This window comes from Xenopus laevis, chromosome 1S, assembly GCF_017654675.1.
Source record: "Xenopus laevis strain J_2021 chromosome 1S, Xenopus_laevis_v10.1, whole genome shotgun sequence".
Classification (NCBI taxonomy): domain Eukaryota; kingdom Metazoa; phylum Chordata; class Amphibia; order Anura; family Pipidae; genus Xenopus; species Xenopus laevis.
Genome location: NC_054372.1, coordinates 164,876,928 through 165,144,970, shown reverse-complemented (window position 1 = coordinate 165,144,970; position 268,043 = coordinate 164,876,928). Strand labels below are relative to the sequence as shown.

Below are 268,043 nucleotides of genomic sequence, written 5' to 3'. Positions count from 1 at the left end.
TGTGGACAGCGACTACTGCTCCGCGTCGCTGCCAATCGCTTCCTCCTCCACTCGCTGCTGTACTGGAGCCGAGCGCGTAACGCTGCTTTTTGCCAGCTTTTTTTTTAGAGTGGCGGCTCCCCGCTGGTTTAATCACTTTACCTTGGCATCATGATGAGAAACGTGCCTAGAAAAGGTGCAATGTGAATGGCATGTCAGAGGTATTTTAGTCAGTCAGTATAAAGGTACAAGGCAAAACAAATATGGGGCTCATTTATCAACACTGGGCAAATTTGCCCATGGGCAGTTACCTATAGCAACCTATCAGTGTTTAGCTTTTTAAAGCCAACTGTAAGTAAAACAATGTATGCAGCAATTTGATTGGTTGCCATGGGTTGCTGCCCATGGGCAAATTTGCCCAGTGTTGATAAATGAGCCTCACAGTGATGGGCAAATTTATTCTACAGGCATGGATCGCCACGAATATATCTGCATTTCGCCACCCGCGAATGATTTCGCAAAAAACGCAGGGAAAATTCGCAGTGGAAAATCCGCCACAACAAAATTGAGCATAAAAATTGCTGCGCGTCAAAATTATTCGGACGACCGTTGGCTTTAATGCATTTGGACAAAAGAGTCGCGCTTATAAAAATAGTTTCAAGTGTCAAAATTGTCGCTCGCATATAAAAATTGCTGCACATCAAAACTATTCGGAAGCCCCTTGACTTTAATGCATTTGGACAAAAGAGTCGAGCTTATAAAAATTGTCTCTTGTGTCAAAATTGTCGCGCGTATAAAAAATTGCTGCGCGTCAAAATTATTCTGCCGCCCATTGACTTTAATGCATTTGGACAAAAGAGTCGCTTGTGTCAAAATTGTCACACATCAAAAATATTTTGACACCTATTGACTTCAATGCGCTTCACTTCGCCAATTTTTTGCCAAGCGAAATTGTACAGATTCGCCTATCACTAGTCATTCTCACTCCCAGCTTTCTTTCCACTATACACTTGCTAAGTGGACTGAAAGTTATTTGTACAAATATAACTTTAAAACAAGTGCGTGTGTCACGTATGGAGCAAAGTTGCTTTGGAATGACAGTTTCATTATTTTGGGGGTAACTTTCTCTTTGGTGGATGACAGAAGAGATCTCTGCAATGGCACAGCAACAGGCGGCAATGAATGAGCGGCCAACTCCAAGGTGTAAGCAGTGGATTACAGTGGAGATTACAAAAGAAAATCACTTACAAAACAACTTTAAAAGCCAAAGGCATAACTAGATATTACTGGGCCCTACAGCAAATTATTTTTCAGGCTGTTAAAATGTCTAGAGGATGACCAGTTTTACCAATATTTATTGAAATAGTACATGAATTAGGGCCTCATGGGGCCCCTATACCTCCAGACTTCCCCTGCAGCTGCAGTGTCTGCTTCCTCTGTAGTTACACCCCTGTCAAAAGCCACTTATATCTTGATCTGAGAACATATACAATGCATTGAATTTGCAGCTTTCAACCTATGCATGCACTGCTCCAGGCATAGTGGACTCCCCTGATATTCAAATCTCATGCAGGGATAGACTAGTAGATTTGTCTACCATAGATTTTCCTACAGAACAGCAAGCTGGCACAGACTGAACCATAACAATTTAGAAGATGGGGTAAAGTATTCATTTCAATAAAAAACTATCCCAACATATATGTCTTAGGTCCACCCCATGTTGTCTTTGGTGAATGTACCCCAATTATTACTGGTCTTTTTGTACAGGTATGGGATCCATTTTTGGGAAACCCATAATGCAGAAATTATCCAGAATCACAGGATGGTCATCTTCCATAAAGTCAGTTTTAAGCAAATAATTCTAATTTTAAAAAAAATATATTTCCCTTTTCTCTGTAATAATAAAACAATTCCATGTACTTGATCCGAACTAAGCTGCATTAATCCATATTGGTGGCAAAACAAACCTACAGGGTTTATTTCATGTAAACACGTACTGTACATGTTTTTTTAGCAGACTTAAGGTATGTTGATCCAAATTACAGAAACATCCCTTATCAGGAAAACCCCCGGTACCAAGCATTCCAGATAGCAGATCCTATACCTCTCTATATGCAACTGAAGATGCTCTATTTACTTTTGTATTTATTTATGTTAATGGTTCTTTTCCTAATTCAACACACAGTGGAAGGAAACAAACAGCCTAGACCACTTTTGGCACTGTTAGTATAGTCAAGCTATGCTAAATGTCTCAGGTATGTCATGAGAGTTCTGTTCTAGCCTCAATCACAAGAGTAAATTAAATAATTGCTGAAGAGATGACTTACTTACTAATTACGATTACGATACACCTATCTATAGTAGACAAAAAGACAAGAGGTCTTTTGCACTCACCTTTAAAAATAAAAATAAAAATCCAAAAACAGGAATTGTTTGTCTATATATTGCAATATATTTAAGCTTGCCAACTATTTTAAAGGCATCCCTGGTCTGACCAGTCCTACACTCACTTTATTCTATTCTATTTTATTTGATTCATTATACATTTTATACAGGGTCTATGTTTTCTGCAAGCTTCGAACTCCCTAATGGTTGCACTTTTTGTAGAACGAAAAAAGTCAGAATGAGGGGGTCCATGACCCTCAGGGGCCCACACACACCCCCAGGTCTCCCACCCCAGCTGCGACCCCCCTCCACCTCCCTGGAACATTATATTGGTTTTTGATAAGCAGCATCATCTGTTATAAGGTAAATGTTCAAACAGTGCTTTGTCCTGCGGGCAACTTCCCCTTCCATTATAAAATAATATACTTTGTTTATTACCAATTCCTGGGGACTTTTCCATTTATCTTTGCAAGCGATTTTAGTTCTTGTTATTTTATGTACTAGCAAGTAAATATGGTCAGCTTGACCTAAGTAAAAGAGATATGTTAGCAATAGTTTCTGCTTGTCCTGACTATGAGGCCTACTGCCTAGTTTATGATCTGAACACTTTTTTCTTTTTGTACCACAATCAGGACCATGTTGGGAGGTCAGAGGGCAGGGCTCAGGGTTTCCGGCCAGGGAGCAGGTCTTGGTTCAGTGGCGTAACAACATGTTATTGGGCCCCACAGCAAATTATATTTAGGGCCCCCAACATATCCAGAGGTTGTTCTGTTTTACCAATTTATATTAAAATTTATTAGAGACTAATGGGCCCCTTATACCACCAGGGCCCCCCTGCAGTCACAGGGTTTGCTTCCTCTGTAGTTACGCCCCTGTCTGGATTGCTGGGGCCCACCGGGTTCTTTTCCTGGTGTCCCACAAGCCCAGTCAACCCTGACCAATGGGATCATTTGACTGTAGCTGGATGATGAATGGGAGCTACAGTATGGGATGGATAGCTGGAGCTACAACATGGGCACCTATGCAGGAGTTGATGCAATCCACACCCAATGGGATTTTTGAAACCCGCCCTGTAGATATTGGGTTGATTTTGAGCAAGATATCTATTGGAGAGGCAGTTGGAGATAAATCTCGGCAGATAAATCTCTGACTCTGCCAGTCTGAAGAGGCTGAATCTGTTTAAATCTGTCCGTATATATGGCTACCTTAAAGGGGTTGTTCACCTTTGAGTTATATTTTAGTATGATGTAGAGAGTGATATTCTGAGACAATTTGCAATTGGTTTTCATTTTTTATTATTTGTGGTTTTTGGGTTATTTAGCTTTTTATTCAGCAGCTCTCCAGTTTGTAGTTCCAGCAATTTGTTTGCAAGGGGCCACATTACCCTAGCAACCATGCAATGATTTGAATAAGAGACTGGAATATGAATAGGAGAGGGTCTAAGGAGAAAGATGAGTAATAAAAAGTAGCAATAAAAATAAATTAGTACCCTTATAGAGCATTTGTTTTAGATGGGGCCAGAGACCCCCAATTGCAAACTGTAAAGATTCAGAAAAAAATTTAAAAAATGATTTAGAATTAGCCAACGTTTAGTATATGACATACTAAAAGTTAATTTAAAGGTGAACCACTCCTTTAAGGGTGGGTATGGTGGGTATGGATGTTTAGTGGCCTTACAAGCTGTTGTAGAACTACATGTCTTGGAACCCTCCCATCCCTTAAGTTAATTCAATGTTGTAATAAAGTGCATTCTGGATAACAGGTTTACGAATAATAAATTCCATACCTGTATTACTGTTTTGCTAATGACAGTAACAAAAATGACATGCACACTGGGAGGTAGAGTGGAATAAATTTATAGTTCCAGTTCAAAAACATGGAATTGGTTATGCTTGAGCTAATCCACTTAACAAATTCTAGTGCAGTGGATAACAATATCACTACTATAACAAATGAGGCCAAATATTGCCCTCTGAACAAAACCTGGAAATGAATATAGATTTAATGACAGCATACAGCATATTGCCTTGTGCCTACAATGTGTGCAAACAGGAAACAGAGGAAAGGCTTTCGTCCCTTTATACCTAGCAACCAATCTGCCTTTGTTTGCTTTGAGGTCTATGGGCCATTTAACCTAAATCATGGAAAGAGCTTACTACGAAATATAAAGCTATAATAAAATGCAAACATTTGAAAAGGTAGGCCTGACGGGCAACATTAGCAATACTTGGGGAGGCACATTTAGCAAGGGTTGAATTTCGAATTTATGTGAGTTTTTTTTAAAACTCCCGTAAACTCGAAATTCGACCAATCCAAATTTATTAATTAAAATAGAATTTTCTCCGCTCGGACGAATAAGGATGTGAATAATCGAATCGAGTTCTTAAAGGGCTAGAGTATGATAAATCCTAAAATTCAAATTAAAACTCGAATTGAGTTTGGATAATTCACTATTCGAATTTGAGAGTTTTAACCAAAAAAAAATCGAATCCAAATTTTCACTTCGACCGTTAATAAATCTGCCCCCAAATGTATCTGCTACAAACTTCTATGGAGTATATATACTATACTGCTAGAAGTTGCAGGTCTTGAATGATATGCCCACTGCTGAACAATGGTAGTCATTGTCTGGGTGACTGGAGTGGTTCTCATTTACTCCAACTTTGAGAAAAGGCACTTTCCTATGTCACAGTGGTGGGAATTGCAGAGATATTATACCAGGGGGCCACTGTGTACATACTAATAAAATAAATTTAAGATAATTTAAAACGTTCAACTCTGAAGGGCTGGAATTTTCAGGGTCAGTTTGGTCAAATATTTCCATTTTTGCTGTACGTGCCCATCCTTAAGGGTGATTTTTTTCACGAGTATACTTGCATATAAACTGATACTGTTTATACTTGTATATAAACCTACACTATTGCAAATAGAGATTTATTAGATGCTTAAAATTCTAAATCTATACAATGGGATGCTCTATATCTGCCTTTAACCATAATAACAACAAAGAAAGAGCTTGTGTGCACGAACAGTACTGTATATAAACATATCTGTATAAACATATATGTCTCAGATAGTCTTTCTTCTGTAACAAAGGCCTAGAACATAGTGTTTTACTGTTTGTCTTCCTTGCTCTTAGCTGAGTAGTTCAACAATACTGCACAATGGCTGCTGACAGAGACATGTTTGAACTGCAGTCAATCTAAACCACATTTATTTGGTAAGGTTCAAGTACTAAACCTTATAACCTCATTTGTGTACAAGAAAGCTCTTCCATTAATGTTTCCACTACCCAAACAGATCTTTTTTACTTTAATTTTATTCAGCTTGGCGCTCGGGTAACTAAAGGAGTCTAATCATAATAGTTGCTTCGGGCAAACTCAGTAAGCAACAATATCAATTAAAAAGAAAATTTAACAATAATTTATAAACAAAACGGCAAGCTAACACAGGGCAATGAATAACGTCGCAAGTAGCCTGTTAAGAGTATTAATGGGTACACGTAAACTATGCTTAAGAACATTAATATGTATCAGAACGTCAATCCGGGTTATGTAAAAAAAGCTAAAAGCACAAAAAAAGGCAATTCCAGCAGCACAATTTAGACCCTGGCCCTGAAATGGGTTTATGTTTACAATTTTCCAACAGAGGAAAAAACATCTGTGTGTAGCAGAACTTTAGAAAAACTCTGTGATAGTATCTTTCATTTGATCTAGACACATGGATATAATGCACCCAGTATACTAAAATACCTATTCAGTATGTTGCACTATATTAAATGGTTATGCTCTGTTGCATCCTGATCTAGAAGCAGGATAGTTGTTATGGGTTACAAGAACTACAGTAAACTTTGCCCAATTTCCCATAATCGCTAAACCAGAGGACATCTAAGCAGCCTTTATAGTCTACCCAATTATGGACATATACATATAGATAAACCATACCTAGAAACATTTTTGAAATAAAAAGAGGGACAAAAAATTTGCCGCGAGCAGCGGAGTGATCATGCACTTTTTGACCATGCCCATTTTTGTGGCCACACCCCCTAATTACCATGTTTATTTTACAAAATTTGGCAGGTTATGAAAGTTTGAACATATTTCTGTGGTTTTTTTTCCAGTTATTACAGTTTTGCTTATGAAGGTGAATTGCCCTTTAAGCTGTGAGTGTAACTTTTTCCAAGAGACCTGTTATCTTATATTGTTACAATTACTTATTTGCTTATCTCGAAATTGTTACAAAAGTATCTTATCTGCAGCTGCAGCTGTTCTGGGCCCTCTGCCAAAAGCCAATTAAGTTAGAAACATTGTTTCTTTTTCTGCCTGTTCAGTGCAGAGAAAATCGTGAATTTCCAGTACAAACGAGGGACTGCGGGTTGAGCTGTCAAAAAAGGGACTGTCCCTCTAAAAATGGGACAGTTGGGAAGTATGGATAAACATTCATGGCTCGCCATTTTTAACAATTAGGATAGCTTTTTATATCTGTACAGACTTGTACAAGTGGACCATCATTTACTGTGTACTGCATTCTGGTGGTGTCTTTGCTGTGCAGAGGGGCACTAAAAAGCTGGTCATTAATATGTAAAAGTATTCTTTTTTCCTGGGTACAATTGCAATTCATACCTGATTTATATGAGCATACAGGTAAACTTATTTTTCATCAGTCTCATAGCTTGATCAACAGCATGTTCAGCACAGTTGCAGATGATTGTTTCACCAGCTGTCATAGGTGAATGGACAAACACTGAGCAGACGGCTGCCACAGATAAGACAGAAAAATGTGGAAATTAGTGTTTGCAGTTAAAAGCAGAATGATGCCATTTCAGATATCAACTGTGCTGTTTTTGCCGTGTGGCAGGTTAAAAACTTGTGTTTAGATGAGCTGTGTTTAGATGACATTTTACCAGGGGCAGCAAAAAGCCATCCCGGTAACTTTAGGGGTAATGTCAGATGCAGTGTTTTATTTAACATAGTAACATAGTAATTTAAATTGAAAAATGACACGCGTCCATCAGGTTCCACCTTTGAAATCTATAAATAACTGGCCTAACTGCTAGTTGATCTAGAGCAGGGGTCCCCAAACTTTTTTTTACCAGTGAGCCACATTCAATTGTAAAGACAGTTGGGGAGCAATAGAAGCAGGGTCGGACTGGGGGGCTTGGGGCACACTGGGGCTACTGGCCGCTCCGGCATGCCACGTCTGTGCATACGCGCGGTGCCAGATATGTGCATCAAACACATGAGTGTAGCGCTATGCCAGTGCGCATGCGCAAGGCGCCACGCTAGTGTGCACGTACTAAATTTTGATTTTACTGCGACCCCTGGCAGAGAGGGGTCACGCCACTGAGAAGATCTGGGGCCCACCGGGTTTTTTCCCGGTGTCCCGCCGGCCCAGTCCGGCACTGAATACAGGCATACAAAAAGTTCATGGGGTGACAAATAAAGGCTGTGATTGGCAATTTGGTAGCCCCTATGTGGACTGACAGCCTACAGGAGACTCTGTTTGGCAGTACACCTGGTTTTTATACAACTAAAACTTGCCTCCAAGCCTGGAACTCGATAATAATCACCTGCTTTGAGGCCACTGGGAGCAACATCCAAGGGAATGGGGAGCAATATGTTGCTCACAAGCCACTGGTTGGGGATCACTGATATAGAGGAAGGCAAAAAATCCCATTTGAAGCCTCTCCAATTTTGAGGTGGGAATAATTCATTCCTGACTCCAAGATCGGACTAGTCCCTGGATTTTGTCTAAATAATGCCATGCTTAAAGGTTAGTATAGGTATGGGATCACTTATATGGAAACCTGTTATCCAGAAAACTACCATAGACATTTTAGGCAAATGATTCTATTTTTTAAAAAGATCCCCCCATTCTCTGTTATAATAAAACAATACCTTGTACTTTTATCACAACTAAGATATGATGAAGCCATGTTGGTGGCAAAACAATCCTATTGGGTATATTAAATGTTAAAATTATTTTTAGGAAACTTAAAGGCACAGTAACACCAAAAAAAGGAAAGTGTTTTAAAGTAATACAATTGTGATACAATGTTGCCCTGCACTGGTAAAACTGGTGTGTTTGCTTCAGAAACATTACTATTGTTTATATAAATAAGATGCTGTGTAGCAATGGGGGCAGCCATTCAAAGGAGAAAAGGTTCAGATCACACAGCAGATAACAGATAAACTCTGTAGAACATAATGTTATCTGTAATCCATTGTTTATCCTGTGCCATATAGCCTTTTTAAAGCTTAAAAATTCATGTTTTGCTGATTTTTCGCTGTTTCGCAAATTTGTTACTAGGAATTCTGCTACATGAATAAAATGGAATCCTTTCACTTGAAAGGCTTTGATTTTACTGACAGATCTGACCTTTCCCAGATTACTCTATTAAGCAAATTAAAAAAGAAACCTAGAAGGGACAGATAGGATGATTTTGATCATCAAATATTGGCTTTGATGTGCAACTCTGGTCATTGTGTATAGCTCTGGTTTAAGTCAGTGTAACATTTTTAATTTTATAGAACCCTACTTATCTTTTAGTACAGTTTTAAATATAAATTATAATGATACATATATTGTGTAATGGCAGAATTGTGTTCTTACGGAGTTGATTTTGCTTACTATATGTTCTGAGCTGAATGTGACTCTTATCGCTAAGGCCGATGGGCTGGGGTGCAGTCTGTTCTTGGTTCTTAACAAGAATAAAATTGATCTGACTTTGAAACACCCAAACCTAGCTAATGCTTAACACTACCTGCCATTTGGATGATGCTTAGAAATCAGTTTATATAAATCAGAGCTATTAAGTAGCCACTAGGCTTTAATTTGAATCAAGTCAAGTGATTTCCATTTCTAGTCGAGAAATCATGAATTGCATCATTCTAACTGTGATTAACTTCACTTTGGAGTTAGTTTTTTCCATTTTTTTCCCATTTTTTGTACAATATTATTGGTGCATCTAAGGCCACCTTTAGGCTAGGGCTAGACGGGGCAGAAATCAGACTGCTAAAATCTGTAGGCCAATTTCAGCCCCTGACTGCTAGACAAATCCTCCTCTCTGTTCACATCCACAAGTGTCGGCTCCGCCCGGAACACACTCAGCGGATTTTGAGGCTTAAACACTAAATTTTGCAGCGGGACAGTGGATATGTCTAAATATGTCTAATAAATACAACAAATAGTTTTCTTGCTGACTCGAAAGGATTTACAGCCCCCTTGTCAGATCATTATTTCTACAAGGTCAGTCTCATTTCATGAGAGAGTTAAAAGAATAGCCTTGTAAAATCATAAATAATAAATTATAAATCAAATCAAATAGTATATTTGCACAATGCCATTATACCTACACAATATAATTGTCTATAGCAGCACCCTGGAGAAGATAAAGGTCACATAACAGAAAGGAGACAGTAGAGATGAGTATTTAACATTGTATGTGCATCGACTACTTTTCTACACTACATTTAGTATGGGTCCCCTTAGTCTGTTCCAGTGGAGGCCAGTTTAACTGGTACATTTAATGAATCAATGGGGGTCCGTAGTTTTTTATAATGTAAAGGGGGATTTATGAAAAACTCACCAATAACACAGGGAGGAGGGCTCAGAAAGACAAAGTTTTTATATTTAGTAGCAACCTGACTGTGCTGATAATAAGTTTGCTATAGATATAGCTCTGTATCTTACTAAACATGTGGTTCAGATCAAAAGTCTGAATAGCAATAGGAAATCTTCTTTTGGTTTTCCCTAACATACGCTACTCAGGCAAGTCTGAAATAATTAACCATCCTCTTGGAGTGCAGAGCCACTCACTACCCTAGTCGCTAAGTCACTTATTTACTAAACTCTGAATGCAGAAAATCTGAAAAAAGTCTTTTTTTTAGTATAAAATCAGAATTTAAAAAAAAAACATGAATTTTTCAGAATTTATTACACCCCCCCGAGGATGGAAAAAGTCTGAATCCGAAAATCCGGCATCTCAGACCTGCCAAGGTTGCATATAAGTCAATGGGAGAAGTCCCGAAGATTTTTTGATCTGCACTGGTTTTCATGCAATAATCCAACATTTATGGATTATAAAAAAAAAAAGGGAAAAAAAGATGAATTTTCAGGTGGAAATTCTGACAAATTCGTAAAATTCTGATTTTTTCCCGAAAACAAAATTTTCGGGAAAGTGTATTGATAAATACGGAGATAAAACCTGTACGCATCTGGTCTGAGTTTCTTTCAGATAATATTGAGATAAATTCGGACTTTGAACAGAAGTAACTTTTTTTTCTGTTTTTTTTTGCTCCCATAAGTGGGATTACAAGGAGGGAGACTGGTCCTGTGCTTGTTAGCGCATACACACAAACTAGGGAGGACAGGGGAATATTGGCCAGCATAGAAAATGCCCTGTGTGATGCAGCCTGATGGTATTTTTAGTATTACCATTTTGACCTCGTGTAAGACAAAACTCAGTAAAGGAAAACCTTTAGAAATAGTCAGGCAATTTATTCTTACATAATACAACATAACAGTTTTGTCTGGGTAAGCTGTTGGAGTAACACACAGAATGTCAGCCAAGGACTTACCTAGATTATATTGCAAACAAATAAAACATAATTATACATATTTGGCTGCAATAGACGAGAACCCGGGGGCAAACCACATTCCTGACACTACATCACATATCCCCCCCATAAAAAGTGTGGGTGAGATCATGTGAGGCAGCAACCAAATATGGTAACAGAGCACGGGGTGCAACAGGGCAATCACCTAAATGCCAAACAAAAACATCACCACTTGGAGTTTGTGTGCATCCGGCTTTAAGCCAACGTTCCTTCTCCTCAGGCTCTGCTTGGTCCTGAAGGGCTGCTAATACAGCGCTAGAGGGAACAGGAAGAGAAGGTTCTTTTACAACACATGCTTTAAACATTTTATAACACAATGCTGCTTGCTTTGCAGCTACATCAGCATAGGCATTATCTTGTGCTACAGGGTCAGAGGACCCAGTGTGGGCTTAGTACTTAATGACTGCAACCTGTTTTGTTAGTCGGATTTGGCACTACCGGATGGGCTGCAATAACAACTTCGTTAACTGCTCTGAGATCCTGAACAAACCGCCACTCATTCTTGCCGGGCTTTTTTTTTTTAATTGGCAAGATGGGCATATTTACAGGGCCAATCCTATGGTTTAACACTCCCTTATCAAGTAACCCTTGAATTACGGGGCAAATCCCCTATACCTTTGCCCTGGACAGTGGGTACTGTGAGATTTTGGGCGGGGGGGGCCTTTGGGTCTACTTGTATGGACACTGGTGGGATGGATGACATGAACCCAACATCTGTTGGTGAGAAAGCCCACAAATCACTTGAAACACATTGTAATTTAGGAGGTACAGAATCTTCCTCCTCAGAAATTTCCTTTAGTGACAGAAGATTAGTAGTATCTAGTGCATTGGTCATCTCAGACACTTATGGAGGCAGGACAGGCACAAATACTGCATCCAGATTACAGTATATGGTGCACACTGGTTTAGAAAGGATGTCCCTACCTATGAAACTGTCAGGGATGGAGGCACTTAAAAGAAAGGCAGCTTTTGTGGATACAGGACCAATGGACACTTGCGATGGGCTTGTTTCTGCCATAGGGAGAGGATTTCCTCCAACTCACACTGCCGTGACTACATTACCAGATAATGGCAGGTTTGAGTGAGTCTTTAAAACTGAGCGGGCAGCACCAGTATTCAGTAAACAAAGTTAGGGTCTTTTAATTACTAAACACTTCAATTAGGAGGTCTGGATGGTGATTAGAAGTGTTTGGAAATACTGGTACCGGGGCTGCGTCGCACCTTCAAGCAGGATTTATGAGGGATGCATAGGAATGTGAAGGGGCTGCATCTCCTGCAGGGAAAGGGCTTTCTTTGGGGATATGCACTTATATGCATAATGCCCTTGATTATTACAATTAACACAAACAACTGTCTTTTTGTCACGGTTATCTGACCTGTTCTGCTGTCTGTTAGTTATTGTTTCTGGAGTTTTGGGAATTATCCTGGAAGTTGTTAGACTGTTGCTGAACGAGTAACACCTGCTGGGGCTTAAGACAGGAGTTCTCAACTTGTGGCAACGGCAATTATCTTTTCTAACTTCTTATGCTTCCAGGCAAGACTATGTATGCTGAGGTTACTTTGAGGATCATTTAGTAGTCCTACCACAAAGGTAATAGCATACTGGACAGCAGACTCTTTGGCATCTTGGTTAAATTTGAAAACTATTTCCCAAGAAGCTTCTGAAAGAAAAAAAATTGGTGCTTACTGTACTTTTCAGAGCATGGAAACAGACTCCGACTTGGGCTGGGTCAACAGGGTTAGTATCTCAATACATTTTGTCTAACATTTGGTAATCCCCTGGACCACACGCTTTGAGTACAAATAATATATTGGTCTAATTAGGCTTATGAGCACCATTGACACACAAGAGTTCCTGTGCAAATTTGTGTGGATTAGTATGGGGCTGTGGAACATCTTGAAAAATCCTTCTAAGATCTGTGTGTTTTTAGTTAGACGCACTTCTGCAGCGTCCCCCGTCGCCCCCCTTTTTCTCTACTTTGTATTGTACGGGCGGGGTAGAGCTTAGCTGTGGGGCTGGGGACAGCCTGCTTGTCTGTATCTGAGCTATAACTTTTTCAGAGAACTTATCTCTGAGCTGTTTGTCTTTTTGGTGTCAATTTTTTTTTTTCACTGTTCTCTATTATCTAACTTAACCCTTCTGCTATCAACTTTTCTTGTTCCTCTCTTTGCTTTCTAGCTTCCTTTGATTTTGAGGCACTTTCCTGACTTTCTAGGGCACATACTTGACCATTTACCTCTTTTGCTGCCTCTCTCTTGCTCTTAGCTATTACGGGAAAACAACCCATCATAGAGTGGGGAGGCTGACGGCTCTATGTATGCCTTATGAGTTACAACCACTCAAGTCTGTGGGGCTAAAGCTTCTGATATATCACTGCTGTGCTGCGTATGTACTTAAATGCTTGTACTCTTGTCTGGTGATCCCATGTATCGTTGGGAGGAATGGCAAATGACTTACTCTCTGTAAGTGTACTCCACTTAGGCAAGTAAGCCACTACATCTTTGGCATATTCAACAGCAATCACACTACCTGGTGAATGCTCTACAGTCACTCTGCCTAGCGACTGTCTTGCGATCACTCTCCTTGGTGAACGCGCAGAGGTGATCAGCCTCTGTTCACAATCCTCCCCGCTAGGGCGAGATGCTCCTAACGGAGTCTTACACTCATTCTGGCCAAATGCCTTAGTGAGCCTATTTCATCTCAACTAAAAAAAAATGCCCTCTTCCCTCAAGTACGCAGACTATCTTGGGGTATACTGGGGTCTGACCAGGTAAGTTAGTACAATTCTTATAAGCAGCAAGAGTATAGAAAAGTTAGAACTTTTTCACTTTGCAATTAGTCCCCAATCACATGCACATTCATACAGGACACATGGTTAAGACAAACATAGATACCTCGAGTGATCACCTTGGGTCAGGCTGCTTGCACAGCAACACCCTGTCCGTTTGGAACCGGAGAAGAAAGGAGACAGAACAAGGTATGCTTACCCTGTGTGGCCACTCCTGTCCCGTTAGTTCTCCGGGTCCTCACTGTGGATGGGTGAAGTCAGCGTCTTGAGCCTGCCCGCATTATCTCCACCATTTTGTTAGGGAATAATCCAAAGACCGGAGATCACAGAGGTAAAAGGAATAATCCAAGTTTATTATTTATATAATAAACAAGCCCTAATACCACTCCCATTATTTACAAGTAGGGAAATTTATTAGCCAGGTAATGGCAAGATATCCATAAAGAAAAGTACATTTTAGTGCATAGCTATGTAATAGCAGACACACCTATAGGTAAACTCTATTAATTTGTATCACATCTATAAGGTCAGTAACAAGGAACTCTCTCTAAGCAGCATCAATAAATCAATATAAATAGTGATTACAATCTTGTCGCAATAATAGGATTACTGTTGCCAGATTTGCAAGTACACAAACTCACTACCTGGGAGCAAACACAATTAGAGAGGCTAATATTCCTATGGCAGCAGGAAAATCAGATGTGGGTTGGTGTCAGACAGATTATAAAGTGAGATTTAGTGCCAAATATGCCCCTATTTTTACAGGTTGGTGCTATAGTTTTCTATAGAGCAGCATCCTAATACCCATCATTTCCAGTAATGCCCATTGCTCAGATTATTGGTTCCGTTAATATTAATCATTATTCTGTCCCTTTTATGGTGCATTCTTTTCTCTTCTGTTATTTATATTTTTCTGTAGTTAGTGTCTTTAGTACAATAATTGCCTATGGGATTCTGTAAGCTCCAGTTCAGCAATAGTTGGAGGGACACGTTTCGTTCATAATATTTCCACTCCAGGTGGGGCCCCATCATTCCCTGCATTGCCCAGTGCCCTGTTTCTAATTCTGGTTCTGTTATTATTTTTATGGCAGCTGCTTTACATTTTACACCCCGACAGTGCCGCTATTAATTGTCCAAATACGGCACAATCTTAATAAGCGCAATTATCCAATTTATCCAAAGTGTAAGCTAAAGTGCACAATGCTATAATCACTGAGCCTATAATCACAGGCTGGGAGCAAAGCATGGCAGGGGAAAGCTCATTTGGTGAAGGCTCTATAATCTCCAGTTCAGTTTCACCAATGAGCAAACACTACTAATATAGGACTTGTACAATTTGTGGGTTATCTTATGCATAGACCAGACAGACAAAAGGTACTGAGTAGACTGAATTAATCTAAAGTACTGGGGCTTAATACTTGCCCAGCAGTAGGCCTTGTCTGTCTCATACATGTTCCAGTTATATTTGAATTATTAACCCTGGGACAGAAAAAACACTTCAAAGATTGGTATAAGAACTGGGGAGAAAATTATGTCATTATTCCTATATTGTAGTTTCTTGCATAATGCTACAAAAACATAACTCCTTTGTACTAACTATTTCCAATATAATACAGACACTGAGGGGATTATTTATCTAACATCTGACCAAATTCCCGCTGACTTTTTTATCAATACATTTTCACCAAAAAATCTGGTTCTGGGTAGGACTCGATTAAATTGTAAAAAAATTCAAATCGTAAATTTTTTTCAGATCTGATGCCTAAAAAATCTGACTTTTTTGGATTATTGTCCGAAAACCACAAAATCTTTGGATTGTTTTACAAAACCCTGCGCAGATCAGAATATCTTCCACTTGCCAAGGGGATATCTGCCATTGACTTCTACATGATCTCGGCAGGTTTGAGATGGAGTACTTTTTTTTGGACTTTTAACACCATCAGAGTTTATTAAATCACAAAAAATTTGAGGGTTTTTTTTCTCCGAAAAATTGACTTTAGTAAATAACCCCCTGAGATATTTTTTGCAAATACTTGCATTATAATGCCTTCCCTGTAGAGAAACAGGTAACGTTAGTCATATATTTACACTGACAGACCACACTGGAGATAGCAATGATGCCGTAGCCAGCCTATATATAGAGAGGTATGTGGAAAACCTTTGAATGTTTACAGTTGAGGGAATTCTACACAACAATTTGCATCAAACCTCCTTTAGGGTAAAATAAGATATATTACACATGCTGCTAAATAAGGTAAATACCCTGCAGCTGTTATTTTCAGACCATATTAACATAGTATACATATTTTCCCTAAATTTACCATGGAAACAGACCCAGAAACCAAGCTACTTATAATCTTTCCGTACACCTCTCATTTGGGTTCAGTGGGCTAAAATGTTATTTTTAATCATAACCCGTTTTAGGTACCATATATACTCGAGTATAAGCCGAGTTTTTCAGCACCCAAAATGTGCTGGAAAGCTCTACCTCGGCTTATACTCGAGTCACACAACACAAACAGGCCCAAATTGTGGTCCTCGGGCCAATTGCGGCCAGCAGTATCTCTGAGAAAATTACCGTAAAAATAATAGTAGGGTACAGGCCTTTGCTCGTCCAGAACCCTCCGCTTGGTACCTCTCTTGATAAGACCTGGCAGCATCCGATTAGCCGAGGGCTCCTCCCAAGGTGAAAGGCGTCTGTTAAAGGCGGAAGAAAGAGCCGAGAACAGGGTGCTTAGCATTGGTTCTGGATTTAGGGTGCAGACCGTGACAGTAACTTTATCACGATCTGATACTTTTAAAACTAGTGGGGTGGTGAAACGCTTTAGCCTGCTGCTCGGTTTACCTTCCTTTTGTACTTCTTCCCTAACTACTTTCTCTAGAGGCCGTGGTTTTGTAGACTCCACCATCTACAATTTTCTTATTCCTCCTATTCTCATTAATCAAGTAGTTGGGTGTTTTCATCCTTTTCAATTGATGGTCACTATTAAATATTTTTAGAATCTAGTCTATTATTTACTTATATTTATTAGCACTGCACTTTATATCACCAGTATATTATCACTCAATTTTAATTAATTGTTTAAATTGTCCTCAGTCATAATCTAATTATTAATAATCAATTTATTAAACCAATGAATTATATCTCACCAAAGGAGAGTGCTATTTATCTAGGTGTTTTTAAATTTTAAATTGGTGGGATTTTCAATCAATTTATGGGGATTAATTAATTAATTTGCACTGCACTTTATTTATTAATCAAGTGATTTAACCCACTCATGCCTCAATTTTTTATTATTAAAATTTACCAGTAGCTGCTGCATTTCTCACCCAAGGCTTATACTCAAGTCAATAAGTCTTCCCAGTTTTCGTAGGTAAAATTAGGTATCTCGGCTTATAGTCAGGTCGGCTTATACTTGAGTATATATGATATCCCTATTTACATTTACTTTAAATATTTAATAGGGCTGTTCCTCCTCATTATTTATTTTTTAACTCATTATTATTATTCTGTATCTACAGTATATAGTACAGGCCGTCTCACATAGACTCCATTTTATCTAAATAATCCAAATTTTTAAAAATGATTTCCTTTTTCTCTGTATTAATAAAACAGCCCCTTTTTATTTGTTCCAAACTAAGATATAATTAATCCTTATTGGAAGCAAAACCAGCCTATTAGGTTTATTTCACTGAAAACAAAGATTGTTCAGTATCATGGATTAGGGGAAGGCTACAAAAAGCTATCTCAGAGATTTAAACTGTCAGTTTCAACTGTAAGGAATGTAATCAGGAAATGGAAGGCCACAGGCACAGTTGCTGTAAAACCCAGGTCTCGCAGGCCAAGAAAAATACCGGAGCTGCATATGAGGAGGATTGTGAGAATGGTTACAGATCACCTCCAAAGACCTGCAAGAACATCTTGCTGCAGATTGTGTATCTGTACATCGTTCTACAATTCAGCGCCATTTGCATAAAGAACATCTGTATGGCAGGGTGATGAGAAAAAAAGCCCTTTCTGCACTAACGCCACAAACAGAGTCGCTTGTTGTATGCAAAAGCTCATTTAGACAAGCATCCGTCATTTACGAACAAAGTGCTTTAGACTGATGAGACAAAAATTTAGTTATTTGGTCATAACAAAAAGCGTTTTGCATGGCTGAAGAAGAACACCGCATTCCAAGAAAAACACCAGCTACCTACTGTCAAAATTGGTTTGATATTCCATCATGCTGTGGGGCTGTGTAGCTAAGTAATCTAGAATCCAGACATGCATTAAAGGCTATAGGAGGCTTCTAGAGGCTGTTACATTTGCAAAAGGAGGCTCAATTAAGCATTGATGTAATATCTCTGTTGGGGTGCCCAAATTTATGCACCTGTCTAATTTTGTTATGATGCATATTGCATATTTTCTGTTCATCCAATAAACTTTATGTCACTGCTGAAATACTGCTGTTTCCATGAGGCCTGTTATATATTAAAAGGAAGTTGCTACTTTGAAAGCTCAGCCAATGATAAACAATATATAATATTATTGTAATTTTCCAATCATTCACTTGCAAATTACACTTTAAGTTCATACATTCCTAATATGTATAAACTAGCTGAGCAAGATGGAGCATTGGCATCTCAATTCTAAACAGTTTATCAACCATTATAACTCAACTACAGTTTCTAGCCAAGGCTTCCATCGAGAGCCAATTTAGATTACAACCTGGGCACCGGAAAGATGTTAGTGTTTATTAGCTTTTAAAAACAGCTCCAGTAGCTTCAGCAGTCATTCTTGCCCAACAGTAAGTGAAGCGCAACCAAGCACGCTTACGCTTCTCTTCCCGCTGACTGCTCCACACACAGACTTGAGATACATTTTCCATTTGCTCTGTCCCCTTGAGTGCATTAGCATTTTAGGAAAATTTAAGAAAAACAATTACTGTACTATCAGTGACACATCCGACTATGTCACAAATCCATTTTCCATGTAGCGCTTAGGAGACAATGTAAGGGGAGGGGGCCACTGTGGGGATTGCCATTCTGTTACCTATGGTAACTACAAGTCAAATGTGGAGTTTATTGTCACAAAACATGGATTATAATTACCCATCTTCTCTGCTGCATGAACAGGAAGGTTTAAGAACACTTTAACTTGTAGAAGAATTTAGTTTCAACCGAGTGCTTCCCCAAATAAAGTGGTGCAGCCAGGAGGCTTTGCATAGTCCAGACCTTGATATCATCCAGCTAGTTCTGTGATTATGAGAAGTGTAAGATAATAATGTGCATGTAATGATCATCCCATTCTACACATGCACCACTGCTGGCCAGCCCAGACCTGCTCCAGAGAGCCGGCACTCTTGACCTCCCCTCGCAGATCGCATAAAGTAGATGTGAAGCCTGAGGTGGCTGCAGTGTCGGACTGGGCCGGCGGGACACCGGAAAAGAACCCGGTGGACCCCAGGCTCTTGTGGGCCCTGCCGGCCCAGATTCGCTTCCCAGTGGTGCGCAACCCCTCTTAATTGGGGGTCGCAGCAAAATCAAAATTTCATGCATGCGCACTAGCGTTGCACAGCGCGCATGTGCACTAATGTGGCTCTGCGCGCGTGTCCACTCATACACACTGACACACATACACATACCCGGCACCGGAGTGCCAGATCGGCAGGGGGTGCCGGAGGGGGGCCTGGGGCCAGTAGCCCCGGTGGGCCCCAAGCCCCCAGTCCGACCCTGGGTGGCTGCCTACACACTAATATTGCAACTAAAAAAAACATACATTTGTTGGTTCAGGAATAACATTTTATATGATACAGTGAATTATATGTACTATAAACCATGTGATTTATAAAAACAAAACAATAAAAAACATGACAGAATCCCTTTAACTTTCAAGTCCATAAAGCTGCACTAGTGCAGTGCCTGCTTTGATCTCCTTTAATATATCTTACATAATTCGCTGTTCATTGAAAGGAGTTTGTAGTGTATGTTCTTTTATGGTAAGGCCATATACAGTATGTTGTACAGTCTGAGAGTTTTGTAATTTATATGATATATGCTTCAAACTCTTTTGAAATCATATTGTAATAGTTTGCCAGGCACAAATCTTGTTTTGTTTGATGGACACTTTTGTCAATTCTGATTCCTACTGCAGATAAAAATTCGAACTGGTACCAAGCCCTTAAACTTTTCAAATACTAAGATTTGGATTCAGGATTGGGATGTGGTGGAACTTCTCTGTGCTAATTATAGATAAAGTTGGATTAAAACTGGGTACATATGGTCATATGCATATTTGATATAATATGTCCATTATGCACGAATCTTATGATTGCATATGCCCGCCATTGCATGGAAATAGGCAAAAGATTCCAGAGTAAATTCCAGCACACCAGTGTAAAATTTTAGTTTGGTGCCAAGCCCCAAACCTTCAGGTAAGGGAACAAGAGCATCGTAGAGAACACAAATTGGAATGGAACTTGCAAAAACTACTCCCAACATACTGGCCAATGTATAAAAGAAAATGAAATTTTATTATGTAAAAAAAGTCCACAAAAAGCCTTACGAGTTTCATGCCTCAAGTCATTTAATCACAGACTGAATACTCTTACAAGCAGTAACTTATTTGAAATACATTTTAATTTTTACACTTTGGCCTGTATGTTGGAGGTTGTGCGAGTGCCAGTCCATTGAATGGATTTAGCAACAAGTCTGATGTTAAAATAAGCAGATCACAAATAGAATTTTGGGTTGTCTGGACCTATACACTTGGCCAAATGACTGCCAATTTGAAATTTGAAATCATTTGCTCAACCCAAGAAATATTTAAATTTATTGATTTATTTTATTAAACTTGGTACAATTTTCAAATGAAATGCATTGAAGCAGGAAAATGTTTAGTGTTCTGAAGGATATCATGGTAACCCACCCTAGACATCCTCTGCCTTATATACTGTTAGACCTAAAGTAAGAGCAATTTCATGTAATACATTGTCATATACACCTTGTGAAAAGTTTTAATTAAATTTAAATAGCCATGTACAAAGAAACTTAGTCTCAAATCATCTGTTTAAAGTTTATGCAGTACAATGGTTTATAGCACAGCCATGCACAACAGCAGACCTAGTGGCTGTTTGCAGGGTCAGTAGAAAGGGGGGTCTTTCTGAAGGTTTTGGAGATGGGGATTCCTAATAGGATTATACTATTGCACCCAATGATTTCTTGCTATGCCACTGACAAAATGTATAATAGAATATATAGTTCAATAGACTGCATTCAGCAACTTATTGGTTTGGGAACATACCTGCATGTGTGCTTAGCATAAAGATGATTGAATATTGTATATGTAATAATTAAAATGAATCCGGTTACCATATTGATGATTTGACGATTATTAGTATAGTCTAAACACTGGACATTCACTTATCATTGAGTGACTTATTGGGTGTGATGTCCCTTTCTGTATGATAGTCAGACCTGATAGACTAATGAGTTCCACTTTCTCTTTGTGCTGCACAGACAACACATGAAAAGATCTGCTCATGCAGAAGTATCTGAAGATATCAGCCTTCCCGTGTATTTTCTTGTACTTGTTGTTTTTATGTACATAAGAGAATCATTATTTATCACCAATTATTTTATTTGTTTATTTGCAGAATTATTACAAAACTGTTTATTATGTAAATAATTATTATCTAGAAACTGTATAATGCTTGTGCCTCAATATACCTACCAGATGGTATGTTGGGTAATATCTCCCTGTATCTCCTGCCATCTGCTCACCCTTAGAAATCATCAGGGGCTGGAATTGGTCTTCTACTTTGGACTTTCACGTAGGTTTGACTATTTAAAAATAAATGTGAAAAACACAACTGGTAACTTGATAATGATTTGCAGACAACATGGCATTCAGCACTAAGGAGAGAGTTCTGTAAACATAAAAATGCACTTCTGTCATTCCTTTAATACGAATTGGGAGCGCCTAGGAAAAAAGTGCTTTTCTGCACCTAAAGCAGCCCTTCTGAATACATTACATTTACTAGGCAATCAATGTTAATGTTCAAAATGCAATGTTCACACATTGAAGAAACAGTTTAACCAAAGAATAAAAGTATATTTAAAGGGATACTGTCATGGGGAAAAAATTTTTTTCAAAATGAATCAGTTAATATTGCTGCTCCAGCAGAATTCTGCACTGAAACCCATTTCTCAAAAGAGCAAACATATTTTTTTATATTCAATTTTGAAATCTGACATGGGGCTAGACATTTTGTCAATTTCCCAGCTGCCCCAAGTCATGTTACTTGTGCTCTGATAAACTTCAATCACTCTTTACTGCTGTACTGCAAGTTGGAGTGAAATCAACCCTCCCTTTCCCCTTCCCAGCAGCCAAAGAAAAGAACAATGGGAAGGTAACCAGATAGCAGCTCCCTAACACAATAATATATAATAGCTGCCTGGTAGATCTAAGAACAACACTCAATAGTAAAAACCCATGTCCCACTGAGACACATTCAGTTACATTGAGAAGGAAAAACAGCAGCCTGCCAGAAAGCATTTCTCTCCTAAAGTGCAGGCACAAGTCACATGACATGGGGCAGCTGGGAAATTGACAAAATTTCTAGCCCCATGTCAGATTTCAAAATTGAATATAAAAAAATCTGTTTGCTCTTTTGAGAAATGTATTTCACTGCAGAATTCTGCTGGAGTAGCACTATTAACTGATTCGTTTTGAAAAAAAACATGTTTTCTGATGACAGGATCCCTTTAAAGTGTTGTCCTGTACCAGTAAAACTGGTCTGTTTGCTTCACAAACTTTCCTTCGCAAACTGCTTTTGTAGCAATGGAGGCAAATAAAATAGAGTTAAATGGCACAGGTTACAGAGGATAAGCTCTGCAGAACACCATTATATCGCAACTGTCCCACCTAAATAGCGATGGAAGAAAATAATCTCATTCCATCATTTTTATGTTCCTTGGAAAGACTGTGTTAAAAAAAAATTCAATGTACTTGGATTAAATGGTCCCAACATTTGTCTTCTGAATTGTGCTGGGTACAGGGTTATATCTACGATGACAAATTTTTATGGTATCTCTGTACAGGTTACATGCAAATTCGGACATGGTACCTTTGTAGTTGGTGATATAATTAAACTCATTGAACTTTATCAGATTCTGCCCTGTCTTAGGGTTGTGACACACAGGCAGATTCGGGGAGATTTAGTCGCCTGGCGACTAATCGCCTCTTTTTCTGGGTGACAATCCCCCCGAACTACCTTTGTGTGTGTCCGCTATAATGCAAAGTCGCCTGTGCTAAAGCACACGCGGCACTTTGTTTTTCCGAAGTCGCCGAAGTTTCCTGTTGCTGCAAATTTGGAAAAAAAAGTGACAGACGACTAAAATCTGCCCGTGTGTCACAACCCTTAAAGGCCATGCCTTCTCCTGACTTTGTCTAAGTGGCCTGACACACTGTACATTCACATTTGAATAGTTGTATTGGTCAAAGCCAGAAAAACATTTTACAACTTAAGTAAACTAATTATTAATGAATGTGTTCGATTTTTATACTATAGGAATGAACCAAAGTCAGTTTGCAAATCAGTGTCAGTAAGTGTGCAGTGCATTTTTCTATAACCCAACCATCAAATAATCCTACAAAATGGAGAAGATTGAAGACAATTAGTGATGACAAGCGCATTTTCTTGTCATGTATGGTTTCGCAGAGAATTTCTGAGTTTCACCGACAGCAAAAAGTTTCATGGAACAGCGACAAAAATTTGCCACACAGTCAGCTTACATGAAAAAACGTCACATGGTGGACAAAAAAGTCTCCCATAGACTCTAATATATTTTACTACAAAAAAGCCACTGCAACCAAATTGTCACATATAGACTTTAAAGTGTTTTGAAGTTTCGCAAATTTTCTTGTACTTTCACGAATTTCTCAGTGCAGAGAAACGGGACAGAGTCACTCATCACTAAAGATGAAGTCAGGATAATTAGTGATAGTGGTGTCATCATCAGGAAAGAGTTTCTTTCCAAAATCCATTTAGTCACAGCGGCTTAGATAAACAGAGTGTATTGAGATGTGTTTAATGGTTGTAACATCCGTAATCAAACATTCAAAACGAGTGGCAGGAGCTGTTTCATGCATCAAAAGGAAAACTCACATTTGCACTACTAAATTAACCGGCAATACAATAGTGAGATGTATGATCCCAATACAGGTGCCGAGAAAGGAGTAAAGGTGGCTACAGACATGAAGATTTTTAAAAGATCTTTAATTTATTGTAAGACCAAGCTTATTCTGAAACAATCGATTAAATATATTATGTATCCAACAACTAAAAAGATGATTTCAACTAATATCTTCTAGTTGAAGCACGGAAAATTGAAAAACCCGACTGATCAATTTTCTGACCAATGACGGACAAAAAAATTGTTAGATGCACAATCGTTCAGTGCCCATTAACCTCACGATAATTTGTGTTAAATTGGTCGTTAGGGTGAGACAAATCTTAACGTCAGTTAGATCTGGGCCAGTAAGTTACAACAGTAAATAAATGGCGAATACAGAAAAGGTGAAAAATAATATGCATGATGCCTGTAGCAAAGCAATGACATTTTGATAGAGACGTTAAGATGGAAATACCCAGAATGATACTCTGTTGGTTGGGCTATGCAACCACTTGGTCCATCCATGGACGGTATAACTGTGACCACAAATATATGTGTAACTATTAATGCTTGTGATTGTACTGATAACCTTCAATGTGCCCATCAATACTAGCGAAACCAAAGCCACAGCATCTTCTATCAAAAAGAAAGCATTTATTACAGGAGGATGAAAATCTATCATGCATACTCATCATGCATATTAAAAAAAACTGCCTGTGACTCCATATAAATAGGGAAGCATTTCAGTGCTAAAGCAAAGCACTACCAGATTTTTGACTTGGCTACTATCACAGCAATGGAGGTACCCAGTACCCTACATAGTCCCCCTTCCTGCTCTCCCCTGCATAGGTGATAACATCTTTGAGTGCCCCTAATCCTATACATGCCTATAAGTGCAGAGTAAGTGCAGCGGAGCTCATGCTCGCCCCTTCTGCAATTTCCGTCACTTTCAGTGCATGTGCAGCTGCTACAAATTGGAATACTGCTCAAACTGTGCATGGCCCAATACGGCACTCACTTCCTGGAGAAATCCGAACAGCTGGAAGATGGCACCCATGTGCTCCGCTGCGCTTACTCTGCACATATAGGCTAGTGAAGGATCTGGACACTTATAGATGTTATCACCTATGTGGGGGGGAAGCAGGGAGGGGGGACTATGTAGGGTACTAGGTAGAGGTTTTTATTAGTGGAGGAGGGTTGAATTCTCCTTTAAGGATCACAAGAAGTGGCAATACACCTGTTTTAATTATACAACATTCTCAGTTATCCTGTTATTTTGTGAGTATAGCTTGTTGTGGGGGAGCATTATTTTTAAATAAATACATCCAGGATCGGAACTAGGGTAGGCAGAAGAGACACGTACCTTAGGTGCATGGGTAGAGGGGTGCCAGGCACTTACCTCTCCTGCCTCTTTCCCCTAGTTTGGACCCTTGTGTGCCCCACATGCGGCAGCAATTCCTCTATCATTGACACGTGCGCTCTGCTGTGCATGCACGTGTTCTCGACAAGTGCGATCTTCGACGCATTTACAAACGTAATTGTTTGATCACAGAAGAAGGGAACAGGGTATTCTGACCCGGAGCAAACTATATCTGCAGTATGATATGCTTTTTCCCTTTCATGGATATTGAGTGAATACTTGAAGACCGCACCATTGTATCCCTTTTGCGCTTCCCTACAGAGATTTGTTCCTTAATGGCTAAAGTTTGAGCCAAAATGTTGCAAATCTTATTTATTTAATACTGAGTGCTGGCTGCCATATCTTGAAAAAGTCTGGACTGCTGGTAAAATATACTGCTAAAATATCTATATTAAGATTCCATTAGATCAGTGAGCTCACATCAGACAGCACTAACATGGACAGTAGTATTTCTAAATGGATGTCAGCTGTTCACTTCAAAGAAAAAACAGGATGGAAATCCCTCCCTACTCTAGAGCTTAAAATAATTGCCCACTCTTTATTCCCTTCATAGATCAGTATATTTGAAGGCCCACTCTTCTGTAATTCATAGATGACTATATTTTTAATGGCCCCTTTTTTTCAACACTTACTTTGGATTTCTCAATAGATATAAATGCAAAATGCTCCTAGCAATAATGTGTGCCAGTAATTACTCATGCTTCAATATAGAAGGCCACTGTATGTCTTAGATGACACAAATAAAATACTGTCTTTAAATATATCATGTGTTATCATTTTCTTTTGTTGATCTACTAGGCAACTGTGCTAAAAGGATTTTGTCAAGTTTTTTTTCAAAAATGTTTCAGTTAATAGTGCTGCTACAGCAGAATTCTGCTCTGAAATCAGTTTTTCAAAAGAGCAAACAAATATTTTTATGTTTAATTTTGAAATTTGGCATGGGGAGATGCCTACAGGGAAGCATGTTGCTTCCTCTCCTCTTCCACCTCCGTTCTTGCGTGTGCGCGACCCGCGCGTGTCCAGTTACAGTCGGTGCACTGAATTTGATGTCATCACACTTAGAGCAAAATTCAAATATTTAAAGAGGCCGTTGCTAATTACTAGTTGCGCAATGTTGGTACAGTCCTGATAATTCCTGGGGCGCTTCTTGTCTGTTCTACTATTCCTTGACCCTTGCCTCTCCTTGACTGCTGCCTTTATCACTGCCAGAATGACCTTAGCCTGTTATTGACCACACTTACGGATCCTGACTCAGTACTGTGCTGACTGATTGGTTTTTATCACGGACTGTTTCTCCTGACTATGCTTGTGGTTTCTGATCTTGTACTGCGCTGACTGTTTGGTTTTGACCCGGCCTGTTCTGCAACTACCCTTATTCTTTCCCCGTTCCTCCATTCACATGTTCCAGTTCCCTTGCCTACCTGAAACCCTCTCCTTGGTTCTCTCAATTTAAGTCCTGGCGGCATCCGAATAGCAAAGGACTCCTCCCAACATGAAAGGCAGATGTTATGCGCAGAATCGTAGGCCATGAGAATCGTGAGCATTGCCTCTGTGTTTTAGAATACCAGTCTTAACATTACTGTTGTGCTGTAAGTTGGAGTGAAATCACCCACCTCCCTTTTCCGCCCAGAAGCCTATCAACAGAAGAATGGGAAGGTAACCACTACAGCTCCCTGTAGATATGAGAACAACACTCAATAGTACAAATCCAAGTCCCACTATGACTCCCCAGTTACATTGAGTAGAAAAACTATTGCCTGTCTGAAAGCAGTTCAGAGTGCTGGCTCTTTCTAAAAAAAATGTTGGTTCAGCAATTAAATTTTTCATGGTACAGTGAACCCATCTCACATATATATATATATATGTGCTAACTGGAAATGCTCAACTAACAGAGCTCCAGTTTCAAGCACTAATTTTCTGTGCCCCTGAACTTGGGGGCTGCTGTAATAAAAATGTCAAAAACAGGAGAAAAGTGCAACTTCTTTAATGTTTATGTTAATATGATGACGATTAATGTATGATATTGTTGTGGGTCGAAGAATGTGTGTAGGTCTACTCCAATTTATATATGTAACCCTACTTATGATTAAAGGAGAAGGAAAGCTACGGAGGCATTTTATTGCCAATTGATTAGCTGCAATAGTGCAAGCTAGAATGCTTTATTTATTCTGTAGAATGTTTTACCATACCTGAGTAAAAAGCTCTAGAAACTCTCTGTTTTTTTAGAATAGGAGCTGCAGTATTAACATGGTGTGACATCACTTCCTGCCTGAGTCTCTCCCTGCTCTGGGCTCAGATTACAGTAGAGAAGGGAGGGGTGGGAGGAGAGGAGCAAACTGAGCATGCTCTTGCCCAGGGCAATGAGGTTTAAGCTGAAGGCAGGAAGTCTGATACAGAAGCCCATGTGTACACAATAGAAGGAAAGAAATGCAGTGTTTCTTTTGACAGGGGACTCAGAGCAGCACTACTTTGGGGGTTCACTGGTATATTTAGATGGACCTTTCTGATAAGGCTTACTTAGTTTTAACCTTTCCTTCTCCTTTAAATTGACATTCTGTACTTTTATATGTATCTTTTTGGCAAGAATAAAGACATTTATTTCAAAAGAAAATGGCAAAAACCTATTGGGTGCCAGGAAACCCATAATTAGTGTCAACTGATGTTGATACTAGGGATGCACCGAATCTAGGATTCGGTTCTGGATTTGGCAGGATTCGGCCTTTTTCAGCAGGATTCGGCTTCTGCCCAGCTGAACCGAATCCAAATCCTAATTTGCATATGCAAATTAGGGGTATGGAGGGAAATTGCATGACTTTTTGTCACAAAACAAGGAAGTAAAAATTGTTTTCCCATTCCCACCCCTAATTAGCATATGCAAATTAGGGTTCGGATTCGGTTCGTTATTCGAGAAGGATTCGGGGGTTCGGCCGTATGCAAAATAGTGGATTCAGTGCATCCCTAGTTGATACTAAGTTGTTCTCATCAATAAACTTGTGAGCTATAAGTTCAGAGAATTGAACCAGACCTACTAGCACAATCGTACTGGAACCAGAAGGATAAGATGCTCTATGAAGCAAATACACATATGTTAATGAATGAGAAATGATTTCAAAATTGCAGTCACTCTTTAATACATAATCAAAACAATGTAAAATGTGTTTGATGGCAGTAGAACAATGACTGCTACAATTAATGCCCACATTTAAATTTTGTGCATGTTCCACAGCTGTTGAAGGGATTTTTACACATATTGGCCTATCGAAGTAAAATGCCCTTTTGTATCTTGGTTTAAATTTCTTTTGTTATTTGTATGCCTTTCCAACTTGGGGGTAGATTTACTAAAGGGCGAATTGTCGCCAGCGACCTATTCTCACCCATTGCTACACTTCGCCAGCCGCAAATGCACACAGCCTACGCTAAAATGCAGAGTTTCGGTGTGGGCGCTGAACACTGGTGACTTTCCGCTAGCGTTACTTCGGCAATGTGAGCATTTGATAGTGAAGATGCACTAGCGTTCATTTCTGCCTAGCGAAACTTCGCTAGGGATCTTGCGCTCAGGGTGGGAAATTTAAAGTTGTATGGACGTCTTTATGTTAAAAGTTGGTGCAAATACTTACAAATTACACTTTTTAAAGCACATGTCCAGAGAACCTTAATAAAAACAATAGAGTTGTTATAATGCCCTACACATGTGCCACTGTAAAATTAATGTTCCATATGTTTGCAAATGTATGAGGAAAACCAGTTACCCAAAAAAAGTTTGTTAGGTCTTTTGCAGGCAATCAGGCTGAAAAAAGGAAAGTCACCAGGGTTTTTTGGATTCTGATGCAATTTTGGCTCGTAGAATATAATGTAAGTGACAGAAGATTGAGGAAGATCTAGCTACTTTAATGCACTTCGCCTGGTCTGAGGTGGTGAAGGCAATTCTGACGAAAGAGGTAACGTTCAGCAAAATCAGAGTAACGACCGTTCGCCAGCGCAAAAGTCGCCTGCCAATAGAGTGAAAATGACCACTAGCGACGACTCTTTCGCTAGAGAATTGGTGCCCGCACCTGTTAGTAAATCAGCGGCAACGCTAGCAAATTGTCGCTAGCATTAGCCACTTTGCCCTTTAGTAAATCTGTCCCTAAGAGGGTCTAGCAAAAAGCATGTACGGCCCTCCAGTGCATGGGGCCAACTGTCCAAACTGTATCATTTTAGTAGACAGCTGCCATCTTGCAGTTCCTAAACATCACCATATCCCTGCCAATATATTGCTGTTTTTGGAATGGGAAAAATTATGGGTCCTGCCTAAGGAAAACAAGTGCAAACACAGTTCAAACTACTTGCAAATGTCATTCAAAGGGAAAGCAAATTTATTGCACAACTAAACTCTTTAAAGGTTCAATAAAGACATACTGTATTTACTATTTTTCCTCAATATTTAACTAGGTTAAATATGAGGTCTTGAATGCAATTATATATATTATATATATATATATATAACATTATATATAATCGCTTGTAGACAGCCGCACTCTGATCCAGATTCTTCAATAGTGTGGTTGCTAGAACAAATTTTACACATAAATTTCACATATAGCCACACTCCAATATTAAGTGAATTACGTTACATTTATTGCATAAATCTGTGTGTCCAACATTTCAGCCCACCTAAGGGCCTTTATCCAGATTTATGCAATAAATGTGACATGATTCACTTAATATTGGAGTGGGGCTCTATGTGAAATATAATATAATATAAATATATTACTGTTGTGTATAATTATATAACTGTTGGAGTTTGTACTCCCTTCTATTACTAATGACTAATAATATTAGTATGCTAAATATTATTTCCCATATTGCTCCTTTTTGGCTCTCAAACATTTATTTCCCAAAATGTCCTAATATTGTCCAAAATACTTCATGCCACTGTCATAATCCACGTTGTTCCAACAGCAATGGGGCACAGTTAGCCAGAAGCACAGTTATTGAAAAGAGAAGCAAAGCAGTAACAAAAAAACAAATACATGTTTGCCTATTGTTTCATTAGATAGATTCAATACTAACTCCCTCTGACTTTCATTTTTCATTATTTTTCTATTTTAGTCATTCCTATCAAAAACAAGAATGCAAAAATGAAACAGAGGAGAATCAATTTTAAAAAGACAATAACATCAATAAATCAGAAACTGTCATGGAGTTTTTGATTCATTTATTGCTACCTCTTCCCCATATGACAAATAATAATGAAAGACGTTTGTTCAGCACAAGACAAGAGAGCAGCAACTATCTCTGAGAGATAAGTAAGGAAAAGCAGAGGGGATAGTTAATGAAAAGTCTGTCCTGTGTTCGTCATGGTCATCTCCAAAAAAAATGAATAATACAGTCAGGGCTCTGAATGATTTCCTAGAATCTGATAATTTGACAGCAGAATATGTGGCAATGAATAAACTTTTTTTTTTTTTACAATTTACAGATACATAGAATAATATACAGGTATGGGACCCGTTATCTGGAAACCCGTTATCAAGAAAACTCTGAATTATGCAAAGGCCTTTCATAGGCTCTATTTTATCCAAATAATACAATTTTTTTTAATGATTTCCTTTTTCTCTGTAATAATAAAACAGTAGCTTGTATTGATCCAAACAAAGATATAATTAATTATTATTGGAAGCAAATTGGGTGTATTTAATGTTTACATGATTTTCTAGTAGACTTAAGGTATGAAGATTCACATTACGAAAACATCTGTTATCCAGAAAACCCCAGGTCCTGAGCATTCTGGATAATTCTTGATTATATCAAGAAGTACTTCTTTAAAAGACCAGCAACACCACAATAGCATTTTTTATTTATTTGTTATTCTACATAAATCTAAAATATGTGTAAACTATATGATCTAAATTCTATATAAATCTACATAAATCTAAAGGATGTATCATTTGAATCCAGCAACTGCAAAGAACACATTTTTAATTCCAAAGATTTTAATGCTATAGTTCCATGGGGAGCAATTAATTGCATTGGTCCTTCTTTAACTTCTAGGTTCAGTTCTAAAACGATTAATTCTACATATCTGATCTGTTATTTAAATAGTTTTAAATAAGTGTCACTGTTAAATAAGTGCCCCATTGAGAAAGTTATGTTGAATGGCTACACATCAGCTGATGTTCATAAACTATACTTGCGTTTCTGAAGCAAACACACAGTTTGTACCAAAGTTACAGCCAAGTGAAATTGTGCTACTAAAGCTTGTTTGAGAGACTGTGTAATAGGAGATTGTAGATTCTCATCATCATTTGTCCATCACTGACCAACACAAGAAATCCTGAATCCTGTTTAAAAAAAATATTAAGATTTGTGTTTTCAATGAGCTCTATGGATTATTTTCCTGCTGTTAGAGGGAATGTAAAGGCAAAAAAAATAAAATCCCATTTTTACTTTCTTTAATAAAAAAAAGAAAACTATGTTCAATATACTTTATTAACTGAAAAAAGAAACCTATCCCCAATAATAAATCTGTACCATTTTTATAAGAAATCTAACAGTGTGCAGTAAAATTCCCCCTTCATATACTGACTGCTGAGGATAGGAAAATGCAGACGGCCCCTAACTGCTCCGCAGAGAAACATCATTCTTTTAAACAGCAGGGGGAGCCCCACCTTACTTCCCAGAACTTGAGAAGCTTTGTTTGTTTCCCCATAGAGCAGCCGGCGACTGTGTAGATATTTGTATCCACAGCAGTCAGAGCAAGCAAATAAAAGGGAAATTTCACTGCATACAGTCAGGTTTCTTGTAAAAACGGCAGATTTATTATTGGGGATAGGTTTCTTTTTCAGTTAATAAAGTATAAATGGGATTTTATTTTTGCCTTTACATCCTCTGTTTCTAACTCCAGTGGCAGGGACAAAGATCATGGGAGTCAAATTTAAACAGATAAACTGGGATTCTATTTGGAGGATTATTTTGCTGCAGCCACTGGTTCTGCAGATGTGAGGATCCGCTTCCGCGTTCCTTCCGGCGCAGGCGCGCTCATCGGGGAACCGATGCGCGCCGGCGCGCGGTGTTGGACGCCAGCGACGGACGCCGACGTGAAGGCGTTGGCGACGGTCGCCGACGCAAGGGCGTCAGCGTTGGATGCCAATGACGGACGCACTGACGTCAGCTGTGCGACGCCAGCGCGAGGACGCCAGTTTGGCGCCAAATAGCTCTATTTAAACCTATTTTCTTCTGTGACTCATTGCCTGGTTATTAGGTTATCTGACTGAACCCCTAGCATTTGAATTCTACTTGATCTTCTGTGTTTGACCCTAGCCTGTTTCCGGATTGTCTTATTGCCGCCTGCCCTGATCTTGCCTGACTACGTTTACGATCCTTCGCTGCCTGCCCCTGACTTCGGCCTGCCTGACTTCGCTTCTGCCTGAACCCTCTGTACTTCGCCTTGGTTAGTCTCATTGGCTACTCGCCACATCACTACTCCCTGTTCGCTCCAGGTGGGTTAGTGTTGTGCGAGGCGCTTGTGGGTTCGTATTCTGCAAGTTCCTGCTCCTTCCTCGTTGGATCAGACGGTAAGCCTGACAGCAGAGTTGGAGAACGTTTGTGTTAACCAATAAAAAACTATAAAATCCACATTACTTTACATGACAACACAGGACCCAGTACAGTCTGTATATTCTGATTATTAAAAAGTCTTGCTGTTTCGGCTTCTGGTGGATATTATTTGACTTGTGCTGTTTTAATAATTTATGACAAACCCTAAGCAGCAGCCCAGACCACACTGAGCATGTGCACAGTCTTCGTCTTGCAAAGGTTTTGGTGTGGCCAACTTTGAAAGCATAAATCATTTGTTTTATTAGGCTTCTGGTGCAGTAAGTTCATGTTTATGCTTGGTATACAAAATAAAGCATTTCTAGCATTTCTATTTTAGACTTTAGTTTGCCTTTAAATTATTTCCCTTGTTGTATGTTCTGCCTTTCTCTATCCCTTCCTTTTGTCTCCCTTGCTCCCCCCCTGCCTTTTCTCTACAATTGTCCTCTTTTCTCTCAGTCTCTCTCCCATCCCATTTATTCTATTTCTGCTTCACATTTTTCCTTTGGCACATCCCCTGGTGGTATCTTCCTGTAACTGCATGCCAAGCCTTCCTTTTCCTCCTTCAGCCTCATTCGTTCTCTTATTTTACCAAATGGTCATTAGATATACATTTCTTTACTTTATAAGAGATAAAGCTAATATCACACTACACAATTAGTGTAAACTGATTCATTTATATTATTTCACAGTTCACTTCTGTTTCCCCTTTCTTTAGGATCACTGGGTACAAAAAATTTGAGACAGTTGATTTCAGATTATATAAAAAGCAGATTGCTGTTATGGCTTTGGTGTAGTAATGGAAATATTACTTTTTTTCCTTTTATTGGTAGGGTTTTTCATTAGTGTCTCTGTCTGGTGAGGAAGGTGGTTCTAGAAGAGTTAAGTTCAGTTCCAGTGAGTCACGTTCTTCCCAACATAATAATAATGACTTGAACAGGACAGCTGCTAAGCCTGTTGGAACATATACACTTTAGCAATAAGCTTTTCTCACAATGAACCCAGCTGACTAATGGTCTGCTTGCCTATCTATGACGATATTGCTGGTAATATGTTAGGAAAACATTGCCTCTACACTTTCTTTGTAACACAATAGTTTTGCAAACATTCTGAAAGCAAGCCTGTAATACTTGCGGCAGTCCTGGCTCATATATCAACATACAAGGGCTCATTTATGAAAGGGAGACCCGAGGCAAAAAACTGTATTTTACCCCTTGTAACTTCCATGCCTGGTGCATGTTGTGCCCAAAATTCTAGGCTCATAATTTCTGGTGACTATGGGCATCCATAATTACACTCCTTACATAGTCAATAATTAGGTACAAAAATTAGTCTGTGGAATCTAACATCTTTTCTAAACAGATATTAAAAACAGGGCTCCCTTGTACTCCCAATTTTTGTGCTTTGTTCCTGATGTTCAAATAGAGATACCACTGGGGCAAGCCATAGAGTGCAATTATCACTACACCATGGATAGGCACACATTCTAGGTAGAGAGGTGTCATGATACAGGCCTGTATTAGTTAATAAACAGGCCAAGGTATTCCAGAAATCAGATATTTATTTTCACTAAGGACTGGAACAACCCATGTGTAAAGGAGGTCACAACCTGTGATGCCCTGCTCTAAACCTGGCTGATTACAGGCTGATAAGAGCCATGCCAAGTGGGGAAGTGAGAGCCAATGAAGGGAGTTCACAACAAGACCCCTCATAGGTGATGTGGACATCAATCTGTAACATAACCTCAAATATATTTATCCTCATAGAGTCCATACCTGTTATACCAGAGGTATCAAAAACTGGATATGTTCATTGTAAGTTATACATTCTGTATAATATGTCATTGTATTAATCTTTTTATTCTGCATACTATTTGTTATCATATTGATTTTTATGGTTTATTGTGAAAACCAAATAAAATATTTCAAATCAAAAACTGGATATGGATTTAATTTAAAATTCCCTGTCAGATGAGTCCAAACATGATTGCGTTGGGCACTCGGTCTATTAGATGGCCATATCTGGGCAGAAGAAGGCCACAAAGCAGTGATATTTGGTCTCTATGAAATCAGTAAAAAAAATCTAGGGCTACTGAATATAATATCATTTCTGTCCTATGTTCCTATAAGGAGTTATGGCCATCATATTCTTGGTGAGGTCCATTAAAAACTCACACTGTGTTCTGCTAATGGTGGTGCCCCTTCTACATTCTTGAGGGTGGGGGAGTAACCAGTAATCTGATACCTGGAAAACTCTAATAAATAGTCAACTCTTCTGACACAGAATTGGATTTATTTGGAGGACCAATTTCAATTGGAAGTTCGTCCTGTTTTTTTCACCTTGTCTCCAGGACCAGGAATTCTATATCTTTGGGTAAAAGTATAGGTTTATATGTTTTTCCCTTTTTATTTTACAACTGTTTGTGATCTTAAATTTTAATCTATGTCTTTTTTTAAACACCTTTTGTACATATGCACTATTATACCTTTCATAATATTACAAATAAAATGTTAATATGTTTAGTCCTTGATGCTCTAAAGCAAACTGTAGCTTGGAAATGTGTACCTTAGCCCTCTGCATGCTGATTGGAAATGTTAGTCTGTTTGTATGAAAATCAAGTGTTGTATAACAAATGAAGGTATCTCTCCTGAGATTGGTGGCAGCAAGTTCTGTGGGTGTTGGTTGGTCTTTGGGGTAATTTTGTTTTAGTCTAAACAATATGCAAGGTGTGTGAAAGACTGAGTTAGTGGCCCCTGAAGTCACGTTCAGCTGGAAGTGCCATAATCGTGACAAATGTCCTAGAGGTACTATAGTGCAACCTTTAGCAAACAATGACACATACCCCATGGCAAATTAGCCCTATTCTCTTTGGTTTATTTCAGTTCCCATTTTTTATTTCAGGTCAAGCTCTGATTATTCTCAAGTATCAAATGTTTGTAAGAAAATCATGGCAGGCTATACGCCGTTTCAACCATTCAATATCTCTAGTTCTCTGCAAAAATACCTACTGCAACCTCTAAAATGTTAAACATGTTGTTCTTCATTTACTTCTGTTTTCAAATGCTCCTGTAGAGCTCCTCAAGTTCAAGAACACAACAACACTTTAGCTTTAAGAATCTACTTTATTCAAAAGATCCCAGCTGTGGGCAGGCAGACTGTGCTACTTGTATGAGCCCCAGGAATAGAAATTGCCATAGTGCTAACTTTACCTTTAGTTTTAGTTTAATAGTAACACTCCTACACACTGGCCTCATGGTGAAACCCAGAAGTTAAAGGGATACTGTCATGGGGGGGAAAAAATGTATCAGTTAATTGTGCTGCTCCAGCAGAATTCTGCACTGAAATCCATTTATCAAAAGAGCAAACAGATTTTTTTATATTCGATTTTGAAATCTGACATGGGGCTAGACATATTGTCAGTTTACATGCTGCCCCAGTCATGTGACTGTAAAGTCACTCTTTACTGCTGTACTTTAAGTTGTAGTGATATCACGCCCTCCCCCCAGCAGCCCCATCAGAACAATGGGAAGGTAACAAGATAGCAGCACCCTAACACAAGATAACAGCTGCCTGGTAGATATAAAAACAGCACTCAATAGTAAAATCCAGGTCCCACTAGGACACATTCAGTTACATTAAGTAGGAGAAACAGCAGCCTGTCAGAAAGCAGTTCTATCCTAAAGTGCTGGATCTTTCTGAAAGCACATGACCAGGCAAAATGACCTGAGATGGCTGCCTACACGCCAATATTACAACTAATAAAAATACAATTGCTGGTTCAGGAGTTACATTTTATATTGTAGAGTTAATTATTTGCAGTGTAAATAGTGTAATTTAGAAATAAAAACGACACCATAAAGATCATGACAGAATTCCTTTAAAAGGGGAGCTACCATGTAGAGCATTATTTGATGGTTGACCACTTGTGGGTAGGGTAACAATGGTCTTGAATGGTCACATGGTGAAACCAAGAAGTTAAAAGGGGAGCCATAATGCAGAGCATTTATTTACTTACTCTTAATACATCCCTATTTTAGGTACAATTCATGTTAGTTGGATGTACTAAACCTTTTGTTTTGAGCCATATGACAGTAGCGGCATGTTTGTGTGCAGCAATACCCAATTAGTCATTTTCTATTAATGTATAATATGAATAATACAGCACCTATTATTTACATGACTGCCCTTGGCATACCATCAAATAAATAGCAAATAACTTGCTCATTTAAACAATATAAACATGCAATGGAAATAATATAAAGAGTTAGATTATGGTATGGCAATACCCCCTTTAAATAAACAGGAAGAAATTGTTACAGCTACTACCTGTCTTCAATTTAGCAATCTAAAACTGAAAATTGGTTATACGGTGAGTGCCAGCTTTAATCTCTTCACTTGTTTGATTTCTACCATAACAACAGGATATCAAATGTATCACAAGAAGCACAAAACGATTTATTATCTGACCCAACTAACTGGATCACAATATAAATATCACACGCACTGTTCCGTTTGTGATATTGATGCGGCTGCCATAGTTACTAGATGAGTCATATAAAACATAAAAAAAGGCCAGAAGGCACAAAGGCATATTTTTCCCTTAAATTAAGAACATTGTGCTCCAGACGCAATGCCCACAAAGCTGCAGTTCCAGTAGATGACATTGAGCTTTAATTATTTTATTCACCTTTTTTCATGGTTCTTAGCCTGATAGGGTAGTTCATAATTATAACTCAAGTCTCTGAACTGAATTGATCTATTCTTGGGTATTTAGTAGACAGTTACATAGTTACAAAGATTTGGGTTGAAAAAAGAACATCAAGGGGCAGATTTATCAAGGGTTAGAATTTCGAGATTATGGGAGTTTTTTTTAACTCTCATAACCTCGAAATTCGAATAAAAAATTACCAACCAAAATTTATTGAAAAAAAATCAAATTTTTTAACTTTGGGTGAATAGGCTGTATTCGATCGTTCGATTCAAATTCGGATCGTATATGATCAAATTTGAATCTAAGTATCATTACATGATAAATATCTAATCAAATTTTGACTATTCCCTAGTGGAAGTACACTAAGGGGCCAATTCATTAACTTCGAGTGAAGGAATAGAAGAAAAAAAACTTCGAATTTCGAAGTGTTTTTTTGGCTACTTCGACCATCGCCACCTAAAGGCTACCGAACCCAATGTTAGCCTATGGGGAAGGTCCCCATAGGCTTGCCTAACTTTTTTTGGTCGAAGGATAATCCTTCGATCGTTGTATTAAAATCCTTCGAATCTTTCGATTCGAAGGATTTAATCGTTCGTTCGATCGAACGATTATTCCTTCGATCGTTCAATCAAAGTATTTGCGCAAAATCCTTCGACTTCGATATTCGAAGTCAAAGGATTTTCATTCCCCAGTTGAATATCGAGGGTTAATTAACCCTCGATATTCGACCCTTGAAGTGTTTTTTTTCTTCTATTCCTTCACTCAAAGTTAATGAATTGCCCTCTTATACTAACTAATTGTAGATCCTAAGATCACAAAAGCCTTGAATAATTTTCTTGTTCAAAAAAATCATCCAAGTCGCCCTTTCAGGCATTAACAGAATCAACATCACAACATCATGTGGCAGTGCATTCCACAACCTCTCTGTCCTCTCTGTAAAGAACCACCTTTGCTTCTTCAAATGAAAGTACTTTTCCTCTAGTCTGAAGGGGTGGCCTCTGGTGTGTTAATCTTTTCTATTGGGAAAAGATCCCCAATATCTTTTTATAATATCCTGTCATGTATTTTTATAGAGTTGTCATTTCCCTTCACAGGTGCCTTTTCTGGAGTGTAGACCACCCAGTTATTATTTTACCAGTTGCAAGTTTCTACACTCTCTTTGGGTCATTAATCTTTTTAAGGCCCGGGGTCCAAAACATCTCTGCATAATGCTTTATTTTGATCCTAGCAGGTAGTAGCTAATTATTATGACTGCAACAAACATACCTTTTACCTCTCTCCAGACAAGTTCACCTTATCTAAAAATCATTTGGCATATTCCTCAACTCTTGGGCTTTTGCTTTGATTGGTGTTCAAGATCAATGAGCAGCTTTAAAGGGGAACTCCACAAAACATAACTTGAGCTTTTTGAAAAGTAAACATAATTTCAAGCAACTTTGCAATATACATCAATTAAAAAAAATATGCAGACTTTTCATGATTTTTTATGGTTTCTGACAGTTCCCTAAGCCTACCCCCCTGCTCTCTGCTGATCTTTCTGACTACTTTGCTGAGCTGGCTGACTACTGTTACTTTGTATCAACAGCCAGCTGTTCTTTAGACCTCCCAAACCCCACAATTGTAACATCAGTGTTTTAGTGCCTCCTTTCCTGCCCGGAAAGAGAAGAACTGTTAACCAGCTGGATTTCAATATAGAAAATGGCATTTATTCATACTTTTTGAAGAAAGAGGTAACTGTGATGGGTATATTAGGAGTTTCTGTGTTATGTGGGCCTCAAATTTTGGTTTGAAAGCCGGAGTTCCCCTTTAACTTTATTCTAGTGCTGTTTGTTTGAATGATGTTTATTGTGAAAATAATGACACTGGTTGTTTTTAGATTGTTCCCCAGAAATAAAGACTTTTTTCAATTACTTTACATCATTTGTTTTTTATTGTTTTTCCCAAATCTAAGTTTAAAGTTCTGTGTCTGGTGTTTCAGTCTGGAAGCTCAGTAATTCAGGTGCAGACTCTGAAATGTTACAATTTTGTAACAATATGGGGCAGATTTATCAAAGGTCGAAGTAAAAATTCGAATTTAAAATCTTTTTTTTACAATTCGACGTCGACCATTTGACATCTAAAACCTGCCAAATTAGCCTATGGGGGACCTCCTAGATCCTATTTGGAGTCAAATGGTGGACTTTGAAAAATCTAAGGTTTTTTTTGGAAAAACTTTGAATCGAATTTGATTGAATGCGATATTACTTTCATTCGTATGATTCGAAAACGGATATATTCGATTGAAAAATGGACCTATTTGGCCAAAAAAACCTTCAATTTTTTTTTTAATCAATTTCGGTTCATCTTTTTGAATTCTAAATTTTATGTTTTTCAAATTCCAAATTCTACCCTTGATAAATCTGCCCCTCAGTTGATACATTTCTCAGCAGCATCCCTAGAGTATTAGAAACTATTGTATCAATTCTAACAGGTGCCTGTAATAAAACCCAGAGATTCTGCTCAGCAGAGACAAAGATAAGAAATGTATCAACTAAATGTATCCATTTAGAACAGTTTACAGGGTCGGCAACCCCCCCGACCCTGTAGAAAGTCATTGGAAAAAGTTGTTATTTCTGGTGATCTATCTGAAAAGAATTAGTTGTTTGAAGGTGAACAACCCCTTGTTGTTACATGTATTACATGTGTGTTTATTACTGTATCTGTACTATATTTTATGTTGGCCAACAAAAATGCATTGAAGCATGAAAAATTTTAAACATAATATGTAAACATATTTTACACTGTTCCTTTAACTACTAGGTCTGGTATGCATCAAAGCTAAAGGCTGATTTGCTGCGATTGGTTTTCTGCGCTTACTGTACATCTTACTGTACTGAGAGTAGCTTTATCTTCTTTGCTGCACTAAATCACATATTGTACATCAAAAATATCTACTGTAGGTGCCACGACCTTGCCTGGTTATTCGATGGACCTACACAATGTCAACATTTTTACATTAGACGGTGACGGAGTTATTACCATGGATAAAACAGTTTATGCTTCTATTGAATCATATCAATTACTATAGAACATTCCAGGAAATGTATAGCAGTGAAATCACATTGCGCAAATTGAATTGGCCTTTCTGTGTTGCGTAGGTCTCCACCACAAGCCCATCACTCACGGAGGTGTATTTTTCATGTCAACATGTTATTAAAGGATGAACCTAACTGAACCCTGCTAATCTGCTGGATTTATCATAGGGTTAAATTTAATCAGATGAGGTAGAGGCAGAAATATAGAATTACTAAATAGTAATACCAACATAATGACTGCAGATCTGGTTTTTCATTAATTGGTCTCCCCTACAAGTTCACCCAGAGATGGGGTAACGCATAGCTTTTTAACAAGATAAAAGTAATGCTCAGTACCCAGTAATAGGGACCATCCAAGTCTATGGCCGTCAATTCCGCGGCGAAACAAGGCGAAAAAATAGGGAAGGTAATAAACACAGAAAGTCTGATATTTTTCCAGAATAGATGGAAATGCTAGGTACAGTAATGAGATCCATAATCCGGAAACCTGTTAACCAGAGAGTTACGAATTACGGCAAGGCCATCTCCCATAGAATCCATTTTAATTGAATAATTAAAATTTTTAAAGACAATTTCCTTTTTTCTCTGTAAAAATAAAACAGTAAGTTGTACATGATCCCAATTAAGATATACTTATTCGTTATTGGAGAAAAAAACAATCCTGTTAGGTTTATGTGATGTTTAAAGGTTTTTAAACAAAGGCATTGTTTGTTTTGCCTCCAATAGGGATTCATTATATTGCAGTTGGGATCAAGTACAAGGTACTGTTTTAATATTACAGAGAAATTGTATTAAAACTTTTGAATTTTTATTTTATTTAATTTTGCTTTTATTTTAATTATTTGTTTAAGACCTGGGCATTTTACAGATATGGGATCTTTCCATCATTTGGATCTTTATACATAAAGTCTATTAAAAAATAAGGTAAACATTAAATGAACCCAATAGGATTGTATTGCCTCTAATGACAATTAATTATATCTTAGTGTGGATCAAATCCAAGGTACTTTTTTGTTATTACAATGGTGCAGACTTTATTGGTGCATAAGGGGCATCAGGAACACACCACGGGGCACATTTACTATGGGTCGAATATCGAGGGTTAATTAACCCTCGATATTCGACCATCGAAGTAAAATCCTTCGACTTCGAATATCGAAGTCAAAGGATTTACCGCAATTACTTCGAAGGAAAAATCGTTTGATCGAACGATTAAATCCTTCAAATCGAACGATTCGAAGGATTTAATCCATCGATCGAACAATTTTCCTTCAATCAGAAATTGCATAGAAAGCTTATGGGGAAGGTCCCCATAGGCTAACATTGGTGCTCGGTAGGTTTTACGTGGCGAAGTAGGTAGTCAAAGTCAAAGACAGTACTTCGACTATCGAATGGTCGAACGATTTTTCGTTCGAATTGTTCGATTCAAAGTCGTAGTCGAAGGTCAAAGTAGCCAATTCGATGGTCGAAGTAGCCAAAAAAAAAAAACTTCAAAATTCAAAGTTTTTTTTCATTATAATCCTTCACTCGAGCTAAGTAAATGTGCCCCCACATTTCAGTGAGAAAAATGTCTTCTCCAAATTCTTCATCTGCATTCACTGATCAGCTAAAGAATTAGCATGGCAGCCTTGGGGAGTAGCACGTCCAAACAACAGGCTGATTTATACAATAATACATATAGTTTGATGCAATTCATATTTTATTGAGAACTCTTAAAAGCATTTGTGGAGTCAACAGTGTCATTGTACAGTAGGTCACAGATCAATACAATGAATTGCACAGTGCAGTGTAAGCCATTAAAAACCGCAGAGCAGCATCAGAATAAACCATCGGCTGAAGAAGAATAAGGAAAAAAAAGAAGCAGTGTAGGAAAAGAAAACCAGAGAAACACATAAATTCATTACTAAGTGACAAGACAGGATCAATTCATGGTAGTGTTGGAGAATTAAGGTTACTAATAAGGGCACAATTAATGTGCATGCACACATCCCGTCAACCCTTCTGAATTCAGCACATTGCAAGGGAATTAGCCCATTGCCCACTGCAGAGCTTGGCTGCATCACTCAAGATTAACTGGTCAATAGTTTAGCATTGGTGTCCTCTAATCAGAACAAGAAATCAGCAGCAGGGGAGTGACTAAATTGCAGGTTGGGATCAGGTCTGGGTTGGCAGAGGCCACCAGGTTTTTTCCCACTGGCCCAGTCCTGTAAAGCACCATATTTTACTCAGCATGCAGTGAGGTTTAAATGGCAGTAGCCCAGAGGACATTGGCTCATGGAGGAAAAGGGAAATCGTGGAACCTATTGCCTATATACTGTAATTTTCCAATATGCAACATATATAAATGTAGGAATGTAAAGGTTTTCCTATACCCCAGGGAATGTGTTAGCTGCTAGGTTGTGTCCTTTTTTCCCAGAGGGGAGGGGGAGTAGTTCCCAGAGGTTTAAAAAAGGGATACTCCCATGCTTTCGGCCTCTCTTTCTGATGCACCCACTCACTGGAAGATGTGGTGTGTGGCTGGGAGGGCCTGAGGTGGAGGTAGGCCTCAGTATAAAAGCAAGCAAGTATCAGGTCAGAAACTGTAATAGGTCACTATAGGAGTGACAGATCGGTTCAGGAAAGTTAGTGAGCAGCTAAGGCTCCAACGAGGAGTTTAGTGAAGAGTTAGCACCCTGCTGTGACAAGGCTGCCAGGTTAGGGACTCAAGTGGTTAGGCTCAGGGATAGAGAGTTTTATTATATTGTGCCTACTGGGAGTTGCTGGGAGTTGGACCCCTTGCCCTGGTTCTGGAACCAGTGTATAGTAACCAAAGGAAAGTTAAGGCAGACCCTGACCCATCCCATATATACTGTATATCCTGACCAAGCCCAACAGGCTTCTGCACCTATATTTTAGTTGGGGCAGGTGTATTAAAATAATTCCTCACCAACCAATTGTATGAACCACTTTACCTCAATTGCCAGTAAATTGGTTAATATTGCTTATATGTTAGTGCTCCATCCAACATCAAAATACTCATTCCTATTTTTTCACTCAAAAACAAAGCAACATGCTTTAGATGGTTCAAAATTACAATAAAACCAGGTGAGAAAATTAGGTAAGAGCCTTCCACTTCATTTTCAATCATTTTTATTGGTGTTTATATTAAAACACAATAAATCACATATACTGTAAACAATACATGCAGCACTTGAGTTTATTATATAGATTTGTTTATATAAGTGATGTAAGAGTTTAGAAAGATAATACATCATAACAAACCAATTAATCATAACCCAGTATATGTGTTCCTTTGCACTCCTGGCACCAGGAAAGGGGAATCTTGTAGATATAAGATGACGATCCGGAATAAAGACTTCAGTAGACCTTGTAGCACAGGTGTAACAGGGCCACTCGTGGCTAGTGGGCACCTATCACTAAGGTGTTCATATGTTAGGCCTTTGCTGCCAGAAAAATCCACTTCCACAATAAATGCGATGAACCTAAGGGCTCTAAACTATTACTCTCACTCCAAATGTGAAGTCACTTGCCACTGCTATCCACTAGCTAGCCCTAACAGTACCAACCTTTCCAAGGGTCTGGCCATTTCGATCTATAGCTGCTGCTAGAACTTCCAGGCCAAAAGAGGAAATGCCCCAGCAAGGCACACATCATGTGGCCAGACATAGAAATACATGTTACCAATTTTCTTAACAGAATATTGCCATCTAGTGGCCTGCTTCAAAAATGCACCATAATACACAGTTTACAAGTACATAGTATATAAGGAAGTGTATTCAATAAAAGTTAAGATACATATAGGGGAATGTAATAAAAGTCGCAAAGAGCAAAACAATTCGCACCAATAAGACTAAAAATCCACATCTCGCAATGTAATATTGTTCCTTAAACTGTTATTGCATTGCGAATTTTAATTGCGCATTGCGAATTTTAATTGCACACTCATAAGAAGTGCTTGAAGGTGTCGTAATCTTTTAGAGCAAACATAACGACTTTTTCAGTAAGAAGTTTTATTACATTGACTGCGCATTGGCGCAAACTATAAAATTCGCAAACAGTCTTTCACTGTCGGAAGTGGTCGCTAAACAGTTTCCGGGCTCGCAAAAGCTATATTAAATTCGCACAAAGCAAAATTTGTTCGCACAAAGGCATAACTTTTCGCATTGCGAATAGTTTTTCCGTCAAATATATTTTAGTCTTAATGAGTAATCAAACAAATAGAAGATTCATTCTATAACAGAAAAAGGTGATGTTAGATCATAGGAAACATTTATAACTGAACGCATCGTTCAGTCCCCATGGTTCTATTGAGTTCAAAGTATCGATCCACTTAGCTTCAAATTGTAAAAAAATTTTCTGTTTATGCAATATTCAATTCAGTAACATGTATTATTATTATTATTATTATTATTAACATACATTTTTAGAGCACCTAGAATTTGATTCAGCATCGACTGGCTACATCTGATTAATGTTTGCTGTATTTAAACACAGTATCACCTTCTATTACTACAGGAAATACTATTCAAAGGGGAGATCTACCCATAAAAAAGTTTTTTTAAGCAATTCTAAGCAACTTTCCAATATACAAACACATGATTTGTAAATGCAGTTGCAATAGGAGGAACTGGTTGTTTATGGTTCTGACTCTGGACACAATATATATGTGACTAAAAATTAACATTTATATCACACCAATTTCTCTGTGTGTACTGCAATGCTGGACTCAAAATCTGTTTGCACTTTGCACATGCACACAGCTTAGAGGGAACATTGGTGAAGCCCTACTACTGGTTATATCTTATTTGCAGGGTCCTCTGCCCTGACTAAAGATGATCATACATGCACCAACAAAACCTGATGACTCAGAGAAAAAATTGGCCAGAGAGTCAGACAGGTTTCCGAATCAACACTGAAATAGGAGTATTGGCTCCCTGGAAAAAATAACTGTAAAATTACTTTTCGAAGCACTTTTACAACTCATCTTTCCACCTAAGCCTGGTCCTACTCCCCTATTTACTATCTCTATTGATGGCATGCTCATTAATCCTGTCAACAAAGAACTCTGTCTGGGTGTAATCTTTGACTCCTCTCTCTTCTTCTCTGATCACATTAACACCATTGTCAAAACCTGACACTTTTTCTTACGCAATATTGCCAAAATCCATCCCTTCCTTTCACCTGCTACGGCCAAGACACTCATCCATTCTCTCATCCTGTCGGGAATCAAATCCTGGTCTTTGTGTTTGGATAATCCTGCATTATACTGGTGAGCCACTGGGGACTTAATATATTCTTGCAACACACTTACCTTATCTTGCCTCATTAACAACATGTGTTTTCAGTCAAGCAATCAAGGCCCTTTATAAGTCTGTGCCATCAAACTTCCTGTTGCTTGATCATCTGAGCTCCTGAGCCCATTCTACCTGTGTTATGCTGATTCTTGGTTTTCTTGGTTTCTGGACTTGCCTCTCTCCAGCCTCATTACAGGCCTGTATTTTTCAACTTCTGTGTGTTTGATTATTTTCTCATTTTGTTATTAAATATTTACTTTTTGCCTTACTATGGCTTCTACTAATTGTCCATCCATTCAGGGGTATTACTTTGCAAATAGGCTCCAGCCTGGTGGTCACTCACCTGTGGCCAGACATAACACATCCTATCCCGACTAGATTGCTGTAACCTTCTACTAACTGGCCTCCCTAACTCCCAACTCTCCCCTGTACAGTCTGTATTAAACACTGCTGCCAGAATTATCCTCCTCTCATCCAAACGGGTACAAGCCCCTCCCCCTCTATAAAACAAAGAATAATTTATAAACTCCTCCTCATAACCTCCAAAGCCCTTCATTCCTCTGCACCTAACTACATCTCATCTCTTGTTTCTCTATGTTCCTGGCTGAAACCTCAGCTCCTCTCAGAGCCACCACTTGGTTGCACCCCCCCCACTACTACTGCTGTTTCCCGTATCAAACCCTTCTCTCTTGCTGCTCCTTATATTTGGAATGTCATTCCTGAATCTCTGCGGAGAGAATCCTCCTTCAGTGTTTTTAAAACAAAACTCAAAGACTACCTCTCGGAGCACCTGGATAACTCCTGAACTGGCACTTATATAACAGTGTAACAAACTGTAACCCACAGCACCTTAATACCCCTCTGAATTGTGTCTGTATGTTACCCTCCCATTTAGACTGTAAGCCCTACGGGGTAGGGTCATCTAGCCTTTTGTTTCCTTGACACTAAGCACTTAATCTGTATCATAATTATATTTTATATTATGTGAATTGTATTTCTAATAATGCACTTATTGTTACTTTTTATTTCAATGACCCCTTGTTTGTCACTACGAACTTATTGTTTTGCTGTACAGTGCTTTGCCCTCAAGGAGCGCTATACAAATAAAAATATACATACATACATACATACATACATACATACATACATGTTAATTTTTTTTTGTAGTTTCAAAGCAATTTAATGTTTTATTAACTGTTAATATAATATTTTAATATAATTTTTTTTTTTAAAGAAACAGATGGCACCACCTGCTGGTCAGTTCCAGTAACTGCATGGTTGGAGAGATATATGTTTGCAGGAAAACAGTAGTTAGCCAAAGGGATATAAAGGAGTGATTTGCATGTTTCTGCCCGAAATGCCTCACGTGAGAGTTAATCTCTTGTTTGTGGTTTAAGGCAGTGCTATGTATATGGCACAAGACATGTATATACCTTCTGTTTTCAGAAGGCTTTATGTTGTATGTCTTGCAAGTGAAGGGCTTTTTGGCTCCTTTTAACCTATCTCATCCTAACCAAGCTAGGTTCTTTACTTCACAAGTCCTACCCATACTCATAAACCATGGTCCAATATCTTGCATGGATGAGATCTAACACAATTGAAACTGATTATCTGCAAGTTTGGATATATGGCTCTGATCTATTAGGCTGTATAAAAAAGCTATATTAAAGTCACGCAAAGAAAAATTTGTTCGCGCAAAGGCATAACTTTTTGCATTGGGAATAGTTTTTCCATTACTGACTTTTATTACATTCCCCCGTATATGTGCTATAAAACCGGCGGTTCTGGATAAATTGTTGGTCGAAAGGGATATAATGGAGTGATTTGCATGTCTCCTCTCATGATGCTTTATATGAGGTTCCTGTGGACATAAATATTACATGTTTTGTACAGACTATAAAGTACTTGCACTTTTATTGAGAAATCTTTTTGATGTTTGTACCACATATTATATGTCAAATAATATGATGACAAAAGCAAGCAGTTAACTGAGAAGGGGGCATAGGTTTTGTGTACCATGTACAACCCGATATACATGGCTGGCAAACACAGGTGCGATTATCTCACACGTCTCGTCTAGTGGGGATAAATGGCATTAGCAGAAATGCACACATTTACAAGCTGGAATAAACAGTTTTTTTACTGAACCAAATAGTAATATAACCACAAGTTACATATATCTTAAAGGGATACTGTCATAGGAAAAAATGTTTCTTTCAAAATGCATCAGTTAATAGTGCTGCTCCAGCGACTTCTGCACTGAAAGCCATTTTTCAAGAGCAAACTGATTTTTTTATATTTAATTTTGAAATCTGATATGAGGATAGACATATTGTCAGTTTCCCAGGTGCCCCCCAGTCACGTGACTTGTGCTTTTATAAACTTCAGTCACTCTTTACTGCTGCACTGCAAGTTGGAATGATATCCCCCCCCCAGCAGCCCATCAGCAGAACAATGGAAATGTAACCAGATAACAGTTCCCTGGTAGATATAAAACAGCACTTAATAGTAAAAATCCATGTCTCACTGCAACTCCTTCAGTTACACAGAGTAGGATAAACAATAGCGGCCAGAAAGCAGTTACATAGTGTAGTACTGGCTCTTTCTGAAAGCACATGACCAAGCAAAATTACCTGAGATGGCTGCCTACACACCAATATTACATCTAAACACTAACCCCAAGGAACAATGGATCTTACATTTATAGACTGTCCTGAGTTGCGGTACCAACGCTATGAACCAAACAAATGAGTTTCAAGTATTCAAAATGGTTAAAGTTCACAGAAAGGAAAGGAGGTCAATGGCTGGGAAACTTCATAAAGACTGAAAACAGGACTAGATCCAAAAATAAAACTGCAAGTCAAAATGGTTTTATGAAATACCGAGCAAAATACTAAAGCTAATACATCGCAGTTGGCAGCATATGCATTTCATTTTGCCTCTAGCTAAACTGTGTTCAGTATTGGACTTAGTATTGCATGCATGTAGCACTGTACACAAAGTAATTATATTTTAAGAAGTGAACTGAAGAAACGGCATTGTCCCACAAAATATATAATAATATAAACAGATGTGTGGCAGGGGTCTTGTATCTGTTAAAACAAAGTCTGTTGCTGGCAACAGTTTTAGAAATGAGCTTTGAAGAATATTATTTGCACTTGATCTTACCAGTTTCAGAAGCAGCAGCAAAGTATTTCTATGGAGCTGCAGCGATCAGTAGCAGACTGCGATGTACGCTGCAGATCAACGTTGAAGGCCTCCCCTTATTATTTATGCACATATGTTGGTATGAGAATATAAGACAGTTGATGATATCTCTCTATGACAGGTACAGTTATGGGATGAAAGTGAGAAAACCAGGATGGCCCCAATATTGATGTTTGTACCAGGTGACACCCCCTTGTTTGTGTGTGGGGAGGGGATGAGTTATTGAAATTCAATGGATCCTCCAGTAAGAGGATAAAAAAATCTGTTTAAATGGAAAGTTTTCTGCCTTGAGTCCTGGACTTTAAAATGAATATCAATATGTGTCCCATTTTTTCCCAGTGTGCTCTATTAGTAAATGAGCCCAATAGTCTATTTTTTATTTACCTTCAATTACTTTTGCATCCAGGTGTGATCAACAAATTTATTTATTTATTCCAAATCTGCATGTACTTTTCAAACTTTCATCTTTGTGACCAGGAGAACCCCTAGTTGAACTCAAAATACTAAGGGGTCCCCTTCTCTTCTTTCCCAGGTCAAAAGTGCCAACTGCATTCTGCATTATTGGGCAGATCTCTCTGCGCCGTATAAGCATTATAGGTCCAATTATTTATACAGTCCCTTAACTGCAAATAAGCCTTCCATTCTGAATGGACCGTACAAGGCAAGATACAAGCCATCTACTGCAGGAAGTCTCTGTCAGCTGGGAACTTGTGTTCAATTAAAGGGAAACTACTTAGTGGAATAGTATTAAATAATATTGATCAATGGGAATCTTGAAATAAAGAACTAAATGTGCTCTACAGATACTTTATGTAGCAACTACATTTTATGCCTTTTATTTACTGTTCATTTCATGTAAAGCATCAAATAATTTTATTAAAATTAAAAACATTACCAATGCTATTTGTACCTGACTACAGTTTATTAAGAGCATTAAGTGCACACTCACTGCCCATAAGGCTTGCACCCAGCCCCTGTCTAGCATGGCACCTGACAGACACAAGGAACTTTTCTATTTAACAACTGCCATAAGTAGTGATGGGCAAATATTTTCACCAGGCACGAATTTGCGGCGAATTTCCAAATTTTTTTGACGCCAGCTACGGTTCCGATGTCGGCAACAATTTAGATGCCCAATTATCGGATGCCCATTGACTTTAATGGGCGCCGGCGTCAACACCGACGTTTCGTTAATTTTCTGCCAGTTACGCGAATTTTGTGGCGAAACGGGACAAATTCACCCATCACTAGCCATAAGGGGACATACTGAAAGAGACACAAGCCAGTGGTGAGCCCAAACTCCAACCCTGGCCCAATCTGTTAATACATTATGGTGCAGACATCCTTGGCACTAGTTGCATGTTTGTATTTCAGAGAATATTCTGTTATAAAATCTAAGCACTGCCACTTTTTTGTGCTCTGTATTCTCATTGATATCTCGCCAAGTGCAAAAATAACGTCATACCACTGCCATCAAATCAATATAATAACTTGGTTTAAGAATTTGAATTTATTCATTGACCGGTTTAAATTGAAACATAGTTAAAGTTCTTCTGCAAAACAAATAGTGGATGACGTTGATATTATTCTTTTACCTCTCTATTTATTATACTGACTGATGGAATAGTTAATTATCACAACTCCAGTCGAAGTCCTGCCACCCCCAATGTCAAACTGCAAGGATATGAGGAGTTGAAAGTGATCTTCTCCTAATATGCAGTATTACAAAACATTCTGTATATGCTGCCAAGTTCCACAGCACGCAGTTTATTTCATTGGCTAAAAATAAACCCTCTCCTTGATCTCCATTGCAATTACACTGCAAAATAGTGTAGCGTATTACTCTTTGCCTTAGACAGACCATTCTAATAAGTGAGCTCCACCTGAATACAGATGTCACCAGTGCTTACCAGGAAAGTCTGATTTCAAGGTAAGGAATCATGTAGCTTTTATTTTTGCCAAAAAAAATTGTCAAATTCGTACTTTGCATTGATAAGTCAGTGCATGAATAATACTAATTTTATCTAACAAGTGGATAGCTTCCATACCTATTACTAGAATGTTTATATGTTGAAATAAGCCAACAAATCAATTTATCCAACAAATAAACATTTCCTGGTAAGGCTCTATCCAGAATGCTTGAGACCTGGGTTTTCCGCATAACAGATCTTTCTGTAATTTGGATCTCCATACCTTAAGTCTACTAGAAAATCATGTATACACTAAATAAACCCTGGCTGGTTTTGATTCTAGCAAGGATTAATTATAGCTTAGTTTGGCTCAAGTATGAGTCACTGTTACAGAGAAAAAGGAAATCATTTTTTAATATTTCGATTATTTACATAAAATAAAAACATCTTCATTTGATTGGTTGGGTTTGGAGAGGGCATTGGCCTATGATTTCAGGGATAAATACAATTGCACTGGGGTAAAAAGGGCAAAACATGTCCATATATACAATATACATTATTTCCTACTTACTTCAAAGGGGTTGTTTACTTTTAAATTAACTTTTAGTATGATATAGAGGGAGATATACTTAGACAATTTCCAATTATTTTTTAATTTGGATTATTTGTGGTTCTTGAGTTTTTTTATTTAGCAACTCTCTAGTTTATAATTTCAGAAATATGGTTGCTAGGGTCAAAATTACCCCAGCAATTAGGGATGCACCGAATCCACTATTTTGGATTCAGCCAAACCCCCAAATCCTTTGCTTAAGATTTAGCTGAATACGGAACCGAATTGAAATTTACAAATGCAAATGAGGGATGGGGACAATTTTTTACTTCCTTGATTTGTGACAAAAGTCACGCAATTTCCCTCTCTGCCCCTAATTTGCATATGCAAGTTTGGATTCGGATTCGGTTCACCTGGGCAGAAGGATTCTGCCAAATCCGAATCCTGCTGAAAAAGGCCGAATCCTGGATTCGTTGCATCCCTACCAGCAACCATGCATTCGTTTGAATAAGACACTGGGATATGAATAGGAGAGGGTCTTAACAGAAAGAGGAATAATAATAAAAAGAAGCAATAACAATAAATTTGTAAGCTTTTAGATCATTTGTTTTTAGATGGGGTCATTGTCCCCCCATTTGAAAGCTGGAAAGAGTTAGAAGAAGAAGGCAAATAATAATAAAACTATAAAATATTATGGCCAGTTGAAAAGTTGCTTAGAATTTGCCATTCTATAGCGTACTGAAAGTTAACTTAAAGGTGATCCACCCCTTTAAGTAGGTTTATCAGATGTCTAGATAACTATGGCATTAAGTGGGTGCCCTAAAAATGGTCAGTTAACTGCCTTTGTGCTGTCCCAGCAGTTAAAAGTTCATCATGTTAATGTATACGGAACGCATTTTAGGACATCCTGCGGCAAAATACCCATCCTTCCTGCGATGTCCTATGCCTTCTGAATGGCGCATCGAGTGCTTTTACTGTCTCTCATCATCCAAATCTGCACTCACACCTCCGTCCTGTACCCTCCCTTCTCAGCTGTCAGCCATGCTAACTCTCCCCTCAGCCCTCAGTCTTCCGCCCTCAGCCTTCAGTTTTCAGCTTTCAGCCCTCAGGCTTCAGATCTCTCTTTTCAGCCGACAGTCGGCAGGCTCTGTATTTCCTTGATTGTAAACCCTCCTAATATTCCTTCCTTATGTGTCAGTTCCTCCCATAATCCTCTTGTGTTCCTGCCTTTCATCAGAGAGGAGCTTCAGCTCAGAGGTTAGGAAAGGAATATTCTTTTTGACCTGCAGCACTTATTCATCCACTGCTACATTTGTCTATCCACCTCAAATACAACAAGTGTCTGGTGAGTTCAGCTATCTGGCAAAGATTGCACTCAGTGGTTGTTACAGCTCCATACAGGCCCAGCAGGGAGGCCTCACAGATAGGGATGGGGGAATTTGACCCGTTTCGTTTTGCCAAAAATTCGCCGCCGGTGAAATGCCGCTGACGTCCATTAAAGTCTATGGGCATCAAAAAAATGTTGCGTGGCTAAATTTTTTTGATGCGCGTCTTTTTATTTTGACGCATGACGCCATACAACTCTATGGGCGTCATTTTTTTGGCGAAACAAGGCGAAAAAATTTGCCCATCCCTACTCACGGGGATTCAGCCATTATCACAGCAATTGGAGTCAGAATAGCCTTAAAACATCAGCAAAGACATTACAAAGACACAGCTACTCTGAATAGAAAATTATATCGGAATCTGTATTGAAAATTAGCATTAAGCATAGAGCACGCATTTATCCAAGTCTGAAAGTGGAAACAATGACATGGAAATTATTTAATTATTTTTTTTTATTGTTACTATACTCACACATTAAGTTCTACTGTTTAAAGTATCTGCTAGTTTGTGCCATATTTTATCTATTAGTACCTGCACTTATATAATCTTCCTCCAGAGGGCTCCCAATCCTCACACTAAAAAAGCCAAAGTCATGTTTTTTCTGAACTTTAGACTAAAGTATTCTGCTGGGCAACATTCCTTGTGTGCAAATGTAATCCTGTATCTCTTCTCTAGATATACAGTATAAAACTTATATGAGATAAAGAGACCCCTGATTAAATAAATGTTGGGCATAATTTGCCAAATGCATTAGGGTATTGATAAGGCATAGATTGCAAAATAAACTACAGATGAACCCTTTAGAGGATATGTATTACTTCTGACAGCCTTGGAAAGGAGAGTATCTGTATTGCATGCATCTTACTTCATCCCCTATACTGTTGTAACACCCTCTTGGCGACCCCTCTGGTGCCAAGGTGGTACCATCTTACCAACTCTGGTCCTGAGTCCCCTTTGCAAGGTGAAGGGGTACTGGGAAATTCTTCTCTGGCAGTGCCTCCACCTAATGGGATCTGGGAATACATCTGTGGGTGGCCCCATTAGGAAAAACATTCAACACACACTTAGTACTGTATAACAAATAACTTTATATAAGAGAAAGTGCAGTTTAAAGGCAAAGTAAAACTCTCATAGTACACATATGCATTTCAAATAGCATGACCCACTACCCTGGGGATCCTGTGATAGTCCAGTCCTGGCAGTTCCCTACCAGGCAAAGTCCCGCACTACTCCATTGGCAGATACAGAGCCTCAGTCCCTTATACCCAATGAGCACAATTGATCAAAGGTAGCGCTAGTACCCAAATACCTCTCCTCACTGGACCAGGTACTTAATCCAACAATGCAGGCATCAACAAAGCCTGTGTCACAAATGTAAAACATGCTGTATCCTCTCTTTTTCTACCCTCCCCTGGGCCCCACTCACCCTGGGGATTCCCTCAGATGGGTAGGCTCATCCAGAGCTGAAGCAGGGATCCTCAGCGATGAAATCCATTCCGTGAAGCACATGCAGCTTGCTTTATCCTCCAAACAAAGCTCCCAGCACTGTCCTTAGCACTAGCACACTGTTACTAAATCCGTAGCCGAACTGTAACTCGCATCAGCCTTGCAAGCCTTGCAGTAGCGGCGCATGCGCAAACCTGCACTTGCGTGTGCATGCGCGAACCTGTGCATGCGCGAACCTGTGCTTGCGTGCGCATGCGCATGCGCAAAATTGAGTTTTCGCGCATTCGCAGAAGCGAAAAAGATGCGTTAACAACCAGACAGTCGGGTACCAGACTTGGGGTAGGCGACAGAGGAGGTACGTGCCTGGCGCCCCCCCAGCTTTGCGCCCTAGGCACGTGCCTACTCTGCCTACCCCTAGTTCCGGCCCTGGAACAAATGGCTGCCAACCTTAGCAAGCACAGAGGCACATGCTAACACAGTGTTTGTCTAAAGAGTAGACAAACACAGTGAATACTACAAAAAGAGCAGGGGGAAATTATTTATTTTGGCTGTTTGAAGGTGAATGACCTCTTAAAATGTGAACTAAGAGCTAAAAATAACTATAGCTAGAAATGCAGAATTTTATATACTTTACTTATGGTAACAGCAGCGAGGTTCCACAGTCTTATAACAACCACTGTGCCCACTTGCTAGGAAACAGCACTTGGAAGTCAGATGCCTAACAATTATAAATACTAAGAACTTTGGTAGGCAAAGGGTTAATAAGCAAAGTACTTTGTTCAACAGATTTAGATATTTAGATAGAGGCATTGGTATTTACAGTCAAAGTAGTGATTGTTTCTTCGTGTATCTCTGTTCAAATAATTCAAGTTTCAGCATGTTACATTCTTACAAGGCAACCATGTGAAGCATTTTCTACACTTATGCCTTGGTTTAGAATACGAACAATGTCACACAGGCATTTATTTAGGTAACCGGCAAACAATTCACTTTTTCAGACATTTTTCATATAAGTCAAACTATCTCAGACCAAGAAAGAAGCTGTTCTCAATAATATGGGTAAAGCCCTCCTCTTGTGGTTGTAACACAAGAGGAGGGCTTTAAGTGTTGGCTTAGGCAAGACTAATACTAGAAGACAAGCAAATAACATTTTAAATGGGTAGCTCACCTTTAAATGAACTTGTAATATGTTATAAAAGTCTAAGCAACTTTTCAACTGGTCTTCGTGAATTATTGTTTTTATCGTTTTATCATTATTATTATTTGTATTTTTCTGACTCTTTCCAGCTTTCAAATGGGGGTCACCGAACCCATCTAAAAAACAAATGCTCTCATTCAAATCAATGCATGCTTGCTAGGTAATTTGAAACTTAGTCTTTCTATATCAGCTTTTACCAGCCAGGCTCGCCAGATACTGGATAGGTGGAAAGTTGAAGGAGTTCCAGTAATCTATAATATTCCAGCGTTCCTTCCACTTTCAGGATATATGGAATATATAAGGGCAGTGTCGGACTGGACCACCTGGATACCAGGAAAACTCCCGGTGGGCCCAGGTGTCAGTGGGCCCTCTTGCTTCTAACAATTTAGCCTATTTCATGGTCATTCCCTATTTCTTTATGGGGAAAAAATGCTTAATAATGCAAGAATATTGTAAGCAGATTGTCACAAACGGAACCCTAAATCCAGAACCCAAGATAAGCTCCCTGGTCTCGGCTCTTACTTCTGCCTATAACCGCCGCCTTTCACCTTGGGAGGAGCCCTAAGGTAATTGGATGCAGCCAGGTCTTATCAAGGGAGGAGCAAAACTAAAAGGTTCTGGACGAGCAAAGGGGCACAATCGTCTCACCAAGGATACTGGATGGAGGTACGCCGCTAGGAAGGCAGGCCGGGCCAGCACAAGCAGAGGTAGAATAGTCAGACAGGCAATCAGGATTGGAGAGCGTAGAATAGTCAGTGGACAGGCAAAAGGTCAGATTGGAGAGTTCGGAGTAAACAGACAGGCAAGGGTCAGGATCGGAGAGGTCAGAGTAGTCAAACAGCCAGGCAAGGGTCGAAACACCAGAAGATAAATCAGGAATCACATAAAATACACCCAGGAACTTTAACAAATAGAACCTAACAACCGGCAATGTGCTGTAAACAAAATTCCCCTTTTCGCCATGACGTCATCACGCTGGCGCATAAACCCGGAAGCGCGCGGCCACGCACGCCATAGGGAAACCAGCAGCCCCTGCATACCACAGGACATGCCACTAGACCACCATGATGAGTCCTATTCCTTACATAGATATAAAAGACTAGGAGAATAAAGAGGTTGAGTGAGGAAAGGGGAATAATAGTTTGAAAAGTGGGCCAACAGTCTAGGGTTTTCTGGTGGGCCCCTGGCATCCCAGTCTGACACTGTATAAGGGGTTTGAGAGCACAATAGCACATAACCAGGGTTAAGCCAAAAGTGTTCACTATTTGTATTTACCCCACATACATTTTTTGGTCTGTTGTAGGTACTTTGGACAAACAGAGGCAAAAAATAATGTGGGGTGGCAAATTGAAAACTCAATAACAGGGTAGAGCAGAGCTGAATTGACGTTTACTAAAGAAAATCAAGACAGAGAATAAAAGAGACAAGGCTGTACAAATGAACTGCCCCCACCAATGTATGTGACTATATTCCTGCTACTACTACAGCATGAAATCAATGCTTTCTATATATGGCAAACAGAGAGGCAATTATGCTGAAAGAGACCAGAAGATGGCAGTCTAAGTAAAAAAATATTGCAGAATATGAATATTGCACATGGGAAATTAATGTTATTTAGCTTTACAAAGAAATCAATGATGGCATGCCATAGAAGAGATAAATTAACACAGTACAAATTGTATAAAAAGTAATGTATTTAGCAAAGTCAACTAAAAATATCTGTACCTTTAATTCTTGTACAGAACACCCATTAAAAAGGGTTCTGTCATTGGGAAGGGAGGTGAGAACCTTTTAATTTAATTATAACAATGCCACGATATACTTGATATAGATTCTAAAATAATGAATTAGGGAAATATAAGGATTACAAATGCAACGTAACAAGGCAGATGCCAGCTGTGCCAATTTTACATATATGCCTGAATATTACATTGCTAAATATACCAAAGGTCTCCCTACTTTACCTGCTATCCCACAGCCAAAGTCTGTTCCCAGAGACTGTATCCTCACTGCTACTATCTCACAGACATAGACCCCTTTCTTCCAGAGGCTATTATCCCCATTGCTACTATAAGGACCTTCTCTTACTATACCTGCTATGCCATAGTCCCTTCCCATTGGATATTAACCACATTTACAGTGTTTTATAACACTTCCTCTGATCTGCTCACCAACAACTACTCATTTTGCTGGACCCCTTTATGAGAGTAATACACCATTAGTCAAAATAGAAGCCTAATCGGCCACCCTTCTCCTATTCCCCGTTTTCCCTGAGTCATAAGCATGTCTGTAAATGTGTGTGCTTAGGTGTGTCAGCCTGCTACTTGGCATGAATTCGAATAGAAACGTTTTTGTGTGCTTGTGATTTTAGTGAAAATTGTCTGAACCATAAAATGCAGGATTACAAGTTGTCATCATTGGGGTATACATGTATTTATCAAAAGGTGAAGTTAGAGATCACCACAGTCCTCTAGAGTGAAATTCAGCCACTCCCCATTCATTTTTATGGGATTTTGAAAGGCGTATTTATCAAAGGATGAACTTTCACTTTCACCCATTGATAAATACTCTTAAAAATGCCATAGAAATGAATGGAGAGTGGCGGAATTTCACTCGAGGACCGTGGTAAACTCTCTAACTTCACTTTTTGCTAAATATACCTTATTCTGTCCAGAGTCACTATCAGCACTTCAGTTCCAGCACTCTTGCAGTTCTTTAGATTTGCTTCTGTTTTGTACATATACTGACAGTTTATGATAAGCCTATATACACATTTACTCTCTAAACTGAGCCAATTTATTTCAGTATCAGTTTATACACTGACTATACCTGCAGATATCTAAAAGGGAGAAAGGGAGGGATTTTGTTTGGCAGTTCTAGGCAAAATTCATTAGAAGTTCAGGGGCTGTTCAAGGGAATTTACTTAATTCACTTCACATTACTCAACTATGATATATTTACCTGAAGCAGAAGAATGAGAGAGACCGGTCCTGTAACTATCTGAATATACACCAGCTACAATTGTGAGAAAAAAGAAGGGAGCTCCTCAGTGGCGTAACTAGTTGTTACTGGGCCCCATAGCAAATTCAATTTAGGGCCCCAAAATATTTATAAGTTGGCCTATTTTACCAAGATATATTAAAATTGCTAATTAATTAGGGTCTCACTGGGCCCCCTACACTCCTGGTCCCCCCTGCAACCGCAGGGTCTGCTTCCTCTATAGTTACGCCCCTGGAGCTCCTCCAGTGCAACTAAGCAAAACACAGAGGACCTCATTTACAGATAAGGGGGAGAAGGTGATTAAGTAGATAAAACAAGGGCAAGCTGGCAAATTTTTCAAACATTACACCCTGCCCCAGTGTCAGTGCCTGTGGTTGCAGATCCTTGAGTGCCTGCAGTTTCCATATAAATACAGTGCTTATCAACACTATAATCAATAGGGATGGGCTGGGAGAGGTACTGTATCTAGGTGTCCCTCTTCCTATACAGTACAGGGTGCCAAAAAGCTCTATGCTTGCCCTATGGCAGGCATTAAGGACAGAGCCGCCAGAATTATGAAACTTAATGGCGGAATTGTAAAGCAAGTTCTTATTGAATGAGGGACCCCTTAGTGCTCCACCACTTGAGCCTAGGGTTTTCATAAATGAGCTTCCATGTGTCCACATTGCTACCTCTGGTGTCCATGGATAATAACAAAATATTTTATAGCATAGTTACCTAGCTGAGGGACACAAAACTCAGCATGAGGACCAAGCATCAGTATGACACAGTAATGGAAAGATCTGTTTGCTGTCAACATATTTTTGGAATTACGGAACTATAGCAAAAGGACTGCTGTAATGTTTCCAAATTTAAAGAATGTTATGAGCTGGTACGCGATTGAAAAAATACTAAAAACACAGCTTTACTGTATATTTTAGGTGAAGATCTACTAACTAATTACATATCAATTAGACATATTTCCTGACCTTGATATGAAAAAATAAATTTTGATTGTGCTCCTGACCTGCACATTCCATGGCTGATCTGCCCTGCCACACCCTTTACCTCACTTAAATACTTTTTCTTTAGGCAAATGGAATAATGACATAAAGTTAATACTTTCAGTTCACTTGATGCTGCTCAGTGACCTTTTAACTGTACTGTATATTGTATTGGGGATCCCTGACCATTATCAGTATTCCACAGGCCAGTATATTGCAGAGCACACAGGTGCAGAGCCTTATATTACATGATTATGTTATCGCTGATGTCTTTTGCCCAGGATGCAATGTGAAGGTGCCCTCTGTTCTTATGTCAGCATGTTGATAGGAAGGCTACATTCTGTTACTGTGTAAGGGTACTTATTGTATAAGTGTACTGTATATCTGGGCAGCACAATACAACATACCAAATTGTAAAAGGCTTTGGGAAAGAAAGAAATTAATTAAAGGGAATGTAGGGGCAAAACAAAAAAAACTATTTTTACTTTCTTTAATGAAAAAGAAACCTATCTTCAATATACTTTAATAAAAAAATGTGCTCCATTTTTATAAGAAACCTGACTGTATGCAGTGAAATTTCCCTTTTGTTTTACTTGCTCTGACTGCTGCGGATAGGAATCTTCAGACGTCCCTAACTGCTCTGCATAGAAACAATCATACTTATGAACAGCAGGGGGGAGCCCCCACCTTACATCCCAGCCATGCAGAACTCAAGCAGCTTTGTTTGTTTCCCTGTAGAGCAGTCGGTGACTATGTAGAGATTCGTATTGGATTTTATTTTTGCTTTTCTGCAGAGTTGGAGAAAGTTAGTATTAAACAATACAAAAAATATAAAATCCACATTAGATTACATGACAACAACGGACCCAGTGCAGTCAGCATATTCTGATTATTAATCAGTCTTGCTGTATCGGCTTCTGCAAATATTATTTGACTTTATTTATGCTGTTTTGATAATTTATGATGATCCCTGATCTTAGCCTCCCAACAGAAGCCCTGACCAAACTGAGCATGTGTGTAGTCTTGGTCTTGCAAAGATGGTTTAACATAGTAACAAGATGATGAACCCGTGCGGTCAGCTTTGAAAGCAAAAATCATTTGTTTAATTAGGCTTGTGGTGCAATAAGTTCATGTTTATATTTAGTATACAAAATACAGCATTTCTAGCATTATTCTGTTATAAACTTTAGTTTCCCTTTAATGCTGTTCCTCAGCCTCCCTGCATTGTCCTGGATTTTTTCCTTTATGTATTTATATCAGTTCCAATCATAAGCATATGTAATCTCCAAGAGAGAGCTGGTGCTTCTAACATGCCAGGCATACTGTATTTAGAAATGCATAATTGGGACATGATACATGAAACCTTGCTTCCCTCAGGCCCTCTCCTCCCACTACTCACCCATTCCATCCCTTTGCTTGTCAAAGTACAGAAGGTTATGGTAAAGTCAAGGAAACATTCCAAGGGACTGCACTCAGAAGGTAGGGCAGCTTTAACTGTGTGACTTGTAGAATGATGTCTTTATGGAGTGTATATATATATATATATATATATATATATATATATATATATATATATATATATATATATATATATATATATATATATATATATAGAATATTATTGGTGCTAACAACTTTGTATCGCATGTTGTGATCTGTGCACAAGCATATTAACAAGCCTGCTTATGATCTACAGTATTTCTGCCCTCAATGAATTACAGCTAGAGTCTCTCTGTTGATATTGAACCCTAATACACTCAAATCAAAACCAGTGTTCCGCTCTTCTACAAGAAAAAAAAAAAGAGTATCTATCTACCTATCTAATCAGCTACTGGGCTGTAGGAGGACATGCCTTTCATATTTAATATACTGAGAGAAGTCTATTGTACAATGTAGGTTCTTAGCATTTTGTAGTGACTTGAAAATTATGTCATGATGGGCTTATTATAATCATAATGTTGTAACGCTGCTGTTGGGACTCTTTTAGTGTTCATAATTTTTTTTTTATATCAGTTCCTGCCCCAGCTGTGCTTAAGTGTACCTATCACCCAGACATAAAAAGCTGTATAATAAAAGTTCATTATAAATTAACCCAAATTATTATTTTTTCAACATCCGTAACTCTTATAAATGTATATAAAAATCTCAGCTGTCAGTCATATATTGTTTGCCTTAGGCATAGAGGTGGGGTTGGCAATTAATTTCACCTTCTATTCAGTGCTACCTAGATGTCACTATACCCCTCTCATCCCAGCCTCCCTCATCACTGTCAAATTGTGTAGCCAATGCATGGGCAGGTGCATCGGGTCACCCATTCTGGTGCATAAACATGATTTTGGGATGATACAAGGCTTTTCTTTAGAACACTGTCCACAAAATTACTGCTGCCTCCTTGTGCGATTATGATTTCCAGGATTGAAGAAAACAAGATTTTAATAATGTATGTACTGTAAGTAAAGTTTATTTTGCTTGACAAACACAACAAAAAAGAATTTGGAATTATTTCTTAGAGTAACAGGTTACCTTTATGACCTTTGATTTACTAGGAATCTAGGCCAAATTTGTTTTGCTAAATGCTGAGACAGAAAATTGCCTCTGTGACTTTTCCCTTTATCTGCCTGTTAACTAGTTTAAATTTAATCACTGGGCCTTAAAATGACTCATGAAATACTTTAAATACCCCAACTGGAAAAGTGGAGATACCCCGTCCCCCAGACTGAATTGCTCAGCATCCCTTCCATGCTGCCTACCCCGGCTGCACTAGTTGGTAACACTGACTTGGAGGTATAGAGAAACATGAGTGTTAAACTTTTAGAGTATTTGGAATGAACAGTATTGGGGGAAGGAGGGGTGATTTCAAGCATTTTGAGGCCATGTTATTTGGTGCTGAAAGATAGTGTGGGGGAATAAGAAGGTTGTACAGTGATCTATTTGCCCTGTGCCCATTAGTACATTAAAGTGGCTCTGGATCTTCTCTTTATACAGCATTATGGAATTGCACTTGCACAATAACAACTTTACTGACCCTAATAAACACAAGGCAGTTGTAGTTCCTTTAGTGGGACAACACAAAAGCCACCAATTCAAACCCATTTCTCCCCCACAAAAAAAGATTTATTGCACACTACGCAGTTACTCAGGCTGAACAAAATATCAGGCAACCCATGGTTGGGTTGTCCAGAGAAATCTTTGTGGGTCCTGCCAATTTAGACCCTTAGGGGGACTATGTTTGTTGTATTACCATATTGCCTCCAATGAATATGTATATAAAACTGTCTACATGAACTGTAGAGGTGGCTATATGCTGGTCAATAATGTTTGGTTTTTGCCTGATTGACCCATGGGCCTAACAGATGTATATCCTATAAGTGGCCATAAATTGTATGGCCACCATACTGTCACTGGCAGCAGTGGCCTGGCATATCTGTATGGTCTTATTCAATGACTTTAAAGTAGGAATGTTGTGACATAATGGATCAGGGGTGGGTTGGGTCAAAGATATGGCTAAGTGTGAATTATACATGCATTTTAAGGAACAGGCAAGGCAGACATGTGCCTAGGGTACATTAGAGGGTGCCATAGTCAACGCAGATTAAAAAAGAAAATAAGTGACTGACAGTTGAGGAAGGGGAGGCTGGATAGCTAAGAAACAATTGAAATTAATGTGTGACAGCAGGGGAGTAATGGGGAAGCAATGACAGCAGAGGTGGTTTGAGAGTGCAAGTTGGGAGCTGGGGGGATATGTAAGTGTAAGCAGGCAAGAAGTGAGAGTGGACAGATTAACAGGCTGCTGCGGTGCCATGTCAAGTAGTATTGTCTTAGATGAGACGGCAATACTTACCCCAGTACTGGTACGAGCTCCCTTTATTTCGAATGGCAGCACTGACCAAAGATATAGATTCAGTGCTAGCATGTTGATCATAAATTAATAAATCACAAAAATGCCAAAGGAAAAAGACAAAACAAGCCTCATTTTCAATTCCCCAGATTTGCCTCTTAATGTACATTTACAGGGAGCTTGCATCTGAAGTCCTCAGTGCAGTCTGCATTTAGCACCTGAATCCAATGCCAAGTGCAAAGTGCAGCACTATGATTGGTAAGAACAGGGGTCTTTAGCATTTTGTGCCCCTTGGTCTTAACCAAGACGTGGGTGTCTGAATGATGCACAAGCTGGAAAGTCCAGATAAATGCCCATGTTCAGCTCATGAATATAGTATCAGTCTGCAACTATGGGTCGTAAGGGCAGTGTACAAAATGAAAGAAACTTGTGACTTTTTCAGTTTTGCCACCAACTTTGTAAATATGGGCTAGTGTTCTACACCACTTCTACACCCAAAAAAATTGAAAATTTGATGTAAAATGTATGTATTTATATTTTTATTTGAATAGCGCTACTTGTGGGCAAAGCACTGTACAGCAAAACAATAAATTAGTAGTAACAAACATGGGCTGCATTAATAAGTAACAATAAGTGCATTATTAGAAATACAATTCACATAAATATAAAATATAATTAAATTATAGATTAAGTGCTCAGTGCCAAGGAGAAAAAAGGATTGAGGACCCTACCCCGTGGGGCATACAGTCTAAAACCATCATATCTTACAGGTTTACTAGTTGTGCTGGTTTTACACATATGAAGAATATAACAATGGCAATGATTCACGTGTTTGTCAGAAAGCAAAATCTGTCCTGTGTGAATCACTGCAAATAGCCCTGCAGCAGAATGACAAAATGTCCTGTCAGCACTAAAACAGTTAAATGATAGGGGCCTGTGCTGTGATTGGCTGCTATAATACTCAGTCTCAACTGCTTTCCCAGCAGGGTTGCCAAGTTGGCGGGTTTCCAGCCAAATTGGGCTACTAATTTAAAGCACAGGGCGGGTTTTAAAAGTACAAACTAGCCAAGGTACAGATTTAGGCTACTTTTTGGCTGGTTTGTACTTTGGAAACCAGCCAACATTTTTTCTTGCCCTAATGTGCCAAGCCTGTGTCTCCCAATGCATGTTGGGTAATGTGGTTTTTATTTAACAATTTGCAAAGTTTAATGTAAGTCTACAGTACCCAGCATGCAATGGGACTGACTTGCGTAGAAGTCGGGAGTTACCAGATTTTGGGCTCTGTATCCAAGTCTCTCTTAAACATTCTCACATTTTTCAGTGACTTTCCTAAATTTTTAGACAATTTTGGGGCAAAAATCTACTGGCCACAAAAATCTCTAGAGGTTGACCAGTTTTACCAATATTTACAGAAATTTTATATGTATTAGGCCTTATGGGACCCCTATACGTCCTCTAGGGTTGCCACCTGGCCGGTAAAAAAGATGGTTGATGCCAATGTTATGAATGGGGAAAAAAGATAATTATATAGGAAGGTCGTTATTTTTTCCACAAAAGGTGGTAACGCTACTCCCCTCTGTAGTTATGCCCCTGGTGTCTCGCAAATCTCTCCCATTTTGCTTCATGGAAACATGAAAAAGGCATATTTTCATATATATTCTTTATTTTTTAGACTTTTTTTGCTGCACATATTGTGCTATTTTTGGGCTACTTTTGAAGTGCCTCTTGGCTGGTTTTGTAGCTGAACTTGGCTGGTTTTGAAAATTAGACCTGGCAACTCTGTTATGTGTTTGCTATATGAGGGTTATGATGAAATGCAGGTGGAATTCCTGTCAGGGCTGTAGCGCTGCCGCCATTAAGTGTCCCGACTCGAGGCTTATGTGTCAGTGCCGCTATGCATGCTGGGGTTTGGGGGGACACTGGGCCAGTGTTTGATTACAGGGCACTTAGCAAGAAACAATATGTGTGTGTGTAACTGCTCGGAACTCATTACCAACCCCAGTGACTGACAGCCCCCCCTGGTGTCAAGCCCCGGCGCTATTAAAGAGAGGTCGTGCCCTGAGGAGTGTCACAGACTAAGGGAGTCTCCGGGCATAAGAATGCGGTATAATCTGTTGGACCTGTTGCGCCTTCGCCGTTAGCAAACACTCCAGCAGCCTGTGAATAACAACACCACACCCCTGGCCGATAGGCAAGATATACACAGGGTATATATGTACAGACCCTGAGAGGCGGAAAGAGAAAGTTCAGCCTTCAGATTGCGGAGAGAGAGAAATCAGGTTGGGGCACCAGCGCTTGGCACTAGAGCCGGGGATAGCGGAGCGGATGGGCGAGCTCAGTAGGGAGAGAGTCCGGGGAAGGCAGCGCTTGGCAGCAGAAGGCAGAGGAGGGGCTTGATGCATTAGGAAGTGTCCTCATAAACACTGCCTCTGTTTTCTTCCAGCTCTGCTGTCAAAACCAGAGAAGAGAGAGGCGCAGTGAGTCGCTAAAGAGCCGACATGCCAAAGCGGAGCAAAGGGAAGAAGCACTCAGAGCCGGGCAAGGGCTCTAAACAGGTAAGTGACTCGGTGCAGCCAGGGCAGAACTTGAGGGCACGGGCAACGTAATGAGACGGGAGGGCAGAGGGCGGGCACTGCAGCGGGGCGAGGAGTGAGTCACGTGCCTGGGGAGTGAATCACGCCGGCTCCGGGTGGCGTGGGCGGGGACAGGCTGTCAGCGCTAACGCAACGCCTCTACTGTAGCGTACGGCGCAACCTGCCGACTCCACCACAGACTTGAACCCAGGCCAAGTGCGTCTGCCTCTCCAGGGCTTCAGCGGATATGGGCGCTGCTACTACTTTCATGTCTCTTATGTCTTAAAGGGGAACTTGCACCTACATGGAAATATAAAAAGCCACAGTAAAGCCATGTAACTGGACAATCACCTCCTGGCAGTGTAGGGATAGTTATACATGTAGCATAGAGCTGTGATGAAGTGGAAGCATGAAGCTCTCGCATTTTACCTTACACGCAATATGAAAGGTGATGTTATACATGATTATATAAATGGGGCTTTGTTGCACTGTGTGTGGAGGAGACTTGCAGGTTCTTAGGGCCCAGATGAGAAGGACCTTTTTTTGCCAAAGGTGTTCCCCTCAGTGTTCACCTGGTCTTGCACCCACCCGATTATATGACAGTACATGCTAACAACGGGGGGACAGTCCAGGGGACCCTTATAATGGTCAGACCTCTCCTCTTTGCCTCTCACTCTTGTCTCTGCACAGAGTGGAGGTGAAGTTTGGGACTTCTGTTGTGGCAATATATTAGCCCAGACCAGGGCTGCCATCAAAAATAACGGCCCCATACAACAAATTTCTCTGGGCCCCTGGCACCACCCACCCCACTGGTGGCCAGAGCCCTGTACAAGCTAGAAAAGATTATTGGTGGCCAGGGCCCCCCTCAAGTTAAAGAAAACATTGGTGGCTAGGGCCCCCTATAAGCTAAAAAAATCGTGCCGGGGTCCCGACAAGTTAAAAAAAACATTGTTGCCCGGGCTCCCTACAAGCTAAAAAATTGGTGCCAGGGTCCCCAACTAGTTAAAAAAACATTGGTGCCAGGGCCCCCTACAAGTTAAAAAAAAACATTTAGTAGCCAGGGCTACCTGCAAACTAAAAAAATCGTGCCGGGGTCCCTGACTAGTTTAAAAAAACTAATGGTGCCAGTTAAAAAAAGCATTGGTGTTCAGTGAAACTTACTCTTTAAAGATCCTCCTCCTTCATTCTTGTACGTTGCGGGCTTCTTTGTTCTTTTCTGTCCCGGCTTCCTCGTTCTTTTTTCCGGCTTCTTCATTCTTGTCTGTCAGGGCTTGTTAATTTTTGCTCGTCAGGGCTTCTTCGTTCTTTCCCACACAGCTTCTTTGTTCTTGTCCTCAGGGTTTCTTCGTTCTCTTCCATCAGGGCTTCTTCATTCTTTTCTGACACAGCTTCTTTGTTTTTTTCTGACGCGGCGTCTTTGTTTTTTTCCGACGCGGCTTCTTTGCTCTTTTCTGACGCGCCGGCTTCGCTCTTCTCTAGAGCAGCGTCTTCAGCAGCACAGCTGGGCTCCCCGAGAGCCAGAGATCCACTAGGCCCAGGACGATAGTCACCCCTGTGCCCCCCTGATGGCGGCCCTAGCCCAGACACCTTGCGTGTGATTAGCTAGATATCTAAGTAAATAAAAGCAGTATGGAAATAGTTGTCCACATAAATAATGGTATATATATATGGGGCGCTTATGTGCATTTTGACCACTATGAATTTTCCTAAAATCACAACAAATGCCCTTCCTTTTCTTCCCATAAGGATCACTTGAAATTGCCAGCACAGGTGTTGGTCAGACTATTCCTGCCTTAGAATGGAGAGTGATTTTAGGCTTTCTGATGCTGGTCTTTATTATAAAATTAAGCTGACTGCCCCATGTTCTATTGCCCTAAAATTCATGTGCAGCTTTTCAAGCTACAGAGAGGCTCACACAAAATGTGAGAAAGAAGTTATGGAAGTTGTGCAAGTGCTGCCAGGGTTTTTTTACTGAATGGCAGTTTCTCTTTAAATCAGGACAGTGTGTGTTAGAAGCAGTGCAGCCAGACTCACTCCTCCCAGGCTGGGGATCACCCTGCTTCACTGGGTGGGGGGGGGGGGGGGGTTGAGCAACAACACAGAGGAGCATGGGTGTGGTGCCAGTTCTGTTCATCTAAGTACACTGGTATTCTGCCCTCCCAGAGCCAAGGAGCGTTGGGGCGGAGGACTGGATTGTCCCTCCTCTCCTGGCCAGAGAGGTGTATGAAGATCACTACTAGGCTAGGAATTTATCAGTTGAGCTGAGTACATGGGGATATTGCCGACAACAAGCGGATAAAGAGCAAGGAGACTCCCAGACATGGCTTTTGCAAGTTGGTGGTATGCTACGGTAAATACCAACTTTTGTAACAAATATGTTTCGCAATGAATACATAGTTCTGTTTATGTATTGGCTCAGCTTTGTGCAGTAGGTGCTGCTCTATGTATTGTTTCAGAACACAGTGCTGAATTATGATCATATGTGGGACCCAGTTCTCCTGTGTTGTTGCTTATTACACCGGGGCAGTAGGTGAATGGGAGCTGCCACTACATTCTTTGCATTTTTGTGCTGGGCTTGGGGATTCAATGTATTAAACTTTCCCACTCTGCAATGACAGCTACAGGTCGAATGCTATTATCCTGCTAGGAAGTGTTACAGCTTTTCCTTTGTGTCGGAACTTTAGAGGGCTGTACACTGTAACTGATTGGAACAGGAAGCTTCGTACCCTAGGGTTCCAGAGTCGCAAACAGCAGTGCTGTCAGTAGCAGACGTGATATGCAATGCATTGGGACTTCTCTGGAAACCATTGTACTTTATCAGTGACTTTCCATGATACCACATGGCTCTTTCGCACTATTTGAAGGACAGACAATGCAGCCTGAGATTCTCATCCAACTGAAATGATTCACTTATGAACATTTTTATATGATTTAACAAGAGTGGAAAGAACTATAAAAGGTATTATTGGCCCAGCATCATTTAACGTCTATTAACTCTTTCTAGATTATACTAATGGATTATTGAGAATGCTGGAATTAGAGCAGCTGGAGGGTCTTGGGTTTTAAGAAAACAGGGGGGCTAGTTATGAACATAGGAGTTTAATAGCACCGGTGCTGCTTTACACAACAATAAATCAAATTGTAACTGCCATTTTTCTAATTTATAGTAGACTAAAGTAAATTAAAACATATTGCTTACTGGTTGCAGTTGGTAACTGCACTTGTGAAATTCAGCACCTATGTTAGTAAATGTTCCCTGTGGTGTATTAGTTGGACATAAAGTTCTGAATTCATACACTGAGTGCTAGGGGCACATTTACTTTGGGTCGAATATCGAGGGTTAATTAACCCTCGATATTCGACCGTTGAAGTAAAATCCTTCGACTTCGAATATCGAAGTCGAAGGATTTACTGCATTTCCCATGATCGTACGATTTTAATCCATCGATCAAACGATTTTCCTTCGATCAGAAAATTGTTAGGAAGCCTATGGGGACCTTCCCCATAGGCTAACATTGATGTTCGGTAGGTTTTAGGTGGCGAACTACTTGGTCAAAGTTTTTTTTAAAGAGACAGTACTTCGACTATCAAATGGTCGAAAGTCGAACGATTTTTAGTTCGATTCGAAGTTGTAGTCGAAGGTCGAAGTAGCCAATTCGATGGTCGAAGTAGCCAATTCGATGGTCGAAGAAGCCAAAAAATCATTCGAAATTCTAAGTATTTTTTCTTCTATTCCTTCACTCGAGCTAAGTAAATGTGCCCCCTAAAGTTGGCAGTAAGAAGGCTGCACATCCCATAAGCCATACGTCTCTTGCTTTCTCCATAGTCAAATCATTATGGTTAGTAAGGCATTAGGGTGCCAGGAATGTTGAAAATGTAATACATTTAAATTTGGATTTCTGCTTAGAATGGGACTCTTTAGATAGGAAATCTGAATGTGGAAGTTCAGTCACTTACTTCACATAGCAGTTAATGGCTAGTAAAAAAGCTATTTGCATTAGGCTGAAATATTTAACTTGTAAGGTCAAAGAAACACACTTTGTGATGCCTTGCACTTAGATATGAAGCAAAGGTTCTCCCTCTGAGTGTAACTGTGTTTACTGGGTGCAGTCTGTGTACAGGCAGGAGGTAAATTCCAGTGAGTCTTTGTTAAAACATGGGGATAGGGAACACAGTTTTCACAATATTTTTCTAGCACATGCTGCTTTTTATGCCAGAAGTTTACAGAGCTACTTAATTGTCGTCAGTCAGTACATAGTTTTATAAATGTGCTGAATTTTAAGTGGCAATGGCTGGTATTTATCTGGCAATGTATGGTGTGTTAGGTTATCCAGATCTCCAGCTTGTTAAATAGGTCCTTTAGGGTACATTTCAGAGCACTGGCTTGCTGACCATTCTCTTGAATAGAGCAAATCTGCTGGACTAGTTCAGTTGACTGGGCCACCTGACTTATACCTAATCAAATATCATCCAGATGTCAATCGGATATGTTTAATTTTTACATTGGATCGAGCTAACAGCCTCTATTCTGATTGCTGTAATCCAATCCTATGGATTAGCATGATATTGCCCACCTTTGGTGGAAATATCATATTTGACCAGAAGTATAAAGGAAATATGAGAGGTGTATTTCTTATAATAACGTACCTTTCTGATAGTATAAGTTTTTTTTTTATAGGATGGGTTTGTATGCAGCATTGTAGTTGGAACACTGAGCCATTTATTTGTAATGCAGATAATCAACATCTCTCAGCTTCAGAGATTTAGGGGTACCATGCACACCAAAGGGGCAATGGGGTATGGGTAGGTAGAAGCGCATGTTGGCAAAGCCTACAATATAATACAAGATCTATGCTAACATTACTTGTCTGATTCTATTGTTACTACATTTGCAAAATTCATAGAGACTATAGATGGGGGACCAATAAATTAATTTGGGGCACTGTTCACGGAATGTATTCACTCTGATGAATGAAGTATGAGTTAGTGGTCCATCAGTTATAGCAAAGTGATATTACAGCCTGGGATAATTTCACCAGTTTCTCAAAAGTTGTATGACAGGCTTCATATCATCTGAATGGTACGTTACATATAAACTTTGTACAGTTGGCAGTACCTTACCACATTACATGGATATATATATATATATATATATAACCAAGCCTTATCTGGTGCACTCATAACTCCAAAAAGCAATAGCCTGGGTGCTGGTAAAACCCATCAATGCATACTTTACCAACAAACCGCACTCCAAGGTATTTGTAGGTGAAAAAATCATGAATGAATACATTTTATTCATCAATGTTTCGGCTACATAACTCGGGCCATCCTGAAGAATACAATTTTCACTTGTTTTCACCTACTAAAGACCATGGAGTGCGGTTTGTTGATAAAGTATATATATATATATATATATATATATATATATATATATTTATACATATACACACACAATATATGGTTACGTGCAGAGTGTCTGAACAGTTATTTGTTTCCATATTAAATATATACAGATGAAGCCACTTGGATTTGCGTGTTAAATGCGTCATGACTCGATTGTAAAATCACCATTAAAAGTAATCACCAGCCATAAGGCTTGTCCATGTATATAATGTTGCCTGCATTATATATTTTTAGAAAATAGGTTAGGAAAACGCCCTGTTCCTGATTCATGAATAATTACTCACTTATTGCTGCTTATTGCTGCCGTTTTGTCATCACTATAATGCTCAATTAGATTACTCAGCTTAATTCAGACCCTTGGTTGAAGTAGTATGGGCCAGTAAAAAGCCGTACCTTTTGCAATCCTAGGCTGACTGCCAGAACAGCTGCACGTCCTAAATTCCTGATCAGGATCAGTGGGGATTAAAGCTTGGTATATCTATTGTTTTTACTTGCTTGGTATAGAGAGGTCTTTGTAGCATTAAGAGACATGGTTTTCAAAACCACCAGGGAAGAGAATAGAAATGGACAATCAGATACTGCTATCACTATCAATTCAATTTACAAATAACTTTACAGCCGTGAAACATTTTTAATGCCTGTATACATTGGGAAGAATTGCATTTTCTATCAAATTTAAGACACATTTGAATGCCTGCTTAGTCTACCTACCCCTTGTGATTACAGGTTACCAATTTGATGATGCTCACTTGCTCACTTTCTGGCTTTTCCAGTCTTCCCTTTCACATTCTGGCTATTCCAGTTTGAATGCTAGGGCAGCCTTATTTGGGAGAATTATGGTTAAGTCCAAATGGCTGATTGGACTCCCAGCTAGTAATAAAATAAGCAGATATGTTGATAAATCATTTCACACCTAATATGTTAGATTATAGTATTGTATGGCGTGAGATTATAGTACCCCTTTTAACAAATCCAGATCTTTAGAACAGATCCAGAAAAAAAATTAATTCTTTCCACTATTGTAAACATCTTACTCTATATATAGTCTTTCCTCACCTGACACTCTATAATATTGCTGTATACCGTCTACAGATGTTTTTGTTTTAGCTTATAGAACTTTAAAGGAGAATGAAAGATTAAATCACTGGGGGGGTTAGGTAGGCAGACATTGAACCCACATACTGATCGCAAGGGACACTGAACTGATAAAGAACAAATTGAAATAATGCCTGTGATACATTTGCATTCTGTGTTGTACAAACTAAAAATGGCTGCTGCTTCAGTCTTTGTAAACCAGAGATAGATCAGGGCCTGAAAGTGGCCTTCTGCCCTAGAAGGTGTTTTCATTGTGATCCTGAGAAAGAAGCTGCAGGTGACGAGGAGTAACCCTGAAGGACAAAAAGAGGCTATTTTGGAGTGTGTATGTGTATGGGTGTAAGTGTTATAATGTCTGACATGGACTGCAAACAGTCTTTTCTACCTTTGTTTCATGGTAGCCGGATGAGTTTATGCCTTATCAGTAATAAAAAAATAATTGTGATGATAAGAGGGAAACGATGTTGAATACTTCCTGTGACTGTGTATGATGGGACTTTATAGAACTCAGTAATCTGCAGTGACTATTGAGGGGTATAGCAGTATGAACCAGAAATGATCACTTACCATTTCTTGGTTTCCAAACCTACAACTTCCTTATCGTATAATAATGTGTACAGGATGTCTGACTTTGTCTGTCAATAGGCAAGGGATGTTAAAATAGCTCAGATTTACATTTTCTTTCATTAGGCACAAAGCAGATTTTTGGTAAAGAATAAATTTTTTCTTTCAGTTTCAGCCTGACATTAAATTTGATTTTAAGGCCATCTACATTAGGGTGAGCGGTGAGGCAATGGTTCTTGCTAATTGAATGACTGTTTCTCTTGTAACTATCTTGGGATGACAATAGCTGATTTTAGCAGTGAAAGTGATACAAGTAATAATGCAGAGCAAGTAAATCCACAATGCAGTTTAGATTTTTCCTTGTATGAAAGATGCGACACAGTAAATGCATAGCATTATTAACATCTTGTTTTAAGTAAAGATCATTACTGAAATAGATTATATTTATTAGAAATAGTCCCAATTGTGCCATTTAAACCTACCAATAATATTTATTTCAGGAAGTTGCCCTCTTTATTATAGCAATCTCAGTTTGATGTATTTTTTTTTTCCAGCAATGCAAGCCTGCAGACAAGAAGCCATCAGAAGGATCAGAGGTAAGGCTCATTCTGTTACTCACAGTTAAATACCATGCAGGTACAGTGCGAAGAAACTATTATAAACAAAGAAAAAAATCCATGGAATCAGTCAAGATATAAGCAATATCCATGCTGTATAAAGGTCTCACCAAGGCCCACAGACATGGCAGATAACATGCAATGAAAACTGAAGAAACTGATACTAGACAAGATTTATTATGGGGTTATGTAAAACAAGAAACAAGTTGGCTGTGGTCCCACCTTTTTAAAAGCAAACATCTTATTGGTTGCTATAAGTTACAAAACCTGCTCAAACTTAGTATTCTTTATTACATATGGAGGTAACACTGTTTGCCTTGTAGATACTGTATTAATAGTGATGAGGTTTTTAATCAACTTTGTATTCTGAACCGTTAACTGCTATTTAGTTACCATGAGCATAGCAACTAGGGAGGGGGTTGAATGGTGAAATAAGGAAACGAGAAACTAAAAAGAAAGATAAATTTCTCATAGATTTTACAGTTCACTATAGGCAAAGGCAGAAAAGAAAGCCAAATAATTAAATAAAAACACACACAGAATAATGAATTTTATCTAATAATATCTGTATGTCATATCATAGCGTAAGGGGCAGATTTATCAAGGATCGAATTTTGAGGGTTAATAAACCCTCGAATTTGACCCTCAAGGTAAAATCCTTTGAATTCGAACGATTCAAACCATTTTAATCGATCGATCGATTTTTATTCAATCATAAAAACTTAGAAAAGTGCTGGGGAAGGTCCCCATAGGCTAACATTGAACCTCTGTAGGTTTAAACTGGCGAAGTATGTAGTCAAAGTATTTTTTAAAGAGACAGTACTTTGACTATCAAATGGTCGAATAGTCAAACGATTTTTACTTCGAATCGAAGTTCGTAGTAGCCTAATCGATGGTTGAAGTACCCAAAAATTACTTCGAAATTCAAATTTTTTTTCATTCGAATCCTTCACTCGAGCTTAGTAAATGTGCCCCTTAGTGTAATTCTCAGCTTAACTTGGCACATACACCTTGTGTATTGAATATGACATTATATCATCCCAAGTATTAAAGTAAATCATTATTGGACTGAGGTTTACAGACACATCAGGCCTGCCATCTTAGGGCCCCCCTCCCCAGTTGTAAACCTATCCATATGGTAAGCTCAGCATCATCTTCCCCTGTACTCGATCGTGCCCCATACTGCTTGTCTTCTTTTTTTGCCTGTAATTGATGGTGGGGTTAGGGGTGCAGCACCAATAGTTCTTGGCTAGGGGGCAGGGCCAGGGCTCATTGGATCTATGTCCCACAGCCTAGTCTGAGCCTGGCCATAATAACGCATAATTTGAGAAAGTCCAGATTGGAAGACTGGAAATGTTCATGTCAGTTTTTGTGAGAGCCTTAAGTTTTTGTGCATTGGCCAATATCTCAGGTATGTAGCAGAGAAGGCACAAATAAGGGCTCATTTAAGTCCTGCTACTATAGTTGCCGTTGTTCAAAAACAGTCCCAGTTATTGGCTGAATCTACGCCATTCATTAAAGGTACTTTATAGCCATGTGCTGGAAATTATTAGATCCCACTCCATTCAGAGCATTTGTGTTCCACCCATGTAGAAGTGCAAGCATAACTGCGCATTTTTTACCACATCAGACACATTTGCATCAGATGCCTCTCCCTATCATGGTTGCAGTTATGTGCGAATGATGGGTCAAAAAAACGTTGTACTTGCAGCCATAATATAATTAACTGGAAAAGGCTTTTAATCACCAGGCTTGCCAATACATCAGCTGCTCTTTATAGGAATAATAATTAATAAAATCTTATGACAATTTGTAGTACCATAGGAAAACGATAGCAAGCTATTTACTTTGTTATAGATCAGCAAATATCCATCATGTTGCAATTATTTGCCATCTGAATTAGTATTATTTTTATTTTGCAATACTGAACTGTGCATATATGCACCAAATGCTTATATGTATAATATTAGCAATACTTTCCCAATGACAAATGGCATATGGAAATATTATACTTTGTCAAGTAACTTTACAAGCCTAACATTTTTCTGCAAACAGATGGATGGAAAATAAATAGTATATGGGAAGTGTCATCCACTCCCATGGAAGGCAGACAAGCTCAGACACGCTTTGGTACCAGTTTGTTGTTAATAATAATATAGTGCTGGAAATGTAGTTATCGAGTCTGGGCCTTTGCTGGTAGGCCAGAAGGTGCCCTCTAAATCTGCAGATTTGGATTGGCTGGCTGAGTAGATGGGCTTGTGCATTTTGCCAATTGAAAGGAAAAATACAGCATGCAGCTATTCAAACATGCACATATAATGTGGATCCCCTGTTGAGTGATATAAAATAATGCACACAAAGGGAGGCAAGGGCTATCATAGCAATTCTTAGCCCCATACTAAATTGGATTATTTCTCCTTGGGGGCCACAGCCTGCCTGGGCTACCTGAGCAAAAGGCACTGTGAAGTAGAATTGGAACCCAGTATAAAAGAAACCATTATCCGACCATGCCTGGCCATACTCTTCGCACCACTTCACTCCCACCCTGATTGCAGTATTGCATGAGGCCAAAGAGATTTCATAGCCCTTAGACCTGGCGCATCAGCGAAGGATCACTCAGCATGAATGCTTATTTAGATGGAATTTGGGGAGAAATCCTATTTGCTCTCCTAGATACGCCTGAAGGCCCAGCTTACATTTATGGTGAACAATGAACAAATTTGCTGCCCTAGATGTTCATGGAACAGTGGCTGAATAGCTGATAAACAATTGTTTTCTTATGCAGGTATGGGATCCTTTATCCTGAAACCCATTATCCAGAAAGCTTCAAATTATGGGATGGATGTCTCCCATAGACTCCATTTTATACAAATAATCCAAATTTTTAAAAATGATTTCCTTTTTCCCTGTAAAAATAAAAACCTTGTACTTGTTTCAAACTCAGATATAATTAATTGGAAGCAAAACCAGCCTATTGTGTTTATTTAATGTTTACATGATTTTCTACTAGACTTAAGGTATGAAGATCCAAACTGCAGAAAGATCCATTATCCGGAAAACTCCAGGTCCTGAGCATTCTGGATAACAGGTCCCATACCCGTATTTGTAACCTTGTTATGAACTCAAGCAGTGCCCTGACCAAAGGTGTACCTCCAAGGGGTCCTCAATCAAAAAGTCTGACAACCACTGATTTGGACTGACTTTGTGTAACATCATAATTATATGAGGTAGCCATGCTTACTTATTTACAGATCCCTTTGTTTATGATCAATTATTTATAAATCTTCAAAGTATTCACAGTAGCCATCAAACAGTTGAAGACCCGAATATTATCTTATAGCATACATGGGAGGGCCTTGAGTACCTACATCATTCATTGTGGACAGTCTCCAGGGCTCTCCTGTGGACTGTATTAAAGGAGACTTTCTTGCTGCATGCTGCAGCTATCCCTAGCCACAAGAGTAACTAATCAATACTGATATCTATGATGTGCCTTAGAAGAAAACCCCTACTTGCAGTGATTTTGTTTGTTAAAGTTCAAAAGCCATTTTTGATTGCACTTTATCATTCAGATGCAAATTTGTGCCCTCACTGATAAATCACACACAATTTGGGATGCGCCAAAACCGCTTTTTCTGGATTTGAGTGATTACTGAATCTTCCATTAAGGATACACACAATTTGGGATGCGCCAAAACCGCTTTTTCTGGATTTGAGTGATTACTGAATCTTCCATTAAGGATATGTGGAATCCGGAAGAGAAACAAATACTTATTTACATAGGCAAATGAGCATAATAAATGCTGGGTTAGATTTGTAAGTTTACATAATTATGGCTGAATTTGAATCCTGCCAAAACAGGCTAGTATTCTGCTGAATCCTGAACTAAATTTGGGATTTGGTTGATATTCTCTGGAATATTAGCAACTATTGTATCAATTCTAACAGCTGCCTCTAATGAAACCCAAGGATTCTGCTCAGCAGGGACAAAGATAACAAATAAACAAAATGTAACAATTTAGAAGAGTTTACAGGGTCGGCAACCTGCCTCCCAGGGCTGCTTTAGAAGGTGAAAAATGACACTTTAGACTCCAATATTAGAAAAACAGTGACAAATAGAAAATAGAAAGTAATTGGAAAAAGTCGTTATTTCTGGTGATCTATCTGAAAACAACTAGTTGTTTGAAGGTGGATAACCCCTTTAATGTGTTAGTTCCATAATGCCTAATAACTGTCCCTCTGGTCCAAACTTATTGGGTAGAATCAATATGGTAAGGGTTGGGGCAGACAGGGAGATTTAGTCGCCTGGCGACTAATCACCTCTTCTGCGGGGCAACAATCTCCCTGAACTGCCTTCCTTCTGCCTTCCGCCTGCTTGAATGAAAAATTGCCTGTGCTAATGCACTCGCGGCTCTTCGATTTCGGAAAGGAAACTTCGGGAGACTTCAGAAATCTAAGCTCTGCGAGTGCATTAGCGCAGGTGATTCTTCATTCAAGCAGGCTGAAGGCAGATGGAAGGCAGTTCGGGGAGATTGTTGCCCCGCAGAAGAGGCGATCAGCCACCAGGCGACTAAATCTCCCCGAATCTGCCCGTCTGCCCCAACCCTAAAATGATACTACTGTCTAAGCTATTTGTATTTGTTTCACAATGCACCTTTTGTACTACCTGTGGCATTGTTCTCCAGGCTGGACTCCATGATAACACCTTTCAAATAAACAACCACAAACAAAGCTGCCAGTACTCACTGCTCCAAAAGACAGAGTTGGCATGGCCATGTCACACTTATTTCTTTTTTTAAATAGCCTCCCAACTAACACACGTAGCGAGACACTACCAATAAAACTGGCACTATAAGCACCTTACTTTTAATAAGCTATATATATATATATATTATATATATAATAAGCTATATTGTTTTTATTGCCTCATTTTTTTGTAATATTTGCAAGAGAGCCAGGTGCCAGTACATTGCAGGGAATGACAAATGCAGTTAAAATGCTACTGCTGCATACCTCCCAACTCTCCCGTTTTTCGCAGAACAGTCCCGATTTTTATAGCTCAATCCGCAGTCCCTGGTTTGTTACTGAAATGTCCCAACTTTCTCTTTGATCTCCTGCACTGAACAGCCAGAAAAAGATACAAATTTTCTAACTTAATTGGCTTTTGGCAGAGAGCCCAGAATAGATACTTAAATACTTTTGTAACAGTTTAAGATAAGGAGGTCTCTTGGGAGAACTTATACTCACATCTTAAAGGGCAATTCATCTTCATTAGCAAAACTGTTATAACATACTAACCACAGAAATGCGTCCAAACTTTAATAATGTGCCAAATTTTGTAAAATGAACATGGCAAAATGGGTGTTAAGCACAGCAAATGTTTTTGTCCCTCTTTCTGTTTCCAAAATGTTGGGAGGTATGCTGCTGTATCAAGCACTGACCCTGTAGACTTTGTGCTTGTAGGCTTTTCTTATGCACTGTAGACTTTTCTAGTTTTCGGGCAAAAAAAAAGCATCCTTTTCAGAAGTTCTTAGTCATACTTTATAAAGAAAACATTAGCCATAGTGTAAGATTGTGAGACCAAATGCATATGTACAGAGGAACTCAGTTGCAAATTACTGTAATGTAGTAGGCTGCTAGCTGATTCTGTAATTGTGATAAGGAATTTACAGGCTCAATTGATGCTATGTGTAATTCATTTAATATGCAGTTATACCTAAAGATGATTGGATGCTTTGTAGTAGTCCAAACAGATCAGGCACCAAATAATTGGGCTCAGTGATAGAAAAGACTGTCTTTACTTGTGTGACAAACTTTTTCTTGTGACACTGGTCAGGGTTTGGCTTCCACCTTTACTGCAAGAATAATACTGGTAGTTATATCGATTCCCAGTTAATAACCTTGGCATCAAGGATCATTTTAATTGGCTGGCCAGTAAAACACTTACCAGATGGCAACCCTGCTTAGGGTATTATGATTCAGAAACCCTTATCTGTTGTATTTCTGGTTATCACATTTTCACTAGAAGACTGCAGTGTAGAACTGCCAGCTACTTATCAACCACTAGGTTTGCTTGAACCAAACTTTCTTTTTGACCTTTTCTTGTTAGGATAGTGATAGCCAATAATTTGCCTGGAGCACCATATGAAACCCCTATGTCCCCCCACCAGTAAGACTGTGCAGACAGATTTGATTTTATGTTTTATGATACACTATAAATTGATTTTATTTCATGTTTTTCTGTATTAAAATACAGTACAAACCAACCAACCATTTAACATTTATTAACACAACATCAGTACTTAAAGGACAAGAAAAGCTAGAATCACTGGGAGTTGCCAATGTTTTCGGCACCAGCTGGGGGCCCCAATAGTTTACCTCATAAGCAAGGCTGTTGCTGGTCTTTGTTAAAAAAAAAAGCAAAGATCCAAATTACGGAAATATCCAGTGATTCTTGCTCTCCTTGTCCTCTCATTTTGATATATGTACTCGAATTCACAACAAAATGAACCAAAATCTCATTGACTGCTACAGACAATTGCACTGTTGCATTTTACCTCCAATATTAGTAAATCATTCTGGTGTTCATGTATTAACATTTCTATTGGTGCCTTGTATGCAAACTGTAATATCATTGATAGAAGCAATAGCTTGCCAGTAGCCAGATTAGGTTCCAGCATTGGGTGTGGTAGATTAGAATTAAATGCTAAGTGCCTTGCGTCTGCACAGTTATTATATACACATATGAAAGCACAAGGTATAATCAAGGTGCACATAGAGGCGATGAGTAATTTATTATCATACTTTTAATGAATTGACCTTAAATGTATTTAAGTCCAAAGAATCTAAACTGATGCATTGATGCCTTTGCAAAAAGATTCCTAAATATTTAGCAAAGGTCTGTTCCATTCATTGTTTTAAGCAGGGCTACCTACTCTTGAGTTTTGCTGTCCATATATTTGCAAGTCATTTTGTCACAATGGGGTTGTCAGGCAGCCAGCCATGAGAATCACAGGGAATGATTTGAAGTTGTTTTTACATCCAACTTGTCTTGCAGCTCCATCTGGGTAACCAGTAGGACACAAGGAGCAGTCTCTATGCACAAACACAAAAACGTGCACACTTGGGTGCTGCAGTAGTGTGTGGGTTTAAGGGGCTAATTTATTATTTTGTGAGCTTCATCTGAAACAATTTCAGAAAATGGGAATGAATTCTTAAAAGGAGACATTTTATGTGAAAAACAAAAATGTACCAATGCATTATACCCTTTTAAATATAAGAAGTAGTGTTTGTGATTGATTTATTGAAAATTTCTGCAAAAACCCTACTAGTCCAGCCCATCTGTTCCACTTCCAACGACCTCCTTTCCCAGGCTGTGCAGGGTATTCGGCAGTGCTGAGCACAAGGCACTGTAGGATAGGAGCTAATCAGCAGCTAGGCAGATAGGAAACTAAAACCTGTCTTTGTTAGTGTGATTGCAGGTCTGTGACAGGCTATCCCTCCTAATGTGTTTCTGGCAGGGACCATTAGTATATGCCCACCCCTCATTTGAAACACAGACAGATACATAGCAGATCTATATGGAGCGCCAATAAAGAGGGTATTTTTGAAGATAATATACATTTTTACCTATCCTATTGGTCGCCTTTAACTTGCTGTACTTTTTGCCTTAATTGTGGTCTTTGAAATTGCCAAATCTAAACATATATTTCCTGCCTAGCCAGTATTTGACTAGTCGGACTAGAAAATCAGACTAGTAATGACTGAAGCAAGTTTATCACGTTTGTTATTAAAGCATTTAATAAAATGGAACCACTATACAATACATCCGATGGGTGTTAGAGCTTGGTGCTGCTACTGTGGTCCAATACCCCATAGAGCAGATTGTTAATGACTGCTCAGAGCTGTAGAACATATCTAGGGTCATACTTGACTGTGTATGACTGATTGTGCCCTGGTGCATGATGCATCTGGGTTCACAAATAAGCCCTATTGTAACAAACTGACACATAGATCAGGTTTAAAACATAAAATCTCCTAAAGCATAAGAACCATTTTAGAGAGAAATGGACTGTGTATCCCTATTTGCACCTTTGAGAAGAAAATTATCTTAAAAAAAACCTTATTTTGCAGTTAGTGGAATGTTGAAAAACATCATTCCATGACAGTAGCAAGTTCCACTGGTTGCCTTTTCCTCTGCCTGAGCAGAACATGAATGTGACACACCCAGACTTGCTTAACAGCCAAACTTGCTAAAACTGGCACGATAAGCTGCACCTTCAATGCGACTGTCAAAACCACAGTCATATGCACAGAGACACTCAGAAAGGCCTGGGCCTTTTGGTACAAACAGTAAAAAAATGCATGCATTTCTTAATGCAAATCATCTCTAATACCAACTAATATTCTGATAAATTAACTATTATGCAGAAGTAGGGGGGAATGAAAGCCTGAAAATCTCAATAGTTCTGCGGTCAACCTTGTGTATAGTCGGAGGAGCTGTGCTGCTGAAAAATTTCCTGGTATGTGACATAAGCAAAATTGACATCTTGCCCATGCATACATCGCTCCAGCTGACAACCCTGAAATGCTATGCGCATGTGCACATCGGACTTTTTGATCGAAATTTTGAAAATTCCCGGAAGTCCCCATAAATCAGGGGAGTATTGGGTGACCGGGGGACAGACTGCAAAATCTGATAACTCCCGAAAAAAATAGGGTTGGTTGACAGCTCTTTTTGATCCTATAGCTACTGGAACAGAATATACGTTCCCTGCATTTTACTCTATTTTTCCACAGCCCCACTAGTTTAATGCATTTCCAGGATTTCATTTAATTATGCATTTCACACATTTTACTCCATCATTTTGTCACTGTTGCTTTAAGAATGATCATCTCACTATAAGCCCTGCCCTATTTTCAGTTCATGACTTTTGTCTTTGTATATGTCCATGTTGTGCCCTAATAGAATTCTCACCTCCCCCCCTCAATAGTAGTGACCCTTCCTCACTGCACCTCCAGCTTTTCTGTCACAGGTATTGAATTGAAAAAGTTCTTACATGGAAATAGAAAGCTTAAACACTATCAATATTATTATTTGACTGTGTACGACTGAAGGCTTCAAGCGGCAGCATACATAAACACAATATATACCAATTTTAACATTACCAAGCTAAAGAGAACTGAACATATATTAGACTATTCTTTTAAAGGGGTTGTTCACCTTTAAATTAACTTTTAGTATGCAAAGTCAATAACATACTAAAAGTATGTTGGCTTTCATTATTTCTTTTTATAGTTTTTGAAATATTTGCATTTCTCTCCAGCTTTCACATGGGGTCACTGACTCCATCTAAAAGCAAATGGTCTGTAAGGCTACAATCATGTTCTTACTGCTACTTTTTATTACTAATGGTTCTATTCAGGCCCTCTCCTATTCATATTCTAGTCTTTCATTCAAATCAATGCATGGTTGCTAAGGTAATTTGGACCCTACCAGCAAATTGCTGAAATTTCTGGGGAAACTGGGGAGCTGTTGAATTAAAAGTTAAATAACACAAAAAGATAGAAAAGAGATAGCAAGACCCATAGATTTTTCATAATTGAAATTTGTTTGTTCAGCACCCATTTAAATGACTGACAGAAGAACCCTGAAACTTTCAGGGAGTTATTTCTCAAAATCAGAGTTTTTCTGATATTCTATTTTAAAAAAATCAGACCAAACTCAAATCCACGATTTGACCTTATTTATTACTAAGAAAAGCATGATTTAATCAGATCAGGGAAAAACTCAATAAAATCGATCGAAAACCAAAATCATATGTTTTTTTTCAGGCTTTTTCCCAAAAAGTCAGATTGTTTCAGATTTTTGCCCAAAAAGCCTGAAACAGTCAGCTTTTCAGGCAATTCAATTTTTTTCCCGAATCATACCTTTTTTTCGGACTTTTTTTCCGAAAAGTCAGAATATTTTATATTTATGCCTGAAACAGTCAGCTTTTCTGACTATTCCAGTGCAGACCAAAGAAACTTCCAAATAGAATAGGGACCTCTCCCACTGACTTATAAACAACTTCTACAGGTCTGAAATGGTGGATTTTCAGATTCAGACTTTTCCCAGCCTCGGGGTATAACAAATCTCAAAAAATTCCAGTTTTTTTCCCACTAAAAATTCAGATTTTATAGTAAAAAAAAAAAGTTTTTGAGTTTTTAGCATTTTGGACTTTAATAACCCACTCAGTGTCTGCCTGAACCTGAAGACCTGAAAAGCTGATTAGTGCTGGGTGAAAGTGCTATTAAGGGTAGGGACACACTGGGCGATTTGGGGAGGTTTAGTCGCCTGGCGACTAATCGCCGCGACTTTCCACGACCAATCTTCCCCGAATGCCTCCCCTCACTCTGCGCCTGGATAAAATGAAAAATCGCCTGCGCTAATCACACGCGGCGATTTGTTTTCCGAAGTCGTCCGAAGTTTCCTCGTGAGGCAACTTCGGGCGATTTCGGAAAACGAATCGCCGTGTGTGATTAGCGCCGGCGACTTTTCATTTTATCCAGGCGCAGAGTGAGGGGAGGCATTCGGGGAGAAAAGTCGCTGCGATTAGTCGCCAGGCGACTAAATCTCCCCAAATCGCCCAGTGTGTCCCTACCCTAAAAGGCATATTGTGACAGCTAGAAAATAACCAGTGTATCAAGTTCTGAACAAGAAACGAACCCTATTGTGCTTGTCATTTCTAGTCTGCAGATGGCGCTATTTCATCTAATTTAAACCAATTCAAGCATAATGGTAGCAGCAATTCTCGAGATCTGTCCTTTGATGTGACACTACTTTAGGGCAGTCCCTTCTCTTGATGCTGAGAGACAGGAATACAGTGATCCTTATGTACTGCTCTATTCACAGGTAGAGATTTATTAGTTTGCATTATGTGGATTTAGAACAATAGAATATTTCTTACAGAATGAGCTAACATATATACACAATGAACAGTTAAAGGAACAGAATACTCATAGCTGAATTAAGTATGTATTGTATTAAGATTTTTCTATTGAGGAAAACATCTATTGAGGAAAACGTCTGGAAAGTTTGGGAAGATATGTCAAATGTTATTGCTTGGTGATGCTGAGCAAGCAGTTTTCCTTACAATATAGCCACTGCAGAGTACTCTTTATTAGAATGAAGCATGGTTGTTTCCTCTGATTTACACAGGGAGAATATCTGCAAATGAACAGGGTTCCTTATGCCAAAAAACTATTCCAGCTGTCTCTTTAGGCTGCTATAATAAAATGGCCTCCCAAGCAGTGGCAATATAGGCATTCAATAACCCATCTTTAAAAGTGTAACATTTTACACCACCGTCTCACAGGTGCCTCCTTGTTTTGTAATTCTAGGAATGTGACTGTAATTTGGTAAACATAAGAGTGGCAACTGTCAGCAGTCCCTTTATTATAAGTACTCTCTTAGCAGAGAAAGTGGGTAAAAAGTTACTTTGCTATTTTATTTTAGTACGTGCTTTCAGATGGCCACATAAAAGCCCTACAATGACTCAGACACAATGTTGGGTTGTGTTTGAGACCAAGAATAGCATATAAATACATGACCATACTGAACTGCCCTCTGCCAACTGATTAATTATTATTTAAGTATTTGTAACCCCCTTATTTTGCTTTGCAATCCATCTGCTCTCCTAATCTGTCTATCAGGTTCCTCTGCTCTCCAGTTTTCTTATGAGCCCTTTATTATTCTCTTCACCAGTCCTTTTGCTTTCCCATCATTCCTTCTGTTTCAGTGTTCTTTCCAGCAGTCCTGCTCTCCCATCATCCCTTCTGTTCTAGTGTTCCATCCATCAGTCTTTCTGCTCTCACTGTATCCCATCATCTCCCTGTTATAGTGATCTGCCCACAATTCCTTCTGCTCTTGATGTATTCCATCATCCCTTTTGGTCTAGTGATCTGCCCACATTCCTTCTGCTCTTGATGTGTCCCATCATCCCTTCTGTTCTATTGTTTTGTCCAGCAGTCCTTCTGCTCTCACCGTGTCTCATCTGTCCACCATTCCTTTTCCTCTTGATGTGTTCCATCATCCCTTCTGGTCTAGTGATTTGTTCACCATTCCTTCTGCTCTTGATGTGTTCCATCATCCTTTCTGTTCTAGTGATCTGTCCACTATTCCTTCTGCTCTCGCTGTGTCCCATCATCCCTTCTGTTCTAGTGATCTGTCTAGTCCCTCTGCTCTATGTATTCCTGATGGTCCCTACTGCTGGCCATTCTCACCCTATTTACTGTTTGGCCATTTTGCTTTTTGCTGTCAATTTTTACCCCCATCCCCTGCTTCCCCTGGCATGTCAGGCAAATGACGCAAGTATGAGATTTCAGTTATGTTTTGAAATATCAGATGAGCCATTAAAGCGTCTATTTCACCTTTAAACTTTTTTGAAAAATTTATTTTAATAAGATAGCATGAGTAAAGAAGGAGAAAAGAAGAATAGAGGAAAGAGGTAGAGCGGTGGGCATTCCCATCATTCAAATAAACTTTACTTTTTAGCACATAACACTGATAAGCATCTGTTAGGTTATGTTAGAGAGCTGCAGTACCGTTCTGTGGATCAGCAAGCCATCTGTCCCATATTTTCTCGAATTTGTCTAGGCAACCTTGTGCCAGATATGTACATTTTTGGCTTGGAAGGATATCAGTGATTTTCATCCAAAATGCAAGGGTAGGAGGCTCCAAGGCTTTCCATGTAAGAAAAAATGTTTTTTTGCATAGTGTAAAAGCTGATGTAGACATAGTCTACAGTGATGCCCATAAATCGTTAGACAGAGACTTTTTTCTAATTTTGGTTCTGTACATTACCACAATGAATTTTAAATGAAACAACTCAGATGCAGTTGTACTGCAGACTTCAGCTTTAATTCAGTGGGTTGAACAAAAAGATAAAAATGGGAGGAACTAAAGCCTTTTTTTAACACATTTCAGGGACTTAAAGTGATACTGACACTAAAAAATTATTTTTTAGCATATGAATGTACATTAAATGTTACCTATAGGTCATGTTGATCATTTTTTGCTGAGAGGTTTGTTTTTGTATATAATTGTTAGTTGAAGTTCCTAAGCCTGACTCTCTGACACTCTGACACTCTGACTTTGCCAACCTGACTGTCCCATCTCAGCCCGTTAGTTACAGTTTCTAATGCTAACGGACTCCTGCTGCACAAATATGGCAGCCCCCTCATACAGGAACATGGGGGATCAGACAGGTAATGTAAAAGCATCATGCAAATACTTTATGGCAAAGTTAGAAGTAGCTTGCAAAGCCAATTTTATAATAGATGTAAAAAAAAGTTTAATGTCAGGTGTCAGTATCTCTTTAAAAGTACCATTGACCATTTAACAATGCGTAAAAGTGTTCTATTTTTTGTAAGGGCATTGTGTCATTTATTATATGCAATAAGTAGGTCTTGGGAGACCTGATTCCAGGGAGGGATATGTATTCATTAATGTAGCGAGTGACTGCCGTGCAGTATGTTGCTACCTTGGGGCATTCCAAAATCAGGTGGAGGAATCCTGCCTCTCCCATACCGCATTCCACACATTTGTCTCCTTCGAGTCTACCAATGACCCTAACCCTCAAGAGCAAAATATACATTTAATGGATCAACTTAATTTGGATAATTCTGTCCTTGAGTGATATTAGAAATGTGAATATGTTATCTGTTACATAGTTACATAGTTAAGTGGGGTTGTAAAAAGACCAAAGTCCATCAAGTTCAACCCCTCCAAATTAAACCCAGCACACATACCTACACACACTCACACCAACCCCTTCATACACTCACATAAATTGTATATGCTAATATCTATTTTAAGTGGGTTATTTGCTAATTCCAAAAATGTGTCACAATTTTCTTAAAATCTGTTCACATTTTTACTGTATTTAACAATAAATTTACTTGAAAAAATCTGGTGCGGGAAAAGACTCGCTAAAAACGGAACACTGTTTGAAACCCAGCGCAGATCAGGATATCTTCAAATTGTAAACAGGACATCTGCCAGTGACTTCTACATGACCTTGGCAGGTTTGAGATACTTTTAACAGCCTTCGGGCTTTAATAAATCTCGAAAAATTCAAGTTTTTTTTTACGAAAAAATGGTACTACCAGAAAAAATCAGCCCTTAATAAATAACCACCTAAGTGTAGATTTTAGTTGCACTAGAGTCTTGGATATTATGCTTGTCCAAGAAATCATCGAAGTCCCTTTAAAGGGGTTGTTCACCTTCAAACACTTTTTCCAGTTCAGTTGTTTCAGATAGTTCACCATAGATAAAGACTTTTTCCAATCACTTTGTATTTGTGACCATTTTATAATAGCTCGTAGATCATAGTATTATGATTTGCAATGACTTCAAGTTTCTTATCCATGTAATACCCCTTCAAAAAAACTTTCCTACCACTGACGTCAGGCTAAATGATCTATAGTTTTGTGGTTTCCTCCAATTGGCCTTCATCTAAGGAGGAAATTATAGACAACCATCTCTGTTTTGCTTTCTCAAACAAAGCAGGGTGGGAGGATTAGATTATGCTATATTAAGCTCACCATACACAATAAGATTTTTCTCCCCTTCACAACCAATTTTAGTGAGACCTGACAAATCCGTCAATTTATCGTGAGGCTAGTGGGCACTGAACAATCATGCATGTAACGATTTTTTGTCTGTCATCGGTTAGAAAATCGACCAATATCAACTTAACTATGCATGGATATTATTTCTGTCCCAAGAAATCATCCAAGCCTTCTTAAAGGCATTAACAGAATCAGCCATCACAACATCACTGGCAGTGCATTCCAGAACCTCACTGTCCTGACTGTGAAGAACCATCTACATTGCTTCAAATGAAAGTTCTTTTCTTCTAGTCTGAAGGGGTGGCCTCTTGTACGGTGATCCTTTTTATGGGTAAAAAGGTCCCCTGTTATTTGTCTATAATGTCCTCATGTCCCCTCGCAAGCGCCTTTTTTCCAGAGAAAAGAACCCCAACTTTGACAGTCTACCCTCATAATTTAAGTCTTCCGTCCCTCTAACCAGTTTAGTTGCCCATCTCTGTACTCTCTCCAGCTCATTTATATCCTTCTTAAGAACTGAAGCTCAAAACTGAACCCCCATGCCAACAGTGTGGGTGTGAGTTAGTAGTATTGAAATTGAGCGTAGAATGCATACCTTAGCTGAAAGTAGCAAAACGGTTGAACATCTGGGCAGTTATGTTTTGACTTTAGTTGCTCTAGGGATGCAAGGTAGCCCTTAACCAGTATATTGGCAAGATGCCTAATACCTAACTGTGGCCAGTAATGGAAATCCAAAGAAACTAATGTACTTAGCTCTGTTATAAGAAATAACACATGTGATGAAGATGTAGAGGAATTTCTAGCTATATTATTGTGTTTGTGTACTTTTCCCACTCTCTCTTCTCAGTGTATTGATAAACTCCATGCAGCATGCTTGTATAGTTAGAGCAATCAGCTAGTGGATTCTAGTGCTCATTGACTGTCCATACCTGTGTGTCAGGCTTTATGTGGGTCCATTGCTGCTGCCACTTTTTCTTTGTTTAGATCAAATAAGGGATGCACTGAATCCCTGATTTGGTTCAGGATTGGATGAATCTGAACCATTTTTAGCAGGATTACAATTTCCATTTGGTGTGAGGGATTGAATACAGTTCAGTATTTTGCCAAATCCATACACAAGGATTCAGGGATTTGGCTGAACACAGAAAAAAGGGGTTTGGCACACTATTAAATATGTGCACTATATAACTATATAGAAATCAATGTTGTCTGTCCAACATTACCTAGTAAATTGCTTGTTTTTGCTTACCAGTCATGTAACTACTATTAAACTTGGTAGATGGTTTCTAAATCACTTCTGAGCTCATATAAAAAATGTGCTATACTATTCAGCAAGTTGACATAGCTTGGTCATTGGCAAATTTGTATTTTGCATACAATGCCACATAAATGTTGGCTGTACAAATGAAGGTTATTCCGTCTTGTGAACACAATTTGTACATGGATAGAAAATGGGCTGAAAGAACTGCGTGTGTGCAGAGTCAAAGGGCTCTCTCTGTATTGAGCCACATTTATTTAATCTGTATGTTAGTGACTAGGGAGTGGTTAATAATAACAACATCTGTTGCACACAACTTAATGCTATGTAGAACAATTGAATTTGCAAAAGAAGAATTATTTTTAAAGGCAGGGCCAGATTTACAAAGTGGGGCCCCTAGGCCCACTGCCGTCATCCCTGTCCCCTCCAGTAGGACAGGAGTAATGGGGATTGTCGCACAGTAAATTTAAAAAATTATTATATTACCAGCGCATCCCCAGTGTTTTTGAACCAATGTGGGTGTGGTTGGGCAGCATGGCGCCCCCCTAAAATCCTGCCGCCCTAGGCCCGGGCCTAGGTGACCTTTCCACAAATCTGGGCCTGCTTAAAGGTTTTTTTGGAATAATTGGTGAATGTTGGGGGATTTAAGTTGCATAAAACTTACACAGATAAATGAAATGTGAAAAATTATTCTAAAATAGAATAATGCTAGAAATGCTGTATTTTGTATACTAAACATAAACATGAACAGACTGCACCAGAAGCCTAATAAAACAAATTATTTATGCTTTCAAAGTTGGCCAGAGGGGGTCATCATCTTGTAACTTTGTTAAACATCTTTGCAAGACCATGCACATGCTCAGTGTGGTCTGGGCGTCTGATGGGAGGCTTAATTTTTCACCTTTTTAAGCAGCTCTGGATGGGGGGTCGCCAACCCTGTATACTGTTCTAAATTTATACATTTAGTTGATACATTTCTTATCTTTGTCCCTGCTGAGTAGAATACCTGAGTTTCATTAAAGGCAGCTGTTAGAGTTGATACAATAATTGCTAATACTCCTTAGATGCTACTGAGAAATGTATCAACTAAATATTGCAAAATTGTAACAGTTTAAGCTGGCCATAGACGCAAAGATCCGATTGTACGAATCCTCGGTTTGTGCGATTATCGGACCGTGTGTGGAGAGTCCAGACATTTTTCGTCCCACGGAGATTGGTCTTTGGCTGATCGGCCAGGTTAAAAGATTTCTGTCAGCTGCCGATAATATCTCGATGGGACGACTTTCAGTGGGAGGCTGTCACCAGCTTTTGTCGGACATAAACTTTCGTACGATTACTGTCAGGGGCAGAACATTGGCTGATCTGTTCTTTTACTACTTTATTTAAACTAAAGGTTAGTGGCAGGTCGGAGATGGGGACGTCCGTTCGTTCGTCCGATATTGCAGGTAACAGGGACATTAAATCTTAAACTTAGATATAGGAAAAACGGTAAAATATAAAAAATGGAAAGTAATTGAAAAAAGCCTTTATTTCTGGGGAACAATCTGAAAACAATTGAACTGAAAAAAGTGTTTGGAGGGTGAACAATCAGAATATGCAGTTTACATTGTAAATCTCTTCACGGTCGCCAGCTGCTCTACAGTTAAACAAACAAAGCTGCTTGAGTTTTTGGAAGTAAGATGGGGGGCTCGCCCCTGCCATTTGAAACTATGATTGGTTTCCCTGAAGAGCAGTTAGGGACCGTCTGAAGTTTCCTATCCTCAGCAGTCAGAGCAAGTAAAGCGAAGGGGATATTTCACTGCATGCAGTCAGGTTTATTAAAAAAAACGGTACACATTTTTCAATTGAAGTATATTGGAGATAGATTAATTTTTCATCAAAGAAATTAAAAATCTGATTTTATTTTCTTGCCTTTACAACCACTTTAACTACGGTACTTCATTTAGTAACTGCAATCTCAGAAGGGCTAAGTGATGCTAAAGCCCCTTGCTTTGGTTTCTATCCTCCATACAATGTGCATCATATCCCATTTAACTATTCCTGTTCATTGTATTGCATAAACTCTATGATCATACAATCATTTTATACTTATTTTCTTACAGAAAAAACCTGCTGCCGGTGTCAGTGGTAATGCAGGGGCCCAAGCAAGTGGAAGCAGCAAGGTAAACACATTTCATTGCAGAAACTAAGGCCAAAGACAAGGATTTGGAGTGGTTGCTATAAAATGTCTATAAAATTCTGCTTAAAAATATTTATTTAAGGTTTTTCTCTTTTTAATAGTGATAAAAAGCCGGCACGCATTTTGTGCCGCACAGGGGCACTTAATCATAAACTAATGGGTCACTTGTGACACAAAGTATTTAAAACAATTTGGGACAATCATAGAGGTTATAATTATAATAAAGCTTCCAAGCACATCAAGTATAACATTGTACTGCTTCCATCCATATCTTACTATATACTATACATATGATTCCATTTCCAAATGCAGTATAGTTATGAAAAAAGCTGTTCACCAAAACATATATTTCTATACTTTCACATACTCATATAATTCAGGTATAACAAGATATGTTACAATAGGTTGATCCCATTAGGTTGTTTAGTATTCAATAGAAAACATTTTGGCTTCTTTTCTTAAAAGCTCAGCAATCATATCGTCCCCATATACAGTATAGACTGCTAATGAAACTCAGTAGTAACTCACTTTCTCTCGACATCGGGATGTTTATCAAGGATAAAGGTCTCAATGTGGAGGGAAATGTTGTGAAATAAAAAGATGTTGTTTTTAATCCAATGCAGAGTCATACATGGGAGATCAGCTGCTTTTCTCAGCATGCGTAGGAAACACACACAGGGGCAAATTTGCTAAAGGGCGTAGTGGCCGTCACTAGCAAAATTTCGCCAGAAAAACTATACGCAGGGACATCGCCAATTTACTAACAGGCGTAGAGGACAATTTGCTGGAGAAAGAGCTCATCACTTACGAAGATTTGTGCCCTTTCGCCAGTCAAATTGTTGCTCAGGTGAACGATCATTACTCCACAAATTCACCAAAGTTCAAATTTTCCATTACGTTAGCCCTTTCGCCAGAGTCTCCTTCGCCAGCTTAGACCTGGTGAACTGATAAAATGAAGCTACATCCTCCTCAATCTTATGTCAGTGACATCATATCCTGTATGTATCCTGAAGAGTTATAAAAATGAAAAAAAAAAAAAAAACGCTGCCGTATTTTCATATTTTAAAGCGGGATTGTCTTTAAAAGTAACTGTTAAACATTTTTTGTTTTCACATTTTTTTAACCATTTAAGGGGCATGTCACATTTGTTTTAGGATGGGCTCATGTCTAGAGCATTAGAGGATTTATTTTGTCTTTATTTTGCTTCTTTGGACATTTTTAATAAGTGGCCACTTCAAGCATTTGCACAAACATCACTAACAAAGATGTCTATACGACCTATATGTACCTTGCCCTATTTAAATTAACCTAAGAGTTAGGGGCCGATTCACTAACTTCGAGTGAAGGATTCGAAGGTAAAAAACTTTGAATTTCGAAGTTTTTTTTGGGCTACTTCGACCATCGAACGGGCTACTTCGACCTTCGACTACGTTTTCGAATCGAAGGATTCAAACTAAAAATCGTTCGACTATTCGACCATTCGAAAGTCAAAGTACTGTCTCTTTAAAAAAACTCCGACCCCCTAGTTCGCCATCTAAAAGCTACCGAAGTCAATGTTAGCCTATGGGGAAGGTCCCCATAGGCTTGGCTAACTTTTTTGGTCGAAGGATATTCCTTCGATCGTTGGATTAAAATCCTTCGAATCGTTCGATTCAAAGGATTTTATCCTTCGATCTAAGGAATTATACTTCGATCGTTCGATCGAACTATCTGCGACTAATTCCTAGTCGAATATCGAGGGTTAATTAACCCTCGATATTCGACCCTTAGTGAATTGGCCCCTTAGTGTATTAATGAAGTTTCGCTAGGCAGAAATGAATGTTAGCGAAATGAAATGCTCGCCCTGATGAATTTATGCTAGGGAAACTTCGCCAGCGTTTGGCTGTCAAGACGCATTGTTGCATTTTGATGAATTAGCGTAGTGGTAGCGAATTTGCACCTGTTGGGCAAAGTGTGGCGAAGCCTTCCGAGGCGAAAATTCACCCTTAAGTGAATTTGCCTCACAGTGTTGCCACATATTAAGCTACACAGAGCAAAGGTTGACCCCACAATGTGTTAAAAAAACACAGGCTGAGAAAAACAGATGATTTTTCCATGCAGTATGTGACTGTGCCCTAATGCTCACAATCACACTACAAAACATTTAAGAGCATTAGTAGTGGGTGCTGCTGACTGTTGGTACTTCCCATTCAAACAAATTCTGGGCTGATAAGTGGTGTTTTGATTGTAACCACAAAAGCGGTAAATAGTACACAAACAATACATTGTGTGGCAAAGCTGTTAAAAGACATGCCTATTTCCAGTTACAGAGTTGTTTCCCTTTAAGTAATTCACCTTGTCATGTGTTAAATTCTGTGAAATGCAACATAAATGTTTGCTCAGGGTTTATAAATGAGTCCTATACCTTACAAGAGAATATGAAAAATATTATAAAAACCCTGCTTCTTAATCCAAAATGTCTACGCTATGTTCATGGGCATGGGATCTATTATCTGGACACCCAATATTTAGAAAGATATGAAATAACAATTCTTATTTTTTAGACTGATTTACATTTTTCTGTAATAATAAAACACGAATGAGGATGTTGTAAATCCATGTTGGTGGCAAAATAATCCAACTGGTTCTTCAGAAACAGCCCTAATCTGGAAGACCCCAGATTCCAAGCATTCCAGATAATAGATATCATACCTGTACATACTTGTGGTTAAAGGGCAAGTCAACCCTAAAATAAAAATTTGCCTAATAAAAGAAAACATTATTCTGAGCAACGTTGCAATATACATTCATTGCAAATGTTCTATGGTTTTTAAAGGGGTGGTTTACCTTCAAGTTAACTTTTAGTGTGTTATAGAATGCCCAGTTCAAAACAACTTTTTTAATTATTTATTTTTTATAATTTTTTTTTGTATTTGTCTTCTTCTTCTGACTCTTTCCAGCTTTCAATCACCCATCAATAACAAATGCTCTTTAAGGCTACATATTTATTATTGCTACTTTCTATTACTCATCTTTCTATTCAGACGCTTTTCCCTATTCATATTCCAGACTTTAATTTAAATCAATGCAGGGTAATTCGCACCCTAGAAACCAGACTGCTGAAGCTGCCAAATATAAAGCCAAATAACTCAAAATCCACAAAAAATAAAAAATGAAAACCAACTGCAAATTGTCTCAGAATATCACTCTCTATATCATATTAAAAGATGAACAACCCCTTTAAGTTATTTGTATATGTATTGCTATTGAAAGCAGTGTTTTTCTGTCCCTTTCCATTCTCTGCCCTTATGTCTAAAACTGGCCATAGACGCAAAGATCTGATCGTACGAATCGAGGATTTGTACGATTTTCAGACCGTGTGTCCCGACATTTTTCGTCCTGCGGAGATCGGACGTTTGGTCGATCAGACAGTTTAAAAGATTTCTGTTGGCTGCGGGTAATATCTCTGCATGTATTGCTGATCATACGATTTTAAGAGGGAGACTGTCACTAGCTTTGGTCGGACATAACTTTCATACGATTACTGTCAGACTGATCTGTTCTTTTCTACTTTATTTGATCGGAATGGTTAGTGGCAGGTCGGGAGATGGGAAAGTCCGATCGCACGATGATCCGTACGATCGAATCTTTGCGTCTATGGCCAGCTTTAGACTGTTGATACAATGTAAGACAAAGCAGCTGATTAACAGAACTGTCTGTGCTGGGGAACCAACTGTTGCAACATTGTTTGTAAAGTAACAACTGGGAGTTACGCCAATGCTGCTTTCAATATTAATTTTTTTTACAAATAACTATACTGAAAATTTGAAATGAATGTATATTGGAAAGTTGCTTACAATTGCATTTTCTTTTATTAGGCAAATTTTTATTTTGAGGTTGACTTGCCCTTTAAGCAGTGTTTGCCATTTGACATCCAGTCCCCAAGCAGTGACTTATACAGTGCCAATGCTAAGTTCATACAGATATTTATGTGATTATTAAGCAATACTGTATGAATTTCCATGCTGACGTAAGTGAAACGACATACGTACATATGTCATACGTTTCAGCAGGTTGGATGAGATGTTCTTGCCCCTTTGCAATGTGCATATGAGTGATACCGCCTCAATTATGTAATCTGCTCTGCCTGTTGTACTGTCCCTGCTAATTTTGAGCTGGTTTGTTTTTGTCTCACTGATAATTGCATCCGTCCCTTTAAATAAATATCACGTGCATTTGCAATATTATACAGATGACAGTATATGACTAAAGCAAAGCTCTGCCGACCAATTACTCATAGAGAACATTTGAGTACACTTCTTAAATGCCTTGGAGGAGTTAAGGAAGCAAAGAGAAAGAGGTGGGGTCACTGGGTGTTTTGGGTGGGGAGTAGCAGTGTTACAGTCAGGAATGGCTTTGCCCTGTCATGTGTGCCTGAGATTTGGGAAGAGAGCTGTTACGTAGCACAGAGGCGTGAGCACAGACACACAGTCAAAAAGACATTTATATGTTGCGGTCAGCTGTTAGAGAATCAGAATTGGGAAAAGCTGTCAATCCACAGACACCAATTAAAAACGATAAGGTAAGGACTTCTGACCAAATGTTCTCCTCTGCTTCATTTTGTAGCAGAACTGGGCACATACAGATACTGCAGAGTTTATATGTAGCAAGCGAACTGAGTTTGGTTTTCTCTTACTGTGCAGATACACGCAGGGATGCCTACAGCAAAAACTGACTCAAAAGTATTTGCTCTGCCTCTGACAGTACAGTCAGATAGACTCTAGAGAATGTGGCGTCTGATTGATAAGGAATTCCCATGGACTCTGCTGTGTTTGTTGTCCTGTTCACAGGGTGTGGTGTGATAAATTTGGCTCTAGTCTGGATATCTGTTCATTTAACAATGCTGAATAGAGCGACACACATTGCAAAAAATAAATATAAATACATAAATATAAATTACATAGAGACACACGTGATGTTTGGAGGAGTAAAAGACTTTGGAGGTTCATAGAAGGGCTTTGTAAGTTACTTTAGACTGTAAACTCTGCTGGAGCAGGGGCTTATTTAAATAATGTATATTCTCTGTAAAGCTCTTTGCAAGGGCAGAGTCAGAATCAAAGATTCGGGGGGATTTAGTAGCCCTGGCGACTAATCTCCCAAAAAAGCCTTCCCGCCAGCAAGAATCTAAGTCACAGACGGGATCGTTTTCCAAAGTCGCCCGAAGTTTCCTCATGAGGCAAGTTCTGGCGACTTTGAAAAATGAAGCATTCCAAGTACCATCCCTTTGGTGATTTAGATTCTAGCGGGAGGGAAGGCAATTCGGGGAGATTAGTCGCCCGAAGAAGAGACAATTAGTCTCCCCGAATCTTCGAGTCTGTCTCTGCCCTAAATGTGCCAGTGCTATATAAATAAAGGCTATTAATAATGTTACTCTTGAATTGTCAGAGAGGTATGATAAGGTTTTTAACGGGAGGATCAGGTTCTCTCTTAACAGGCCACGCATATGTAGGCAAAATTACACAAAAGCATAGTGTGGTATTTGGTACATTATCATGCCTGAATGATCCCAGCATATACACTGTATCTATGTTCTATGAATATCTGTTGGTTTATCGAGAATTTTGAAAATTTTAACTGTTGATGCATATTGTTTGCCAGTACATGATGCATCAACAGATGAGAGGGTTCAGAGGAGCCATAGCCAGGGAAGGGGGTGGAAGCGACATCTTATGGACGAGAATTACATCACATCTGCTTATGTGCAGTTCACCATTTTTTTTACTGCACATGCTCTGATGGGGTGCACTAGTGCCTAGAGTAGCACTGGTACAAAATACTCCACAGGCAAAAGTAAGATAAGGTGGCCACATTGTGTATGACCCCTCATATAATGTCTGTCCAAGCCCCTGGGCAAATATGTCAGATGCCATACAGGACCAGAAAGTTTATGGTACTTCTAGGTGTGAGCAGGAAGTTTTTAGCAGGAGAATTTAAGGCGGATTACATGCGAATTTTGAACCTTACATTTACATTCTAAATGAACCCTATCACATTTAGTGGAGTGTGTATCAGCTATCTTTGCCCAAACATTGCAACATGTGTAGTGCAACTGGAAGTGACAGCAGTTTGCAATGACAGTGCCCCCTATATGACTCCTCTATGTCTGAATACTGCTAACTCTCTTGTGCCAAAAAAAGGGCTTGGAGGAAATGTTTTAGTCTCTTGTACTTACAAAAAATATTGGTTGCAACATGAATCCTTTAAATATGTACAGTATTTTGGGTGTGATTGTGATCCATCTTGAGTTAGCCTGAATCTGATGACAGTCACAATAAAAAAAATAAAGTGAAACTAAGAACATTGGTAAGCTACAAGGGCAGCAGGGCTATTCTGAACATTGGTGCCCAGCACAGAGTTTTCCTCAAGGCTAGGTACCTACAAACAGATGTTCAAACTCTATTACTTCCGCACTTGTTACACTGACTCATTTCATTAAAGGGGATAAATACCCAAAAAAAATCAGCAATTCAAATTGTCTGTAGAAATAAGTCAAATCAACTGGACTTCAGGATGACTGGTGAAACGTCTTCAAGAAAAACACAAGTCCAGTTGATTTTTATTTATTTCTACAGACATACCATGACCTGGATGAATGAAAATATTCATTTTCTGTTTTTAATGGTTTCCTGAGATATTAGCAGTTTTAGGCTGTGTTAGCAGAACTAACAAGCAGAATTGATCAGTTGTACATATATTGCCCAGTGGCAGAAGAAAGAAAACTGCTCTGCTTCGCATAGACTTGGGTATCAGTCGTCTCTTTGAACAACCAAATTTTCGATCAGGCACCTGAACATTGGAAAAAGCATACTGCGGAATTGTCAGATAGAGGTAGAATTCTATTGTTTCTATCTGTATATCTGACAATTCAGCTCCTAAAAGTGGTCACAGGAAAGATCACAATTGTAATTTGTGTGGCCACCTTTAATCTTAGTAACAATCATGGAGACTGCTGGTAGGTCTTTTTGCCAAGTATGCAGACAACTATTACTGGTGCTGCAATCATAACATTAACTCACTGCAATCTATATTAGAAAGGTGTAATTTACAACAGTTAGCAAAATTTGCGGTCCCACAAATTTCCCCCGAAATCAGTCGTACGAAAAAGTCAAGTTATCTGTGTTAAAAAGTTGCATTTCTCTATAGTATCACCTAGGGGCACATTTACTTTGCTCGAGTGAAGGAATAGAATAAAAAAAACTTTGAATTTTGAATTCAAAGTTTGAAATTTTGAATGTTTTTTTTGGCTACTTCGACCATCAACTACGTCTTCGACTTCTAACTAAAAATCGTTCGAATATTCGACCATTCGATAGTCAAAGTACTGTCTCTTTAAAAAAAACTTCGACCCCCTACTTCACCACCTAAAACCTACCGAGGTGCATTGTTAGCCTATGGGGAAGTTCCCCATAGGCTTTGTTACAATTTTTTGGTCGAAGAAAAATCGTTTGATCGATGGATCGATGGATATTCGAAGTTAATTAACCCTCGATATTCGACCATATGTTAATCTGCCCCTCAGTGTTACGCAGGCCTTCCTGCCTCCTGTTCCAAATATAGTGCATTTGCACCCATTGATGCAGGGGAACCCCAGAACTACCGCCACTACTGAACCAGATGATATCTCCAGAGTCCCCACTCCGGCCTGCATTAATTGCCACTGCACAGTTACGACTTAAAGAATATCATTTGAACACGGAATGCCAGACTTTTTGAGTAAATTTTCAGTGCAAATCTACCAAATCACCCATAACTGCCACATCTCCCCCGGTAACCGCAATGACACTAGAATCATGACGAAAATGCTGCATTGTGGGTAAAAAAAGCCATAGTGATATAATCAAAATAGCATTTTGTTCAATGCACTCGCTGTTGTAAATTACCCCTGTGGTCATGGAAGGTATAAAAGTGGAACTGTGCACATTTAAGCAAAAGAAGTTTAAAACATTTTAAAAAGGTTCAGTTAGTAATGTGTTTTGCTGCTTCGTGTGCCAAGAAAAAAAGGAGCATCTGCAGTTGAATTATCTTGAAAAGTGGTAGAATGCTTTCCTGACATTGCCAAGCAATTTCTTTCTTTGTGACTGCTCAACAGTAGTTTCATATGGTCTGTGTCATTCACTGACAGCTGCTAGAAGTCTGATTTATGACAGTGCGGAGTTTATGTGACACATTAGAGGGCGGTTAGACTTGGGAGAATGTAAAGCATGTTCTGTATCCCCCTGAGACTCTAGCAATGGCTCCACAGGTTGCATGCACCGTTTATCCTGCACAGAATAAAGCATTTCTGTCTTGTGGCAGACAAGTTTCAGTGCTTAACCTTTCAATCAAACCAAAACTTGTGCTACTGTCAGGCATGGGTGTGTCTCGTCTGAATCTCCTCCCACCCAGTGCCGAAGCAATGACTCAGGCACCTATTGTACCCAGTTGCTAGGCAACCTTGTAATATTTGGTACTGCCATAAAGTATGCAGGTCTACCCTTGCAATATTAACTCTCTATCATATTCTTCAGTTTTATTTAGAACCTCTAAAATTGGGATCTTCAGCTTGTGTCCTTCATCCAAACGACATTCCCATTTTTTGCTGTGGTAAGCACATGATCTGGGTGCAGTGCACTTGCTTTTATTTCATCCACCACACGGCAATCTTTACGTGATTTCACTCTCTCCTGGGGGGTCTGTTCCCACAGGAGGAGACTGTAATGCTGAATGCAGAACAAATTTGGGGTCTGTACACACAGGAGTGGGCACCAATGCATCACAGAAAAAATACTGGTATTCATCATTGTTTTTCTGCGTTCATATTTAGGGGGTTATTTATCAAAATCCGAAAAGTTCTTACTATTTTCTGAAAACAACTCTGCAACCTAATCTGCACAAACTCCCCCTCCCCTATTTATCAATACATTTTTCCAAAAATGTATTGTGTGGGAAAAACTCGATAAAATTATGAAATCCTACACATATTTTGAATTTGTCTCTGAAAACTGTGACTTTTTCAGATTAGATGCCCGAAACATCCAACTTTTTTCCCCTTTAAAAGTCTAACCATAAAAAAATCGGACTTTAATAAATAACCCCTATTGCCGGTTTCTGTGGTTAGAGTAGCATGATATCAGTGAACTGTTGCGCTGATGTGCAGTGGATCACACAAAAAGCACTGTACAGTAAGGGGCAGATTTATTAAGGGTCGAAGTGAAAATTCGAATTTTCCAATTTTTTTTTTTTGGGTCAAAACTCTCAAATTTGAATTGTGAATTATCCAAATGATTAAAATTTTTATTTTAATTGACATTTATTTTTTATTATTTATCATGCTCTGCCCCTTTAAGAACTCGAATTTGACTATTTGCCACCTTACACCCGCCGAATTACTGTATAATTAAATAGGAGAGGTTCAGGGATTTTTTTTTTTTCGAAGAAAAAAACTCGAATCAAGTTTTTTTAAATTCGAATTGAGTTTTTTAAATTTGAATCAAGTTTTTCTAATTCAAATTGAATTCGATTCGCGTTTTTGGATAGTTTCAATTCGTCTGAGTTGAAAAAAATTAGATTTTATTAATAAATTTACATTTTATTGTCAAATTTGAATTTATGGGAGTTTTAAGGGAGTTTTAAAAAACTCACATGAATTCAAAATTCGACCCTTGATAAATGTGCCTCCCCATGTGTGTTTAAACACAACTCGATACTGTACATTCCTCTACTGCAGTAGCAATTTCATAAGGGAAAGTAACATGATTTTTGCCACATTAAAAATGTTTCGTAGGTGTAGTAATAGAACTACTAGGGTCTCCATCTGCATGGTATTTTACTAGCCTTTGCTGGTTAAAATGAGAATTAATGCCAATGTTATTTATATAGATAACATATATGGGAAGGCTGATATTTTTTGCAGATAAGCTCGCAACCCTGGAGCCAGCAAATTGTGTGAATAGTTTTAGGCTTTCCAGTGGAAGTGATTATGTCTTATTGGATGGAAGTACATCATGCTGCACTCTATACTGAATGTTGGGCCATGCTGAATTCAAAAAAGCCCAAAAGTTACAGGATTTCTTCAAAACTTATCAATATGTTAAATGTACCAAGGAATTAATTAAAAGGAACAAAATGATCAAAGTGATAAACAGAAAGAGCACAAAGATCACAATAGTGTCATTTTGTATAAGCACAATATGCGTTATTCCTAGTTCAATTTGTGCCACCGTAGATTATTACAAATGAAAGTTTTGCCTTTGTTTCATGGCTCACCCCGTTTCATAGGATTCCAAAAAATAAAGATGCTTTCCAATGGACCCAAGCCTGCCCAGAACACTCATGTTGTGCCAAGTGCTCACACTAAAATCAGCTGCTTGTCTAGAATGAATTCTGAGAAATGTTTATGGTGGTAGTATCATGTAATGGGAATCATATATATATATATATATATATATATATATATATATATATATATATATATATATATATATATATATATATATATATATATATATATTTCTCAAAGAATTAACAGCTTTAGTGTGGGATGGTAATAGGGATCTTGTTCTGTAAGGCAAGTCTTTTACTCATGAAAACATAGAAAGATGTCATTTAAAAAGTGCAAGTGTCTGTTTTGCTGGTTTGGAGAAAGTTTAGTACACTGAACATGTACAAATACAAATGTTGCATGACTGTTAAATATGAATGTTGCACACCCAGTTATTTGCATTTGAATTTGCAGGCTATATTCTGGTAACTATGCAGCCTTGTGGTATGCTACCCCATTAATTACTAAGCAGCCTTAGGGATGTAAATAGCAGTTACTGTGCCCCACCACAACATGCAGCATGCGATAAGGACACCTCCCATGCCCTGGGTAAAAAGCTGTCATCATTCTGTTCTGTGCGTGATTCCCAAAACGAGGCTAAAAATTTATAATTGTGCAAAAAGTGGCACTTTTTTTTTTCAAGGCAAGTTTGGAGAAGGAAGCCTATGGCTTCACAAAAGCGCACAGCAATGTAAGGCATCATGACAGTATTAGTGACTGGGCATGCTACAAAAGTATGCTACGAAACAGTTGTATACAGTGAGAAGTATGATTAAAGAAATAATGTAGCGGATCTGTGGAAGAAACGTGGTAACAAGAAGATGCAGTTTAGCTCATCATGATAGGGTCAATGTATCAGACTTTTAGGGGGTTATTTATCAAAATCAAAAAAGTTTTCACTATTAAATGGGTTGTTCACCTTCAATGTACAAATCTTATGAAACCTCTAACAATGCTCTCAATGTCTTAGAAAAACCATTTTCCATAATAAAAAATAAAAATGCCATTGTAAAAGCTAATTTTTATACCTATTAACTCAGTCCTTCTCCTGTCTCTCTGATCAGTTTTCTGAAGTGATGGGAGTGGCCTATTTTAAACCTGACACACCAAGAACTTCCTATATCATTACATGATCATGCCCAGGCTTTGCCCTTACTTGTTTCCTATTGGATGTTGATACTGCCCTGCTCCTAGTAATTTATTGGTTGCTTGTAACCAGTCAAATAATTTGAATGGTCATTGGTTGATTACTCAATTGTAATGGCAGAGGATAACAGATGCAGCATATAAACAAACCTGCCTTGCAACATACAATCACACAGCCATGCAGACAAATACTGCAGAAAAGGAAGAAGCAACCTTGTTTTATGTTTATTCAAGTTTTAATTAACATTTATTATTTATCATACTCTGCCCCTTTAAGAACTCGAATTTGATTATTCGCCATCTTTCTTGTGCCGGAAAAATTTTTGTTCCGGAAAAGAAACTGCAACTTTTTTGAATTTGACACCCGAAACCTGCGACTTTTTTGAATTTGATGCTCGAAAACCACAAAATCTTCGGATTATTGAACGAAACCCAACATATCAACATGTCATCTGCCATTGACTTCTACATGAATGCGGCAGGTCTGAGTTTGAATACTTGTTTATTCGGACACCATCAGGTTTTAATAAATCCCGAAAAAAATCTAATTTTTTTCTAGGAAAGAATGGTGTTTTTCCCCATTTAAAAGTCTGACCAGAAAAAAACAGACTTTGATAAATACTATGGAAACAGGCCATGCACTGCAATTTATGGCAACACAGAATATGGGAGAGTAGCAGACTGACAGAAGACAGAGTAGCAGACTGATAGAAGAAAAGGCGGTTCCAAAAAGACACTTAGGGGCAGATTTACTAAAGGGCGAAGTGAGTAACGCTGACGACGATTCACCAGCGTTACTGCTTTCAGGCACTTCGCCAATTTACTAATGGGCGCAGGTGTAACTTCACTAGAGAAAGAGACAGACACTAGCGGTCAGTGTCGGACTGGGCTCTTGTGGGCCCCGCCAGCCCAGATCTGCTTCTCAGTGGCGCGCGACCCCTCAACGCACGAGCGTTGCGCCGCACGCATGCACACTAACGTGACGCTGCGTGCGTCCACACTGAGGCACATACAGACATAACCGGTCCTAAAAAATGCTGGCGTCTTTTCCTTTTTTCAGAGTGATAGGTTGCAAAAGTTCATAACATTTTTTTTGTGTAACCGGGTCCCCCCCTACATTTTCTAACATATGGCACATAAACTATACACTGGGCTCAATATAGGGCAATATAACAACTCTATTTTCTTAATGAAGGTTCCCTGGGCTTGTGTAGTGTAATGTATTTGCTGCAACATATACGTCCATTCAACTTTATCATTTCCCGTCGTATGCAAATTAGCCTGAGCGAAGATCTCTAATGAAGTTGCACTATGCATAACCAAACGCTAGCGCATTCCTGCTTTGGTTGCCGAAGTAACACTAGTGAAAATTTGCCAGCACTCAGTGCCCTGGACGAAACTTTGCATTTTAGTAAATTAGCGTTGCCTGAGTGAATTTTCGCCCAGCGAAGGGTTGCTATGGCTGGGAAGTCGTCGTGGGCAAATTTTTGCCGCTTAGTAAATTTAACCCTTGGCCTAAATAGCCTGGTATGATATGAAACTTTATGTGCAGAAAAAGGCACAACGTTTGCACAGGTGCAGTGAACCTCTGCAACCAATAATATGTTTGCTTTTAAATGGGTGACAAGTAACTGCTACAGCTGACTGCAGTGGTAGCACCTCTGATTACATAGCCCCCTTCCCTTATGGGCCACATCCAGCTACCAGCTGAAAAGTACAGGGTAAGATGACAAGCTGAAAAGCTGACTAGTAAATGCTACATGGCAGTTGCTATGGGTTTTTAGACTAGTAGCAAATTTAGCATTTTCTATCACATTAACGCCTTCAAATAGCACCTTTCCTCGGCAGTGCAATTAGCATAGGAGATCAGGCTATATCTGAGACAATTGAGAGACTGCATGGACAGGAATGCAATGCATCAGTCACTGCGTATATGGGACAGATTTTGGCTTGAAAACACACACACCACTATAGATAGGCATGGATACTAAGCTTGTCAGTGTTACTGTATAACTGGCAGCAGAACTGTCAAGTGGGACATTAGCTTTACTGTTGCTCTTTCATCACCTTCCCCCCAAGTAACAGTAATAAGAAAAACTAGTTTAGCCATGTGAAAATATGATATTGCAATATGACATATTATTTCAAAGTTGTTTAAAAGAGATTTTAAATGAGTAATTGCATTTACAGTGACATTTTAGAATGCAGATTTGCCAGATACATAGAACATACTTAATGTTTTTTCATTTTCATATTAGTTGTGAGTTCATGGCAGTGTTCTGTGACCTCTGCCATTCATTGGGACACCATGTTTCTTTACGGTTTCTGGTGCTGAGATTTGTTTTATTAACTCCTTGACTGCCAGAGGGCATTGCATCCTCATACAAATCGTGTTGCAAGATCACTGGAGTCACTAAACATTGCAGTTTCTGTGACTCGTTCTAATTACTGTTCACTTGCAATAGATAAAGGGTTTTTAAGCTCTTTCTGTTGTGAAGTCTTCTGCCACACAGAGGGTAAAAAAAGCCACCTTGTATTTTTTTCCCTTTAAACATATAGTAATTGGATCCATATTTCACTAAAACTATATATATGTTTATTTTTAGACTCCAGCTCCTTCAGGAAAAACTATGAACCCAGTGGATACACAGGTAAGCTATTTGAGCTCACTTGTTACAGTGTGTTCTTCATGATTATTATTGTGACTGCCTCTCATCCTTTTAAAAATGGCCAATGTACTTCTGTATGGTTTTGGCTTAAAGGAGAAATCAACCTGGGGGGAAAAAACCCCGTACCCCCCACCCCAGGCAGACCTACCTCCCTCCTTCCCCCAGGCTGACTACTCCCCCCCCCCCGGGGAAATGCCCCATACTCCATACTTTCCCCTCGGCGCAGATTCTTCCAGCAAACTTCCACGCATCCATCTTCCGCGTCCTCGGTAAGCTGACTGGGAGTTAAGTAATTTCCGTGCAATTCCGCGCATGCGTAATTGTCGCAAACCGGCAAACTGCTCCAACTGCGCATGCGCGGAAATACCAATCTCAGCTTACAGAGGACACGGAAGATGGATGCGTGGAACTTCGCTGGAAGAAGTATGTGGTAAGTATGAAGTATGTGGCATTTCCCCGGGGGAGGTGGTAGTTAGCCTGAGGGGAAGAGGGAGGGAGGTCTACCGGGGGTGGGGGATACAGGGTTTTTTCCCCACAGGTTGATTTCTCCCTTAAGGGTTTAAAGGGGTTGTTCACCTACCAAACACTTTTTTCAGTTGATTTGTTTTCAGATTGTTCACCTTAAACAAAGACGCCTTTCAATTGCTTTCCAACTTTTATTCTTTACAGTTTTCCCTCTCTACTAGTGTCTCAGTCTGGCAGCTCAGTGATCCAGGAGCATTTGAACTGTCACAATTTGCTACATTTCGTTGATACAATTAGTTGATACATTTCTCAGCAGCATCTGTGGAATATTAGCAATGAGTGTACCAAGCCTAACAGCTGCCTTTAAAGGGAAACTCCAGCTTCAAAACCAAAATTTGAAAAAGAGGCCCACATAACACAGGAATCCCTAATATACCAATCACAGTTACCTGTTTCTTCAAAAAGTATAAATAAATGCCATTTTCTATGCTGAAATCCAGCTGTTTAAAAGTTCTTCTCTTTCTGCATCATTTAAAATCCTGGCAGGGAAGGAGGGACTAAACACTGAGGTTATAAATTGTAACAACTTCTCCACAGCTTACAGACAGGAACTACATAACCCACAATGCATTGAACTATGATGTTCCTTTCCTTATTTAAATCGCGTGTGCAGGGAATTGTGGGGTTTGGAGGATGCAGGCTGAGGACAGATGGCTGTTGATACAAAGTAACAGTAGTCAGCCAGCTCAGCAAAGTAGTTAGAGAGATCAGCAGGAGAGCAGGGGGCTAGGCTTAGGGAACTGTTCCAAACTATTAAAAATCATGAAAAGTCTGCATATTTTTATGTTTTTATGTCTGCATAAATTAATTATGTTTACTTTTCAAAAAGCTTAAATTATGTTTTTGTGGAGTTCCCCTTTAATGAGACTCAGGGATTCTGCTCAGCAGGGACAGAGATAAATGTATCAACTAAATGTATCAATTTAGAACAATTTACAGGGCCAGAGCTGCTTTAGAAGGTGAAAATGATACTTTAGACTTCAATACTGAAAAAGAACAGTGACACATAGAAAATAGAAAGTAATTGGAAAAAAGTCTTTATTTCTAGTGAACTTTCTGAAACCAACTGAACTGAAAAAGTGTTTGAAGATGAACAACCCTTTTAAGGGGTACAATCTACTCATTTAAACTAGTAATCTCTCTAGTAATTGAATAATTAGAATAGAATTTATTCTGTTTGGCATGCTAGAGGCATTATATTTGATTGTATTATAATAAAGATTCATTCTAAGACATAAAATATGATTTTTTGGAGCCATAATAAGTTTTCCTATACAAAAGAGCCCAAAGTGTTTCATCTCTCACTTGTATCACTTGCAAAATGCTAAAATGTGCTCTCAGTATTTCCTCATTGTCTCACTTTTTGCGTACGTACAATTCACATGAGTACATTAGGGCTAAGGCTCATTATATACTGAATAAAAAGTAGGATTACCTATGGCTGGCTTTGAACGTGCATGATATGAGAAATTTACATAGTTTTTTAGTGTTGCGGTAAATTGTCCATTTTGTATAAAGTTATATGAGAGAAGAGCATATATAGAAGAGAAACAGGAATAACGCTGATTATTGAATTTCCACTGTTCAATAAAGAGAAACTGCTCTCCTTGGAGAAAATGATTCCTTCAATTGCTGTTCTAGGTTGTGAGAACATTTGTGATCTGGCACAAACTATCATCTCAAAGGTATATTAAACAGAGCAATTCATTTCCATTTTATCACGCAAACTCTCTAACCCTATGCCATGAGGGTGATTATGATTCACTCTGCCCATTTTCAGAACTTATTTCATGTTTACATTTGGAGTGATTGGGAATTGGGTTCTGAAAAATGCAGTACTGGAGGATTATTACCCTTATGACATGAGGTTAGTAACCATAGCTACATAATTCCCCTTAAGGCTAGTGAGAAACGTGTGCTACTGTGACTGCAGGCAACGATCAGCGTTTGTTCCAATTGCATTTGGACTGACTGTCTGCGTTTACATTGGATAGAAAGTTTCAGATCAGTTCTCAGCCTATTTCAGCGTTTCTCCGCATAGAGTCTTACAGTTTGGGAACAGAGCAAACTAAAGCTTATTTACATGTGTACATCTTTGTAGGCTAAACAAACACCCAAGACTGAAGCAGCTAAATCTACACAACCAACAAAGGTGATCATATGCTTTTACCTTTCTTGCTGCTGTACAACAATGAGGCAAATAACTGCATGGATTTCATTGTATGCCTATTTGCCATAATGCCTGCAATTCATTTGACGTAATACTGATTCTAATACTAGGGGGCCATTTTATTAAACCGCAACATTTTGTGGAAAAAAAACTAAACTTTTCTGGGATATATTATGCGACAAAACGGTGACAATTCTGAATACGATCCAAAGATCCTTCTTTGCTTTGTGGTTTTTGACGTTCTTGGGTGTTTTTGAGGTTGACTTTTGTGCCATTATATGGGAAAGTCATAGTTATTGTGCGAGAAGTCAAAAAAGTTGAAGTTTTCGTGACTTTTCTGCAAATTGTTCCCGATTCATGCTTTTGTAGTTTGGATCTTTTAATGACATTTGTGTATTTAGAGAAAATTAGTTTATTTGTGTTTTCATAAAACTCTAAAACCACTCAATTGTGATCATTGATAAATAAGCCTCCCCAAGTTGACTTAATTGATGGTTGTACTAGGCTGCTGAGATTGACCCTTACCTTTCCATATGGCAGCAGCGGGACCAGACTTCAGATTTTTTTTTTGTTGATATGGATTCTGGCACTTGAAGTCCCTCTGCTTTACAGAGAATCTGTGAACCACTTACAGTGGAAATACAGGGACCTAAGTCCTTTAATCCAAGGGTGCTGGCCATACACCTAAAGATCCACAGCTTTTTGGCCGTCGACCGGCCCCATACATGGACAATAAGTTTGCGACTTTTATCGCCCTGTATGAGGCTACCCTAAGAGTGGCAGGATGGTCCCTGGGATTTAGACTATCAGGAACAAATATTGTATATATTTATATTTAGCAGTTCCAGTACAATTTAACCAATTTTTATATAAGCCCAATGAAATTCTGTTGGAGAGAGATATTTTTCCATTTAATGCTGGCTTTTCAGCAATATCTAGAAGAGCAAATAGGCTCTGTATAAATCCACAGACTTATCTTCGGTAGAATACTTTGCGTTATCAGGGATTTTCTTTGGTAGGCATGTAACAATACTTCATCTGAATGCTCCTTAAATATTTATTGTCTTTTTCCATGAAAATAAGATATTGGTGTTTGTTTTTATATTTTATTGTTGGGTAGAACTGTACAAATGATATGCTTCTCTTATATCTCTTTCTATCACTAACCTCTATCTATAAATAGTGCAATGGCTAACAGCACACAGAAATTTGGCATGCAGAAAATAAACACATAACTTACAGAGTGTATAGCTCTTGGGAATGTGGGACCCTGCAAGTATGTTTAAACTCTGCCGAGGTAACAGCTGGTGGGACAGAGGTTGCCTGTATATGAGCCGTTGTGCATGGTGGGTGAATCCCGTATACCGGTACTGTCTTTATTTATGATGGTGAATTTGGGTACTCTTGTTCTGGTTTCAAACCTTACAAGTTCTTACAGTATGAACTCAAAAGCATTATATTATTTAGATATTCCAGGGAAAGCGATTAATGGGGCTCACACCACCCTTCTGTGTAGAACAAGGAATCTTGTGCTGTAAGTGTGAGATAGTTCAGGAGCACTCTTTTTAATTTTTAGAATGGCACAAAATAGAAACAAAAAATTGCAGGCCTGCAAAACAGCTTCATCACCAAGGATAATTAGTATCTTGGCTGTTGCATTCCTTATGTCAGTTATTGCTTGCGCTTGGATAGAGACCATGCAGCGTGGGAATTTAGTTGCTTAGTGTTAACTTGCATAGAAAGTGTGACCATCAGCATTGCAGTAGGTAGCAGAATGGGTGTGCAGTATAGCAAATCCCTCTCTGCACACCTCTCAGTCCTTATCTAGGAAGGGTAATCCTGATTAAGTGATGAGTGAAATTTTTCAGAAGCATGTAGACTAAATTTTGCACGTCAAAAAAAAAAATTGGTTTTTTTCATTATATCACCCATAGATGTTATAAAGCTGTTTACAAATCTGAGCTGTCAATCATATATTGCCTGCCCTATCTCTATACCTGAGGCATAGAGTTGAGGCAGACACTGCCCTCCTCATAATTCCCCTCCCTCCTCACTGTCTAAAATTGTTTAGCCAGTGCATGGACATAGGTATTAGGTCCCCCATTATGGTGCATTCATTTTTGCTGTGATTGTCTAATTCCAAAACTGAAGGAAAAATAGTTTATATAGTGTATATAAAGTTTATTTTGCTCGACTAACAGGATAGAAACTTTTACCTGTCTGCAAGATTTCATTATACATTACTATTACTAATAAAGCACATTCCTTTATCCAGTTGCATCCAAAACACTATCTGTGTGTTAAATGAATTCCCTTATGCCCCTTAGTGTAATCTTTTATATGTGACTGGACATGCCTCTTGAAGGGAGGATTGTAACACAACCGGAGATCCATGGGAGTGGTGACAGAAGCAATATGCTTGTCTCTGATCATTAATTTACACACAGAATATAAACTCTGAATATTTACGTACATATGCTTGTATCTATATATTACAAAGCTGTCTTGCCTTTGTATAATTGCAGCAGTTCTAAGCGTTTTTTGTAGTCTGGTGCATAAAGGACATTAAAAAACAAGAATTATCAACATTAACAAATCTTGTTTGCCTGAATAAGTGTAATGTGTATTATTTTTATATTTTTTTCACATAAAGCATTCCATCAATCCCTACCCTTTATATCATTCTTTTCCCACGTCCCATATCACCTCTGTTATTTAAGCTGCATTTCCTATCCTACCCTGCTGTTTTGACTTTATTGATTTTGACTTATAATATAGTAAAGTGCTTATTACTGTATACACTCATCAAGGCTTTTTCCTCTCTCCATGCTCAGACAATTCCTTTTTTAAAGTTTCCTTTTATTGTACTGAAGCACTTGTTTCTATACATTTTTTATCTTTTTCATACGTTTTTGCCATCACAGGGGTCCTTGGGCCCCCACATTGTCAGTTTCTTTCCTTATTTTGTTCTAAAGTGCATTTCCCAGCTCTCACTCATTTCTGTTCTTTAACATAATTCAATTTCAATATGCCACATGGTATAACCGATGGACCAATATCATAAAAACTTTATAATTTATATTTATTATTTATATTGTATTTTTTTATCTGTTAGGTTTACTATTCTGGCTATTTCTACGTTACAACTAATGCTAATTTAGTATTTGCCAAAGTGTTTTTTGACAGGCTCTGCTGCTGTCTGAAATCTGCCCCATCCTTGCTGCAGTAATAACATTTTGAGGCCCTTTTTTCAGAGCTCGAATTTCAAGTTCATATTAATATTTTTAAATTCAATATACTTACAATTCGACTGGGAGGTTAAGAAAAAATTTGAATGTCTAATATTTGATGAAATGGTTCCGACCTGAAAATTTGAATCGTATTGGATTCTTTGATTCGTACAAATCAAGTTTTTCTCCCGGAAAAAAATTGAATGTCAGGAAGGCATACATCTCCAAATGGCTCAACAAACCTCTGCCATTGACTTGTACAGTAACTCGCCACGTTTTAGGTGGCGAATATTTGAATTAGGACTGTTTCCATGGTTGAGTTGTGATAAATCTCACATTCAAACAGGGATATTAAAATTCGAATGTGTAAATTTCGATACTCGAAAATTCATATTTACTATTCAACCCTTGATAAATCTGCCCTTTTTTGTTCTTTTACAGGAACCTTTATAGCACATTGCAATTAATAATATATATGCTATTTTTTCCCATCTGGCAGACAAAAAAATTGGGGAGAACCGCTTTCTGGTAGAAAAAAGGGTTGGATGTGAGGGTTTTGTTTTATTGTAAAAGATCCAAGTAAACCAGTAGCTCTAGTTTTCATTAAATTAAAAAGGCTTTATTAAAACACAGGGAGAGCAACAGAGGGGACAGTAACAGAGGGTAGTGAACACAGACCAGGGGTAGGCAGAGGACCCTTTAACAGGTACCTGCCCTGTGCCCCCCCCCCCCATTGTTGTGCCCTATAGTTGCACCCTAGCCAAGTGTAGCTTCTGCCTACCCATAGTTACGACCCCGGCTCTTAGTACAAAACTGATCCAGGGACTAGTCCATCTGATATCTTGGGAGTCAGTCAGGAAGGATTTTTTCCCCCCTCTGAATCACTGAATCAGATTGATGATGGGGTTTTTCACCTTCCTCTTGATCAGCTAGCAGTTCTGCAGGTTTAATTTAGACATGAAATGTTGAGTTGAATGGACATGTCTTTTTTTCAACCTAAATGACATTGTTACCACAATATAAATGTACAACCGTCTTCGTAAAGCATTGTAGTATATATATGGGAGCTGTATAAATAAAGGGTGATAATAACAACAACACGGAATGTTCTGTGTACATAATAAGCTCTGCTCTACTAAATACATGAATAATAAAATAATTCTCAGTATAGGCTCATAGTGACAAAAGCAGAGTATGAATCATGTGAATATGCTATAAACCTTAGGGGAAACTCTCCACCTTCCTGAGTCAATCATTGGAGGAATATCCTTTGTCAGCAAATACAGTTGTGCAATTGTTGGGTTATGCCTACCAACATTACACACTCAGACATGTCAATACTCACAATGTCACAAGTCTGTTAAGAACTGCTTAAGCAGTTAATAGTGCTGTTCCAGCAGGATTTTGCACTGAAATCCATTATTCAAAAGAGCAAACATATGGGGCTAGACATATTGTCAGTTTCCCAGGTGTCCTTGGTCATCTGACTAGTGCTCTGATAAAGTTCAGTCACTCATTACTGCTGTACTGCAAGTTGGAGTGATATCACCCCCTTCCTTTTCCCCCCAGCAGCCTAACAACAGAACAATGGGAAGGTAACCAGATAACAGCTCCCTAGCACAAGAAAACAGCTGCCTGGAAGATCTAAGAACAGCACTCAATAGTAAAATTCAGGCCCCACTGCGACACATTCAGTTACATTGAGTAGGAGAAACAACAGCCTTCCAGAAAGCAGTTTCAGCTGGCTCTTTCTGAAAGCACATGACCAGGCAAAATGACTTGGTATGGCTGCCTACACAACAATATTACAAATAAAAAAGATACACTTGTTGGGGTAGGAATGAAATTTTATATTGTAGAGTGAATTATTTGCAGTGTAAACAGTGTAATTTAGATACCTCATAAAAATCATGACAGAATCCCTTTAAGGTTATACTTTCTTATGAATTTGGACCCACTCCACTGTGGAGGAAAATGCCATCAATCCTTTCCTGTGGGCCAATAGGCTTTCATCTAGGACTGCTGTGTACATTGTTCCATTGCTTTTCCCTTTTTTTAAAAAAAAAAAAAAAAAAAATTGCCTTTCTGGAACTAAGATACATCCCAATAGATTAATGTTACTGCCACCATGATATGCTATTATTGTTTATTTCTTTTACTTACCAATTTGGGGCCCATTATAGACTTTGAAAAGCCTCATCTCTCTTGTAGAGGAAATTATTTATATCACAGGGGCAATTGCTTATTTATATTATTATAATTGTGTTTTGGAATATATACTATAGGAACTGAGGGATTGTGCCTGGTCATAGGAGTTGTATACACTGTACTCTGATACTGTATAAAGTGATTCTTGGGTATGACTTTATGACTGCACTTCAAAGTACAGGTATGACTTTCAGTTGGAAAACCTCATTGTATAAAAGGTTAAGGGTTCAATATTGTGATGGAAGGTGGAAATGTCTTTATAAGCCATTCTTCTGCTTTATATATCGCCCCTAACATGTTGTAAATGTTTACTTTTCACCTATAACATGTTTTTCAAATGGGCTATTCTTCACAATTGCCATTAACCTTGTAGTAGCCTGTCTTGCTATTTACATAGGTAGGTTGGTTTGCTCTATATTTGGCAAGTCTGTATGGTCTTTGTGTCCCAGCCCTTTTTGTTTAGCAGTCTCTTTAGAGCTTCTGGATAGGACTGTAGGACTGTAGGAACAGCACCCATCAGAAGAAACTTATGTGAACTGTAAAATTTGTGTTAGAACCATACAACTCACTCAATATAATTTATCATTACAATTAGAAGTTAGTTTAGGTTTAGATTAGAAACAGTAATTAGTGAGAACATGTTTTAATGTTTTTACTGTTATGGATATCAGCAGACAAAAGTAGGGGCCAGTGGTTGTTAGCAATTGTTGAAAGTAGTATTGCTATTTCTCCATTCTTCAATAACTGGCATCCCCTCCAATAATAATGATTTTGCTTTAGCCAAAAGGAGCAACAGCAGGCCCAGCAGCAGCAACCAAACCAACAGCAGCACCTTCAGCAGCATTAGCCAAAACAACAGCAGCACCTTCAGCAGTGCCAGCAGCAGCAACCAAACCAACAGCAGCGCCTTCCACAGCCCCAGTAGCAGTGACCAAACCAACAGAAATAAAGCCAAGTGCAGGGAAATCACCTCCCAAACAAGACACAAAGCCTACCCCTGGAAAGCAGAAACCAGACAGCAAGGTGAGACCAAACATACAAGAAATCACATTTCTGAATATGAAGTTCTACTTCTTGCCTGCTTCCTAGATTTTAAAAGTTTGCATTTGCTTTCATATTCTTAAAAGGTAACCATGACCTTTTTGGGCAATGACACATGAGGAGATTAGTCACCTGGCAAACTAAAGCTTTTCCACTGGTTAGCATGCATATTGCCCCTTGGGAAATACACAGCGTGGCTACTTTCTGAAGAAGCCCAAAGTTTTCTTTGCACCACGTATGTTTCCCAGCTGCAATTTGCATGTTAGCCGCTGGGAGAACATTTGGAGAAGATTAGTCGTCCATGCTAGAGGACATTAATCGCAGGACTCCTGCGATTTTTTAAAAGGATCCTCCTTTCAAAATAATAATCAATGCACAACAAAAATTATTTGCAATATTCAAGGCACATGGAGAATATTGTGCTCCAGCATTTTTCAGACAGTTGCAAACACCTAAATCAGTGCCAGGAGTCTGATATTAGATTTAGTGGAAAGCACTTGTCACTAGCGAATTTCAGGCCAAATGCATCTTATTGTTTTTAGGGTGAAATTGGCTTGTCCCCTCTAATGTGGGCAGTTTTCATTAAAGTTTATGACAGGATTCAGGTGCTTCTCTGCTGCCTGAAAAGTGATGGCAGGGAGTGTGTGGCATGAGACAAATAATGAAGAAAATATTTTCTCTGGAACTCTCTGCCCCGAGCTGTCAGACTTTCTCCTTCTTTCAAGCATGCCTTAAAGACCCACCTGTTTAAAGAAGCTTATTCAATTTACCTTAATTAATCAATCATTGCTGTATCATAAATCACAAAAGTGTTTCTAAAATCCTAATGTCTCAATTGTACCCTAACCTTTAGTTTGTAAAATTTGTAGGGCCATCTAATCCTATTGTACTCTGTAACCCTTGTTTGTTATCCACCATTTATTCCCTGTTTGTTATAACTAAGGTAAAGCACTGTGTATCTTGTTGGCGCTATATAAATAAATGATGATGATGGAATAAGCGGTAAATGATTAATTGCAATGAAATGATTCCTTACAAAGAAAAGTTTTTTCTTGTAGAGTAAAGAGGAAAAGAAAAGTGATGATAAAGCTACAGCACCCGTGCAACCACCTAAGGTAAGAACTGAGATTGCTGTGGTTTCCAATAAGCAGAGGTTCCTAAATTGTACTACTGCAACCCCCCCCCCCAGCAGGGCCGAAAGCATTGATTTAGAATCAGCATGATTTGCAACATAGACTAGCTTTAGGTGTCTCATACTGCTTCTTTTCTTAAAGGAGAACTATCATGAAAATGAAAATTTAATATAAGCTTCAGCATACTGAAAAAGGAACTTGCTAAATACAATTAATTAAATATTCTGTACCGTTTCTGAAATAATCAAGTTTATATTCACTTTACCTCTCTCAGCATCTGTTCCCCTCATTCTGTCTTCATGCAGGAGTTGGGTGTCAGATGAATGATCCAAAATATCTTATAGGGGAACTCCTTTTGCCTAGAAGATGTATTAGAGCTCAATCTATTAAAATTACCAGACACCATGTCTTTCTACACGCAGATTTTGTTTGTACTGGAATCAGTTATTTGAGTGAGCTCTAATACATCTGCTAGGAAAGGAAACCCCCCCCATCAGATATATTGAATTGAACTGTCAATAAATATCTGACACCCAACCGCTGCATGAAGACAGAATGAAGAGGAACAGATGCTGAGAGAGGAATAGTGAAGATAAATTATTATTAAAATTAATATTAAATTATTTCAGAATTTGTAATTGATTGTATTAAGAAAATTTCTTACTTCAGTATGAGGAAGCTTATATTAAATTTTCATTTTCGCATTAGTTCCCCTTTAAGAGTTAGGGTGGTGGCACACGGGGAGATTAGTCTCCAAGTGACAAATCTTCTCTACTGAGGGCGACTAATCTCCCCAAATGCCTTCCCTTGCCTCACGGGGAAACTTCAGCTGCCTTCGGAAAACCGAAGCGATATGTATGCCATTCACATTCTTGCCGGTGGGAAGGCATTTTGGGGAGATTAGTTGCCCGCAGTAGCAAAGGTTTGTCGATTGGCGACTAATCTCCCCATGTGCCACCACCCTTAGTGGTGGGGCAGTTAGAGAATGGGTTTACCAGGTAGAGTAGATAAGGTGTGTTCAGGATGAAGTTCTGGTAGTAAATATGACATAGAGAAAGCTATATGTATACTGCATTCTAGACAGGTGTTTACATTGTAATTACAGTACTGTACAAAATGTTTGCATTGGTTGTTCAGTTGTAAAGGAAAGATTTTCTCTTTTTTACAATTATGTGTGCTTACCAAAGAGGCTGGAGCAATAAGGGAAACAAAATTTCACCCTTTAGGGCCTTGCTCATAGCACTCTGCACCATGTTCTGGATTAAATACAGGGCTCCAGAAGACATCTGACCTAGCATTCCAGGGGGCACTCAGTACTCTGATTTTACCATCCATTTTGTATGCAGTGCAGTGAAACCCATGAATTGCGTCCTACAGAGTGAGACAATACAGTTTATGTTCCATTCTAGAGAGTTGCCTTCCACAGCACATGTGCAACTTTTCTTATGTGTACTGAGGGGAATATTTAAAACCACAGCCATTTAAGAAGTGTAACGTTATTGATAACTAAAGCTGTAAACGGTTATTATGTACTTATGTGTACTGAGGGGAATATTTAAAACCACAGCCATTTAAGAAGTGTAACGTTATTGATAACTAAAGCTGTAAACGGTTATTGGAAGCAGGGCCGCCATCAGGGGGGGACAAGTATCCCAGGCCCGGGCATGAAAGGGGGCCCTGCAGTGCTGCAGTTTTGAAAGAGCCGGGCCCCCCTTGCGAGCGCAGAAGCCTGCATCCATTTTTGAAGTCCTGAACAGCCGAAATGCATAAGTGCCGAAAAAGATGAACAGCCAAAGGACCTGAAGCCACGAAAACAGCCAAAAAAAGAAGTGGCGAAAAGACTCAAAGTCACGAAAGGAGGCAAAGTTGAAGTCCTGAAGCCACGAGTTAAATTCTACCAACTTGTGTTTTTTTTTAATCCCCTGGCCCCCAATGTATTATTTTAATATTCTATAGGCCCCTGCCACCAATGTTTTTATAAAAAATATTTTTTGGGGCCCCAATTTTTTTTAACTTGTAAGGGGGGCCCTGTCTGTGTGGTCTTTTAACTGTGATGTGGATTGGGCGGGGTCCAGGGGGCCCTGAAATTTTTTTTGTATATATTGCTAATACTATATGTTTAACCTTGTTCTCCTTTTGCCCTTTATTTAGGTTACCCCAAGTTCTGCTGGTAAAGTATCTGCTGTTGCCACTGGATTTGTAGCAGCTGCTGGTGCGACCGCTGCAGTCACTGCTGTACAATCAACAAAGCAGAAAGATGAGGTAATTAGCTAAAATTTTAAAAAAAAACATTGTAAATAATATTGTTATAGATACATTATTAGAATGGACACCATTCTAAAGAAAACCCATCAAAACACAGAGCCGTGTCACAAATCATATAATATTATAGTCAGTTGGAATCACTGTGAGTATGGTACAAGGGTTGAATATATTAACTGTACCACTGCCCATATGATCAGAGACAAAGCCTAGCATTTTATCTCAGCTACCTTTCTTCAGAAATCTCCCTGCAACAAAATGAGATGTGAGACCTAGGCCTCCATTCTGTTCCGGGCTAATAGAAATCAAACTGTTTTATTGTAGAGTAAAGAGGAAAAGAAAGCCGTTATTGGGGATAAAGTATCTTCAGCTGCATCACCAGCCAAGGTAAGAGTGAATCTGATCCAATTTTAACTTTGTAACTCAGTGTTCAAAGAAATAAATATGAGTCTGTTGCTTAATATCATCTTAATGTAATTGGAGTGAAGATTTTAATCTTAAATGCCCTGGAGGGTTTGGATTACAGATTAAGGTGAAAAGTGGAGCAGGGAATGTGAGACTGATGAGTTGTCAGACAAAATATTTCTTTCCTTTCCTGGGGCTAATGGATTTCAAAAACCATAAAGATCAGGCTTTTAAACAAGAGCTAGCGCCATCTTATGATATGAAAAGCTTCCTGCACCCCATTGGTTTTTAGCTATACCGCAGCATACCTGTCCAAAAAGGAAGTAGGAAAAAAATATGGGAATCAGAAGGGATTATGTTTATTTTAGGGATATTGAATTAATTTGTCCATATTTACATAATGTAATATATTTAAGTTTATAATGCTCCCTTTTATAAATAATATGCCATAAATATAGTTTTACATTACCAAACTGCTTTAGGTTGAGAATGCTTTTATAAGCTTGGGGGGAAGCAATTTTAGAAGACAACTACAAGACAATTTGCTCGATAAAAATAAAATGCCTTTTCTTGTTTTTTTTAGACAGGCGCAGATACAGCTTTGGATGAACTGCTTGACACATTAGGAAGCCCAGCAGATATTCCAGAGTCTCCAAAGTTCACTGGACCCGAAATCCAGGTGAAAATGCTTTGCACACTAGTTACCTGCAGTGTTTCCCAATCTGAATCTTCATCAGCCACACTAACAGATTGCATTATATAGTTCTAATTCTAGTACCTATTGCTAATTTCTCTGCATGTGGCTTTATTTACTAAGTGCACATTTTAATTTAGTAGTTCAGCAGATTATTTTTGGCCTGTAAAAGATTCATGTCTAATTCATTAGGGAGCCTCGTTTGGCACTCTGGAGTTGAAACTGTGGTTAATTAATTGAAATTAATTAGGTGATAAACTCAAACAGGCATAGGTATTACTTAAAGTGATACTGACACTGTAAATGTTCTTTTTAAAATATTAATCTACATTAAAAGTTGCTTATAGGTCATGTCGATTGCTTTTTGCTCATAGTTCTGCTTTTGTAAGTAATTGTTACTTGAAGTTCCTAAACCTGACTATTTTGACAACCTGACTGTCCCTTCTCAACCTGTCAGAGTTTCTAATGCTAACGGACTCCTGCTGCACAAATATGGCAGCCCCCTCATAGAGTAACATGGGGTAAGAAAGGTAATGTAAAAGCATTATAAATAGCGTTCAAAGATAATGTTATAATATAAAAAAATGGTTATTTTCTGGTGTCAGTATCACAAAAAAGCACACACATACCTTAGAAAGTTCACATGTAATTGTGGTGTCTCTGATTTGCCTAAACAGGAGAGGGCTGCAAAATACTACTACTGCAGTTGCTAATAGCAACCAATGGGAGCTTTGCTTTTGTTTTATAACTAATTAAAACCAATTGCCAATTGGGTGCTAAATCCAACAGCACTGGTGCAATTAATGACCTATCTCAATCAATTGGTTATGGGTTATCTATGTTGTGCCAGGTTTATTATAATCAGGCAAAAGAGATTACTAAGTGAATATTTATCTTATTATTATATAATAAACATGATTCACGTTTAGCTAAAATGCTGATTTTGAGTTGTACAGGCTGCTTCTTTCAAAACAAAGCATCAGCTCCTTTTATTAGATGCTGCTGAAGAGCTATTGATATGGCTGATGGCAATAAAGGTTCAGCTCCCCCTGCCCCCCAAGTTCAGGCTGGTTGAGGGCAGTCCCTCTAACCTAGTGGATATTTGCTTAAAATAAAAGGCATATACTGTATGTAAGGTATGGGGATTCTAAACCTGGCCTATAAGATGGAGAAAACATTAAAGAGACAAACTGCAAGGATGTAACAGCTTTATCCTTATTGTGTAACATTGTTTGTTGTGTGGTAAAATATGATATTGTACTATGCCTTGTACCTGATTAATTATTTTGTAATTATACTCTCTTCTCTGTGCCACAGGACACAGTTGTTACATCTGAGTATGTAGAGGAACTGGGAAAAAGGGATCACACCATCCCACCTAATTATAGGAAACTGCTGGATGTAAGTTACCCTCTCTTGCTAAACAGCTGGTCTAGCTTTTGAAAAAGTAAACCCTAACAATGGTTTCCTCTGCTTCCTCAGGGAAAAGGTGAAAAGATGGCACCACCTACCCCACCCCTGGTAGCCGAAGCGGTAAATAATGAGTTACTTATTTTTAAATGAAAAATTTGACTTTTTTCACATCAATATATTGTAAAATATATCCTAACTTGCTGCATTTAGGTTCAGTGCCACCCCAAGCACCAGACCTAACTGCGCCCTCCATTTGTGATGTTATGCACATGACTGCATCAGACGGCACTTTTGCTATGTGTGATGCGCAGGCCCTCAGCTACCAATATCTAAAAATGGCCCTGCTAAGAAACAGTGCTATCATCATTTAGTGCTACTTTCATGAGTAGTTTAGCTCATAAATCATATCAGTTTATCTGTTTTTTGTGCCTTGCCAGAGCATGGATGATGATGACTTAGTTGCAGCCCTGTCTTCTGGTTTCAAGAGCAGCCAGACATGCCCCGAGGTAAAGAAACCACTAGAAGAGGTAAATTAAATGTTTCTGAAATGTGAATGCATCATATTTATTGAACCTGTTTGAAAAAATAATTGTTTTCCTTTCAGTCACATCCAGAAGAAAACATAGATTTGAATTATTCATAAGACAAGCAGTAGGACAGTGTGGTCCAGTGAGCCAGTTTTCTTACATACAGATTTGCTGGACTGGTTTTATTAAAATCTCACATAGTATTAAAGTCTTTAGAGACTATAGGCAGACTACAGGCCAAAATAGCCAAGGATGTCCCATGGCCCTCTAATCAGACACACCTGCTTTACTGTAATTGGTTTATATTTTTAGTAGCAGTGAAATAATAGCCTCTGGGAAGGGATTGTGGCTGTGGGATAGCAGGTATAGTTGGGAGAGATGGGCCTATAGTAGCAGTGGGGATAATGGTCTCTGGCAAGGGACTGTGGTTGTGGGATAGCAGGTATAATAAGGAGAGATGGTGCCTATAGTAACAGTGGAGATAATAGTCTCCGGGAAGGGAGTGTGGCTGTGGGATAGCAGGTATAGTAGGGAGAGATGGTGCCTATAGTAGCAGTGGGGATAATAGTCTCTGGCAAGGGACTGTTGCTGTGGGATAGCAGGTATAGTAAGGAGAGATGGTGCCTATAGAAGCAGTGGGGATAATAGTCTCTGGGAAGGGACTGTGGCTGTGGGATAGCAGGTATAGTAAGGAGAGATGGTGCCTAAAGTAGCAGTGGGGATAATAGTCTCTGGGAAGGGACTGTGGCTGTGGGATAGCAGGTATAGTAAGGAGAAATGGTGCCTATAGTAGCAGTGGGGATAATAGTCTCTGGGAAGGGACTGTTGCTGTGGGATAGCAGGTTTTGTATGGAGAGATGGTGCCTATAGTAGCAGTGGGGATAATAGTCTCTGGGAATGGACTGTGGCTGTGGGATAGCAGGGATAGTAGGGAGAGATGGTGCCTATAGTAGCAGTTATATAATAGCTTCTGGGGAGGGACTGTGGCTGTGGGTTAACTGGAGTTGTAAGGAGATATAGTGCCTATAGTAGTAGTAGAGAAGTTAACTGTGACTGTGATCTTGTAGTATAGAAAAAAATGGTTTATAGCAATGGGGATAACTGAGATAAGAAGAGACGGTGACTGTGTTATTCCTGAGCTGGAATCTGGAAAAATCATTCCAAATAATTTTTTTTAACAGAAACTGGAAGAGAAACCAAAATCAGCAGCAACAGTGGCAACACAGCCAGATTTACAGGTAATAATAAAGGTAGCCTATGCTTCTCTACTCTTGGCTTCCCATCCTCCCCATATAGTTTAAAATACAATCACATAAATGCACCTGAACTGTCATTCGCTCAAGATGTATGGCCATAATTGTATCAGTGGCACTATTCCTCCTACATACTATTCTGAAAGCAAACATTTAATATAAGCTTCACTCCATGGAAATGAGAAGCCTTCTGCATATAATCAATGCACAATTATGTACTGTATCTGATAATTATGTTACTTGTTACTCTCCTCCTTCAATCTGTCTCTCAACTGGCTGGTATTATACTATATTTATTTTGGGGTCTCCTCATACTACATAGTTTTGTAGTTCCATGCCAATTGATACACAGTATGCATAGGATTACAAACTGTTCAGAAGATGCCTAGCATTAACAGTTGTCATGTTTGTTTCTTCGTTCTTAAGGGAATGTGGGAGATAAGCTTTTTAGGAAACATTTCAAACATTGTATTAAAAAAAAATGCAAATTTGTCTTACGTTTGCAGTTTGGAGTAGAATGACATAGTTAGTTAGTTACTCAACTCACATTCACAAGAATGTGTGCTTTTCTAAAAAACACATATGATGCAGACAAGGTTTTAGTGTTGCAGTAGGTGAGGTGTCAGTCATGACATGTTTGTATGCTCTGTTCCTTCTACAGAAAAAAGATGTAAAAGCCACTGCAGCAGAAACTTCCAAAGCAAGCATCCAGGTAATATCATTCATGGTTTTGTGCAGTGGTGTAACTGCAGCCCTGCAGCCCCTAGGGCATAAATTGCACCCGGGCCTTGTCGCATCCCCAAAAATTGTACAGGCATAGGACGTATTATGTGGAATGCTTGGGGCCTGGGGGTTTCCTATATGAGGGATCTTCGTTTAATTTGGATCACTATACCTTAAAGTGGCTGTTCACCTTCCAAACACTTTCTTTCAGTTCAGTTGTTTTTAGATTGTTCACCAGAAATAAATACTTTTCCTGGTCATCCCTGGCAACATAATAATAAACTTTGGGTATGCTCTCTCCCTGTTGGATAAGCAGAAGAAAACAACACGCCTCCCATACCCATAAGTACCTCCTCCTCCAACTCCCATCGTCTTTGTTTTCTTGTGTGGGTAAGTAGAGCAGTTGCAGGTAGGGCACTCATGGATTCTTGTAATCTGATCACCGGGTGCAGTTCTACAGCTCCCTCCACCCAAAGCTCTGCCGATATATTACTGTGCAGAGGCCCCTGCAGCCGGGGCAAGCTTGTTTGTATGCATACCTTTTGGTGCTCTGGTGACAGATCACCAAAAAGGTATGACCTGCAGACGCATACCAGAAGTGATGTCACTGGCGGGTCTTTTAATTTCAAACAGTGTGGCTTCAGCGTTCTGTGTCTATGGAGTCCTTATAGTGCTACAACATGGATCAGGCTGCCTTACAATCTACTGGGTGAGTGCCCAACCAGTATACTTATTTTAGGGTTCTATGAAAAGAGCTGTTTATTATTACTGTCATTATGACTTAGTAACCCTGTCCCTGCTGCTTCTAAAAAATGGCACAGGAGGGAGGAGACCTGTAGGGCATGTGTCAATCCTGCTATAAAGCATAAGAGACTTTGCCAGACATGCAAGAGAGTCTGCTTCCACTTCTACTATATCCTTCAATCAGGAGTCTAATATGCAAGGGATCAAGAACGCTGTAGCTGTTACACTAAAGCAATCTATGGTTTCTAAAGAACCTGTTTGTTCTACCTCTGTTGTTTAAGATTCTTTATTTCAGAGGATTATGAATCCCATTCCTCTGAGGAGGAAACTGAAAGTTCAGAATTTTTGAGACTAATTGATTCCTTCCCTAATTCAGCTGTTAGGAATCAAGGACATAATTGACCAGGAGTGGCCGAAAGGCCCTAAAGATTTTCCTGTTGAGAATAAATATTTGTAGATAACCTTTTCCTTAGGAGTACCTGGAGATATGGGAAAATCCACCAACTGTTGATGCTCCAGTGGCCCGTCTGTCTAAAAAGACTGCACTTCTGACTGACAACATTTCAACTTTAAAGCATCCAATGGACAGACAGAATTTAAGAAAGCACTGTTAACAGCAAGAGCTGCTTGTAAGCTGCAGTTGTTGCAGTTGCAGCTTTTCTGTTTTTAAAGCAATGTCTGTTTGGGCAAAGAACATTGATTAGGCTATGGAAAATTCTCCTAAGGAGGCAGTCTGAAGCCATTTCTGATTTGAAGTAAGCAGCAGAATTGTTCTAAGGCAACAGTATATTTATCAGGATTGGCAGCCTGTAATATCTCATTTACCACTGAGGCTACAAGGGCACTGAGCTTCGCTCCAGGAATGCGGATACAGCTTCAAAAAATACTTTATGTAAACTTCCCTTTGAGAGTAAGAGTATTTTTGGTAAATCTTTGGACGATATTATTTCCAAATCTTTGCTCCAAACTAAGTGCTTTCAAGAGAGAAGACAAGATGGGTTCTTCCAGGAACAGAGAGGAGGCTAGATCCTACAGGCCTGGTAAGGAATACAAGTCTGCCTGGCATTCTGATCAGTTGTGATTTTTTCATGCCTCTAAGGCTAAGAATTCCAGGTCCTCTAAAATTCAAACAAAGCCATAATGAGATGAGGCTGGCCCTACTTTTTACAAAAGTCTCAAGACAATTTTTCATTTCTTCAGGGAGAACCAACAGTGCAGCCGACAATTCAGTCTTTCAGGACTACATATCTCAGCTACTTGCAAAGGAGGCAATTTTACCAGTTTCCCCTCAGCAATGGGGTCTAGGTGTTATTTCCCCTTGTTCCTAGTTACAAAGGCATCAGGAGATGCATGGCCTATTCTGGATTAAGATGTATGAACAAGTTTGTAAAACATCAGAAATTCAAGATGGAGTCACTTGCAACAATAAAGTCGGTATTCCACACAGGCGATTAGTTAGCTTCTCTCGACTTAAAGGATGCGTATCTTCACCTTCCTGTGGCAGAGGAATATCATCGTTTTTTAGTATATGCCTGGGAAGGTCTCATTTTCAAATTCATTGCCTGCCTTTCTACCTTGCCAAGAACCTTCACCAAGGTGTTAGTGGTGCTCATAACCAAACCGAGGAAAGAGGAATTTGAAGTCTATCTTCTAATTGTAGCAAGACATCCAGAGACGCTCAAGAACCAGGTACTGTTGATGAGGTCAACTCTTATAAATTTTGGTTAGGTTCTGAATGAAGAGAAGAGTCAACCAGTATCCACACAGATGATTATGTTCCTGGGGGCTCTCTTCAACACCAGGCTGGGATTGGTTCTTTACCCCAGCAGAGAATTCTCAAGTTACCTCCAAGGTCAAGTGTCTCCAGAATCTCAATTCTTTGCAAGCCAGGGAACTCATGAGTTTCTGGGTCTTCTAACTTCTACCATCAGTCTTGTGAAGTGGGCAAGGTGGAGAATGAGGCCTGTTCAGAGGTGGCTCCTGGCTCACTGGAATCGGTCAGAAGAAGAGTTGGAGTGCAGGACAAATCCACGGCAGTAGTCATAGACTGCAAATATTTAATTGGGGAAGTGAAAATCACTACATGTTTTGGGCTAGGCCCTTTAAATCAAGTGTGCAAGAACATACAAGGAAAGAACATTTAAGCATTCTATGACCTTTCACTGGAATCAGTATCTCAAAGATTGGTCACAGAAAATCTATCTCTAGTTCAAGTCTCATCTGGTGTGGTAGCAGGACCCAGTGAATTTTTGCAGTGGTTTTTCCCCTGGTGGAGCCTCAATGGAAAAGGTTTTTACTGATGCATCCGGCACAAGCTGGAGAGCCCATACAGAAGGAGTACAGAATCCCAGGGGGTGTGGAAGAAATATTTGTTACACCTGCCATCAAACTTTTGGAGTTGAGAACTATTCGGAAAGCATTGAATGCTTTCAGGCCAATCCTGATGGGCCTGTTAGTGAAGATCAGGTTGGGCAATGCCTCAGCGGTGTCATATATATGGAAGCAGGGAGGCACAGGCAGCATCATGCTCTTAAAAGAAACTATTTCAATCATGGCTTGGACGCAGTCCCATATAATGGACATCACAGCCATCCACATTCAACAAGTCTTGAACTATCAGGCAGATGTTCTGAGTTGGATAGTTATAGACAAGGGTGAATGGGAGCTGAACTCAAAGGTATTTCGGTGGATTGTGGCTCACTGGGGCCTCCCCGGATAGATCTGATGGCCTCGGATTTCAAGACTAAGATCAAGACTTTGTTCTCCCATTTTCCATTGAAAAGAGCAGTGGATGCCCTATCACAGAGTTGGGAAAATCTCTGGGCATACATATTTCCATGCTTCCACTAATTCCAGAGTCCTGAAGAAGATATTTTTTTTCTCAGATCAATGCCATAGTAATTCTCCCAGATCCAATACTGAGGCGTCTGACGATCCAATCACCTTTGAAATTGCCAGTGGTTCAAGATTTATTAATTCAGAGATTGTGCCTGCACCCAGATCCAGTTACCCTCAATATAGTGGCTCGGCGATTGAAAAGTTTGACTGAAGCAACAGGGTTGCTCAGATCGGGTGGTCAAAACACTTATGAAGGCCAGGAAAGTGGGTACTTCTTCCACTTATCATAGGATCTGGGACCGTTTGCTTCCTGGTCTGAGGCTCGGGTATCCCCTGAACCCTTCTACTTCCAAGATCTTGGCTTTTCTCAAGTCTGGTCTGTATTATGGATTGAGTCCCAGTTCTTTGAAGGTTCAAATTTCAGCCTTATCTGCGTTATTAGGCGAGAAATGGGCAGAGGAGTCTTTAACTGATCAGTTTTTTAAAGCAATTCTGGGAATCAGGCCTCCATTGGAAAAGAGTGTTACTCCATGGGATCTTCCTCTGAGCTGGGTCTTGATATTTCGATTTGCCCATTGCCTCTGAAGACTATTTTACTGGTAGCCTTGACATCGGCTAGATGAGTTGGAGATCTGCAAGCTTTGTCTGTGGATCAGCCCTATACAGTTTTCAACAAGGAGAAGGTGGTCTTGAAACTGGTCCTGTCTTTTTTTACCAAAGGTGGTGTTTAATTTTCATCTTGATAAACCTATTGTTCTTCCATCTATGCTTTCAATTAGAGAGGAAAGTCCTTAAGATGTTAAAAGGTGTCTCCAAGCTTCATTCAAAGAACAGAGGAAGTTAGGAAATTTAGGAGACTATTCATTATTCCAGCAGGTGCAAGAAAAAGGGAACCTGCATCTAAGAGAACCTTGAGAAGCTGGATTACTAAAGCTATTTCCAAGGCGTATACAGAGCAGGACAGACCATCACCTTCAGGCTTGAAGGCACATTCTACCAGGAGTGTTGCAGCTTTTGAGCAGCAGAAGCAGAAGTCTCCTCAGAGACAATCTGCAGGGCAGCTACCTGGGCATCTTCTCATAATTTTTTAAGCATTATAAATTAATTTTATTTTTCAGAGATTCTATTGGACAGTCTGTCCTTGCAGCTTTTGTTGATTAAAGAATTTTCCGTGTGTTATTTTCCCTCCTTTGTGTTTTATTGCTGTGTTATTACCCAAAGGTTATTATTATGCTGCCAGGGATGACCAGGAAAAAGGAAAAATTTTCACACTTACCGTAATTTTCTTTTCCTGATAATCCCTATGGCAGCATACCCACCCTAGCTTGTTTGTGCTTAGTACTAAGACGAGAGGAGTTGGAGGAGGAGGTACTTATGGGTATGGGAGGTGTGTTGTTTTCTTCTGCTTATCCAACAGGGAGAAAGCATACCCAAAGGTTATTGTTTTCAATTACCTTTTATTTTTTTATCGTTTTTCCAAAATAAGTTTAATTTTCGTGTCTCTGGTGTTTCAGTCTGGCAGCTCAGTGATCCAGGAGCATCTGAAATGTTACAAATGGCTACATTTAGGGTAGGACTCCATGAGCGATTTTGTCACGATCCGGCTCGCTGCGACAAAACTAAGGTAAGAGATAGAATTGTCTTATGGTGTCGCAGCCTTGTTCCGACGCGACACGACTGTCGAATGCAGACTCTGTCAGTCGCGTCGGATCAATGCTGCGACAATTCTATCTCTTACCTTATTTTTGTTGCATGCGTTTTGTCGCAGCGCGTCGGATCGCAACAAAATCACTTGTGGAGTCCTACCCTTAGTTTATACAATTAGTTGATACATTGATCAGTTGCTGTGGAATATTAGCAACTATTGTATAAATTCTAACAGCTGCCTTTAATGTGGGGATTCTGCTCAGCAGGGACAAAGATAAGAAATGTATCTACTGAATGTATTAAGTTAGAACAGTTAAAGAGACGGCAACCCCCCCCCCCCAGAGCTTGTGAAAAATTAAACTTTACACTTCAATATTAGAAAAACAATCACAAATAGAAAATAGAAAGTAATTGGAAAAAGTCTTTATTTCTACTGAACAACCTGAAAACAGCTAAACTGGAAAAAGTTTTGAAGGTGAACAACCCCTTTAAGTCTGCTAAAAGCATAAACATTAAATAAACCCAATAGGATTGGTTTGCTAACAACATGAATTCATACAGCTTAGTTACCCTCAAGTGCAAGGTGTTGTTTTATTATTACAGAAAAAGAAATCCATTTTAAAACTTAAGAATTATTTGATTAATATAAACTCTGTGGGATATAGACTTTCCCCAATTCAGAGCTTTCTGCATAAAGGGTTTCCCAAAAAAAGGTATAATATATTTGCACCACGGCTCAGTCTTCTGGAACATTGCTTCGATGCCTCTTCTGTGGGTTTAATCGGCCAGTGGGCCTATGTGCACTTAGACCCCCATCCCCACAATAGTACGCCACTGGATCTAAGGTGTTGCACCTAGATTTTTGGGATGCCTTGTTTTACATTGCTTTTGGATTTTTTTAAATGTGTCATTTACATACACAAGCAGCTGAAGTGCAAATTTCTAAATACCGTGGAGAATTGCTCTTGTTTAAATGCTATTCACAGCGGTGCGTATGCCTGGGGCATTGCAGTGGTTCATCCTGCTTTGCTGAATTGCACACAGTTGTGTGCAGGTACAAGATGAACAGACTCAAGGGAAATCTGTAATTAACAATCTGTAATTAACACCTGCCGAATGGGTGGGTCAGAATTGGTGTCATTTGTGCACAGACTGAGAATGAAAACCAGAGCTCTGAAACACTCTTTTGCAGACTGTCAGTATTGGGGTGAATATGTTACATTCTAAGTAAAGAATGTGTCATTTTTGAAGAAGCCCTTAAGCGTGCTTTTTGTAGGTATTTCTGTGATAGTGTTTTAAAATTGTATGCATTCTCCTTTCCCAGAAAAAAGAGGTAAAAGCCACAGCTGCAGAAGCTTCCAAACAAAGTACCCAGGTAATCTTATTCATGGATTTGTGAGATTATGTTCCTTGTTTTTTTTTTGAGGCTTACTGTATATTTGATATTTGACTTTAGTGCCACAGGTTACATTTCTATGCATGCCCCCAATTTTGCCTTTGTAATCCATTTTGTTACTGGGTGGATCGGGAAGTAAAACAAAACCTTGAGCAAATTATATCAGGGACAGAGAATGGATCCTGCATCATGCTTGTTATGCATATATCCAGTAGATGAGACCCTGTGTGCTGAGACATATTCTATTCAGAGACTTTATTCACCATGATTATCATTAGCATAGTGGGATTCTGCAGTAGCCTCAGTAAGTGCAGTCTCCACATTTTATAGTTATATTTATCCACATGAGTAGGTGAAGCAGTGGGACATTCAGAATTAAAGGGGCTTGTGTGTATTTATCCTTCGTACACTAAGCAAAAGGTGATTGGTCAATGTTTTAAGTGAGTTTCTCCTATTTATTCTCTAGGCCATACCATCAGATGCGATAGATGAATTGTTGGGAACACTAGAGGGACCCCCAGCAAATGTTCCAGAATCTCCTGTGTTTGAGGGTCCAGAAGTTACTGTAAGATTCCACTTGTTTCCTTTTCTGTTTCTATTTGTGTTACCGGTTTAATGAAGTAAGCATTGCTGTTAACCCTTTCATCATCTTTATTTCTCTCTTCATTTATTCACCCACCAAATAATGAGTGTTGCAGTTTAGTACTATTAAAGTGCTTGCTTTATTATATAACAATATATTCTACATCACCGGAAACATTTTACTGGGGACATTGCTATTTGCCACTGTAAAAGCAATTTTCATTCCAAGAATGAAATGTACAAGTAAAGGTTATGAAACCATCTGGCTGTGTGTTGTTTCAGTCTGTTTTTGATGAAAACATGATATAATGTGACAGGCATATGATATATAAGGCAGGTTACACATAGAGTCACATCTGTCCAACTTCCCCCTTCATCCAGTGTTAGTCATCAGCTGTAGGAAGTCATGAATAGAACAGAACTTCATTATGAATAGGAAACAATTTTGTGGTTACAGCTATGTCTAATTTTATATTGTGCTATAGAAGTTACTTAGTAAAGGGTAATTTGCCTTCTTAAAGAGGTGGTTCACCTTTACGTTAACTTAGCATGTTGAAGAATAGCTAATTCTAATCAATTGGTCTTCATTTTTTATTATTTTGTTTTAAATTCTTTGCCATCTTCTTCAGACTCTTTGCAGCTTTCAAATGGGGGTCACTAACCCCTTCTAAAAACAAATGTGAGGCTACGAATTTATTGCTTCCTTTTATTGCTCCTCTTTCTATTCGGGCTCTCTCCTATTCATATTCCAGTCTCTTGCATTAATTCATGGTTGCTAGAGTAATTTGGAACCTAGCAACCAGATTGCTGAAATTACAAACTGGGGAGCTGCTGAATATAATGTTTTAAAACCTTAAATAATAAAAAATGAAAACCAATTTCAAATTACCACCGAATATCACTCTGTACATCATACTAAAAGTTAATTTAAATGTGAACAACCCCTTTAAAGACGTTGACTTGTGCAGCTTTGAGGAAAAAAAACTGTAGGGGGAGTGGAGTTCTTAAGTTTATATTTTTTTCCTTTTCCCCAAAATTACCGTATGCTTTGAGCTTATAGAGGTTTTTTTTCATTGGTAATCACACGGAAATTCTTACTAAAATCAGGCTTTCAATGTTTTCTTATTCGGGTTCGTTCTGCGTTTTTATTAATTTTGTGCTTTTTGTATTTGGATCTTTTGATAAATAAGTAGGCATTTTTTTTTTTTTAAATATGAGTTCAATTGTGGTTGAAAAACCTCTAAAACAACACAATTTGATTTTTTTTATAAATAGGCCCCTCTGTATCGCAAGTCAGAACAGGTCTTGAGGAGATTTGACTCCTTATGAGACCTGCCTTTTTTTTTTTAATTTTTTTACCTACCGTATTTTGATGGTGTTAAAGACATACATAGCCCTAATATAAACACTGGAATGCACTATATTTCAACCATGGGTTTAAACCTCCATCTCTATGTGCCCTTTAATAAATAAAATAATACAGCAGGGCTTGAGGCTCACTCTGACTAAGTATTTTGTCAGTCATTTTATAATGCCAGTTCATGGGCTTTGCAGTTCGCTTGAGATTTTAGTCTGATTTCTAATCCATAGTAATAAATGGGCATGCAGTATACTGTCCAGCATGCTGTGTCTTTACTGAACCCCTGCAGTTGCTGTCACTACTGGGAACTTACCTTTAGTGAGTAATATTTTATCTGGCAACCAGCTGAAAAAATCCTACTGTTAAAACAGTCCCATAAATATGTTTTTGTTTCCTCCATAGGAGACCATTAAATCAACATACTTGGAAGAACTTGGAAAAAGAGATCATACAATCCCTCCAGAATACAGAAACTTATTAGATGTATGTATACCTTTTTTAAATATCCTTCTTTACACCTTTTGTAAATGATTTATGATTGCCTTAGCACAGCTTTGGCAATCCTATATCGGCCCCTTAATGTTGTGTTTATTCGTTCAACAAGCGAACGTTTTTGTACTGTGGCAAACCGCTCACTCCTACTGCATGTCACAGATTACTTTTTGTCTATCAAGCTGATTTTCAGCAATGATGATGAACTCCAGGCTGTCTAGCAGCATATATATAATGGAAGTGACCTCTGGTGGGTTGCCATGTGCATATAGATAGCAGGGAGAATTGACAAAGAAAATGTAACAAGTCATATGCCACACTTCCAGCAGCCACCCATTCTCCCTCTTTGCTTGTTGCTTAGGGACAGAGGAACAGTTAATGCGCTTCTGCACCTGCAAGTGCTACAGATTTAACAATCTGCCGTCTGTGAAACATTCATCTTTTTATCCATGAATTGTAGAATTTATGACCTCTGGCACTAGAAGTATTAATTCCATTCCAATACACTGGTTATAAAATGCACGCAAAGTGGCACTGTGTCATGCAAATTTTCCATTCCAAAAAGCTAATTGTGTTATTTAAAAAGTTAGGCATTTTTGTAATATTCTATATGTGTATTTTACCCATTAAAGACGAACTTAAAAAGTGTAGTTAGAAGTAGCATTCAACACTTTTTTTTGTTTCTCAAAAGATGTTTTTATAACGTTTTTTTACTCTTACATGAGAAAAATACAACAACCTCAAACATTAGTTGGCATTTATAGTATCAAAATCAAGAGTTTGGCAGTGCAAGGAAATGCAATCAAATTACACAGCATTTCAGGAGATTGATATTCAACACCTCCTTTTTACACTAGAATTTTTGGAGTAACAATTTTGTGCGACTGTGTATTCAGTTGGACTGAGATGGGAGGGCTATACTGGAAGAGCTCTCATCTGTATAAAATACTATACAAATCTGATAATTAGGTCAAAGCTGTAGTTTCCAGTCCAGCAGAATCTGATCATTCATAATTGCACTAAACTGGACGGTGACAAAGTGTTAAGGGCTCTTTGAGATAGTGTCAATAAATTGGGTTTGATGCTGGGCCATCATTAGTGGAAGAAAACCACTGGTCATGAAGCTGACCAAGGCCTTATCCCCTAACTCTACAGCATTACATCTCTGCTTTTAGTTCCTTCTTGAGAAAGGCATGTTATAGCCAGTGATCTGTAAAAGCAATTGATAATAGTAATCATAAACAATCTTTCATCAGGGGAAGGATCATGAGAAAGCTGTACAGCCTTCAGCACCAGTTGAACCAGAACCGGTAGGTAAAGATCATACTGACACATTGCTGTGTTTTTAGCTATGTATACGCTTACTTTTCTAGAATACAGTATATTTGAGGGACAATGTTACTTTATTCTTGTAATAATGGTTTGTCACAGACATGGTTTATATAGCCAAGGTCGTGAGCCAAAGTTTGCAGTTGCTCTGCATGTCTGTCCTCTCACTTAAGGTGTCCATACACAGGCATACTTTTATCGTTCTTCGATGAACGATCGTATCATCTGACTATTATTTACCATACGATATGCCATCCACAGAGAACAATTATATGAACAGATATAACCATATAATTTGCTTCGTGCACGGACGAACGTTGTTCAACAAGGAATGGTGCTAGCATTGTGTCACTGTCTGTAGTATATAGTCAGTTTCTCCTTCCCTGCTCCATGCAGACATATGGATTTATGTCTTGCTATGGCATAATAAACTTCTTTTACATATGGGGTGATATTCCTGCAATGTATTCCTTTAGATAGTTCATATAGTTACAAATTAAGCTTTCAGCAAAGAACGTTGGGTCCTTCCATATATGTTCGTTGCGCCACCTGAAACTGAACCTTTCTAAAACAGAACTCATCATATTTCCTCCAAGATCTTCCCCTGTCCCTCAGATATCACTCACCGTAAACAACACCACCTTTCATTCCACCACACAGGCACGCTGCCTAGGAGTCATCTTAGACTCTCATCTGTCTTTTTCACCACACATTCAAACACTTGCAAAATCTTGCCGTATTCAACTGCGCAACATTGCTCGAATACGACCCTATCTCAGTTCAGAATCAACTAAAACACTGATTCAGTCTCTCATCATCTCCCGCCTTGATTACTGCAACTTACTCCTCACAGGTATTCCAACAAGTCACCTTTCACAACTCCAATCTATTCTAAACTCGGCCGCTAGACTCATTCATCTAGCTCGCCGCTCAACATCAGCTGCTCCCATATGTATGTCCCTTCACTGGCTCCCAATCTCTTCTAGAATCAAATTCAAATTACTTACACTCACATTCAAGGCCCTTAATAATGAAACCCCTCCCTATATTTCATCTCTAATCTCCAAATACACTCCTTCACGAAACCTACGCTCTGCTTCTGATCTTCGCCTCACTTCTCCTCTGGTCACTTCTGCCCATTCTCATCTACAAGACTTCTCTCGGGCTTCTGCTTTTCTCTGGAACTCTCTGCCACAAGCTGTCAGACTTTCTCCTTCCTTCCAAACTTTCAAGCGCTCCTTAAAGACCCATCTGTTTAAAGAGGCCTATTCGATGTACCTTAACTAATCATTGCTGTATCAAAAATGACAAAGTGTTTATATAATCCTAATGTCTCAATTGTACCCTAACCTTTTAGTTTGTAAACCCTATTGTACTCTGTAATCCTTGTCTGTTATCCACCATTTATTCCCTGTTTGCTATATCTGCAGTAAAGCACTACGTATCTTGACAGCGCTATATAAATAAATGATGATATGTTCGTTGGGTTGTGCTACAATCCTGACATGCGCAAAGAGGGATTTTATCCCTGAACGACTAAAATTTTTAAACTCATCTGATCAATTTTGCGAACGATGGTGTTGAGTCGATCGTTCGTACACCATCAACCATCCGATAGGTTATCAATATTATCGGAACGTTCTGGAATCGGTCGTTTGGAAGGAACAAATCTGCCCGTGTATGGCCAACTTTGCACTACATCCTGTTTGAATGTGTAAACAGGTGCAATATATCTTGCAATGGGGCAAAAAAATTAATTAATAAGAACATTAAATTTTGTGTGAAATTATTTTTCTCCCCTCACAAGACACTTGATAACTTATTTTGTGTGTGTAATGTATTCTTCTCATAGACCATGACCGACGCAGACCTTGTAGACGAGTTTTCCAAAGACTTTGAGCTTTCATGTTCTCCTACTGTTCAGACCACGCCGGCAGTCAAACCCAAAGTATGTCCATACTGTGTGTTTCCAATTTTCAATTTCAGGCAGTAATAGCCTATTAAGTGCCGCTGCTTGAACACTAAGGCTAATGGAAGGCCACTTGTTAGATGTGTTATGAGGAGCATTGAAGATCTCCATGTTTGCTGTTGCTCATAAAGTCAATATGCCAGTGATCCAACTATCATCTGCAAGTTTCCATCACAGTAGGTGATGAGGGGTTGGTAAAAATCAAAACTTCAGATACTGTTAGAAATAGGGGTTTGACAGGAACAGTCAAGTTTTAAGAGTTTATTTTTCACCCTTTCCCTTTAATTTGGGTTTGTGTTTATAATCATTGTAATTTTATTTTAAACCATTGTTTGTTTATATAAATGCTTGTGTATATGTAATTAACCACACAGAATTCACCTTAATGCACAAAAGACTAATATGATTTTCTTTGTGTTGGAATTTTGAAGGGAACTCCTCAAGATAACAAAGCAAAACCTGAAGTTGTTGTGGCGTCCTCCACGTCTACAGTAAAAGCAGCGGCAGCACCCTCTGTATGTAGCCAATACTCCCTCTGATTGTTACATAGCAGCAAACAACTCTTATAAGGGGTAGATAACATGAAAGGGAACTTCTAGTGTTTTGTAGAGCTTGCTGACATTGCATGTTGCATAGTTTAAAAAAAAAAAAAAAAAAAAACAGGTGTGAAAAAAAAAGTTGTCAAATCAAGCTCTGTTTCTCCTTTAGTCTTAAATGCTGGTTGCCTTTGCCATATATCTACTGCTTTATACACCGCTTTTGAAATATGGGGGGGGGGATATGTACAGTTTAGCAATTAAAGCCAGTACTTAGGAGTAAGCCACCTGATAAACATGTGTGAAATAAATATTGCCCTAGACTCTGAAAAAACAATATTTTAATATTATAGGATCTGTTATCCAGAGCTTGTTGTCCAGTAAGCTCTGAATTATGGAAAGGCTATATCCTATAGACTCCATTGTAATCATATTGTTTAAAAATGACTTTGTGATAATAAAAACAGTACCTTGTACTTAGGGTTGCCACCCGGCCGGTATTTTATCGGCCTAGCCAGTAAAACACACGCCAAGGCCGGTGCCGGTATTACAAATTTATGTAACTGGCGGTAAATTTGTACCGGCCTGCCCCAATCTGCACAAAATCTACCTTTTCTTCGGTGCCTGGCCAATTGCATGCCGTCCCTTTTGACGTCTTGCCCCGCTCCCTTTGACGGCACGTCCAATTGCACACCACAACTCCGCCCCCTTTGCAGTCACTCCCCGCCCCCTTTGACATCGCGTTCCACCTCTTTTTACCGCCCCCAGCACTGGCCGGTGCAAATTTTATTGAAAGATGGCAACCCTACTTGATGCAGTGAAGCCTGGTTTAGGGTTGTTTATCACCCTGGCTTAGTTTTATCTGTTTTATTTAGGCTGGCATGGACAGTGCATTAGATGATTTATTGGGAACACTGGAAGGTCCTGATCTAACAGTCCCAGAATCGCCTGTGTACTCTGGACCAGAAGTGACCGTAAGAATCTTCTTTGATTTTATTTTCTAAACTGTCCAGCTGTCCTCTTTGGATTGATCGTTTTATTTTACAGACAAAATAAACAGATGATGCTCATGATATTTTATTCTATGCGTAAATGTCGTATCTGTTTGGGGAATTTTGTTCAGGTAGGTTTATTGAAGTAAAATCACCATACACAACATAGTGCATTGAACACATCAGCAGCACTAAGAATGCAAGATCAACTGGCACAGCTTGGATATCTCTGAAATCTACTTTGGGTGTACCCTTGCGTAAACAGAAATATTACACAATATAACTAGTTGGTATGATGCATTGTCTGCAACATTCTTAAGCCAAGACTGCCACATATGAGTGTATTTATAAATTCTGCCTTTACAAAACAAAATAGCTTTCTACTGTTAGCTGTGTCTTGGCTTTAAGTCAACTCTCAAATGTCAGGAGAGAGACACACTAATTGCTCCTCTGTTGTGAGGTTTGGGTTTATCCCCATGAGGCACAGCTAATGGACCGGAGTAAGGTTTTTTTTTTTTTATTCCCGGAGACTTTAAATTTATAAGTTATACCTGTATAACTTAGCATTTAATTATTCTTACTAATGCCTTCTGCACTCCTTTTTAATTTTACCTGAGCTTCACAATGTACCAACAAAATCTTCCTGTGTAAGTGGAAGATTAACTGTAAGCAGAATATTTGCATAATGCTCATTCTTGTATTTCTGATAACAGGAAACCAGCACAGCAGTATATCGAGAGGAACTTGGGAAGAGAGACGACAGCATCCCTCCAGCATACAGGCACTTGCTAGATGTAAGTAACAAAAACATTTGGCACTTTCTGTGTGCTTTTTTTTTTTTTATCCAAATTACTTAATGTTATGTTTTTTTTATAGGGCAAAGAAGATGGAAAAGTTGCACCCCCGCCACCACCAGAGGAAGAGGTAAACTCTGCATATTTTGTTTAATAATTCTTATTTATAAGGGGGTATAAGCTGCAATTAGGCTAGTTATTTGGCTGGTGGGCCTTAAGTGTACCATGGAGCTAAATCCATTCTTATTGGTACTCAAAAATCTGTCAAGTGTATGGCCTCTTTCTCTAAGAAGCTGGACAATTCTGGTCAAGCATAACATCAGTATCTTGGGGTACTTTTTTTTTTTTTTTTTTTTTTTGTGGCTTTCAGCCATTGTTAAAGAAAATCTAGCTGTTAATTCAGTTCCATTCCTTACATTTTAAAGGTTATTTCTATTTAATTGTTCTGTATTTTAGAGCACAGGGAGTTCTCGTGTTACATACACCCAACTTACATATAACTCATACTTACTTACTTATTTACAGAGGCTATTACAGTAACATACTGGGGTTTGCTTGGCCTTTATTTACATTTAGCTTTAAAAAAACACCTGCCCCAATCCCCTCTGGCATGTGTTGTCTACTGCAGAGCACAGAAAGGTAAAAATAAATACTATGTCAAGACTAGCATCTGTATTGTTATATTTAATAAGTAAATGTATGTTTTAACTTACTTAAAAAGTTAACTTTAGAACAAACCTACAGACCCTACAGTATCTTGTACGTAACCCGGGGGCTACCTGTAATATTGTTTTTTGACTATTTTCTCGATTTCAGCCCCTGACTGATGATCAGCTTCTTGATGAGTTTTCTATGGACTTTTCCTGTTCTAAATCTCCTGCAAAAGAACAAGCTCAGCCCGTCGAACCTAAAGTATGTTGTATATTTTTTAATAATTACGCAATTGTATGATTTCTAGAATAATGTAGAAGTAGGTAATTCCAGGAATAACACTTGAAATATCTTATTTAAAAGGTTTCCTCGAAAGAAAAAAAGGCAGAAGCTGAAGTTGTCGCTGCCTCCTCTGCTGCTGTTAAAGCTGCACCCGCTCCCTATGTAAGTGAAACAACTCTCCGTCATTAAACTGATTGCTGTGTGTATTAGTGAAATATTGCCCTTCCTTTATTATCCATTCCATTAGTTATTTTTATATATATATATATATATATATATATATATATATATATATATATATATATATATATATATATATATATATTAATATATATTTTTTTTTTTTTTAACTTCCGTCTTCATCTTGGGTGGAGGTTTAGATGTCATGGTGGTATATAACTGTTAATGTGTTCAAATCTGCTCCACTTATAATCCTCATCGAAGGAACTGAGAATACTCCCTTATACAGTGGTGAAGCTAGAGTGCACCAGGCCCCCCTGCAAAAGAATCTTCAGAGGGGCCCAGCGCACTCCGATCCCCAATCTCCTGCCCACTTCCCATCCTGCATCCGCCATGTCCAGTCCCGCCCACTCTCACCCATTTTGCATCCCCCTACCTCACCGCAGTTGAGTGCGGATGGGGAGGAGGGTTTTTTTATCAGCTATAGATAAAGTTCAGGGCTCCATATTCTCCAGGCCCCCCTGCAACTGCGGAGTCTTCTTCCTCTCTAGTTTCACCATTGCCCTTATGTAACAGCAGTCATTAGCAGATGTATATGAGCAGTAGTATGAGTAAAATGGTTTGTTCTAAAATTGTGTTTTTTTTAATACAATGTTTCAGAAAGCCCCCGCACAAGCACCTTCAGCTGATCCACTCGATGCCCTGGCTGGTACCTTAGGTGTTCGAAAGGAAGACCCAAGTGACAAGAAGCCTGCAGTGGATAAAGTAAAGGTAACCAAATCTCCATCCATTAGAGGCCTTAAACTTTGTCTCTTGGTTGTGTTTATATCAGGTCTTATGTCCAGTATGTATCTCGGCTTTACCTTTAAAATGCTGAATTCTACTTCGTTTGATAGGGAATTTTCTATTTGCCTCTTCTTCATATATATATATAAATTGGAAAACAAATGTTGGTGTTGGCCTTTTATCCATCCTCCTTGCTCAAGAAGGGGGGGTATGTTTTGATAAAGAACATGACACACTAGCTCTCTTATTATTGATGCTCAGGTCAGTATGAAAGATCTCCTGATAAGAACGAGGAATGCGGAGAAGAGAAGGAAGTAGCTTATTTGCCAAAGATTCATTAGGAGAAGTGATTAGCAAAGAAGTTCCACATTTATTAACTTAAATGGATTACATTTAAAGGGTAATTCAGACATATCTTTTACTCTCATGCGTGTGACAAAGGCTGGTCAAGGCTTGATGTTCTACTGAGTATGGAAAATGCAGAACTTAGACTGCTGTCTCTGTAGAATATATCTTTCCTAGAGTGGAATAATTGAATGTAGACCTAGATGAACATTTGCTTCTATCCTACCATACCCCTTTTTTTTTTTTTTTTTTTTTTTTTTTGCATATAACACGTATCTTCATGAATAGAGAAAAGAGAGGAGGGTGAGCACTGAGCTGTATTAGAGTGGCTCATGGGGATGATAGAGAGGGTAGTATCTTAGTTGTCATTATTGTAGGACAGTTATTTTCATCATAACTTAACAGTTGTATTTACATTTCAGTAACTTTGTTTTTCCCTAGCTGTTCAATGCAGCGGGGGTTATGCATTTGGCTGGGACATTGAAATAACATCAGTTTAGGGATTTCTGTATGAAAACTGCCGGCTAAATGTGTAACAGAGCAGCTGACACTTGGCAGCATTTTGCAGCTCAATATGCAGATCTTGATCTAAACCATATAGACTATTGTGTTTGTAATTAGTGCATGTGGTTGGGTAATTGGTTGGTAGAAGTTTACAGAGAATGGGTATTATAGTGTCAGTTCATGATTAATTAAAACTATTTCATCCCATGAGTATTTTACACAGCTCCTTTGTTGTTTAATTCATGCATTATTCATTGTATTGTATTGTACACTTCACGGTGTATCTGTAAGGTGTGTGTGTGTGTGTATAGTGTATTTTTATCTGGGTTTCAGGCGCTGTTGTGGAGGGCTCTCTCCAGCTTTTGTGTCATTGTATTTGCAAACATTTTTCAATATGTATAACACGTTTGAGCTTTATACTATAAGGAAATGATGCATACAAATGTACTTTTCCACCAAGGCCTTTAAATTCTGCCGGTCTCCACTAACAGGCAGTTCCACCCAAGTTGGCTTTAATTGGCTAGTGGCAAGGGCGTAACTATAGAGGAAGCAGAGCCAAGTAGAGTACGGAGCCCAGTAACACCCTATTTTATGAGCCATTTAAATATATCTTGGTAAAATAGGTCAACCAGCAAATGGTTTGGGGCCTTAAATTAAATTTTCTGTGGGGCCAAGTAAGGTCTAGTTATGCTACCTCATTGATAAAATGTGTTTTCATTTCTTTGTATGAATAGAGTATACAGATATGTACCATGTCCCTTATAGACTCCACTCAAACAATTTCAAAGCTGAGCTGGCGCTGAATGGCAGTACAATATATTCTAGGACTTTGGGACAAACCATAAATACTAGACTGTGCATTGGTCTGGCATTTTGCATACACCCAGCAGGATCCAGCTTTACCTGTGTAAGTGTTAATTGCCTGTTAGTACATATATTTCTTGTACTGAGGGCAGGGCAGTATATTTGCTTCATTCAGAGAATAACTGGAGTATTTCTGGAGCCATATATTGCTGGTGCGATTAACACTTGTTTTTGGGAGAAACCTATTGTTTGTGTTTGGTGCATCTACTTCTTTAAATATAATGTTTATTTGAGTTCTGCTTTATAGAGATTAGATTACATGGTAGTGTACCGATAGTGTATCATCACTCTCGTCCGTTCCTGCCAAAGTTCACTTTACAGTCTAAAGTTTCCAGTGAAACTTCACCATTGCTGCTTCTTGCAGGAGGGAACGCCAGGTAAAGAGAAAAAGGAAAAGCTTGGAGAAGATGAAAGAACAATACATCCTGACCGCCGGCTAAAGGAAGTGAAGGTAACCAATTCAATCATAAACCTTGTTACAAATGTCCCCTTGCTTCATCACACGGCTAAGCACCAGCATTGCATGGGCCATTATCATCATGACTTGAAAGGGGAACTCTCACTATACCCAACCAACAAGAAATTGTCCAGTTTCTCACTGTGAAACCACACTAAGAACACATGGAAGAACATGTTTTGGTTTGTTGGGTGGTGACCATTTTGTTTTTTCTCACAGAACAACATCCTTTGTTTTTTTTTTGTTTTTTAGGCACAACCATAAGCCTTTAAATCCTATAAATTCATAGGAAAAAGTGTTACTATGAAAGGATGTAAGAACATTAGTTCAATTAGATCACTTCAGACAAAGTTGTGGGATCTTTTACATGTAATGCTTGTGACCCGACAGTTTAACGTTAGGGCTGAACTCTACGAGCGCTTTTTGTAGGATCGGCAAAACGCATTGTACAATTCGGATGTTGTCTCGTGGGTTAAAATATAATGGGACTGATGCAAAAATCGCTACATGTGAAATTTTCCATCCGACACAACACAACTGTTGGATGTGAACTCTGCATGCTGCATCTTCATCCAACAAGATAAAAACGCATGGTGTCGGAAAGACTTTTTTTTTTTTCTCATTGAAATATATTGACTTTCGTATGTAAACGCAAGAACGAAAGGCAGAGACAGACGAGGAGATTTAGTCGCAACAAATCGCTTCTTCTACGTGCGACTTATCACCCCTGAACTGCCTCCTCGCCAGCTAGAACCTAAATCGCCGGCGGGATGGCTCTCGGAGCTCTTTGTTTTCCGAAGTCATCCAAAGTTGCCTCACAAGGAAACTTCAGACGGCTGCACTCAGAGTGCCACCCCGCCGTCGATTTCTATTCTAGCCGACGGGGAGGCAATTCGGGGAGATTAGTCGCCCGAAGAAAAGGCGATTTTGTCGCCAGGCGACTAATCTCCCCGAATCTTCTCATCTGTCTCTGCCCTAAAGGCTCCATCTGACTTATTTGAGCCGAATTTACATTCTAGCCTAGGGGCCTCAGATTTTGTAACATCCTGCAAAAGCTTGTGCTGTTGTGTTGTGTTGCATGGAATGATCAGATAAAATCTTGCCCACAAAATCTGATCAAAATCTCCCGTGGAGTTCTGCCCTTAGGGGATCTTTCCATAGTTTGGGGCATATGTCTACACAGATTGACACATTAAAATAGATCTGCAATGACTGTACACTGAGTTCAATGATAAAACGTATTTTATTATAGAGGAAACTATGAAAATTTAAGATAATGTAAAAATATATATTAAATAATCCTGTGTTGGCTGTTTTCTGAATATTTTGAAAATGTGCTTGTGTATAGGAAGCTTCATACCTGTACTACTATTGTGAACTATGAACCATGCACTTCTTCAATTATTTAGTATTTAGGAGCTTTGGGGAAATTGATATGGTGGAACGCTGACTATTTGGCTTGCGTACACCTATGGAGTCATCTAACAAACTGGAACTGGTTCTACTTGGGAGCTGGCACAGTCTGTAGTTTGCCCAACACACAAAGGCTTAATCCTGCTTCTGTCACAAAGTGGGGGATGCATGTGGGGGTGCAAGAACAGTCCATTATTAAAATAGTGATGAGAAAGATAAATACCATGTTTGTTTTCTTGCAAATACATTTTAAATCACATCTGAATGTCTTTGTTAACACTTCAATAAAAACAATTGAAAAAGAAATCACATAACGTTTGATAGATGTATGGTTTTAGTATTTATTGCTGCCGGTCTAAGGTCATTGCTGTTTATCATTACAGGATAAAGACGGAAAGCCCTTGCTGCCAAAACCCGAAGAAAGCCCTAAGGTTGGTGTTGGTGTATCAGTATACTGCGCAGTTAGAATGTTTCACATACAGTAGGTACTTTGCATTCTCACCGGATATATCCCAGTTCTGAGGCCCCAGTAGTAGCCTTTCCTCTTATAAACCCTGCTCTGGACTTTAGTGATTGTGCTGCTACACAGTGCAAATCTGCCATATGTCAGACTAGGGAACAAGGCTGTGTGATAGTTTATCCAAGCTGATGATCAGTTGATCGAAGGTCACATGCATGAGATACAAGTAGTGTGCAAATAACCCGTAAATCCGTGCTGTTTGGTGTATTATATGACGCTAGAAGAAAGCTTGAAAGCATCGTTTCCCAGAGATGCTCATGCTGTCGTCAGGCAAACCAACATGCTAATTTTAGGAGCACTTTAAAGTATTAACTTACTGAGTTTAAATATTAATGCAATGTTATAGAGGCCTGGGTGCTTAAAGGCAATTGCTAAGCCACAGACTACTAGGCTATTCAGAACATATTCATCCCTAGCACAAACTAAGGCTCTCAAGGCAGCTTGTCATTTAAATGGCTTATCCATATGCTTATCCACATGTATGTTTGCTTTTTATACACAAATCCCCTCTGGGTCAGCATGACAGTGCTCCCATTTCTCTTTGTTTCCAAACACTTTCTCACAGACACACCTAATTGGCATATGACTAATATGGGCTTATGTAATAAAAGATATAAAGTTCACTACAGTTGTTATCCCCTATATCATCTAGGGATGCACCGAATCTAGGATTCGGTTAGGGATTTTTCAGCAGGATTTGGATTCGACCAAATCCTTCTGCCAGGCTAAACTGAATCCTAATTTGCATGTGCAAATTAGGGACGGGGAGGTAAAACTTGTGACTTTTTGTCACAAAACAAGGAAATAAAAAATGGTTTCCCCTTCCCATCCCTAATTTGCATACGCAAATTACGATCCGGGCTCGGTATTCGTATGAATCTTTCGCAAAGGATTTGGGGGTTCGGCCGAATTCAAAATAGGGGATTTGGTGCATCCCTAATATCATCCAATCAGCTGGTGGCATTTCTTGGTCACCTGTTTAAAACAAACATCTTATTTGTTGCTATATGTTACTGCGCCTGGGCAAAGATTAATTGTGATGAGAACTTTTATTTCATTGTATATCATGTCCAACCTCCACTGAGGTCTATAGGAACATCTGGAATGGAATCAGGAGATACATTTTCCTCTTTAAAATTAATTACTGGCAACGTTTGCATGAATTCTCACAGCAACACTTTATTCACATGCATTTATGCCATTGCCAACCATAACGGTGTGGCCTATTTGTAATGATGCCAGTGCATTTTTCCAATTACAATTGCAGTTTTACAATAAAAAACTGGCAAATTAACCCCAAGCATTGGCATAGATAATGAGATGCTAAAGTGCCTGTTATAAGTCAGAATGGCAGTTGGCAAGCCTTAACCAGGCAACATGACTTTTGGCAAAAAAGGCTTTCTTGATCATTTGCCATAGATTTGCAGAGTTCAACTGGCCAAAAGAAACAAATGTTTCCAGTGCAACGGTAATAAGCCAAAATTTTGACTTTCGTTTTAGTAAATTGCCAATGTTGTTGCAAATTTTATTTTTTTTGTAAATGTTAGATTTGGCATTTCGTCTTACATTTCGTAAACGTGTTCCAGTGTCTACAATAAATGTATTTGACTGACAGACCAGTAATTGTAATAGTTCTCAAACTAAAAAGTATATAAACATTACAGGTATGAGAAACCCAGTTTATTTTACACCTCACTCTTCATGACTGAACCCCATAGACTTCTGCTTTAACTTGTACATAACAAATGTATGTATTTATTTCTCTAATTGAATATACTTTGTGTTTCAGTTTGTGTGTAGTAAGTTTATATTCAAGGCTGTACGTGCACAAGAGAATCCCTTTGTTGCTATATGACATTGCTAGGCAACACGTTTGTCTCTCATGTTTCACACAGGATAATGTTTTATGTAGATTCTCTGGTGCAGTTTCTCATTTCAGCCGCCTGTACCCACCTGAATCTCTAGCTTGTGTGCTCATTCCTGATTATTTACCAGTCTCCTGTATTTTGTCTCATTTCTCTCTGCTCCATGATGCAGCCAATGAATGAGGCCGAGCTGCTGGATGCCTTGACCGAAGGCTTTGTGACTTCTCCTGCCACCCCTGTTGCACCACTGCAATCCTCTCCGGTAAGTCCTCTATACACTAGTTATTGTATTAGGCCACTCTTTGCTTGTACATATGGTGCAGGACAAAAAAGTACATTTGTAAAAGTTTTCAACTATAAGAATATCCTCCAGTATGCTCCACTGAGCAAAAGCTGATGGGAGTTGATGCCACTGAGCAAAAGCTGATGGGAGTTGATGCCACAGAATGAAAGCTGATGGGAGTTGATGCCACTGAGCAAAAGCTGATGGAGGTTGATGCCAGAAATTGATTGCTTTTGTGATTGTTTTTTCTATTTTAACTTGCTATAATTCATGGTGCCACAGAAAATACTAAATTGTGCTTTTCAGAACTGAGCTAAGTTGTAGAAGAGATGTCACTGCTCTGAGAGGGTTTTATCATGTACAAGTAGTCAGGTCCTGTTTTTCAAAGGGCATCTAAACTAGGGTTGCACGAAATCCTTCTTTTTTGGGGGGATTTGGTGAATCCAAAATCCATTGGGCAAATTCTGTCTCTAATCTGAACTGTGGAAATATCAAAAAACATGGAGCAACAAGAGGGAGCAATTTAATTGATAAAATTTCACCTTTAAAGAATCCAGTGCATCACGTCATTGAACGTTGGATCATACGCTTAATAACTGTTTCTGGGTGACTGGAATTGAAGCACACACACAAATTGATAGGCACAGTACTTGTGCACAGGCTCTTGGATTTGGCCTAATACAAATCCTGGTGAAAAAGTCTCGGATTTGGACAAATTTGGAACCAAATTCTGGATACACTGCATCCCTATAAACCCAAAAAAAATAATTATTGTACTTTTATTCAGAGTGGGATTCTAAGCACTTGCAATTTACATGGATTTTTTCTGAGATGTTGGCAGTTTTAAAAATCTTTTATTAGGCCTTTGGCTCGGCAACTCTTATTTAATGTCAGTGTCCTGCACCTAAATACCTAAATGCCAATGCACTTTGACACATGTCCCAATCTGTATCTGAACAAATCTTAATCAGATATTGATCAGAAAGGACATTGTGTTGGGCCCTTATGTGGGGCAGTAGGCTGCACTTTTGCTTCTCATTTTTATGGAATTACACAGGGCTCCTGAAATAGTGCTGCTGGTGAAGCTGGTTACATTGAGGGTTGTTATTCAGGCCAGAAGTGGATAACCGAATACTCTGCCTGAGGTACAGGAAAGCCAAGAACTGGCATGTGAATGTTTCTATACTCATTGGCTGGCTCACTAGAGTGATTCCTAGCACCATAGTGGATGTAGGGGTCGATGAGTATGTTAAACAAATGTCCAGTGTTGGTAGTGGGTTATAGCAGGGTTGCCTTCCCAATAAAGTTGGGGGTCCAGGTGCACAAGCCCCAGACCTTCAGCTTTTGGGAGGCAATAAATGCAATTTTGGACTGGCACAAACCGGACTTCACGCCAATGCTTGATGCAATTAAAAGAACATTTTATTTAACAAAAAACATCTCAAATGATGTAGCGTTTCGTACCTTGTGGGCACTTAATCATAGGCTGCTGAGTGTGCCATAAACAGTTATTTTGACAGATCAATATGGAATGCTGCATGAGGTTTTATGCACGGCGTTGTTGTGTCGCTTTTATTCTTCTCCAAGTGCTGAGGCACATTATCCATCAATGGGAGGATGTCTGGGACAATTCCTTTTTTATTTGGATTAGTGCCACAAGCCTAGTGTGCCAGGAGCTGACAAAAACAAGTTTCTGGGCACAAATCGTTTCTCTCTTCACGTGTCCCCTATCTCTGGGGAGCTGTGCCATAGGACTTCTTGGATGTCTTGTTCTTATATGTGTGATTTTATTTCTTTTCAGAAAAAAGGCTCTGGATCAGATGTTGTATCTTGTTCTAAAGCTTCTACAGTCAAGTCTGGAGCTCCACAGCCCACTACTTCTGTGAGTAGGGACACGTTGTTTCTTATGGAACTTTGTTTTCCTACCTAGCACTAAATGTGCAGTTCCTTTTCTAAAATTTGTGGTGAATTTTCTATTCATTTTGAATAACTATGCCCCTGTGTGAAAGTCTTCCAGTAGACCCAACTATGTTGGCTGATAATGACCTATACTGTATATTTCCTGGGATACATAACATGAATATTTATTGGCTGATGTCAATAGAATAGAAATATGGATATATGACCTGTGGACTTTGTGTTGTCAGGATATACAGATTCCCGACGATGCACTAGATTTACTTTCTGGCTCCCTGGGACAAAGAGAGGTGGATCCTGATGAAAACAAACCTGTGGTGGATGTAGTTAAGGTGAGTAACTTGTTAGTAGGTGCGGTACCTGCTTTGTTCACAATGTATATGTTACCAGAAGAAGAGCATAAATAACTCCAGTCTGTCATGCTGAGTTTATTATAGGGCTATAAACTGTATTCTCTGGCACTGCCGTCTGGAGCAGGGAACCCTGGTTCCTTTTGTCTTGCGGCCAGTCTTTTGTTCTTTCTCTTCCAGCACCAAAAATAGATGACTTGTTCTGAGATGGAACAGAGCTGTTGCCTTCTGGGGTAGTTGCTTAACTACAGCTCTCTCAAACTGCATACTATCAGTGGTATTTGTGAGAGTTCTAGTTTAACAGTAGCTGTACGGTCTCTGGTTCAACATGTGAATACTGTAGATATAGAAGCTGGCTGTCCTTTTACTAAATGGAAACTTCTGCCCTGCCAGTTGGCATCCATGACTGTGAGAATAAGCCTGTGGCATTCACATTCTTATTCTAACTCGTTTTTTTTCTCATGTTTGGCGCAGGAAAAAGCCAAAGCTGAGCATATAGATAGACTGGGGGACAGAGATGACACAATCCCACCAGAATACAGAAATCTGCTGGATGGTAAAGATAAGGTAAGTCTGGTGTAACAAGATCTCATTCCCTGCCACACAGCAGCTTGTTTATATAAACTATAGTAATGTTTCTGAAGCAAACACACCAGTACTACCAGTGCAGGGCAAAAAACACTTTCATTTTTGGTGTTACTGTTCCTTTAACTGTATTTAATAAAATGCCTCCTGCTGCACCATTATGTTTCCGTTTGTGTGTGTGCTAACTGCGTCCTCTGCTTCTTCTCACAGGGTCAAGGTGCAAAACCAACAGTGAAAGAGGAGGATAAACCAAAGGTAAAAAAAAAAAAAAAAAAGTATACAGAGTGTATGTTGGAAGAGAGCTCAGGATCACAGACCCACAGAATAGCTGCACCATAGTGATGTGTGGGCCGACCATATATCCCACGGGTCAGGTGGGTTCAGGTCAACCTTGCTGCACCGTTTGCAGGTACCATACACTCAGGGTTGCCAGGTCTAATTTTCAAAACCAGCCAAAGTCGCAACAAAACTAGCCAAGAGTCACTTCAAACGTAGCCCAAGAATAGCACAGTATATGAAGAATAGCACAAAAATGAATATATGTGAAAATACACCTTTCAATTTCTCACGGTTTCACAAATTTTTCCATGAAGCCAAATAGGACAAATGTGCCCATCACCAGGGGTGTAACTACAAAGGGGCCCCAGGAGGTATAGGGGCCTAATACATATAAAATTTCAATAAATATTTGGTGGCCAGCAGATTTTTGCCCCAAAAATTACCGGAGAATGCTTAAAAAAGAAAAAAAAAAGAAAAAGGGAAATAACTCCCACCTTCTACACAAGTCAGTCCCATTGCAGGCTGGGTATTGTAGTCATACATTTAACTTGACAGTTGGCAAATTGTTAAACCAAAACTACATAACCCAACATGCATTGGGAGACTTGGGCTTGGCACATTAGGGAAAGAAAAAACTTTTTGGCTGGTTTCCAAAGTAGAAATCAGACAAAGGCCCAAATCCGTACCTTGGCTAATTTGTACTTTCAAAACCCACCTGGGCTTTAAATTTGTAGCCCAATTTGGCTGGAAACCCGCCAACCTGGCAACTCATATCCGGCTTCTGACTTACGGATTTATAGGTATGTGCCTTCCCCGCCCCTTTTTGTGACATCATCGGAGGGGCGGGTAGGAGTCTATAAATGGAGGGCGGAAGTTGGGTGTGGGCAGGCGCAGACGGAGTTTTTCTAAACCTGCCCATCACTACTGCACAGTTATTGACCAAATTTGTCTGATCTGATTATTCAGCCCTAAGGCTAATGATTGTGTTACATAGAGGGCCATACATGACTGCACACCCTCCTGATGCTACTGGTAACCAACAGGACAGCAGTCTGCCCAACTAAGGACAATTCACTACTGAATCCAATTTATTATTATTCAGGGTTTTATTCATGGGCCCAAATGGCCTTGGGTGAGTTTACTGCATTTTCATGTTAAAAGGACAAAATGATTTCATCCTGCTCTGATGGATGCACATCCCCTCTCATATTTGTGTTCCAGAAATCCTTAAGCGGTGATGCAGCAATCGACGCACTTTCAAGCGGATTTGCATCATGTGACACTAAATCTACCGAAAAAACAAAGCAGCCTTCAACGGTATTGAACTACATCTCACTACTTTCAACTAACTCATGTGCGTTACAGATAACCAGAAATTACATTCATGACCCTTACTTTGTAATGTATTTAGTTCACTTCAACAGCATTCATCTAAAGGAGAATTAACCCCCCCCCCTACCCTGGGAAGACCTCCCCCCCCCCCCCCCCGGGGCAAATGCCCCTAATTTTTTACTTACTCCTCCGTGCAGATTCTGGCCTCTGAGTTCACGGCAGCCATCTTCTCCAGTAATGTTTGTGTATTGCCGGCATTTTCAGGGCATGCGCAGTGGAGTAAATTGCTGGTCCCGAACAACTGCGCATGCGCCGAAAATTTAAGAAAAATTTCGCAGTGTTTCGGGACTGGAAATTTACTCCAACTGTGCACTTGCTGAAACTTCCTAAAAAGACAGAAGAAAGAAGATGGCTGCCGTGAACTCCAAAGCCAGAATCTGCACGGAGAGGTAAGTTAAAAATTAGGGGCATTTGCCCGGGGTGGGGGGTCTACCCAGGGTAGGGGGGAGGGTTTGAATTCTCCTTTAATGCCGTCACTGGCACAGGCTTGTTGTTGCAAAAACTTGCCACTAAGCAGATTTCATGGCATGAATTAAAAGGGACTTGGACCCTTGGAACTTATGTCCAGAAAGCTTTGAAATCTGGGAATGTCATTCCCATCAGGTCCTATATAAAAACATGAAATGTTTACCTCTTTTACTCCTGTCGCTGAAGATGCTTTGAATAAAAGTTGATTGTGAGTTGTGCAGTGTGTTTTGATATTCAAGGAATCTCTGCACACTGCTATGTGTAACTCCAGCTCTGTATTGTAATGTCTGTGTAGGACAAGAACGAGAAACCATCTGCTAGTGCTCCAGTGTCACAGACTTCAGGAAAGCAACCTGATGCTGCAAAGGTGAGTAAATAATAAATATACATAAATACACAGGGTTGGTATCATCTTGTGTTCAATTTCTTTGGTCCTGTTTAGCACTTGATTAAACAGGTATCTGGTTTATATCTGTGGCTGTTTAAGCATAATGGTCTTGGTTAACTTGCAACTGTTTATCTTTAACAACTCTTGCTGGGCAGTTTAAAGGGATACTGTCATGGGAATTTTTTTTTTTTTTTTCAAAACACATCAGTTTATAGTGCTGCTCCAGCAGAATTCTGCACTGAAATCCATTTTTCAAAAGAGCAAACAGATTTTTTTATATTTAATTTTTAAATCTGACATGGGGCTAGACATATTGTCAATTTCCCAGCTGTCCCCAGTCATGTGACTTGTGCTCTGATAATCTCCAGTCACTCTTTACTGCAAGTTGTGATATCACCCCCCCCCCCAGCAGCCCAAAAACAGAACAATGGGAAGGTAACTAGATAGCAGCTCCCTAAAACAACAACTGGCCTGGTAGATATTAAAACAGTAGCATAAAGGAAATCTGGAGAGTCTTCGAAAGTATGAAAAAATGTAGTTTTCCCTAGTCACCATGGCCAGCATTCACCACATGGGTTAATCCCCCCCCTGCTGGCCAGCGGACAGGACCTCCCCCTGATAATTCAAAAATTCTGCTTCCTCCTCTCCCCTTTGTCTTTTTTGTCCTGTCCGGGCCAGGGAGAGGAGAAGAAAAAATTAAAAGAATTTATTCCTAACCTAGAACGAAGGAAAACACAGTAAGGGCCTGAAAGAAGCTCCCCAATTAGGGGTTAGCGTTGGGTCACTTACATATGGGGAACTCCCCTCCCGCTTGCAGGTCAGGGGGGTTTCTTTTTGCTGGAAAGAGCGGCAGGTCGTGAAGTCGTGGGCGCCAAACGCCGCTTATGGAGCTCCTGGGCATGGCTAATTTCCTCCCGGGTGTGGGTCAGGTAGGCCAAGAGCTCGGGGAGAGGCACCAGAAGACGTGCATCGGTTCCGTCTCCATTCTGCAGCAAGGTGCGGTAACTGAGGCAACCGGAAGTGACGTCATGGGCGGAAGTTGCCGGTCGGCCATTTTGGATTTGGGCAAAGTAGCGCAAATGGGGAAAGAGCGCTGTATGACTGCCAGAAGCAGGGGATTGGCGCCAAACGGAGCGTTCTTGCCTGCGACATGGATAATATATGATTTATGCAGCTGGGTAAGCAGAATATGTGGATGCAGCTGAAGTAAGGTTGGCTAAAAAGACTACTCTTCCAGTGGATGATGCAGCGGTTTTTAGAGAACCAATGGAAAAGAAAATGGAATTCAACTTGAGAAAAGCTTTTGGAGCAGCAGGAGCAGCCTGTAAGCCGGCAGTGGCCTTGACGTCAGTGTCTAGAGCATTAAAAGTATGGCTATCCGAATTGGGTGAAGCAATATCATCTAATGTAAAGAGACCAAAGTTATTGGAGATGCTGTCAGATGGCAAGATGGCAACCGAGTTTGCTTCAGAAGCATCAGTTGATCTAGTTCATTTTTCCGCTCGATCTATGGCTTTGTCAGTGGCAGCCAGGAGAGCGCTATGGCTAAAATCTTGGGCAGCAGATACAGCTTCAAAAGCTAACTTATGCCAGTTACCATTCGAAGGAGAGATGCTATTTTGGTGAGAAGCTGGATGCGATCATAAAGAAAGTATCAGGGGGCAAGAGTATGTTTTTGCCTCAGGAAAATCAGCCTAAGAAGGCTCGTTATGATCCGGGCTACAGCAAGGGTAAAGAAAGATCATTTAGAGCTTCAAGACAGTACAAGCCTGGAAGAGAGTTCTTCAGGCAGTCTTCCTGGAGGTCAGGTCGTCCAGGTTCTAGAGGAGCAACAAAGAGACCTGGAGTTTTTTCTTCTGCCCCATCCACCTCCAGTCAGCAATGAAGGTGGCAAGGCCCAGAACATGGTGGGAGGCAGATTAAACAATTTCGCTCATGTCTGGGCCATAACTATTCAAGACGCATGGGTACAGAAGATTGTAGAGTCAGGATTTGCTCTAGAATTCAAGTCAGTACCCAGAAAAGATTTTTTTTGTACAATCCCTTTTTCAAAGGAGAAGAGTCAAAGGTGAAGATTGTCCAAGAATATCTAAATCAATTGTTTGAGTCAAGAGCAATAAAAACTGTTAATCCTCAAGAAGAATACAAAGGTTTTTATTCAAGGCTTTTTCTAGTAAAGAAAGCATCAGGCGCATGGAGACAGGTGTTAGACATGAGGAATCTGAACAAATTTCTGCAAACAAGAAAATTCAAAATGTAATCGCTAACATCCATCATGCAAGCAATCTCCGTGGGAGATTGGTTAACAAGCATATATTTAAAAGATGCTTATTTCCATATTCCAATCTCTCAAATAGACCGAAAATACCTGAGGTTTTCGGTGGACGATCATCATGTGCAGTCCAGATGCCTACCATTTGTTCTTTCTCAGTCCCCAAGAGTGTTCACAAAGGTGTTGGTAACACTCATAGCGGAGTTAAGGAAAGAGGGGCTAGCAGTATACCACTATCTGGACGATATCTTGGTGGTAACAAATTCAAGGTCAGAAGCTAAAGTTCATACTGCTCGAGTAAGAGATTTTTTACTAGCCCATGGGTGGGTAATAAACCAAGAAAAGAGCAATCTGGTTCCTACCCAAGCCCTGCAGTATTTGGGGGCCTTCTTTCAAACAGATCAGAATCTGGTCTGTCTGCCGGTGGAGAGGCAAGAAAAGATAATCAGGATGATCAAAGATTTCAAGAGACTGAGAACAGTATCCGTACGACAATGCCTAAGGGTATTGGGATCCATGTCAGCGACTATTCAAATAGTGAGGTGGGCAAGATGGCATCTAAGGCCCTTACAAAGTTTCCTTCTAAGAAAGGTCAAACAGCCTCACTTACATTTACAGGAAGAGGTAAAAATACCACAAGAGGTAAAAAGAACTCTAGATTGGTGGTGCAGTCGAGATCATCTGGCAAGAGGGGTGCCTCTGGAAGAACCAGAGTGGGTGGTAGTGACCACCGATGCATCGAGTGTGGGTTGGGGAGCCCACATAGGCGAAATATTTGTACAAGGCACTTGGAGAGGAAAAAATGTGTCTTCAAATATTTTGGAGTTGAGAGCCATAAAGCAGTCCCTTTTTTCTTTTACTCACCTGTTAAAAGACAAACAGGTAAAAGTCATGACCGACAATACGACAGCAGTTGCCTATTTGGTAAAGCAAGGAGGCACCAGAAGTGTATCTCTGATGGAAGAAGTAAAGCCTCTGTTTCAGTGGGCAGAAAATTGGTTGGAGGGGTTAACTGCTATTCACCTTCCAGGAAGAGAAAATGGAAAAGCAGACTTCCTCAGCCGGGAAATGGTAGACCCGGGAGAATGGAGTCTACACGAAGAGATTGTAGAAAGATGGAGTCTACCAGAAATAGATGCAATGGCATCTCTCCAGAACAGAAAATGTCTCCAGTTTTTCTTGAGGTTCCCCTGCAAGGAGGCATGGGCAATAGATGGTTTGAGACAGAATTGGTCAGAAAAACTTCATTTATGTTTTTCCTCCATTTCCCTTAATATGGAGAGTATTAAAGAAAATAAAGAAAGACAGAGCGGAAGCCATCGTGATTATTCCCTTCTGGCCCAGAAGGCCTTGGTTTCCTCTTCTCCGAAAATTAGCCATAGAGGAACCAATACGGATCCAGAGTTTTCCAGGCTGGTTATCACAGGGGTCAATTCAGATGCAAGAGAGCAATCATCTGTCCTTGATGGCCTGGCGGTTGAGAGGGAGAGATTGAGATGCCTCTCTCTGAAAGAGGAAGTCATTGATTTTTTGATGAAATCTTGAAAAGCTAGTACTTCTGCTCAGTATTACAAGGTGTGGGAAAAGTTTGTGGAGTTTGTCAAGGATAAAAAAGGTGTTCCTTTATCTCCATCACCCACAATGGTGGTTGAATTTTTGTTCTCAGGATATGAGAAAAATTTTCATTTCGGCACACAGAGAGGACAGGTGTCAGCAATTTCAGCCCTAACCGGAAAAACATGGGCAGAAGAACCTTTAGTAAAAAGATTCTTTAATGCAATGATAAGGGTTAAACCAATAAAGAGAGATTGTTTGCCACCGTGGGATCTTCCTTTTGTGCTTAAAACCTTAACCGAGGCTCCATTTGAGCCATTGGAAAAGTCATCCATCTGGAATCTGACATTGAAGGTAGTGCTCTTGGTGGCCATAACTTCAGCCTGTAGAGTGGGAGAGATATCAGCATCCGAACCACATACAGTAATATTTGAGGACAGAGTGGTACTAAAACCTGCATTTGGATTCCTACCGAAGGTCATCTCAAAATTCCATATGGATTTAGAGGTTATTCTGCCCTCTTTTTTTTTTTCCCAAATCCCAGGTCTGCACAAGAAAAAATATGGTATACTCTGGATTTGGTGAGAGCCATCAAGATTTACTTGGAAAGAACAGAAGCTTGGAGGAAGTCAGACCGTATGTTCATAGTGCCTAATGGATACAGAAAAGGTCAGGCTCCAACAAAGAGAACGATTAGTTCTTGGATTGTGGCAGCTATTGCGAAGGCTTACAATGTGGCAGGTAGAAAGATTCCCAAAGGGTTAAAGGCCCATTCTACCAGGGCGTTGGCAAGTTCCTGGGCGGCACAAGCCAGGGAGTCGCCAGAGAGCATCTGAAAATCGGCAAGATGGTCGTCATTAAATACATTTGTAAAGCATTACAAATTAGATGTTTTGTCTTCCCAAGAGGCTAAGTTTGGGAGAAAAGTTTTGCAATCGGTTGTGTATTCCACTGATTAAAAAAGTTCTGTTAAAGCATATGGTGTCCCGCCCTTTGTTTTGAGCTTTGGAAATTCCCATGTGGTGAATGCTGGCCATGGTGACTAGGGAAAACAGGAAATTGTTTATACGTACCGTAATTTCTGTTTCCTGATCACTTTCATGGCAGCATTCACCAGGGAGTTTCCCACCCTATTTGTGGGCAGCTTTTATACGAAGACAAAGGGGAGAGGAGGAAGCAGAACTTTTGAACTATCAGGGGGAGGTCCTGTCCGCTGGCCAGCAGGGGGGATTAACCCATGTGGTGAATGCTGCCATGAAAGTTACCAGGAAACAGAAATTACGGTATGTATAAACAATTTCCTCTTTTTATTACCGCACTACATGTTTCGGACCCAACTGGTCCTTCCTCTGGTGCATGGATGCACCAGAGGAAGGACCAGTTGGGTCCAAAACATGTAGTGCGGTAATAAAAACGAATTTTTTTCATACTTTCGAAGACTCTTCAGATTTCCTATATGATACCATTGTGGAGATGGCTACTCCATGTGTCTGTTGAAGAGTCTGACTAACCAAGTCAATTAGTGGATTACTGAGGAATAATTTCCAGTTGCATAATGTGATGGCATAATCCATCATGGTAGGTTGCCCTGCCCAATACCTGCAGTTAGTATGTGTCACGTATGCAGGTTCTTACTATTCATATTAGCAGGAGCATGACTGCTCAGACTGAGAAATCTACAGTGCCCTCTGGTGGTCTAATTGTGATAAAGGTGGTTGAATATATGTTTGATTTTACCAAATGTCTCAGACACCTGTAGATGTCACACATTGTGTCTTCATGATTTAGGTGGCAGAAAAAGCCATACAACACATTAATGGTCAATGCCCTTAAAATTCTGCAGGTGCCTTTATAGTGGGTGGTCATTGTCACCTCAGGTTTCCCCAACAATGAATCACTTCTTTTGCCATAAATATGACCTCCTGGTTATAAAACCTGACTCGAATGAGAGAATTTATTAAAATACTGATATTTCTGATATAATTTTAATACAGACTGGTGATAAAGAAACTCTAATTTCTATTTCCTTTATTTGTAAAGCAGGCAAGCTCAGCGAAACCAAGTGTGCCAAAGGCTGGTAAAAGCTAGACCTATAGTAAGTACACAAAATCCAAGCTTTTTTTGTGCAAAGGCAAGAAGGGTAATATATGCACAATATGATGCCTGTAGCAATTGGCATATCAGCCTCATTGAAGAATAGCAAGTATATTAAATCACAATAGTTTCTACTATAGCAGTGGGGATAATAGCTTCTGGGAAGGAAGTTTGACTGTAGGATAGTGGTATAGTTGGGAGAGATGATGCCTATAGTAACAGTGGGATAATAGTCTTTGTGAAAAGACTGTGGCTGTGGGATAGCAGGTATAGTAGGGAGAGAAGGAGCCTATAGTAACAGTGGGATAATAGTCTCTGGGAAGGGAGTGTGACTGTGGGATAGCAGGTATAGTAGGGAGAGATGGTGCCTATAGTAACAGTGGGATAATAGTCTCTGGGAAGGGAGTGTGACTGTGGGATAGCAGGGAGAGATGGTGCCTATAGTAACAGTGGGATAATAGTCTCTGGGAAGGGACTGTGACGGTGGGATAGCAGGTATAGTAGGGAGAGATGGTGCCTATAGTAACAGTGGGGATAATAGTCTCTGGAAAGAGGCTGTGGGATAGTAATGAGAGATGGTGCCTATAGTAGCAGAGGGATAATAGTCCCTGGGAAGGGACTGTGGCTGTGGGATAGAAGGTATAGTAGGGAGAGATGGTGCCTATAGTAGCAGAGTAATAATGGTCTCTGGGAAGGGACTGTGGCTGTGGGATAGCAGGTATAGTAGGGAGAGATGGTGCCTATAGTAGTAGCAGCAGGGATAATCGTCTTTGGGAAGGGACTGTGGGATAGCAGGTGTAGTAGGGAGAGATGGTGCCTATAGTAGCAGCAGGGATAATAGTCTCTGGGAAGGGACTGTGGAATAGCAGGTATAATAGAGAGAGATGGAGCCTATAGTAACAGTGGGATAATAGTCTCTGGGAAGTAACTGTGGGTAGCAGATATAGGGGCATATTTATCCAAGAGTGAAGTTAGAGGTCGCGACTCTAGATTGAAATTCCTCCACTCTCCAGTCATTTCTATGGGTTTTTTAAGAGTATTTATCAATGGGTGAAAAATAAAGTTCATCCTTTGATAAATACTCCTTTCATAATCCCACAGAAATGAATGGAGAGTGGCAGAATTTCACTCTAGAGGACTGTGGTGATCTGTATCTTCACTCTTTCATAAATATACCCCATAGTGAGGAGAGATGTTTCCTATAGTAGCAGTGCAGAAAGGACTGAGAGATAGGGCTTGTAGTGTGAGCTGGGATAATTACCTTTAGGGTGGTACTTTGTCAGTGAAATGAGTATATTGGTGTTGAGCAGCTTGTTACATCTCCTAAGCAAGTCCTTACTTAACTTTTCCTTTTCTCTCCTAGGCCAATGTACAATTTTTTCTTTGCACTTGAGAAGAAGAAAGCTGGCGCAGCCTGTAGATTTGGCGGGTGCTGGCTCTGACCTGGATTTGCACCCTATAACAGACTTTTGGAAGTGCTTTTTACGCATCAAACTCTATTTTTGGTTTTCTTTATTTCTTCAAAGGGGAAACGCTTTTATATTTGTGATAAGATGTAAATCACTATGAATGAGGCGTGTCTGTGGCAGAATAAAGCTGCATCCTTTGCACACTCTTCCTCTGGTATAAATACTGCAGCTTCAAGGGTAACTAAGAACTGTGTTATTCTTACAATATTCTCTGGTGTCAGTGTTAATTATTGTATTCTACTTTGGTGTAAAATAGGAACACTTTCTCTTGTATTAATGTTTTGCAGATATAGAAGTTATAAAAGTTACATGGCAGGGGTAAAAGGGGAAATTGACATTAAAATTAATTCTCAGTAGTTTAACAAAGTTACCTTTTTATTAACGCAGTTTTTAGAAACTGTTCAATAGTTAATGCTCTGTTGCTGTCGGCTTGAGCACGGGCAGTGGTTGGGATGACATACTAGTATGATCAAAAATACAAATTCAAGCCTTTTTGTGTTTCTCTGCTTGGTGCTCCAGCAACTCGAAAATCACTTTATATTTTTTGGCTGTCAAAGAGTGCAAAAAGTGAGTAAATACAAACTGTCCATATTAAATTTTTCTTTTAAGGATAACTTCCCCTTTAGGGCAGAGACACACGGTCAGATTCGGGGAGATTAGTCACCCTGCGACAAATCTTCTCTTCGGGCGACTAATTTCACCGAACTGCCTTCCCGCAGGCTAGAATGAAAATCGCCGGTGGGATGATGCTTTGTTTTCCGCAGTCGCCCGCAGTTCTAGCGGCGGGAAGGAAGTTCAAGGAGATTAGTCGCCCCGAAGAAGAGGAAATTTGTCGCCGGGCGACTAATCTCCCCAAATCTCCACGTGTGTCTCTGCCCTTCAAGCCTCCAGTTGCTGCTGAAATCCTCCTCATCCCTCAGGCTAGTGGTAATGAGAGGGGGCATTTCTGCTCTGTATGAGTGACAGTTTGAGTGGCTGCAGAACTTTGGCTCTAAATGAAATGTTTACATGAACAGTGCCTTGTAATAATCTGAATAATGTAATAAAGCCGTTCTTGGTGGGCTCCGATACACCTTCCTGAAGTAAAGAGCCGTATCTCTGTCCCTTCAGACCAGCTCTCATTCCTTATAACAACCAGTCAAACATTTAGATGCTTTTAGATGAATAGTAAATGCTGATTGGTGACTGTACTTTACTAGACCTGGTGAAAACCTATCGACTTGTTACCTACACCGATTATAATATCAGTACCATTTAACCCTTTGAGGGCTGGCTGTGACCAGCAGCAACTGTTTTTATGGTGGGGGGGGATATTGAACCCAGACACACAGAATTGTGGGGCTGGTACTTGAATGTCAGCTCTGTCGGTTATACAGCACTTAAAGGTTGAAATCAGAGCAGCAGGCTCACAGGCAGATGAAGGGGTGCATGTTGCTCACCCATTACTGATACAAAACAATACAAAGAAAGAATGAGTTGACACAACTGTGATACAAAGGGCTCTATTGTTATAAACTGCAACTGTGGAACACTATGGAAAATAAACATGTTAATGTCAATGGCTTCCTCTCATGTCTTCTCTGCAAAAGGACAAGCAAATGTCTCTTCCACATCAGGTCTCATTCCTGCAGAACACGGATCATGTACCAACTGACTATATATTGCATAAAGCGTCTCAGGTGGAAAACCCTGCTGCATGTAAATAAACCATTTTCATAATAATATACAGTTTTAGCATTATGTGCTATTGGGTAATCCTAAATAGAAAACTGCCATTTTAAAAAATAAGGGTCCGCTCCCCCCCCCCACCTGGGATTCTACCATTCACATGAGCCAATTAACAGACAGAGTTCTGTCTTTTGCTTCCACACTTCTTCCTGTTACAGTTAGAGTTGAAGTATTTCTGGTCAGGTGATCTCTGAGGCAGCACACAGACCATCACGAAATGGTGGCTCAAGGCAAGAGATGTAAAATGGCAATATTTACTTAAATATATATTCCAGTTTGATAAGATTCTTTAATATGTCACTTAATTTGATAAGTTTATATCTGTTGTTAAGTATTTAGTTTGGGGGGGTATAGTTTTCCTTTAAAGGAGAATTTAACCCTAAACTTAAAAAAACCGCAGCCTAAGTGTTACCCAGGGCAAATGCCCCTAATGTTTTATTTACCCTTTGGTACAGATTCAGGCATCGGAGTTCACAGGCGCCATCTTCAGCCACTTCTGAATGAGACCGACGCTTCGGCAATTTTCGTGAGTTGCGGCGCATGCGCAGTTGCTGCGAAACAGAAAATCGCTCCAACTGCACATGCACCGACATGCCGGCCTCATTCCGAAGATTTCCAAAGAGTAGAAGATGGCGCCTGTGAACTCTGTTGCCTGAATCTGCACCGAGGGGCAAGTAAAACGTTAGGGGCATTTGCCCGGGGTAACACTTAGTCTGGAGGGAGGGGGGTCTATGTAGGGTAGGGAGGTAGTTTTTTTTTTTAAGTTTAGGGTTGAATTCTCCTTTAACCACTTGATCACCATCATCATTGGCCAGGTTATTGTGGCTTCTGTATTGAGGGGAAAACCTTCTCCCCACCCATGTTTTTTTAGCCAATCTATATGGATTGTGGGTCATAATATAATATACTCTCCCACCCCTGTATTTTTTGAGACACAAATAAAACAAATGCTCTGAGCTATGTACATACTGTAGGTACAGTTGCCATTAGGAGCCAATCATGTCTTTGCTGGTATAGGCTACTGTCACATAGTTAAATTAAATTGGGTTGAAAAAAGACAAAGTCCATCAAGTTCAACCCCTCCAAATGAAAACCCAGCATCCATACACACACCCCTCCCTACCTTCACATAAATTCTATATACCCATACCTATACTAACTATAGAATTTAGTATCACAATAGCCTTTGATATTATGTCTGTCCAAGAAATCATCCAAGCCATTCTTATAGGCATTAACTGAATCAGCATCACAACATCACCCGGCAGTGCATTCCACAACCTCACTGTCCTGACTGTGAAGAACCCCCTACGTTGCTTCAAATGAAAGGTCTTTTCTTCTAGTCTAAAGGGGTGGCCTCTGGTGCGGTGATCCACTTTATGGGTAAAAAGGTCCCCTGCCATTTGTCTATAATGTCCTCTAATGTACTTGTAAAGTGTAATCATGTCCCCTCGCAAGCGCCTTTTTTCCAGAGAAAACAACCCCAACCTTGACAGTCTATCCTCATAATTTAAGTCTTCCGCCCCTTTAACTAATTTAGTTGCACTTAGTCTCTGCACTCTCGCCAGCTCATTTATATCCCTCTTAAGGACTGGAGTCCAAAACTGCACTGCATACTCCAGATGAGGCCTCACCAGGGACCTATAAAGAGGCATAATTATGTTTTCATCCCTTGAGTTAATGCCCTTTTTTATGCAAGACAGAACTTTATTTGCTTTAGTAGCCACAGAATGACACTGCCCAGAATTAGACAACTTGTTATCTACAAAGACCCCTAGATCCTTTTCATTTAAGGAAACTCCCAACACATTGCCATTTAGTGTATAACTTGCATTTATATTATTTTTGCCAAAGTGCATAACCTGCATTTATCAACATTGAACCTCATTTTCCAGTTTGCTGCCCAGTTTTCCAGTTTAGACAGATCACTTTGCAAAGTAACAGCATCCTGCATGGAACCTATAGTTCTGCACAATTTAGTATCATCTGCAAAAATAGAAACAGTACTTTCAATGACCACCTCCAGGTCATTAATAAACAAGTTGAAAAGCAAGGGACCTAGTACAGAGCCCTGCGGTACTCCACTAACAACACTGGTCCAATTAGAAAATGTTCCATTTACCACCACTCTTTGTAGTCTATCTTTTAGCCAGTTCTCTATCCAGGTACAAATACTATGTTCCAGGCCAACATTCCTTAATTTAACCAGTAACCTTTTGTGTGGCACTGTATCAAATGCTTTAGCAAAATAAGTAAATCACATCCACTGCCATCCCAGAATCGAGGTCTCTACTTACATTCTAGTAAAAGGAAATTAAGTTAGTCTGGCAAGATCTATTACGCATAAAACCATGCTGGCACAAACTCATAGTATTATGATTTGCTATGAAGTCCAGTATCTTATCCTTTATTAACCCTTCGAAAAGCTTTCCTAATACTGACGTCAGACTAACTGGCCTATAGTTTTGAGGCTGAGAGCGGGATCCTTTTTTGAATAGAGGCATCACATTAGCAATTCGCCAGTCTCTCGGCACTATGCCAGATCTCAATGAACCTGAAAAATTAAGTAAAGAGGTTTGGCAATCACAGAGCTAAGCTCGCTAATTACCCTGGGATGAATACCATCTGGCCCAGGACCTTTGTTAATCTTAACATGTTCAAGTTTCTTTTGAATTTCTTCATGTGTGAACCATGCATCATTAGTTGTATTACTAGAATTGGGAGTGTTAAGAAGGAAACCTTCACTTACTGGTTCTTCATTTGTGTAGACAGATGAAAATTACGAGTTCAGAATCTGCGCTTTTATTTTGTTTTCATCAACCAGCTGACCCCCCTCTGATAGTATGGGTCCCACCCCTTCCTGCTTCATTTTTTTACTATTGACATATTTAAAAAATAATTTTGGATTTTTTTTACTGCTTGCTGCAATATCCTTTTCTATAGCAATTTTAGCTTGCCTTATAGCTTCTTTGCATGATTTATTGGCCTCCTTGTACCTTATAAATGTTTCGGCTGTACCAGCTAAATTGAAAGCCTTAAAAGCACGTCTTTTCTTACCCACCTCAACACCAACGCTTCTATTGAACCAAAAAGGTTTTGCTTTGCAACGACGTTCCTTGCTTACAAGTGGAATATACTGACAAGTATATTTATTAAGCAGCATTTTAAAGACTTCCCATTTTTGTTCTGTGTTTAACCCTGTGAAAAGCATTTCCCACTTAATATGTTGCAGAGATGCCCTTATACTGTCAAAGTTTGCACGTCTGAAATTTAGTGTTTTAGTTACTCCCTTATAGAATTGCTTCTGCAACAGAATCTCAAAGGAGACCATGTTATGATCACTATTCCCTAAATGTTCACCCACACAAATGTTAGAGATGAGTTCAGTATGGTTAGTTATTACAAGGTCCAAAAGAGAGTTATTCCTAGTAGGTTCTTGAACGAGCTGGAATAAAAAGTTGTCATTCAGCATATTTACAAACCTAGTAGCTTTTTCTGTCTTAGCAACCCCATTACCCCAGTCAATGTCTGGATAATTGAAGTCACCCATAGCAACAATTTGACCCAGCTGTGAAGCCGCTTGTATCTGCAAGAGTAGCTGGGCTTCATACTCGACACTTATATGAGGTGGTTTATAGCATACACCAATGATAATTCTTTTTGTTACCTTTTGCCCAGTCAAAATCTCTACCCAGAGTGATTCTACACCCTCACCAGTGCCAGCTATTGTTATTTCTTTAGCGCATGGCTTTAATTCAGGCTTTACATACAAACACACTCCTCCACCCTTTTAATCCCTCTGTCCCTCCTAAAAAGGGTGTAACCATTTAAATTCACAATCCAGTCACATGTTTCATCCCACCAGGTCTCAGTGATACCAATTATATCATAATTTTTAGAGCATGCAATTAATTCTAGGTCTCCCATTTTACCTGACAAACTCCGTGCATTTGCCAGCATACAGCGGAGGTTACTACTTTTACTTTTGAAATGTGCATTACTTAGTGAAGAATTATACGTTAAGTTAGTATTATTCTGTTTTCCTTGTAACAGAGGGACCTCCTTAGCTGGTAAACTGTATGCCCCCCTCACTCCTCCCCCATGACCCCTTACTAACCCCACTGCCCCGTCTACACTAGCTTCCCCATAATCCTTTATCTCACCCACCCCCCCCCCTTGCTTAGTTTAAACACTCCTCCAACCTCTTAGCCATTCTTTCCCCTAGCACCGCGGACCCCCTTCCATTGAGGTGCAAACCGTCACGGCTGTATAGGTTGTACCCCAACGAAAAGTCAGCCCAGTGCTCTAGGAACCCAAACCCTTTCTTCCTGCACCAAGACTTGAGCCACGCATTAAGCTCCCTAAACTCCCGCTGTTTTCCTAAACTTGCACGTGGCACAGGCAAAATTTCAGAAAAGATTACATTGGAAGACCTTTCCTTGATCTTAGAGCCTAGATCCCTGAAATCATTCTTTAAGGTCTTCCATCTACCATTTATTTTGTCATTAGTACCGATATGCACTAAGACAGCTGGGTCATGCCCACTTTCCATTCAGCACTTCCTGTCAATCAGCAATGAGTAACCATACGCAGATCAGTCATCCCCTGTAATATCTCTGGATATCTTTTCTACTGCAGATCTTAGATTACACGATAGGCCATAAGACATTTATTTAATGGGCAATACCAAATTCACATGTTTCAGTAAAGTACAGAGACATCCGGCATTTACAGCAATTTTCCCAGCCCCTCCAATACTTTAGACTTAGTACTTACATATGTCACTATTTCTCTACAGCCATTTCCTCCAACATTCAGCCACATGTGCAGGGCTATGCTGAAACCTTTCTACATTCAGGGTGGGGATTTATTTGTTGTTGCTATACCTTCATTGGCTGAATAGGAAAAAATCCGCTAATAGTAGAGGCCAATTACCAGACCCCTACAATTGTACTTGTGGTTAAAGGAACTTTTAGATGGGACCTTTAATTTAAAGGGGACCTGTCACCCAGACATAAGCTGTATAATAAAAGTCCTTTTTCAAATTAAACATGAAATTCAAATTCTTTTTTTATTAAAGCGTTCATAGCTGTTGTAAGCTCATTTAAAAATCTCAGCTGTCAATCAAATATTGTTTGCCCCTCCTCTATGCCTTAGGCAATAACTTTCACTTTCCATTCAGCACTTCCTAGATGTTTAAGACACAGAGGCTAACGCTGCCATGTGTGGCCACCAATCAGGCAAAATCAAACTCTTAAGGGCTCTTACTGACAAGCGTTTTTACCTGCGCTCCCCTGCGTTCCGTTTTTCTGCATTCAGCCGTAGGGGAGCGCAGGAATAGATGCATTACATTTTTTCCAATGGGGCTGTACTCATACAGGCGCCGAACGCAGGTTGAGACGCAACATGCTGCATTTTTCCTACGTTCGGCGCCTACATGCGCCTGTGTGAGTACAGCCCCATTGGAAAAAAAGTAATGCGTCTATTCCTGCGCTCCCCTGCGGCTGAACGCAGAAAAACGGAACGCAGGGGAGCGCAGGTAAAAACGCTCGTCTGTAAGAGCCCTAATGCAACTGCATCAACTTAAATGCTTAAATGTGCTTGGCTAGTGATAATAATCTGCAGGTTTGTGTCTTTATGGGCAAGTGGGAAGTAAAGAATCCAAACACATCCCTCACACAATATGCTCATTTGACGAAACACTGTATTGAAATGTTTGCTTTAAACTGATGTGTAATTACTGCTGCCCTGACCACTCCAGACTGAGCCAGAAGCTTTTTGGCTAGTGGATGATGCCCAGATAGCCAACTCAGGGTCAGACTGGGCTGGTGGGACACCAGGAAAAAAACCCAATAGGCCCCACCAATCACAGAGCTGCTCCCTGTCAGAGAATCTGAGAGCTGCTCCCAGGCCCCGATTTCACCACAAATGGAATAACAAGGTACACGGGAGGGAATGGAGGGCCCTAAAGCAGAAGCCCAGGTGAGCCCTGTACCCCTCAGTCTGATGCGGAGCCAACTGTATAAGGGATTGACAAGATATCGATTGAGCTTTCTGTAATATCCAGATAGGCGAAGTCTTTGGAAGTTGTCCTCTCCTGATCATACATACACATTTGCACCAATTATGATACAGGTATGGGACCTGTTATCCAGAATGCTCGGGAGCAAAAAACGGATCTTTCCGTAATTTGTATCTTCATATCTTAAGTCTACATGAAACCATTAAATAAGCTCAGTGAACTGGTTCTGTTATTAATAAGGATTACATTTAGATTCGTTTGGATCAAGTACAAGGTACTGTTTTATTATTACAGACAAAAAGCAAATTGCTTTTAAATATTGGGATAAAATGAAGTCTATGGGAGATGTCCTTTCCGTAATTCGGATAACAGGGTACCGGATAACGGATCCCATTCCTGTATCAATGTGTCTGGCCTCCCAGTTGGGTGACCAACTCAGGCCTATATTACATGCATGGCTACAGCTGGAAGGAATAACAATTCTATAATATGGAACCTATTTCATTTAGGGAAGAACTGATGAAGAAAAACTCCCATTCTTTGAGTGGGAAATGTTTTCAAGCAAAAGATGTTCTAGGAAGTGTTTGTCAGACATTTCCTTTTCAACCAAATGGGAGGTGGTTCGGATGCATTTTGGTGCTTCTCAGTCATTTGAAACAGAAGTTTTAAAAAATAACAAATTGAAAAAAAAAACCATTTATAGTAAGGCCAGTGTCAGTCATTATAAAACATGGAACAAAGGTCTAGCTGTTATGCTCTAACCAGCTTTTAACAAGATCAAAGTTCTTATCCATCCATCTAATGTTCTCTTCAATTGTCTCCCTTGCTTGTTGAACGCTGCGGAGCTGCGACCCCATTCCCTTTAATGAGCTGAAGAATCCGGTAACCTTAAAACAAGGACAAAGTTTACCGTTAGAGAAAAACAAGATAAATACACTCATTCCCTGCCAATTCCTTGCTTTATATTAGCTGTCGGAAAGTAAATTAGTTCCAGCACTAGTTCGTTTTTTATATTCATTTCATTGGTTATTCTGATGATGGCAGACAGTTTGTGATAAATGATGCAGAGAACTGCGGATTTATTTTGCACATTTCAACCTGAAATTGGAGAAAGCCAGTTATAGCTGAGATGTATCATCCCCTAATAAATACCTTTTATGGATGCTCGGCATTCTCCATATAAAAACTCTGTTATTGCAACAAGCCATGATGAGTGCTTTCATTTTATTCCATATTGCTCTAAATATGAAAACTATTTTGTTGGCCACATTATAGCGGAGTTGTGAGATATCTCTCACTCATGGTGATCAGATATTAATGGCAAGTGTGAAGATGCTTACAATCTAGCTTGCCCACGACCCCCACAAGCCCAATTGCTTGTGATTACAAACCAAATCTTGTAATAAAATTATTTTTTTTGTTTGGCAAATAAACTTTGTACCAGAGGTTGATCAGCCAGATCAGCAAACCAGCTTAAATATACCCTCTTTCTGATGAGCTCATTCAGTTGGGCTAATGTAGAAAAGCTGCTTAAACAGTATCTGAACTTTCATATATATATATATATATATATATATATATATATATATATATATATATATATATAAAAGTGTCTTTTTTTTACAGAAACAAACTTGATCCCACAGAAGTAAATGCTGTACAACTTACATAGTTAAGTTGGATTGAAAAAAGACCAAATTCAATCAAGTTCAACCCCTCCAAATGAAAACCCAGCATCCATACACACACCCCTCCCTACTTTCACATAAATTCTATATACAAATACCTATACTAACTATAGAGTTTAGTATCACAATAGCCTTTGATATTATGTCTGTCCAAGAAATCATCCAAGCCATTCTTAAAGTCATTAACTGAATCAGCATCACAACATCACCCGGCAGTGCATTCCACAACCTCACTGTCCTGACTGTGAAGAACCCCCTACGTTGCTTCAAATGAAAGTTCTTTTCTTCTAGTCTGAAGGGGTGGCCTATGGTACGGTGATCCACTTTATGGGTAAAAAGGTCCCCTGCTATTTGTCTATAATGTCCTCTAATGTACTTGTAACGTGTAATCATGTCCCCTCGCAAGCACCTTTTTTCCAGAGAAAACAACCCCAACCTTGACAGTCTACCCTCATAATTTAAGTCTTCCGTCCCTCTAACCAGTTTAGTTGCACTTAGTCTCTGCACTCTCTCCAGCTCATTTATATCCTTTTAGATGACTCGAGCCAGTGTTTTGTACTGCTTAAAGGAACAGTAATACAAAAAGGAAAAGTGTTTTAAAGTAATTAAAACATAATGTCCTGTAGCCCCACATTGGTAAAAGTTATGTACTAGACTAGGAGTTTATACAAATAGGCTGCTGTGTGGCCGTGGGGGCAGCCATTTAAGATGAAAAAAAAGAGGAAAAGTCACAGGTTACATGGCAGATAACAGATAAGCTCTGTAATAGAATACAATGATATGCTACAGAGTGAGTCTGTTATCTGCTATGTAACCTGAGCCTTGAATGGCTCCCCCCATGGCTACATAGCAGCTTGTTGTATGAACTATAATAGTGTTTCTGAAGTAAACAGACCAGTTGTACCAGTGTAGCAAGACATTATATTTCCACTATTTAAATGGCCTTTTATTTTTTTTGCTGTTACTGTTCCTTTAAAGGAGAACTGAACCCCCATTGTGATAAGTCCTTATTGCCCCTCCACTGGCCACCCTCCCTGCCTCGCCCCTGTACAGTCTTATCCCTGAATTCTTTCCCCCTCTAGAAATAGCGATGAGCGAATAGAGTGCAGTGGAGCTCTTGGGCGCCATCTTTACAGTTGGAGCAATCTTCAGGTTCGAGACAACTGCACATCAGCCAGAAGAGACAGAAATTGCCGAAGACAATAAAGAAGACACCAAGATTACCGAAGAGAAGAAGATGGCGCCTGTGAGCTCCGCTGCTCTAACTCTGCATTTGTACTCACTATTTCTGGAGGGGAAAGAATTCAGGGGTAAGACTGTACAGGGGGGAGGTAGGGTGGGGGGCCAATGGAGGGGGATCAATGGGGACTTATTACAATGGTGGTGTTTAGTTCTCCTTTAAGACATGTGTGAAGCTACACAGAGCGTGGAAAATGGAAAAAGTCCGCCTCTGCGTCCACCTGCGTACAAAATAAAGGTTCCACTCCATGTGCCGCAGAAAAGGAATGTTGCAAAGGATATTTTTGTGAAATGATTAGATTTCAAATGAATATATATATATATATATATATATATATATATATATATATATATATATATTGATTCCAGTCTTGTGTCTCAGATTGAAAGGTACCTCTTCCAGCCATTCTCTAGTTGAATACTGCTTTGTGATTCCAACAACCATGTCAGCAAGTGTATTTGATCCCAGCTCAAACCTGCAAGCAGAGTCAGTGATGTCAGAGCAGTAAGTAAATATGCAGGAAGCCAATAAAAAGGCAACTAATAGTCCTTACGTCTGCACCAAGCTGCCCCAGTTCTTCTTCAGGAACTCCCATGATAACATATAACCAACTGGGTTCCTACTCACATACACGACAATATGGGGGAGGTCTTGAGTTTTTACATGATCCCCTTTCATTCCTTCTTCCATAAGCCTGAAATGACACACAGTACAGATTATTACGTAACATTTATTTGAAATTGATTCAAAGCAGCCAAGCTTAACTCTCTTTGCAAATAAGGAAATATGATTTTGTCTTTGCTTTATATTTTTTTTTGTGGTGCTTTTTAAATCTTTCTTGATTCGGCTGATTTTATGTTGAAGTTGTAGATTCTATAGTGGGTGGCAAAGCCAAGTTATCTACGAGTAACATAAACCTTATAATACACCAGAACCATAAATATCCTCTAAATTATATCCTTACGCTGACAGCCCTTCTGCCTGAGTAACGGTTGTGCATTTTCAACCCCCCACTCCCTTCCAAACTACTACCCATGAAGATGAAGAGCTATTAGTGAATAAGCCCCAAAGTGCCTTGGCTCTCTGAAACATATTTTATTTTACGTATATATATATATCTGTGTATTAAGGCACACAATGTATCAATGTCCTATATATATTGATAATGGGTTGAGTGCAGAGGACTCTTGTATTTGTCTATATGTATTTTGTGGTCACAGCCTCATTGCACCCCCGCCTAATGGTTTTAAAAATTAGTGGTGAGCACAACTTTCCCTTGTTTGTTATATCTATATATATATATATATATATATATATATATATATATATATGTGTGTGTGAAGAATGGCGGCACTCACAGGTTTTTCAGGCGAAATAAAGAAAAACTTTTTATTTAACTCAACGTTTCGATCCCTCACAGGGATCTTTCTCAAGAGTATATATATATATATATATCTCACACTCACATAAATAAAACCATCAGTATGATATTGTATATGTGTGTAATTCTAGCTCTGCACTTGCACCATTACCATTGTAACTTGTGTTTAAGAGAAGTGATGCTCAGGGCTATTTCGATCTGGTGCTTTTCACTTCCTGACAGAGTTGTTTTGTATTTGTCAAAGAGGAAGTCCCATCCTTCAGGAGTCTGAGCCCCCACGGCATAAACAGCCGATGCAACATCCCGCGGCAAGCTAGAGAAAACACAAACATTATGTCAGCCTGTGTTATGGTACAAGTCACACACAGAAATAAGGATTCATTTACAAATGACAGAAAAGGGTGCAAAAAAAAAACAGCCACAAACTGTCACTTTGCAACCTGAGCCAATGTCAGTGTCTAGAACTGAAGGACCTGCTGTAGCCGTATAAGTGCAGTGCTTGTGACATCAGGTAGCGCAATATTAATGAGGAGCAGGTGTTGGAAGGTTTCCATGTTGGCCCATCCATCAGCAGTAATGAATTGGGCCCACAGTGTTTTGCACTTTGCACCAGATACTTAACCCATTGAGAGGTGCAGAGCGCAGATAAGCGGAGTGATTTTGTGAGCTAGTACTTGTGTTTAGGGATGGGCCAATTATATTCCTTTGTTTCGCCGTGGAAATGACGACCATAGACTTGTATGGTGGCGTGCGTCAAAAAAAAAAAAACGCGTCAAATAAATTTTGCCACACGGCAAAAATTTTTGCCGCCCATAGACTTTAATGGGCGTCGGCAACTATTCGAATTTTTGGCAAAACGAAACGGGTCAAATGCGCCCATCCCCAGTTGTGTTCTGGGTCATTTTTTATGACTCCTATAATGTTCCATGTGTATTTAAGAAAAAGAACATTGTTTCACTGCTAGGGAAGAGACATACAGAAATAAAGAGCAACAGATCAACCCTGCAACATGCCACAAATACAGCCCGGTCAAATTCCAGTCAGTGACAATTATTTATTGCCTATTTATCAAGCTGTGTAAAATGATTCATGTGAGAAACCTGTGCAGAACATGGTGTCAAACCTCTGTTGTGGTTTCTAAACTTAGTCCAAGTAAGCCCCTCCGAACCCTTGGCAAATGAGTGGCTCTCTAAATGTATGGTCAACTTAAAAGGATACTGGTTTTTTTTAACGCATCAGTTAATTGTGCTGCTCCAGCAGAATTCTGCACTGAAATCCAGTTCTCAAAACAGATTTTTTTATATTCAATTTTGAAATCTGACATGGGTCCAGACATATTGTCAATTTCCCAGCTGCCCCCGGTCATGTGACTTGTGCTCTGATAAACTTCAGTCACTCTTTACTGCTGTACTGCAAGTTGGAGTGATATCACCCCTCCCCCCAGCAGCCAAACAAAAGAACAATGGGAAGGTAACCAGATAGCAGCTCCCTAACACAAGATAACAGCTGCCTGGTAGATCTATGAACAACAATCAATAGTAAAATCCATGTCCCACTGTGACACATTCAGTTACATTGAGTAGGAGAAACAACAGCCTGCCAGAAAGCAGTTCCATCCTAAAGTGCTGGTTCTTTCTGAAATCACATGACCAGGCAAAATGACCTGAGATGGCGCCTACACACCAATATTACAACTAAAAAAAATACACTTGCTGGTTCAGGAATTACATTTTATATTGTAGAGTGAATTATTTGCAGTGTAAACATTGTAACTAAGAAATAAAAAAAAATACACCATAAAAATCATGACAGAATCCCTTTAACATTGGTCAACACAGACACAGTTTCACTGGACAACCAATCACTGTAGATTTAGCTGTATAGCTCTCCTCTTGTGTAGGGAGCCATTGTGGAGTCAGTGGCCCTAAAATGCCTGATTGCACAGGACTATTTTATCATTTTATAATGTCATTTATTTATCGACTCCGGATACCTTATTGTTCCATTGGACTCCTGCCATCTCTTAAAATGCTCCTGTGCTTTCTGCACGCACGGCTGGTACTTGCGCACGCAGGCAAATAAAAGGAGCGAGCTCCGCAGCATTCTCTCTGAAACACTGCCCTCATCTGTCCAACGCTGGGCATCAATCAACTTTTGCAGAAGATTTAGGATATATGTCTGAAAATAAAGCAATATATTCAACAGAATCTGAAGCCAAATGATCAACATCTTCATTCACTACATAGAGTACATAGTCTGCAAAGAAAGAAACTCCAAAGCAAAAAAGCAAAATCAGGCCCTGGCATTTCAAGAACACAGAGGCCCAACCAGCCCCCCACAAGCCCAGTAAATATTGACGGTGGCAACTTACAGCAGCCCTCTGGCATTTGCAAAGATAAAGAGATTGCCAGTGAGGACCTGAATAGAAACCTGCAGCAGAAGGGGTAGGGACTAGAATGGTGTTTGGGAATCAGATGTAGAGACTGGATGTGGGGGCAGAACAAATGATAAAACATCTGGGGAAATTGGGCATTTGACTCCAACATATCATTTTATAACCTACTAAATTATGTGTGTGCGGCCTGTGAATTACTACTACATATATATATATATATATAATATATATATATATATATATATATATATATATATATATATATAATAGCATCATTTAGCCCAGTTTTCCATTTGGCCTGTCAATTTTATTTGTAGAAATTGCAACAGAGTGTGACAGACCACTGCCAGAAACTGACCGAACTCCCCCAATAGAATGCATTACCAGCATTTCATGGCTCTCCAGTTGCCATTTAGTACAGGTAAATAGTAGTATGTGCTTAACTTGTGTAGTCCAAATTCGAATTGAATTTGAAAAAAATGTGAAAATTCAAATATCGAAATATATCATGTACTGTCTCTTTAAAAATTCAATGGCGACTATTCGCCATCTAAAACCTGCCAAATTGCTGTTTTAGCCTATGGGGGACCTCCTAGTCATTTAGTGGACTTTGAAAAATCGAAGTTATTTTTGGAAAATACTTTTATTCGAATTCAATCGAATACGATCCGAATTCGAATCGAAGGATCAAATACAACCGAAGTTAAAAAATTAGATTTTTTTTTTTTAATAAATTTCGGTTGGTCTTTTTTTATGCAAATTTCGAGGTGATGGGAATTTAAAAAAAACTCCCATCACCTCGAAATTGCGACCCTTGATAAATCTGCCCCTTAAGGTACAACATTTCTAGCTACTTCTTTAGTTAAGCTGTAGTTTTCCTTTAACAGGAAATACTCCACAAACGTTATTCTGATGACAGCACGCTATCTCTAACGATTTCCTTCTATATGTTCCACCTCCTATATGTGAAACGTATATATATATATATATATATATGGACTTTGTAACAGAGCAGGTAGGAGACGACCACCTGCTTTATTGTATAAAATACACAATATTTTGTGTTATCCTGTTATCCGCACATCCTAACATATCCCCATTGTCAGATTTTACTCCCAGACCTTACGATGTGCTGACAGCTCCATGAATACCATTTACTGAAATACCCAACAGAAAGGAACTGACAGAATCCTAATAAAATAGAAATAAGTTAAATGTGGAATTACCTTCATTTGCGTTTCAACTTCCTGCATGTCTCTCTTTTCCATTAGTTTGTATATTGGAATCAGCTCAGTCATTCCTTGGAATACTGGCATTATTTTCTCTTCATTTTTCAAGTACAAAGAAAGGCTGAGAGCTTTGTCAATGGGCAATCGGCCAATACTGGTAATGATACATAAACATAAGATTTGCACATTTTAGTATTACCATGAACAGTTCTGTTCCTCCAGTTACTGGAAACAGTCAACTATATAAATACTGTACATTTAGGGGGTAATTTATTAAAGTCCAAATGCTAAAAACTTCATACGTTCGACAATCCGAAAAAGTCCCAGTTTTTCCCGATCCATTTTGTTCTAGTTTTTTTTATTGATAAATAAGGGCAAATCATGGATTATAGTTTGGTAGTTTTTTTTACTTAAAACATCAGAAAAATTTGGATTTTGATAAATAACCCTCATAATGTATACTTTTATTAACAAGATGCAATATACAATATAAACTCTAAACAGAATAGTACAATCTACTGCACCTATTGTTACAACACATAACAACATTTACAGATCAACAGGGAAAGGTACTTTATATTAATAGGCGCAAAGTCTGCCAACCAATAAGACGTTTGCTTTTAAATGTGTAACCTGTGAATCCTACTGGCTGTTTGGTTTCTTTAGGTGACTAGAACTGTAGCAAACTTTGTACTTATATTACATAAAACCCTAGAGGCACAATTATCAAAGGTCGAATTTAGAATTCATGTGAGTTTTTCAAAACTCCCATAAACTCCCATAAAAATTCGACCAATTGAAATGTATTAAAAATTTGCTAAACTCAAGGGAATAGGATCGACCTAAAAACTAGAATCAAATCTAATTCGATTTAAGTTTTAAAAACTAGATTCAAGATTTTTCTTCCAAAAAAAGGCTGCAAACAACTCCAAATTAATCCCAGGACGTCTCCCATTGACTGAAACAGCCATTCGTCAGGTTTTAGGTGGCAAATAGTTGAATTTGAGTTCTTAAAGGGGAAGGAAACCTAGTCGGCGCAAACCCCCACCCCCCCTCCCATTTGTTGCCCACCCTCCCTCCTTCCCCCTGGCCTACCCGTCCCGCTGGGCAAATGCCCCTAACTTGTTACTTACCCTTCTGTGCAGGTCCAGTCCAGGGAGTTCACCGACGACATCTTCTTCCACACGATCTTCTTCCTGCGCGTGACTTTTGGCGCACGCGCAGTAGATCCGTACCGGCGAAATGATCCTACTGCGCATGCGCCAAAACGCCGTTCACAGCAGGAAGAAGATCGCGTGGAAGAAGATTAGGGATGTCGCGGACTGTTCGCCGGCGAACTTGTTCGCGCGAGCATCGGCTGTTCGCGTCCGCCGCAAGTTCGCGAACGTCGCGCGACGTTCGCCATTTTGGGTTCGCCTTACCTGGCGCTTTTTTTTGACCTCTCATCCCAGACCAGCAGATACATGGCAGCCAATCAGGAAGCTCTCCCTCCTGGACCACCCCCACACCCCCTGGACCACTCCCCTTCCATATATAAACTGAAGCCCTGCAGCGTTTTTTCATTCTGCCTGTGTGTGCTTGGAAGAGCTAGTGTAGGGAGAGAGCTGCTAGTGATTTCACTGATTTGAGGGACAGTTGATAGTAAGTTTGCTGGCTAGTAATCTACTTGATACTGCTCTGTATTGGAGGGACACAGAAGTCTGCAGGGATTTGAGGGACATTTTAGGGTAGCTTTTGCTGGCTAGTAATCTACCTTCTACTGCAGTGCTCTGTATGTAGCTGCCTGCTGTGGGCACTGATCTCTTCTGATCTCATCTGCTGACTGCTGTAATAACCCAATAGTCCTTGTAAGGACTGCTTTTATTTTCTTTTTTGTTGTTTTACTTTGCTACTTTAACAGCCAAGTGCTATTAGTCTAGCAGTGTTGGGGAGTGGGACTGGTGTGCTACTGTGCTGCTCCTAGTAGTTCAGCAGCACCAACCCGAGAATATTTTTTTTTTTTAATATACATATAATTTTTTTTTATTTTACTTATCTTACTGTTCTTTAAGGTGTCCAGTGCTGTTTGCTGTTCTTCATAGTAGTGCACCAATAGTAGTGCACTTGCAGGCATTATTTGCCCAGTGGCCATCTAGCTGTGTGAGCTTGTTCACATTCTGTCTAAATATCAATAATAATACCGTCTCCAGAAACACCACCTGAGTGACGTTTTTCAAGCAGCAATAATATATTCCGTATCCACCACTGCTGTAGTGTATACGTTGACCTTTGTAGGCATTATTTGCCCAGTGTGTTCTTCATTTTCAAACCACTGCCACTTAGCTGTGTGAGCTTGTTCACATTCTGTCTAAATATCAATAATAATACCGTCTCCAGAAACACCACCTGAGTGACGTTTTTCAAGCAGCAATAATATATTCCGTATCCACCACTGCTGTAGTGTATACGTTGACCTTGTAGGCATTATTTGCCCAGTGTGTTCTTCATTTTCAAACCACTGCCACTTAGCTGTGTGAGCTTGTTCACATTCTGTCTAAATATCAATAATAATACCGTCTCCAGAAACACCACCTGAGTGACGTTTTTCAAGCAGCAATAATATATTCCGTATCCACCACTGCTGTAGTGTATACGTTGACCTTGTGAGGCATTATTTGCCCAGTGTGTTCTTCATTTTCAAACCACTGCCATCTAGCTCTGTGAGCTTGTTCACATTCTGTCTAAATATCAATAATAATACCGCTCTCTAGAAACACCACCTGAGTGACGTTTTTCAAGCAGCAATAATATATTCCGTATCCACCACTGCTGTAGTGTATACGTTGACCTTGTAGGCATTATTTGCCCAGTGTGTTCTTCATTTTCAAACCACTGCCACTTAGCTGTGTGAGCTTGTTCACATTCTGTCTAAATATCAATAATAATACCGTCTCCAGAAACACCACCTGAGTGACGTTTTTCAAGCAGCAATAATATATTCCGTATCCACCACTGCTGTAGTGTATACGTTGACCTTGTAGGCATTATTTGCCCAGTGTGTTCTTCATTTTCAAACCACTGCCACTTAGCTGTGTGAGCTTGTTCACATTCTGTCTAAATATCAATAATAATACCGTCTCCAGAAACACCACCTGAGTGACGTTTTTTCAAGCAGCAATAATATATTCCGTATCCACCACTGCTGTAGTGTATACGTTGACCTGTAGGCATTATTTGCCCAGTGTGTTCTTCATTTTCAAACCACTGCCACTTAGCTGTGTGAGCTTTTTCACATTCTGTCTAAATATCAATAATAATACCGTCTCCAGAAACACCACCTGAGTGACGTTTTTCAAGCAGCAATAATATATTCCGTATCCACCCACTGCTGTAGTGTATACGTTGACCTTGTAGGCATTATTTTGCCCAGTGTGTTCTTCATTTCAAACCACTGCCACTTAGCTGTGTGAGCTTGTTCACATTCTGTCTAAATATCAATAATAATACCGTCTTCCAGAAACACCACCTGAGTGACGTTTTTCAAGCAGCAATAATATATTCCGTATCCACCACTGCTGTGTAGTGTATACGTTGACCTTGTAGGCATTATTTGCCAGTGTGTTCTTCATTTTCAAACCACTGCCACTTTAGCTGTGTGAGCTTGTTCACATTCTGTCTAAATATCAATAATAATACCGTCTCCAGAAACACCACCTGAGTGACGTTTTTCAAGCAGCAATAATATATTCCGTATCCACCACTGCTGTAGTGTATACGTTGACCTTGTAGGCATTATTTGCCCCGTGTGTTCTTCATTTTCAAACCACTGCCCTCTAGCTCTGTGAGCTTGTTCACATTCTGTCTAAATATCAATAATAATACCGTCTCCAGAAACACCACCTGAGTTGTTGTTGTTTTTGTTTTAAAAATAATGCCAGGCAAAGGCAGGCCGCCACGCAGAGGCACTAGGGGCCGTGCTGCTATGCTATCCTGTGGCCCTAGGAAATTGCCCAGTTTTAAAAAGGCAATGACCCTGAACTCCCAAAATGCCTGAAGAGGTAGTTGACTGGCTTACACAGCACACCCCATCCCTCTACCGTTTCTAACTTTACCACAACATCCTCATCCTCCACTGCTATGGGCACCCCACGTAACACTTCCTCCACCCACCGGCGCCCCTTCTTCACTGGAGTCAGAGGAGTTATTTTCACATGAGTTTCTTGAACTGAGTGATGCGCAACCATTATTGGCAGAAGAAGATGAAGGAGATGAGGACGTTACACCAGATTTAATTCTGGCAGAGAACACAACAGAGATGGACATAATGAGTGATGACGAGGAGGTCCCCGCTGCTGCTTCCTTCTGTGAGCTGTTAGAAGAAATTGATGCATCTGAGGAGAATGATGATGAGGAGATTGATGTTTTGTGGGTGCCCAGTAGAAGAGAGCAAGAGGAGGATAGTTCAGATGGAGAGACGGAGAGTCAGAGAGGCAGGAGGAGAATAAGACTTAGAAGAAGCAGGAGGACAGCTCGCAGGGAACAGTAGGGCAACAACATGTATCGGCACCTGTGGTCAGCCGGCCAACGCACCCGCCATTGCCGCCAACGCCGCCGACTTCTACTTTTACCCCCAGATTGCCAGCCTCAAAAAAGGTCAGCAGTGTGGGATTTTTTTAATGTGTGTGCCTCTGACAAAAGCGTTGTAATTTGCAATGAGTGCAGTCAGAAACTGAGTCTTGGGAAGCCCAACAGCCACATAGGTACAACTTCTATGCGAAGGCACATGAACGGCAAGCACAAAGCACTTTGGAGCAACACCTCAAAGGCAACAGGCAAACTAAAAGCCACCCTCCTTCTGGTCCAGCATCTTACTGCTCTACCTCTGCTGTCCTTGACCCATCTGAACCACCCTCCACTCCGCCTTCCACCTTGACCACCAGTTCCCATTCCCAGTCATCTGCCCCCAGCCAAGTTTCTGTGAGGGCCATGTTTGAGCGTAAGAAGCCAATGTCTGCGAGTCACCCCCTTGCCCGGCGTCTGACAGCTGGCTTGTCTGCACTCTTAGCCCGCCAGCTTTTACCATACCAGCTGGTGGACTCTGAGGCCTTCCGCAAATTTGTAGCAATTGGGACAACCGCAGTGGAAGGTACCCAGCCGCAATTTTTTTTCAAAAAAAGGGAATACCACACCTGTAACCACCATGTGCAGAGCCAAGTCACCGCATCTCTGTCACTTAGTGTTGGGGCCAAAGGTCCATATGACTACTGACGCATGGTCCTCCAAGCATGGTCAGGGCAGGTATGTCACCTACACTGCCCACTGGGTGAACTTGGTCATGGCTGGGAAGCAGGAAATGTGTGGCTCAACAACGACAGTGGAGTTGGTGTCACCGCCACGGATTGCACGCGGTTCTGCACCACCTCTACTCCTCCTTCGCTCTCTACCTCGTCTTCTTCCTCTTCTTCGTCCTCTGCTGCTGGTCCTCCTCCACACCTGTGCACCCCCAGCTCCCCCTAGGCTATTCGACGTGCCAGGTACGCCGTTGTCATGCTGTCTTGGGGATGACGTGCCTGGAAAGCAAAAACCATACCGGATCTGTACTCCTGTCATCTCTGCAGTCACAGGCCGATCGGTGGCTGACCCCACACCAACTGAAGATCGGAAAAGTGGTGTGTGACAATGGAAGCAAATCTGTTGGCAGCACTGAGACTGGGCAATTTAACACATGTGCCCTGCATGGCACATGTTCTGAATTTAATAGTACAACGTTTTGTCTCAAAGTACCCAGGATTCCAGGACGTTCTCAGGCAGTCCAGGAAGGTGTCGCCCATTTCAGACGTTCCTATACAGCCATGGCACGCCTTGCTGACATTTCAGCAGCGCTACAACATGCCAGTCAGGCGTTTGATTTGCGACAGCCAGACTCGCTGGAATTCAACGCTCCTCATGTTGGAACGTCTGCTGCAACAACAAAGAGGCCGTCAACGAATACCTGTTTGAAACTGGGTGGTAGGACTGGATCTGCAGAGCTGGGGATTTTTTTCCCCCGTTACTGGGTGCTTATGCGCGATGCCTGCAGGCTCATGCGCCCTTTTGAAGAGGTTACAAATATGGTCAGTCGCACCGAAGGCAACCATCAGCGAACCTAATACCCTTTGCTTTCTTCCTGGAGCGTGCCGTGCGACGAGTGACAGATGAGGCTGTAGACCAGCGTGACGAGGAGCAGGAAGCGCAGATTTCTGGTCGGAATCACCAACAACAGAACGAACCCAGGCACCTGCTGCAACGCAGGGAGAGGTGTCAGAAGTGGAGTCAGAGGAGGAAGGTGGCTTTGTGGAGGAGGAGGACCAACAGGAGCAGGCTTCCCAGGGGGCTGGTGGTGACCTTTTGGGGACCCCTGGTCTTGTACGTGGCTGGGGGGAGGAGACCGTGGATGATGCAGTCCTTGATAACGAGGAAAGCGGAGAATGGATACCTCTGCATCCAACCTTGTGAGAATGGGGTCTTTCATGCTGTCATGCCTGTTGAAGGACCCCCGTATCAAGAGGCTTAAGGAGAAGGACCTGTACTCGTGAGTCGTGACTCTACTAGACCCTCGGTACATAAGCATAAAGTGGCAGAAATGTTACCAACATACCACAAGTCTGAAAGGATGCTGCATTTACAAACCAGCCTGCAAAACATGTTGTACCAATGCTTTTAAGGGTGATGTCACTTCAGGAACTCATCAACATTCCAGGGCAGAGGTGCCAGTAATCCTGCCACGAGCGCACCTGCAAGGACAAAGCACTTTGGCCACTCTGTAAACGTCAGACATGCAAATGTTTTTCAGCCCAAGGCAGCGGCAGAACCCTTCGGGATCCACCCTCAAAGAACGCCTCGACCGACAGGTAGCGGACTACCTGGCATTAACTGCAGATATCGACACTCTGAGGAGCGATGAACCCCTGGACTACTGGGTGCGCAGGCTTGATCTGTGGCCAGAGCTGTCACAATTTGCCATGAACCTCTTGTCTTGCCCCGCCTCAAGTGTCCTCTCAGAAAGGACCTTCAGTGCAGCAGGAGGGATTGTAAACTGAGAAGAGAAACTCGCCTAGGTCACAAAAGTGTGGATTACCTGACCTTTATTAAAATGAATGAGGGGTGGATCTCGGAGGGTTACTGCACGCCGGAAGACTTGTTCTGAGTTTCTGATTCTGACTCCCCATGCAGCTGTCCTTCTCTTGCACGCCTCATGACTCCACATACAGCTGTCCTTTAGCGTCCTCCTCCCTCCACCCACCGTTACAAAACTAGGGTGCAAACCCTACTGGTTTAATTTGAATCCAGGTAAATCCTGAGTTTTTCTGGCCTCTGTGCTTCAGTGGCTGCGACCAAAAAAAACAGAATATTTTCAGCATTTATATGGCATATTTTTTTCTGGCCTCTGTGCTTCAGTGGCTGCGACCAAAAAAAAAACAGAATATTTTCAGCATTTATATGGCATAAATTTTTCTGGCCTCTGTGCTTCAGTGGCTGCGACCAAAAAAAACAAAATATTTTCAGCATTTATATGGCATATTTTCCTGGCCTCTGTGCTTCAGTGGCTGCGACCAAAAAAAATTGAATATTTTCAGCATTTATATGGCATATTTTTTCTGGCCTCTGGGGCTTCAGTGGCTGCGACTAAAAAAAACAGAATATTTTCAGCATTTATATGGCATATTTTTCCTGGCCTCTGTGCTTCAGTGGCTGCGACCCAAAAAAATTGAATATTTTCAGCATTTATATGGCATATTTTTTCTGGCCTCTGTGCTTCAGTGGCTGCGCTAAAAAAAACAGAATATTTTCAGCATTTATATGGCATATTTTTCCTGGCCTCTGTTGCTTCAGTGGCTGCGACCAAAAAAAATTGAATATTTTCAGCATTTATATGGCATATTTTTCTGGCCTCTGTGCTTCAGTGGCTGCGACAAAAATAAATGAATATTTTCAGCATTTATATGGCATATTTTTTCTGGCCTCTGTGCTTCAGTGGCTGTGACAAAAAAATTGAATATTTTCAGCATTTATATGGCATATTTTTTCTGGCCTCTGTGCTTCAGGTGGCTGCGGACTAAAAAAAACAGAATATTTTCAGCATTTATATGGCATATTTTTCCCTGGCCTCTGTGCTTTCAGTGGCTGCGACCAAAAAAAACAGAATATTTTCAGCATTTATATGGCATATTTTTCCTGGCCTCTGTGCTTCAGTGGCTGCGACCAAAAAAAATTTATATTGTTAGCATTTATATGGCATATTTTCCTGGCCTCTGTGCTGCAGTGGCTGCGACAAAAAAAAAAATTAATATTGTTTGCATTTATATGGCATATTTTTTCTGGCCTCTGTGCTGCAGTGGCTGCCACAAAAAAAAAATTAATATTTTCAGCATTTATATGGCATATTGTTTCTGGACTTCTGGTTCAGTGGCTGCGACAAAAAAAACATAATTTTTCAGGAAAGTACACATGCCTAATTTTTCAGGGTTCTGCAACAGTGGCAAAATCGCATCTTTTATGGTCACCGCAGGTGATCAATAAAGTAGACCAAACTGGGCCCACACTGCAGAATCAGTGTTTTTTTGGTTCGCTTCACTGTACATTGAATTACCTCTGCCTGACCGTGCACGTGCACACAAGCACGGTGACTGCTAAAGCACACCACTACAGAAATATTGCCACCAACAGGACGAACATCCTGGAGGTGACAAGCAACTAGTAATTAAAAACTATTATTTGCTCACTTGACGGTATCATTCATTAAAGCTCTTTGCGCTTTTTGCGTTGCAGTAAGCACCGCGTTTCGTCTTTGCGTGTGAACAGGCTGTAACTTTTACACGACTTGATTGGCATGTAGACGCCGGACGTTTTAAAGCATTTTATTACACAGGTTTAGAAATGTAGTGTGATTTCTGCCCTTTACAGCACAAAACGCAGCGCTGTGTCAACAATGGATTTTTTAGAAACATTTTTGCCCTTGATCCCCCTCTGGCATGGCACTGTCCAGGTCGTTGCACCCTTTAAACAACTTTAAAAATCATTTTTCTGGCCAGAAATGTCTTTTCTAGCTTTTAAAATTCGCCTTCCCATTGAAGTCTATGGGGTTCGCGACGTTCGCGAACCGTTCGCATTTTTGACGCAAGTTCGCGAATATGTTCGCGAACTTTTTTTCCGACGTTCGCTACATCCCTAAAGAAGATGTCGTCGCTGAACTCCCTGGACTGGACCTGCGCAGAAGGGTAAGTAACAAGTTAGGGGAATTTGCCCAGCGGGACGGGTAGGCCGGGGGGAGGAGGCAGGGTGGGCAACAAACGGGAGGGGGGGGTTTGCGCCGACTAGGTTTCCTTCCCCTTTAAAGGCCAGAGTATGATAAATCTCGAAAATCAATTTGAACAATTCCCTAGATCGAATTTTGGCCATAAAGAAACTCTAAAATTCGACATTTTCAATTTGATAAATCTGCCCCCTAGTGTTTTAAAGCAAATACTGGGTTAATGGATTTGGAGCTAAGTTTAGGCATTCATTACATTAAACTAATCGCAGCACCAAATGCAGAATTACCAGGCATAATTGATTCCACAGAAAACTATGGTCTCCAGTACAAAGTTCGCTGCAAGTTTAGTAATCCAGAGCAACCAAAATCAGATGGCTGGCTACTATAGGTCACTAGAACTGAAGCAAAATGCAAAGTGCAGAAAATAAATGCAAAACAAAGCTAAGGGCCTATGTTGAGTTCCATAGCATTCCTATATCTATATCACAGAAAAGCAGATTTTTAAATCTATGGCTTATAGTTTGGTTCAGCAATTAGTGCCATATATTTCTGTGTGCCACTTACCTTACTAGCTGGAAAGCACTGTTAATGAGATTGGCTCGGTCATTGCTGCTGATAGCTGTGTGGTTCTCCCGTAGGAGTTGAATTAATGCATCCCAACCTTCCCCTTCATAATGTACAATGTAGTAACCATTCATCCCCACGTTGAACTTTATCCATTCCACCTCTTCTGCCAGGACTAGGACATCTGCAATTCCAGACACCAGAGAGTTGGGGAAATAGCCTGCTACTTATTTACTGTATATGTGGTGCTTATTAGATAGGAGCTGGTGTGTGTTATATGAAGATAGGTTTGGCGAGTTTTTAAAGGGGTTATTCACCATTAAAGGAGAAGGAAAAGCTTAGCCAACTGTTAGGCACCCCCAAGTGATTGTATTGACTTACATGAAAGTACCAGTGAGCACCTTGGAGTGATCTTCTTCCGTCTTCCTTCTTCTTTGCGCGGCTGGGCATGTGCAGTAGAACGAAAAGCCGAACTTTAACAAAAAAGTTGCCTATTTCGTTCAACTGCGCATGCGATTGCCCAGGAACATTTGAAGAAAGAAGAAGGAGGAAGAGGATCACTCCGTGGTGCTCACTGGAATAACTCCGGGCCGGTGCAGTTTTGTGCTGATCGGACCTCCCCTGTTCATTAGAATATGAACAGGGGAGGTCCTGAATAGACAAATGAATAATAAGAAGTATCAATAACAATACATTGTAACCTTACAGAGCATTTTTAGATGGGCCAGTGACACCCCCCATCTATTTGCAAGCTGAAAAGTCAGAAGAAGGAGGCAAATAAGTAAAAAAACAAATAATGACGTTTTTTAGAATTGGCTATTCTATAACATACTAAAAGGTAAAATCAAGGTGAACCACCCCTTTAAGCTGGTTGGACAGAAAACTGACAAGTATAAATTATATCATTAACCATTATTGTATAGGACTTTATAGAGGGTGTTTAACTATTGGCACTAGTCCCTGCCCAGTAAAACTTACAATTCTTTTTCCACCTCAGGATGCAAATCACTGTCACTAGCAGGTTAATTGGCTCCTGATGAAATTGACCCTATGGATTAAATTGTTAGGGAACTAAACCCTAAAAATGAATATGGCTAGAAATGGCATATTTTATTTACAGGTATGGGATCCGTTATCTGGAAACCCGTTTTCCAGAAAGCTCCGAATTATGGAAAGGCCATCTCCCATAGACTCCATTTTATCCAAATAATCCAAATTTTTAAAAACTATTTCCTTTTTTTCTCTGTAATAATAAAACAGTAGCTTCTACTTGATCCCAACTAATATATAAGTATTCCTCGTTGGAAGCAAAACCAGCCTATTGGGTTTATTTATTGTTTACATGATTTTCTAGTAAACTTAAGATCCAAATAACAGAAAGATCCGTTATCTGGAAAACCATAGGTGCCAAGCATTCTGGATAACAGGTCCCATACCTGTACTAAACTTCTGAACCAGCCTAAAGCTTGTACATAAGTAGCACTATAGTAATAAAAATATTCATACATAAGTATATATACGCAATTAGGGTCTCTCCGTACAGATAGGGGAAAATTTACTTTGGATTTCAATTCAGCAGTCGAATATCGAGGGTTAATTAACCCTCGATATTCAACTGCCGAATTGAAATCCTTCGACTTCGAATATCGAAATCGAAGGATTTACGGCAATCGTTCGATTCAAAGGATTTTAATCCATAGTTCGAACGATTTTTCTTCGACCTAAAAATACTTCCCCATAGGCTAACATTGACTTCGGTACTTCGACTATCGAATAGTTGAATAGTCGAACGATTTTTAGTTCGAATTGTTCGATTCGAAGTCAAAGTCGTAGTCGAAGTAGCCAATTCGATGGTCGAAGTAGCCAAAAAAAACATTTGAAATTGGAAGTTTTTTTAATTCAATTCCTTCAATCGAACAAAGTAAATGGGCCCCCTAGAATTACCTGTTTTATTTGTCAGCAGAAATCTTTGCACCGCTTTAGATTTGCTTGTGATATATGTTAAAGGTATATGCCAATGTAATCTAGAAAAAGTAAATACAAACAAGACAAGTTATGGCAACTTATAAACATGGCTTCTGAACAACAGCGATTACAGTTTTATCTGTTTAAGTTTTGCGTTGCACATGGCTCCCCTTATGGAGCCAGATAAATGCCCCCACTAAGGTGTTGATTATGATTTAAATGACCAGTAACATAAAAAAAAATGTAAAAAAAATTTTGTCAGTGTACATAGAAAAAAAACACCAAGAAATAACTTACCGAAACTCTGCTTGTGCTCCTCTTCAGAAAGGTGACATGGCGACAATCCATCGTGCGGCATTCGATTTCTCCTCCCTGGCTATCTCCTATAGGGAAGGCAGGGAGGAGAAATTGTGCACCGCATGATGGATTGCCTGATCGCTTTCTGAAGAGCAATGCAAGCAAAGTTTCGGTAAGTTATTACTTAATAAAGACTTTGCGATTTTAAAGTTTAATTTGTCTTGGTGGTTTTTTTTTTCGATGTATACTAAGAAATTTTTTCTATGTTACTGTTCCTTTAATTTGCAAGCAGCCAATCCCCCTGGTCCTGCCTATATGTCAGCAGTATTATCCTGGAGGCTTTACTACTAATAACCCTCCAACAGTCCACACCCACCTACAGTTCACAACTTAATATTGCTTTATTAAGGGTAAAAACAATTCACCACAGTCAACATATTAAAGGAACAATAACATCAAAAACTGAAAGTGTATCAATGTAATGAAAATATTATGTACTGTTGCTTAGCACTGGTAAAACTGCTGTGTTTACTTAAAAAACACTACTACTATAGTTTATATAATCAAACTGCTTTGTAGCCATGGGGGCAGGCATTCAAGCTGGAAAAAAAGGAGAAAAGGCACAGGATACACAGCAGATAACAGATAAAACAGCATTTTATTGGACAGGGCTTAATCTGTTATCTGCTATTTGCAGAGCCGGGACAATACGGCAAGAGAATTTCTGGAAAGAGAAATACTAATGGATATTGCTTTGTATGTGGAGCAATAGTTTATATTTAGACAATAATAAAGTAAAACACTAAGGAGTTATGTAATAAAAGGCACTAAGTTTGCCCAGGAGTAGTAATCCATCAGCAAGCAGAATTAACCAGTCACCTGTTTAAAAGCAAACAGTTTATTGGTTGCTATGGGTAACTGCTCCTGGGCAAACTTACTGGCTTTTATTACATATGGGGGTACGTCTACTAGAAATTATGCTCCCTTGTAAATAAATAAATGCTTGTATAACACCAGAATTATGTATCTTATCAGAAGTAATGGTTACAACAACCTGTGCTATATATGTCCAAGGCCCTCTACTCAACCATAAGTACCAACCTTACCACTAGTATATGTTACTGAGTGCAAGAAAACAATGCATTTATCAAAGTAAAATATATTTTCTGAAATGTTCTCATACCCAGATGCTTCAGCATCAGCGCTCCCTTTCAGATAATGCTCCTGATGAAGATAAACATACTTCTCTTTCACTGTTACAGTCACCAATGGGAAACCTTTTTGTAAAGTCCAAGTATTCATCATCGACTTCACATCAATTATATTACCTTCAGTCCAGTGCTGTAGTAACACAAAAGGAAAAAAATCAAGTATTCAATTTAATGCAAACTTGTGTTGGGATGATGAGTTATGGGGACACTGATTTTTCTTACATTTGCTTTAAATGATGAATGTTAAAATCATGGACCTTTAACGGTTTAACTGCCTAAAAGAAAATCTGATGGGAGAATAAGTATTGTTTAATGATAATAAAAAGCCGTTTGCTTTGTATCAAAAATTTTTTTAGGGTGAAAGACTGGGTCCCAATGGGTACTGCAAGCAAGTACTTATTGTTTGATGGGCGGGTAAAAATAAGAACTGTATGAGGATCTGGGCAGGAGTAGAGACACATTTCTTACATGGGGAATATGCAACAATACTAGAAGCATTAAGATCTGTTGCCAGTCGGGTGTCAATGGGATACAAAGAGCTTCAGGTTTTAGGCAGGTTTCTCTTAACTCTGAGCCTTGCTATGCCTTCTAGGTGTAGCGGATGTCCTTGGTTTATCATCATATAAGAAACTGAGTTAATTTCAATTACTGTTCTATGGTAAAAAAGCTATTTTATTACAATTCCTTAATTATGGAAACTAGTTAACAATGTGTCTGCACTAACCCTGACTCACTTACCACTCTCTCCCTCAGTTACTTTTATTTCCCCCCTCTTTCCTCTGTTTCCTATCTCTTTTCTTTGCACTTGTTTTGTTCTTGTGCTCTGTTTATTTTGAAAATTGAGAATAAGAACTTTCAAATAAAACCTTAAATCTTGGGCACACAAAAGAAAAACAAACTATTTCTTTAACAGCAAAGGTCACAATAAAAATGTCTTAGTTAGATGAAGATTCAGTGTTTAACAGAAAAATCTTGTTTCTCTTTAGACTCCACTTCACTGCCACTCCACAGGGAGGCCAAACACAGCTGACATTACTGATATCCAACAAGTCGTATCATATTATCATATAGCCAGATATTGTTACATTTGGCCACAAAGCAAAGTGCCAGCTGGTGAAGAGAAAAAGAGGGTTTGGGTGAAATAAAAAAGAAGCTATAACTCCTCTGACGTCTTCGGATGACCCATCCACCCACCAAGAAGAGGCATCAACAGATGAACTATTGGTTTGGACAGATTGATATCCAATAAAAGTGGCCAAACATGAACCCTGTGATACATGAACAGAAGATCAAGCCACATGGTTGAAATTGGCCACACCACTTTACCAAAGATGGGCATTTATGGCCACCTTATGGCCATTTGAACATCGGGAGGAAATAAAGAGTAGTGTTGTGACCTGGGGCTATAAGCATGAGTACTGCAAAGCAGAGTTGCAAAGATCTACTGTAGCCTGACCTGGAGCATAAGCCTTTGTTCGGAATATGATTAGAAGCAACTACTAAAAATACTCGCCACACTTCCAGCAATCACCAGACAAGTTGTCCATAAATAATATCATGATATAATCTTGCAATTTATTGGAGGCATTTATGATCCGGTGTGCCACTATCTGTTCTCTGAAGCACTTTATCAGTTAAGTTTTGGATAAAAATGATCCCATTCCTTGTTCAGCAAGGACAATTTTAGAGTAGGACAAAAAGACCATTTGCTCCCAGCATCTTTCAGGGATGGTCATATACAAAGGTACTGTTTAAATGACATATTTTATTATATAATTATAGTTGTTAGGTGTCTGTACATTGCAGACATGCAGCTGCTGTAGCTTCTACTCATGGTGAAATGGTTTGATTTGTCATTAGCAGCTGGAGGGCTACATGTTTGATCTCCCTGATTTATGCAACCAACCCAAAATGGAGGTTATTCTTGAAAACTTACAGATGTTTGGCGAGTCTTTGCACAATATCCACTGTTTGTCTCATCTGAAGGGCAAACCTTGGAGAAAAAACAGCCGAGTCTCAGTAATGCACAGACAATGACTGCACTACAAGCAAGTTTGGCTTGCAAATGACTACCACAATAAATATACAGTCAAAAACTGTTTTTTTTATACTCTGATAAATTCATTAAAACTCACATTTAACAGATCTACAGATATTCCCAGAGTAAAGCATCAATATTAAAACAAGGGGCTGAAAAAGTAATTTGAGATTGTTGGAACCCTCCTCCTCCTTCAAGGATAAAACCTCTTCTTCAAAGATTACTTTCTAAACCAGTAGGGAGAACTGTAGCCAAACTTACATCAGTCATGCTGTTCCACAGGTCTTCATTTCTAGCAGTGCGGTAACTGTACCGACGTAAATAATCCACAATTCCAGCTTCAAAGCTTTCTACACCCATGTAGTCCATTAGCATATTCAGAATGCAAGCACCCTATAAAAATGAAGGGACACCACGGGGCCAATTATATAGGTAATAATATGCAATATTCCCACTCAGCGTTAATTACAATTTTCATTACAGAATAAGGTCACAAGCTGTGTTAATGTATAATTAATATTTTCTGAATATCTTGGACAGTTATACTTGTTCAAAGTGTATTATTTGCCAGCTTGCAATGGTAAACATTCATGCAGGACTGTACTATTGTTCCAAATACAATTTCCTATAATATTCTAGCACAGAAAAAGTCAGAATGAGAAAAGAGAGGGGGGAGAAGAAAGGTGTAGAAGGCCATAGGATGAATTAGTGGTGAATTAACATTATATAAAGGGGAAGAAAGTAGATTCTGACAGCCTCTAACATAAAATATATTAATTGTCTGAATGATAAGAAAGGATGACAAATGGAGCCAAACTGTTGCAAAAAAAGAGTTAGACTGGCTGGGTCTAGTGGGGTACAGTGGGGTGGGAGACTGGCACCGGAAAACTACTAGAAAGAGAAGACTATTGAATAGCAACTAGCAGAGGACTGAGGCTGTAGATCTGGAGAGCTTTTAAAAAGAAAAGTGACAGATAGATAGATAGATAGATAGATAGATAGATAGATAGATAGATAGATAGATAGATAGCAACTGGAGAGCGAGGGTGAGGATCAGGGCAGGGGATATTGCTCTTGAAGTCAAACTGCCTGAATGGCTGGAGAACCATTGCAGAGAGGAGTTGGACAGACAAAAAAGAAGACAACTAAGCAGAGAATTAGATGCCACCTAAGGGCTCGTGATTAAATAAGATAAGAAAATGGAGAGTGGGGAGTGAAACCAAGGAGATAATAGGCACAGGGAATTAAGAGAGTGTGTGTGGGATCTTTTGGCAAAGCTAAAGAGGGTCAAGAGGAATATCACAACATTATACATGTATAATAGTACAGAGTATATAAAATGGATTTCAACCCCACCTTCACATAACATTGCCTTAACCTACAGCTGTCCCTTTATGAATTCAACCCCTGATATTGTACCTTATCATATGAGACCTCATCAAACATTTCTAGAATCTCTTCTGGATTCTCCACAGGTGTAGACACAGCATGAGAGGAGTTGAGTGAATCAACATGCATTGCCCGAAAGCATTTGTCCAAGAAATTGTCCTCCTGAAGACAAAAAATATGATTTGCTTGAAATTATATCCACTGGTTCCAGCCAGTTCATCACAGTCTTGCTGAATTTAATGTCTTCCATTGCATTAGTATAAGTTTTCCCGCTCATCTAAAAATCTCAGGAGACAACAGGACATTGTTTGTGAGTACTGATTAATGTATAAATAACGAACCAGTAAACCCAGGTGATCTGCTGAGTAGTCTTCAGAATGGCACTGATAGAAAATATCTGTTTAAAGTTGCATTTAGGCATACGATTCTATTTGTTTGACCATTACCAAAGGTTAAGGTGGCCATACACGGCCGATAAAAGCTGCCGACAGACCATGTCGGCAGCTTATTGGCCCGTGTATGGGGCCCCCAGACGGGCTTCACCGATCGAGCGGCCAGATCTCGATCGGATGGGACAAAAAATCCCCTCAGATCGCGGCCGCATCTATTCGTTGATGCGGTCCCGCGATCCGACCGCCCGTTTAGGCACCGTTAGGATCCGATCGTTGGGCCCTAGGGCCCACTATCGGATCAGCCCGATATTGCCCACCTCAAGGTGGGCATATCGGAGGGAGATCCGCTCGTTTGGCGGCATTGCCAAACGAGCGGATCTCTCAGTTTATGGGCACCTTTAGTTGGATCTGCAACCAATTTGATTGTGGAGTTAATGTACAAATCTAGTTGTGGAGATGAAAGGTAAAAAAACTGATAATTGTGCACAAAGGTACATAGGAAAGAGACCTGGAGGTCATTCTGAGTCTTGATCAATTAAGGGTCAGTGCCTGGCTTGATCATGTAATTTATGTTAGACCAATACCTAAGGAGGAAGGTAATTGATAAGGCTGAGAAAAAATTATTTGTTTCAACCCTGTAAAAACTGACTTTACCCCCAAAGCTACCCCCAGCCCCGCGAACCTTTATTAATCCGACCCTCCAACCCTCCAGCCCAGCATCACTGAAGCAATATGGAAGATCAGTTAGCTGTGTCAGAGGGTCGGGTTAACAAAGGTTCGCAGGGCTGGGGGGCTTTTAGTTGAAAATATTCGGCATGCAGCAGCTCCTATATGTGGACACGTTCCTATGATTTTTATAGGAACGTGACGGTGTCGCTTTAACCCACTTCATTGTGTCATACAAGTTCAATTCAGTTTTTGTTAATGATCCTTTTAATTAGTGATGGGAGAATTTATTCGCCAGGCGCAAATTCGCAGTGAATTTGCGCGATTCGCCCTCAGCGAATAAGTTCGCAAAACGCCCCAAAAATTCACGGAAAAAACGGGCACCGGCGTCAAAAACGAGACAGTTTCGCGAATTTTTCGCCGTTTAGCAAATTCGCCCATCACTACTTTTAATAGCTATATCACAAATAATGACAGTATTAGTCCATGATTTTTAAAGAAACAATAACACCAAAAAAATAAAAGTGTTTTGATGGAATGACAATATGATATACTGTTACCCTGAACTGGTAAAACTTAGGGGTTTGCTTAAAAGAAAACTATACCCCCCCAAACAATGTAGGTCTGTATAAAAAGATATTGCATAAAACAGCTCATATGTAAAACCCTGCTTCATGTAAATAAACCATTTTCATAATAATATACATTTCTTGTAGTATGTGCCATTGGGTAATCATAAATAGAAAATTGCCATTTTAAAAAATAAGGTTATAGAAGTTACAGTAATGTGTGTGGGTTGCACTGAAAAGGTTACTCACCACTTGCAGCTCTGGATATGTAACTCTGACCGAAACATATTCCATAAACTTAGCAAAGCCTTCATTAAGCCAAAGGTCGTTCCACCACTCCATCGTTACCAAATTCCCAAACCACTAACAAAAGAAAAGCTTGAATTAACATTAGCCTTCTATACATTCAGGCATTGTTCCTGTCTTACATAAATAATCAGCCAAACCTTTATGGTCAAAAGTACCAATGATAGGGCTCTGGTATTCTATTCCTTGGTAGACTAAATAATGCTAAAACACAAATTTACAATTGGTGAAAGAATGTAATTCTAAGCATTTTCCAACATATATTAATTTAAAATATTTGCAAATGGCTTCAGAACCATTTGGATTTTTTAATTTATGTATATTGGAAAGTTGCTTAGAATTACATTTTCTTTCACTATGCAAAAAGGTAGCGGACCCATTTAATACAACACAAACATGACTGACACGTATTAAAAGGCCTGCTACTGTCATATCCCACATGCAGTATTGATTAATACAAATGGCTGGCACTGGCATGTGCTTATCAAGAGTAAAATGCATGCATGGGTGAAAGTATTTGAGAAAGTAAACCTTGTGTGCTGCTAATAGAGAAGTGAATTATGAACGGACACTCAAATTAGTGTTGCAAAGCAAAGAGGACAAATAGTTGCTAGAGATTGTGATCAGCGGATCAATGTTGGCATTCGAGAAATGTATAGTTTATTGTTTTATTATAAATTTGAAATTAGTAATTGGCTACTAACCTGATGTGCCAACTCATGAGCTATTACCATAGTAACCCAGAGTTTATGTGATGCAGTTGATGTTTTTGGGTCATGAAGCAAAGAGGACTCCCTGTAGGTTGTCAGACCCCAGTTTTCCATAGCACCAGACTGGAAATCAGGTATTGCAGCCAGATCTTCAAGAGAAAACATTAAAAGCCATTGAGTAGATTACAGGATCCTGTAAAATACCCAGGAGGGGGCTTACAAAAATAAAGTGCCCTATACTTGTGTACGGATCCACTTATGGCCCCATGGATACTAATATAAGAAAAGTTCTATACAGACCTAGATAAGTTCAGCCTATTCCCTTAAAGGGATACTGTGATGGGAAAAAACATTTTTTTTCAAAATGAATCCGTTAATAGTGCTGCTCCAGCAGAATTTTGTGCTGAAATCCATTGCTCAAAAGAGCAAACAGATTTTTTTATATTCAATTTTGAAATCTGACATGGGACTAGACATTTTGTCGATTTCCCAGCTGCCCCAGTCATGTGACATGTGCTCTGATAAACTTCAATCACTCTTTACTACTGTACTGCAAGTTAGAGTGATATCACCCCCCTCCCTTTCCCCCCCCCAGCAGCCAAACAAAAGAACAATAGGAAGGTATCCAGATAACAGGTGCCTAACACAAGATAACAGCTGCCTGGTAGATCTAAGAAAAACACTCAATAGTAAAAACCCATGTCCCACTGAGACACATTCAGTTACATTGAGAAGTAAGAACAGCAGCCTGCCAGAAAGCATTTCTCTCCTAAAGTGCAGGCACAAGTCACATGACTGGGGCAGCTGGAAAATTGACAAAATGTGTAGCCCCATGTCAGATTTCAAAATTGAATATAAAAAAATCTGTTTGCTCTTTTGAGAAATGGATTTTAGTGCAGAATTCTGCTGGAGTAGCACTATTAACTGATGCGTTTTGAAAAAAACATGTTTTCTGATGACAGGATCCCTTTAACTTTCCCTAGAGTTCCATTATAAGCAATGACCTGGGCCCAAGCAAATCAAACAAATAAAAATTCATGGCATTACCCTGTTTTGGCAAAGGGTAAGGGATGCTGAAGTAGTCTTCATAAAAGTCTAACAATTTTACAGCTGCCTTCAATGCATACTCTGCTTGATCGACCTTCTCTGGAACAGCATATACGGAAATCTGAAAGAGTCAGCAGAGGACTGATTAAATGCCTACCTGCAACAGTTTTATTCATGTCAAATCTCGTTACACTTATTACACACAGAGTTCCGGTCACATGTAAGACTATTTAACATTTATCTAAAAACATCAGGTGCAGAATTATTTTTATAGCCATTATTTCGTGCTGTATACAAGGGTCATGTAGTCTAGGATGTGTCATGTAGTTGATGTCTTAAGCTGGCCACAGACGTGCAGATTTTACCTTGTATCTCACAAACGATCGTACGTTGCAATCTTCTGACCTGCAACTAACCATTCAGATTAAAGGTAGTAAAAGAACAAATCAGATGATGTTCTGCCTGTGACGGCAAAAAAAGCTATGTCTGACAAAGTGACAGTCACCCATTGTTATTGTCAGATAGGCAATACATGCAGAGATATTATTATTAGCCGACAGAAATCTTCTAACCTGTCCAATCAACTCAGGGTCAGACTGGGGGGCCCGGGCCCACCGGGACTGCAGTCCAGGGCCCCCCTACAGGCCCCCCCCGTCCCCCTACTGTGTGCGGCGCTATGCACCACCTCCTTGGCGCGCTTGCGCACATGGTGCCCCCGGCGCATATGCACACAAGGCGCCGCATGTGCACAAGCCATCGGCAAGCACACTGCGCTGCGCGTCGCGAAGATCCTTTTTACAAAAAAAAACCAGCAACAGGAGAGGGGGTCTGGCCCGATTTTTTTCCGGGCCAGTCCGACACTGAATCAACTAAATGCAAAAAATGTCAGTACAATCCACACACTGTCTGAAAATCGTACAAATCTTTCATTAGAATGACTTTATCTATACATCTATGGCCAGCTTTAGGTTACTAAGCTAAGGACTAAGGGTTTTTTCACTGGCATGTGGCATAACAACATCTGAACAACAAGAATCCGGTAGGTGGGCATGCACACAGTCACCTGGGGACCATTGCGTCAATAGGAAAAAGGACATGCCAGTCTCCTGGTGCACATAACACCCCCGTGATATAAGGTTTCCTTGCTTTTCAAACTGAAATCCAAAAATCAAACTGAAGGCTGCACTTTCCCCTCGCTTTCCACTCAACTTACAGGGCTTTCCCCTCAACTTACAGGGCCCTTAATCCTAAAAATACTTTCCCTTCATTAATATCTTTTAACATTTTTGAGCAGAAAATAGAGGCAAAGAACACATAAAGGTGAACAACACACAATCAAAGGAGAAGGAAAAACCAAAGAAAGGCCCAAAAGTTTTTTCTGCACCTGCAGCAAAGATGCTTACCTTAACGCCATGATCTGTTACTTGACTGATTGATTTAAAGTCGGAGACAATGAAGGCCACCAAGTATGTGCTCATCTTCACACTGACAGCAAAATGGTCCTCAAGCAGCCCTCCCCCAATTTTCACAGTCTTCACCTACAGAAGATAAAAAAAATATATCATTTCACAGGAAAAGATCAAATGAGTTCTTACATGCTCTCTTTTTTTGTGTCTGATTGTTGCCTTCAGAATTGTCTTAAATTGTATAGCAGGGGTCCCATACCTTTTGTAGCTGTGAGCCACATTTAAATGTAAAGTGATTGGGCTGTGATTGGCTATTAGTAGCCCCTATGTGGACTGGCAGCCTACATGAGGCTCTGTTTGGCAGGAAAAATAGTTTATCTGCAGCTAAAACTTACCTTCAAGCAAGGAATTAAAAAAAATAGCACCTGCTTTGAGGCCACTGGGAGCAACAGACAAGGGTTTGGTGCGCAACATGTTGCTCCTGGGCATTTATGAATAACTTTTATTTATATACACGTGTCAAGCTTTTGCAGTGCTTCATAGAGATTGTTAAATCACCTTCACACAACACACCCTGACACAAATATGTTTTGGGAGTCTGGGATGAAACCTATGCAGACACAGGGAGAAACTGGTCGATAAAGTACAGGACACCTACTGTCTACAGCCTTATCCCGTGCTACACATCCACTGAGCTGTTTTAAAGGATTGCTTCTGAGGGATACCACAAAATACTTAAAGTGGATGGTCCAAAAGTTTATGTGCACCAATATTTTTAATATGTAATAAAGAGTGATTTTTTTAACTGTCAGTTCATTACTTGGTGCTTTGTTTTCTACAGTTAGAACATACAAACTCCTTGCAAGATGGAGCCCTGGGTGACAAAAGACAAACTCAGGCCCACCAACCCCAACCCTGAAAAACATTAGTGATGAGAAGGCTCGGACTGGCAATCTGTGGGTTCTGGCAAATGCCAGAGGGCCTGCTGTAAGATGCCATAGAAAGTGACTATTAAGTGGGCTGGTGGGGACTGTTTGGGCCTCTCTGTACTAGGAATGCCAGGGCCTATTTTGAATCCCAGTCCAGTCCTGGTGCTGACTAATAAGCTAGCATGCTATCAGCTTATTGTAAGGTTCTCGGACAGGCTATCAATGTATGTTTATTCAGTACAACCTAAGTATTCTTGCAGGTGGTGTATAAAAATTATCAAAAATTGCACATTTGCGAAAAAAATTGTCATGCAAAAATAACATTTCCATCTTGACCGATCCTGTGCCTTTTTATTAAACATCCTGTATGTATTAATCAAAGATTTACTATTCAGTAATAACGGTTGTCGCTTTCTTGAGGACAAACAGTACCTACAGCTTTCTTCTTGAGATCCTGAATGCCTTTTGCTTCTGACTTTAATGGCATCTTGGCAAGTTGGTACAATGTAAAACATTTTTCACGTTTGTTCTTTTAATTGAATGAAAGCTCAGAATTCCAATGGCAATTTTGTGCAATTTCCTGACACAGATTTTTGGTAACCTGGACCCTAAGCGTGGATAAGCCTAATTGTGCATATTTCCACTTTAATAAAGATCCAACGTCCCATAAGAGAGCAGTTGTTTTTGCAGTCCAAAGACATCATGCGTTATAAAAATGGTAAATATTGTCCTATTCAACCTTGTCTTTTTGGATCTGGAGATTCCAGCTAATAAATCTATAAATATTCTGTAAATTGATACTCTTATAAACAGTCCTTAAAGGGATATTGTCACTGGGAAAACATGTTTTTTTCAAAACACATCAGTTAATAGTGCTGCTCCAGCAGAATTCTGCACTGAAATCCAGAGAGCAAAAGAGCAAACAGATATTTTTATATTTAATTTTGAAATCTGACATGGGGCTAGACATATTGTCAGATTCCCAGCTGCCCCAGTCATGTGACTTGTGCTCTGATAAACTTCAGTCACTCTTTACTGCTGTACTGCAAGTTGGAATGATATCACCCCCCTCAGCAGGCTAACAAAAGAACAATGGGAAGGTAACCAGATAGCAGCTCCCTAACACAAGATAACAGCTCCCTGGTAGATCTAAAAACAACACTCTATAGTAAAAGCCAAGTCCCACTGAGACTGATTCAGTTGCATTAAGTAGGAGAAATAACAGCCTGCCAGAAAGTAGTTCCATCCTAAAGTGCAGGCACAAGTCACATGACTGGGGCAGCTGGGAAGCTGACAATATGTCTAGCCCCATGTCAGATTTCAAAATGGAATATAAAAAAGTCTGTTTGCTCTTTTGAGAATTGGATTCAAGAGCAGACGTCTGCTGGAGTAGCACTATTAACTGATGCGTTTTGAAAAAAACATGTTTTCCCATGACAGTATCCCTTTAATGATGTCATCACTTATAATTGGTGCTTACATGACTCACTAAAACTTGTCAATTGTACCCCTTGTTATAATAGAGGATAATAGAAGTCACTTTGGAGTTCCATGACCTGTATAAATGCACTTTATATGGTCAAAGAACTATGGCCATGGTTATATTATTTATTTTATTTATTATTATATTATTATTTATTATTTATCCAAAAACTACTGCTTGCATCTGTCTGAGATGGATCAATTGAGTCCCGAATATACAGCATAATTCGTTATCTAAATTCTCTTTGAATCATACGTCCCAACAACCCTTTCTTTGCTCTGTTATATAGTCAGAGCTCCAATATTCATCCATTTTTTGGCTACACAGTAGATTGACCATGGAACAGTCATTCCTTGTGTATTCAGTAAATGATAAATGGGCTCTCTTCCAAATAATTCAAAGCATAGCCTATGGTCAAAATTGGTAAGGACTACTCCGTAATTAACTAAAGAATGAGAAAAAATATGAATGAGTTTGAAAATGTTCAGTATGTTCTCAGTTACATACATGCACATTACAGATACCTACTATAGGCATGTTAGACACAGCATGGTGCTTTGGTTCTCTTCGGATTTGAATTGAGAAGCTGGCTTTGTAGGCAGGCTCATCAAAACAGGGGAAGGCTGTTCTTGCAGCTGTTGGCTCAAACTGGGTTGACGCAAGTACTCTAAAAAATAAAATTACAGAGTAATAACTATTCAGATTCTTCTATGAGCCACATCCATTACATACAGTTCCAGCACCACAGAAGAATGAATAGAGCCCTGGATTTCCCTCTACAGTTAATACTCTAAAGCACTCACCCCATTCTCCCCCTCACTGGACCTTCATGCTTGTAGCCCCATAGCTCATAACAAAGTGAAAAATACATTGTATAAAGAAACTGGTATAACAGTTATCTTGCTATTGTTGCCGAGGTATTCAAGGCTGCATATAAGCACTGACTCCAACTAATCTGCCTTTGGTCTGGGCATCTATAGCTCATAACAATGGGAATCAACACCACAGTTAAAGGACCAGTAACATTAGAATTCAGTATACATAGAAAAAAAACCACAAAGACAAATTAAACTTTAAAATCGCAAAGTCTTTATTAAGAAATAACTTACCGAAACTCCACTCCTCTTCAGAAAGCGATCGATCGATCCATCATGCAGCCCTTGATTTTTCCTCCCTGCCTACCTTATAGGAGAGGGAGGAGAAATCAAGCGCCGCATGATGGATCGTCGCCGTGACGCCTTTTATGAAGAGGAGCGCAAGAGGAGTTAAGTTATTTCTTAATAAATATTTTGCAATTCTAAAGTTTAATTTGTGCTTTGTGGGTTTTTTTAGATGTATACTAACGAATTTTTATAAAAAAATTTTTTATGTTACTGGTCCTTTAAGCAACCTCTACCAAGACTGCCATAAAGGTTAACCAGTAGTTGTTAAATTACAAATTCCAACACCCTCCACCAATTAAACAATGTCATGGGATGCATTTTAAAATCACGTGACATTTTTTTCCCCATGCATTGGTGTTCATGTATATATCAATACAGGTATGGGACTTATTATCCATAATGCTCGAGACTTGGGGTTTTCTGGATAACGAATCTTTCCATAATTTGGACCTTCATACTAGAAAATCTTGTAAACATTAAATAAACCCAGCAGGGTGCTTCTGCCTCCAATAAGGATTCATCATATCTTAGTTTGAATCATGTACACTGTACAGTTTTATTATTACAGAGAAAAAGGAAATCATTTTTAAAAATTTGGATTATTTTATTATAATCTACAGTCTGGTCATTTCCCTATGGGACCAGACTGTAAATGATATCCTTATAAACGGTGCGATCTAACGTCTGAACGCGCCGTTTATAACAGGGGTCCCTGGCTGCCGAATTTGCCGCATTACGTCCGTATTTGGCACTGTCGCGTTCAAATTGAACGCCGACAAGCCCGAATTGGACGCCGGCGCACCCGATTTGGACACCGGCGACCAGAATTGGACGCCGACCCCCCTCCCAACATTTCACACAAAATGTAGATTATAATGCATAATGTACCCCCTACTGAAATTTATAAAGATATTAGCAGTCACCTCGGAGTTATGTGACCTGTATAAAAGCACTCGGCCTTCGGCCTCGTACTTTTATACGGTCACATAACTCCTTGGTGACATAATATCTTTATAAATTACAGTAGGGGGTACATTATCCACTATATAATGGAGTCTATGGGAGGCCTTTCCATATTTCGGATCCTATACACTGTATTACTGTTTGTAAACATGAAAAATTGCCCCAAAAAATTAATGTACTACTCTTTTTGTAAGACATACTCTTATACATATTATCAGGGCCGCCATCAGGAGGGACAGGGGGGAGAGTTGTAGGGGGCCCCAAGGTTAAGGGGGGCCCTGCCACGCCACACTTACTTGATTAGCTGGGCCCCCCTTCTTTCTGAGAGCTGCTGACTTCGGGAAGGCATGGACGTTTAAGGGGCCCTAGGGGTCCTACCCACCAATATTTTTTAATGGGGGGCCCTGGCCACAAATGTTTTTTTTTTATGGGGGGCCATGATCACCAATATCTTTTCATTTTTAATTAACATGTGGGAACCCTAGCCACCAATATTTATTTTGTTTTTTTACTGTGTGGTGGGGGCGGACCTTTAGGGTGAGGAGGGCGATCCTGTAGGTGGGGCTTGCAGTGGGCGCAGCCCAGGGGGCCCAGGAAATTTTGTTGTATGGGGCCCTGTGATTTCTGATGGTGGTCCTGCATATTATATACATATACCTGGATCATTGTATGAACCCGTAGTACTGTTTTTCAATATGGACTTACCTGACCTCTCCATCTTTGGTTCTGTAGGTACTTTTGTAAAACCCATGAAAACTCTGTGAAAGGTTGGCGTTATACTCAATGTAGATTGTATAGTTTTCTCCAGGAATCAATGGGTCAGCAGTTAGAACTGCAATTTGCTCGTTTACAGGATTCTCCAGAAGCAATAGGTCTTGAAGCACTGGCTTGTGTCCCAGTTTTCTTTCTATAATTGTCTTTGTAATTTCCAAGTGTTTACTATGAAGGATCAAAAAGCTTGTTTTCTGGGTTACTGTAACAGTAACCTTTGTAAGGCCACTAAATGTAAGAGTGGTTAGATTAGGGTGGATTAGAAGGTCATAGTGCAAAGGAGCTGCAAATGTAGGTAACCTTAGGCTCTCCCAAGGAAATTTTTGTACATTTTCTGTAGTCTTGCTAGCTCCTAAGGCAGGCTGGATGCTAAAAGCTGTGCAAATGAAGTACAGAACCACAGAGCATATTGGGAGGTCTCTTATTCTTCTTGGCTTTACAGCAGTGATAAGCATTTTCTTCAGTCTATTTGGTTGTTTATAAAGTTAAATCTGAAAGTAAAAAAAATAAAAGTGACATTATGAAAGAAGAAATACACATTGGGGCATATGTGACCATACATGTTAAATTGCACATGTCATATCAACCAACCAGATATTTTCTTTCATCCTTCCATCGCTACTAATTTGTTGCTATTGGCAAATAAGTGACTAGTATACATAAAATTATACATATAGAACTAGTGTTTCAACTTCATCAACCATAAAAAGAGGAAATAGGATAATTCCTCTGCAAATTGTGCTCCTGGCCCTCTTGCATTCTGCTATCAATTAGCCCAGTGGTAGCAGCCCCTGATATGATTGCAAAGGTGGCCATAGACATTACAATTACCAAGAAAGATTGTTTGTTTCAGTACACACATAAAGAGCTGAGTCGTCAGATATACAAGTAGAAACAATACCTGTGTCTGACGATTCAGCACTAACAATTGACGATGTTCAGGTGCCTTCAAAGGTGCCCGTTCAAAATTTTCCTGCCAGCCTGATCGATGAGCCGACCGATATCCAAGTCTTCTGATGATATTGGTCAGCTCATCTCCTGACATATACAAACCATTTATCATACGAAAAAATTTTTGTGCGCTATTATTGGTGCTTCTTTGGTCACCTTCAGTGAGCCAAGGCCAGTGGCGTAACTAGATATTACTGGGCCCCACAGCAAATTCTTTTTCAGGCCCCCAAAAAATTTAGAGGTTGACTTGTTTCTCCAATATTTATTGAAATTGTATATGAATTTGGGCCTCGTGGGGCCCCTATACCTCCTGGGCCCCCCTGCAGCCGCAGGGTCTGCTTCCTCTATAGTTACGCCCCAAGGCCCATCATTAGCATCTATCTCTATTACCTGTCCTATTAATAACTTTGGCATTAAGTATAATTCTGAAGGGTCAAGTCAATAGAATGCCAAAGAGGCATGTATCCTTGCTGAAATGTTGTTACTTTTAACCTCTGATGATTCATTTGTTCTGGGGATGCCGGAATTTAAGTTCCACCACTCATGGCTGTAATGTTCAGGAGGAGCCTTTTTCATGACTTATAAACCAAAGGGGTAATGTTATGACAGATGCAAGGTTTACTCTAGGTGGTCAATTTACTAACATTCATATTCTTTTCTTTTAGTGGGAAAAATTGTGCTTCTAACTAATTACTCTGATACAGAATTTCATCTAAAAGCTGAAGAGGTCCTGTTAAAGTCAGTGGGTGCTATCCTTTGCAAATTGTAAAATCTTTCTTTGCTTTCAGCTTTTAGAGGTTTGGGGGGTTTTTTTCATTTGTAATAGCATGAAAATTCTTACAAAAAGGAGGTTTTCAAGGTTTTCATATTCTTATTCAGATTTGTTTTGCATTTGTATTTGTTTGTGCTCTGAATAAGTAGAACTGTGTCCTTTTTTTAAAATGAGAGTTAAAAAAAACCTCTAAAACTACACAAATTTGAATTTTGATAAATAGGCTTCTAGGTTTAATAACCCACAGCACCCAATCTTGCTTTAAAACAGCAAGCCTAGTAATGCTACCTACTAATTAGATGCTGTGGGTTTTTAGAATTGATCAAAATACTGCAGTTATTACATCTGTGATCCCCAACCAGTGGCTCATGAGCAACATGTTGCTCTCCAATCCCTTGGATGTTGCTCCCGGTGACCTCAAAGCAGGTGCTTATTTTTAAATTCCTGGCTTGGAGGCAAGTTTTGGTTGCATAAAATCTAGGTGTACTGTCAGAAAGAGAGGAAGTAGAAAAAGAACTAACACTTGAAATTGCACCTCCCCATCACATGATCCGAAAACTTAAGCTTAAAACATAACTTTTACTTAATAAATTAAACTTAAAACAAACCCAGGAAAAACATTAAAATGAGGTAGAGGGGAGACTAATGGACTGGAAGTAGGTTGTTGGTATGCAAAGGCTGCAGAATGGGTCTCAGACCCGCCTAATCAATTAGCAGCTGGTTACTAGCGTCACCAAGGAGTAGACTAGAGGTAAGTAAAAGGTATCTAGGAGCTTCAGGATGGGTCCCAATCTGCTTACCGCCTATACCCTTTCAAACCACAGTTCAACAACCACCAATTCAGACCCTGCACACCATCCACTGTTTCCCTAAATTGATGGAAGGTGCTCCCTAATCTATAATTGTCTATAGTGCTGTCAGAACGAACCTCTTGTAGACTGCCAGTGCACACAGGGGCTAATAAATAGTCAATTACAGCCCTTATTTGGATTCCTCAGGGACTTTTTTTCATGACTGTTTTGCTTCCCAACTCTTCTTACGTTTGACTGTGGCTCACGGGCAAAAAAGGTTGGGGACCCCTGTATTATATTAACCCATACCTCCCACCTGTCCCGTTTTTCACGGGACATTAACGATTTTAACAGCTCAACCCGCAGTCCCATTTGTTACTGAAACAGAGCCGGGCCAGTCCCGCCAGGTGCCCTAGGCAACCTGGCTTGTCACGGCGCCGGCTGGGAGCATGCTAGCGTGTATGCGCAAATCAACGCTAGTGCGCATGCGCAAATCAACGCTAGTGTGCATGCGCAAATCAACGCTAGTGCGCATGCGCAAATCAACGCTCGCACGCATCAATGCGTGAATTGACGCTCACACGCTTCAACGAGCCCACGGAAGCACGAAATGGCAAGGAGAGAGGGGACTGGACTAGGGGTAGATGGCAGGTAAGGTACGTGCCTGGCGCCCCCCTAGCTTTTTCGACCTAGGCACGTGCCTACTCTGCCTACCCCTAGTTCCGGCCCTGTACTGAAATGTCCCAACGTTCTCTTTGATCTTCTGCACTGAACAGCCAGAAAAAGATACAACATTTCTAACTTACAGTAATTGGCTGTTGGCAGAGAGCCCAGAATATGTGTGCACTTAGATACTTTTGTAACAATTTAAAATAAGCAAATAAACAATTGTAACTATTTAAGATAGGCAGGTCTCTAGGGGAAACTGTGACTTGCAGCTTAAAGGGCAATTCACCTTCCTTAGCAAAACTGTAATAACACATAAAAAACCACAGAAATGTGTTCAAACTTTCATAACCTGCCATTTTTTTAAAATGAGCATGGTAATTAGGGGGTGTGGATACTAAAATGGTCGTGGACAAAACACTTGCATCAGTCCCATGAACCCTGTAAAACCTGGCAAAGCTCCGTGTTTGCCAACAGTCAAATTTAAGTCTACATTTTCTTGGCTTATTCCTATCCAATATGATGGGCGTTAAGTGGAGCATACAAGTGATTATTAAATCATTATTGCTTTTCCCTTTTAACATATGCTGCATTTTCACATACAATATATAATATATACTGTAAAACTACAATGATATCCGAGACAAAGAGAAACGAATCAGTGTTTCCAGACACACCTCTTCTGTACAGCACCTGTCTAAAATGGCTGCTGTCACACTGAATGAGCAGGAAGTAAAGCTAAATGCTAGATAGTTCTAATTGATAAGAAATCCAACTGTGAAACATTTTAAAAAGCAGCAACTGCACAGAATCTTAAATGTGACTAGCAACATTAAAATGAAAGTAATCTGCTATTTCCTCCTCCCGATCTGCCTGTTGTTTACTGCTATATACCGAACATACTAACATGCTATACCCAGCACATATATATCCACAGGCTACATGCATGTGAACGTCACAGTGCTGAAATAAATGAACAGAAAACCTTTGCCGCGGGTCTATAAAAAGGAACCCGGAAGTCAGGCTTGGGCAGGGGCAGGGGCAGGGGCAGGGGGAGGGAGGGCGGGCAGGGGCAGGGGCAGGTGGAGGGAGGGCAGGCCGGGAAAAGCCCTACCCGCACATCACTACCGCAACCAAAAGCCCCTTACCGATTGTAGCAGAACCAAATCTAGTATACACTGATAGGCAAAGGGTAACAAGGCTTTGGGTTGTAGTTTAACAACAACTGAAGAGCAATTAATCAGAAGTTTGTGAAGATTCTCATTCATCCAGGTCATGGTGTATTTGTAGAAATAAGTCAAATCAACTGGACTTGCTGTGTTGTATTCTTAAAGGAACAGTAACACCAAAAAATGAAAGTGCTTTAAAGTAAAGAAAATATCATGTAGTGTTGCCCTGCACTGGTAAAACTAATCTGTTTGCTTCAGAAACACTACTATAGTTCATATAAACAAGCTGCTGAGTAGCAATGGTGGAAATTGAAAAAAGGCTATATGGCATAGGATAAATAATGGATAACAGATTACAGATATTATGTTCTACAGAGCTTATCTGCTATCTGCTTTGTAACTTGAGCCTTTTCTCCTTTGAATGGCTGCCCCCATTGCTACACAGCAGCTTATTTATATAAACAATAGTAGTGTTTCTGAAGCAAACACACCAGTTTTACCAGTGCAGGGCAACACTGCATTATATTTTTATTACTTTAAAACAATTTAATTTTTTTATGTTACTGGTCCTTTAAAGACGTTTCACCAGTCATCCAACTGGCTTTCTCAATTCAGAATGTAAATAAGATCTTTCGGCAATAAATACTCCTAACTTCACGACACCCTTGCTGATTATGATAAACAGATTATGGTCTCCTTTTAAAAAGCCTTACAAAGGATTTTTAGCAATGGGCCCTGCACCAAATAAATACAGCACTGGTTAAACAACAGTACAGAATAAAGCAGATCTTTCTTTATAAACAGGTCATTTCCTCATAACAATTTATACTAAATATCTCATAAGTAAACATATGTACTCTCACCTATACAAAGTAGGAGTTGCTGCAATAGATATAAAGGTATATATATGATGCAAGGACCCTGGGAAGACATCCGACACATTACACAGTATTCATAATCACATTAATAACTTACCAAAATTAAAGTCCACCTTCAAGTCTTGCATTCCAGGATAGGGAGACGCAGATAACTGAAGATTTAAGGCTACTATTCCATGTACACACAATGTGTTGGGGGGAGACGTAAATGAAAGAGAAATATATTCAGTACATGGGTGCTTTCGGCCCAGGCAAACAGTCTGCATTTACTTTCACTTTCTCTTCAGTAGCTCGTCAGTTTCAAAGGCAGGAAAAATAACACTTGTGTATATCATTCTGTGACATTTGAATACACTCTATGTACAGTATTAAAAGCAAAATCTTTTATCTATTCACACATAAACCCTTGCACAGTAAGCTTGCCCCTAGCACTTATGGGAAGTGAAATGAACGGCTGGAGATGCAAAATGAAAGCAGTCATTAAAGGCACAGTAATACTAGTAAATGCAAAAGCCCTCTATGCTTTTTAAAGGGGGTTCACCTTTAAGTGATATAGAATGGCCATTTCAAAGCAATTGACCTCATTATTTATTTGTTATAGTTTTTGATAGTTGCCTTCTTCTTCTGATTCTCTCCAGCTTTCAAATGGGGGTCACTGACCCCATTTAAACAACAAATGCTCTGAAAGGCTACAACTATATTGTTATTGCTACTTTGTATTACTCATCTTTCTATTCAGGTTCTGCAATTTATATTCCAGTCTCTAATTTAAATCAGTGCATGGTTGCTAGGATTATTTGGACCCTAGCAACCAGATAGCTGAAACTGCAAACTGGAAAGCTGCTGAATAAAAAGCTAAAAAAACTCAAAACCCACAAATAATGAAAAATGAATACCAATTGCAAATTGTCTCAGAATATCACTCTCTACATAAAAAACTATTTAATTTAATTTAAATATCATGTTCATGTAGTTTCAGATTTAATAATATTCTGAAATTCATCCTTCCATCCAGTGTACATTTACCCACTGATGTTATGTTTTGCTACTAATGGAGATTATAAAAGATTATAAAAGACTGGGACTAGATTATAAATGACTGGGACTAGATGTGGTAAACCCACTTCTTTGAGATTATGACAAATCCTTAACCTTTCATGAAAGATTCAGATGAATTTCCAACAATGAAAATCTTAATGGTGGATATCAGTTTGTGTGGCTGACTGGAAACAGTAAAGCTGCACATCCTCAAGAATCCCAGATCAGTATGATTGATTAGTGAAATATGGTATCTGGTATATGGTGAAAAACATACACACATTTTTAACATCTGTCCTTAAAGCCAGGCTAGCAGTTCTGCCTTAAGCTCCCATAGATGCGACGATTCTTGCCGAACGACTTATTTTAGGGAAGTCCGACCAATCCTTCGAAATTATCGTGCGGTTAGTGGGATTCGAACGATCGTACATCTTACGATTTTTCGGCCGACATCTGTCAGGAAATTGATCGGCGAGGTCAAAAAATCTTTGTCGGTCCCAGTGCAATCTATCTATGTTTGCAGGGCCAAGCAGGCAGCTCCCCTTTGTTTTCCTGGCAAATTGGTCTTTTTAGTTGATGGTCAATTTATACGATCGTTCCGAGAAAATCGTGGTCTCGCGATGAGGATTGGATCTTTTAAAAAACTCAACATCTATGGCCGGCTTAAAGATCAGATTGTTCACAGAATTAAGAGGTGCAGATGTGTATCAGTAAAAAAAAGAACTTGCTTTGATTGCGTCTTATTTTGTATTCTGCTGATTAGCAATTGGTTAGCAAAAGACAATATGCTACTGGCTGTGTGTGAAGGTAATAATATGGGAGTTCTAAGATGTTGCTCAGGACAAAAGAAGGAGGATGATGACAAAGTATTAAGCTCACAGATAATTCTGTAATCTCTTTTCAGATAAGCTTACCTGCAGAATAAACAGAGAGGGAACCAGTCGCATGACACAAGCTGAATTTTTAATTGGGTGATGAGTGAATTTTTGCAACTCATTGAGCATAGTTTATTATAAACATGTGTAAGGGGGGGTTATATGTGACTGCACACTCCATTACAATAAGGGTAAGGCCACACTGGGCGTTTGGGGAGATTTGGTTGCCTGGCGACTAATCGCCTCGTCTTTGCGGCGACCAATCTCCCCAAATGCCTTCCCTCACTCTGCGCCGGCTAAAATGAAAAAACGCCGGCGCTAATCACACGCGGCGGTTTGTTTTCCGAAGTCGCCAGAAGTTAGCTGGCGCAGAGTGAGGGACGGCGTTTAGGGAGATTTGTCACCGCAAAGACGAGGCGATTAGTCGCCAGAAGACCAAATCTCCCCAAAACGCCCAGTGTGGCCTTACCCTTACTGTGAAGGCCTTTCAAGAGAGCAGCACAAAGTTAGCAGTGAATCAATACGTTTCACCATATTGCACAACTTCTTCACAGTCATGGAGAGTGGATGAAGCCCACCTGCCCTATAAGGCCCATGTTAGTATCCTCTACCCATTAGAAACAAACACAGCACCTCAGAAACTCTGCAGTCACAGGGGGGGCCAGGAGTTTTGAGGGCCCAGTAAGGCCATAATTAGTGAACAATTTCAATATATCTTTATCACATGAATAACGCTGTTCACACATGCGCATGGTGCCGCTCACGCATTCGCTCCAAGCAGCACCTTCATGCATGTGCGACAAGCGGCGCGTCACAGTAGGGGGGTGGGGGGCCCTGGACAGCAGTTCCGGTGGGCTCCTCAGTCCGACCCTGACTGAAGTTTATCAGAGCACAAGTCACATGACTGGGGGCACTTGGGAAACTGACAATATGTCTACCCTAGGGTTGTCACCTTTTCTGGAAAAAAATACCGGCCTTCCTATATATTTATATTTTTTCCCTACTAATAACATTGGGAGCAACCATCATTTTTACTGGCCAGGCCGGTAAAATACCGACCAGGTGGCAACCCTAGTCTTGCCTCATGTGAGATATGAAATTAAATATAAAAAAACTGTTGAAAAATGGATTTCAGTGCAGAATTCTGCTGGAGCAGCACTATTAACTGATGCATTCTGGAAAAAACATGTTTTCCCATGACAGTAGCCCTTTAAAGGGGTGGTAACTTTTAGTATGTTATAGAATATATATATATATATATATGGACAATTCTAAGCAACTTTTCTATTGGTTTTCATTGATTATTTTTTTATAGGTTTATAGTTATTTCCTTTTTCTTCTGACTTTGCAGCTACTTTTTATTACTCACCTTTTTATTCAGGCCTCTCCTATACATATTCCAGTCTCTTATTTAAATTAAAGCAATGGTTGCTACGGTAATTGGGACCCTAGCTACCGAATTGCTTAAAATGCAAATTAAAGAGCTGCGGAATAAAAAGCTAAATAACTAAAAAACCTTAAATAATAAAAAATTAAAACCAATTTCACATTGTCTCAGAATATCACTCTCTGCATCATACTAAAAGTTATTTGAAAGGTGAACTACCCCTTTAAGTGGGCAATACGAGAATACGTTGCTATGAGAGATCAGCACATGACAACGACAAGCCCCTTTGCTCGCTACAGAGATACTGAACACTGCTGTTGGCCATAAAGCTCACTTTTCCAAATGCTTCGTTTTAATGTTTATGTATAGCCACAAATGAAATGATTGAGTGAGGGAATGAGTGTATTGATGAGCGTTCCCCTTTAAGTTAACTGTTAATACCCGGAGGTTCGTGAGTGAAGGACAACATGCAGCACCAGTCACAAACTCACCGGGTGAGGCAGCAGCAGTAGGACTCAGTCAGAAGGGGGAGGGGCCTAAGCACTCGGTCCAGAAGCGTAGGGCTGGCTCAGGCAGCGTTGTGCTTGGGACTTGAGAGCCGCCTGTCAGTTCGTGTGGGTGGGAGACTGCTTGGAAGGGCGACATTACCGGGGAGGGAAGAGGAAGTGCACGGGGATAGTCGCTCCTTCTCCCGGTGCTCTAATCTGTGGTCCGTCCCTGGCACGGGTAGCTCTGCACTCTGGCGCACTATGGTTCCAAATTAACTGCCGCAGTGCATCCCCCCAGCGTATTCATCTCACTCCCTTCCCTTCTTTGGGCTGTGAGATACACTGAGTCCCTGAAGCGAACACGCGCGTCCTGAACATGGAGAAGTCAAACGGTAGGTCCCACTGCCTTTAGTTGCCCCTGCCTTCCCTCTAGGTGCCCCTGCCTTTCCTCTAGGTGCCCCTGCCTTACCTCTAGTATCACTGCCTTCCCTCTAGTATCACTGCCTTTCCTCTAGGTGCCCCTGCCTTCCCTCTAGAATCACTGCCTTCCCTCAGTTTCCCCTACCTCTCCTCTAGGTATCACTGCCTCTCCTCTAGGTATCACTGCCTCTCCTCTAGTTGCCCCTGCCTTCTATCTAGGTGTCACTGCCTTTCCTCTAGGTGCCCCTGCCTTTCCTCTAGGTATCACTGCCTTTCCTCTATAGGTGCCCCTGCCTTTCCTCTAGTTGCCTGCCTTCCCTCTAGTTGCCCCTGCCTTTCCTCTAGTTGCCCCTGCCTTCCCTCTAGGTATCACTGCCTTTCCTCTAGTTGACCCTGCCTTCCCTCTAGGTATCACAGCCTTTCCTCTAGTTGCCCCTGCCTTTCCTCTAGGTGCCCCTGCCTTCCCTCTAGGTGTCCCTGCCTTTCCTCTAGGTATCACTGCCTTTCTTCTAGTTGCCCCTGCCTTTCCTCTAGTTGCCTGCCTTCCCTCTAGTTGCCCCTGCCTTCCCTCTAGTTGCCCCTGCCTTTCCTCTAGTTGCCCCTGCCTTCCCTCTAGGTATCACTGCCTTTCCTCTAGTTGCCCCTGCCCTCCCTCTAGTTGCCCCTGCTCTCCCTCTAGTTGCCCCTGCCTTACCTCTAGGTGCCCCTGCCTTTCCTCTAGTATCACTGCCTTCCCTCTAGTATCACTGCCTTCCCTCTAGTTGCCCCTGCCCTCCCTCTAGTTGCCCCTGCCCTCCCTCTAGTTGCCCCTGCCTTCCCTCTAGGTGCCCCTACCTCTCCTCTAGGTATCACTGCCTCTCCTCTAGGTATCACTGCCTTTCCTCTAGGTGCCCCTGCCTTTCCTCTAGGTGCCCCTGCCTTCTATCTAGGTGCCACTGCCTTTCCTCTAGGTGCCCCTGCCTTCTATCTAGGTGCCACTGCCTTTCCTCTAGGTGCCACTGCCTTTCTCCAGTCCCAAGCAGTCACATGCATACGTGAGAGTAGCCCTGGCCGGTGTGGCCATCTGAGCTATAGACATAGGTGCCTGGTCATGTCACACTCTTCCTATATGCCCAACTGCAAGAGAAGTATTCATTCCCATAAAAACATTCTCTCTCTATGTCACTGCACCCACATGTACAGTATATATCCTGCAGGTAATGGAATCTTTCACATGGTTCAGGAGTGGTGCTTATATCAGATTAGCCATGAATGCTGCTGGACCATATTCCCCTTTGCAGAAAGTGTGCCCAGACCATCACTTATGTGCAGGTTATATTTGGCAGCTATGTTTTTTTCCTGGTGCCATGGGGCTGGGTCACTAGACTGTGTTGATAAACAACCTCAGAAAACATGACTGTTGCAAGGGCCAGTCACTTCTAGCAACCTGCACATTGTGTGATCTTTGTTTAGATGTTCAGCTCTCTGGCTTGTGCCTGTGACTTTAGGGCAGAAGCTTTGCTTTCCAAACAGAACAAGGGGCAAAGTAAACTCAAGTAACTGCATAGTGTCCAGAGCACCCGATAAATAGCTCATGATATTGATGATTATTACATTGCCTGCTGTACCCTCTCCTTGTTTGCTTAGCACTTTGTTTCTAGTGTCCCAGACCAGGAACCTTATGCCACAGGCAAACAAGGCTACTGCCTGAAGAACAGACAGCTGAAGGCCACGCACAGCACCCTACTAGGGGAGATCACATGTACTGCTAACTGGGTTCATTGGTAGCACCTTCTTGCTCTGTGCTTAGAGGCCCTTCATTTTACGGTGTTCTGAAAACTGTCCCCTCATTTGCAAATGTTGGCACGGGTAATTTTGTCTGGAAGTAACCATATTTTTTAGGTATTTACTTAGTAAATAGGGGCATTAGCCTTTAGCAGCAGGTCGACACTGGTACATTTGTCTATGTGGCAGAACTGCTGATGTTCTTTACTGATAAGTCCTGTGATGTGTTTGCAGGCATGTTTTTTATCGCTTTGTCAGGAATAACGTGACTATCAGTCTATCCGTGGATGAAGTTCAGCAATTTTTTTAAAGTGAAATGATGCCATGTTGTCAAATTCAGTACATTTCAGCATTTCAGGATGGAGTAAATTTTTATTAGGCATGGCAACAGAAGGTTATGGTTGTTCTCAACCACTTCATCCAAGTTGAAGTGTTAATAGCTTTGTAATCCCAATTGAGATTATAGGTTTTCTTTCACTTTGTATGTTTGGCTTTGGTGCTGTCACTGTTCGCTTAGGCCCATTCAATGGATACGAGACAAGGGGCATTGCAAGTCCCACTCATAAAAAGACTCATGCTTTTAGACTATGCCTTTGCGTTGTGATTGGATGCAAAATATAGGAATATTGATAATGTTCTTTTTTTTCTCTCAAGTGCAAACCTAAGTCATAATAGCATGGTTTTTGTATTTATATTTTGTATATGTTGGATTGTATTTGCAGTATAATGTTTGGAGAATAAAATGCTTGACTAGGAAGCTGAACATTTCCTTAAAGGGATACTCTCATGGGAAAAATGTTTTCTTCCAAATGCATCAGTTCATTGTGCTGCTCCAGCAGAATTCTGCACTGAAATCCATTTCTCCAAAGAGCAAACAGATATTTTTATATTTAATTTTGAAATCTGACATGGTGCTAGACATATTGTCAGTTTCCCAGCAGCCCCCAGTCATGTGACTTGTGCCCTGATAAACTTCAGTAACTTTGATATCACCCCTCCCTTCCCCCCCCCAGCAGCCTTACAATAGAACAACAATAAGGTTACCAGATAGCAGCTCCCTGACACAAGATAACAGCTGCCTGGTAGATCTAAGAACAGCACTCAATAGTAAAATTCAGGTCCCACTGCAACACAGCGGTTACATTGAGTAGGAGAAACAAAAGCCTGCCAGAAAGCAATACCATACTAAAGTGCTGGCTCTTTCTGAAAGCACATAACCAGGCAAAATGACCTGAGATGGCTGCCTACACACCAATATTACAACTAAAAAAATTACACTTGGTTCAGGAATTAAATTATACATGGTAGAGTGAATTATTTGCAGTGTAATTTAGAAATAAAAATGACATAATAAAAATCATGACATAATCCCTTTAAGAGCTTTTCAAATAAAATGGGTTTGTGTTGGCCCACGGACACAAATAAGGTCTGTGTTGATGTGTATGTGATACAAAAGAAGTGCTTTGTGCAGAGTCAGGAAGACATAACTGAAATGAGTTTCCATTTAATATCACTGTCAGCAATGTTTTTACCATTTTATTTACCCACAAAACTTAATATATTAATTTAGCATCTTGTAGGTAATCTCTTTAATCATTGTGATGAGTTTTGCAGGCAATGTTGTGGTCAGATTATTAATGGAACACATGTGGGAGCAAACCTGTGATATTAAAACAAGAGGCAACTCTAATGTTGTTAAACATTTTTTGCCATGTTCCAATGGTGATTTAAATAAGTTAATTGTTGTTGGATTTGAAAGTGTATGTTCTCCTGGTACAAATGGCAATAAATAACTACTTGACTTGGATTGTAAAAGTGGAGACAGGCTGCATTGCCTGGGATGCATCAAACTGCCAGCTCTTCCCTAGCCTTTTTTGAGAACTGCCTAATGTTTTGATTCTGGCGAAGTGGTTAGCGTAAACTAGGGATGCACCGAATCCAGGATTCGGTTTGGGATTCGGCCAGGATTCGGCCTTTTTCAGCAGGATTCGGATTCGGCCATATCCTTCTGCCCGGGCCGAACCGAATCTGAATCCTAATTTGCATATGCAAATTATGGGTGGGGAGGGAAATTGCGTGACTTTTTGTCACAAAACAAGGAAGTAAAAAATGTTTTCCCCTTCCCACCCTTAATTTGCATATGCAAATTAGGGTTCGGTTCGGTATTCGGCCGAATCTTTTGTGAAGGATTCGAGGGTTCGGCCGAATCCAAAATAGTGGATTCGGTGCATCCCTAGCGTAAACAGCACTCGGGTTGGTCTGTCTGAATTGCAGTTTTGCCAATCAAAGGGCAGAGTTATAGGGGTTGTTCACCTTCAAACACTTTCTTTTAGTTGGTTTCAGATTGTTCATCGTAAATAAAGACTTTTTCCAATCACTTTCTATTTGTGGCCGTTTTTCTAATATTGAAGTGTAAAGTTTCATTTTTCACCTTCTAAAGCAGCTGGGGGGAAGGGGGGTCGCTGACACTTGTTGTTCTAAATTGATACATTTAGTGGATACATTTCTTATATTTGTCCCTGCTGAACTGAATCCCTGAGTTTGTACCAACTAAATGTAGCAAATTGTAACAGTTCAGAATGATCCTGGATTAAACTTTAAACTTCAGTTTTGTACAAAATAGATGTTGGAAAGCAATTGAAAAAGGTTTTCGTTTATGGGGAACATTCTGAAACCAACTCAACTAAAAAGGTGAACAACCCCTGTAATATGATAAAAATTGACAGTTCTGTACACCTTCCAACCCTGTTGCCTAATTTCCCTTAGTACAGAAATTCTTAAATTATCAGCGGAGAGCGGAGACCCATAACATGGTTTCCAAAAATGCATTTAATACAGAGGAATTTCCTTTTACAAAAGCCAATGTTAATAGGTAATTAATTCTGCCCTCAAACTTGGGTCTGAGCAAAATCCCAGGCTTTAAAATTTTTTATGAAACTGATAAAGGACAACAAATAGAACTGTTTCTGGCACCATTCCTGTATCCTGCAAACAAGGGGCTGGAGCAAATCACCCACTGATAGGAAGTTTAATATCCTACCAATCAGTGAGCTGTTTGCTGCAGCACCTTGTTTTCTCCCAAGGGGATGGTCAAGGGAATAGATTGGAGACAACAAATCAGAAAGTGCTAAAACGTGGAAAAGATAAGAGAAATGGTAACCGTGAGCAGTAGAGATGGGAGGACAAGTGGAAAGCACATTTTCTATGAGAAGTGAAATATAGAGTGGAAATGGTGATTTATAAATTTCTTTTAACAATAATACCAACATATTCTGGAGTACTATTTTTTTTTTGGCTACTTAAACGTTAAAGCATCCCAAACAGCCCCACGTGCCTTAAGGGGCAATTCAGAGTGTTTTGCAGCCCACAATATTCCATCCAGCTGGAAATTGCATGGTTGGCAAAATGCTATGCGTGTGGCCATAATAGTGAAATAACTAGCCTATACATAGGTGTTATGTCTCTCACAAAATGTTGCAGGGATCTCTCTGCGTGCCCACTTGTTCTAAACATTATATAATTACGGGAACAAACTATCAGACAATTAAACGTTCGCTTGCATCATATAAATTATCTCTGAGGCTGACATGAATTTGTCTTCCAGGTGTTTTGTTATAAAGCAAATATTGGCAGGAAATTATAATGAGATTTATGTATGAGCAAAGCCTGTAATGTTTATTTATGCTGAATGCACATGGTGCATTGTCTCAGGTCAACACAAACCATGGTTTAGTGGAACAAATTTTTTCATTTGTCACCCATGTGACCAATGTACATTATCAAAGCTTTGTTAAAACAAACACTGGACCTGGCACTGAATAGGGGCACAGACCATAGAGACACCAAACCACATGACAGGACTTTTAACTTTAAAATGTTTTATTCTGTTACGGTACATGTACATTATAGATAGGTCTTAATAACAGTTTGCAGTTTTTCATGGGCTTTTATGGAACAAGAAAATGAGACAGTTAAAATACCACCATGTTTTAGGCTTCCTATAAGTTATGGGTAAATTTATTGATGCTGGTTGCTTTTGTATGATAGAAAATAGCTATGTGGGCTTATACTGAGCACTAGCTATCCCAAAAGTTTTAAGGTGACCATAGACGTTAAGATTTATAAAAGATCTTTCCGTTATCTTAAGACCAAGCTTATCCTAAAATGATTATTTAAATGTATGATTTGTCCATCAACTAAAAAGACCATTCCAAGCAATATCTTCTAGTTGAAGCCAGTTGAGTAGCTGCCTGCTTGGCCCTGGAAACAATTTGATAATGGAAATATTTCACTGTGAACAATGAAAATTTTCTAACCTGACCAATTGATTTTATGACTATTGTTGGACAAAAAAATCATTAGATGCACCATTGTTCTATGCCCACAAACCTCACGATAATTTGAGGGATTCGCATGATCGCACTGAAGCTGGTCGATGAGGAGAGAAAAATCTTAGGGGCAGATTTACTAAGGGTCAAATTTTGAAGTACAAAAAACTTTGAAATTCGACCATCGAATTAAAAAACTTCGAATTTGAATATCGAATTTCACGTTTTTTCAACAAATTTGGCAATCCTGCGGTCGAATAAAAATCATTTGATCGAATCGTTCGAATCAAATGATTTTTAGCGATCGTTCGAAGGATTTCTATTCGACCAAAAAAAACTTTGGCGAAGTATGAAGTCCAAAGTGATCCAAAGTTTTTTTTTTTAAAGAGACAGTACTTCAATTATCGAATGGTCGAATAGTCGAACGATTTTTACAACGAATCGTTCGAGTCGAATCGTCAAATATAGCCTATTCGATGGTCGAAGTATCAAAAAGTTTAGTTCGAAATTTGAACTTTTTGACATTCAAACCATTCGAACCATTCACTCCAGTTTAGTAAATATGCCCCTAAATGTCTATGGCAAATACCACATAGATTTTCCTAGTTGGATATACTGAACGCTTAAAGGAGAAGAAAAGCCATAAGTGATTGTCAACACATACCTTTACGGGTCAGTGCTCTTGTTAGCTGAAACAACGCCAGCCCAGGGTTCTTCTCAGCAAGCACCACGGAGCAATACTCTTCTTCTGCTTCTTTCTTTAAAATCCCTGGACCCTCACATGCAGTTTTCTGCTGGTAGGAGCACCAACTCACAATATCAGATTAGTGAGTACAATTACAGGGGGCCTAATTTTTGGCACCCTCCTGTGATTGTTGACCTTCTTAATCATTCATATGATCTTTAGCCATCTTAACACCTAGCAGAGCATCTTAAGGTGGCCATATATGTTAAGGTTGTTTTAAAGATCTTTTTGTTATCGTAAAACCAAGTTTATCTTGAAACTATTGTTTAAATGTAAGATTTGTCCATGAACTAAAAAAGACCATTTCAAGAGATATTGTCTAGTTAAAGCCAGAAAATCTGTGGGTAGCTGCCTGCTTGGTCCTGCAAACAATTGGACAATGTATACATTTCACTGTGAACGATGAAAATCTTCTTAACTGCCCGATCGATTTTCTGACCAATGTCAGACGAAAAATCGTTAGATGCACGATCGTTTGGTGCCCATTAACCTCATGATAATTTGACAGATATGTCATATCGCACTAAAATCAGTTATTAAGGGCACCTGAGAAACTGATAATATGTCTAGCCTCATGTCAGATTACAAAATTAAATATAACAAAAACTGTTTGCTGTTTTGAAAAACAGACATATTATCAGTGCAGAGGTCTGCTGGAGCAGAACTGTTAACTGATGCATTTAAAAAAAAAAAAAAACACGTTTTCCCATGACAGTATCCCTATAACGCACCACAGAAATGTGTCAGTGCTATGTAAATAACATAAAAGATACAGACAATTGTGTAGCCTGCTTAGCTTTTTAAAGCACTGACAGACACAGATTTTTTTAATCTTCTTGACTAAGGAAATTGTAGGTGAGGGAGAACAAAGCATTTTATTTCTTGAAGCTCTTTCAGGGAAGAACTTAGTAGTTTATTTGGTATGTGGTGCAGTTGCTGATCTCCGTCCCACACACAACCAGTGGTGAAAGCTGTGTAGGAGGTGAGTGCTATGGTGGTTGCTCAGATTTTATTGCTTATATACTAATATATATATATGATTTTGTGTAAGAACAGTGTTACATAAAACTCTGTAGCAATTTTGTCTATTCTGAGGTTGTGTAGTTTGGTAGGCCTGCACATACAGGAAGTATGCAGGAAGTGTTGTGGTGTGTGAGACTACAATCTGCATCTCCGAGAAGGAAACCTGCACTCGCAGTTGGGAAGGCAGAGTAATAGCTTAAAAGATTTTGGTTTAGTCAGTTAAAAGATTGTGCAAAATAAAAAATGTTTCTAATATAGTTAGTTAGAATGACCAGATGTCTAACATAATAGCCAGAATGCAACTTCCTGCTTTTCAGCTCTATAACTCTGAGTTAGTCAGCGACTTGAAGGGGGGCCACATGGGACATAACTGTTCAGCGAGTTTGTAATTGATCCTCAGCATTCAACTCACATTCATAAGCAAACAGTTATGACCCATGTGGCCCCCCTCAAGTCACTGGTTACTGCCTGGTAACCAATCAGTGGAAAACAACAGAGCTGCAAAGCAGGAAGTAGTTGTAATAAAATTACCTGCGCGGCGGGGACTCCCGCCGCGTGTTTCCTAGGCACCATATTGATTCTTAGGGCACGCGCGGCAGCCTGCGCGCCTCTTAAAGGTACAGGTGCGCATTGGCGCGAATATACGCACGTTTTGGCGCGAACTTAGACAGTATTTAAGGCCCATTCTGACTCCCAGCCAGTGCCTGTGATAGAATCTTGATTCTGGTGGTTCCTGAAGCCTTGTGCTGTCTGTTCCTGAAAGCTTTTATCTGTTATTCCGGTTTTGATCCCTGCCTGTTCCTGACAATTCTGATATCCGAATCCTGACCTTTGCTTGCATCTCGACTACTCTTTCTGCCTGACCCCATCTGTTTGATTACCCGGTTTTGACCCTTGCCTGCCTGACGATTCTTGATATCCGCCTGCCTCGACCCAGCCTGTCTGACGATTCTCTTGCCTGCTCCATTTGTACCGTGACCTTCGGCCCAAAAGACTCTGCTAACAGCTGTGCCCCTTTGCCAGACAGAACATCTCGCCTTGTCCCCCTCGTCAAGTCCAGGTGGCACCCAAGTAAGCTGAGGGCTCCTCCCAAAGCCCAACAGTGGTCACACTACTGGTGAAGCTGAGACCAGGGTACTTGGCACTTGTTCTGGTATTTGGTGCAGGTCGTGACAGTAGTGTTCTGTTATGTTAGACATCCAGTCACTCCAGCCTTTATACATTACATTTTTGACTAATTATTTTAGAAACATTTCTTTATTTTGCACGGCCTATCCATTTACCCAGTTTTTATTTTTATACTGAACAATTCCTTTAAGTTGTTTATTGTCTATTTAAAGCTGTGTCTACACTTTTAAGCAAAGGAAAAATGGTAAAGTGATATCCGACAGTACAGTACAATGTCCTATTAATTTCAACTTTCTAAATTTATAGCATCCAGCTTTGTCTACATACCATCTATTATACAGCTTAACCCAAATAAGGTTTCTGTGTATTCAGTATAGTGTTCTGCATACCTGTCACTTATAGATCTGTTTTCCAGTTTGTTCTTACAAAAACATGATTGTTCCTGCTTATGTATTTCCTACAATACTATTCCATATACTAAACCCACTCTCCAAACATTCAGTTCAGTTTAGCTGTACACTTTTGTCCATGTCGATAATTTGGTTTGTGGATGTGCAGTTGATAATACAGGCAACATTCTGCCTTTTGCTTGTAGAGGATGAGCAAGATTAACAGCTCATTCTGACAGGCAGTGGGTGGTGTGCAAAGTGGCAGTCACAGATTGTCAGATCATTCATTTTTATTTCGATGAAGATGCACAAACAGTGATGGGATATGAAGCCCCTGCTAGAATTCACCCTATCTTTTAAGTAATGGTTCATGAACTCTGAGTACAAAAGACGTTTTCTTGTTTTGATGGCTATCATGGTAAAAGGAAGCCTCTCAGAACAGCAGTGTAAAATAAATGGCATGTTTATATATAGAAGGTGACAATGCCTGGCATTGATGTATGCTGTATTTGCTTTATTTTTTTCACTGCCTTTTCAATAGGTTCCTTACTTTGCTTGAGGCACACTAATATGTGGATTTTATGAAATTAGCCTGTCCTTTCCAGAGTATCTCCATGGTGAGACACACACACCCCACATATTACTCTTTGCTGGAGCTTCACTTGAAAATTGTGTATAGATGGGAAATATGCAGTCAGTAACTCTTTATATCAGGCCTGTCCATCTGAAGGCTGTCTGGGGATACTTGGAATTGCAGTTCAGTAACAGCTGGAGAGTTGCAGATTGGCTTATACTAAACAGATCTCACACTGCATATTTTGCCAGGGACATTCCCATCCTAATGACAACCCTAGTTATTAGCAAGTGCAGAATTAACATGAAATGGCTTTGACAGTCCAATTGCAGGCTAACGATTTTTACTGAATTCTTTCTCTGAATTTAAATTCCCATAATGATGTTGGAGATATGCTAAAGAGAAACAAACTGTTATCTAATAGAGACACCGGCATACAAAAATTTAGGCTATGTGCCAGGCTCTCTGGGCCTTGCTTTTGGTGATTGCTAAGTGACTACCAGTTTCTTGGCTAGGGCACAGTTTGTCAGAAAAATAATTTGCTGCAATCCAAAGGAAAGTTAGTAATTAAAATCAAGTAATTTAAACTACATATAAGTCATCATAATTTTTATGTATTTTGGTTTTTAAATTCTTCTTTTCTTCCTGTTCTCCCAGTTTATTGGGTTTATTTAATGTTTGCATGATTTTCTAGTAGTCTAAAGGTATGAAGAGCCAAATTATGGAAATATCCCTTATCCAGAAAACACCAGGTTCCGAGCAATCTGTATAACATGTCCCATACCTGTATTTGCATTAAAGGAAAACTATACCCCCAAAATGAATACTTAAGCAACATATAGTTTATATCAAATTGAATGACATATTAAAGAATCTTACCAAACTGGAATATATATTTACATAAATATTGCCCTTTTACATCTCTTGCCTTGAACCACCATTTCGTGACTCTATCTGTGCTGTCTCAGAGATCACCTGACCAGAAATACTACAACACTAACTGTAACAGGAAGAAGTGACGAAGCAAAAGGCAGAACTCTGTCTGTTAATTGGCTCATGTGACCTTACATGTGGTTTGTATGTGTACACAGTGAATCTTACGATCTCAGGGGGCGGCCATTATTTTTTAAAATGGCAATTTTCTATTTATGATTACCCAATGGCACATACTACTAAAAAAGTATATTATTATGATAATGGTTCATTTACATGAAGCAGGGTTTTACACATGAGCTGTTTTACTCAGTATCTTTTAATAGAGACCTACATTGTTTGGGGGGTATAGTTTTCCTTTAATATGTAGGACTATGAGAACAGTAAGTGGCCATTCGCTTCTTATAACCTTTGCATAGAACATTCGATTACAATAATATATTACCACTGGAACAGTAATGGGCAGATTTATCATATAAGTTTCGATTTCAAATTTTCGAATTGATGTGAATTTTTTTTACTCTTAATAAATTTGAATGTACTCACAAATCGAATTGGAGGTTATTTCTGAAAAAAATCTAAAATTCAATCTAATGGGAACGTTCTGAAAATTAGTTTTGTATTTGATTTGAATACCAACAAAACTCGAATCGAATTTTCCTCCTGAAAAAAACTCGAATGTCAGGTAGGCTAATAACATATTCAAATGGGTCAATGGACCACTGCCATTGACTAGTAAATGAATTCGGCAGGTTTTAGGTGGCGAATATTCGAATGAGAACTGTTTCCATGGTCGAGGTGTAATAAATCTCACATTCAAATTTACATTCGATTTGGCGGCTTACACAAATGTGTGAATTTTGACACCAAAATAAATTCAAACTTACTATTCAACCTTTAATAAATCTGTCCCTTAATGTTTTGTCCATTCACAAATATGGGCATTTAGCTTTGCTGCAAATCACCCTATTTCCTTATGTCAGACTCCTATTCACATGCTAAAAATGGACATTGGCACATCAACATTTTAAATACACATATATGAATAAACTCTATGCCCATATGATCAGTCTCTGTGTTTAAATCATTTTCATTGCCCAGGCAAATATTAACAGTCATATGAAAAAGTTTGGGAACCCCTCTCAGCATACATTAAAAATTACTCCACTTTCAATAAAAAGACAACAGTGGTATGTCTTTCATTTCCCAGGAACATCTGAGTACTGGGGTGTTTTCTGAACAAAGATTTTTAGTGAAGCAGTATTCAGTTGTATGAAATTAAATCAAATGTGAAAAACTGGCTGTGCAAAAATTTTCGGTAATTTTGCTAATTTGAATAAATGTAACTGCTCAATACTGATTACTGGCAACACCAAATTGGTTGGATTAGCTTGTTAAGCCTTGAACTTCATAGGCAGGTGTGTCCTATCATGAGAAAAGGTATTTAAGGTGGCCAATTGCAAGTTGTGCTTCTGTTTGACTCTCCTCTGAAGAGTGACAACATGGGATCCTCAAAGCAACCGTCAAAAGATCTGAAAACAAAGATTGTTCAGTATCATGGTTTAGGGGGAAACCCAGGTCTGGCAGGCCAATAAAAATATAGGAGCAGCATATGCGGAGGATTGTGAGAATGGTTACAGACAACCTAAAGATCACCTCCAAAGACCTGCAAGAACATATTGCTTCAGATGGTGAATCTGTACATCGTTCTACAATTCAGCGTGATTTGCACAAAGAACATCTGTATGGCAGATGAGTGCAGAGGCCCTTTCTACACTCACGCCACAAACAGAGTTGCTTTTTGTACGCACAATCTCATTTAGACAAGGCACAGTCATTTTGGAACAAAGTGCTCTGGACTGATGAGACAGAAATGTAGTTATCTGGTCATAGCAAAAAGCACTTTGCATGGCAGAAGAAGAATAACGAGTTCCAAGAAAAACACCTGCTACCTACTGTTAAATTTGGTGGAGGTTTCATCATGCTGTGGGGCTGTGTGACTAGTTCAGGGACTGGGGCCCTTGTTAAAGTCGAGGGTCAGATAAATTCAACTCAATATCAACTAATTCTTCAGGATAATGTTCAAGCATCAGACACAAAGTTGAAGTTACGAAGGGGTTGGATATTCCAAAAAGATAATGACCCAAAACACACTTTGAAATCTACAAAGGCATTTATGCAGAGGGAGAAGTACAATATTCTGGAATGGCTGTCACAGTCCTCCGACTTGAATATCATCGAAAATTTGTGGGATGATTTGAAGCAGGCTGTCCATGCTCGGCAGCCATCAAATTTAACCGAACTGGAGAGATTTTGTATTGACGAATGGTCAAAAATACCGCCATCCAGAATCCAGACACTCGTCAAAGGCTAAAGGAGGTGTCTAGAGGCTGTTACATTTGCAAAAGGAGGCTCAACTAAGTATTGATGTAATATCTCTGTTGGGGTGCCCAGATGTATGCACCTGTCTAATTTTGTTATGATGCATATTGCGTATTGCATAATTTCCAATAAACTTTATGTCACTATATATGTTATGTATTAAAAGGAAGTTGCTATTTTGAAAGTTCAGCCAATGATAAATAAAACTCTAAATAATTAAGAGGGGTTCCCAAACCTTTTCATATGACTGTACCTGTATTTATAAATAATGGAAAAACTGTCTCTTTTGCTGAACTTCACAAAAGTTTGTAGTGCCTATGCATACATCTGTGTGCCTGGGTATCTATTTGATTGCTGCTGTTTTGTATTTTTCTGGGTAAATATAATCTCAAACCAATACAATAAACCGAGCTAAAAAAAGAACCTCTTAATCCTGCTCAGTTTATGTCTGGAGATACATGTCCACCTGACTACAGGGGCACTTTCAGTCTTGATACTGTAAGGTGCATATGCTGCAATACTTTCAGCTTTACCACATGGTAGATTGCTTTTTTTATGAGCCCATTTATGGGCTGAACAAGGTGATCACCTTGTATACAGCGACATTTTCTCCTGCTGATTCCAGATTTAAATCGATCTTCGTCCTTTTCAAAACACATTAAACCAGGGATTTAGTCTGCTTCCTTTGGAAACCCTCCTTGTTCCTCCTTGCTCCCCTTATATCCATTTTGTGCTGCTCCAGGTTTTTCATATAATCGTTTAACCCTATTTTTTTCTTTAGATCGGGCCCAGTTGCCAAGAAATATGATTGAAAATAGTATGTTTGAAGAAGAACCGGATGTGGTTGACTTGGCCAAAGAGCCAACTATGAATTCTTTAGAGTCTGAGGAAATGGAGTACGAACCAAGAAGCTCTAGATTACTGGTTCGTGGACTGGGCGAACATGAATTGGATGAAGATGAAGAGGATTATGAATCCTCTGCAAAACTGCTAGGCATGTCATTCATGAACAGAAGCTCAGGTCTTCGCAATAGTGCCACAAACTACAGGCAGGTTCGAGATGGATTGTGCCCAGTGTCTTCTCCAAGGACAGTTATTGTGTGTGTAGTTGTTGTCATCATTGCAGTCTCTTTAGTTACTGTGGTTTATCTTCTTCCAAAGTGTACCTTTACCAAAGAGGGATGCCATGAAAAAAAAGCAATGGAACTAGTTTATCCTATTGCTAGAAATGGAAAAGTTTTCCCATGGGCAATAAGTAGACTTCCAAATTCCATAAAACCGATACATTATATTCTTACCTTACATCCAAACATGACAACCATGTCTTTTACTGGCACTGTTCAGATAAATCTGAATATCACTGCACGCTCCAAGAATATTGTGCTACATAGCTCAGACCTTCGCATCACAAAGGCAAATGTTTTGGTACCTGGGGGAACAACTATGGATGCTGAGGTTCTGGAATATCCCAGGTTTGAGGAGATTGCTATTATTTCACCTGAATCATTGCCGAAGGGCAATTGCTTGCTAACAATTGAATATACATCTAACTTTTCAAGCAGCTATTATGGATTTTACAAAATTGATTACATGGATAAAGGCAGCAAAAGGTAACAATTTAGAATTTTCTTTCATTTTATATACATACATACTAACATTAATAACACATTATTCATGTGAGGTTGTAAATGTTCAGATAAAATGTTAGCTTCTCTAATAAAAGCAGTAATTCGTAATTGATATATTTATCTGCTTGTTTGAACACCAAATGAGCAGATCTACAGGTGTATGGCCAATTTAGTGGCATTGGAAACTTACTGTATGTATTTTACTTGCATTATGCAATTACATTACTGTATATACTCGAGTATAAGCCGACCTGAGTATAAGCCAAGGTACCTAATTTTACCTAGGAAAACTGGGAAACTGTATTGACTCGAGTATAAGCCTATACTAGATACTTGCTATATAAGTATAACAGGAAGTTATCAAAGATCGGTGCGCTCACGTTTGAAAAAGTTAATTTAAAAAGTTTAGTTAATCATATACAGCTTTATGCCACAGATTCTGCACAGACACACACAGCAAAAAAAACAAGCTGCAAGAAGAGAAGCAAATGTGTATCAGCTCAAGTGCAACAACACAACAGACGCAATCCAGAAATCACATTATCTATATCTGCTTTCTTTAACCTTATCTATAGCATTTCACAAAGCCTACCTGGATGTTGCTGAACTACAACTGCAACACCCAAATAACTTAAAGGTGCAGATTAGCATGTGTGAAAGCATGATAGGAATAGGGGAAATCTTGTTCTTCTTGGCCTCGCTGATGCCCAGTGGGTTTAAAATGGCAGACTGTCTCTCCACACTGATCACCACGGTGACAAAAGCACAAGAGTACATAGAGAGGAGCTTTAGAAACATAAGTATCTGGCAGGCTAGGTCTCCCGCTTGCCACTGCACGGTAATAGTCCAAATGGCATCCAGTGGCATGACAATAAATGTTACCAGGAGATTCTGAACCTACTATAACTGCAGTTGGAAGAAAGCGGTCGCACTCAGGCCGCAAGCATGGGGCTTCTGTTTTTCCCCCCAGTTTCCGGTACCTCGAGTACCAGGGCAGTGTTGGTAGTTTCTGTGGGCATTAGGCATGGGAACCGGAGGCAGCAGCAGTGGCGAATCTGCCTGGCCTGAAGTTAACGGAAGGAGGAAAATTCTGGGGGGACAATCCATTGGACCGATCGAATGTGGGAACGATCCTTCTCGAGTCTGCTGTTCCGGCGGATCCTGTTTGTTGGTGCACAAGGTCTGTTGCGGCCAAGGAGGGAGCGCACCGATCTTTGACTCGAGTATAAGCCGAGGTTGATTTTTTTTAGCACATTTTGGGTGCTGAAAAACTCGGCTTATACTCGAGTATATACGGTACGTAAAATCTGAACCTAAACTTTGAATTTAACAAACTGTTATGAACAAGCATAGCAGTCAATCAATGATGGTCGTAATTCGTGAATGTCATTGTGAATGATGAGATTTGTTAACCCTTGTGTTGCATTTGGTGGAACATAGAGTTGCAGAGCACAGCTTTTGGGCTACTTTGTGTAGGTACTTTAAGGGTGATGTCACCTGCACTAAGGCGACAAAGCTTCGGAAAATATATTTGTTTGCAAAATCATTGTGAATCCCTGCAAGTAAAACATTGAATCACATTACCCAGTGAAAATGACTTCTGCTGCATTTCGATTTTGATTTTCTTTGATGTTTTACTCATGGAGATTGAGATTGACTTTTATATAAAGGTAAATTTTGGATGATTTGCCATCCCCACTGGAGGAAATTTAGGGGCATATTTATCAAGAATCGAATTTGTGAGGGAATAAAAATGTATTTATGAAAAGATCCGAATGTCAAAAACTCAAATGAAAATAAAAAATAATTCATGTCCCAAAAAATTCAAATCACTCAAGTTTGGTCTATCAACAAAAAACTTTTTTGCCTAGGACAAATACCATTGACTTTTACATGACCTTGCCAGCTTTTAGATGGCAAATACATTAGAGTTTTCACGTTTTTTTTTGCTTAATAAATACCAGACATTTGAGTTTTTGAAAATATAACTCGAATGTGTGAGTTTGGGTGCAAAAAAAATTAGAAGTTTGGAAAAAAAAATCGAATAAGATTTTTGATAAATCTGCCCCTTTGTGTTGATGTTCATACTCACTGGGGAACGAAGGCGGCTGTTAATTGAGAGATGATCTCTATTTAAACTAATGTAATTGGCTACAGGTAGAAAAAGAGTTCAGAAGTAGGGATAAAAACAAAACAATTATCTGTTAGTGCTTTATAATATAAAAATGTAGATTGTTTTTATAATACTTGATATATATTCAAGGGTTATATAATATAGCCATTAAAATATAACCATTTACCCCTTACAGTAGCAGGGTCGGACTGGGGGGCTTGGGGCCCACCGGGGCTAATGCCCCAGGGCCCCCCTCCAGGCCCCACTGCCGCTCAGGCGTGCTTCATTGGGCTAGTGTGCATGTGTGTGGCACCTTGATTGTGCGCATGCGCACATCGCTACCTTTGTGTGCATGCGCAGATCTTCTATTGTACCGCGACCCCCGACAAAGTGGGGTCGCGCCGCCCCACTAAGTAGCAGATCTGGGTCGACAGGGCCCTCCGGGTTTTTTCCCGGTGTCCCGCCAGCCCAGTCCGACACTGAACAGTAGGACAGACAAGAAAAGCTGAGCAGACATTGCTTGCAAGATCTTAGAGATCATTTCAGTAAGGGCAACCAGGGCTTTGATATTGACCTTGATTAGAGAGTACATAATATCTTGCAGAACAGTAGGAGTAAGCTAAAGTTCAAGCATTTTACTTCTAAGCATCAAGGACTAAACATGTTCTTAGAACAGTCTCTCTGAAAAGATGTTGCACAACAAAATTCTGTATTCACTCCATTTGCTCAGTAATAAATGTATGAGTTGTATAAAGGGTGTGAAGGCATGGAGATTTCACAAACTTTAGGCTTGTTTATTGTGAGCAGTGTAGTAGTGAAGAGATTCTCTCAACACTACCATATAAGCTTTAAAGAGGATATATTAATGTTTAGTATGTTCTAAATTGAACTGTTCTAAGCAACTTTTAAAATGTTTTTCATTATTTACTTTGTATGGGTTTTGGGAATCCACCACAACAGATTTCGTTGAATACCGAACTGAATCCAAACCCTCATTTGTGTATGCAAATTTGGCAAAATATTGGGGCAAATACAGCAAAAATACCTGCAACTTCTTCTGGCCTAAAGTTATGTGATCCTTTTTAAAGTAAAAAAAAGCCACATGATAATTGTGGTTCGGACTCTCCATCATTAATGGTTTTATTTATTTATCTTTCCTTTCTGTATATTTTCTGCAACTAAAAAATGCTGTTTGGTTGTCAGGGTCATTCACCCAGCAACGAATTAAAAAAACAGATTGGCTATCCGTACCTCCCAACATTTTGGAAATAAAAACAGGGACAAAAAAGTATGCGCGCAGCACGTCAATTTTTTTTTGACAATGTCCATTTCTGTGGCCACACTCCATAATTACCATGTTCATTTTACAAAATTTGTCAGGTTATGAAAGTTTGAACATATTTCTGTCGTTTTTTCAGTTATTACAGTTTTGCTAATGAAAGTGAATTGCCCTTTAAGCTGTGTGTCTAACTTTTAGCAAGGGGCCTGTTATCTTATATTGTTAGAAATACTTATTTGCTTATCTCGAAATTGTTACAAAAGTATTTTATTTGCAGCTGTGTCTGTTCTGGCCTCTCTGCCAAAAGCCAATTAAGTTAAAAACATGGTTTCTTTTTCTGGCTGTTCAGTGCAGAGAAAAACTGGACTTTCCAGTACAAACAAGGGACAGCAGGTTGAGCTGTCAAAAGAGGGACTGTCCCTCTAAAAACGGGACAGTTGGAAGGTATGTGCTATCCAAAAGAGGAAACTCTATGAAACTTCAATGCGGACACCAGTTATAAAGTAGGGAAATGCCGTCATATTAGTTGGAAGGTTGGCGCTGGGGTTATTCATAGCAGCTGGCTCACCGGACCTGTTGAGGATGCTGAGAGTTCATGCTCATAGATTCTACTGGGAGGCCCATTTATCAAAGCTCGAATTTAGACTTCATCTGAGCTTTTTTAACTGTAATGAATTTGATTTTCCTTGAAATTCAACTGGGAGGTTATTTAAGAATTAAATCGAATATCTTAAACTCAAACAAATTTTACAGACTCAAAAACTCGAATTGAATTTGACTAAACTCAAATGAATGTCAGGAAGCCAATAGAAACATGTTCAAATTGGTCCATGAACCTCTCCCATTGACCTATACATGAGCTCGGCAGGTTTTAGGCGGTGAATAGTCAAATTCTAATTATTAAAGGGCCATGGTTTGATAAATCTCGAAATTCTAATTAAAATTCAAATCAAGTTTGGATTATTCACAATTCGAATTTGACTATTTTGATCATAAACAAAATTTGAAAATTCGAATTTTCAATTCCACCCTTAATAAATCTGCCACTTAGAGTACTTATCCGTCTGGGAAACCATCTCAGTAGTGGTAGGGTCAGTAGGATATGGGAGAATCTTTATATCTGAAAGAAATACAATGTCTCCTGGGGTTTTTTTTAGACATCATTTTGTAGATACAATATAGGAGCCAATGTAATGTAAATTACTATCAGACCATTTTAGATATTAATATTTGTAGTAATTGACTTTTACACACAGGTGTAGTATTATGCCCCTATAGGAAATAACAAACTTCAAATACTTTATCTCCTTTGGTCTTTCTGCCTTTGAGTTAGAGTTCAGTATTATTCTTTGAGCTATGAGTCATATTCAGATTCCCTTTTCAGATTGTTTTGAATCTGAATTTTCTGCAGACATGGAGCCAGAGCCTTCATTATCCAGTTTAGAATCAGCCAGCCCTTACATGTTCATAGGCATGCTGAAGCAGTATTTATGTTTGTTGAGTAGTATTCAAGTTATACTGTAGTACAAATCATGCACCTCCACTGTGCCTCCCTTGCACCTAATAATATGCATTCCAATGGGATCAGCCCCTTCCTCTGGCTGTGTTTTTTTTGTTTTGTTTTGTCATGCCTTTTCTTTTACAAATGTTAAATAATTCCCTATAATAACCAAATAAACAAGGTCTCTGGGACTCATCTTCAGTTTTCTGCTTTTAAATCTTTGCAGATCACTTGCAGCCACTCAGTTTGAACCAACTGCAGCAAGAAAAGCATTTCCATGCTTTGATGAACCTGCTTTCAAATCCACATTCCAGATTAACATCATAAGAAAGGATGAAAGTATGATTTCTCTTTCAAACATGCCAAAGGTAAGCTTTGTCACTTATCTTTTGTCAGACTCCTTGAGGGAGAAGACGTTCAGGCTCACTTCTGGTTAACTGAACATGAAAGTATGTTAATACAGCTATGGGATCCGTTATCTGGAAACCTGTTATCCAGAAAGCTAATGCCCATCTTCCATAGACTCGGTTTAAACCAAATAATCCACATTTTTAAAAAGTATTTTCTTTTTCTCTGTAATAATAAAACGGTAGCTTGTACTTCATCCCAACTAATATGTAATTAATCCTTATTGGAAGGATTTTGAATGATTTTTTTGGCTACTTCGACCATCGAATGGGCTACATCGACCTTTGAATCGAACGATTCGAACTAAAAATCGTTCGAATATTCGACCATTCGATAGTCGAAGTACTGTCTCTTTAATAAAAAACTTCGACCCCCTAGTTCACCACCTAAAACCTACCGAAGTCAATGTTAGCCTATGGGGAAGGTCCCCATAGGCTTTTGTAAAATTTTTAGGTCGAAGAAAAATCGTTCGATCGATGGATTAAAATCCTTCGAATCGAACGATTCGAAGGATTTAATCGTTCGATCAAACAAATTGCGGTTAATCCTTCGACTACGATATTCGAAGTCGAAGGATTTCAATTTGACAGTCGAATATCGAAGGTTAATTAACCCTCAATATTCGACCATAAGTAAATCTGCCCCTTAGAGTTGTAGTATTTCTGGTCAGGTGATCTCTGAGACAGCACACAGACCATTATGAAATAGCGGCTCAAGGCAAGAGATGTAAAAGGGTAAGATTTATTAAAATATATAGATCAGTTTGGTAAGATTCTTTAATATGCCACTTAATATGATGTAAACTATCTGTTGCTTAAGTGTTCATTTTGGGGCTAAAGTTTTCCTTTAATGTTTACGTGATTTTCTAGTAGAAAACCCCATGTGATTTGCTTGCATAGAAAATGTCCAAATCTGGACAAACCATAATTTTGTTCTTTAGTACTGCGGCATTAATATGTTGCTAACTGGCCCTGTATGTCTCCTTAATATTTTAAGATTTGCTCTGCTAATAGTTGACAAGATTCGGAAAAAATGACCCATCTGAGCATTGTGGGTAATTAAAGGCTTTTTAAAATAAAAAGGTGCTTATTTTCAAAAATGGAAACACAATTTGGTTTGGTCGTGTACAGTTTTCCTATTGCACTCAGTGGTGTTTGTTTGCATTTTCAGGCAAAAACAAGCACAACCAGTGATGGGCTGCTTCTAGATGAGTTTTCAACCAGTGTCAAAATGAGCACTTATCTAGTTGCTTTTATAGTAGGCGATATAAAGAATACTACTCGAGAAACAAATGATACTCTGGTAAGTGTGTTTTGAGCATTATACTGTAAAAGTACTGGCCAACTAGGAGATTACACACCCCGCATATGTTTTACCATGAGAGCAATAATGTAAATCGTTGGTGGGAAAACATATTCGAAGCTTTGTTTTTTTCCAAGTTGCACAAAGTTGCCTTGTTTAGAAACTACAGGCGACTTTGTACATTACAACCACTGAAGTACATTATTGCAGGCGGGAAAGCATTTGCAGGAGATTAGTTGCCTGCAGAATAGAAGATTTATCATTGGAGTCTAATCATTGGACTCTAATCTCCTCATTTGTTAGTACCCTAGTGACATCAAAAAAGTTCAATATATTTTTTACAGTTAGAGGCACATTTATCAAAGGCCGAATTTTGAATTCATGTGAGTTTTTAAAAACTCCCCTAAACTCCCATAAATTCGAAAGATGACCAACCGAAATGTATTAATAAAATCTAATTTTTTAAACTCGGATGTATAGAATCGACCCTAAAGCTTGAATCAAATGCGAATCGAAAAAAACGTGAATGTCAGGAAAGCTGCAAGCAACTCCAAATTGATCCCTGGACCCCTCCCATTGACTTAAACAGCAATTCAGCAGGTTTTATGTGGCGAATAGTCGAATTTGAGTTCTTAAAGGGCCAGAGTATGATAAATGTCGAAAATCTATTTTTATTTTTAAAAAAACTTGAATCGAATTTGAATAACTGTACCTGTAAAGATGTGGTAATGGCGGAGCTCACCCAAACGCAGTAGTGTCTCCCAGCAACTCCTTTTCGAGGAATGCAGCACTCACGAAACAGATGCTCACATCAAGCACTGACCAACATATCCACAGGAGTCACAGACTTCTTGCATTTATTGGCTTTCTAAAAACACACAATGTGACAACAATTTGGCAGTAGGGTGAGGAATAGCCGAGTATAGAGGCATGAAACACGTACGTTTTTGCACACCCACTGCCAAATTGTTGTCACATTGTGTGTTTTAACAAAGCCGCATTGTTATTAACATTAGTGACTCCTGTGAATATGTTGTTCAGCGCTTGATGCAAGCATCTGTTTCTTGAGTGCGAATTTGAATAACTCCCTAGTCGAATTTGACAGTTTTGAGCATAAAATATTTGAAAATCTGAATTTTCAATTTGACCCTTGATAAATCTGCCCCTTAATGTTTGTATGTGTCGATTGAGCACCTTCAAAACTGACATGTCCTGCCAGATTTTATTGCGACTCTCACTCAGAAACACCTGCTTCCACATTTTGACAACTGAGCCCACTTTCACTGCCATGTCTTCCACAGGCAGATAATTGCCTATATCTCTGTGCAGTGGCAGTTGGAAAGGGACATTTTGAGCACCGTTAATATGTGTGTGTATGCATTATATAGTGAAGTACTATTGTAAAATATAAGGATATTATAAGTTACCGAGGAGTTTCATGACCATATAAAAACAAGAGGACGAAGGCCGAGTGTTTTTATACAGGTCATGGAACTCTGAGGTAACTTCTAATACTTATATTTTGCAACTGGGGGTACTTTATTTATTATAATACACAAGTTTCAGTGAGTCATGTGACAGAAATGACATCAGAACTCACCGTTTATAACTGATGACATCAGAACTCACCGTTTATAAGGATATAATTTACAAGATATTCATGGCTTTTGTGTAATATATATATATATATTTATTATTATTATCTGTGTCTCACTGCTGTTTATTTCTGTGAACCCCAGGTTTCAGTATATACTGTACCAGAGAAAACGGATCAAGTCAAGTATGCTTTGGATTCTGCAGTAAAGCTTTTGGATTTTTATTCAAATTATTATGGAATTAAATACCCACTTGAAAAATTAGGTTTGTGCATTATTATTTAGAATGTTAAAATAAAAAAAAGGTTACTGTCTCCATGCACAGTATAGGCATAAATATATTTTCAGCAGAAAAGGTCACTGTATAAATGTTGATGTCCATAGAATACATGCACTTGTGCACTTGGGGTGTATACTTGAAAAAGCCATACATCTCACAGTTCTTGATAACTTTCCTATGCATACCAAATAAAATTGTAATCATGCGCTCTTAGTCATCAGGGGAGAGGAAGCTTGTTTAATTAAGTGCTAATGTAGGGCAAATGTCAGATCGTTACTCTGTGAGTGCAGTGTTTAAATGTTGACGGGGAACAAGGTAAATAGATTAGTAATTCTGGAAAGTATATTACAATTTTAGTTCTGAAAATACACAATTTAAGGTTATTTGTTGTTCTCTTAATTGTGTATAATAACATATTATTTAATAGACGGCAAACCAAAGGCTAAAGATAAACTTATTATTATTTCTACATTATCCTGATGGAGCAAACTTTGTTTTGATATCACATCGCACAACACAATGTTACAGCATTTATGCAATGGAGCCAGCGGATTTACACATTAAACAAAGCCACAGTGCATGGTGACTCATAACAGCCAAATATCTTAATGATATTTGCTCTATCTGTATGTAAAATCCGACAAACCTTGGTGAAAATGTAGTGGTCCCTTTGGTTGCCTATATGCTTGTCCTGCTTTATTTGTGGTCCTGGAAACATTATCTCTCCTACAATATTGAAATGATGATGTTTCCTTTCTTTTCTGACAGTCTGCAAACTATCCATGGACGAGCTGTCTAATATTGTATCTTACTTGATATAAAACATCCGTCATTCCTCCTTGGTGCATCTGTTTTTGTTTAGTGCACCACATTTTAATTCTGACTGGAAATTTTTTGCACTAATTTCAATCTCATAAAGGATATACTGTTTTTGCAGAAACATATGTTAGAGGGTTATCCATATGGCAGCATGAGTGAGGGTACCAAGGGCTCACCAAAGTCTATGAATATGAAGGTTAGCTATAAGGGAGAGGAGCGCTCCAAAATTTGTTAGCTATGGTACTTAGAGTATTCATTTGAGAAGTGCATGATCTGTTGTGTCACCTCTAGGTTTATCATTATAGACCATAGATATTTATTGTATAGTTTGCATGATATATGCGTAATGTTGGTGTGTATTACGGAATGTCTAAGAATGAGGCCAAAATGTGTCCCCCTTTTCCATTAAACCTCTATAGTGCCATATGTTTGTTAGATGATTACATATTGTGGGACATTCACTACGATTCGTAGTTGCGCTGGCGTCCGCTTCACCACACTTCGCCAGGCGTATTTTTGCCAGCGCTACTCAAATTGACTAAAATCCGAAGTTGCGCTCAGGGGTAGCGTAAGGTTGCGAAGTTGCACTAGCGTTAATTTGCCAAGCAAAGTTACGCTAGCGATGGTTAATTTGCATACAGCGCCAAATTGAAGTTACAATGGAGGTATATGTAGCCTCACTACACAAGCCTGGAAAACCTTCAAAACAGCAAATAAAATTTTTATTTTGCCCTACACATGTGCCCACTGTATAGTTAAGTTGCCATGAGTTAGGAAATGTAGGGGGGGAAGGAGGGTAGCCCCCAAAAAAATGTCGATCTTTTTCAGCCCATCACCCATAAAAAATGAAAAAATGCCAGCGTTTTTTGGGACTTAGAAAATTTTTTGACTTTTTTTGAAGCAATCCCTATCTACTCTATTATGCTTCGCCTGGTCTGAGGTGGCGAAGGAAGTCTGGCATAAAAGGTAGTGTTCAGAATCATTTGCGCGTTAGTGAATTTGCGTAGTTACGTCCTTTGCGCAAATTTGGCAGGCGTAAGGGTGCGAAGTAACACTAGCGAATTTACGCCAGCGTTAGTTAGTGAATCGGCGAATTAACGAAAATGCGAATTCACGCTAGCGTTAGGCGCTTCGGCGTTTAGTGAATTTGCCCCATTGCCTTTCAGAACTCAACGGGGGGGGGTTATTTTTCAAAATCCAGTTTTTCTCATGCGGAAAAAAACTTGATAAAATCGTGAAAAAATCTGAATCCTACAAACTGCGACTTTTACGAATTTGGCACCTAAAGACTTTTTCGGATTTGACTGCGGAAAACCACAGAATCTTTGGATTATTGAACAAAACCCAGCTCAGATCAGGATATCAATGGGACATCTGCCATTGACTTCTACATGAACGCGGCAGGTCTGATTTGGAGTACTTTTTTTGGATTTTCAATAATTCACTAAAAAAATCTATATTTTTTTCCTCCGAAAAGTTGTTTTTCCCTTTAAAATTCCGACCATAAAAAATCGGACTTTAATAAATAACCCCCTACATGTCTACAATATACAGTGCATATATCTTGTTTCCACAGTATTCGTATACAAATGATATACTTATATTTCATTACACTGGTATTTTTGGATAGATCTGGTGGCTATTCCTGACTTTCAAGCAGCGGCAATGGAAAACTGGGGGCTGATCACATTTCGGGAGACTTCACTTCTATACAATGAAGATTCCTCTTCTATTAAGGATAAGCAAACCATAACCATAGCAATTGCTCATGAACTGACTCATCAGGTACTTTGTATGTCAATTAGTTGTTTGTTGGCTGTAACCACTTTTAGAGCAGAGTTCTAGAGCCAAACTGATTACAGCACAGTTTTATTAATTATAATAGCCATTCAACATGTTTTTTTGCTAAACTGTTTTATTATACTGCCCTTGTGCCTTTATACAATCCATATTAGTGACCTTGTCATACAAGGGCAGTAATATGGATCCCCCACCTATAGAGGAGGTTCAGACCTTGACATTTTTTCTCCTTCTACTAAATAAGTTATAGACAAGAATTCTTGTTCTGATATCTTTTTTTATTTCTGAGTTGTGTTGCTTGTGCACCTTCATTTTTAGATCCCACATGGTTCACTCTCACGCTATTTGGCAAACTCACATATGCTTTCAAGTGATTCTTTTTAGGGTATTTACTTCTTTTTGCCATTTCTTGTTAATTTAAAGGGTTCATACTTTTGCCAGGCACTGTATATGAAAACAAATGTACGGATCCCTAATTGTTTTTTTGATTAGAATAAATCATGTCCTTAAATGTTGCTGTCTGTTGAAATGAAGATACAATTTCACTTCAGTTACTTGTCTATTTCCTATGTAAATAGGTCTCTTAAGGCCATACCACAGCAACTCTCTTTTTAAAGAGGTTGTTCTCCTTCAAACTAATTTTTAGTGTGATTGGTATTCTTGGACAATTTGCAGTTGTTTTTGTTGCTAAGGTCCAAATTACCCTAGTAACCAGTCAGAGATTGAGAGACTGGAATATAAATAGGAAAGAAGTCTGATAGAAAGACAAATAATAAAAAGTAGCAATGACTATAAAATTGTAACCTTACCATCTAGGATTTTGTTTTCAGTTCACCAGAAATAAAGACCTTTTTCAATTACTTTCTATTTTCAATTTGTACCAGTTTTTCTAATATTGAAGTTTTAATTTTTCACTTTCTTATATCTTTCTGAAGCAGCTTTGGGAGGGAGTGGGTCACTGGCTCTGTTCTAAATTGATACATTTAGTTGATACATTTCTTATCTTTGGCCCCGCTGAGCTGATTCCCTGAGTTTCATTTAAGGTAGCTGTTACAGTTGATACAATAGTTGCTAATATTTCACAGATACTGCTGAGAAATATCACTGATGTAGCAAATTGTTACCGTTCAGAGTCTGAAACTGCCACTGCTACTGCCAGACAGACACCAGAGAAACCTGGAAATTTTTCTAAACTAAAACATAGAAAGCAATTGAAAAAAGTATTTCTAATAAACAATCTGAAAACAACTGAGCTGAAAAATTATTTATAATAAAGGACAAGGATGTCAGGCTCAAAGTCCCAGCAACAGTCACAGTAATTATGATCCTTACCTTGTACCCACAGAAGGTGCTCGTCTGGCCCATGGCATTCTCCTATCAGCACTCCATGTTGAGCCAATGCTCCCTTTCGGCTGTACATGTCATTGCATATGCACACTGTTTCTGCACATGTGCATGGTCTCTGGACCAGTGGTCAGGAGGGAGTAGGTGGAGTCTGGGCAGGGAGTGGGTGGGACACAGGCACTAAATGGGAGGGACTGATGCGGTACGGGAAGTAGGCGGGAGGATGGGGATCGGAGTGCGCCGTGTCACTCTGAAGAATTTCTTGCATAGGGGGCCCGGCGCACTCTAATTATGCCACTGTCCTGGACATATAAATGAAGTCAGTTTTCTTCCTGTAGAACAGTGGCTTCCTCCATAATGTTGTTTGTATTAACACAGTTCATATTCAATTACAATTGCATGTTATTCATTTTTTTTTTTTGTCAAATATTTTTATTTTGTTTTACAAAGAAAAAGAAACAGAAGAAAATCAAAATACAGCCGTTGCTCCTATTTTCCATGAAAACTCATACAGAAAGTAATGTGTTGCATGTGAAAAACAGCTTCAATAATGCAAAGATACAGATTACAATTATTGCTGTCAACAATAAGGAAAATAGGACACCAATATTAGTTAGACAGAAAAGAATAGACAGAAGTGGTAAAACAGAAAATGTATCCATAGGGGGTGCATACTCAGTGAAGAATATGATCACATAAGAATATAGGTGTGTCTTGGGGAAAAAATGGCAAATCTAGGGTGCTATCCGCCTTACGTACCCATATCTAACCTATTGCTGATAGCCCTCTATATTGAACCCAGGGGCCCCAGAGTTTATGAAAAGAGCACAAGTCACCCTTGGCAAGTGAGGAGAGCCTTTCCATAGTCATATAGTTATCTAGTCTGTGTTTCACTGCCTGTAAGTTTAATGAGTTGGTTTTCCAAGCCTTGGCAATAGTCTGTTTGGCTGCTGTAAATATACGGCCTACTAGCTGCCGAACCCATTTGTTCCCACCTGGCACTCATCCATGTAGCAGAGCTTCCAGAGGGGATTTCCTAAGTATAAGCCCAGTGATGCTAGTTACCATTGTATAGACCCTGGTCCAGAACCGGACAGCCTTAGGACAATGGCATGTTATTCATTTTAAGCAGATTTTGTTTATTACTGTGAGTTTGTTGAATATCTGATCATATTTGAGTAATTCATGCAGAAATCCAGATTATATCAATGGATCCTCGAAATTTTTCTTAAAAGTATATAGTCAGTGGCTTACATATTACTCAAAATTGTATAAAATTTGCATGTTTTTCCCTTTAGTCTTGTACCCTTTTACCACTCTATATGGTGTTTGATTGTTTTTGGCTTTTCTTTGCCTTGCAGTGGTTTGGAAATCTAGTAACCATGGAATGGTGGAATGACTTGTGGCTAAATGAAGGTTTTGCAACATATATGGAATATTTCTCTGTCAGCTCTCTCTTCCCAGAACTGAATTCAGTAAGTATGATTTATTGTCTTCTTCCAACAGTATGCCGGATGGAATGTTGCATCAGCAGATAAGGAAGGGAAGATCTTTACCAGTTTCTACACCTCATCATCATCATTTATTTATATAGTGCTGACAAGATACGCAGTGCTTTACCTTGGTTATAACAAACAGGGAATAAATGGTGGAAAACAAACAATAGTTTACAGAGTACAATAGGATTAGAGGGCCCTACAAATTAGAGTTTACAAACGAAAGGTTTGTAGACATTTGGATTTTAGAAACAATTTTGTGATTTACGATACAGCAATGATTGATTAATTAAGGTACATTGAATAAGTCTATTCTTTAAGGAGCGTTTGAAAGTTTGGAAAGAAGGAGAAAGTGTGACAGCTTGAGGCAGAGAGTTCCATAAAAAAGCAGAAGCCCGAGAGAAGTCTTGTAGATGAGAATGGGCTGAAGTGATGAGAGGAGAAGCGAGGCGAAGGTCAGAAGCAGATCGAAGGTTGCGTGAAGGAGTGTATTTGGAGATCAGATATGAAATATAGGGAGGGGCTTCACTGTTAAGGGCCTTAAATGTAAGTGTGAGTAGTTTGAATTTGATTCTAAAGGAGATTGGGAGCCATTGAAGGGACATGCATATGGGAGCTGCTGATACTGAGCGGTGAGATAGATGAATGAGTCTAGCGGCCGCATTTAGAACAGATTAGAGTTGCAGTAATCAAGGTGGGAGATAATAAGATACTGAATAAGTGTTTTGGTTGATTCTGAACTGAGATATGGTCGTATTCAGGCAATGTTGCGCATTTGAATATGACAAGATTTTGCAAGTGTTTGGATGTGTGGTGAAAAAGTCAAATGCAAGTCTAGGATAACTCCTAGGCAGTGTGCCTGTGTGGTGGAATGAAAGGTGGTGTTGTTTACAGTGAGTGATATCTGAGGGACAGGGGAAGATCTTGGAGGAAATATGATGAGTTCTGTTTTAGAAAGGTTCAGTTTCAGGTGGCGCTGTGACATCCAGGAGAAGACAGCAGAGAAGCAGTCTGTAACTTGGGAAAGGACAGAAGGAGAGAGGTCAGGAGTAGACAAGTAGAGTTGGGTGTCATCAGCATAAAGGTGATACTGAAGTCTAAACGGCTGAATACATTTCCTAGTGAAGTATTGTAGGGTGAGAACTGGGGGCCTGGAACAGAGCCTTGAGGAACTCCGACAGAGAGAGGGAACATAGTAGAAGTAGAGTTAGAGAAGGCAACTTTAAAGGAACGGTCAGGACAGATAAGATGTAAACCATGAAAGAGCAGTGTCACGAATACCAGCTGAGTATAAAATGTCTAGGAGTAGTGTGTGGTCAACTGTGTCAAAGGCTGCAGAGAGGTCTAGAAGGATTAATATGGAATAGTGACCTTTAGACTTGGCCAGTAGAAGTCTGTTCAAAACAAGGTTGGGGGAAACCGCACACCTTACAGTTACCTTCTCCTGGTGCCCAGTGATAGAGGAATAGGCCACCTCACTTACAGGATACAAAGAAATTCACTGGCACACAGGACGTGCTTTAGCAGGGCAAGCCCTTGCAATTTTTTAATGCAATTTGCAACGTTTCGGGGACATTCGCCTTTGTCAAGCATGCTTGCACATTGCATTAAAAAATTGCAAGGGCTTGCCCTGCTAAAGCACGTCCTGTGTGCCAGTGAATTTCTTTGTTGGCCAGTAGAAGATCATTGGTTACTTTGGTGAGTGCAGTTTTAGTTAAGTGTGATGGGCGGAAGCCAGATTGCAGGTGGTCGAGAAGGGAGTTGTGAGTGAGATGCTGGATCAGGCGTTTGTAAACAAGCTTTTCCAGTAATTTGGATGGAAATGGAATGAACCTTTCTGTAAACTTAAAGTTCTGAACAATGGAAGCATCCACACATATGGCCACTCATAAAGTCATAAAGTATCTGTAGGTTTGGCCCATGGGCCCATCAGTCACATACTGCAGAAGAGCAGCAATCTTTATCCTGTTTTAGGGACTTTACATTTCAACACGCCTTTTAAGGAATGTACATCTCAGAATATCTGCAACAAATAGAATTTCCCATATTTCTATTTGATTTGTTTGGTTTGGGAGCACCGACCTGTAGACCAGATTGAGTAGCAGTTGCTAAGTCTATTATGCCAATTTTATGTTGTAGGTATGAAGTAGAATAATTGCACAAAAAAAGAAAAAAAAAAGGAATCCCTCCCCAGCGATGCTAGCACTAGAGCTTTGGTTTATAAATGGGCAAAAATTCCTTTATAATTTAATGTGCAAAATGTTGATGTATTTTGCAAATGGAATTAATATATTTCTTCACATATATAAACCAAGGATCTGGTGTGAGCTCCATTTTTGGAAGACTCTTTTTTTATATAATAACCTTGCAAATACATTTTATCATGTCATAACAGTTATGGCTTGTTATTAGATTTACCATTTCTTGCACATTTCTGAATGTCTCTATCTTATTTTTGCAGGAAAATAGCTTCTTGAAAATGCGCTTCATGGCCCTAAAAAAGGACTCCTTGAACGCTTCCCATCCGATATCTACAGATATTCGATCTCCAGAGCAGATTGAGGAAATGTTTAATGATTTGTCTTATATTAAGGTACAGAGCTACAGCATCTCGGTAGTATTCCTATTTCTAAAATTAAATGCAGATAGCTTATCCTGTTCTGTATTAACAATAATGAAATAAATGCAGTGCCCAGACTTCATGTGAGGTCTACTTTTTGTAACCTAAACACTTTGGGGTCTACCACCTAGTGTAATCTACTAGTTACCAGTTTAATATCAACAGGTAGACTACTGACTAACTCTCTTTTGAGCACCCATGCCCCAATAGGCTCTTGTAATGCACATTTTACCATAACCCAGCAGGTGTCACTGTTGCAAAAATATGTTTTGGATGCTTTGTGATCAGGTTTCATAGGATGGAGAGCTTGCTTTAATTTTTCTATATTATAATTAAAAGAAAGATTTCTTCATGCAGTAGATTAGTGTAGCCTATACTGTTTTAACCACTTTTAGCCACTGCAAGTGAGCTCTCCAAGCAGTCCTGTTTTTGTATTTGTGGTAGACCTGATACCCAGTAGAGAAAGAGGGTGCTGTTTGCAGAAGTCTCACTTTTTCAGATGCTTGTGCTAGAGAAATCGTATTGGGGGGTGTCAAAGTAGGTATATTTTCAAAAGTGAGCAATAACACATAGGCAAAGGGATACATCCCACTCATGCATTATAACAAATTGCCAATCAAAATCTGACTCTGACCTGTGCATGAAGAGAGTCAGATGTTGAAAAGGCAAGGGAGATTATTTCAGAACATTACAGAATTTTTCATGGGATGAAGCTCAAGTTTAATTTTCAGTTTCCCCACTGTTCGTCTTGAAGGAAATATGCCTGATTCAAGAGAGTGGACATCTTTATAGATTTCTGGATACATTTGGTCCATATTTTCTAGTAGAGAACTGTTGGGTTCTATGCTGTCTAGGGAATTGATATCTACTCTACAGGGGCTTCTGAAGGTGACAGGAGTTCTTAGTCTTAATTCTAGCTCGAGTGGAAGTCAAAGCAAACTCCTCACACATCTCCTCTGAAAAGCCTTAAGCATGCTGGTTTGCTTATCTTTTTCACATTGCAAAAGAACTAAGCACTGTGCTGTTGCAATGTTGTGATGGGTATCTCAATTTCTGTCAACTGTCTTGTTTCTTTAAAACCATAAAAAACAAGTTTTTGCTTGTTTCTTTTATTCCAGCACTCAATGGGCTTGGGATGAGAGGGGAGGTTTCCTGTTTTGTTCCTCATTTTTTTGTCCCTTGAAAGCACCTGGTCTTAAAGGTAAACTATACCCCCAAAATTAATACTTAAGCAACACTTTATATCAAACTAAGTGGCATATTAAAGAATCAAACTGGTATATATATATATATATATAGTAAATATTGCCCTTTTACATCTCTTGTCTTGAACCACCATTTCCTGATGGTCTGTGTGCTGCCTCTGAAATCACCTGACCAGAAATACTGCAGCTCTAATTGTAACAGGAAGAAGTGTGGAAGCAAAAGACAGAACTCTGTCTGTTAATTTGCTCATGTGACCTAACATGTATGGTTTGTTTGTGTGCACTGTGAATCCTAGGATCCCAGGGGGTGGCCCTTATTTTCTAAAATGGCAGTTTTCTATTTATGATTACCCAATGACACATACTACTAAAAAGGTATATTATTATGAAAATGGTTTATTTGCATGAAGCAAGGTTTTACATATGAGCTGTTTTATGCAATATCTTTTTATAGAGACCTACAGTGTTCGTGGGTAAAGTTTTCCTTTAAAGGACTAGTATGGGAATCCCTAATTTATTCAATATGGGCCCAAGTCAAGTGAGTTTTAAAAAAGGAATACCTTGATTTTTGTGTGCCTGAATATAAAAAATACAACATCCATTCTTACAATTATATTTTTTTTATCTCCTTTCATTCCTTTGTAATATTTCAGAAGGCATATCTGAACAGAAGGCTTTAACTTTTTTCCCCTCTTTGGGTGTGTTATGACATTTCCCAGAAGGAATTCTCTATTGGAAACCATAGTGCACTCACAATGGATTTGGCAGTCAGCAGGGAAGCTGAGCACGAACAAACATAAAAAGTCCAGCAGCTATTTACGTGTGGAAAAATCATTTTCCTGGGCACATTTATTGCTCACTAACCTAAGGGTCTCAACAGCAATAAACCTTTTCCTATTTACATAGTGACAAGATTTTGAGGTTGAGGAAAGACACATGTTCACCAAGTGCAACCCTTGGCTCATATAATTCCTGTTAGAGTTATCCGTTCTTTTCCTGGAACTCTTGGTCAGGAGAGAGAAAGATGTCTTTTTCATAGCAATTCAATACTCTTCTGCCCAAAGTGCCAATCTATAAACAGTAATAGAAAAAGCCCCCCAAATGTGATGTGCGCTATATAGAAAAAACATTGGCCAATTACTGAAAAGAATCTGAATTGCATAGTGATTTTTTATGGGGATAAAACACCTGTGAATAAAAATGTCACATTCAGTTGTCCAGAGATTGCAAGTTACATGACTGAGTTTGGATTTTCTTCGATCACAAAGGATATGGCCAAATCAGTGCTGGGGCTGAAAGAAGAAGGAAAGGCAACAATCACTGGGGAATGGCCAAAAATGAGGCACCCCCTAGTGATTGTTTTCATTTACCAGATAATCCTGGCTCTCCAATCTGCAGAAAACGGCCCTGGCCCAGAGAGGACCAATGAGCGACCCTCTTCCTGATTTTCATTTCTTTGCATGGGTGCTCATACACAGTAGAGTGAAAGGCCAAACTTTAACAAATATCGGACTTTTACACTCTACTGTGCATGTGACAGCTGTGATTTTAAAAAAAAAATAGAAGCAGGAAGAGGAACGATCCATGGTGCTCGCTGAGAAAAAACGTTTTCTGCTTACATGGGTATCAGGTAAGTGATTACAATCATTCATGTAGCCTGAACAGCATCCTAGAGTCAGTGCTTTCATAGATGGGAGGCCTTAGGCTAGTTTCCCACATATCATTCACAAATTAAGTGTTATTTTGGCACTGGCAACATTTAACTTAAAAAGTGCTTTTCTTGCCTTGTCTGTTTTTATGTAAGGAGAATGTAGTGCTAAAACTGCTGATCACATTGTCTGAAACTCCAGTACAAGTAATTTAGGGATTGCTGTCAAGGAAGGGTTCAACTTAAAAAGAAAACCCCAACAAATGATATGCACCTCGGTGGCTCCAATGAGCTTTCAGGGGATTCATAGATCCTCTCCAGTACAAATTCGTCTCAGAATCATTGTGGCACGGTCTGTTAGGATATTATTTGGCTGTGTAATTGCTTGGTATATACACTGGCTTTAGCCAGAATCATCATTTACATTCTCAGCTAGAACATGCTGCTATGACATGCATACCAAACCTAACATCTGCTTTCATTTGTCCTAGGGCGCATCCATTTTATTAATGCTTAAAACGTTCCTGTCAGAGGATATGTTCCATCTCAGCATCAGAAGCTATTTGCAAAGCCATCAGTATGGATCTACGACCAGTGATAGTTTATGGGACAGCTTGAATGTGGTATGAGCTCCATTTTATTTTTTTCCCTTGAATGTGAACCTGTCATATGGAAAATAGATTAAAAGCATTATTTGAGAGAATGAAATCTCAGGGGTACACCAACACCTGCTCAGCACCCTGCACATTACAGAGAAAAGCTAAACTTCCACATCTTATATTTTAAAACGGTGAAAAAAGTAACTTTTTTTTGTTTTTGTCAAATGTGTTCTTTGTCAAGCGAAACAGTAAAATAATAATAAAACCCTAGGAATACGTTTTTTGCTTTTAATCTTTAGCTTTTTACTTGTTTCGTGAATAATACGGAAGTGTTGCTTGATGTCATAATTCCCCTGCAGGTGGAGCCCTTTTCCATATTAACAGCTACACAAAAGTAATCCTAGGTAGCAAGGGAGGAGAACGATAAAGAAGAGAGAAAAATTGGCTACATATGCACGTGCTTAGCAGTGGTCTTAATACATATTCAAGGTCCATAGCTTTGGAGTGCACCCAGTAGGAGGCCTCTTGTTTATACTGGGTACGGAGGTCTGCCACATGGTTGAAATACTGTACCTGGCTGTGCCTAATGAAATTGGACACGTCTGAATGGATTAGGTGCAGACACAGTATCTTTTCCTGCACTGTCATATTTATAGAATTTACCATGCTCCAGACCATTGTATAGAAACAAGGCCTCCCACTTGGCCCTTCACTCAAGGTCAGCTTGAACGCACTGCACTTTTACACTTATTAAAATCATATTAAACAAACAATACTGTGGGTGTTCAACATTCTCTCCTCTGGTAATAGGGAATGCACACTAATCCATTCTCTCCTTGTAAAACACAAAAACATGTGTTAAATGTGACATATAAACGTTTCATTAGTCTTGTTAGAGCAGTCAGTATGGCAGTTTCAACGCAGACAACGGAGTCTGTATCAATATATTACACTAAACAGTTTTATTAAATGAAGCTGATAAAATATGCAGACATATAAACATATTTTGGCTAAAGGTATCACCAAGAATAACTAAATTGCAGACAAATCAACTGATGTCCTCTTTTGATATGATGGTGTTGCCTAACAGGACTGAAGTCCAAGGTTAGATTCAGTTTACAAGGAGTTTATATGCATGCTCCAAAGTGACACAGGTAGGAAGTGGTTTTTGATAAATCTGAGCACAGTGTTCATGTGTGATACGGACCTAAGTTCCACTGGGGCAGGGACTAAATTTTTAAATTTGAGGAGTATTTATTTATTTGTTTTTCTTTCAAAAAGAATTATTTGTATATATTAGTTGGAATCAAATACAAGGCACTGTTTTATTACAGACAATAAAGGAAATCATTTATAAAAATGTTAATTATATGATTAATATGGAGTTTATGGGAGCTGGCCTTCCCGTTATTCAGAACTTCCTTCATCCTTCAACGGGTTTCAGGATAACAGATTCTTTACAGTAATAGTTTAGAATAATATTGAAGTTCAGTTTCTGTTTTCCAACTTGTGAACCTTTAACTTGTGTTAAAATAAATTCCAAGTGTCATAAGTGAGCCAATAATTGTTGTGATATAAGGCTTTGTTTGTAGGTTACTAAAAAAAAAGTGGAAATGAAAAAGTCTTGGAATTGCTCTGTGTCTGTGTCATCCAAAATCTGAGCAGAGATCATATCCACATTTTCTCTTCATTTAATCAGGTTTACATCTAGTTTTATTTGTAATGGTTGTGATCTCAGCAAGTTATGTAAGTCAGGAAATAAGCTTATTAAAACGGGTTCATCCCGAGTTTACTGTTATTTTTAATACATTTAAAGCAGTATATGCTCAATCTCTGGAAATGGACAAACATTTAGTGCTCTAGGGTCCTCCATTTTGTGGACAATTCTTTTATATTTTGAGTGCAGCTGTAGAAAATAAAAATCTGCTGGAAAGATGCACTGCTAAAGGAGGATATCATAAGCCATTCTATACGATGCTTTAAGTCTAATCATTTAATTAAAAAGGGGAGTAGAATGATGTATTGTATTAGCTGGAACACCAATATCAGAGCACACCTATTCATGTATATCAGTGATGGAAGAAGAAAATTAGGGAGAGTGTGGACATGAGCAAAAGAAATAAGAAACTGACAAAAGGGTGAAAAGGTATGACAGGGATTATGACAGGGAATTTGGGTGAGAGCATAATGTTAAGTGATGGTGAACACAAAAGTAAACTAACAGAATAAAATCAGTAGGTAATACTCTACCATAATCCAGGTGCACATGCAGAAATAGAATATAAATATGTTTCATTAGCGGATAAAAACGGTCGCAAACGACTATGCGAATGTTGGAGACCATGTTTGCTCCATTTTTACAGATTGACAGGGATTATGACAGGGAATGTGGATGAGAGCATAAGAATGTGAATGATCACTAGCGTCTGTCTCTTTTGTTAGCGATGTTACTTCTGCGGCCGTTAGTAAATCGGCGAATTTTCGAAATGATGTCACGCTGGTGAATTTTTGCCAGCGTTAGTCACTACGCACTTTAGTAATTTGCCCCCATATTTGCTCCATTTTTACTGATTAAAGACCTCAACGACTTCCTTGCAAAGTTTGCGACCATATTGCCTTTGCGAATGTTCAACCATTTTTTTGCGACAAAATATTTAACGAAACTCCGGAGCAGGTGTTAAAGGTTCACAATGCGCAATTACAATTTGCAATGCAATAAAACCATAATAAACAATATTACATTGTGATAGGCAAAACTTTTATTTGCAAAGTTATACTTTGCTATTTTTATTACATTTCCCACATACAGAGAATTATGAACTTTTATAAAGTGCTAATATATTCCCCAGCACTGTATAATAATTAGAGTGTATACATCATATGTAGAGATGACATACAAATATTCCTAACTCCATACAGTAAACAAAACTTCTGTATTCTATTGATTTGCTGTGTTGGTCAGAGCTTGCACATTTGATGTCACATTCAAGAGATACTGGTGCCCTACATCAGACTGTGAAGGCCAGTCATTGTAAGCAGAACAGTGTTCATTTAGTTTCTGTATGTTGAGCAATATGTCGACTTATTGGCCACCACGTTTGCTAAGGAACTTAGAGTGAGGAGCTGAAAAACTGACTGCTAAGATAAACAATTTTTAGTTAAGACTATGAAGATTTCCATTCATCCAGGTCATGGTATATCTAGTATAAGTAATTCTAAAACAACTGGACTTGCTGTGTAATCATTAAAGAAGTTTAGCTACTCATCCGAGCAGCTTCTTCAGTTCAACTGACTGGTGTGTGAAATCCTCGGCATATAAACTCTTCCACTAATCCAATCACAATGGCACATTGTGAGAGGTGACATCTGAAACGCACAGAGGGGTTGATTCTGTGGGTTACTCTGATAGGATTACCAATAACCTTTAAATTAACTCTAAGCAGCATACCTTCAAATTCAAAAGCTCAGTTTATATACAGTTATATACATGATTTGTACATGAAGTATACATAGTATTATTTAGCCTGTCACACATATATTACATGCATACACTGCGCAGTATCACACTGTGCACAAGTTGGCCAAGAAACAGATGGCAATCATGGCATCATGAGATGTTTGCTTTTATTACTCTGATGTAATAAATGGACTAACAAAAGATAACTTTGATTAGTAAATATTCTTAACAAGTAATCTGTAAAATATAATTATGGTATCCCAGGAGTTTGAATTTTCTGTCATTATGGGGATAATATACCAATTCACCTTGAATAACTGTTTGTTGAATTACATAATTTGTTCCAAAAAAATTTATTTTTGCTACATTGGTATGTGGGCAAATGAGTGGTCGAATTCACGTGGTTTGTTCTAGGCAAACAGTATTAGGGTGGTCTTCTAAACTCACTTTAATTTTTTAGGTCACCAAGGAAAATCCAAATGTGAAAAACATGATGAAGACATGGACTCAGAAGGCTGGTTATCCGCTAGTGACAGCTCTGAGGAAAGGCGAAGAGATCACTGTCCGGCAGGAACGGTTTCTTCGTTCTACGAAACCAGACCATGCAACAAATGCCAGGTGTGCCTTTCTGTTAGATGGCAAAAATTAAAACATGGGATAATTTATATTTGTCAGACTGGTATAAAGATTACACACTTGTTCACCTGTTTAAATAGCTATGTACAAAACATACTGCAGTCAGCAGTCATATCATTTACTAGTAGCAAAGGGCCCTGGTTTAACCCCTTTGTATGTTATATAGCCATTTAAAAATGCAGTTATCCATTTATTTGTAGACTTCTACAATATTTTACTACAAAAGTTATTAAACATACAAAGTCAGGAAAAAATTAGGCCGCTCCAAACTCACCCCTTATGTATTCTCCTTAGTGCAGCTCCATTTAATATCCCGGGTGCTCTGCCACCAGTGTTCCCACTGTTATGAGACGTATTAGGAAAATATTGAAAGGCAGCACTCCGGATTAAAAAGGATGGTGGTTTATTGCAACGGGTCACAGACCCATATCTCCTGATGCGTTAAATTATTAAAATAATGCATTTTTGTAATTATAATGTCTCTAGGTGAAAACTGCATGGTAAATGATGGCATATGTTAAAGGGGCAGCATTCTATTCTATCCCTTTTTCTGTAGGACAGAACCCAATTTTCACTTTTTATCTTGAAATACAGCTTAGTGTAGAGTACAAAATTACACTCTCTACACTAACAATGATACCACTCACATCCCAGTATGATAGACATTAGGAAGGGGAATAGCAACAGGTCAGGTAGTAGGAGGGCCCACAACAAGTTGCTATAGATGAAGCAGACCCTACAGCTGTGGAGGGCCTGGGCTGCTTCCTCTATGCAGGGATCCCACCAGAGGGGGTTTAGGACGAGACGTGATTTTCTTGGGCTTCACAGGTGACCCACAAAAAATAATTTGTGGTGGCCTGGGTCCTGCAAAGTTATGCCACTGCCTGCAGCTCTACTGCTTTCCCCAAATTAATTTAAAAAGGCTGCTGAAGAATTGCTTTTAGTAAAAGCAATTTAATTTGCTCCAAATTCCCAGACAGCTATGGAAGAAGTGTGTATTTCTCGTCCACCCATTTGCATGGTAGGGAAAACCTGCATCTGCAAGGGCAAACCTTCTAAATCTAATATAGCTTCAAAAAGTGATTACTTCCAGGAGACCAAAATATGAAAATAAATCATTAGAGGCCTGAAGCCAAAAAGCTTGTTTTGTTTATCCAAAAAAAACAGCAGGCGTGCTTTAGCCAAACCAAGCGTGCTAGCTGGAAGCTCTGATCTTTTTGCTAAGTTAGCTAATGTTTAGTAAGCAGAAAGCTACATAAATTAGAGAATTTCCTTTTTTGCTGCACTTTTGTTTTGTTATTTCATAGAATTTACTTTGACTATGAGTTCATGTGGCCATTTCATCCGCCTTTTCACTTTTTTTCTACCACAACTATTTCTATGTTGGTTAATTAAGCGTCATGCTGCCAAGGATATGAACTGTTGCTCAAATTTCAGGGCACCAGTGATAGAGCAATGCAGTGCCTTTCATTTTGCATGAGAAAGCAGTATATCTGTATCTGTTTGTCTGCATATAGTGCCAAAACTGTACAATGGGTCTGATCAGATTCTACGGTGTTTGAGAAGGACAATAAGTTGCATTCTACTATGCCGCAAGGGTACATTATGCTCTGCCGGAGAATAGAAACTTTTATACAACAGCCTTTTCATGTATGCATCAACGATTTACAAAATAATTTATATTGAAATACACATTCTATATGTTTATTGTGATTCTCTTCTTTTTTTAATTTAGTACTGTATGGCATATTCCACTGACTTATGTAACCAAAAAGTGTAATGGTGTGGATCCTGACTGTGACAAAGTCTATCTACTGAAAGCGCCTACAGGTAAGTAATAATACTTGTTTGCATACATATCCCTGCAAGACTGTACTGATGCTGTTGTACGACATAGCCATTTTCCAACGTGGTGGTTGCACAGTATGGCTTTTTCATATACAGAGGAGATCCCAAGCATAAAGACTAAATGGGACAAGAATGACTTAAAAACAATGTTAATGTCCTGAAATGGGCAAGTCAAAGTCCACTGGTGTCTTTGAAGGCAGGCAAGCTTGCATCGGCTTTTCTCAACACAGGTATAGCCTCAGACAGTAATGTTCCATGAATGAGGACTAAAGGATGCACTTTTGCGCTTCTGTCTGGAGGCAGAGTAAATGCCCCCTCAGATCTCAGTCCAACAGAGTAATTGTGGCTGATTGAAAAAGTCTGTTTTCACAATCTAGGCAAGCTGGCAGTGATTAATCGGTTTTTGCAAATTAGAATGGGGGAAAATGTTAGTGATTAGCAGGAATACCCAAATGTTTTTACCCGTGAGACACATTCAGAGGTAAACAAAAAGTTGGAGAGCAACATAAGCCTCCAAGATGTTCCCGGAGGGTTCCAAATATGACCTGTGATTAACTATTTTGGGTGCCCCTATGTGCAATGGCAGCCTATGGGAGGTTCTGTTTGTTGGTACACATGTTTTTTATGCAACCAAAATTTGCCTTCAAGCCAAAAATTTTAAAATAAGCACCTGTTTGAGTCCACTGAGAGCAGCTTCCAATGGGTTAGTGAGCAATGTGTTGCACAGGAGCCACTGGTTGGGGATCACAGGATTATAGCTACCCCCTGTCCACTCAGACTCAAGGCTGAAATTGCTGCCAAAGGTGAATGTACGATACTAACTTGAAGGAGGTGTATATTTATGCAATTAGTTAGAGTTTTTTTCTGTGTAATAAATTGAAATTGCTGTTTCTGTTGATCAGTGTAAAAAATCCAAAACTAAATTATTATTAACATGTATTTTTAGAGCGCCAACATATTTTGCAGCGCTGAGTGAAGTAAATTGTCTTTTCCTGTTTTTCCTTTCAGGCACAATAAATGTGTCAAGTGAGTTTCCATGGGTGAAGTTCAATGTCAACATGACTGGTTACTATATAGTTGACTATGGTGCTGACGGCTGGGATGCCCTTATTGAGCAACTTCACAGGGATCACACAGTTCTGCATTCCAGTGACCGAGCCAATCTCATCCATGACATATTCATGCTTGCAGGGTAAAGGGCTCTGTGTTGTTCTTATTATGTTTTTTGTCCCATGCTTTGTATTGTGTCTTTCAGGTTGCATAGCCTTCATCAAATTTCTTCCTTTTATTTTCAGTATAAGATAAGAAATGAATTATTTTTTGTCTATTAATGTAATTTTTTAATGCAACAAATTCTCTTTCTGTCCGTCTGCATTTACCAGCAAATATTTTGCCTTGCTTTTTAAAATGTTATTTTGTGTAGTTTATGCTGGACATGAAATATTAATTCATCTTAAACTTGCTCTGAATGTCTCAACAAAGTGCTGATATATTGGTGTTTTAAGTGAACAACCCTCGGCAAATCTCTAGTTACCTTTGGATAAATGCAGTAAACTAAGAATTCCCAAACCTTTCTCTTACACACTTACGAGAAAAGGCACTGTGCTGTGGCCATGCTTGGAGCACTGGAGAGGGATGCACTACAGCAGCCAACCTTACATTTTTATCAGTGCATTTTAATGAAAGTAAAGGTTCAAAGAAGGGAGCTTTATATGACAATAGCAAAAAGCTTTTCTTGCACCAACACACATTTATTTTGTACTGCTGCCTGGGCAGAAAGGAACAGAAGGGTCAATGTAATTTAATTTATTTATAAGTAAGTTGGCGGTATGGGGCTGTTTAGATGTTGCTAAACTGCAATATATATATATATATATATATATACATACATATATATATATATATATATATATATATATATATATATATATATATATATATATATATAGAGCAACAAAAACCGCACACAAAGGACTTGTATAAGTGAAAAAAGATAACCAATTTATTGCAACGTTTCGGCCGAAACGTTGCAATAAATTGGTTATCTTTTTTCACTTATACAAGTCCTTTGTGTGCGGTTTTTGTTGCTCTATAAATTTTTCAAGTTAACCTGCACCTAGGCAATTACCTTAATGATTTGAGTGCTCCAGCTACATGCATAATTATATATATATATATATATATACATCTCAGAATGAGTGGAAAACTTAGAGAGGGTGCTGGGAGTTGGGAACAATATATGGAGGGTCACTGATTGCCTCCAAAACACTTGAGACACCTTGATGAAGTCTTAAATCTTGTGATGAAATAGAGCCCCTTTCTATATACCTTTTGACTTTTTCCTTCATCTCATATTTCTTATCTTCATACTTATAGGAACAGTAACACCAAAAAATGAAAGTGTTTTAATGTAATGAAAATATCATGTAGTGTTGCCCTGCACTGGTAAAACGGATTTGTTTGCTTCAGAAACAATACTATAGTTCAGATAAACAAGCTTCTGAGTAGCAAAGGCAGAAATTGAAAAAAGGCTATAAGGCACAGGTTAAATAATGGATAACTGATAACACCATTATGTTCTACAGAGTTTATCTTGTTATCTGCTGTGTAACTTGAGCCTTTTCTCCTTTGAATGGCCGCCCCATTGCTACACAGCAGATTATTTATATAAACAATAGTAGCGTTTCTGAAGCAAACACACCAGTTTTACTAGTGCATGGCAACACTGTATTATATTTTTATTACTTGAAAACAATTTAAGGTAAGCAAGGTAAGACTCAGGCAGGAAGTGATGTCACACCAAACTCATATGGCAGCTGCTATTCTAAACAAACAGAGAGCTTCTAGAGCTCTGTACTTGGGTATGGGAAAGTGTTCTACAGATTAAATTAAAGCATTCTATCTTGCACTATTGTGTCTAATCTATTGGCAACAAACAGCCTAGGTAGCTTTCTTTCTCCTTTAAAGGGGAAAATCACAAGTGTTTTTGTTTTGTTTGTATTTTGTATAATAAAGAAAATGCATAATTAAGCAACTTTACATTATACGTTAATTAAACATTTTCAGAAGTTACAAAATTATTTGTAAGTGCTGGTTCTTGCTCTTAAAACAATGCAACTGAAGCCAGTCCTCATTCAGTCAAGACTTCAGCTCCCACAATACCTTGCATTGCAAAGCTGGCTTTTGCTACCATGTTTTAATAGTCTGATCCAGCAGTGCAAAGAATAACGTGACAAATACTACCTTCAATTGCAATTACATTTACAGATTACTCAAATGCCATTGAAAGTTTGTATTTATGTACATTTAAATGATTCCTTTTTATTTTCTTTATGCAAAAAAACTAAATGGGGGGATGGTGTTCCCATTTAAAGTTACTTCTCTCCTCCATCATTGTGAGTGCTATAGATGCTGTAGCAATCACTCATTCAGTCGAGATTCCAGATTCTACAATGCCTCGCACTGGAAAGCTGGCTTCTGCTACCTTGATTCAATAGTCCGAGTGCAGAAAGTGACGGATAAGTACTGCCTTCAGTTGCAATTACACTTACAACTTAACGTTCATTACTAAATGAGGGGATTGAGTAAATCTGAGTATTTAAAGTTACTTCATTCTCCCATCTTTGTGGGTGTTGTCTCTATTAATAGACTTATTGTTTTGTTCTTCTCCACAGTGTAGGGAAGGTCCCTCTGGCAAAGGCTTTTAAACTGCTTGGGTACCTTGTGAATGAAACAGACAGTGCCCCCATCATTCAAGCCTTGCACCAGTTTTACCATATTCGCGGTATCTTGTTAAAGCGTGGTTTGGATGACCTGTCCGACAAACTAATGGTTAGTATTAACCATTCTATAGTTCGTTTCTATCGGTGGTCTGTAATATCCTTTACCATCATGGTCTTGATTTGCTGTATGATGAAAAGTACCATGTAGGGTCTATGCGCATAGCTTTGTTGCATAATCAGATTTTGAAAGGCAACATTTCTAAAATGAGTGACGTTAACTTGCTCCCTGCAGACAGTGATAACTGGTGAACGGGGCATCTCTAGGGCCGTTATTAGCATCTCAAAAGCCCATGGTTATGGGCCTGCAAGCAGAGCTGTGGATTAGCACCCAGAAAGCCTTGCTTGCAACTTTAAGTAAGTAAATTATGGTAAAGCATGCTGCTAACACTTGAAAGTATGCCATAGAATCCTGAAGAAAAAATTAACATACAAAAAATTGCTTATCCATGATTCTTACATTTCTCATTCTGGTGGAATAAATTGAAAAAATTTTTTTTGCAATGACATCCATACATCTTTTTTTTTCTTCTCTAACTGGTGGAGGGTTTGCTAGCAAAAATACTGTAGGCATTCAAACGGTTTATACAAGTTGTACAAGAGCTGCAGACCTTTGTCATCTATAAGAGCTAGTGTAACAACATTTTCATTTCAGGAGCGTGGTTTAGATCTACTCAATAATACTCTCATCAAACAAACATGGAAAGATGAAGGAACACTTGCTGAACGAGAGTTGAGAACTTCTCTCCTGGATTTTGCCTGTTCAAATGGCGTTCTAAACTGTTTAGATAGAGCAACAGAGCTATTTAATAGTTGGCGTTTTAATGAAACAAGGTAAGACATAGCACTAAATAAGAGCTGATTGCCCAAACAGTTGTGTCTGTGAAACATAAAAATCACTTGGCGTATGGCAGGGATTTGGAGGTCTTGTTTGGATCAAGGAAGCATAACTTTTCCAGGCCTTCTGCAGGTGCATGCAGAATTAATATTAACAGCTGTATCATGAGATGTTCTTCAATTGACGGAGACAGACATCAGCAGGAAAATCTACTTCTCTGTTGATGAGGGTACAGCAATAATTCCTTTGTGCATTCCTGGGAAACATGAAAGCCAAAACCTGTCAAACTGACAGTGTGGACCATTTGGTTTATAAAATGGCAGACCACTTCAATCTAAAGGAAAAGGTCACCTAAACTTAAATCAGAATACAGAAAATATGCATGGAATAAATACGAAAAATACAAAAGATGTAAACAGCATGGCTCAAGTAAAGTGGGTCTTTACCCTAGTGATTAAAAATACTGAAATATTTTATGCCTGTGAAATGCTGCTAAAGTGCTTGTTTTGTTTTCTTAGAATTCCCTCAGACGTTATAAATATTGTGTTTAAGGTTGGTGCAAAAACTACAGAAGGCTGGACCTTTCTCCGGCGTAGATACGATTCTTCAATCTATGAATCAGAAAAGAGTAAAATCCTCGAAGCTCTTGCAAGTACAGATAATGCTAAAGATTTACAGGGGTATGTATGTTAGTAGTGTTTTTATTGGGCATGGACTTATCTTCTTGTAAGGTTATCTAAGATAGTGTGGCATGCTGTAAAATGGAACTGTAGTTATTATGTAAAATAACTGGAATTGAATAGGACTATAAATAGGATACACTGATAATGTTTCATATATTTAGACTTTCCTTGGCCAGCATTTTATAATGTGCACATTATCTGGTGAAATGTATTCTTCCTATGTCTTTAAAGCGAAAACTATTTTAATCTATAAATTGTGGCTAATTGTATAACCTCAGCATGTTGCCATCAGGTTGATGCAGGAGAGTCTCGCTGGGGGCTCTATAAGATCTCAGGAGCTGCCTAATGTTATTTCATTCATCTGTCGAAGATCACCTGGATATTTGCTGGCCTGGAACTTTGTCAAGCAGAACTGGAATTTGATAACACAGAAGTAAGTTATTCTGTTAATAATAATATAAACTGCAGATGACAGTTTAAAAGTCCGCCCCACCACCACTTCTTGTTCCTCGTTCACGGTAGTGGTTGCTTTCAAGCTATAAATTGCATATTAGTAGACCTATTATGATATTTTTGTAAAGAAAATGGAAACATTGTGCAAAAAACTGCATTAATTATGGTTCTAAAAGTAGTTGTTCAGAGTAGACAGTCAGACATGCCCTATGATACCCGTGTGAAGCCTTAGCTCACAACTGCTAAAATGTTTTTAAATGCATATAAATTGCACATTTTGAGAAATAAAATGAAGGGCACTGCTATAAAGGACATAAGCTACCATCTGTGTTACACATTCATGACTGAACAGAGGATGGGTACATTAATGAAATACACTAGAGAAAGTAGGTTGTACCATGTGTGTGTTTGGTTCTGCCTAAACGTTGTCTTACATTCATTTGGCTATGTGCCAGTAGGGCAGTCAATACACCATAGCCCACAGCCCACATATAGTGATGCTCTTGCCATATTTGTGTTTATCAACAAAGGAATTCCATGTCACTTTCTCCTTTTTTTAATCATTGAACCACCTTGATAATATGTTTTAAAGGGATATTGTCATGGGAAAAAAAGTTTTTTTTCAAAATGAATCAGTTAATAGTGCTGCTCCAGCAGAATTCTGCACTGAAATCCATTTCTTAAAAGAGCAAACAGATTTTTTTATATTCAATTTTGAAATCTGACATGGGGCTAGACATATTGTCAATTTCCCAGCTGCCCCAAGTCATGGGACTTGTGCTCTGATAAACTTCAATCACTCTTTAGTGCTGTACTGCAAGTTGGAGTGATATCACCCCTCCCCCCCAGCAGCCAAACAAAAGAACAATGGGAAGGTAACCAGATAACAGCTCCCTAACACAAGATAACAGCTGCCTGGTAGATCTAAGAACAACACTCAATAGTAAAAACCCATGTCCACTGAGACACATTCAGTTACATTGAGAAGGAAAAACAGCAGCCTTCCAGAAAGAATTTCTCTCCTAAAGTGCAGGCACAAGTCACATAACCAGGGGCAGCTGGGAAATTGACAAAATGTCTAGCCCCATGTCCGATTTCAAAATTGAATATAAAAAATTATGTTTGCTCTTTTGAGAAATGGATTTCAGTGCAGAATTCTGCTGGAGTAGCACTATTAACTGATGCATTTTGAAAAAAACATGTTTTCCGATGACAGGATCCCTTTAAGGAGATACTCAAAGACTTCTTTTGGTTCCACAGTCATCAAGCTGCTTGACTATTTTTTTATGGGGCACAAAGCCAGCCCCACTTCCTAAAGAGATTCTTAGTAACAGGGCTTGAAATTTCAGGTAACCAAATCTCTGAAAATAAAAGAATTTGAAAGAAAAATTAAGTATCGCCGGATATCAGGTCCTGGGTATCTCATAGCCTTCGTTTCAAAAAGGTGTTCGAATCCCTTTAAATTCATCATTGCTGTTTCAGAAAAATATGCATATATATATATTATATTGTAGGTTCATGCCTGGATCATTCCCTATACAGACCATTGTGTCCCAGACTACCCACCAGTTTTCCACTGATGTCCATTTAAATGAGGTTAGTAACAAAATGTTTATTAATATTTATGAATTATTCATTTTTTAAAGTTGACTGACCAGAGGACCCAGACAGAGAGTGGTCTGGACATGGTCTTGTCAATGGCTCCTTGTTTCATGATTGACAATTAGAACAGAATGGTTGCAGAAAACATTTACTTTTTGGTCTGCACAAGATATGGTTGGCCACATTTAATAGCATTCACTTGATCGTGGTGTTGTTATCCTATTTATTTTATTCCATCTTATTTCCAAGTCCAGTTACATCAGTCTCTGACAGAGAGCGCCTAATTGATGAGCATTGTTTCTTTATCAATTATGGATTCTGACAGTAATTTTTTGGCACTAAATTTAAAAATTATTCTTGTAATTTTCCTATTTCAGGTTACTGCATTTTTTAATTCAACCAAGGAGAAGAGCAGAGAAGTGTGGTATGTCAAAGAGGCCTTGGAGACAATCAAGCTGAACATCGAATGGATGAAAAATAACCTTGATAGCCTTAAGACCTGGTTGTTGCCCTCCCACTAGAATGTAGATGTTCCAGAGAACTACTTATGAACAGTTGCTCTGTTGCTTTTTCAGAAGCAAGGGTGAAAACTGCAACATTGTTTGCACTATTTTAATGTTCTTGACAGCTCAGGGTGAAAAACAAAAAAATCCTTTTTTTTTTTTTTTGCGTGTGAATGCTGAGATGGAGAGAGAATGTATTTATTACAAAGTGTGGTAACCACCACATTGTTGCCATAAAGCTCTACAGAGTGTCAACATCTTTCACTGTATTACACTTTGTTTAAAGGGGAGCTTCGCAAAAACATAACTTGAGCTTTTTGAAAAGTAAACATAATTTCAAGCAACTTTGCAATATACATCATTTAAAAAAATATGCAGACTTTTCATGATTTTTAATGGTTTCTGACAGTTCCCTAAGCCTAGTCCCCTGCTGATCTCTCTGACTACTTTGCTGGGCTGGCTGACTACTGTTACTTTGTCAACAGCCAGCCGTCCTTAGCCTGTATCCTCCAAACCCCACAATTCCCTGCACACATGATTTCAATAAGGAAAGGAACATCACAGTGCAATGCATTGTGGGTTATGTAGTTCCTGCATGCTGTCTGTCAGCTGTGGAGAAGTTGTTACAATTTGTAACATCAGTGTTTAGTTCATCCTTCCCTGCCAGGATTTCAAATGATGCAGAAAGAGAACTGTTAACCAGCTGGATTTCAGCATAGAAAATGGCATTTATTCATACTTTTTGAAGGAACAGGTAACTGTGATGTGTATATTAGGAGTTTCTGTGTTATGTGGGCCTCTTTATCACATTTTGGGTTGGAAGCCGGAGTTCCCCTTTAAGAAAAACACTGTTTTCCAGTTGCTTGTTAAACTTTGAACTATACAGTGCTCACGCTAGCAGTTTACTAAGTGCTATCCATTGGAAAAATGAATGCCACTCACTGACTGTAAATAGGCATTGTAAGCACCCCTCTTATATCTGAAACGTGAACATCTTTAATGAAGAGGCCTGTGGACTATCAATTTAATTATGTTTAAGGCTGCATCTGTCTGACACCAGTTTCACTGTCCATTACTGGGATTTTTCAAACTGAAAAGTCCAGCACCAAGTGCAAAGGAGCTTGTAGAAGAGGATTTCATCCAAGCTAAGTTTACTTCCCTTGAATATACTCTGCTTAGATCTACTTTTGCTTTAGTAACTGATGTTACCGTCTCATCTGTTTAGAGAAACAGGTATAGGGATACTGTTACTTTCTCCCTTACTGTGGCAGCTTACAATAAGTGTTGTTGGGGGCACACCTATGATTGATTGTTCTGTGTGGTTTTTAAAGAATATCTGGGGTTAAAAAGTACAATGCAATTTTAGAGCTTTGGTTAGGTTTTTAAGATACTGATAAGATTTTGGTCTAATACAACAACTGCTTGAAATGTCTTGAAAAGATGCAAATATGGGTGTATGCTTTTGATGCAAACTCACGTCTGTGCTTACACAAAATCTATTGTATAAATTATACAATTATAATATAAACTTCTTTTTGTATTATGTTTTATCTGGTTGTGATTTTTGCCTCCAAATCAGAGCGTATAACTATACCTACTGGATAACATGCTTGCAACAGTTTCAGGTTTCAGCTCAAATTTTAGGCAGCGATTGCTAATAATGATAATCTGTGTCTGGTTTTATTCTAATGATGTAATACAAGCACTATGGAATCTTTTCATCCACCCATCAATCAAGCCATGAATACTGAAAGTAGCATAGTGATTCACACATATTAGAAGTGAAAAGGCACCTTACCGGGCTATTACGACTGTTATGCTTTTTAATTTTAACAAGATTAGATTTTCATATTAAAAAGCACAATCTGGCCAATGATACATGCCAAACTGCTATAGTGGTTTTCAGACTTTTATGGATCTAACCCTACTTTAAGATCCAACAAATGGTCAGTTTCCATCTTAGCTTTTACCCTCTACTCTTCTGAGAAGGCTTTCTGTTGGATGTTGGAATATTGTTGGTAGGAATTCATGGATAAAAGTTTGGGCACAGATGTTGGAGCATTGGGTTAAATTGCTGTTTCAGGACGTCCCACAGGTCATCCTACAGGTGTTCGCTGGGCTGAGGTTATGGATCTGTGCAGGCCAGTCACATTCTTTCATGTACCACCAATTCTGGATTGACTGCACTTTGTGAAACGGGAAATGGAATTCTACAAGCTGTTCCCACAAAGTAAGAAACACAGAATTGTTAAGAATATCATTGTATGATAGAGTGGCCTATAATGTAGTGCTCACACCAAGGCCAACCCCAACCATCAAGTTGATGTTTAATTTGCCTTTAATCTTTAAACTGACTGTAAGGTTGGGCCCCTTGGCCGCTGCTTGCCCCCACCACCAGAAGGCCAGCCCCAAACTGGTGCTCAACCAGTGGCTATTGAGAAACATGTTGCTCACAGACCTCTTGGATGCTGGAGGCCCTTTTAGATGGCTTGAAGGCAAGTTTGTATATCATTTTATGATAGAGTGGCCTTTAGTGTAGTGTTCACCCCAAGGCTCAACCATCAAGCTGACGTTTAGGACTATCCAGGAGGACAAAAATAAATTTTCCTTTAATCTCACTCTCACTGACTGTAAGGTTGGGCCCCTTGGCCGCTGCTTGCCCCCACCACCAGAAGGCCATCCCCAAAGTTTACAAACCACTGCCCTCCCTGTTGCAAGTAGTTCTCCTAAGGAGCCGGGAAGCCTACAGTTTGTAACCACTTTACCAGTTGGTCAGCCCACTGCTTCCATCCATTATATGGCCCTGTGTTTATAGCTGACAAACCCAGGGCGCCTGGAATTTCCCAACTACGTACAACTATTAAACAGTTGCCAATTACTGAAAGAAGTCAACTTTGTCTAGAGCAATGATCCTCAACCAGTGGCTATTGAGAAACATGTTGCTCACAGACCTCTTGGATGTTGGAGGTCATTTTAGATGGCTTGAAGGCAAGTTTTGGTTGCATTAAAAACCAGGAGTACTGCCAAATAGAGCCTCCTGTAAGCTGCCAGTAGACATAAGGCTATCAAATAGCCCTTATTAAGTACCCCTGGAACTTCTTTCATGCTTATGTTGCACTCAATTCTTTTAACATTTTAATGTGGATCCTGAATAAAAAAAGGTTGGGGGCCTAGTCTACAGCTTATAACAACTGAGGGGAGACTTTACAAAAGACGTAAAGTTTTAACACAGCAATAGAATCAAATCTGGTTTAACACAAACTATGTTTGTTATTTATTTGTGGAAATGTGGTATGTTGTATATAGAGGACCTCAAGATTCGGTGACTGGCGAACATCCATGAAATTGCATTAGGAATGACACTAAACACAGAACTGTAAGCTATCTTTTTACTGTACTTTTTGTTGGCAAATGACACCAAACTATGTGAGTAAATAAATTCTGAGCAGGATGTTTATTCTCCGCAGTGGGATATGGCTAAAAATAGGGACCAAGAGGGTAAAGAGCAGATTAGATTCACCAAAGATACAGGGAAATAAAAAACAACAGACTTAAGTATCTCACTATTATTCAACTTGAATGATATTGTAGGGGCTTTACATGTTTTTTTTACTCTCCATTATTCTCAATAATGGACTTCCAGATTGTTCTGTTTTATCTAAAAACCAACGATAGCTGGGGTTATATGTAGAAATCAGCCACAGATCAGTCTGCTTAAATCATAATATTGTTCCAAACCTGAACTGAGAAATGTAACGGTGTACTTTCTTTTACACAGGCTTCCAGGACTGATTCATTCATTATATCTATGGGATTTCTAGTAATTCTTGTATTGTATTTTGGTGCAAAAAAATATGAATGAACTTGCACATGAGCTACAGTATATTTATAAGTATAAATCAGCAATTTTGTTAATGCTGCTATGCAATTTATTAGGGATTTACCCAAACATCTGGCAGGTTGGGGGTGGCAAATTTTACCTGTGCCGGTTCCTGAAAACAGATAGCGTGCCATTCTCCTGGCACTGACTTCCAACATGCACCCAATTGTTTGTTACAAATTAATGGTGCAAGGCAACATAGTGGCCATTCTCCTACAACAGACAATTTAACATCAAACACATAATTCTAAACTGTTTCCTGACTGGGATGCAAAGCCATCTCTTAAATCTGAATTCTGTAAGAGATAAAATCTGGCAAAAAGTCCTGCATTATATACTTTTATTATTTTTTTTTTTTTATACTGATTTTCAGGATTTGTGAGCATCTAAATGGGGCAAATGGAAATGTACAGTATTGGTGGCATCTCTAACTTTTGAAATGATAATAACAAAATGACTGATGCAGAATAGTGATGGGCGAATTTACAGTATTCACCAGGCATGGATTCGCAAGGAATTTCCGCATTTTGCCACCTGTGAATTGTTTCGTGCAACTGCTGTGAAAATTAGCCGGCGAGAAATTTTGCTGCAATAAAAAAGTCACTTGCGTAAAAATTGACTTTAATGCATTTGGACAAAAAAGTTGAGAGTGTGAAAATTGTAGCGTGTCAAAATAATTTTGAAGCACATTGACTTCAATGCATTTTGCAAATTTTTTCGGAGTTTCGCAAATTTTTCGTTGAAGCAAATGGGACAGATTCACCTATCACCCTTGATTCAGAAAGACGAGGGCTGATTAATGCAGCAGAACTTGTTAATGAATAGGATAGTGAGTAAGAAGAACTATAGACCAGTAAGAGTGGGACATTTGGGTAGATATTTATGCAAAAAGTGATTTATAAAAGGCTGACCAAAGAATCCAACTACTAATTTATAAATCTGTAAAATATGATAGTGGCCCTCTACTATAATGCTAAAAGTTAATCACATTATAAAGAATTGGCCGTCCAGAGTGATGAAAAAGAAAATAAAGGAGGTCTAAACCCTAAAAATCAATGAATGTGGCTACAAATGCTATATTTAATATACAGAACTAATTGCAACAGCCTAAAGGTTCAGCATCTCTATTGTAGTAATGATCCAGAAATCTGTGTCCAGGGGGCTCCCCATCTTGGGTTTTGTCAGGAGTGTCAGTGACACTGCACATGCTCAATGTGCTCTGGACAATTCTTGAGAAGTTAAACTGATGCTACAGGGCTGATTGTTATATTTTGATGCTAACTGCATTTATGAATAAACTAAATTATTAACTAAACAGACTTATGTTGTGACATTTATATTCTTTATATATAGTATACTGTGAGTGAGTCTCTAAGCTCAGTAAGTGATAGTAGCACAGAGCATGTGCAGTGAATCAGCAGAAAAAAAATGGGAAGCTATTGGGGCATCTTTGGAGGAAAGCGTGGAGATTGAAGTGTACAAAGAAATTAGGTTGCCTACAGGTTAGATTAAACTAAGAATACTAAACACAAGAAAAATGAAGTGTGGAAAGACAGGGATGTGACAGTGGGTCCCCCCTACCTTCCACCTTCTTGCCAACCAGTTCAGACGGCCCCTCTTGGTTCTTCTCAGACTAAGGAAGTAACGCATAAAACTTAACCTTTAATACGTCAAATTAAAAATGCAAACAAGAATACCCACTGGGCCATGCCCACAGAGCAAACCACAATTAAAAAATTGTGCAAACGAACTCACTGCATTTCAAGAGTATATGCAGTGCAGGACTGTGGCCTTAAAAAACACCAATTAAAAACGATAACGCCATAGGTGGTGGGTGGGGGGTTAACAGACTCAAAATTAGAGAGAGTGGAATATCTAGTGATCCAAGCAGTATCACTAGGATAAAGAATTAATACTGTTGCCAGGTAAGTGCCCAATTCCTCGTGCCACCCTCGCTCCCCTGTATGTAATTCTGCCTGTCTACGTGGGGAACAGATGGGAGCTAGACCCCCATCGTCCACCTATGCTGCCTTACGCGTTTCGCTGTCTAAAACAGCTTCTTCAGGGGCATAGGTGGAGGCACAGATCTTTACTGTTAATGGACCTTGGGTTGGTATAGAAAACCAAAACTTAATGTAAAATATTGCTGCCCTACTTCTTAAGTTAAGCTTTCATTCTCCTTTGAACCCAATTCATTATATAAAGGATTATTCATTGTGGATATTTGAGAGACTGTAAATCTAAAACGCATTGTGCACTTGCAGAACTGTGACAATCCTCCTGATCATCTTATAATTTATGAACTGTGGGGGGGGGAGTTTAGCACTTTAATGAATTTACACTTCCATATATTTTAATGATATGCTTGCGGCGATCCTGTAAATCCTGTAAATGACATATTTTAGCTCTTTATTAGTGTTCTGGCCAGCCAGTTAATATAACTAGTATGATTATTTTTTTAAGATTGTTGTAGAGGGTAATAAATATAATTTATTAAATATATTTATTAATTAGTAGCTGGATTCTTTGTTATGTGTTTTTAAAGTATTTTATACTGTTTTTCCCTAAAGGGACAACAGGGCATTGGTGATCTCTAAATCCAACTTACAGTATATAACCTTCTTATATAGTGTCACTATTTTTTTTAATTATATCACATATTTATGTAACCCTATTATAAGCTAAAAGGTCCCTGACCAAATATCGAACAGCAAAGATTTTTTTTTTACTCATTGTCTGGAGTATTATTCTGCAGTATTGAGTGAAAACTTTCCGAAGAAGAGAGTTTTTAATTCTATAAAAAGTTTGTAGCAGTCACAGACAGGAGAAGACAAATGGTGGGTCAAGAGTTGGGCTGTAGCCATTTACACAGTTAATCTATGGGACGGTATAACTGGTGTTGTCATAGGTGCCGGTATGCTAGAAAGATAGGGGTACATTGCCTGCCTGAAATAACCACTAAACCAATGATTCCAACCCCCCATTTTCTTGCTTTGGTTCTCCTCTGATTATCAGCTGTCAAGAGGCCTTTCATATGAATTTATTATCTGCCTAAACTGCTTAAAATTAAACAGGATTGCTAATGGATACCAGATGAGTTTCTGAATTCAATTTGCGATTTTGGCTGAAGCTTCTATAACAATTATCTTTAAATATGGTGTTACCACCAGTTTGAACATACAATAGTGTATCCTCAGCCAAGGAAAAGCTGCACCAGCTGATTTGTTCCCTTCATATAAAGCCGGTAATAGCTGCTATCACTTTTTTACAGTATGTCTGAGTGATCTCTGAATGGATATATTTATCAGGTTCATGTTGCGATATGTTTACCTGAAATGAATAAATATAGGGCCCATTATTGCCCACAACAACCACCCAAACAAAGGAATCTATAGGTGCCCCAAAGAACTATATCACCCCACTGATGTGATAATCCAATCCCAAGAGAAGGTTTCTGCTTCTTCATAGGTACTTTTAGTGAATCTTTCTACCTCCAGATTGAAGAACGATTACATACAGTATGTACATTAATTATATTTGACTCCAAGTTGCTTGATGTCATTTAATTCCACACACATTAGGGTTAGTTCACACAAAGAGATTCGGGGAGATTTTGTCGGCTGGTGACTAATCGCCTCTTCTTATGGGCGACAATCTCCCCGAACTGCCTCCGCATGTCTTCCCATCTGCTATAATGAAAAGTCGCCTGCGCTAAAGCACACGCGGCGCTTCATTTTCTGAACTTTCCTCGTTTTGACAGAGGACTCAACAGCATTATTTTGAAGGTTTACTGGTGTATTTATTTAGATTTTTCTGATAAAGCTTACTTAATTTTTAACCTTTCCTTCTCCTTTAACAGACTGATCTTATATTAGCTGAGATGCTTCCATGACTTACTCACTTGCACACGACCCTCAGTTCCTTTCCTGAGACTCATGTTTGTATGCAGATCACTTAGTCAGCAGAATATTTATAATATAATAATAATATTTTGATGAAGACCAGTTAGTAACCTTAAAATAAAGCCATATTATGTAACCATATT

General features: G+C 39.4%; 3 protein-coding genes across 22 annotated transcripts; 2 read left to right on the top strand and 1 right to left on the bottom strand.

The window, feature by feature from the left end:
* Positions 1 to 51,040: 51,040 nt before the first annotated feature.
* Positions 51,041 to 160,717, top strand: LOC108707228 (calpastatin). Of its 16 annotated transcripts, none has more exons than XM_041580459.1 (39): positions 51,041 to 51,143; positions 65,968 to 66,079; positions 73,714 to 73,755; positions 91,747 to 91,806; positions 105,915 to 105,959; positions 108,604 to 108,654; positions 114,891 to 115,133; positions 116,210 to 116,266; positions 118,436 to 118,546; positions 118,871 to 118,933; positions 119,535 to 119,630; positions 120,963 to 121,046; positions 121,128 to 121,178; positions 121,496 to 121,585; positions 122,767 to 122,835; positions 123,500 to 123,550; positions 130,115 to 130,165; positions 130,653 to 130,751; positions 132,531 to 132,611; positions 133,877 to 133,930; positions 135,802 to 135,897; positions 136,350 to 136,433; positions 137,330 to 137,428; positions 138,160 to 138,240; positions 138,323 to 138,370; positions 139,057 to 139,152; positions 139,255 to 139,335; positions 140,014 to 140,124; positions 142,217 to 142,303; positions 144,106 to 144,153; positions 146,280 to 146,369; positions 148,192 to 148,272; positions 148,538 to 148,639; positions 149,132 to 149,224; positions 149,453 to 149,497; positions 150,743 to 150,838; positions 151,677 to 151,748; positions 157,636 to 157,690; positions 159,053 to 160,717. In XM_041580459.1, the coding sequence occupies exons 2-38, from the start codon at positions 66,023 to 66,025 to the stop codon at positions 157,681 to 157,683; spliced, it is 2,913 nt and encodes a 970-aa protein (XP_041436393.1). In that variant the 5' UTR covers positions 51,041 to 51,143; positions 65,968 to 66,022; the 3' UTR covers positions 157,684 to 157,690; positions 159,053 to 160,717. The 16 variants fall into 16 exon arrangements, with proteins under 16 accessions (XP_041436393.1, XP_018099836.1, XP_018099838.1 ...); XM_018244347.2 differs by lacking the exon at positions 51,041 to 51,143 and adding an exon at positions 61,083 to 61,165; XM_018244349.2 differs by lacking the exon at positions 51,041 to 51,143 and adding an exon at positions 65,652 to 65,803 and having other exon boundaries at positions 148,547 to 148,639.
* Positions 160,718 to 167,588: 6,871 nt separating this feature from the next.
* erap1.S (endoplasmic reticulum aminopeptidase 1 S homeolog) lies at positions 167,589 to 211,086 on the bottom strand. 2 transcript variants are annotated; one of them, XM_041580458.1, is made up of 19 exons: positions 211,000 to 211,086; positions 201,916 to 202,472; positions 199,613 to 199,751; positions 196,670 to 196,804; positions 195,267 to 195,387; positions 194,214 to 194,368; positions 193,453 to 193,566; positions 191,607 to 191,738; positions 190,449 to 190,580; positions 190,086 to 190,142; positions 188,122 to 188,279; positions 186,621 to 186,700; positions 184,677 to 184,860; positions 174,839 to 174,995; positions 173,211 to 173,395; positions 171,369 to 171,530; positions 170,390 to 170,530; positions 170,230 to 170,311; positions 167,589 to 167,795 (listed from the first exon to the last, which is right to left on the bottom strand). In XM_041580458.1, exons 2-19 carry the CDS (start codon positions 202,434 to 202,436, stop codon positions 167,652 to 167,654), a joined length of 2,799 nt encoding a protein of 932 aa, XP_041436392.1. In that variant the 5' UTR covers positions 202,437 to 202,472; positions 211,000 to 211,086; the 3' UTR covers positions 167,589 to 167,651. The 2 variants fall into 2 exon arrangements, with proteins under 2 accessions (XP_041436392.1, XP_041436391.1); XM_041580457.1 differs by lacking the exon at positions 211,000 to 211,086 and adding an exon at positions 207,306 to 207,661.
* Positions 211,087 to 211,090: 4 nt separating this feature from the next.
* lnpep.S (leucyl/cystinyl aminopeptidase S homeolog) lies at positions 211,091 to 261,668 on the top strand. 4 transcript variants are annotated; one of them, NM_001086558.1, is given in 18 exon segments: positions 211,091 to 211,388; positions 225,464 to 226,292; positions 231,430 to 231,571; positions 232,782 to 232,913; positions 234,653 to 234,773; positions 237,238 to 237,392; positions 240,113 to 240,226; positions 242,709 to 242,840; positions 246,212 to 246,343; positions 250,237 to 250,394; positions 252,148 to 252,242; positions 253,269 to 253,452; positions 255,935 to 256,091; positions 256,695 to 256,873; positions 257,396 to 257,557; positions 257,853 to 257,993; positions 259,993 to 260,005; positions 260,008 to 261,665. In NM_001086558.1, coding segments are annotated over 18 exon segments (2,991 nt in total). In that variant the 5' UTR covers positions 211,091 to 211,372; the 3' UTR covers positions 260,137 to 261,665.
* Positions 261,669 to 268,043: the final 6,375 nt, after the last annotated feature.

Bases quoted from the DNA above. Each gene is read 5' to 3' on its own strand.
- erap1.S (XM_041580458.1), bottom strand. From the start codon at position 202,436: ATGCTTATCACTGCTGTAAAGCCAAGAAGAATAAGAGACCTCCCAATA. The intron at 171,531-173,210 runs GTATCCGGAGTC...TGTTTTCTCTAG, and splicing joins GAGTCCAATGGAACAATAAG to CTTGCCGCGGGATGTTGCAT. The intron at 170,531-171,368 runs GTAATGGTGCAA...GTGTCATTTCAG, and splicing joins CTTAAACACAAGTTACAATG to GCTTATGGAAGAAGGAATGA.
- lnpep.S (XM_018233193.2), top strand. The intron at 237,393-240,112 runs GTACTTTGTATG...TTTGCCTTGCAG, and splicing joins CTCATGAACTGACTCATCAG to TGGTTTGGAAATCTAGTAAC. The intron at 256,874-257,395 runs GTAAGACATAGC...TTGTTTTCTTAG, and splicing joins TGGCGTTTTAATGAAACAAG to AATTCCCTCAGACGTTATAA.
- LOC108707228 (XM_041580459.1), top strand. From the start codon at position 66,023: ATGCCAAAGCGGAGCAAAGGGAAGAAGCACTCAGAGCCGGGCAAGGGC. The intron at 121,047-121,127 runs GTAAGTTACCCT...CTGCTTCCTCAG, and splicing joins ATTATAGGAAACTGCTGGAT to GGAAAAGGTGAAAAGATGGC. The intron at 150,839-151,676 runs GTATTGAACTAC...ATGTCTGTGTAG, and splicing joins AAACAAAGCAGCCTTCAACG to GACAAGAACGAGAAACCATC.